The 288,358-nt window shown below is 41.9% G+C and overlaps 8 protein-coding genes across 17 annotated transcripts; 4 read left to right on the top strand and 4 right to left on the bottom strand.

The window, feature by feature from the left end:
* Positions 1-14,730: 14,730 nt before the first annotated feature.
* slc9a8 (solute carrier family 9 member 8) lies at positions 14,731-35,540 on the bottom strand. The gene is made up of 16 exons (XM_035159852.2): positions 35,196-35,540; positions 34,237-34,415; positions 33,049-33,129; positions 31,884-31,942; positions 24,522-24,605; positions 23,838-23,939; positions 23,546-23,580; positions 21,735-21,878; positions 19,746-19,887; positions 19,543-19,648; positions 19,337-19,453; positions 19,166-19,248; positions 18,962-19,073; positions 18,203-18,423; positions 17,296-17,442; positions 14,731-16,054 (listed from the first exon to the last, which is right to left on the bottom strand). Exons 1-16 carry the CDS (start codon positions 35,519-35,521, stop codon positions 15,944-15,946), a joined length of 2,049 nt encoding a protein of 682 aa, XP_035015743.1. The 5' UTR covers positions 35,522-35,540; the 3' UTR covers positions 14,731-15,943.
* Positions 35,541-37,673: 2,133 nt separating this feature from the next.
* b4galt5 (UDP-Gal:betaGlcNAc beta 1,4- galactosyltransferase, polypeptide 5) lies at positions 37,674-67,111 on the top strand. Its single transcript, XM_035158852.2, has 9 exons — positions 37,674-38,360; positions 58,082-58,201; positions 58,376-58,489; positions 58,987-59,114; positions 60,886-61,002; positions 61,164-61,351; positions 61,434-61,556; positions 61,857-61,958; positions 62,531-67,111. Exons 1-9 carry the CDS (start codon positions 38,255-38,257, stop codon positions 62,676-62,678), a joined length of 1,146 nt encoding a protein of 381 aa, XP_035014743.1. The 5' UTR covers positions 37,674-38,254; the 3' UTR covers positions 62,679-67,111.
* Positions 67,112-71,384: 4,273 nt separating this feature from the next.
* On the bottom strand, positions 71,385-86,498 carry LOC118110787 (EMILIN-3). Its single transcript, XM_035158851.2, has 6 exons — positions 85,822-86,498; positions 76,218-76,340; positions 74,965-75,287; positions 74,443-74,789; positions 73,966-74,316; positions 71,385-73,406 (listed from the first exon to the last, which is right to left on the bottom strand). The coding sequence occupies exons 1-6, from the start codon at positions 86,004-86,006 to the stop codon at positions 72,261-72,263; spliced, it is 2,475 nt and encodes an 824-aa protein (XP_035014742.1). The 5' UTR covers positions 86,007-86,498; the 3' UTR covers positions 71,385-72,260.
* Positions 86,499-140,089: 53,591 nt separating this feature from the next.
* On the bottom strand, positions 140,090-143,138 carry aar2 (AAR2 splicing factor). Its single transcript, XM_035160186.2, has 4 exons — positions 143,029-143,138; positions 142,017-142,942; positions 141,698-141,927; positions 140,090-140,987 (listed from the first exon to the last, which is right to left on the bottom strand). Exons 2-4 carry the CDS (start codon positions 142,789-142,791, stop codon positions 140,766-140,768), a joined length of 1,227 nt encoding a protein of 408 aa, XP_035016077.1. The 5' UTR covers positions 142,792-142,942; positions 143,029-143,138; the 3' UTR covers positions 140,090-140,765.
* Positions 143,139-146,065: 2,927 nt separating this feature from the next.
* Positions 146,066-157,850, bottom strand: prpf6 (PRP6 pre-mRNA processing factor 6 homolog (S. cerevisiae)). The gene is made up of 21 exons (XM_035159730.2): positions 157,624-157,850; positions 156,840-156,999; positions 156,552-156,670; positions 156,335-156,413; positions 155,777-155,953; positions 155,149-155,277; positions 154,927-155,021; positions 154,680-154,836; positions 154,114-154,276; positions 153,084-153,202; positions 152,736-152,954; positions 151,400-151,522; positions 151,154-151,275; positions 150,856-150,994; positions 150,398-150,517; positions 149,031-149,207; positions 148,229-148,362; positions 147,652-147,743; positions 147,344-147,458; positions 147,097-147,223; positions 146,066-146,822 (listed from the first exon to the last, which is right to left on the bottom strand). Exons 1-21 carry the CDS (start codon positions 157,806-157,808, stop codon positions 146,670-146,672), a joined length of 2,904 nt encoding a protein of 967 aa, XP_035015621.1. The 5' UTR covers positions 157,809-157,850; the 3' UTR covers positions 146,066-146,669.
* Positions 157,851-167,831: 9,981 nt separating this feature from the next.
* On the top strand, positions 167,832-219,238 carry samd10b (sterile alpha motif domain containing 10b). Of its 3 annotated transcripts, XR_004696968.2 has the most exons (6): positions 180,430-180,588; positions 190,447-190,631; positions 201,787-201,955; positions 208,848-208,988; positions 217,539-217,644; positions 218,725-219,238. XR_004696968.2 is itself a non-coding variant. In XM_035158261.2 (5 exons), exons 1-5 carry the CDS (start codon positions 168,254-168,256, stop codon positions 217,559-217,561), a joined length of 531 nt encoding a protein of 176 aa, XP_035014152.1. In that variant the 5' UTR covers positions 167,832-168,253; the 3' UTR covers positions 217,562-219,238. The 3 variants fall into 3 exon arrangements, 2 of the variants coding, with proteins under 2 accessions (XP_035014152.1, XP_035014151.1); XM_035158261.2 differs by lacking the exon at positions 180,430-180,588 and adding an exon at positions 167,832-168,266 and having other exon boundaries at positions 217,539-219,238; XM_035158260.2 differs by having other exon boundaries at positions 217,539-219,238.
* Positions 219,239-223,876: 4,638 nt separating this feature from the next.
* On the top strand, positions 223,877-254,017 carry znf512b (zinc finger protein 512B). Of its 6 annotated transcripts, none has more exons than XM_035158518.2 (17): positions 223,877-224,854; positions 227,436-227,570; positions 238,962-239,041; positions 239,188-239,316; positions 239,621-239,796; positions 239,908-240,191; positions 240,286-240,363; positions 241,716-241,850; positions 242,431-242,558; positions 244,154-244,246; positions 246,608-246,706; positions 247,388-247,537; positions 247,671-248,021; positions 248,665-248,766; positions 248,940-249,002; positions 249,546-249,644; positions 250,225-254,017. In XM_035158518.2, exons 2-17 carry the CDS (start codon positions 227,438-227,440, stop codon positions 250,567-250,569), a joined length of 2,445 nt encoding a protein of 814 aa, XP_035014409.1. In that variant the 5' UTR covers positions 223,877-224,854; positions 227,436-227,437; the 3' UTR covers positions 250,570-254,017. The 6 variants fall into 6 exon arrangements, with proteins under 6 accessions (XP_035014409.1, XP_035014406.1, XP_035014407.1 ...); XM_035158515.2 differs by having other exon boundaries at positions 247,286-247,537; XM_035158516.2 differs by having other exon boundaries at positions 223,878-224,854; positions 240,292-240,363; positions 247,286-247,537.
* Positions 254,018-255,157: 1,140 nt separating this feature from the next.
* uckl1b (uridine-cytidine kinase 1-like 1b) lies at positions 255,158-271,648 on the top strand. Of its 3 annotated transcripts, none has more exons than XM_035158457.2 (15): positions 255,158-255,309; positions 261,661-261,854; positions 262,384-262,490; positions 263,912-264,082; positions 264,676-264,747; positions 265,128-265,317; positions 265,498-265,559; positions 267,624-267,643; positions 268,288-268,386; positions 268,507-268,600; positions 269,066-269,128; positions 269,272-269,394; positions 269,577-269,684; positions 269,779-269,935; positions 270,075-271,648. In XM_035158457.2, the coding sequence occupies exons 1-15, from the start codon at positions 255,272-255,274 to the stop codon at positions 270,152-270,154; spliced, it is 1,578 nt and encodes a 525-aa protein (XP_035014348.1). In that variant the 5' UTR covers positions 255,158-255,271; the 3' UTR covers positions 270,155-271,648. The 3 variants fall into 3 exon arrangements, with proteins under 3 accessions (XP_035014348.1, XP_035014345.1, XP_035014344.1); XM_035158454.2 differs by lacking the exons at positions 255,158-255,309; positions 267,624-267,643 and adding exons at positions 258,278-258,693; positions 266,471-266,487; XM_035158453.2 differs by lacking the exon at positions 255,158-255,309 and adding an exon at positions 258,280-258,693.
* The last annotated feature ends 16,710 nt before the right edge of the window (positions 271,649-288,358 follow it).

Here is a 288,358-nt window from a genome sequence, read left to right as displayed (position 1 = left end):
AATATAATAAAGAAAATAAGAATCCACCCTCCATGGAATGAGTTAACAAACAAAGACAGCCGTTCACCAAACGGTTTCTCTTTATCTCAGTTCATAGAGATTATTGTTATTATTTCGTCTTTAACATCTTCTTACTGTCTTCCGTAGTCTGACATTTTTATTATCAAACAGGACTTTCAGAATAAAGCTTTTCCTGACATTCCTCAGATAAACTGGGCATCATTTACTTTATAAATAATGTCCATGACTCATTTATTTGCATTAATAACTCTTGAGCCAGCCACGGAAAAGGGGGAAGGCATTAAACAGTAAGTAGTTTGGGATTGACTGCAGCACTTTGTTATTAGCGAACCTCGGCTGTTACTTTGACTTCATCTTCATCAACATAGACGTGATGTATTGATTTGCTTTGGAAGGAATTTTCAACCTCACAAATGCGCAAACACTTCACAAAACCTCCTGAGCTGCAGCTGGTCAATACTGTGGAGTACAGTTTGAAGTTGCCAGATCATACTCGAGTATCCCCCCCATATCTCAGTCTTTCTCTTCTATATTGCGGAAAACACACTTTTCAGAAACTGCATAGATCGTTCCAGTGACACAGAGGGAGGTAAAATGGCAAGACTGTTTGAGATGGGTAAATATATTGATATGGAAAATTCCAGACATTGGTGGGGACATGTCCTCTTATCTTACCAAATCTACACCTGTATCTTACCCTATAGGGGGGTGCAGTGCACTTGACACAAAACAACCGCCATATGTTGTGTGGAAAAAATGTGATATATGATAATGATACCTAATTCTCGGAAAACAAAGGTTATGGATGGCGATAGTGATTTTTCTTTGGCCGGGCTTCACACTGGGAGCAGCTATCGATATTCCAGCTGGACGGATGTCCAATAAAATGTCATTGTTGTTAGCCACCATAAGCCTCTTAATCCCATCATCCAATTACCACCAATACGTTAACCATAAATCTGTACTGTGCATTGTTAATCACTGTCATTGCCACCACTGACTTTCTGCAACTTTCTGCTGAGAGGTCAATTCAGCCCACTCACATCTACTCCATGTTCTCTCTATCCAATGTACATCATATTTCCAAGTGGGCCAAGCTCCTACATACACATGCATGGAGGCATGTGCAAACATGCTCACAGTTACACACACAGGCTGTAGGACGTATTGGATAAGTGGCAGACAGAGCAAACACACATTCACAAATCTGTCACCTCCAAGCCAAGGGCAATATCAGCCTCGATCAGCAGTCTTATCTCATCATGTCTTAAAATAACGCAACATGTGTGGAAAATAACTTGCATTTGTCCCATTTATAACCAGACGATCAGGTCATAGACACATAGCATCATTACTATAGAGGTCATTCAAATCGTATTAACTGCAAACAGCAAACAGTACAGACAACATTTCCCTGTTTTGTCCTTTTTGCTGAATTTGAAATGATATAAGTCAAAATCACTGCTTGATATCATACGTGTTAGCTGCATGTTGCAAAGATACACGTTTTCAAGTAGCATTAGCAAACATGCACCATTTCAGCTGCTGTGTAAAATGATTGATTATATATCTAGGTTGGTCATTAAAGTAACGTTAATTTGTCATTTATTTACTATGTCAGTGTTCAAATGTGATCAATGATGTGTTTTAAAATCTAAAGAAGAGAGTAGGTTCTATTTGACCTTAAGTTGCAGATCTATTGTATCATGTTTCTTTCCTCCTCCTCCCGGGAGGGAAACTTGCTTGTTATGCTCATAGCCAAAGAGTTGTGTGTTTTATTTAGCATCGTCCATCTTCTACTGTCTCCCACTCCAGCCTGTTGATGGCACCTGAGCCTCACAGCCAGTCCACAACAACAACTGCTAGGTAAGTGTCACATAAGCAAATCTGGCAGAAACACTGCTGTTGTTTGCATCATGACAAAGTCACAAAGGGATGTTAGATGATCTTAAAGTCATGAGGGCATCCAACCCAGTTTTTACTGCCAACTTGTGATCAGCTTGCAGCCTCAAGAGGATCCCACAAGCTCTGCAAATGATCACTATTTTATTTATCTTTTTACATTTTTAGGCAATTTATTCTCGTCAACCCTGAGACAGGACCAAAGGCCAGCCCGGGCATGTGTTGTTTAAGAAGACTGGAGAATGTACTCATGTACAGTGAGGCTAAATGGAGCCTGACACATCTTCCGGGGACAGGGTACATGACGTGTGGTCTTGAAGTGGTAAACAGTTTGTTAACAACTTGTTGATTGTTTTGTGGATTTCATTTTCCAAGAATTTCATTAGAAATGACAAAATATTAGTAACTGAATGTGCTTAATGCGGTGACTTTATCAAATATGGTCATCTATTGTGAAAGTTAAATAAGAGAACAGAATTCATGCCGATTGAGAACCTGTTCAGGATGAGGAATGATGTTTTTTATGGATGCTTTGATTTTGTCAGTTATTAAATATGTTTAATATTGCATTGACTGGTGGCCGTGACTGAGGGGGGAGAGCGGTGGAATTCCAACCAGTAGGTCAGCGGTTCAATCCCAGTCTTCCCCATCTGCCAATGTAATATTGCCCCTCATAGAAGAAAGTGCTGCCGATAGATGCACTGTATGAATGTGAGTGTGAATGGGTGGATGGCGGGAAAAAAAAACTGTACTGTGAAGTTCTTTGAGTGGTCATGAGAAAAGCTCTATATAAATACAGACCATTTACCGTTCAATAAAAACCAAAGGGTTGAAGGCCAGTTCTTGCCTGAACCATTTACATGCTTGCAATTGGTTATGATTGTGAAATCTAATCATAAGCTTCTAGCAATGTTTTACTGTATAATCAGATTTCCTAGTAATTTAATATAAACCATAAATGGAAATTACAGTAGGAACAGTACAAAAACAATATAATGGCAACAAAACATTTAAATACACAGTATAGTACTGTAATATTTTTTACAGTAAGAAACTGTTGTAGAGTAAAGTAGGTACACTGTAGAATAACGGTATCTTGCTGGCGAGCATTCATGTCTCTAACAGAAAGACCCTCAGGAGACCCCCCTTTATCTGTTTGAGGCCCTGAAGGCTGAATATAATAACAATCTTTCATTCATGCACTTAGGGTTGAAATATGAATTAATTTCACTTAAGTTTATATTTTCACTCTAAGTGGCCCCAAAGGAGTAAATGTGGTCATGTGCGTCCACTTTCCTGTTGTCAATTACCTCAGAGAGTGTTTTACCTCTGGTGCTGTACAGTCGTTGCCCTCAGGCTACTGTCAGACTGCAGTGAGAGCAAACACCAGTTGAGCGGCTCATATCAAAAACAGGTGGATCTAAGGACGTGTCATGAAACCAAAAGAGGGGAGAGGTTTGATTTGTGCTCTGTGTTGTGATCAATGACTCATTCCCCTGAACACCGAGGCTCACTGCTCTGCGAAAATTTAAAAACCTTTAATAAATTAATTTATTAAAGAATTAATTAAAGTTTTTTTAATTTGTGCTAAGTACCGGGCCTGGGTATTTATAGATATGTTTTGGTTATGAGTTAACGATTACAAAGCAAAGCCCAAATTTAATCTTGCCCCTTTTTTCTCTGAAAGATTTTGTCTGTGTTTGAATCCAAATGCCGAGCTCCAAAACTTCTGGGCCTCTACTGCTGTTTCTGGGGTTATTATAGGGCAATTCACTGTCTCTTGATATACTATATTACTACAGTACTACTGTCACTGATATTATTATGGTAAAATTATATAATATAATAATAATAATAATTGCAATAAAAAGAAGAAGACCAACAACAACATCTTATGAAACAAAATTAAGTTTACATTCAATTTTAACAAAATCACAACATGTGTACCCATGTTTGTTTCATCTCTCAAAGTTTGCTTGATGTCATTACACTTCAGATATTATGTTAGTAACACAACCACTGTTCTTTATCTTTGGAAAATGTCCCTAAAGATATTTCTAATCATTGATAATAATTAACATCGATAAGTTAACATCTACTTGTACAACATGATTAAAGTGGTGAAGGAAAAAGAGGAAGAGACTCACTTTGTTTCCACCATAACACACATTCATACTTAATCACCCGCTCTTGACATCTCAGCTCTTCTATCAGCATTCATCAGTGTTCATTAAGCAAATATGTGCACATTGTTTAAAGTTCCCTTTTCAGTGGAAATGCCAGATATGTTCCCAAAAATGTATCACGCATTCATTTGTGTGTGACGCACTTTTACTGATGAGTTCATGATAACTTTATCATTCGCAGAACTAGTATTTTTGTTCCAGTTTGCTGAGGTTCCAGGTTTTACTAAAAACGTTATGGAGATAATATAGTAAACCTGCCTCTTGGAAAAAAGTCCTGCTTCTAAATACTTTAAAAACACACACACACTGATTTGTATGTATATGCTCTATAAGGAGAAGTTATAGTTGTTTACATCATTAAAAAATGATAAAAGGGTGTTAGCAGTAGAGTTTGTTTAAGGTATAGTTTCAGTTGGAGAAGTTTTTTGCCTTTTTAAAATATTCTCTACAGGTTCCAGATCATTGCCGTTGATATAAACAGAAAGGACCAGGTGGGTTTAGCTTCTCTGTTCGAATTAGCTATTTTTAGGAATCTCACTGGCACCAACTTTCTGATGTTGTTCTGAAAACCTCTCGTATCTCAAGAGGTCAACAAGGCTGTCGACTGTTCACGGCTAAAAAACTTATCGCTGACCTGAAGTCAGTTCCCATGGCAACTCACTGACCTTAAATCAGAGGAAGCCAAGTCTCTCACATCCACAGACTCGGCCCCCGGCTGCCAGATACATAACCGCCTGCATCTGTCTGCAGACATGAGGAGTTCAGCACCAGGCTCGCTCGCTCACACACAGACAGACCAGACAGATATGCATCTGCTCAAGTTTGGTTCCTCCTGTCAAATCACTAAATGGACATGATAAAGTTTGTGTTGACTTTACAAGATTGTCCAATAAAAGAGGATCTGTATCCTGTTGGCTCTGGTTTATTTCCCCTGAATTCGTGGAAGTACAAGGACAAACAATGCAGTCCCTATAAACCCCACATGTTAAATCAGGGAAAGCAATTCACACATAATGATGATTATCCAGATGTTACAACCCCTATGTTTAACAATTACACATTTACTGTAAGATGCACTTTAGCTGCAGTGTCGGCTCAGTTCTATGTTATTTTCATAAGTTGACATAAACCACACATCCTCATTGTCTGCTCTGCTTTCACTGACATTCAGTCTCTTCAAATTTCTCAACCATTTCTCTTCCTGAGACAAAGAACTCAAGTGAGACTGTAGCTAAAAACTGAAGATTTGGGAAAAAAGACTGAACACATAGCAAAGAGAACTATGAGCTCATACCTCGGCCAGAAGCCAAACAGTCCCCTCATGAAACCACATTAAAAACTGCTGGATCTGGTTTTTATTTGGATCTGCAACAAATTACACACTTTCATAGACACCAGTCTCCTGATTATGGTAGATTTTTTCATTAAGATTCATCTGAAATCAGTGAAAATGTCCACAAAAAAACCCTGGATCAGTCCCTTTGTCCTGATCCACCTCCAACTTTAATGGGTTCTTTCTTGACCCATGTCTCATCCTTCCACCAAGTTTCGAAATCTGAAATCTGCTGACGAACAATGGTCAAGGGTGAAAGCATAACTTCCTTGGAAAGGGGTAATAAAGAAACAGACATAGGAGACATGTGACTGAGGTTCGATTGACCATCGATCGATCATCCAACCCGACCCTGAGTCTGTGAGTGCTTTTGTTGCTGTGGTTTAATAAGTATATTCTTGTACGGTAGTTCTGCTCCGGCCCTCTGAGCCTCCCTGGTGACTTCCACAGCAGGAGATCAGTTGATCTTCAGTTCCAGCAACTGGAGAACCAGAAAGTGGAAAACCACTGGAAGGTGAAGTTTCAAGCTCTGCTGGACTATAAGGAGAAGCTGAGGAGCACCGTCCTGGAACATGAGGCCTACTTCCAGCAGATAGAGCATCTCATAAACCAGATCACGGAGACAAAGGAGAAGTTGTCTGCTGAGCATAAGGAAGTAGAACTCCTGATCCTGCAGAACTCTGAGCTTCAGGTTCGTTACATCAGATCATTTTGGATTTGAATTATATGGATTGTAGGTTTGTTTCATGTTCAGACTTTGAAGAAGAAAATGTTGACACTTATGTTGTGTCTCTGTCTTTTCAGGATCTCGCCTTGAAGTACAAAGAGAAGGTCAAAAAGGAGAGGAAGGAGAAGAAGAAGCAGGAAAAGAAAGAGCAACTGGAGAGAGAGAAAGAGGAGGAGAATAAAGAACTGACGAAGAGAGAGAAGAAGGAGAATAAAGAACTGAAGAAGAGAGAGAAGAAGGAGAATAAAGAACTGAAGAAGAGAGACAAGAAGGAGAAGGAGGAGAAGGAGGAGAGAGAAGGGACACAGAGGAGGAAGATGTTCCCCTGTTTTCTCTTTAAACGACAGAGGTCCTCCTCTTCCTCAACCGTCCCCTCATCCTGACTCCCCCCCTCCCCTCCCTCCTCACACCTGTATTACATACATATTTTTGGAAAATAGAAAATAAAAAATAATCTTATCCCAGTTTGCTCTTTTATTCCAGATGCTGGTTAGTGTACATCAATCTCAATGATGAAAACTGAACATGTATATGTAAAAAATGACATATAATAACAAATATAATACTGTGACACGCACAGACACACACAGACACACAGACACACTGAGTGGTTGAACTGATCTTGGATCAGATAAACGCTTCGGCTGCTCGTTATCCATTTATTTATCTTTTTACAGTTTATTTAAAACCAAACACGTGTGACATCACACCAAAGCACAATATTAAAATTATAGGGTCTGACCCTTCTAATAAGAAAACAACATGTGATTTTTCCTCATATCATCTTATTAGTTAGATCAATAAAAGTGTATTAGCATCATTCCTAATTAAGTTTTTTTATTTTCAAGTGTTTGTAACTCTGCCTGAATGTGTGCGCTGCAGGTGGCTGAGACACAAACCCCTCACAGCGGATGTCACTCTCCTGTTCTCGGGGTACTACTACGCCACGCACCGCAAGAGGAGACGCACCCTCTTCTTCCTTACTCTGGCGCTGTTCTCTCTGGCCTACATGTATTACCTCTTCATCACAGAGATTCTACCGCGTGGGGACGTCAGCCATCTGCAGCTGTGCACTGTGACTGCTGGGATGATCCTCACCATCGGATCTCTCATTCACACAAAGAGAGGCCCAGGGTTTCACACCACCTCCTATCACAGCCAGAGTGAGGAGGTTAACAAGGACTCTACACATCTTAATGGTTCCATCCAATCAGCGGCCTCCTCCTCCTCTCCTCCTGCCCTGGTAACGTAAAGTAACGTAACGTAAAGTAACGTAACGTAAAGTAACGGCTGGCTGGCAACTAACGTAACATAATGTAAAGTAACGTAAGTAAAAACGTAAAGTAACTACAACTAACTAAAAGTAACTAAAAGTAACTAAATGTGAAAAGTAACGTAAAGTAACGTAACGTAACGTAGCGTGTAACGTAACGTAACGTAAAGTAACGTAACGTAAAGTAACGTAACGTAAAGTAACATAACGTAACGTACAGTAACGTAACGTGACGTAAAGTTACGTAACGTCAAGTAACGTAACTAAAAGTCAGAAAGTAACTAAAAGTACGAAAGTAACTAAAAGTACGAAAGTAACTAAAAAGTAACTAAAAGTACATAAGTAACTAAAAAGTAACAAAAAGTACAAAAGTAACTAAAAAGTAACTACAAGCACAAAAGTAACTAAAAAGTAACTACAAGCACGAAAGTAACTACAAGCACAAAAGTAACTAAAAAGTAAGTAAAAGTACAAAAGTAACTAAAAAGTAACAAAAAGTACAAAAGTAACTAAAAAGTAACTAAAAGCACGAAAGTAACTAAAAAGTAACTACAAGTACAAAAGTAACTAAAAAAAACTAAAAGTACAAAAGTAACTAAAAAGTAACTAAAAGAACGAAAGTAACTAAAAAGTAACTAAAAGTATGAAAGTAACCAAAAGTACGAAAGTAACTAAAAGTACCAAAAGTAACTAAAAGTACGAAAGTAACGAAAAGTACGAAAGTTCCTAAAAGTAACGAAAGCAATGAAAAGTAACAAAAAGTATCAAAGTAACGAAAAGTACGAACGAAACGAAAAGTTACGAAAAGTAACAAAGTACAAAAGTAACTAAAAAGTAACTAAAAGTACGAAAGTAACTCAAAAGTAACTAAAAGTACAAAAGTAACTAAAAAGTAACTACAAGTACAAAAGTAACTAAAAAGTAACTAAAAAAAAATTACAAAAGTAACTAAAAAGTACAAAAGTAACTAAAAAGTAACTACAAGCACGAAAGTAACTAAAAAGTAACTACAAGTACAAAAGTAACTAAAAAAAACTAAAAGTACAAAAGTAACTAAAAAGTAACTAAAAGTACGCAAGTAACTAAAAGTACGAAAGTAACTAAAAGTACCAAAAGTAACTAAAAGTCACAGTAACTAAAAATAGCAAAGTAGCGAAAGATCTGAAAGTTCCTAAAAGTAAGAAAGTAATGAAAAGTAACAAAAGTATCAAAGTAACGAAAGTACGACGAAACGAAAGTTACGAAAGTAACAAAGTACAAAGTAACTAAAAGTAACTAAAAGTAAGTAACTCAAAAGTAACTAAAAGTACAAAAGTAACTAAAAAGTAACTACAAGTACAAAGTAACTAAAAGTAACTAAAAGTACGAAAGTAACTAAAAGTAACTACAAGTAGAAAATTAACTAAAAGTAACTAAAAGTACAAAAGTAACTAAAAGGAACTAAAAGTACCGAAAGTAACTAAAAGTACGGAAGTAACTAAAAGTACAGAAAAAAAGTAAAGTAAAGTTACAAAAGTAACAAAGTAACTAAAAGTAACTAGGTAACAAAGTACAAAGTAACTAAAAGTAACTACAAGCGAAAGTAACTAAAAAGTAACTACAAGTACAAAAGTAACTAAAAGTAACTAAAAGTACAAAGTAACTAAAAGTAACTAAAAATACGAAGTAAATAAAAAGTAACTAAAAATGAAAGTAACTAAAAGTACCAACGAACAAAATCACGAAAGTAACTAAAGTACGAAGTAACTAAAAGTACAGTAACTAAAAGTACGAAGTAACTAAAAAGTAACTAAAAGTACAAAGTAACAAAGCAAAAGTACAAAAGTAACTAAAAGTAACAAAGTACAAAGTAACTAAAAGTAACTACAAACAAGTAACTAAAAGTAACTACAAATTACAAAGTAACTAAAAAGTAACTAAAAGTACAGTAACTAAAAGTCTGAAAGTAACTAAAAGCACCAAAGTAACTAAAAGTACAGTAACTAAAAGTACAGTAACTAAAGTACGAAAGTAACTAAAAGTCTGAAGTAACTAAAAAGTAACTAAAGTACAAAGTAACTAAAAGTAACAAAAGGTACAAAAGTAACTAAAAGTAACAAAGTACAAAGTAACTAAAAAGTAACTACAAACCGAAAGTAACTAAAAAGTAACTAAAAGTACAAAAGTAACTAAAAGTAACTACAAGTACAAAGTAACTAAAAGTAACTAAAAGTAACTAAAAGTACAAAAGTAACTAAAAAGTACAAAAGTAACTAAAAAGTAACTACAAGCACGAAAGTAACTAAAAAGTAACTACAAGTACAAAAGTAACTAAAAAAAACTAAAAGTACAAAAGTAACTAAAAAGTAACTAAAAGTACGAAAGTAACTAAAAGTACAGTAACTAAAAGTACCAAAGTAACTAAAAGTACGAAAGTAACTAAAAGGAAAGAAAGTACGAAAGTTCCTAAAAGTAACGAAAGTAATGAAAAGTAACAAAAAGTATCAAAGTAACGAAATGTACGAACGAAACGAAAAGTTACGAAAAGTAACAAAGTACAAAAGTAACTAAAAAGTAACTAAAAGTACGAAAGTAACTCAAAAGTAACTAAAAGTACAAAAGTAACTAAAAAGTAACTACAAGTACAAAAGTAACTAAAAAGTAACTAAAAGTACGAAAGTAACTAAAAAGTAACTACAAGTAGAAAATTAACTAAAAAGTAACTAAAAGTACAAAAGTAACTAAAAAGTAACTAAAAGTACCGAAAGTAACTAAAAGTACGGAAGGAACTAAAAGTACCGAAAGTACCGAAAAGTAAAGTAACGAAAAGTTACGAAAAGTAACAAAGTAACTAAAAGTAACTAAAAAGTAACAAAGTACAAAAGTAACTAAAAAGTAACTACAAGCACGAAAGTAACTAAAAAGTAACTACAAGTACAAAAGTAACTAAAAAGTAACTAAAAGTACAAAAGTAACTAAAAAGTAACTAAAAATACGAAAGTAAATAAAAAGTAACTAAAAGTACGAAAGTAACTAAAAGTACCAAACGTAACTAAAAGTACGAAAGTAACTAAAAGTACCGAAAGTAACTAAAAGTACGAAAGTAACTAAAAAGTAACTAAAAGTACAAAAGTAACTAAAAAGTAACAAAAAGTACAAAAGTAACTAAAAAGTAACAAAGTACAAAAGTAACTAAAAAGTAACTACAAGCACGAAAGTAACTAAAAGTAACTACAAGTACAAAGTAACTAAAAAGTAACTAAAAGTACGAAAGTAACTAAAAATAGTAACTAAAACCAAACGTAACTAAAAGTACGAAAGTAACTAAAAGTACCGAAAGTAACTAAAAGTACCGAAAGTAACTAAAAGTACGAAAGTAACTAAAAAGTAACTAAAAGTACAAAAGTAACTAAAAAGTAACAAAAAGTACAAAAGTAACTAAAAAGTAACAAAGTACAAAAGTAACTAAAAAGTAACTACAAGCACGAAAGTAACTAAAAAGTAACTACAAGTACAAAAGTAACTAAAAAGTAACTAAAAGTACAAAAGTAACTAAAAAGTAACTACAAGTACAAAAGTAACTAAAAAGTAACTAAAAGTACAAAAGTAAGTAAAAAGTAACTACAAGTACGAAAGTCACTAAAAAGTAACTAAAAGTACGAAACTAAAAGTACGAAAGTAACTAAAAGTACCAAAAGTAACTAAAAGTACGAAAGTAACTAAAAGTACCGAAAGTAATGAAAAGTACGAAAGTTCCTAAAAGTAACGAAAGTAATGAAAAGTAACGAAAAGTAACAAAGTAACGAAAAGTACAAAAGTAACTAAAAGTAACTAACAGTAAAGAAAAGTAACAAAGTAACGACAAGTAACGAAAAGTAACAAAGTAACTAAAAGTAACTAAAAGTAACGAAAAGTTACAAAGTAACGACAAGTAACTAAAGTAACTAAAAGTTACGTAAAGTAACGTAACGTAGGTGGCGCTATGACCCTGAACTAATATTAATATATGGATGTGTTCAGGTCAGAATTGTGATCATAGGTCAGTAGTTCGGAGCCGGTTGGATAATGCAGAGTGGATTTACAAAGTACTTCCTGTTTCATGGCGAATCAGTAGGTGGCGCTATGACACTGAGGAAATATTGACACATAGAGCTGTTCAGGCTTGGTCTCTGATCATGAGACATCAGTTTGGCGGTGATAGGACAATGCACACTGGACTTATGACAACATCGTCTCCTTTGGCGAAGGATGAACCTTCGCCGCACCTCAATGTTTACACGGTTTGAGGAAATGTCACAATTCTGACCATGATCCAATGACTTGACAGCTCTTTTGAGCTGTATATGCTGTAAAGCAGCCAGGAGCAGTTCATCAAAGTAAAAACATCTCACTTCCTGTAGCCAGCAGGTGGCGCTGTGATTTTAAGTCAAGATTTCTGTGTAGATGTCACCAGGCCGGGACTCTTGTCTTACATGTCTAGTTTGGAACTCGATTGGAACAAATATGTCTGAGATACAGAACCTCATGTTTTGATGGCGTGTAATCAAACTTTGACGCCACGCCACGGTCACACCGTGTGATGAAAAATCGATCTTTGAGTTAGTTTTTATCTCCATCTTGTTTAAATGACACTCATCTCAATATGAAGTTGATCTGATGAAAGCCCTACGACAACTTCGTCAAAGTAAAAATGTGAAAAATTGCCAAAATGGCCACTAAAGTCAAAATGGCGGGCTTCCTGTTTGGTCTAGCATATCTATCCAAGAGACTTATTTGTTTGTTATGAGAAGACACGTGTCCCTAATGGTTTTTTGTACATGTCCGCAACTCGTGGTGCCGGGGCTGCCCTTTAGGGGGCGCTAGTCAGTTATTTTGCCACGCCCATTCCTTAAAACCATATGAATGTCTGCAGAGGGGGGGGGGCTGTTGCTACACAAATGTAGTTTGAGGGAGATAGACCCATGAACACGGAAGTTACAGCAATTTCGTGTGTCACAGCGAGTCGATGAACTTTAACGCCACGCCATTAATATGGCGTTTGATGAAAAGTCACAGTAATCTTATGCCTACATTATCAATGTCTTGAGACCCTTTTGACATAGGTTTGACATGGCTGCGGTCAGTAGATGAGGAGGAATACTTCCAAGTGTAAGACATGCAAAAAACAAGACATTTCCTGTTGCCACCAGGGGGTGCTGTGTTTTTAAGTCATGATTTCTGTGTAGATGTCATCAGGCCGGGACTTTTGTTTTACATGTCTAGTTTGGACTCGATTCGACCAAATATGTCCGAGATACAGAACCTCGTGTTTTGATGGCGTGTAATCAAACTTTGACGCCACGGTCACACCGTGTGACGAAAAATCGATCTTTGAGGTAGTTTTCATCTCCATCTTGTTGTGATGACACGCATCTCCATATGAAGTTGATCTGATGAAAGCCCTGGGACAAGTACATCAAAGTAAAAATGTGGAAAATGGCCAATATGGCCACTTAAGGCAAAATGGCGGGCTTCCTGTTGCTTTTTTCCCATTGCACCTCTGACCTTTTTTGTTTGTCTTGTCATGATACACCTGGGCTACGATTTTTGTGAAGATCGGTGAAAGCTAACTGAGGGGCTTTTCCTTAGATGGCGCTGTTGAGCCATTTTTCCACGCCCATTTCAAATTACTCCAGAATACAATTACTTTTTGGGGTTTTGAATTCCCTGCAAACTTTGGTAACAATTTGAGCGTCTAGGCCCTGAAAAAGCCCCAAAAGGGAAATACAAATCCTTTGAAATACAATAAGGCCTCCCACCATCGGTGCTCGGGCCCTAATAAGAAAAATCCTTACAATTTCAATAGGTCCTCCCACTGTTCGGTGCTCGGGCCCTAAATAAACCCCCCTCACCACAACTGATGTGTCTATGAAAAAAACCTGAAATCTGCATCATTGAAACACATGGAAATGAAGAGCAAATAAAAGGAGGATTAACAAAATAGAAAAGGTATCTTGACAGCCCGATTACTAAAATAGCATTTCAATGTGGCAAAAGAGAAACAAATATTGGGAGAATATTATAATGTTTTGTGAATTATCAATGAAAAACATTTTTTGCTGCAAATGTGTATCACTAACTGTCCAGCTGATTTGAAAATTTAGGGAAACCTTTCAGAAACATGGCTTTTCAAGGTGTGCGTGTATCGTGTGATTAAAACAAAGAATAAACTTGTAAAATGTGAAAAACACTTTGAGAGTGAATGAAGGCCGAGCTGAAGCTGTTCACTGTGGGACTGGAAACTCTCATTCATTTTCTGCCCCTCTTGAACTCTCACTTCCTACCTTTCAACCAGTTGCAGTGGACAGTGGAGGAGTAACTGGGTGTAATGGTGTAATGAATAGTAAATAATGCAGCAGTGTCATCCACTGCGACCCAGCCATCATTCATTTTTCATGCACCATGGTGTGGATTTAGACCCCCCTGCTGGTTATACATCCTCATTACAAAAATCTAATCATCAGACAAATGCACTCTTTGAATCTGACGTTATCTAATCTAGCAAAATGATGACACACATTTAGACAAGAATACAAAGAAGTGCAGTTGCACACTAGTTTGGACAGAAAAGTGACAGAGCGTGCATCAGTCTCCTCACATAGACATGCACCACCCTGAGTTACAGTGTGGAGCCAACACCAATTACACCACTGACTTCAACACTGATATGACTTCTCCCTACAGTTTAACACCCTCATCAATATGTCCTATGAGATCCCAGAAGACGTTTCAAGGGTATGTCAGCGTGTCGTTGAGTCGGACGTGAGAGCTTCGCCCGTTCCCCAGCATGACCACACGTTATTTCATATTCTATTCACTAGAGACATAATAACCTCCAAATTTACAATGCCTGAATTGATTATCTGCAGATGAAATAAGTGTAGTGACAGGGAACTCGACTGGAGCTCAAAATGAAATATATATAGATATATATATGTTGTAAGAAAATGTGCCTCAAAGTTATTAAAGTCATTAATAACAATGACATCAAGGTCCCACTGAGGATTTTCTTCATCTGAAATCACAGACACTTAATTGTAACTGACTTCTTCTAATTTGCTTACGTTATCAAACACGTGGTACAGTATTACCTGCACTTCTTTAATTTTGGTTCCTCTAAAAACATCCATAAATCGCAAATAAATGCAGTACTTCATGATACTTCTCTAAAAAAGCAGGAACTATTACATTTTGTCACGAGACATTTGCAACCATAAACTCTGTACGATGTTGCGGCTCTTCGCCCATGAAAGAAACATTTGATACTGTGCATATGTCAATAGGATTTATTATAGATATGTCTTCTATAAGTCTGAAATTGCTCATAGAGCTTGTATAAAAGCTTTCATCCCACAAAGAACACAAACATTTGTATAAATAAATAGGAAGAAAATACATTAACATTCACATGATCAAATTCCCAGTTACCCACACATTCTTCGGTGGCTATATTCTCAATAGAAATCCATGAGGAAAAATTACAAAAGCAACATTTCGAGTTCTATTTTATAGCTTGAACTGACTTAAACCTTCACAGTGAAGAGGCAGGAACCTCACCAGAGAACGGAAACTGTTAGAGAAAGGTTGATTTAAGGAAACCATACTGGGACCATACTCGAAAAAGAAAGCAATTTTCTAATTTCCTCAATTCTTCATTATTATTCTCCTGTAAGCTGTGTTTAATGAAATGAACAGTATTGGTTTCACCGTGCATGTTTTGCTAGATTCAACTCTCTCCTGTATTTCTCTTTGTTGGCTGGTCGCTGGAGGGTGAAGCTCATGCAGCACTTCTTGTTTTATCTTCAATACATGTATGCATACATACAGTATGTGTCTGTATAAATTAACTCAGAACCGTTACTCCACATGCATAACCCAGTGAGAATTCAATCTAGGAAGAACAGGAAGATATTCAAAGCAGCAGCTTGTGGCTTTTCACTGTAAAAACAGAGGCTGCAGCGACTTTAAGTTGACAAGTACAAATTCCAGCACATTTCAAATAAGCCGGTGCCACATAACAATGAACAACACAAAAGTGAAGAGAAAAAGGTGAGAAAGGTGCTCTAGTATTGCTTTACATCAAAAATTGTCCACATACCTACCTGATCCACCCCCCTCAGACCAAAACCTTTAGAAGAGAAAAGTTTCTCAGGATCAATAAAACGTCCCCTGTGCTATTCGGCAGATCGATTAACTCTCATTTCGATATCCTGTCAGTAAAAATATGGCATTCATAAGAGAAACACAAAATTTCACAGATTTCTTTTTTCCTTCATCCAGTGTTATAATTAAGTAAAGTTTGACACATTCCAGGCCACTTAGTGTGTTGAACATCCACAGTGGGCACCGAGGGAAACTCCTTTGTCACATAAACATTGTGGCAGGTGAACAAAAGGAGAGTGTCCTCACACACATCCCCCCCCGCCCAGGGACACACAATGTCCATCCATTGTTTTCATATGAACTGTCTGTGTCTGTTCAGTTCAAAGAAGTTCTGCCTCATCGTCGTCCTCGGAGCCTGAGGGTCCCTGGCGAACTTCTTCGTACCACTTGTTGGTCAGGGTCTTCATCTGGATCCGGCCTCGTAACAGGTCCTGTCAGACACAGATCAGTTACATACACAACACAGATCCACACATCGGCATGCAAGAAGGAACAAACAGGGCCGTGCAGGAATACAGACATGAACAGGAGCAGATGGATGAACTAAACAACACATCTCAGAGTAAAGTACATCTGTGAGAACGCCCAAGTTGGTGAGCCCCTTGTGGTTTACTGAAGATAAAATCCTTTTGAGTTTGAAATGTCTTCCCTTGGCAAACAATGCAATGTTGCTCTGTTAATGACCAGAAATTTAGAAAGTGCGTCCCCTTCTAAAACGATATTTGCTTAACGTCCAAAAACAATAAACTGAGTCAAACTGTAAATCTCCATCATGGGAGTAAATATTTCTGTGGTCGTGGGAACATTTACCAAGACTAATGATGTAAATGAGCACAGCCGCAGTTAAATTGATTTGCATTAAGTGCTGTGAAATAAGATCTGATGCTGGGCTGTTTAGACACTTGCTGCTACACACAAGGGTTTTCTGCTGCTGGAATAGTCGTTGAAATGAACAAGTGCACAAGTGTTTTCGTCCAGTAGAAGGAAGTAAGTACAGTGTGTGAGGAAATGTTAGATAAACGATGTGATGTTATTTTAGCTCAACGAAAAGATCAATTAATATATGAGGGGATCTTAGGGAGTTTCTGTAATAATCTATTTAAACTGCTTTAAGTATATTACTGTCTCAAGAACCATTCATCTTATAAGCTTCACACTCGGCATGTGTGTTCTTCAGGGCCCAGGGAAGTGCAGTGTCAAATTTGATGTTTGAGTTGGATCGAGCACTGTCAATAAAATTTGTATAAACCGCTGGAACTCATTGACATAAGTGACGCTATTGATCATGACAACAGCAACTGATTCTCCAGGTCAGGGTCCAGCTTCACTGAACTAAACAAACAGGTGAACAGCTCTTTGTGCAGCAGCAACTGCTTCAGGATTCTGCAGACGGTGACCAGCAGCCGGTCTTTACTCAATTACTGCAGCTCGCTTTTACAGTTACAGGTGAGTATCCTTGTACAGCTTTAAAAAAAAATTGGGAACATACTAATTAACTTCTGAGAGAAAGTACAACAATTACAAGCCTCATAAAATAGGAATTTACTGGGTGGGTGATGTATTGTGAAGCATTTCTATTTATTGGAATCAGTATAACTACAAAAAAATGAAATGTGTTTAAGTGGTCGTGAACAACATCATGTGACCTCACAGGACTTCTGTTCTCTCTCACCTCTTGCGTAAGCCTGCGAGTGAAGAAGGGGTTAAGGTACTTAGCATCAAGCCACAAAAAGCCCTTCAGATCTCGTCTCTGGTAGATGTGAGCCTCGTACTCCTCCTCTGTCAGTTCTGATAGGTGCTCCGACTCAATGGTGTTACCCTAGAGAGACAAAGGGAGAAGAAAAGAGGGGCAGAGAGTCAGATAGATGGATAAAAAGAAATGAAGTGAGACGGGCCAACAAATGAGACAAGAGGTGAAAGACACGGAGGAGAGAGGAGGTTTGGTGCAAGGAAAAGTCATAATGACAGGACAGCGCTGAGGGTGCGGGAGAGTGGAGATCACACGCAGAAGGATGAGGGAGAAAGAGCAGAGGGAGCAAAGAGCGAGAATCACATCAAAGAGGGCATGAGAGCCGTAAGGATAAATGCTAGATCCAGTCGCTGGTACCCTGGGGTGTAGCACTTCGCTTTGGAAGACATCAAACATGCAAATACTGTACACACAAGTTATGCAAACACACACACACCACAAGCTGCCTGTGACATCAATGGGAGGATGCACTTAGAAAGACCAATCAACCAGAGCCAATGGAGTCTTGTAAAATATTTAACACAACAGCTTTCACTCAATTCTGGTGAATTATATTTGTACTAGTTGTAGGGTTTTATCTGTGCTTGTGCATCTCTGGGATGAGAGTGCTTTGCTTCCCACTGATTCAGTGTCTCTCACACAAACCACAATAAACCCTTTGATGCTTCTCTCTCTCTGAAGAGGGCAGTAAGTGTCTGATGGCAGATGGGAGAAGGGCACAGCGACTTTCAACAAATTGTCTTTGTGTCTTTGTGTGTGTGTGTGTTTGTGTGTGTGTGTGTGTGCGCGTGCAAGCGAGCAAGTTAAACCAAAGTGCTTCATCCATTACCATTTTCTCTGTCTTGCTGAGATTGATGTCTTTCTTGCTCTTTCGCCGTGTCTGGCTTTCCTCTATGTCCATGATGCGGATGAGCGGCATGGTCCCGCCCCCCAGAAAGAGGATGGTAAAGAGCACGATGATGATAGTGGTGGTGCCGATGAGCTGCCGCTTCTCAATGGGCTCCAGGCCCAGATGGAGGCTCAAAGCGTACGGGATGGCTCCTCTCAGACCTAACAGACAGAGAAACAGACATGAGTGAGACTGCGGAACAAAAACATGTGTATATGTAAACTGAATCCTGACACTTGTACATATACAGGATATGTTTTAACTCTCGTTTAGTTTGCATTTACAATATTAGGGCTGAGAATATGGATTTTTTTCTTTAATTCATTATTAACAACAACGCAACCCACAGCTTTATGAAATTATCTGCTGGTATATTCTTGATCTATAAATTAGCAGAAAATAATATAAAGTGGCCTTCACTGATTACAGAATCCATCAGGATATGTTTTTAATGTTTTTTCTGGTCATAGGTCCAAAAACCAATGCTAGAAAAGGACGAAGTCAATGAATTGATGACCCAAATAGCTGCTGCTTAATTTTCTGTTGATCTAATAAACAATTAATCGCTACCTGTTTTAACCTCTGGTTGTTACTACTTTCACTTGGCGCCCGAGACGGGCAAACTATGTTAGGGGAATGACACTGCACTGGGAACACACTGGTAACACACTGGTGAAAAGGTTCACTGTATCATCTCACCACTAAACCACATGATGAACATCATTTTGGGGGTGATCTTGTGGTCTCTGAAGAAGTTCAGCAGGAATGACAGAGGAAAGATGTTCACCGCTCGGCCGAGAAGAACCAGGAACTGTCGAGAGAACAACAGCTGTAGCACTGACTGTCATGGCAACAATTTCAGATCCCATTTAAATAAAACTAAAGAAATACAAGAGCACTTACTATGCACCAGCTCACAAAGGATAATTCAAAATTATGTGGGAAGCTAAAGATGGAGAGACCAAGGAAGGCAAACACACACGTCTCTGGGGAGAGAAATTGAAACTTTGTGATGAGAACGTATTTTAAAATGAAAACAAAGAGAAAACAGGAAAAATAAGAAGTGCTACTGACCACACATGAAGGCTACTGTGCGCAGTGTCTGCTGCATGAGGATCTGGGTGACAGGAGACAAGTTGTGATGGGTGTAATGAGACATCACAATCCCCGCAAACAGGATGGACATAATCCCTAAAGATAGAGAGAAAGCATGTTATTACAAAACAGTCCTAAAAAGACTAACACACAAAATGCTGTAAATTGTGCCTGTGTATGCTCACCAGATAGTTTTAATCCCTCTGCCAGGCCATAGGGTAGATATGCAAATATGATCATCATCCCAAACTCCAGAGAAGGAGTCTTCCTTAGGTCAAAGTGTTTCAGAAACTGGTCACAGAGTTAGGGAACTTTTAACAAAACCAGACAATACAGAGAAGAATATCAAGTACGCAAACACACACGTGCACAAAAGAAGTCTGGATACAACAGCCGAGATGAGTCCTGTGAGGGTTCCCAGCGCAGCAGATCCAAAAAACATTTTGAGAAAATACCCCAACGCTTGCACAAAAGTCTCCCAGCCTGTAACCGTGGAGTTTTCTGAGTTGGAAAATAAACCCTCGGCTGTGCTGAAAGACAAAAGAAGAAAAGAAAAAGAAATGAGTGAAGTGAAGCCCGATCATTTTTGTTATACCTCTATCTGACTCTAGAGGGCAGAAACACTCCACCACTGAATCCTCAAAACTCAGCAGTATGAGAGAGAAAGAGATAGAGAGATCTTGTTTTAACATAGTTGTGGGGTCCAAAAACAAGGCGCCCACTATACTCGGACCTGTCCAGTTAAAATGGATTCTTTGAGGGTTAAGACTTGGTCAAGATGAGTTATGGGTAGAATTAGTTTCATGGACAGGTCTCCATAGTTTGTCATCAAAGTCATGTTGGCTAAACAGAAGTTAGCTGAATCACCCCAGTGACTCTACGGGAATTTAACATGAAGGAACTTATAATTATTATTTATTTATTTTTGAATGTTTTATGTCCATTACTTCTTCAAGATTCTTAGGTACTTGTAAACACATCAGGAACTATTAAGCACCAAAAGTTTAAGGCAAAGATAAACTATTATGACAAAATAATGCTTCATTATTTCCTATACAACATCTGTGACTTCTTTTGTAGTAAATACAGTCCCATGTATTGAGCTACCAAATTCTCTCACTTGATTCATTATAATATAGACTTTGGACTTTAATTGGGTGAAAATAATTTCTCGCCATGTCCAAAAAGTAGCATTTTGGATAGTTTTTATTTATTGTAGTAGGAAGTAGGAATAGAAACAATCTATTTGTTTATTTGTCCAATTTAAATCCTCCTTATAATTGACAGTTATTCAGACAAACAGTCGTAATTAATAATCTGGTTTTAATGCTCAAGTTCCCAAGTGAAAGCTTTAGCCGTGTGGTTGCATTGAAAAAATGAGCCATACAGTAGAGTAGCTTTCCAAGAAAGCTTGTCTGCGAGGTGCTATCAACAAGCAAATTGCCAGGGCTGTTCAGCCAATCTATTATTCATGCGTTCATTTACTCTACATGGGCACGCAGACACTTGAGATCCGTTTCACATTTAGCTGGTTCCGAGCAGGAGAGATAAAGCCAGTGATAAGATGACGTGATGCGTACAAACAAGGTTTTCCTGCCAACTGTCCGTTTCCGTCAAACCTGTCTGACAAGATTTTGTTTCCATGTTCATACGTGGGCCACCAATCTGAAGACAGTATTATAACAGATCACAGCGGTGATAACACACGGTGATACTACAAATAGACTGCTGCTCAAGTATACAGTACCCTTTCTGACAGATATGAAGACCTGAGGGTGTCAAAGGAACCCTGATATTCTTATCTGACACAAATGCTATGAAAACCTTACAGTAACAATTCAACAAACCTTATCTGTGAACGCCATGGATGCCATCCACATTCATCTGCTTGACAGATTGATAGAGCAAACAGCAGGTGGCGTTCAAAGGTTGACAGATGTCACTGACATCTTCCCTTAATCACCACTGTGTGTGAGGTGTACTGCACTGGAGCAGATCAGTGTAGCAGAATAAGGAGAACACAAGTCCTCCCAGTATCAAATGATAAAATAAATATAAATATATTTTCAAAAACCTGAAAACTTAATTACAATTAATTCTGAGAGTCTGGGGGTGTTTTGAGACTAGTCCCTATCCTGATGTGCATCACTAACCCTAACTAATCATCACCAGTCTTTCTGCCTAAACCCAATCAGAGGCAGGGTAGGTAAAATGTACATCCACCTATGGCTCAGAGGGTTTTTCCATGTTCGCAACATTTAGAGGGTAGTGGTGTCAAGCTGAGCAAAGTTCATGCATGGGCAAATGTACAGTAAACATATCCAGTGTATGTGTTGGAGAACAAACAAGCCATGAGGGGGCAGATAAGGGTTCTTACTTGGTGAGGACAATGGAGACGGCATCATTGAGTATGCTTTCGCCAAACACCAGCATGTTGAGGACCGGGTCCACCTGGAGGGCATTAAAGATGGCGATGGTTGCTACAGGGTCGACTGCTGAGATCAGCGAGCCAAAGGCAAAGCTACAGCAGGGCGGGGAGGACAGAGAGTAAGTGGAAAGTTACAGTTTAATAATGGTGAAAAGACACTTTTACAGGTATGAAAGTACCTAAAAAGCATTCAGAAACAAACACAAATGAGCAGGGACAAAACATCTACAAGCCAACAGAGACAAGGACTGCAGCACAATCATTCAGTAATTTGAGTCACATAAATATGCCTCTAAAACAACTAGAAATACCGCATCAAGGTTGTATGCCTCCACCAACTAGTGCAGTTTCCATCTACACTCTTTTTTTTTTATTCCAGATTCATGAGGTCACCATGACCTTTGACCAATGAAATCTAATCAGTTAATATTTGAGTCTATGTGACAATTGATCAAAAGTTTGCTAAAGGCAGTCTTGAGATATTGACATATTCAAGAGTCCAAAATCAAGTTTTGCGAGGAATCCTTGAGCCCAAGTGAATGTTTGTTCCAGATATAATGAAATTCCTTTTGGGAATTTCTCATATGTGACATTACCTTGACCTTTTGACCTATGACCACTTAAATGTAATCAATTCATCTTTCAGTCTAAGTGAATGTTTGTACCAAATTTAAAGAGAAACTCCTTCATGCAGATATGAGAAATATATAAACATACTTTGAGGCTACTGTGACCTTAACCTTTGACTAACAAAATCAAGTGAGTAAATCCTTGAATCTAAGTGAATATTTTTGCCAGTGGCCAGAGGCATTTTGTTACTCTTTCTAGGAAAGAGTAAAGGATGTCACAGTACAAATGAACCGCTTTTTAAAGGTTATCTACACAAAGTATGTGCCAGCACACTGTTTGTAGAGGGGATTATAGAGGAGTAGTAGAAATGTGTAGGCAGAAATTGATGGCTTGATACAGTACAGTATGTGCTGGGACAAGAACAAACCAGAAAACAAAAACAGTGTAAGTCATAACCTTTTGGGACTTCCCCGAACAAAATCTAATCTGTTCTTACTAAACCCATGTCCTGAATTCCCACAAATATCATTAAAATATGCTGAGTCATTTCCGCTAAAAGGACAAGTGAGACTAAAAACATTCTCATTGCAAAAGGCAACACCCTGCTTGAATACATAACAACAAACACACAATTTGTTCAGACTGTGTACAAACAGGGATTCACACTTGTGCACATTTACAATCTTAAGTTTCACCAAAAACACATGGGTTTGGAAAAGCGTGAGTCTCAGTTATAGTATCTCCAGCAACCCTGCTAATGGATAAAGTCAAAAGCTTTCAAACTTAACAAGAGACTGAAGGTGCCAGTGATGCTGCTGTAGATTAAGAAAGTCCCATTTCCCTTTATGTTGCTTTGGACAGAAAGAGTGAAAAGTATAAAGGTACAAAAGTTAAATATCTAGAAGTTTGTAGATATTCCTAATCTACAGCAGCATCAGGTGAGGGGTGGCACAACCGGCAGAGGCAGGACGTAACGTGTTAAGTCCGCTGTGTGTTTCTGTGTACAGCACATCGACGTCGGCCCTTATCACCAAACATTCTCTTGACATCTTCGTCAGTGTATCCTACAATCGTATATTTTTGTTCTAACATACAGCCGCCTCCTGAGAATGTCAGTAAAAGCATCCAAAGTATGTCTGAAAAGCAGCTTACGCGATACATGAATGCTAGTTAGGGGGTAAAACTCTCACCTATCAGTCATTGACATCTTGTAGATCACATCCACCTGACGAAACACAAAGACAACCTCATTGACACAAGTGTAGCACAACTGAGACAAGGAATAGTCTAAGATTCTAATAAAAATAAGAAAGTATTAATGGCTACAACATTAGAACATTTCTCCTACATGATGTGACTAAACATTCTTTGGATCAAAACGAGGTAGTGATTTTAAGGGGAAGTCAAAGAGAAATGCATAAACAAGTTCCCGCTCACACTGACAACGACAGAGCTGTGAGTAGATGCTGTTAAAATCCTTACCTGTCCGAGGAAATAGATTCCTCCTCCGACTATGAAGGCGGAGATCGTTGTGCCAATCACAGCAAAGAGGGTGATGGAGCCAATGTTCTGGAAGAAGTTCCCCTGAACGTACATGGACACACATTTTAAGTATTCATGGAAATAGTAGCATGACATTTGAAGTAGCATGGTGTTAGATAACATGTAGCCAGCATTAAGTAGGGCACAGTATAGGTACAGAGAAAATGGTTATACATTGCAAGTCATGGAGCTGAATGTATCTGAAAAAGACTGATGTCTTTTAAACCCTGTTTGAGATATTAGCGTATGAAGAAGAAAGAAGAACAAGAGAAATAAGGTCAATAAAAATAAATATAATGTTATGAGCTGCCTATGGGTTTTTCTAGATTAATTTTTAAATGTATGTAACTAAAGTGTATACAAATAATAACAGAGGCGTGAACCAAAATCAAATATACCATTTGAAAAAATTACAGTCGGGGAACAAAGTATATACAAGTTTGTTTTGTTTTTATATTTTCTTCCTTCCTTCCTACTTCCATTCTTTCTTGCATTGACTTTGTTTCTGTGATTCTTGTTCTGCACATGAGGATAATTTCATATTTACCATTGAAAAACCTAAATGTTTGTTTAAATACGTATGTAGGTTTGTCAGTTCAGCTTCATGCGCACACTCGGTTGTACCTTGTGTAAAGAGTATCCAGACTCAAAGATGATGGGAGGCAGCAGCAGAAGGAAGAACATGTTGGGCCGGAACATTTCCTCCTCCTTTAAGAGAAGAAGGACAAAGTTACAAACATGCAATTCACATCAATGGTACTAAAGCTGCAGTGCTAAGGTGATAGATTATTAACCTTGGCTTTGAGCTGCATGCTGGCCAGTAGAAACAAATTGTAAAGATATGGGGAAAAGTCCAGTTAAAGTGAAGAATAGAGTAGGAAATTCTTATTCAAATCATATATACTTTGAAAAGGGAATGTAGCCTTTTTAGTAGAGTGAACAGGGACATTTTTTATGAAACAATTTGACTTGCACAGGGTTATTACACATTCTGTCAGACTTTGTCTTCTTGAATCCGACAATAGTCTTTTATCCAAACAAATTATGTGTGTCACAGAATAATAAAACATAAAAGATTTTTATTGCATAAAACATGTGCTTGTGGTTACTATTATGTAGTCCTCAACCACTACTACCAAGTATCTGTCCGACTGATGAAGGTCGGTTCAGTGATCATCATAATTTCATACTTAGTCATGGGAAATTGTGATGTGGGAGGCCATGAATGAGCTGTGAGTAACAGCCCTTAATGTGACAAAACTCATTTGGATGTTGACCCAAGGATGATGCACATGTAAGCGCACACGCAGACACACACGCAGACACGCAGACACGCACACGCAGTATTCATCAGGGATAAATGCCTGCCTGCCAATTCTTATATGCATTTAAACACAACTTTTGACAGGCTCTCTTCCACTTGCTTTAAATAGGATGTGAATACCAACATATGCTTTTTGTACTTCTATCTTAGTGAGGATACTTATTGACATAATGTATTCCCTAGACCCTTAACCTAACCTTAACCATCCAACTAAATGCCTTACCCTAACCCTTACCTAAAGCTAATTCTAACCCTAAAACCAAGTCTTCCAAGTCTAAAACCACCCTCAAATGATCGCCCAAATTGTCCTCACACACACACACACAGACAGAGAGAGAGAGAATCCCAGAGACCTTAGCCCTCTGATTATTTCAGCGATATAATGAGATCATTGTTGCTTCTCAGTTAAATGGGCCAACATCACAGATCACACGTAGGAATCATGTGCCTGTGCGTTACGCTCTGGCTGCCAATGTGTCTGTGGATGACAGGGGAGTGGGAGTGTGTGTGTGTGTGTGTGTGTGTGTGTGTGTGTGTGTGTGTGTGTGTGTGTGTGTGTGTGTGTAAGTATTGCTCATGTTGTGGGGACATAAACGAAAGTCCCCATGATGTAAATCATTAGGGTTAGGCAAGTAGCAGTTATAGTAAATAGGCCCATATTTACTCAACAATCTCTTTCATCGTATTATGTAAGCAAGTTTTGACAGTTGGTGGAGTCTAAAACTAACAGGAAGTTTCATGTGAGGTTTAATCAAAAAGGAGTTTACTTTACACATATTTCTGTAGAAACGAAACTAAAAACTTTTGCAGAATGAAAAATCTCATTTTATAAAAATAATTTGAATCACCTATTATTGGAAATAATCTGAAATTATTATCTATTTCTTTACATCTAGGCAATAATTTAAAACCAAGACCTAAAAAAAGCAAGCAATTTGCGAATGAGGTGAGACAATATCACAGCACACATATTGGCTTCCGCTACAATGATGACACCAACCAACACTATTCAAGAAAGATGCCCTAAAAACAGGCCAGACACACTGAAGATAGCCTGTAGAGGATGTATGCTGGAGTAAAAGGTAATGCTTTAGCTCACTATTACTTATCACACATTCACATTTTAGAAAAAGAAAGGCAGCAAGGAATGCTTCCAGGTCACACCTTTTCTGGACATTCATCCCAAAAGTACTTTACCCTTTAGGTTAGGTGAAAGGTCAACAATGAATATGAACACCTGAGACATAGGAAGTTGTATATTAGGCATGTACTGAAATCTGACATTAAAAGCTGAAGTCCTGAACATACTCTTTTCATATCTACAAGCTTCCACTTCTGACTATATGTCGATAAGAGACTGTTTGTAGCGGATGCCATTAAGTGTTCAAATCCGTATCAATTAACCTGTTAACTGATCAAGAGATTACTAGGATTAATATTGATATTATTATTGATTAGGCGATTAATTACTTACTTAATAAATTCTAAAAACTATTTAAAATGCACATCACAATCACTCAGAGCCCAAGGTGGCCTTTTCAAATTTGTTGTTTCAACCAAACAATTTCAGAATATATCAATTTACAATGATATAAAGAAAAACAGCAAATTATGACATTTAAAATGCAGAAAATTTGTGCATTTTTGCTGGATAAATAAACAATTATTTAATATATTTATAAAAACTCTTGTTGATCTCTGTTGATTGACTAATTATTCAGTAGGTAAGAAATCGCCACATTGACCTCCTGAAACCACGAGGGAAAGTTGTGGACCTATGGAGGGGTAAGATTTCAGGAACATGGATGCTGAAAGACAGCAGAGAAATAAAACGTGTTGTAAAAGAAGGAAAGATGAAATGAATCCAGAGAGCAGAGGAGGGGCGTACTCTGGGGAAGTGCTGAGACAGAGATTGAAGTAAATGAGAAAAGATGAATGCCAAAGATGAAGAGAACACAGTTAAAAGAGGGTCGAGCGATAACAGAAAAATATGAGCAGGAGCGACGGAGAGACCTTCATTCAGAGTACAGGCTCCCTGAAGGATCAGCTTTGACACACTGTGACATCACCACATGGGAAAAAGGCCCCTGAAACCACAATTAAAACTGCTCTCCTTGTGTGTCTCTCTCTGCGGCATGGGAGATATCTATTAAAAGTATGTGCTGCCCTTTGGGGCTTAAAACACACCACTGCAGTCACTGAGGAAAAATGAAGAGCCTAGATTAAACAACGCATGCTAGAATGCTAAAACAGGAAGCAAACCAAAGTATTATCTGAAGCACACTGGAGATGCAAATGTAGTCACCTATGCATCTCTCTCTGTGCTTTGCCTGCAGAGACAAATTGCTGCTAGCGAGTTGCTTTGTACTAGCATGCTATTTCTTCCTCAATCTGTGTCAGAGCACAGGGGAGAGATGGGCAGATGAGAGAAAAGGCAAAGCAGTGAATAGTACCAGAAACGCACATGCGGGAAAAGAGCTTCTTTTCACACGCTGGATTGTACGAAGGGGACTGAAAATAGAGAGGTTGGTCGGAGGAGGAGGAGGAAACGAAAGCAGATTGGTGGTGACAGGATGCTGCCGCCTACGGGGTTTGCACACCCTTGGTGGTTTGTGAGGAAATCCTGGAGGCTTGCTATTAGCCAAGTAGGCCAGCTTTCGAAACGTGCTACTGACTGGAGATGTCACACGCCTTGAAGGTCTCACACACACACACACACACACACACACACACACACACACACACACACACACACACACACACACACACACACACACACACACACACACACACACACACACACACACACACACACACACACACACACACACACACACACACACACACACACACACACACAGCCACTAGATGTCGCACCAGCTTCTTGAAGCAAAGGACAGAAGGGAAAAAAAGCTTTGATGGCCACACCATTGGCTTCACTTGAGCTATAACTCCCCTTCCCCAATAAAAGCAGAATGAATTTGGCCCCTTAACACAAATGAATAAAAAAAATTATTTAAATAAATTAAAAAATCCAGGTAGCTTGTGCGTGTGCGTATATATATATAGATTGATTGATTGATGATGCATAAAAAGGGTTGCCAGTGGATGTATTCCTTCTGTGATGGTGAACCTTTAAAGGTTCCATATGAGATTTTAAACATTAATAAGGCCAAATATTTTCTGAGCAGGTAGTGAAGTCACACTCCCTCTGTGTGTGTCTTGTTATCCCAGAGTCAGCGCTGTTTGTTATAGTGGCCGGGCGAGTTCATGTCAGTGCATGGGTTTCCCTCCCTGTAAAACCGCTGGCCCATCCCATGTTTATACTGTGTAAAGGCACTAGCTCTGATTGGCAGGGATGTAAAAATTACATCTTGGTAGCCAGCAAATAACTTTTTTATGTTGTTCCGAGATGCTAGTGGTGACTTCAAGTTGCAGCGAATATTGTCAATAGCCGATAAATAAGTGCACTGTAGACACAATTTCAAAAGAGGTGCAAGTGAAAAAAGTGATGCTGATAGAATCACAGTTTTGCCACTGGCTGTGTTAGTCACTTACAGGTTACATGGCGCGCCCTCCTCTAAGGGGCTCTCTCAAACACAAATAGGTCAGACATAATAGATTTGCATCATGGCCTGGGTCTCCACCAGCCTGTTAACCACTTAGCATTTCCATGTTCCTGCAAAGAAGCTACTGGATATCACAGTGTAACCTCATAATGCTCTACTCAGACAGTTTTTTTTATGAAGCTGTACAGAGATCATAGATCATGAAGCCGTGTTACCGGATGAGCAGGTATGCTTACTCAAAGTTAAACACAAAAACAGAGATATCGGTTTAAAAATTCACAGGACAGGGGCAAACAGGGGAAAGGGGCTCCAGGGGCTCTGGTTACTAGTGCCGATGACTCAGCAACACCCTGGGGCCCCCGGAATAAAAAACAATGGGCCCCTGTGTGCAAGAAACACTAACACAACCTGTCCTGTTTTCCTCCCTCCCCCTCACTCTACACACCCCTCTTTCTACCTCTCTTGTTCATTTGTTCTCTCACTCAATGGCAGAGAACAAGGAATGTTAATTAAAGGATGAGATCCAGGAAGAAATAAAGGAGGGCTCACAGGGACAGGCAGGGGAAGATACCCAGCGAAGAATAGCGGATGCCATTATGGATAGGTAACGGGGGGAGATAAAGAGATGGGATTTGTAGCAAAATAAGCGAGCAGGAAATGAATGACTGAAGAAAACAGACAGGCACAGAACCAGAGATGAAATAGTGCAGCACAGGAACATCACGTTTACTGGGTTTCGGTGGGTGGGGGATTTCCTGGTGAAGGTGCAGTGGGATGAATTGCATCATTCAAGAACTAGGGAAAGCCTGTTTTCAACAAACCAACACTTCAGCATTTGTGTTAGAAAAGCGATATGTATAAAATAGGCCCTGTATGGATGTGCATGTGTGAACTTAACACAAAGGGCTTTGACTGGTTGTTGAGACTGGAAAGGTGCTATATAAATGCAGTGTATTTATCATGAACCTTTTTCACACCAGACATGTTGTCAAAAAATGTAATGCATGATGGTTGAATTTCATTCAGCTGTGTCAGTTTCAGGGTCATGAGCGCTTTCTCCCTGACAACTAACTTACACTTAATAACAAGAATACTCTTTTTGTCTAGTTGAACTTTTTAGACAACAATGAATGGAGTTTAAGACCCATTTCAAGTATGACAGATATGAAGAAATGTCCCCAAATTACTTAAAACTACCATATAAGTGAAAATAGTAGAGAATATCCCCCCAAAAAGCTGCATTATCTCATAAAATGCATGCACAGGCTGTAGGCATTCCCACAGCTGAGACGAGTGTAGTTATGAGTTCCACGTTGGTGATTGTAGTTTTATTACATATCTGTATATCTTTATCGTTTAATAGACACACGGAGGCATGACAAACAATGCATGTCGGAGAAACAGCCCATGTAAAAAAGAAAACAACTAATTTGAAAGCATTAAACTAAATATATTTAGTTGGGTAGACTAAGACCAAGCACATAATATTTTTACGTAATTAAGAATTTGTAAGGTCTAAAATTCAGATAACTGAATTTTAGTCTCTTTAAATGTTTGTATGACCCCATGCAAACCTTGTTGTTCAATAATTAAATGGCTTATTCAGAATAAGATCTACTATCTACAGCAAAGTGAATGCGAGACTTTTGTCACAGCCAATTTTAATATTAATACCTCCAAATTAACCATTTGAATTTCTCCGGCCGTGCTGCTAAAATTATGTTTAGACATCTGTAGGCTTGCTAACATCAGCTGCAGTACTCACACCATCACTTTTGTTTTCTTTCTAAAGACCAAAAACTCTAATTTTCGCAACCGTGGAGGAAGTGTGGCATTTCTCAAATTTCAGCCATTGATTATTTCCATCGAATAGGACAACTACATCCAATACCTGCTGCAAGCTAGCAATCCGTTTGATTTGTGTTGTACACTGAACACATGTAGGCTTAAGATCAAATGAATATGTGAAAAGATTTCAGATTTTCAGCTTTTATTTCTATCTAAATGTGGAACAGAATTTAGGACACGACATCTATTTATCAACCAGACCACTCGATTTTCAGTGGGCAAAAATAAAGGAACAAATGGTCTTAAGAACAGCATCAAGCCTGAAAACCACTGACATCCTCAAACTGTGGCATTCGTCACTTATCACACTTAAGCATCCTTTTACCGCAGACTTTGGTTTCCTGTTTTATTTTGGTATTTTTTTCAAGAGGAATCTCTTCCTAGGAAGGGGGATGCTATGCTCTTTGATTAAGGTCTGGTGATTGACTTGGCAAGTCTAAAACCTTCAATTTCCCCCAGATATAAGCCTTTGTTGTGTTTTGAGTCTCAGTCTTGCTGGCTGATGAAGTTTCTCCTGATGAGTTTGGCTTCACCTCGCTCTAATTTGGTGACAAAATGTCAATCAGAATTCTGTACTACCATCATGAGTTACATTATCAATAAAGATTAGTGAGCCTATCAGTGTCCCAGAAGCAGCCATGCAGGCATAAGCCATGATACCACCTCGATCGTGCTTCACAGAGGAGATTGTTTTTTTCTGGCTCGTGAGCAAATCTGTTCCCCACACTTTGGCCTTTCTATTACTTTGTAGAGGTAAATATACGATTCATAAAACATTATTCCACAACTTTTGTGGCTCATCTCAATACTTCTTAGCAAATTACGATTTGGCCTTTTGATTCTTATGGTGGTTTGCATCTTGGTGGTATGAGCTCTGCTCTCAAAGTCTTTGAACAGTGGACTGTGATACCTTGACCACTCCTCTGTGGAAGACGGTGATTTAATGTTTTTCTTCACAGCTTTCACAAAGTTTCTTGTTCGATGTCTGTTGCTCAGCACAACAGTTGTTCGTAATTGTTGTATCGATTTTAAACCCACATGCCTTGGTATTGCCAAAAGTTTAAAGGGGCTGTGTGTCTGCTGTTCATGTTTGTGTATGGAGGACTGTGGTTTTTTGACTCAATGCTAAATGAATCAAACCAAACTAAGCACCATTCATTGCGATATCGGTCATTTATTGTGTAATGCAGCCATTGCAGAGTGGATAGAAGAAGAGAAGCTGTGCCGACTTGTCAAACACTGTACCTTCCAGTTGGCTAGCTCCTGGAACTCAATAAGCTTGATGAAGCCTCCCATTAAAATCCCTGGAAAGAACAAAAGACATGAAAAACAATATCACTGTTTAAATAATATACTACTTCATATGGACATTTCAATAAAAACAGAACACAGATAGAGTGCAAACCTGAGGGAAAGTGCTATTTTAGTGGTTAAAACAAATGGATGGCTGGCAAATGACCACCATAGTTCGGGGATAAATTAGATACAAAGGGTATAAAAGGGCTATAGTCTTAGTTTTTGTCTTTGAGAGAGTCCCCTTGGGCCTTCAGCTCTCCTCTTACATGGCCCCGCAGAACATTAATTAAAAGGGTGAGAGAAACACAAAGATGTGTAAAGGGCAGAGAAAAAGAGAGAGATAAGATTGGAAAAGAAATTAAGTACAAGCATCAAAGCTCTGTGTAAGACCCAGATTTACAGGAGATGGAACGAGCTAGCGCAGGGGAAGACACTGACAATGACTAGATGAGAAAGAGGAAGTTACGAGGAAGGAAAAGTAGTCCCTCCTGATTTGTAAGCAGAGTGTTATCTCTCTACAGCAGAGTCCCCTGCGCCAAACACTGAGAGGAGCGCCGTCTCGTGTGCAGCATGCCGGGCATGAGAGAGGAAAAGACCTTCAGGGTCAAGACAGATGTGTGTCACTGAGTTTGAGAGAGTGTAACTGCACAAACATGTGAAAGGGGAGACAATGGAGGGGTTTAGAGGAAGTAGAATTATCCTCATGTGACATCACAAAAAAACAAAACTTTATCTCTGTTTCTCTGAATACTTCCTAAATCCATTCTCGTTCTAAAATACACATTTGATTTAGATTTAAATTATTTTTCTACTATAGCCTTACAAAACTTTAGAAGATGAACACAAACAGTCAGTAATGTTAGGAATCAACTATGACATACAGTATGGTTCAGAAAGGATGGATAGAGTACCAGATTTAAATCATGGCAACACTATGGCATTTACTTCATAATTTACACAGGCTCTTAAAAAGCAAAGGTTTTTTGGCAAACTACCAAATAATTTCAGTATTAAAAAAAAAAACATACTTTCCTAGAGAACTCTTAAGTACAGAAACATTTTACACTCCTAGATCCAGCCTGCACAGAGTGATGCTTATGTAAGATGTACTCACCCAGGGACACAACAGCCACACTCTCTGGAAGAATATTCAACTTGAACTTGATAAGCAGGTGCACCAATATGATGCAGATACCTGGGGAGAGCAAAAAACACGCGAATGAATATTTGGGACAAATACATCAATGTCTGCACTGCCACATGTCACAGCAACTCAGATCAGCCCAAGTAGTCACCACATCATCTAGTGTTAAGATCTGGGCAAGGATGTCTTTGAAAAAATACAAATCTACTTGCTTGACATAAGGACTACAATGCAGTGGTTTGACACAAAAATTTAACTTGGGAAACGGTGCATTGAAAGATAATTGCCCCCAATATAACAAATTAAATTCACTTCTGACAGTAGCAAAGGCAACCATTGTTTATCAATGTGCTAAATCACAGTTTATGTATATTAGCATAATTATGATGACAAACCCCAAGGCCACAATGAAGTAATTAAGTAAAAGGCAATTCATACATATGGTAAAAAATGCAGAGCTGCAAATTAGATAATCATAAGACACTGCGTTGGCAACACGAGAGGTTGCATAGGTCAGTCCATCAAGAAAAGCATTTACAGTCAAAGGGGGAAATAAAATATCACAGGAAGTGCTATTTAGGACTTTCTAGATTGTTCTCTGAAACAGTTTATCAGGCAATCCACTAATGAGTTGGTATAAAAGACAGATTTTTTTTGTATTTCTAGCATGTTGTGCTTCTCAAACTCAATCAAATGTTTGTCATGATGAACTATTTGATCCAAGAGAAAATACCATGGTCGTTTAGTTGGGAACAATAGGCATGATTTATGTATAGAGTTAGTTAGTAACCCTATGCATGATTTATGCCACTTCCTTTCTATAAACCCCCACAGTGGTAAGCATTTGACTTAACCTGCAGTGAACTAACTTGCCTAATGGACACTGTTTGTGCCTGAAGAAGCATTTCTTGACCTCACACATGCTAATGTTCAACCACATCCTCTTCTTTGTCAAATTCCTTCATGATGGATCATCCACACTTAATTTAGTTAAACACTCAAATGGCTGTACATTTGCCTTCTATTATCGTTTGCATGAAGACTAAGTAATGCATTTTGTGTAAGCCACATTTTTATTGAGCATAACAGATTGAAGCAGAACCAAAAAAAAAGAGTCGGGTAGATATTCAGCAACACTGTAACAGAGAGTCTACCTACCAATAACCAGCAGGCTGAAGAATATGGTCAACCCACTGGACTGCTCTTCTTCTTGGGCCTTGACCCCCGTCTGCACAGGCAGAATGGGTTTGGGGGTTGGAGGAGCTGGGGTGCTCGGCTTGACAGTAGTTGTGGCAGTGTGGAGGGTCTCATTGCCGTAGTTGTCAGTGCCATTAGACCTGCGTGAGAGGGAAAGGGAGAGGAAATAGTTAGTTGTCTCTATATGTTAGCCCCGGGATACCCTGACAATCTGTCCTGGGTTTTCCCCCGCCTCTCGCCCCATGTCAGCTGGGTTTTGGCTCTTATAACTCTTACAGGATAGGCTATCTGGATAATGGATGGATGTGGTGTAACAGCCGACTAAAATGAGGGAGACTTGGAAAAGTGTGCATAGAAAGATAGGTGTCAGAGGCAGCTATGTCAAGGTGGTCGCCTATTGTGTTTGTAATCACAACTTTGAATTGCTTCCTGCAAGGTGATGATGCTTGTGATGCATAAAATCCACATCCTTTGCATGGGTTACAGCCGATGTATTCATGACTCCAATCACACAAACACTATAAAAACTGACATGAGCAGATTATTTTTGGGCTTGGTTCATGCGGGTTTAAATTTGCATATTATACTTGTGAGGCGGTTTGTACATATGTATATGATTTCCAATCTCGGGCTATTCAAATTTTACTGAGGTCAATTTAATGTGTTGCAAGATTCTGGCAGGTTTACATGACGGGAATATTGAATTGTAGTTGATTCATATATCAAGTATTGCAGTTTTTGCTACAGTACGTGTTAGGATAAATATGTACAATGTTTATTTAGCTACATCAAATGGAAATATGCAGTGAATGTCAGCTGATAACAAGCAGGTTTGTGATTGGACTGCAGTACATGGGAAATACTAAAGAAGCTATTAGCTAACTAGCTTCACAGTGCTATTAGTGTTAGCTGTGTCAGACCTGACAGAGTGTCCGTCCTCTTTCGGGACGTTTGAATCGACTCCATCTTTTTGCTCGTGTTTCACAGGTGTTTCTCGGTTTTCTGCGGTAACTTGTTTCACGTCTGCTCCGTCGACATCTCTCTGGTGCAGGTCCGGAGGGTGCCCTCTCTCGGCTCGCACTGGTACGCACGGGTTCACGAGCAGCAACACCACGGACAGCAACAACACTCTATGGCCGACGCCACTCATCCTCAAAACAGTCCGTTTGTAGCACAGACCCGCAGCGTTTTGTTGTAAAATGTCACTGACAGTTTCATGTCGACGTCTCCGTGGATCTGTCGACATCACCGCCCCACTTCCTGGTGAAAATGGCGCAGGGAGTTGTAGTTTTTACGCAGCGTGTCCAGTATCGAGGAGCAGCGCAGAAACAAACACACGCATTTTTTTTTTTTTGTTGCAGCTATATGGTTTAAAATGTATTTCTTATAGTTGCAGCGCTTAAAATGTAAATGTTTAACTGTTCAGGTAAAATGTTAATATTCACAATAATTCCCGTACTCAATTTCCCATCAGTCCCTGCAGTGTGTAGTCAGCCTTCCGCCCGCTGTTTCATGGATGTTGTAGTTTTATCGCAGCCTGCACGAACTGCAAATCCCCTGCAGATGTATGAAAACTACACGTCACCTTTTAAGGAGTCACATTTTTGTTGGACGCGAATTAAAAATTATATTAAATAGGAATATTGTCAATTAAATGAAAACAAATAATAATTATGACCCCGTATAAACTATATTCATATTTTTATAATAATAATGAATATTTAGGGTGGGTAGAAACCACCATAACACTACAGTTTCCTAAGGCCACAAACAAATCTATAAAAGTTTCAAGAGTGTCATTAAACACTCAATGTAATGACCGCTGATATTTAGATCTAAACCTGAATACAGTTTCAGTGTAAATATTGAAAAATAATTAGTTGGTTTTGAAATATCTTTTTTTAATTAGCCACTAATTAGACCTGAGACAGCAGAATCTAAACAAACTGTGAAGTGGAGAGGTACAGGTTTTAAGGCTTTTTGCCAAAAAGTAGAACAGATCATTTTAAATCCTTAATCCTCTTATCATGACATGAATACATATTGAGCCTCCATTACTAACACATGTCACTTATGTCTGTATTAAAGGGCCTCTGAGCTAGGGAATTTCAGGCCATTCCTATTAGGCCTTGTGTCTAATTTATGTGGTAAAACTCAAATCAAAGTCAAAGTCAACTTTATTGTCAATTCGGCCATATATGTACAGGACATAGATTGAAATGCTGTTTCTCTCTGATCCGCGGTGTAAACATATAAATAGACAGAACATATAAGTACACAACAAAATAAGTACTAAGAACATGGTAGACGGTACGACATAGTATGCAGATATAAGGCACACGGTGGCACAATTACTTGTAGTAATCTTATAAATATTGGTGCATTAATCAATTGATTATGTAATTATAGAAAACAGATCAGGCTAATTAGCATCACTATTAACCTTTTGATACATAACATGGGTCAAAAGTGACCCGGCTCAGATTTTATTTTCTATATTTTTGCAGCTTTTCCTTTTTTTGAAATAAATGTATTTTATCATCTTGTATCTTGTTTTTGATACAAAAAATCTTTATTTTCCTTTTTCCTTTCTTACTTCATAAACAAACTTAAATTGTGTACTTCTACATAAATCTTAGACACATGGGTCAAAAATAACCCATACAGTATGCATTCACTACGGAACACCTGCCATACATTTCACACAGCTGCTTCTGCACATCTGATGCATGTAAGTCTTATTTTACAATCCATTACTAGTGAGAAAGAGAAATATGTACAATTCTTACTAGCTGTAAGCTAGCTAGCTTATTTTCTGGCTAGCTCACCATAGCTAGATCAATCAGAATCAGAATCAGAATCAGAATTCTTTTTATTGCCAAGTATATTTACATATACAGGAAATTGCCTTGATGTGGTTGGTGCCTTTGGACATAACAACAAATCGGACATAAAACAACAATATATACAGAAAAAACAATAGGCACGTGCGGTGCTAAGGTGCAGTGATTGGTTCCGGATAGTGCCAACAATATATAAGTTATAAGTTATGTGTCAACGAAATATAACTCAAAATATGATATTGATATGCATTTGAAAATATGCTTTTGATTCTCTTATCCAGAGTGTTAGTATGGCTGGTCGTTATCATTTCAGTCTTAAAGTTGACTTGTCACATATAAGATTCATTTTCTGTCATCAAAGGAGCCTTTTCCTCAAAGGAGGGTTCAGAGAATGCACTTGGACTGGCCTTACTAACCCAGAATGCACGCTCTTTTCTTTACATGTCCTCATTAATATGTATTAGAACTGCAGGTCACTCAGCTAGTCTATAATCGTCTTTCTTCGTAAATGTTTTTGCACGCAACGACGTTACGGCGAAGGGTTGTCACTCTGACTGCGTTGCTACGAAACCTCGGTCGCCAGGTTACGCTGTTGCGAGCGCGTACGTTCTTTTTTTTCTTTGGTGAATACCGTTGACGCCCACTCGAGGTATTGCTCATTTTGCGGAGGGGCAGTTCCATTCATAGGGCTGAAAGGCAGGCAGGCAAACAGCCGGAGCGGCCGAGCACCCGACAGCGACGTAGTGTGTGAGCTAACTGATGGTGTCTCACTGACGAAAAGACAAAAAAAAACACCAGGCCAGGTTCCGCCCGCGCTGCTGTCACCGCCCGCCGTCTCCACACCGGACGTACGCCGAGCCACAGCCGAAGCCTTCCTCTCGGAAATGGATTCTGCGTCGTCTTGATTGAAGACTGGAGGTGCTCTTCCCCTCGACCTGTCGCGGAAATACACGAACTTCCTCGTCGCCTGGTTTCCTCTCGGCTGCCGCAGACCGACCGCCTCCACTCAGCTCATTCAACCGGGAGCGTCCGCACACCGCCGGCCCCCCACCCGCGACATCTGGACACAACCGCTCCATCGTCGCCGCTGATAACGCAAAAAAAACGTGCCCGTGTGTTGGCCGCTGCTTGCCTGTATGATGCCGACACATCTGCGGTTCCGGAGAAGGTCATTTGGGCTCATATTCCTCTTTTCGCTGTCCACCACCGCATTGTACTTCATCTACTCCGCCCCCGGAATCGGTGAGTCCCCCAACCCCCCCCCCCCATCAAAATGCGCTGGTGTTGTTTGAAATGCTCGGAGGTTTGGGCGGTGTAAGGCTGTTTGTATGGCCCGTTAGGTCATGTGTGACAGATCGGCTCGGGGGTGCCGCCCGAGCGAGGGGGCCATGCGCCTCTCCTGAGCCCCGATCGCCACCCCCCCAATCGATGATGCGACCGAGCTGGATGCTGGAGCTCAGTCCTGTGATATCCATGTACCTGACCATGCTAATAATAGGGACTCTAATGAGCATCATGGCGACTGTAATCACACTGATGTTAGCAGGCCTGAGAGCTATGATTATAAAGCATATAGCTGAGGCCACGGGGAAGGAGGACATACGCTATATTGGATTCGATTTGGGGGCTCATCGTTAGCCAAGCCGACCCATGTGCATGCCACATGCCTCACCCTGTCTGTGTGACTGTGTTTCTGTTCTGTCAGAGGTCACGTTATGACTCATGGATTCGTAAGCATTCAGTGCGGGTTGTATTGAAACCTGAGCAGAGAGATGACAAATCATTCCTTGCACCATCTGCTGCCTGTAAGTCGCATGCATTTGCGTAATATCATGTACTGAATCCCACCTATCAATAATTCATCAATGTGGCTCATCTCCTCCCTCCCCTTTCTCCTGTCGCTCATTGTGTGTGTGTGTGGGGGGGAGACCTCAGCCTTCTGGAGTATCTCACCCTACCCTCTCTTGGATGCCTTCCAGCTCAGGCCCTGGTCCACTCTTCCTGTATCAGCCTGGACACATGAGGGCAATAATTCATGTTGTGTGGACCATTATCTCCCATGTGGTGCCCAAACGTCTGCTTCTTTATTGTAGCAAAACAGGAAGAGCTTATCTCCAGGAATAGCTCTAATGACGATTGTAAAACTTGGACTTTCGTCAGGTTCTGTCCTTGACTCTGTGCCAACCAGATATGCATTGACTTTCCACTGGCTGGATTAGAGAATATTGATCAATGTCTAAACGTAATAAGACAGTTGACTACATACTTATATATGTGTGTATATATATATATATATATATAGGGGTAATGAAGAGGGAAGTTCACAAATACATGTTTGAGGAAACACTGGCTTACTGCTTCATCACCTTCGTTGGGTATCCTGTTGTGCTGGCTGAAGAGACAGGCTTGTCGAGGTCGGGCTTCCTTGCAGCATGCTTTAAACCTTATCTGCTATCCCCCCCCCTAACAACATGCATTTCAAGAGAGCATGGATCAAGTGTGAGGCAAATACACTAATAGCCCCAAGTTGTCAGAAGCAAGACAGAAACATTTTAATTTCCAACATGTTTACAATCAGTATAGTAGTCAGCCAATAATGAGAGCCTGTCATTGTTGAAACAGATGGTGTCTGTGCGAGTGAAATAGTGTTTTATGTCACAAGTGCAGCCTTTCTAAAACATTAAAGAGAGAGCTCGTCCCTCTTACTCATCAAAATGGGTATTGATTCATTCACGCTTTTTACCTGCTCTGGACACCCCGATCAATAATTGTGTCAATTCTCATATGGTATTACTGACAGGAATGTTACTGACAGGAATAGCCAGCGCGAGTCCCAATAACGGGGAACAATGATTCCCCTAAATGTGAAACAAATGAACAAATAAGTAGCTGAGTGACTGGGCTAAAAATAATCCTTTATTCACTTGTTCACTATTTTTCCGGCTGAGGTATTGATGGTGTCTTGTGACTGACTAAGAGCGGCACTATCCATCCTCCTGGGTGTTGACTACTGCAGTGCTGTAATGGCCATGTGGATTACTGGTGGTTAGTTCAGAAACAGAACAAGCACCAGCAGGACCAGTCCATAAATTATAGATGATAACCAGGAGCAAGGCGGCTGTTCTGTTCAACTACTGCTGCTAAAAGCTACAGTTTAGTCTGTTACACTCGGGTTACTTAGTTTTAGCAGCAGGCCTGAACAGGGAAATCATTTGGGGGTTGGGTGATGGTGCTTAAAAGAAACGGTTCCGATTTTGTTTTTTACATAAGGTGGTATGATTTACTATCTGGTAGGGATGTTGACGGGTAGACATTAGCTGAGGTTTCATCTCCTGTGGTCAGAGTTTCACCAGTGAGCCCGAGTCTTGCCAGACAGACAAATGATAGCAAATGGGGCCAGTTAACAAAATCATTTGAAACCACAACGCAGCATTAGCATTCGACTTAACAATCCCTACATCCTATTAAGTGTCTTTGTGGTGCTTTTCTCAGAATTCTGAATATTGTGGAACAATTGAAGAAAGAAAACCATCCCATGTTCAGAGAAATATTTGACACGTATAAACGTTTTATACTTCAATCGGCATTTCACCAAATTGCTCAGATGTACAACTTTTAACAGAGGCGTATATATCTAGGAAAAATAGCTTTACGAATTCAGATTTAAAGACTAAATCCATCAGTATGTGACACAATAAGCAGGTAATGGGCCTGATGAATTGACAGAGATGTCCTGTTTTAAGATGTTCATAATGTCCACTGTCATATTCTGCATCAGAATCAGGCTCAGCTAAGGATGGATTAGAGAAATTTACATTTCCAATCAGTTTTGTTCTCTTTTAGTGAGTTACTTAATTTTACAGTTTGCTTTCACAACCTCCACACTTTGAGGAGGCTGCTCACAAGTGCAGGGCATGGTGCCCCTCGCAGGCTTCTAGACGTTCTGCCAATCAGAAGAAAATGGGCTTTTAAGGCCTCAGCTTTTAAAAACGCCTGAGCTAGTATTTCCCGTTTCAGTCAGAGACTCGACTTAGGGGCATAACAGGCAGTTTGAGATAAATAAGGACTTTATTTTTGCCCTTTTAAATAATACAAAGCCACTCTAGTGGAGGCCGAAAATAAAAGTAAGAGCTGGAACTATATTAACATAATAGGTCTGCTTTAGCAACAACATTATACCATCTTCCTGTATAGCGTTAGTTTATACTGCACATCTCGTCATCGTGTAGGAGTATGGGCCACAACTGTGCTCTTACAACACCTTGAATGTTAGCAGATTTCTGAGAGGAGAGCGGGGCATTGCAAAGGTTAAGCAGAATATTTAAGAGTACAGATAGTAAATAGAAAAACAGGAAAGGGCAAGGGGAGGAGGAGCAGGAAATGGAGGGAGAAGGATGAAAGCGATGAGCTGAGCTCCTTTCTATCTGCTGGTTTGCACATCGGGGAACCCATCCAGAACACCTGAGCAGGGCTTCCTAAGATACCCAGGTGGCTCCAGTGCAGAAAGCCCCATTTTCACAGCATATAGTCTGTTTCTCTCTCTCTCTCTCTATGTCTGCCTCTATCCCTCCATTTTCCTCTCTCCATTTTTCTGACTCCATATACTCATATGCACTGACACCCCCGGCCTCGGTGTTGCCCCTGAGCATTGATGCTGACTGATGCAGGCTGGGGATGCAGGGCACAGCTGGGCCTGATTGCAGCAGTTTATTTAATTAAAACATGAGAGGATCTCACTGGAGCGAGAGGTAGGGAAGACACGGGCTCTATTTATAGGTTTGAACACCGATGCAAACACACACACACCTTAATGTCCGGGGAGAGCAAGGAGCCAGGTTGCTTCCCTTTGTCTCTGGAGAACATAGGATCGTGTGTGTGTGTGTGTGTGTGTGTGTGTGTGTGTGTGTGTGTGTGTGTGTGTGTGTGTGTGTGTGTGTGTGTGTGTGTGTGTGTGTGTGTGTGTGTGTGTGTGTGTGTGTGTGTGTGTGTGTGTGTGTGTGTGTGTGTGTGTGTGTGTTAATGTATATCAGTCGCTAATACTGTATATATCTTGGCATGTACAGAGTTTGTTTCTAGGTGGGATCTTAAAACAGCCAGAACAGTGAGTTGACTGTTTTTCATGTTGCACCCCAGTTTGAAGTAATGCATACACACGACTAGTGAGGAATGGAAATGTCCAACAGGGAGGTAGAGAAGCTTTAAGGTATTGTCAATAGATGGTCAAACTGTACCAAGTTGAGCTGAGGAGCTAACCCTTTGCTTAAATGCTATAATAACCATATAGCTCCTAATTAGACATGTGGCTTAGACGTGACCTTACAGCTCCTATTTAGTTTATTGAAACCTACATATGCCCCATCTGCTTTATCATCATTTTCACACAACTGTTGTGGAGATTGCCAGTAAGTACACGTCTCAGAAGCAAATTATAGCCGATACCTTTGGTCGTAAGCACGCTGCCTGCTCTTACAGCCAGGAAATAATTGTAGATCCGCAGGTGTAATGTGTACAGGCAGGTCCGCTTCACTGTGCCAGCAAACTGTCATTTCGAAAATAACTAAGGATAAACTTTATTGTCTGGCCCTGACTTTCTTACCTTGTATTATAAATTTAAGAAAAAACATTTATTCTAACAAAATATTTAGAATCCGGTCATTGCCTGTTATCCTGTGATGCCTGGTCTCACTTTTTTCAGCTCAGATGTATTATTTAGTTTGGTAATTTCCTACCCTGCTTCAAGGGATTAAATTGGAGGGGACAAGCCGTTTTTGATTTGTGCGTGCCTATCTTTCGTACCGTACCTTGACATTACTTTTATAGCAGAGTTCTGTGTTATCACTCAGTCCAAATGGCATTGTGCTTTACTTTTGCCACCAAACTGTGTTTGAGTTTAAACATATATGAGCCATCCACCTCACTGTCTATTTGTTTGTGCAGCCACTTCCTGCAATGCTGTGTGTCCAGCTCAACATTGACTGGCTGCCTTGCCCCAGGTACATTTGAATCCTGATTTGAATAAAAACTCAGTAGAGAGGCAGTCGAGTAAGAAGGTGCTTTTAAAGATCAGACAGATTATGTTTGGTGCTATGCGGTTCAGTGCTTTGCATTAGAAGGAAAATAAAAAGCCACATGTAGCTAGCCTCGGTTTAGAGATTCTCATGTGTTTGTGACATCGCTGTGTGGATGCTTGAACCAGTTACCCTGGTTGGCTTATTGTGATAAATCATTAACTTTGTTTAGGAGGAAGGTGTATTGTTTAATTTACTGCACATTGAACTTTGTTCATAATGCTAGATGGATTAAATATCAGATAAACAAACCACATTTCCTCTCTGCTTTTTAAATAAGAAATCATTACTTGCTATGGTTTATCTAGGTCATTTTAGGAATGTGTTCTTCACAATTTTAAAGTCGAATTTAGTTAGGTGTGTCCACAGAAAGTACCGGTTAGTGTCTAAGGCAATACTTGTGCTGCTGTGCTGATGCGGCTATTAATGCGGTCATGCTTCTCTGGAACTCTTAAAGCCTTCCATCTCTGGTCTTCAAGGCCCACTCTATTACTAGTCCCCCCCCCCCTCAGCCATTTAAAACACCTGATTTAGTAATAATTAATTCAAAACGTTGATATCCGAAGCAAAGAGGTAAAAACATGGAAAGCTAGACGACCAGCAGTTCAATCACCAAAATTCCTTCGGCTGAAGCACTTAAGGTCTGGCGTTTGACATTTTCACTGCAGTTGCCATGGTTCCCTAAGGGCTTGTTCCCATCCATGACTGACTTCTTTTTATTGTCACGGCAACCACAGAAACATGCCATCCTTGTTTCCACGATGATCTGGGTGACAACAAATCCCAGAGGAAACAGTCATTACAGTCGTTTTGGGACAGAGCCACTCAGTGTCTCTTTGTCTGGGACATCTGTACACTGCAAACAGGTCATCACATCAAGTATAAATAACTTCAAAAGGTTCTTCTTCCTCTTTACCGCTGATAGGTCAGAACAGCACATGCCACATTAGTTAAATAAACAATTCAAAATTGTTATTTCTTCTTCCGTCTAGACCATTAACACTTGTATATATCTGCCTGCTGTGGAAGTCTGTTACCTCTCAGTGTTGTAAATGTGAGTGCACAGTCCAGGGACATGTGACTCTAAATACTCTATTAACAAAGGAATTTAGTTAAACATCAATAGAGTGGGAGTTCATTGCACCTAGTGAGTCAGTCGGTGGCATGAGCAATCCTTTTAAAGCCTTTCATTGACCATGTGATACCCTTACCCTACTAGCTACCCCCTATCACACACAGACACACACACACACACACACACACACGCACACACTCCCAGTCCAAATATGGCTTATCTGAATACACAGACACATTCATCCCTAAAAAGGACATGGGTTATGAAAGTCTTTTGATTGTGTGAGTAAAAACATTCTTCCTTGTGGTTTGCAACATATAGAGACACTAAAATCTTATTATTATTTTTACAATTGGCTTATGTAGGAAACCATTTAAAGGTTCAGTGTGTAGAATGTAGTCCCATCTAGTGGTGAAGTTGTATGTTGCAGCTAAATGCCCCTCACCTCACCCTCCCCTTCAAAACATGAAATAGAACCTCTGGTAGCCTTGAGTTTTCATAAGAACTCAAAAGGTGTTTAGTTTGTCTAGTTTGGACTACAGTAAAAAACATGGCGGCCTCCGCTCCGGACCTGAATATAAAGTATTTAGATATAAAGGGCCCTTTCTAGGGTAAAGAAAAAAACAATTTGTACAATTTAGATGATTACACACTAATGAAAACACTAGGATTATTTTATATTCAAATTCTGCCAACAGATCCCTTTCACCAAACTCACTGAACCTTTAAGTATACTGTAAGTTTAAGGGAAGTTCTGGGTACATCTTTGGATATGTGTAGTTTCCTTAGCCAAATGCAGAAAACAAGAGACTAGTCTGATGTAAAAGGTTACAACATATGCTATGTAAATTATTTGCACCTGTTGCTGCAGATGCATTAATATTTACTTGCGTATACAAGCAAACATTATGTGGCAGTCTCCTGTTCAGACTGGATAGATTTGCATCACAGCATTACGTCACAGAATAGAGCAATTTGGGTTCATGGCTTCATAAGGGAGTTGACCACCTAATTCAACTAAGTCAAAGACAAGCCCCAAGAACGTGTTTGTCTAACTTTAATAAAAAGGTAGGGTCTAATTGTTAGGTAGAACCCAGCTTAACACATAAATAAACAGTTGATTCATTAATTTGGCCAACCCTTTTAATGAAATAGCCACTCCATACAATAGCATGGAAAATTCAAAAGACAGTGTGTACACGGTATTCTCTGTGTACCCACGGCAATTCCTTTTCAATCTGTTTAATTCTCTTACATGTGAAATAGTACAATGCAGACACATTGCTCAATTGGTTCTCTACTGTTTAGGCTTTGGACCTCTGTGGAAATGGACAGGCAAAGTGCTGAACTATTAATTAATTAATCTTCCTTCTCAGTTTAGTTGATTATATAGCCACTGTTTGAAAACAACATCGTATTGTATTTCACAAGGTAAAACAGTGTTGAAATTGTAGCAAATGCTAATAAATAAGAAATATTTTTAATTTTTTTCTATCAAGTTAATTCTCTTGACATGACTCCTCTTTGATGCCCAACCCCAAGGTGGGAACTGCGGCCTTATTTTATCTATTTTTATCCGTGGCATTTTTGTGTTAACTTGCTTGTTGATGTATTTATTTTACAAACGTATTCATGAGATCTGTGAAAGCTACAATATCTGCATTTTATGTATGTTTAGACTTCAGATTCTATTTAATGAGACACATATTTTATATACATATGTTGATCCTATAGCTTTTCTAAATCTAACTTCGTCTTCCTGATGTAGATACTTCAACTGTAACTCAAGCCTGTTTGGTCTATGAGTAGAAATACTCAGCAAAAATACAAGATCTTATTCTTAGTCTTATACTGCTGACTGTAAGCTGACCCTCGTCCAACACCTATAGTCTGGATATTTGACCAGAGACAGATGGTGCAACTGAGTGTTAAGGTGGAGGGTTGTCAGTCATTTCAGGGGCGGACTGAAGGACTTGTGTTGAGGCACTAATCATTTATGTAACCTAATCACCCATCAGGAGAATCCCAGTCTTTGTTGACCTGGTCTGGGCCTCCCTTTGTTATTGAAACGGTTACCGGGGTAACGTTGGTCATGTGGTTGAGGGCGGTCAAACTGTCACTTGTGTGATGATGCCAGAAAGGCTTAATCCAAAAGGCAACATTGATCTCTGTGTGGATGATGGGTGGAGATTGTAAGGATTGTGATGACAGCACCTGCTGTAATGTTTGCCCAAAATAAGTGTTTAATGAAAGCCTGTCTGAACTTTACTTCTGGACAGGTGCAGACAGCCTGCTGTTTTCAAATAGACATCATACATTTGTACATAAAATGAATTACATGATAATATATAATTATAAATACTTTGACGTTATGAGGATACTGCAGACCAACCATGCCCTTTAAGAAGTAGCAGATAGTTTATATACTGCAGGATAATATCAAAAAAAATTTTTTTCTTTGTCAATACCCCGTTGGCCTTCCAAATTAGTTATTTTAAATGCACACAATTTGGCCTGTGGCTATAAGTTTATGATAGTTTTATTCAAATCGGTCAAAATTAACATTATTTTTTATTATTGATTGCCGTAATTACTCGCTCCTGTCTATACACACTATGAAGGGAACCCTCTAAAATGTGATTTCGATGTAGGCAAAAAGAGGACAAAGTCTGCAGTCCTCATTCCATGGAAAAATACATTTTAAACTTCAGTTGAAGCTAATGAGCGTCAGTGGTATGATCAGTTATATCAAGAGAGGATCTTGACATTTACTGTCTTTTTCCTTGTTGAAGCCAGGGAGGAGGGAGAGTAACATAAAAGGAATTTCCTACTCAAAAGACTTGAATGTTGTAAAATCCACTCGATTTGGCTAACTCAGTCTCCTGAAGCTTTATATGAGCTTTTATAGTGGCCATAGAACTATTGGCCTCCATCTCGTACATTGGAATGTCATGAGGAAGGGCTCTCTTCAGCACCAGTGTGGAAACTCTATGAATACTCCAGAAACCAAACTGTAATATAATTATAATCTAAATCCATATGACAGATACTTTTGCTTTGATCTATAATTTATTTTGATTCTCATCATCTTTCAGACATTGAATATTATCTCTTTGTCATATTTAATATATTTTTGAAAACCCAATAAATACACTGGGGGGAAATGGCTCTGACTTAATATCGCATTGAATTAATAAAATCCTTGGGGCTATGCTGGTGTGGCTTTGTAGCTGCAGGTGCTGTGGTGATGATGTGATATGGACCAGCAAGTCTATGTTGAAGTTTTATCATTGTTATCAAAGTGTCATAGCAGCTTCTGTTGTGATGCAGTGTGTGCCAGGTTATACTTTTTGCACTTTTGTCTTTTAGCTGATCCCTCTATGGTGTCATCCCCATCCCACCAATGGAGTGGTCTCTTTTTAAAATGACTTGGAAGCTACACATTTGATCAACTTATGTTGTCAGTCTCTATGCAGCCTAACTGTTTGGGGATATCTTGGTGCTATACCTTCTATCACACACCTGTCTCACGCTCAGGTATCCACATCAACATTTTAGGGTGACCATAGCAGCTAATGCAAACAATCAGCACAGAACTGACTTCATGTTGGAGCTGCTTTAGAAAGGCTTCTCTAATAAAACCCCAGAGGAGCAGCTGAGTTGGGTAACAAAGCAAAGCTGTGGCTGAAGCTGAGTGCCACTGTATGATGATCAGGCAGATTCAGTGTGGGATAATTCCCAGCATCTTGTAAATAGTACTTGACTATAGCCTCTAAAATTAGAGGCTAGATGGTGAACTGCAAATATGTGACACCATCTACTAGATCTGTATTTGGAGTTGGCTCGAAACGGCTCAAACTGCAAAGAAATAATTAGTAATAGACTAGAGTGATGATTGATCTTGAGAAACCTAGATTTATTTCAATTGGTTTCTACCAGATTAAATGAGGATATTCTTATAACTGTTATTTTCTAATTTGGAACAACTTTTTACTGCTTTTGACTATAGACATAATTTCAGCCCATGTTTCTGGACTCCCCACCAGGAACCAGTTTGTATTCAAATCCCACACTACAAGTCAAAACCCTTCATCGCCTTTTGTTTATGCACAGCGAAAGAAACAAATAAACAGCTTTTCAATTAGTGTCATGACCTGGATTCATGGTGGCATGAAGTAATCTGTAGCTAATTTTAAATGTATTAATCTTTTCTTACTTCCACATTGAGCTGTTTACATAACCCTCAGTGAATTAACACAACAAACCTGGTCTAATGAAATATTAACTGCACCAACTGCAGTTACCAAACTTTTTTTTTCAATTAATGTGTACACAATTATTTAATACATGCAGTATAAAACAACAGAGTACTGCGGTACATGGCTTATAGCCTATACCATATATACACTTTTCCCACATTTTAAGAATATGGTTTTAATCTAACAATTGTACTATGAATCAGATACAACCCCTGCAGCAAACACAGAATGAATAGATACTGTAACAGATATTTATACTATATTATTAAAATGTAAGTGCACTGTTTGTCACAGTTTTTCATGAGATAAAAAAATTTAAAATCAACCAATTCGGGCCTTTGCAAAAGATTGAAGAGCATTCTACTTTTGAAGTGCCAGAAGTTGATTAACTCGATCGGTCTAAATGAACTCTTTAGGACTTTTAAGTCAGGTCAGCATGTAGAAAGACATCAAGATGGTGTCAAACATGTAGAAATCCATTGGGAGATGTTTGTGTATATTTTTTTCTGCACCTTGCTCAACTATGTAGCCACTGTGGTAGTGCAGTGGTATACTAGCTGCCTGCTCTGGCCCATTTGTTCAGTCAACAGGAGTAACCTCCAGCTGTGAGGAGACCTCATCCTCCTGCTGGGGGCGGGGATAGGAAAATAGGGCGAGCAGGAGAAAATAGGCTGTGTGTGTGTGTGTGTGTGTGTGTGTGTGTGTGTGTGTGTGTGTGTGTGTGTGTGTGTGTGTGTGTGTGTGTGTGTGTGTGTGTGTGTGTGTGTGTGTGTGTGTGTGTGTTGCCAATCCTGTGCACTGAGCGACTGCAATAACACAAGAATGCTCTGGAGAGCTGCCAAAAATAAAAAGCATGCTGAAGTGGGCCGGCAGAAGGGGAATGACGGAGCCACTGCAGGAATCAATCACTGCTTACCATACCCACGACTAAATGTCTCACTACTTTTAAGTGCTGCGGTTGCGACCGGACTATGTGTGCAACAGTTGTTCCAAATTATTGCAGGGTTAAGTAGACAAGATTATAGATGTAATTATATAGTGTGCATTTATTTAGTAATAAACGCTCTTTGAAATCAGGGGTTGTGAAAGGATGAGCCAGGGTTTGGTTAGCAAATTAAGTCTTAGGCAACAGACAACTGAAAAAGGGTTGCGAGCCAAAACAGCAGAAGATGGTGGAGGTACTTCACCACCACCTGCAGGCCCACTTAGTACAACAGCCAAGAGCCACTGGAAAAAAACTCGACTAACCAGGCGAGCTCAAAAACTTGCATCCTCCTCGTTCCTCATCAACGTTACTTTATGCATCTGATTCTGTCAGCTCTGTTAGTTTTGAATGTTTGAAATTTAAAGTTTTTATCAAGAACCCTTTTAAACAGTGGCAAAACCTGAAAGCTATGACCCACTATGCGTAATTATGCTTTCACCTGTTTCCTTATTGGGTAAGTGAGTAAGTATATAGCAGATGAGTCATGATAAAGTGCTTCTCAATGAAATAAAAACAAAATACAACTGATTAAGACGAAAACAAAACAGGGCAAATTAAACGCTAGCAAGTCTAAACAAATGGGTCTAACGCTGCTTTTGAAAAGTGTCCACAGTATCGACAATTTGAAAATCCAATGGGAGATAATTTAAAGGTTTGGGAGCTGTGACCTCAAGTCACAGTCTCCTTCTGTCTTGAGGCAAAAGTGAGGAAAAACCAACAAACCCTGATCAGAGGACCTCAAATTCCTACTGGAATTAAATGGCTGCTTTTGCTCTTTAAGATAGGCAGGTGCCTACCCCTGCAAGCCTCCAAATGTAATCACAAGCATCTTTGAACTTGATTTGGAATTGGAAGCCAGTATAAAGAAACCAGGATTGGTGTTACATAAGACCGTCTGGTGACTTGGTCAGAAGCTTGGCAGCAGCATTTCGATCCACTAGAGGAGTCTTTGAGGGGGAAACTCAAATATATCTGACTCAATAAATACACCATGTTCACCAGCTAACCACTGTGTGTGTCTGAAAAAATGTCAATACTTCTATAAACTTTTGCATTTTTTCAGTGAACCCTTTTCTGTGGATTTAGTCTAAGTGTTGTCTGTCTCTTCATGTGAAGAGACAGACTCCATGATGCTGAGATCAGGACTCAGTGGGGGCAACACCATCTGATGCAGGATTCCTTGTTCCTCTTTTCCACATATCTTTGTGACTCTGTCTGTATGTGTGTGATCATTGTCATGCTGCAAAGTGAATCTCTCTAGAGCTCTAACCCAAACATGCATACATATACACAATCTGTCTGTCTCCCACTCTCCATCTCTCACTTTCCGTCCCTTAGATCTGTTTTGCAGTATTTGCCTGAAGCAGAGTAAAAACAAGGGCCTGGCACCACCGTGTCGTTTATGTAATTCTTCTCGCAGCGTCTGGTCCCTGCGTTTCGCTGCGATGTAGTGGCTTGTCAGACACAGTGATTCAAGGCACACACACACACACACACACACACACACACACACACACACACACACACACACACACACACACACACACACACTTGGGACAGGAGAGCAGATGGAGGAGCAGAATGACAAGTGCAAGACCAAAATTGAACTCAAACTAGATCTCATGCTGTCCCTGCTGGCATGTGTTCGTATAGGCTGTGTCTGAGTGTGATATGCTATTTAGGATCCTTTTTTCTTCTTTTTTTTTTTTAATCACCTACAATAGATTTTCCCTGACACCTAGTTTCCGATTACACTGCACATCATGGTGGGTTACGGCCCAGCTCGTAAATGAATGTTATCAGCTCCTCCCTCTGTTTTATCTTTGTTAGTCAGGAGTCAGTGGAAAAAGTTAAAAATTCTTTACAGTGTCAAGTGCAACCTTTTTTCTAAGATAGCAGTGTTGTTTTATCTCTGTTTGGAGGTTAGTCAATCGATGGTGTCATTGATTAACCAGGGCGGTTGAAAACAGCCTTAAAGCTGAGAGGTTAATTAAGATGGAAATCTTGGTACGGAGCTTAGACACTAACAGTAGGCTGTTAGGAGATGTGAAAACAGTATGCATATTCAGGCTCTGCCCAGTAAATGGCTGAATAAAGTTCAGTGTAATGCTTCTGAGAGGTGGCCACCAGTTGGCTGTTACGGTTTTGTTTCAGAGTCCTCTCTATGTACACCCCATCCTGGGTCTTAAATGAATGGTAAAGTGAATTTGCAGTGTTATACATTAGAGCTGATCTAAATAAGAATGTTTTCACCTCCATCTTAAGACATTATGCAGGGGGCTTAAATCTATTTTGGGTTGGTTATCATCACATTTGGCTCCAGCCTCGATGCAACCCTCAAAGGATAAGCGGTATAGGTAAAGGATGGATGAATTCTCACGTGTGCTCTTTTAAACCCATTCTTCTTTCAAACACAGACCGGTTACGATAAGACCCCTCAAGTTTTGCTTGTACAGACATGTCACCCCAAGACCTTATTAGGTCTAAAACCTCACTGTCCCCCCACTGAACACCTCTTTCGCAGAATGTGGTTCTAGAGTGACGTAAAAGATGCACTTAATTCCAATACTGGTCACACGGCTGTTCAGACTGAGGTTGCATTTAAAGAAAATGTGTGATTTAGAACCACATATGAAAGTGGCACAGATCTGATTTGAAAAGATCAGATTCCATGTGATTTGTGCTGTTCACACTGTCCATTAAAAAATCTGATCTGGGTCACATAGGGGATATAAATTTGAATCGGGCTGCTGTGTGAACGTAGTATTAGTGCACACCAACAGGCTTCTATTGCTGTTAATCGAGCAGGCTAAGGGTTTGACTGAGAAAAGCTTGAAGTATGTGACCATAATGTTATCATTCTTGTATCTGTGTTTGTGGATGAACAGGGGACTTTCTTGTTCTAATTGATTAAAGATCATAAACGGATTTAGAAACTAATTTACCAAAGTATTCAGTCCTTTAATTCAGTAAACTCTGGACTTTGGCTGGGACACTCAAGGACATTTAGAAACCTGAAAACACTCGGAGCATTGTCTCCACTGTACACTTGAGGTCAATGTCATGCTAATAGGTCACATGCACTCTGGAGCAGGTTTTGTGCAAAGATGGCAGGTTCTGAATACTTCCTGAAGCTGCTGCATGTGCACGTCACTTTAGCATGTGGATGAAGGCAACAAAAAGAAAAACAGCGTGGTGATGAGTAGCGACGTAGTACAAGTGGTCCCAGCTGAACGAATGAACGAATGGATGAATGAAACTGACCGTGAGAGGAGGAATTTGGAAAGGAAGAAGGGAATAGAAGTGGTATGGATGATCTCAGGAAGTGGGTGGGATGCCAGGGACAGAGTGCTGACATCATTTCTGCTGCAGTAAATGAGGAGTACTCAGCCCGTCAAAGAGACATCTGCTCTGAGAATCTTGTTTCTTGTGCCTTTTTTTTCTCTTTTTTTTTCCTCTCATGAACTTTTTCATTCTCCGTCTCATGTATGCCAGTCAGCCTGTTTGTGTTTCCGATCAGGGAATGGAGCTCTTGGGAACGTTTTTTTGAATTCCTGCGCGTGTGACGTGAGGATTCTGGTTAATGCAGTCATGATGGTTTTCCTGTAATTGTAGTTCCCCTCTCAGTTATTTTTGGAAGTTGGGGTGTGGTGTGGTGTGAAAGGGGCTCTGTGTTTGTGTTTTCGTGAGTGTGAGTGGGTGCGCAAAGCAGTTTGGGGTTTGAGCACAGCCTCATGATCTACTGTCCCCATTATCAGCCATGCAAGAGTTTATGTAGGTTTGTGTCTGTATGTATAATATGTATAGATTCACGGAGCAATTTTATTAGGTCAGATCTTGCTATGGCGGTTGTGCCCCATCTTCCTCATTTTAGCTAGTCACCACATCCTCCTTCCCTTCTAACACCCTTTCCTTCCTTCCTGTGGTTAACTGATGTGGCCAGGTCTTGGAAGCGAATCTGATTCTTGTATTTTGTTATTCAGGTGTTTTTTATCAGTTCATGTTTTTGTTCTGCCTTTCTTTGTTTGTTTGTGTATCTGTCTGTTTGTTAGAAGGATTATACAATAACCTACCCTACTGATTCCAACTAAACATGAAAGGATGTAGTATGGGCCAGGAAACAACCTATTCTATTTTGGTGCAAATCCGGAGCAGGGGGGTGGATCCAGTGGATCACTTTTTTTAACGTTGAGAGATTGGGTGATTTTCAACATTTTGGTTGATTTCTCTGAGAATAATTAATGGATATTTGGATGTTAAGGGGACTGATATAAGGGTGTGTACAATTTAGTGCAGATCCAAATAAGAATGAGGATCTAGTGAATTTAAATGTGGTTTCATAAGGAAACTGGTGGGGCTTGGTATGTTTTCTAGTTTTGCCCCATATTTGTCCTGTAATTCTGGATTTTGTGTTGTATTTAATTTCTTAAATATTTCAGTGCTTGATGAAGCATGTAAAGGCAATGTTTAAATCCATGTCAATATTTCTGGCAACTCTGGTTTGATGTTGATATGTCCACTTTAAGTCCTTTTTTCTAATTTAAGAGGTGATTTAAGAAAATGAAAAATATAATTTGTTGTGTATGGTGTGTATTGACCAGGAGGCTTCTGTGTGTGCATCGATCCATCATAGCCTCAGGATTTCTTGGCATCACTTACTTACAGAGGGTCAAAGGAGGTAATAATATGCTTGTCCCTTATAGTTCAGATCCAATAATCTTTTAAAAGGAACACGCATATTTTGTGGTTTTAAAAAAAGTCAGTTTACATCCAATCAGAAATCTATAGTCCTCATCAGCATCTCATGCCAATCGCAAAACATCCTCAACAGATCAATACGCTCAAATAACAGTGGCTGTTCTAGTTAATTGTGAGGGATTTAGTGCTGATGTTTTCAGTAATCGCCTGCTTACTTTCCAATAAGGTGCTGCAGTAGGCCATGCATGGCTAATTTACAGCATTACAGAGCTGATAGTGTGATTAATTCGGCCTTTGTAACTCTATAGCACACGTTCAGCATTCACTGATGGATGACATGTTTGCACACACCCTGCCCCTGCTTCCTGTAGTCTTTGCGTGTCAGTGATCGGCAGTGGCAGTAAAAATGAGTCTTTCTGAGAGTGACAGCTTTAAACCCTGAAAGCAATGATTCGATGTATGTATGGTGTGTGTGTGCACTTGCAGAGCTTGTGCGCTTGTGTTGGCAGCAGCCATTACTGCTGGGTGCAAAAAAAAAACGCCTTTCAGCTCTTATCAGGGAGCTAGCAGAACAGGGACGATCACCTCCCACTGCTGAGCTATCAATGTGGAGTTAATTGCCTTTCAGAGGCAAAGCAGGGTGGGGGGGGGTTGTGTGTGTGTGTGTGTGTGTGTGTGTGTGTGTGTGTGTGTGTGTGTGTGTGTGTGTGTGTGTGTGTGTGTGTGTGTGTGTGTGTGTGTGTGTGTGTGTGTGTGTGTGTGTGTGTGTGTGTGTGTTTTCTTCCTAGGTGGCCTTTTCTGTTTTTGTGATTAACCTCAGTACAGTGCAGTGGAGGATCTGTGCCTGGAACTGTCCCTTTAAGCCTGCAATACATCGTTCAGATTATTTACTTAAGCAAACGGACCTGACAGATAGTGATACAAACCACATTACACAGAGACAGCAGCACAGGGGGATGAAGAGGAGAGATACAGGGAAGTACAGATAAGTATAAAAGAGGGATGTGGCGAGAGAGGGGGAGAGGTGGGCCAGGCCTGGCATGCGGACAGCGTGCTCCGTGAGAGCTATAGAGTGCAAGGTCGTTCAAGGTCTCTAGTCATGCTTCATGGGTTACAGTGGGGGTTTCTAATGGGATGAGAAGCAGTTTTGGGACGCGGGGGGGTTATCATGCACTTGTGTATCATGTGCTTGCGTATGAATGCAATGTCCCCTGCCAGTGACACGTAAGAATGTTCTGTGTTTTTTATGTGTCCGTGTGCCCTCTCATATGCCTATATGTGCGCCGCTTATGGCCTAGTGTCGGATCTGCCACGTTAGCTTCCTCTAAACTCCAGCTCTCTCGTGTCTAATTGCATTTGTCACAGTTTGTAGCCGTGAATACCTCAGCACTCACCATTACTCCAGTCTATAGAGTGCTTGTTTGATGAGAGAGGAGCTGTGTGCCTCCTGGTCTGTGTACAGTAGATCAAGTGTTTATTTATATTCTCCATCTCTGGGCATCAAGACGAGCTGTCGTTTAAAGGACCCAGCAAGTGACGTTTTCAGAAAGAGACGCACAAATGGTTCAAGGAAGAGATTCCAGTTTCCTTTGCTCTGAAGCACACCATAAGTACATATGTGCCCATGATTCCATTCCATCTACTCCATTTTGTGTCTCCTGGCAGGCATGAGATACCAACATGTACAAATATGTTGCTGCCTGCAGGACTGGATCACACTCCAGAAGCCTCACAGCATTTTCTCATCATATGATGCCTCAGAAAGGCATCAGTGAAAGAGGGTGTGCGTGCGCGTGTGCGCGTGTGCGTGTGCGCGTGTGCGCGTGTGTGTGTGTGTGTCGATCCACTTTTGCATCTTACAGCAAGAGAGAGAGAACAGGATCTACCCTGTATTCTTGCTTTTCTTTTTGTTGTCTCTATCCCGCGTAGATTTGCTCCAGCTCCACAGTAATATTTGCGTGTTACAGAGGTAAAATGAGAACATTGATTTCAGTTACTGCTCCGCCACAAGTCTCTAGTCCTGCAAGCAAGGCAGTTTGTATAAAACAAGATGAATGTGATGGAAACTGTAATACAATTACTAATGGCAAATCACTTCCTGTGGATTTCTAGCTCAGCATTATTATACACGAGCACTGCATCACATGCCGAGACACACATCTGCAAGTACTGGCTGAAGGGTGTGGATTATTTTGGCATTGCTTTAAGATGAATGTTGATTAGATCCATGGCCGGAGAGTTGGATCTAGATTCACTGAGGCTGTAACCCACAGTTTGGCTGCATCGGGCTGGCCTGCTTCTCCAAACAAAGAAACAGGAGAAGTAGTAAATGATCCTGGATGTTAGTCCAGGACTTGTGGGCAAACTGTCCCTGTGTCATGTTTCGGCACCAGCAACTTGTGTGAGTCACCTCTCCAGTAAATCAGCCACACACAGTTGTTTACTGTGCATATATAATCACCCTAAAGCACACAGTTGAGTGAGTTGTGCTGGAGAATTCCGGTCAGTTAGACCACATTTCCTCTTTCCTCTGTTCCACTGTGGAGCTTCTGTTTGGCACGTTGACCTTTGTTGTACTTATTTAGGTCAGCACACACGAGCGGAACTGTTACTAAGCTTCTCTGGTAAACTTCCCAATAGAAACCATCATCTAATCAACTAAACAGAAGCAATAAGACATTTCTAACGTGATTTGAGGATGTAGTCATGGCTGGTGCTTAATTGCTGGTTGATGGTGCTGGTTATAGTCTGTAATGCAGAACATGGCCCAGGCTTTCCCAGAAACTAAAATACAGGCCGAAACATTCTTTGCTTGAACCGCTCTCAGGATATATTTTACCCCTGTCAGTTTATTTCTTGTTTGGTTTGCATGTTTGATAGTTTGTGAGCAAGTTTACCCCAAAACAACTGAAAGGATTTACATGAAACTTGGTGGAAGGAAGAGAAGAACACATTCATCATCAGGGGGCAGATCCAGAATAAATTTTTTCACTTTCTTTAACATTGCGGGATTTTCCACATTTTTACCATTTTCCATGGAATACTTCATGGGTTTAGATTTTTAAAAAATCACATTTGGAGAGATGATATTTCTGAGTCAATATGATATAGTGCAGCTTGATTGAATTGAAGTTAACTGTTGGGCCTTGGCAGAGGTATGCGCTCTACTGCATTCCATCCTTTTTTTGTACCTGTACCAGATAACTGAATCAATTTTGTAAATCCGTGACTAAGAGTAAATAAACATTTTTACAGATAAGAATAATAAGTGAAAACATTGCAATTATCATGCACACAAGGAAAAAAGCGCCCAATCAATTCACGTTTGTTGTCTTAGTTTATTTCCGCCTGTTTGAGTTGTATCGTTCTTCTCTCACCTCCCCCATCATTATAGATTAACATTCCAGCAGTTGGCTCCTTTGCAATGAATGACCCGTAATGTGTGCCCCCCCAGCGTTAACTAACCAAGGCAGATAATCAGTTTGGGCCAGATCAAGTGGAAGAGTGTGTTTTGACTCCAATTTTACCTTCCTGCTCTAAATTGTTTATCAACAAGGGGGGGAATGGAGGGAAGAAGAGTATGGTCATGAGTAGTCTCTATAAATATGATTCTGCATAAGCGAGGGACAAGATTTTGGGGCCAGAATCCAATGATCGAAATGCATCAGCTCTCAACTTCTAAATGTATCTGTATGTGCTGTTAGCAGAGATCAGTCCAAATGTTGTCTGGACCTAAAACACCTACAAATACTCTGGTTGTTTATTTTGTGTGTAGAGAAATGTTCGACTCGTGTCACAAAAGAAACTATAGTCGGACTGTAAAATATGTACACTGTCTGAAACTAACTTTTCTGTTTTTGCATCCCTTCTGTCCACAGTGAATGAGTACGTGTTCATGGTCCAAGCCCGAGGGATCCAGATCAGAGAAAATGTGAAATACATCGGGTCACAGGTCCTGGAGCAGGTGGTGAGAGGGGCATACAGCGTCAATGGCACAGGTAAGAACATACAGCCTGATGGGTGTAATAGAAATGATTCCTGTAGCTCTTATGTTGGTTTTTATGCACTTACAAGGGCACAAATCAGCTTCCAACACTGATTAAACAAAAATAAAAGTTCGACTTGAGTCATCCAGTCTCGTTGTTGGTGACTCGTTTTATTTTTTATTGCAGATTATTCCTATGATTTCAACTTGAGCGATAGCGATCCTCCTCCCCCAACATACCTCCCTGAGGGCTTCACCTACCTCCCCTCTGAGGTTTGTCCTGACAGGCTTCCCTCCATGAGTAAGTACACAACGTTAAAGCTTTTGATTTAAAGTTGTGTTTTAATGCTTGGCATTGATCCTGGCTCATGATTCTGTAATATATGTACAGCATCAGACAAGGAAATCTCCCTCAGTCTCCTTGGTTGACCTTTTAACCACGTTAAACAGTGACTCTTCTGGTTTCCTTGGCTCATGTTAAATGTTCCCTTAAGTGGATTTTCATTGTGCCTCTGTACATATTTGTCCTAACAATGAGTAGTGAAATGGTTCTAAGCTTGTGTTTTATTTCAGCTGGATTGATGATGCATGCAAATATGTTGTAATAGCACAGAAATGCTTTACCCAGCAATTTATGTTCCAGATCGCTCGACTGTTTCAGGCTTTAACAAACGTTTTTCTTTTTTTTATCCCCTCCCTCCTTTCCCATATTTCTTTCCTTTCCATTTTCCTTATCTTATTACATTTGATCTTTCTCTTTTCATTATTTCATCTTAACAAACACACACACACTCACAGAGGGCAGGTTGCAGGTGAACATGAGTGAGGTGTCGCTGGAGGAGGTGGAAAGATCCTTGCTAGAGAAGGAGCCAAGCATTGCCCTAGGAGGCTACTGGAAGCCCCACGATTGTTTACCTCGCTGGAAGGTAAGTTGGAGAATTGGCTTCAGAGTTTATCCGCAGGTTGCCTTTCACACATGAACAACACCGGAGGAGACACATTCACAACAGCAACAAATCCACCGCATGAGGCAGACAGAGGCAGGAAGGGATGTATTAAGTCTGCTGCTGTGGTCACATGATTTCACACCATCATCAGCTCTTATTACAACAAACTCTCTAGACATCTTCGTAAGCATCTTTTTGAGAAAAGGTGTGTGCTCTCGTACACTTCTGAGACTTGTAAAATGATTATAAGGAGCATTGAATCTGTATCATCTGCATCTGAAATGGCAGAGCTTGGAGGTAGAGCAGGTTCATCCACAAACCAGAGGGTCAGTGGTTCAATCCCCGGCTTCTCCAGTCCACATGCTGAAATGTGTTCTTAGGCAAGACACTGGATATTAATTGCCCTTGACAGATATTTCCATCAGAGTGAAGTAGAGTCTGGACACCCAACCTGAGCCCATCTGGATGACACATAGGGACCTGATGAGTAGGGCCTAGTTTGGACAAAAGTTGTGTGGTTCTGGTCGGGTTCAGTCACGTTGTTTGTTAATATATGTAAATATTATAATTTAATTCTGTGGGGTTTTTTGGTGGCTGCAGTTGCTGAATTGTATTGTGTATTGGCGAGAGGTAAATGAGTTGTTTTGTCAACCCTATTCATATCAACAGAAACACCTCTCTGCAGTTCAACAGCACATCAATCTACATCCTTCAAATGACTGTAAGGTTGAATCAGCACATCCCTGAAACAGTTTCAACAAAAGCTGAACATTGACACCTTCATGACAGCAGGGGCAGTATGATTTACCTCATTTTCCACATGAAGTGTCATCCTTACTAACCCCAACAACAGTTCATTGGAAAGTTTTCCCCAACTAAAAAGGGGAACAAAAAAGCTGTTACTGATAGTAACAATGAGATTATTATCTTGAGCTCCACAAACTAGTGTGCAACAGCTGATATCTTCACACTTTTACTCTGGAATACTGAACTGAACCAGCAGTAGACAAATCATTTGAGCTAGTGATTCAAGGGAAAGTGCAAAGAGCCCCCGGCCTCAGACGGCATCTAGTCCTAGTGACTGGGAATAATGCAGAGGAAAGATGGTGAGTCAGAGTGAGCACCAGGGTTCACCGGAGGGTTGAAGCAAAGGACTTTGATCGTATCAAACTTACACTGGTTTGTTACACATTGTTTTATAACTTCCCTGTAATGTAACACTAGAAACATAATGTCAAAGAGATGAAGTGCACATATAGTGACTGCATGTTGAACAAATGTCCCTATTTTCACGTACACAATGTGTCGGAGTCATACTTTTGCTTATGCCAACTTGTTTACTTTGTAACCTATGCTGCATAACAGGAATATGACTTTCTTCTAGCTGACAGCCACATGTAAAAATGTACGCATACAGTCTATAGGGAAAAATTAACTCCTTTCATAGACATTTAGAGCCCCTTTGTTTCTATTATTGATGGAAGTTTGTGGAAAATAATGGAACACTGTGAACAAACAATCCTGTTTACTTAAATCCCCTTTTACACTGCATGTTCAAGATGGGAATGTTGCACCTTTTTTCTGCCCCGCTGTTCAGTTTTAAAGTCTATGTAATAGGGTGAGTATGGACGAACAGGATGCCTGCATTGTTGTGTCACACATCTCGCTGCCGTGCTATCTACCACATTTTCTTGTCGATTTTTGTTATATTTATATATATATTGTATTTTCCTCCATTCTGTGTTTCCAGGTGGCAATCCTCGTCCCATTTAGAAACAGACACGAACACTTACCAATCCTCCTGAGACACCTGGTGCCAGTGCTGCAGAAACAGAGACTCCAGTTTGCCTTTTATGTCGTAGAGCAGGTATATGCGCCCATTTATTTGCAGGGTTTAACATGTATCCGTGTGATTCCTGACACTTTCTCAGGTCTGCAGTAGATACTTGAAATGATTGAACATAGCTACCGTCAAAAACAGGAATTGCTATAATACGAAATCATCTCTTTGATCTATTTCTTCCTTAGGGGGGCACGGAGCCATTTAACCGAGCCATGTTGTTCAACGTGGGCTACAAGGAGGCTATGAAGGACCTGGACTGGGACTGTCTCGTCTTCCACGACGTGGACCACCTCATGGAGAACGACAGGAACTACTACGGCTGCACTGGCATGCCCCGTCACTTTGCGGTCAAGCTCGACAAGTACTCTTACATGTGAGTCTGGATTCTGTGACCACGTCTAGTGAATGTGTTCCTTCCTTAACATGAATATAATAAGTGTAATTGTCCCTCCAAGGCTTCCATATAATGAGTTCTTCGGCGGTGTCAGTGGCATGACGGCGAAGCAGCTCAAGAAGATTAATGGATTTCCTAATGCGTTCTGGGGCTGGGGAGGAGAGGACGATGACCTCTGGAATAGGTGAGGGAAGCTTTTGGATTTTGTATTATTATTTTTTTTCCTATTGTAACTCCTTTAAGAAACAGCAGTTTCGCCGGCCCCCCACTCACGCAGCTCACAGGCAGCTGTACTCACCCATGGGGGCTCTCAACATGTGTCTTTATTTAGCCTAATGATCCCTTTTGTGTGCAGTTACTTTGAGACTTCCTCTATCTCCCTGCCATGTCCCTCGTCAGTGTCATAATCATTACACTTCCTGTGAAAACAATACCGCCTGACTATTTATTATGCATAAATGACCTTTTAAATATGTTTGTGTAGGGTGCAGTTTGCCAATTTCACAGTAAGTAGACCGCGCGGAGAGCAGGGGCGCTACATGTCCATTCCACACCACCATCGCGGGGAAGTCCAGTTCCTAGGAAGGTTAGTTTGCATGCACGCACAGCTCATTCCCACGCAAACACACACACACACCCTTTGGTTAAATGTGGAGGCTGATAATTGGAATGTGGCTTAGCCTCATGTGATGTAAGCCAGTCACATGAAAAGCAGTAACTTTGAGAGAATTTCCACTCTTTTAAAGACTTTGCATGTGATATGTTTGTACGCATCAGGGATGAATTCCGATCATTGCTCCTTCTGCTCTCTGCTCTAAGTTACTTAAAACAGCCCTTAGAATAAATGTTTCTTTATTCAGAGGCAGAGACAATGAAAATACACATAATTTCACAAAATAAATTATTTTCTCCGGTAAATCTGCTTATGAATCACTCCCATGTAAAAAAGTATGCAGGTGTCGCTTTCTGTCCAAACCACAGACAGCGATGTTCTCATCAATCTAGACACTATGTGGGATAATTAAACCTGTTCCTCTTCATATTCATTCCTAATTCTTCACAAATTAGTGTGCTAATTGATGTAACTTATGTAACTTTCACTATGAATTACTCAGATTGAAACAAGGTGAAACCTCTCCTCTCCTCTCCTCTCCTCAGGTATAGTCTACTACGCCACTCAAAGGAGAGACAGAAAGTGGATGGTCTTAACAACCTAAACTACTCCCCCTCGTTGTCCAGGAGGCCTCTCTACACCAACATCACAGTCAGCTTGAGCAGAAAGCTTGCACCCGTAGCCGTCTACTGACGTAGGCACAGCTGGACTGCAGACCACATGGGAATCAAAGTCCTCTGGGACATCAGCCATATATCACCAGTTGCAGTACTGCTTACGACTTTTTGGTTGATTGATACTTTGCTTTCTTTCTTTTGTTTGTATGCAAAAAAAAAAAAAGAAGACTTAAATAAGTATGTTGGATAAATCATATTAGAAAATAAGGATAAATGCTGCGCTACAGTCCATCACTCCTCTCATCTGGGCTTATCTAGTCTTCTCTCTCCACATGCCTTTTGCACCATTTTGGCCTTCAGCATCCATTCATTCATTCATCCGTTCATTTTCTGATTCAGTCGGTCAACGATGAGTTTGGCCCTTCACTCTTGTGCTCGTTTATTACAATAGGCCATGATACACACGCTCATTCAAGTGCATGCGCACGCACACAAACAGTTTGATTTGCATGTGCTGACACGGTCCCTGAGGCTTTGATTTTTACTTTGCTCTTGCACTTCTTATTTTACACAACTGCAGTAAACCTGTGAAAACGTGGAAAACATTCGCACACACACACACACACACACACACACACACACACACACACACACACACACACACACACACACACACACACTCCACAGCTTCTAACCACATAGCTACTTCAACCGCGTTGATTCCTGCAGCTGGTTCTGCAGAAGGTATGCCAAATCTATAGCTGAAGAGAGCAAGAGAAAATATATAAAGACTGAGTGCTTTCATTCATTTATAAATATATATATCTATATATCTATATGATATATAGATATATATACTGTATGTAAAATAATTTATCCCAAGTTTGGAGAACATTAATTCCTAATTAAGCATCTCTTAACAACTATAGTTTGTCTTGTGAAAATACCATTTACAGACTGTGATGTTTGTGTTTGCATAGTTGCGTTGGATGTTCTGGCTGCCTGGAAGTGGCTGTATGTAGGAAAGCAATGCTCATCCTGTTAGCAATAAGCTGTAATAGCAGACAGCAGACTTCCTCACTATACAGATGCAATAGCACGGGTGCTAGCATACCCTCATTGGACGACAGAGAACGAGTGACTGTGTATGCAAACTTCACATTCAACACACCTTTGCCTAAGCAAACATGCCACCCTTTTCAGTACCGTGTGTGTATGTGTGTGCGTGTGTGTGATTAAAAGTGAGGGAGAGCTATGCAAATGGCCTGTGTGTAGTCTGTTGTCAGTGCGAGGTCTTCAGGGTGACTTCCAGGAGTCTTCACCCCTGAAACTGTGACCGACTTGACTCGAGACCTCACATTTGTGTGCGGAGTGGAAGTCCAGGCCAGGGAAAGATAAACTGTCGCCTTTTTTTTCTCTTTACTTTAGTTCCAACATCCTCGATGTTTACTCACCTTCATTTTTACAGAAGAGGATTGGAGGTAGAAAATACTTGATTGCTGTCACTGTCACTGGTGTTTACAGAAGCTTTTTTCTTTGTTATTTTTCAGATTGTCTTGTGTTTGTATATGACGTCAGCCAGCCCTCCTTCACTGTGGGTGCTGTGAAATCTCTTCAGTAATGTATCTATGGCTGCCTTTGTTTTTTATTTTAACTGGCACTTCTTTATCGTGACTTGGAATTGGGGAGATAAAAAGCAGAGCTCAATGCTTATCTGAGACATCAGGTGATTATCCCTGGTAGCTTGTAGGCATGTTTTGTGAATCAGACTCAACGTAGTGGTGGCCTCAGCAGAGTTTTTGTCGCATGGCATGAAACCTATCTGTGCACAGACTGACAACGCTATGGCAGTTTGCAGCCGTTGCTAACATTTTCCTCCCTGATTCCTGTGTTTGACAGTGTTGATTTCGAGTAAAAATATCCCAATACTGTACACGTAGTTCCTCAAAAGAAAAAAAAAAAGCAACACACATACATATACACACATACAGACACTCTTTCCTCACTGGCTGTCCTAGTCATGCAGCTACTTCATTTCACACAAATCGCCTTGTATGCATTTCTTAAGATGTATCTATTTGGGGAAAATGTGGGTGTTTGACAAACTGTTGTGTTCCCACAGTGAAAAAAAAAAAAAAGAAGCAAAGAGGCTGGACCTCTTTTTATTTATTTGATCTTTTATGGATTATTTTCTGGAATTGTTCAGTTTTTATTTTTCTTGCGATTGATGTGATGATTTAGTAGGTGACAAACTGTATGACAGTGTTAGATGCACTGAAACCTGTAGTAATGTGTATACGTGTGGGATCGTGAGGTTCGGGTCTGTGTAAACTGGGAACAGTCGCGTTTCATCCAGACGCAGGTTTTCCTCTTCAGATGTGATGGAGGGGTGGGGCTCGTTTTCGATGAAACGGAACGGTGTGTATTAATCTGCTGAACAGACACGTTGGAGGAGGCCATTTTGTGTGACAACCACAGGAAGAGAAAGACGCCTAATCAGAAAATGCTAGTGGTCACTGTCTTTCACTGGGCGCCGCCTTTATTCTAATTGATAATCAATGGTGCTGACCTTCCAGAGCTCTTGTTGAAGCGGAGTCTCTATCTACGTGCTTACTGGAACCAACCCGGACATAAAGACTAGTATCTACAGGCAGAGCAGCCTTGCAGCTTTTACGGCTTTTGCATTTGATTCCAATCTACTCTGAAGTGGCGTAGATGTTCTGTGTCTTTACATCAAAACATGCGTTAATCCTGATGCCTTTTCATCCTGCCAGGTGAAGCTAATATGTGTATTTGTTGCCACAAGCAGAAGCACGCGTTTACCTCCTCGCCAGTCACCCGGGAGGCGCCCAGTGGAATTCAAGGACAGTGGCAGCGTGTGTGTTTAGTTTTCTTTTCCATGTGTGTTTGAGTGAAATGGCTAAACCTGTCCTCCATCTGGAGTTTGAGTTTGTTTTTTATTTTGCTTTTTTGTTTTTCCAGCACTGATAAGAAAATGATCTATGACCTGGTTCTCACAGAACTTGCAGGTTTATTTTCTAGTTCTCGACACAAACATGATTACATTGTATACTACCTTTTTGTTTTCATTGCTTTAAATTAAAAGCTCGATGGACGTATAGCGGAAAAGCCAAATGGTTTTAGTTTGAGTATTCAGGTGAAGATTCAGGCGCAGACGGACCTCTCGATATCAGGAGGCCGTCTGGATGACGTACAGTAGATATTCTTGTAGAGTCAGTATTGAGCTCTATACTCCATAATGTAGAATGAGCAGCTTAATCACACCATGTCCAAAAAAAGGAGGGTTTTCTCCGACTGCTGGACAGCTTTGTCCACTAGATGGCGTATTAACAGGAGCAAATCAGCCTCATGCGTTTTATTAAATACAGGAAATATTGTTAGCATCCTGGCTAGTCTTGTTCCTGTTACATATACCATGTATGTGATCTCAGTCCAGAACAAGACCAGGCCTGCTGCTGTCAAACCATTCTTCATTGTACCATAATCCCACCTGCTCTGATCCATTCTGTGCCAGTTTAAATGAAGGGACCATTTTTTTTTGGGGCATCTGACAAGACTGGCAGCCTTAAAGCTTCTTAATTTATTGCAGTGTTGTTTATTTTTCACTCAAGTTGTGTTTTTTTTTATAAGCAAAAATATTTAAATTGAAAAAAGTGCATATCATCATATTGATCATTGTAAATATTGTTGTGTGTACTGTTTTAGAAATTCTATAAGGTCTTAAATCACTACAGATGCTAGCGTTAAGAACAAGTTTTGGAGGGGTTTGGCCCGGGGGGCAAATTATCTGGTGCCATTTTTAAGTGCTAGTGAAGCTTACACAGCGACATCAATGTTTTTACATCACCGCTTCCCAGCACAAAAGCCTTTTTTTTCTCCTTCTTTTTTGAATTAAAAATATACTTATCCCATGAATCTTAGATTCCTCTCACTATTTCAGACGTGTTCCGCATTCCGGAGGCCTCCCCGCACTTAGTATGCTGCAGCGGTAGGAGAGACGTATCATAGCAGGACGTTGGCATCAATCTTCAGATGAAAATCAGTGTCCTTGTATCTGCATGTGAAGTCTCTTTGATAGTGACAGCAGTCGGGGTGAGGTGACGGTCAAAGGAAAGCACTGCAGGATAGCGATGTGTCAGCCAAAAACACCATATGCTTACAATGCAATGAAACAGAGGCACCCAAACCAGCGACATGATCTACTCCAAAATCGACATAGATTTTTTTTTTGTATGAAAGCTAACTACTTTAAAAAAAACAGAATGCAGATTGGTAAATTAAAAGTCTATACTCTCTGATTGTAAGGAGAGAAACTCTCCTTGAATTGAAGCCATTTGAAGCTACTTGTCAAAACTTGATGTCAGCCTTACGTGGATCTGTTTGTGTATTGGCATATTATCTTTTGATTATTGAAATTTGTATGATGGAGATTTTCTTTTATACCATCATTGTTATTGTCAAAGTACACCAATAAAACTTGTAAACATACTGTATCGCTCTCTGTGTGCGTTTGTCTGTTAAGCGCAATCTCCTTTTCAGTGTTTCCTGGAACCACTGGTTAAGCATTTCCTTCGCTGTGTGGTTAGTGGGTCTATTTTTATTCTTCCAAAAAATAATGTGGTTATGCTGCATATTACAGCTTCTGCGCTTCCCAAGTGTGCATACTCGTACACACACATGCTTCCTGTGAAGAAATATTTAGTTTTCCCCTCTTTGCTTTGGCTTATACCTCCTCCAAGGCCTAACAGTCCCCTTCAATTCAATCAGGCTGCACCATGTTGTACACACTCATTGATATCAGTCCTCTAAATAGGCCAGATTTTTTTCTATTTCATGAAGATCTATAAATCATTTTTTAGCGAAATCGAGAAAAAGGGGGAAAATTCTGTATTCGCTGAGTCTCCAAGAGACTTCTGAAAAATTTAAAAATATTTCTCTCTTATTATCACATGAATTCTTTGATTCCTTCGAAACGAACTATGTGAGGAAAGTTGACTGAATTTCCTTGGTCCGAGGGCTGAATTCCTGTGTGAGTAACCCGTGAGGTTTTGCAGTGTGAGCAGGGATATAGAAGGCATCACATCCCCTCTTAACATGCTCTCACCCAAACAGAGGATTATTGTGTGTGTTTGCGTGTCAGACAGCATGGCTGAGGCTCTTGTGATCCACAGCTGCTAATAAAATCCCCACATCTCTGTTACAGTTTCCTCAATGTTGGTATTCTTCTTCATGGTGCCACTCTCTCTTCTTGACTGCTGACTGTGTGTGTGTGTGTGTGTGTGTGTGTGTGTGTGTGTCGTGTCCCCATCCACATCCCGAGACAGAGGTGATGTGTGTTGGAACCGTCCAGCCCGTCGTCCACAGAACAGAATGAGATGCTTGAATCAGAGCAGCGACAGGCCTGTGGCATTTAGCACATTTACTGTGCATCTCTGCGAGTTGGTGACAGCTGATAATTTAATTATGCTCTCAGAAAAAAAAAAAAGGAAATGCTAAGTGTCAGGGATGAGATATGTACTTGGGAGTTTAAATATATTCCACACATTTTCTGCACCATTTCCCACAGTTGTTTTTTCTCCGCCAAACATAAGAAATAAGGTGCAATGTCAGTAATTCATATGATGGAGTGTATTTAGAAACGTGCAAAAATACCTAAATGTATCCTCATTGAAAACGCCACTGTGAGAGTGTGTGTGTGAGAGCAAGAGAGAGAGAGAGAGAGTTCTTGGCAGAGGAACAGAGCCTGGCTGGAGTAGCCACATCTTAATGGAGTCTGGGAAACACAAGGCTTTGGTATTCTATAGCACCAGTGTCACTTAGCTGACAGACACACACAGTGGGCAGCTCTTAAGATCTCAAGAGCTGTCTTGGCATGTGTATACAACACACGCCAGGCAACGCACACAGACACACACACATCCGTTATTAATTCATCCACATGCACCCCCATGAGTATTGTGCCACTCAAAGGCTTTGATGTCATCTGTGGCGCCTTTGCCTTTGTTTCTGAGCGATTCTCCCCTCAGAGGGTCCTCAACTGGTATCTGCATCAGGAAATAGCTGAAGAGTCTTTCAGTGGTGCAGAATGGTGTCAGACTCTTCATCCAAGCCACACTTCCTCTGTGCGGCTGCATTTTTGTGTGTGTGTGTGTGTGTGTGTGAGTGTGAGTGTGAGAGTGTGCATGCCTCCTCTAAACACAGAATGACATGGCCTTTAGCTTTCCAGCATAGCTTAGTGTGTACCTTCTATATAAAACAGTATATGTGCTGACATCATGCATTCAAGGGGCCCTGCACTCATTTCTTGTTAAATCAGATGTTTTAGTGGGAGAGAACAACAGTGCCTTATGGGATATTGCGTGTGCATGTGCATTTGTGTGTGTGTGTGTGTGTGTGTGTACGCATGACTATGTGCTGTCTCAGGCATGTGCAAAAAAACAAGAGACCCTGGAGTAGAGCGACGCAGCGTTCCTGTGTGCATGTCACATGAATTTGTAACAGGGTTATGTATTACATAACCGTTCATCTTGCTCTCAGGTTTAACCGTTTTTTCCTGCATTTCAACAACCTGTCCCTCCACCTTCCTCACCCCATGATGGTATTTTCTCTGGTCATATGTACAGTGGTGCTCCGTCTTCTCCTGATCACTAACAGGCCTATCCTTTGTACGGCGGCTGCTTCCAAAGACGACAGCAGAGCATCCAGTCGATTCCCCCCGGGCTCTGGGCCCTTTAAACTTACATTAACGCTGTTTGGCCGGGTTGTAGAGTTCTGTGTGTGCTGCGTATCTGAGCGGAAGTGTTTTCTCCTGCTCCTGTTGTGACTCCCGCCTGCTCTCACGTCAGGATTCAGGGACACGGCCGATGGACGGGGAGGTTGCAAACACATCTGCTGTGTCTCTCTGTGTCACTGACTGTCCGTCCTTTGCTCTCCTGCTTGCCCAGCTCCTTGTCACATCCCCCGTCTATCAGCTGGAGCTTTCCTCTCCAGCGAGCCGGGCTCATCTTCGCAGCTCGCCGCCTTCCCACACTGACTGTCACATCCATTCTCATCTACTGTCTCATCTCGGTTTTTTTTTTCTCTGACACCTTCTTACCATACTGCACATTTGTATATACACTTCTTTCTCATTACATCTCTCATACAGTACTTCTCCACTCTCATCATTCCAGCCAGATGCAGCCTGATCCATATGTGCCTTCATCTGTGACCTCCACCCTCTCTATCCGCTCCGGGTTTCCCCTCTCCGGCGTGTATATTTATATGAAGCCTCTGGTTTTCATTACGCTACCATTGCTTCATCCCGTTCTGGTTATCCAGAGATGTTGTCTATATAAAACTATGTGCTGATGCTGTACAGAAAGACCTGCTGACGGTGCGTCAGCGGTGCAAGGTCAACTCGTTTTTTTTCAGTTGGTTTCACTCGGCTTCGTCCATTATCACCGAGTCTCACCAAACCTCTGACTCCACAAACACTTTCACCTAATGGCCCGGTGATCATCTGACCGGGTCACGTGACCACAGTCTTGTGAGCAGCTGTGTTTTTTTTGTGTCAAATGCGCTGATTCAATTACATTCTTATCAAATGAGCACAGCTTCCTTTTAGTTTAAGTAGTTTAGTGAAGTCAGGGGTTTTGAACAAAAGCCCTCTAAATAGTGCCTCTAAAGAAAAAAAAACCTTCTTACTCTGTGCAGTCACACCTCAAATTCCTGGAGCCAATATGCTGCACAGTATATAATATATGATTACATTTCTGGTCCCCATTACAGGCTGACAGCCATTTAATCAGTGGGAGATGTTGCTGTCTTCAACCATGTGCAGATATTCTGTGAATCCTGCAGACAGTGCAGCCCGACTACAGGCGCAGTCGTTATTCAAAGTCTGTTCTCGCTCCTGGTTCTGCGATATTGATAATGAGAGAAACAGTGGTTCATGTTTGACCGTCAACTTCTCACTGTCAAAGGCTGGCCAAGTTTACCTCCTTCAAAAACTCATCAGAGAAGTTCTTCTTGGTCTTTTTTCTTGTCTTTAAAACAGCAACACAGCCTAATAACGTTTCAAAGATCTGTTCAAAGAAGACTAGAGAGGAAACATGGGGATATCACTTGACCGACACGTCGTAAAGGAAATTGTGGATCATCTGACCTCTTCGATCACTGCCTCTATAGGATGTTGATATTCTCTACCTGTACACATAATAGTGACTCTGGTGTTTGACCCAATTCTGTAATCCTTCAGATTATATTTGTAACACGAGGGCCCTTCAGAGAGCACATACCAAGGTCCAACAGTCCCTGTATAAAACCACATTTCAAATTCACCAGATCGGGATTTTCATTTGGATCCTGGATCCTGTACGAAAATTGAAGTTGTTCCTCCTACAAGTGATGTCTGTCGAGTGTTTTATCAAAATCCTGCCAACTAACAGAGACGCTGACAAACAAACAAACAAACACAGAATGACACCATATCAACTTCCTGCTTGGCTCTTCTCAGCTCTTCATAGATGATAGTTTTTGTAATTGTATTTTTTGTTATTTTTAGTGGTTTATTATTTCATGCATTTCCAATTTATCATAATATTTGCTCATCGATTGACCATATCTAGATTGTTTTAGATTTGTGATTAACATTTTCTTTATTTTTCTATTTATTGTATTTGTTGGCACCAAAAAAATGCTACGGATGAGCTAAATTTGACAATAAAAAAAAAAAACACAAAGAAATGTGCGATTGCTGATAAACAATAATAACTCTCTCCACAATAAACTCCACATTTACTGACAGTCAGTTATTTACAGCGATAAATAAAGTTGTATTGAATTAAACAGAACATAATCCACAACCCATATAACATTTGGAAAAGTACATATTAAGCCGTCAATCTACACACAGCCCTCGAGGGTTTTAGATTTTATTTCTTTTCCATCTACCATGCCATGTAACGTTTCGTCACTGTCCCCCAATGGTGAATTATGGAACTTCTCTGAAACGTGGAGAAATGAGGCAGGAAACAAAACTGTCAAAACTGTCAAAACAGAAACACGTATACCATTTTTAAACATGTGTAAAAGTGGAGTTTACAAAAAAAATGTAAATAGCACCAAGTTGATACAGTATTCTTGAAAAAGGGCCAGACAAGAGTCCGCACAGAGGATGTTGGATGTGCTGGTCAGCAGAAACCCGTAGCAGCGTATCAGTCCCATATCATTCACTTTGTTCTGCTATTAATTCTCTAATACAAACAGTTTACATCATATCAATGCAGTCACTTCATATAATTTAAGAAAAAAGGTAAAATATGAAAAAACGAAACAATCATGATCTGAGAAAAAACAAATGCCCTATTGAATAAAATCTCAAGGGACAATATTGCCCAGCTATACAACCATATGTGTGTCTTTGTAATTCTGCGTCTGCTCCTCCTCACTTCGCTAAACTAAATACCCAGGACATCTGGAGGCACTGGGCTGGGGGGGGCTTATGGGAAATGTCTTTCACCGGTTCAGTTCATTTGCAGCTGCGCAGATGGGATTTGAAAACGACAAGAGAGAATCAGCCTAACGAGAAGCACACATTAAGTCTCCTTGTAAAAAAAACAAAAGAAAATAATAATAATAATCTGTAGCTCAGATGCTACTGGTCTTCTTTTTGGTTTGCTGCCTCCTTGGCCACCCAGTCTTTGACCTCTCCTTTCAGCTCAGCTAGCTGTTCTGAATGGACGGCCAGGGTCCCATTGACCTCAGCCAGGTACGAGTCCGAGTGTTTCTCCAGCTCCGCCCTGATCCTCTCCAGCTGCTCCGCCAGCTCTCCCAGGCTGCTGCACTGGCCCTCCACCTGGCTCACCCTGCTGTCAAAGTCCTTCACCTCTCTCTGCACTTCTATCGCCGTGCTCCTGCAGCCCTGCAGCTCCCCGGACAGCCGCCTCTTCAAAGTCACCAGTTCTCCCTTCAGCTGGGCCAGCCGCCTCTCCCCGGCCCCCAGGATGGAGGCCTGGTGGCCCACAAGTTTGGTGATCCCCTGGACCTGGTTGACTATGTGGTGCTCTCTCTGCTCCCAGGTGGAGTTGGCGTGGCCCACTTCACTTGCAATGAAGCTAATAGAGTCCTTCAGGCCCTTCAGCGTGCGGTTCACCGAGTTGATGTTGACCTTCAGCAGGGTGATCTCGCCCTGGACCATGCCCTCTGAGTCCTCCTGTGCAATCCTGAAGAGCAGGTTCTGAATGGTGTTGTTCAGGCGGTTCAGCTGGTTGGATTGGGAGTCCAGGCGGCCTGTCATCTTTTTCTCCATCCCCTCACAATCCTCCTCCACCTCGGTGATGCTGACACCCCCTGCTGGCGGGGTGGAGGGCGAGCAGGAGGAGGTGCAGAGGAGCTCCAGGTCTATCAGCTGCTTCTGAATGCCGTCCAGGTCTCCCTCCACTCTCCTCCTCACAGACTCGATCTCCGTCTCCAGCGCTGGGACCACCTGGCCCTCCAGGAGAGCAGGGGCTGTGGCATTGCTCAGCTCCTCCACGGCCACGAACACCCTCTCCTCCAGGGTCTTCAGCTTGTCCTCCAGCATGGTCTTGAAGCCATCCAGACCACCAGGGAGCCCCCCAGCTCCCTCAGGTCCACCGTCTGTGGTGTTCAGACGACCCTCTATGTCCACCAGGCGCGTCTCGATCAGCGTCTCCACGTGGATGCTCTGGTCAGTGAGGGCAGTCTGGAGCTGACGCTGAGACTCAGTCAGACCTTTCACTGACTCCTCCAAGAGCAGCACCCGCTTGGACAGACTGTTTACCTGCAGACATCAAGAAGGTGTTGGTTCATTGGTAAACAAAAAAAAAGTCAGACATGATCACAGTGTCGTGATAAAATGTGTTTTTCATATACCTTTTATGGCACTTTTTGCACATGTAAGCAAAGACACATTTCTGCCCTGACAAAGGTAGACAATAGTAGTGTTTTCTGTATTTCATATTTCTTAAGTATTTTTTTATTTTATCTTTATCATTTTATCTTTCTTTATTTACCTGCCTTCGGTGTTTCCTCTTTGCAAATTTACGAGACTTCACTTCCTGTTATTATTGCTTTGCTGTGTGGGTGTTTTTTTATTATAGTTTTTGCTTTTATTCTGTAAAGTACTCGTTTCATTGTTTGTGTAAGAAGTGCAGTACAAATAAGATCTGATTGATTGAATAATAAAGACTAGAAACAGGGAAAAAGTTCTCCTGCCTCTAAATTTAAACAGCTGCATCTACAGTAAATCCCGTCAGTAGATGTATGTCAGTGCTGTTCACTTGACAGATGGGATGTTTTTACTTCATGTTGGTCAAATCACAATCTCATCCACATCCTACCTGTCCACAGCAGCTCTCCGTCAGAGTTAGACCCTGGATCTGAGCCTGCAAGGTGCCCAACTCCTCCCTGATCCCCGTCTCTCTTCCGTCCAGATTCTGCTGCATCTGCTCCTGTCCGTCCATGTGCTCCAGGTGGCACTGCTCCTGCACCTCCCCGATCTTCCTGTTGCAGTGGTTCTCCAGACCGCTCAGACGACTCTCGAAGCCGTCCAGGATCTCAGCCCGCACGCCAGCCATCTTGGTGTCAACGATCTCATCAAGGTAAGCGTTGGAGCCGGGTCCCGGGATGGGACTTCCTCTAGCCCCGTCCAGCAGCCTCTTCAGCTGGCCATCATGCCCCAGGACCATCCCCTAAAGACCCAGACCAGACGGAAAGAAGCATTTAATTAAGGAAGGGGAGAGAAGACTGAGGCCTGATTCGATCAAGCTGGACAGACACATTCATTTGATCTTTGCCTCATCATGGTGTCACAGTACCTGAATCTCCTCTAAGATGTGAGCCTTGGCTCGCAGCTCGTCGCTCACTTCTGTCACTCTCCCTGCCAAGTCTCCAACTCCAGGGAAGCCTTCTCCTCCCTCCAGTCCATCAGGGGTCCCATCGGGGATCACCCCAAATCCCACGGGGGAGTCAGGCAGGCGGTGACCGCTGGGCAGCAGAGACACCAGGATCTTCTTGGTATCTTCTCGGAGGGATGTGCTCAGCCGCTCCTCAAGGCCGGCCACCACCCCATTGAGCGTGTCCAGACCCTGGGTGAGGCGACGCAGGTCCTCCTCCATACGATCCAAACGTTCACCAGTCACACCAGAAATCCCAAATCTGTTTCCTTTATTTCCAGAGATGAAAAAAAGGAGAAAAGAGGATTTATTTTTGCTATTGCTTAGTTTTAAATTCTGTACATGCTCGCTCAGATAAGCACAAAGATGCACGAGCATTGCACACAGACAACAATTGTGGGAGTTTAAACCCTTGGGCTTAACAATAAATCAGTCTGTTCTTACCATAGTTTGGTGTTCCGCCTCCACCAGGCAGTTGTCCTGTTGGTATTGGTCTGTGGTCAGGCACACCAGGAAAAGGTTTGCCTGGCTCCAACTGGCCTCCTCCAGGTCTCTTGTCCACGGGAGGTCTCGGCCCATGAGGGAAACCCTTCACCCCTGGACGATGGGGCAAACCAGCACCCTTGAAAGGTGGTATCATGGCGTCGGGCGATGATGTGGGTCCATCGTAGCACTGCTCTCCAGAGTAGCCGGGACAACACCTCCACTCCAGCTCGGTCACGGATTTGAAACCCACCTTGTACTTTGGCTTGTAGAAAGTCCTGTACCTGAGGGAAACAGGAGAAATGCCTTGTTTACTGTCAGAGGTTTAGGTTTTAATACAACTATCACATCAGGGTCTGTCAGAAAAGCTGCATTTGTTCTGTTAATTAAGATTACATCCCCAGGACATAGGACGGAGAGATGAGAGGTGCTGGGCAGAAATAAAGGGATTTTTTTCTCTATGGGATTAAACACAGATTAGAGGGAGATTAGGAGATTAAATATAGTGTAGTGTGAATGATGTGGCATCAGAGGATTGAACCAGGGTCAGCACCACACTTCAGTGTTATCTCCTATAAGCTGGATTTCAATTGTGAACGTACACACACACACACACACACACACACACACACACACACACACACACACACACACACACACACACACACACACACACACACACACACAGTGAGGAAAAAAGTCTTCTCTTTTGATTTCCCCTGTGTGGGCGCTTTTGACATTAACAAGATTTATAAAACCACATACTGTAAAAGTACAGTATATACATTTAAAGTGTTATTTTAGACCACAGTTTTTATGATACATTTATTATTTGGAATATTTTTTTAGTTTGGCATGAACAACAAGAATATGACATATTATTACATAATAATAATAAATAAATTTGCCAGAGCCTTTAAATGTTCTAAATGTGCTGAAAGATAAATGATGCTCGTTGTTAATTTTTATATAAATATTCTTTGCATTGTCCTTGCAACAGAGGACCTCCACATCAATCTTAGAACAGCTCACCATGTGAACACTAGAGGGCAGCATTTGCATAGAGTATGCTCTTCAATGTCACAGTTTGCTGAATGTTAGGTGATAAATATACATTTAAATCCTCAGAGTCAAACTCGTTGCACTTCAGACTGAATTGTAAAAAGGTTTGTTTCACATTATGTTGTTTTGTTAGCATGAAAAAAAAAACTTACACGACAACAGGACACTTCTGACCCCAGATGCACTTGGTGGTGTACTCGGCCTTCACGTAGGTGGACACTCCATCCTGCATGGTGCATGTGATGTTCTTCTGGACCACGTAGGCACAGTGGTTTCTATGGGGACAGCAGAGGGACATTGGAGGTAAATCAATCAGATAATATCTGTATATCTGGTATGAAAACACCACAGTCCCAATCTAATTTATCATTAGTGTGTTTACTGTAAATCAGTCAAACTCAGTGGATTCAATTAGATTACATTTGCACATCACAAAGATATATATAGATAGATAAATAGATGGACAGACAGACAGATAGATAGATGGATAGACGATAGATAGATGGATAGGACCAATGTAAAAAGTAATTGTACAACTTTATTTTTCTCAAAGATGGTTTCTGTCAATTTAGGTAGACCTATCACACTGATGAAACTCGTCGCCCATCTTTATTTACAGTCTATGAGTTTCACAGGAGCTTTTTGTTACATATGGTTGAATAAAAATGTTGTTTTTGTTTTTTATCCTTTAAAAAAACTCGCACAACAAGGAAAACAAAGATGTTTGCCCGGAGCTTTTCCTCTGTCTTTTGTTTTGTTTTATTTAAAAGTGGTAACTCAGCAGCAAGACACCTTCCTGGGACTGTTTTCACATGTGTCCAGAATCCAGCACATAATAACTTCTCTGTAACTACTTCTAACAGTTGTTGCATCATGGCGGAGCTGGACCTCTTCTCAGCTCTCGCTCCACTGCCAGTGCAGCTATAGCAACTGCTAAATGTTCCCCTGGCCCCCGCGCAACACAGGAAACGATGATCTGGGCTCTTTGGGCTCACATGTGAAGCATTTCTTACGTTCAGCAGGGAGCATTTAGCAACACATGCAGTACTTCATGTTACTCCACAGCTGTTTCGGGACAAATACAAGTGTTTGGAGGAGCAGGGAGGGACACGGGAGCTGAGCAGGGTCCGCATGCCAAGTTAACAGGTTCAGAGGGATAACAAACAGCACAGCCTGTCGAAGTCTGTGAGAAACCACTGCTGCCGCTTTCTGCAAACCGCTGACTGCGTTGGTGTCACCGCTCTCCCTGTGTTGACATATGTTAATAGCTGGGGAGGGAAAAGGGCAAGGAGTCAGAATGACAGAGCTCCTTTCATACTCGCCTGACAACATGCTGCCAGGTCATGCGTTGTGGAGGAAGTGGCGGTTAAGACCTGAACTGATGTGGTGAGATGGGAGCACTTTAAACTCGCACGGGCAATTTACTGGTCGCTGCAAAAGTGTGAACAAAAAAACATGTGGCTGGAAAACATTGATTTAATGTATCATGTGGTTTATAAGTGTATAAAAACACTTAAAGAGAATAAAAACAAACAAATATGGCTGCATCACCATTTCTGCCATATTTCCTTACCATGAAAAACTCCTTACAACTCCTAATTATTATTTTTTCAGCCTTTTGGCACCAAAATAAATGACATGTTGGATGTCAGACACAAATATATTTGTACAATAACACATTCATGTGGTAGTGGAGATTGATATTCCTGGATTCTGGAAAAAGTGATCTGTCCAGGTGCGTTTCAAGGGACTTTGGGGGCCCCGGGCAAAAGGGACCCAAGGGAGAACAAAACCAAAATCATAATGTGCACATGCATAAAAAATTGTAAAGCAGTAAAGTTTCAGGGCAATTCCCCACCACCACTTCATACACACGCATTTTTTGAAAATTTCAACCAACCCTGTAAAATTATGAAGCGTTTGGCAAAAAGCAAAAGGCATGAGGCCTCGTTAGGGGGTTTCCAGCGATGGTGCCGTTGCAGGCTCCTGCACAGAGCCGGTCATAGAATTTAAGGGGGTTCTCACAAAATTGTCGTTGCAGGGAACTGATGTAATCAGTCTTTCACAGGGGCGCCTGGCAACTGGCTGCACTGCCAACCAGAAACTCTCAGCACTTCAGTGCTTTAAGTGTTATGTTATTAAATCGAAATTGTTTTTAGTGGTTCTCTCCTCATGAAGACAGATTTATTGAGAGAAATAAGGAGCTTTATGACTTGTTTTTGTGTATGTGAGAGTGAGAAAAGCTTCTATAGGCAGACAAGGATTTGTGACAGCTGATCGAGAGCAGACTCAGTGAGTATGTTTGGGAATACAGCGCAGGAGGTGTGTGATCCTTCTCACGCACAGAGCCGTCAGTGACCATGTTCACCCGTTTGTTTGTCAGGTGCACATCTGGGGGGAGCCAATGACCCCAAGACTCATAATAGCAAAAAAGTGCAGGAACCACCTTTCCTCTGTTTATAGGTCTCTGTTTCTGCTCCCCTCCCCGTCTGCGCTCAGGCTGTTTTCACAGATCTGTCAATGTCATTTGGGATTGTGAGTCTTACAGACAGAGGGGCTCTGGCGTTACGAGAATCAAAGCTGAGCGCTGAGATAAATCCTGTCCCTCTGCGCTGCGGTGTCGGCGAGAGCAGCAGCAGGTCACCTCCTCAGCTGCGTATAAACAGATTTTTACAAGAGCAATGTTGAGTTTCAGCTCCAGAGATATGGATATCGTGTCTTAGCTCTGCAGACATACACATGAGCATATTTCGCATTCACAGCGAAGCTCAAGGCCCTTTTATTTTACATCCACGGAGGCCACACAGCTCTGCAGGATGAGGATTTCACAAGTTTTATCGGCAAGTGGACATATGTTAGAGTTTGTTATTGTCTCAACCAGGACCAGCTGCAGCAGGGTAGGTGAGAACTTTGTTTAAGCTGCTGGTGTGGGAGGATCCCCAGTCTGGACACGTGCAAGGATGAGAAGCCTTGATCCAGTATGATGTGGGATATGGAGAATATGGAGAGGAGAGAGGGGGGCATTGTGCATTATTAATACTTTCTGATGTTTGTTTTATCGCTCGTGGGTGACAGAGGGGAGGTGTTGGCCACACGGAATAACGCAGTCACTTATAAGAAAACTCTAACTGTGCCTGTGGGACAGAGCAGAGCATCTGGTCAGAGGATCTCAGTGACCTGGAGGTGGAATAGTGATGAAGGTCAGAGGAATAGGAAGTCAATAAATCCTAAGAAAGTCTGCAGACATGCTCGCGGCTCTGCACGGCTGCACTTTGGCCCAGTTAAATACTTATGTCTCCATGCTAACCTGTTCACGGTGAGGTGAAGTAGGTTAACTGTGGTCACCATCTCAGTTAAGAGCTCTAGCACGCTAACATTTGCCAAATAGAATGAAATCAGTAGAGCACATATGTCCACCAAGGCTCAACAATCCAGTTATATAAACACATTTAAATTCACTGGATGCAGATTTTAATTAGGAATCAGCATCAAAATGTTCACACCCTCTAAATATGTTTGATTTTTTAAATCAAGATTGACACAGAACTCTCTAAAGAAAAGATGCCATATTTTGCTAAATTAAAGAAAGTGGAAAAACTAAATGCCTGGATCTGCCCCCTGATGTGGAACTACAGCCAAATTGTATGGGTTGTTTCCTGACCCAAACTGCATCCTTTCACCAATTTATGAAGTAATCTATGCTGTAGTTTTTGTGTAATGTTGGTAAATAACAAACGCAGAGGCCTTGGCGGAGGTAATTAGGTAATTTATTTAATATCAATAAAGTTTATAATAATTATTTATTATTATTACAAAGAATAGGATAGATACAAATTTTGAGCTGATGACGGCATTTGATGAGACAAACAGGTATCATGAAAGTTATTCATCCTGAGGAGGACATACATTTCATAGTTAACAGACTTTTCACAATGAACCAAAAAAGGTTTCCTCACTGCGTCAGCATCGTCAAAGTCATTGGTTTGAATCGTCAGGCAGCCACAACCACGATCCTTCCAGTAGTTTGTAAGATATTTGTGGTGCAAACCAAATGCAATTCACCAAATGACCAACTTCACCATTCCAAGATCCACACTACTAGCATCCAATCCTGCTGCTTAGTAAGCGGAATGTATTTATGTAGCACTTCTTAGGTCTAATGGGCCACTCCAACCACTTTAGGGTATAAGTCACATTCACACACACATTCCCTTCAATATATCACACACCAGTAGGCAGCAATTTGAGGTTCAGTATTTTGCCCGAGGACACTTCCAGGTGCTGGGATCGAACCACCAATCCTTCTGGTTAGTGGGCGACCCTCTCTATCCCCTGAGCCACAGCCACCACACAATGCTTCCTTTAATTGAACTGTACCTAATGTATGTAATGTGATTACATTTAGCTTGTCTCATTAGCAGTTTAAAACTAAACAAGGCCTTGAACACCCATATGAACGAATCCCTGCCAGAGTCTCATGTACTCCATCTTTCTTAAAGCTGCCATATTTGAAATGTTCCTGATGATGTTTCACATTTTCTTTTGTGTGTTATGAGAAACGTAGAAGCTCTATCACACCAAAACCAGAAAGAAAACACCCAAGATCTAAAAAACAATGTGTCAACAGTTCATCCACACCCTCAGTGAACCACCCAACCCCAACTGACCCGCCGCCAATTCTTAAACTCTCTTGTGCACCTTCCACCATCACCTGACCTCACTCTCCCCCCCCTATAATGAAAATCAAAACAGCCTTCACCTCCTTTCAGGAAAGTTACACTTACTACTTCTCTTGCCTCTCTCTCTCTCCTAACATGCCCCCCCCGCCGCCCTTCACACCAAAATATTGTCTTTTTTCTGTCACTGGGCCGTGTCATTTTTCGGACTGCCATGTCTGGGCCCACTGTAAATATTTCCAGTATAATATTACAGTTTCTAAATCGCTTCCCGGCCTCCCAGGGGGGAAGCAGAATTCCCATCTCAGATTCTCACGTGGAGCCTTTTCTGCAAATATTATTGCTACTTGACCTCCACCCTCTGCTGGGACCAAAACAATTCACCTTTCCATGCTCTGCTTTTTTCATAACCTTCCTCGAAAGCGGCAGGTAATCTCTGTTTAATTATCCAAGCATACCAGTCCTGCTCTTGCCTTTGCTTCTAATATTCTCTTTTTTCCTTCCACCTTTTTATTTTCCACCGAAGCCTCTCGTGTTGCCTGAACGCACCACGGTCGTCCTCCTGCCACTTCTACAACCATCGCCTCGCTTGTTTTGACACTGCGGCACTAGAGGGGGGGTCCCCCTTCCTCCCTGCTAACCACACACTCACCTGCAGGGTCTCTGACTGTTTGAACTCAGGCCACTGCTGTTGCCTCTGATAGATTTACGGCTGCAGCGGACCTGATCTATGGGCCAACAACTCCCCCTCCAGGGCCCATCTCTTTCCATATATGCTTTTAATGAGTCCTATTTCTGGCCGGACTTAAGGGCCCCATGGTGCAGAGGTGATTGACGTTGCTCTTGTGGCTACTGATTAGGGTTAAAGGAAAGATGTGTTACTCAGATTCAAGCCAGCTCTGATTACTATAGCTTAAAGGCAGCGCATTACTTTGACATGTGCTTAAAGTTTGGCTGTTGGTCTCTAATCCTAACAGCAATGCAGTCATGTGTTATAGACACTTCATTATTCATTCTGACAAGTTCATATTCATAATTTTAGACATTGAAATAAGACCAACACAAGATCTCGCTGTATTGGTCGTTGCTGCTTCATTCTCCATGAAGTTTCGCCCTCTCGAATTTTTTCTCTTGGAACACAGTAAGCAGCTCAAACACCGGTAGTGAAAAAACACACCGATGACTTATCCTCAGGCATTTCCCAAAGCACATAATCTTCTTTAGTGAGAATAGTTCTCTGTATTTTTTTGAAAGAAAGGGTTTTGAAATAGATTTGTTAGAGTTGTGGGTGAAACCAAAAGCAATAACACATAACAACCGGTAGCAATGTGTGGTGATGCTTTATTAAGGTGCTGTAGCTGCTCAGCAAAACAATGTAGCTTCGTGAAAGCTGTAGCAGGAGTCACTGGAAAATACTAGAGTGCTGTTTAGAAAAGAAAGACAGCTACACCAGGCAAGTTGGTAGAAACTAGTGCACTCAGTACAGTGCATACCCTCAAGAAACCACATTTAAATTTGTTCAATCTGGATTTTTCCAAATCGCACACACTCTCACGCTCACAAACATCAGTCCTCTAAATATGCATTATTTTTTTCATCAAGATCCATCCAATATTGAAAAAAAAGAAAATTCTGTATCCGCCCCCTTTTTTTAAAGATCTTCATCGAATTCTACGACGTGTTTTCTTGGCTCATGCCCCCATTCATGCACCAAGTTTTGTGGAAATCTGTTCAATAATCTTGCTGAAAATCCAACCTACAAACTAAAATGGAGCTAAGCAGAGCACGCACCTCTGCCAAGGCCCAATAGTTCCCGTAAATTCAATCAAGCTGCACACACTTGCACACACTTATAAAGATCAATCCCCTTAGTTTGCTTGTTTTTTTCATCGAGGTCCTTGAACCATTCTCTGTAAAAATCTGTGCAAATGTCAAAATACGCCCTCTCTTGCAATTCGGATCCATACCAAAGTTTTACCATCTAGTTGTTTTGCGTAACCTTGCTTCCAATCAAACCAATCAACACACAATCAGAACATATCCTCCTCTGCAGAGGTAACAAAAATCAAAATAGATCCACATTAACTGCGTAACCATAGAAAGAATCTTTGCCGAAAAGGTCAGTGAAACCAGTGTGTTACAGAAATATTTGCTGTTGGCGGGGAGCTTGGGAGTTTACTGCCCAGCCTCTGTGACCCTTGGCAGGAGACTGGCTCCATTCTTGTCCTCCACTGGACACTCAACACAAACTTACAACGGCAAGCCGTGACCTCTGACCTCTACTGACTCACTGACCTTTCTCCCCTGATCTCTGTCTCATACATCATCGCCAAGCCCACAGATATGTCTCTAATCTGATCAGGGAAGTCATGAGGCATCTGCTGGGACCCTAATTGATTTAAATACTACAGCCAATCCAAGGGTATATGGTGCTGAGGTTATGTTTCACATGTTATTGTGCAATTTTTTGAGATGCAAAGCACACTCGCTCTTTACCTTTGTGCTGCTCTCACTGGTTTTGTGAAAGTGTTGCACAGAATATTGAATTATATAATTTGCCCTTGAAGATGAAGATGTCAGTAACAGACTAAAACACACTTCAGGAAATCTGAGCTCTCTAAGCCACCTGATGCACAGTGTAATAAAGTGCAGTATTTCAACTGTGCACTGGTACTCTAAGATGTGACAGTCTGTGAATAGAGGCTCTAGATTCCTTTAACAGCAGAGAGTGGCTGTATTGAATGAAAGGAATGACTGTGAAATCAAATCACTCGCTTTGCTGCCAAAACACAGATAATAATTCAACCTAAAGGAAAAAGAAAAAAGTCTTTGGCACCTCAACAGCTGAGAATTTTTATTTTTTTTATATCCCTCACTTTCTAAACAGAGGTGAGTTTTGTCCATGTGACAGTGTGGTCAGTCAGAAACGAGAGGAGGCATTTACAAGCAGTGAAACTCTTCACAGACGCACATATAGACCGATACACACTCGCACAGACACTTTCACACACACTTGGCACGTGTGTTATTTTTAAGTCTCTATTTCCACTGACCCGTCAGGCCGACAACACCTGAGCTCATATATCTGTCGTGGTGGTCTGACACTGACAGGTCCCCGGGGCCCACTGTGTCCAAGGTGGTTCAACAGCTCTCGTATAAACACAGGCAGGACACATGGACACAAAACGTCACCGGCTACCAGCAACAAGAAGTTACTGACCATCTGTCCCTCTTCAAACTGATCGATCCGCAGGATTCAAGCGTGTCTGACGTAAATAAACCTCTTTGGTGCCACTGTGGAAAAGTTAACATGCCACTGTCGTACGCTGCCAACATGCATGAGGAGCTATGTGTATTGGACGTGGTGGACGAGGATGAGGACGAGGATGAGGACGAGACCTCTGACATGAAGCATCCGAACATCAAGCACGCTGGTGATGGTCGATTCCCAATGATATACAATGTATAATTTAGTTTCTTTACGTGTTATAATATAAGCTATGTTCGGGGGCCACATCCTTCCGAGGCTGCAGTTGAAGACTGATTGTGTCACAGCGGTGCCACTAGACTGTTCCAATTTAGAGGCTGCTCTTGACAAATATGTCCTTCCACCCCCGAGCAACACAAGCTCCCTCCACCAGTTGGATCCTTCCTGGCCCAACATATCCCTGCGCTTCTGTGACAAACTGTTTTTCAAAGAGGTTATGGCGGCAAAAAGCAAAGCGAAAACGTTAAAAGAATTATTTTTAAAATGTAAAACCGAACGGCTAATGGTACACAAGTTAAAAAAAAAAAAAATTAGGAGCTTTTTTGTCCGTCACTTTGTTGCTAGGCGACGGTCCGAAGGATGCGGCCCCTGAATTGATGCACAGCTATAGACTAAGTGACATGAGGCTGTCTCATTGTTTAATGGTCCATTTGACAGAGCTATAGTGAGTTAATCAATATGTAATAAGTAACTGCTTTCACTTTTCCCTGTGGAAAAAGTGAAGCAGGGCTGGGAGAGGGGGCTAAACAGTGCACATAATAATATGCCTGAAATCAAGGAATAGGAAGGATGAAGGATGAATGCAGATGATCGAGTTAAAGGAGAAAACTGAATGTGCAGTCAGGGTTGCTGAAGATTCTCTTCCCTGAAGGTGATTGTGAACGGCAGTCTCAACGGGGCTGTGCGATCAACAGTCTTCTCAGGCAGTTTGAGTGAAGCAGCAGGTCACTGGGGAGCTGTCCAAAGACATAACAGCTCTCAGGGGAAGCCAAGCAAAAGAGACGAGAGGGAAAGGGACGGAAAACCCGAGAGAGCCCCGCAGGCCAAATATCAGCCATCCAGGCAAAATATATATCCACAGGGCTCAGTTTCATCTCCCGGGCTTCATGACTTTTAAATTTCATGCACATCATAGGGATTGTTATTCCACTCTATTCGTGTAGGTTTGACCGTCCCGTCAATATCAGTCCAGTGTGTGTACACACATCACAGACCAGTGATCCGAAACAGGAGATCCTTGGTGTTGATATTGGAAGAGTTGAGTGGAGAAAGAAAAAGTTTTCAACAGTAATCTCACTGAAAATTCAATTGAATCGACAGAGGATTAGTGTTACCACTCCCTTCTGGCAGCCGCGCTGCACGACTTGCTTCTAATCGAGCCCCCTCCTCACCACGCACACACACAAACACACAGCGGCTGCGAGGGATCAATATCCTTGTCATCAACTCAGCAACCCCCCGACCCCTTCTGCACCATTAAGACCATAATGACGGCTTTGTTTTCATAATGTCATTGTTGCTGTATAATGTTTATCCCCAGCCACAGATGGTTTTAGGTGTGAACCACAGAAAAGGGCTGATGGTGAGTAAGAGAGGAACACAGAGTCAATTCAGGGATCTGATACCGAGCCGGTGCCCTAACTGAAACCATATTTCTACAACTCACCGGTGACATGTGTTCCTCGGGGGGAATACAGTACGAGGTGGGTCCGGCTCGCAAAGCACTCGAGATCTAGCTGTTTTCCCTGAAGCACGGGGAGGGAAATCAAACGTGCACTAGCTCCTGTGACACGGCCAAAACGGAGAACTTACTTGTGACGGGTCATTGGCTTGTTTGGTAAATGGTGAGGGTTGAGTCCAGCCTTGAACAGGTTGTATCTGTTTCCATAGAAAGGGTTGACATGGCCTCCATAGAAGGTTCCTTTACTGTCCACCACAGAGAGCAGCACTCCTAAGAGGAAGCACTGGGCAGCCAGTTGACACAACTCGGTCCTCATTGTTTTTTCCTAAAATGCAACTGGTGATGAGGAGAACAGGGTAAAAAGCGACAGCTTGTAAGGTTCCTCAGGTTGTTGTGTTGAAGCTCCCCGGCACACCTGCAGTCTTGTCTTCTTCACTGGGCCCTGTAGGTGACATGGAGCCCGGACAGCCGGAGCATCAGCAGCATCTCGCCCTGCAACGCTCGCACACTAACCACACTCTGAGTGCACGGGGCAGAGCAGAGGGGAAAACTAAGTGAGGGCTGAAGAGGGAGGGGAGAGGGGAGGAAGAGGGGCAAGGAAAACAACACAAAGGTGTGCAGGAGGAGGGGAAAGGAGAGAGAGGAGAGCAGGACAGAGGAGAGAAGGAGGGAAGAGAAAGTGTGCGAGAGCGTGCCTCTAGGAAAGTTTCAGCTCCATATACACACACACATGCTTGTGTGAGACCTGCTGACTAGGCTCGGCCCTCCTCTGCATGAGTGAGGGTGTGTGTGCAAGAAGAAGCAGCGTGCTGCTCTGCTGCCTGCGAAGGGGCAGGCGGACCGATGGCCTGCATTTGCATATCCCACCCCAACTCCAGGCTGGCAGCTCTGCACAAAGGGGTGGAGGACTGGAGTGGCTGCTAATATGATTTGGTGAGTCTCTCTCTCTCTCTCTCTCTCTTTTTCTCTATCTCTCACACACACACCTCCTTTTTCTTTTCATCATCCCCTCGTCTGTCCCATTTCTATCCTTTCTCAAACAAACTCAAGTTTTTGTCTCTTTAATCCCTTAACAGTTGTATTTTTTTTTTCACCCTCTCCTTTTTCGTTCTCCATCTGTGCATCAAAGCTCAGGCCCAGTTCACTGCCATGTGCGTGGCCGCGGCTGCAGCCAGCTAAGACGCTGCAGACTCTGGACACAATGGACCTCCTCCTTGCCTCACCGCGGTCACTCATTAAAAATCCCAGCCACAGCTTCAGTTGCGGTCCACACCCTGACCCCCTGCTTATGTCTTGCAGCGCCTCGGTGTACTTCTTGAATTCATGCTCAACTGCCTCCTGTGTCTTGCAGACGGCTCGCTCTGGGACTTGAATGAAATGTTCCATTTTTCATACCCCCTCGAGGCTTGTCCGAGACAGAATTAATAATATTTACCCCATCCTGCAGAATCTCTTTGGCCTTTCCTTCACTTTCCCACAAAAACACAGCCATTTCTAGTGTTAGTGCCCAGCAACAGCAGAAAGGGGCAAATAGAAATGTATTTCTTCATCTGCAATAGATACATGAAATAGGTGGTGCTTGGTGACATCTTTGCAATTCAACATTTTGTTAGTGGTAACAAATGATGCAGGATTATTTAAAAGTGTATCAACAATTACAATGTTCAATGTTGTGTGACTGACCCTCAGAGCTTTAGGGGAAGAGGCAGGTATCTGAATGGGCCTCTTTGTTTGGACAGTTTGGTTTGTAGTTTCCTTCGCACCTTTGTGTGGACTGCGCATCATTTACCCTGCTTTATTTACTCTTCATTTATGGTTCAGTGTGAAAGAAACACACAGTTTAACAGTCGGCAAACAGACACTTCACACAAGTGGAAAAGTTCCCAGATACAGACTGAAGGTTCGTGGATCTATCAAGCAAAATGGGCTCTAGTTGAGGAGCGGAGGAACAAAGGGCTTGAAAACTATTCCGAATATTTATTTTTTATAAATGTTTTTGCGTTTTTTGCTCTTTAGTATCTATATATATATATATCTGTAATTTTTTTCTTCCTGCAGGAGATTCCTCCCGTCGCTTCAAAAACTGTCACCTCACAAAAGCAGGGAGACAGTGAAGAGGAAATTACTCTGAATCCGTGTCTATTCTGGCAGGAGGCTCAGCTCTGAAATACCATTTTTCACAGAAACGACTGGCACAATTTTAAACAGATGTCCGTCCCATGCAGCACACCGTCCAGATGTTGGGGAAAATCGAGTAATATTGGTGAATCTTGTGTTAGTTTATAATAATGTAAAACATCTGCTGGACTCATATTCACCTTGTTGGTGGATAAATAATATGTCCTAAGCCTGAATATAAATTGACACAAATGCAGTTAACATTTAGTAATAATGGAATATTGGTTGTATAGAGGTCAGAGATTGAATCCAACTATATTAGGGATTTTGTGAGAGTTTACTATTACTTTATTCCCAGAGTAAGCAGAGCTACATTGCACAAGAAATGATAACTAATACATTGTTTCTGCTTTAATTATTAATTAGTGAACAAAAACAAATTCTCATTGGCTACAAGTCTCGTGCCTCTGCATTCATTCCATTTATTCTTTTCTTTTTTCATTTCCTTGTGTCTAATGTGTAGATCAGAAGCTCATTCTGCCAATATTAGACTTAATGTCCTTTGTGCTACATCTGTGAGCGGTTTCAGATAAATATTCTTATCTGCTGCCCTTGACTGGTTCCATGTCCTTAATGGAAATCTGAGGGGGAAAAGTTAGTAGCTTCTTGAGCATTTGCTAATATAAAACTTTGACTTTTGTACTAAATCCAAGCTGGTGACTGTGACAAATAATATTACAACACGCAATGTGCAATTCCCTCATCTTTCTATGGTTTGGATTAAGGATATACATGACGTGTCACCATTTCCTCTTAATATGCAGAAATGAAGCCAAAATATGCTGGAAACGAATGCCAACATCTTGCACATTGGAAGCCAGAGTGTGTGCTTGTGATGTGAATCCGCAGTATCAAAGACACTGGAAAAACGAAAACTCATATATCAGTGTGATAAGAACTATCTGAAATGACAGACTTTTTTGTTTGGTCCATGTCCCATCAGCTAAGCCAGAGGAGGCAGGGTTTATGACCTCTACTGCAGCCAGCCACCAGGGGGCAATCACGAAGATTTGGCTTCACTTTTTGGGGAGCTGTCATGTCGTCCATCAATGCAGTTAAACAGCACCACAAACTGCAGCCTTAAAAAACATGTTTGATATTTACGCAATAGCCAATGGGTGTGAGCTGACCAGGAAGTGTCACCAAACGGATGTTGCATACTTGTATAACTGCGACTAAAAGTAACAATAAACTTCCAACTCCCCTCCAGCTTGTTTTTCACTGCAAAACAGAACACACGACGTCGGTTTGTTTTTCTTCTGAAGTCTTGTTCAATCATGCAAGTTTTCCACACTCCAGTTCAGTAGGTGGCGGTAATGCACCTAAAAGTTGTTTGCCAATCGTTATAAAAAAGATTGAAGAAGAAGACTCTTGCAAGTTTCTGTTAGATTCCAAGTCTCTGGAATCGCCACTGTGAAATCGTTTCCCACAATCGTGGGCGTATGGTTTTCTGGCCAAGTTGTCCATGTTATGTCTTTTGTCTCCCACGTTTTTAAAATCAGTCAAAAGTAGAACAGTGTGCAGCGGCCTTTAGCTCGGTGTACCTAATAAACTGACCACTGAGTGCAGTATCCTGCAGGGACATGCAGCCTGTGTTCAGTTTCTCTCTGTAGCCTCCAGTGCCTGATGGGAGCCATCAGTGTGTAGAACCTCCACAGTCCTGCAGTGATAACAGACAAACTTAATGAATCCACTTTAGTGCAACAGGACACCAGTCAATTAGTTTAATTGTCCTCACCCCTTCATGAACCATCCCCATTGGTTGCTATCAGTCTTCCCCTGGATTTCTACAGGACACACGTTTATTAGATTTAAACACAGGGGCACAGACACAGCGAGGGAGAAGTAGAGAAAATGGACGGATTCCAGTTTAGTGACATCAGCTTCTTAGCAACCAGGAGGACACTTGATCCTTTCTTACAGTAGTGACCTGGGAAGCGGCCCAAACTTCATAAAGAGCTGAAGACAAGGAGAATGGTTGTCATGTATTTTTCTATTCCCAAGGCAGGAGAGTTGCGGACAAAAACGTAATTCCTCATTGTTGGAGACGCACCAGAGCTTCTGCCAAAGATGTGAAGTTTGGAAAACTCCAACTAAATCAAGACAAAAAGTAAAATAAGAGAAATTTATATACAATTTAGCCACTTAATTTCTAGGTGGTGTGACCCCCCATCATTTCCACCATAAAACCTGCTCGTTAACATGTGACACCAGCAGTTAAAATCAGGCCTCCATCTACAACAGTTTAAGACGGATGGTGATAAATTAGCCACGCTCTCCACTCTGCGGGCAGTAAAGACCCACTGGTGCTTTCCAACCGAAGAGAGAGGAAGTATTCTGTATTGGCCTGGGGAGGGTAAGATTTCACATGCAGTGTACGGGAAAATGTCCTGAGACGGTGCGGAAACTCACTGTCACGAGGATATACGAGGCTTGTGGTCGGTTTAATCTTCGACTCAGGAGAAAAACGGGAATTTCGTTTTTAAACTTTAAGATAATCGTGAAAGAAAGGGCTTGGATCACAAATAACTATTTAGGGGGGAAGGACTGCATTTCTCATTGTAGAGTGTGGTCTTTTCAAACAATACACCAAAGGTTAATCATCGTGGATCGAGTCGTTACAGGAGGGACAAACAACCGATTTTTTCACAGGGGTCAAAGGGGCCTTCCTGTGATGGAAACAGCTTCTTTTTCCACAATAGGACCGGGAGGATATGAACTCATAAAGATGGAGGTGTGGGAAAGGAATGGCATTTCAGAGTGCACCCATGCGTGCAGTCACTTTTTCCCCTCTTCTTTTTTGGACCACACAAGCCCCCAGAGCCCTTGTCACTCCATGGCAGGTATGTGATCCAGTGTTGGCCGTCCGTCCTCAAATAAGAGCTAAAGTGGGACGTAAAGAGAGAGGGAGGAGCCGCGTGTGACTGAGAACAGAGGAGCAGCTCATGGAGACTGTGGCGGCAGCAGCATCTCCACTGTGAGAATGTGACAACTTTGGCTGCGGAGACAGAGTCTCAGTGTGAGCTGGAGATGACCCGGAAACTTCCTGAAGGTTTTCGTCACAGAGCTGTTGCCCACCAATATCTGTAGCTCCTTGTTTTAGCGTCTCACACTGACTTACAAAGAAGTGCACTGTAATGAGGGGGTCCCTCTGTCTCTCTGTTCATTTGCAAATCCTGCACTAAATTTTCCACCAACAATATCACCATAGAAGAACGGTTGATGAAAGATATGTAACAATTAAAAAGACCTATGTTACATATTTATTTTGACTTGTATACTTACCTTATCCAAAATGTTTCTGACAATGTTAAAGCACAGAGAAATCCCCCCAAAAAAGGTTGGGTCGTTTTCTTTCAATTAAAACAGCATTTTTTTCCTTTCACTGTTTATTTTGGTCACTAACATTGATCACAGTTGTTCTTTGCCATTTGTAACGTAATGTGAATAAAACTTTAATACCTCATCCGTGAACATGAATTGCACCTGAGTTGCATCAGGTAGATTTTCATATACAGTGGTGGTGAAGAAAACAATTCCCATGAGCCCACGCTGCCTCATGGCATCAACAAACTAGAGTTGTGTCCAAAATCACACACAGCTTCACCATCTCCTCCAGGAGCTGCCTCTGATTGACAGCCATTTTTCCAGCGCTACCTCAGGATGACCGGTAACCCAGTTTGGGTTCAATTCAAGCGAGTGTAGTGAATGACCCAAAATTTGTATATTCGTAAATTTGCTTCTTGTTTGGTGTGAATGTACCAATATACATGAAAGTCACATTAATCTACCAAACGCTTTGACAGCTGTTTTCACACATGATCTCCTGAAAATTTCAGGTAAATTGGGTCCGGAGTTTGCATCTAATACGAGACGTCAGCCCTTATTGCCAAAAGCTCTCAAATCTCGTTGTCTTCCAACAAAACATCTTAGTCTTCTACGTGTATGGCGCCTTTTTCTCATCTGGATATAATTGTAAAGTGTTTCTTTTTTCTTCATCTCAGTTTTGCGTCCATCAGTAACGTCATCAACACGCCCACTCCCTTGACTGGTAGGAAAAGTTATATCATAAAACGTCCTGAGCAACTGACACGAACATTTGCATTCTCCCTTACAAGCCCTTCTGCAAGATTTCAGGAAAACGTATGCAGGAGCATCTCGAATTTATTTTTAAGCCCTTCTTAAATCTTCTCTTTTTGAAGCCTCCAGCCCACACAGAGATTTACTTGGTCTGCTCCTGCAGCGAGTGATGAGGTCAGAGAACAGATTTAAAACAAGAGCCGTACATACACTGAACAGACTCTGTGTTCAGATAATGACAAATACATGCATGTTCCATGTGAGTCAAAGAAACCAGTTCATTCATCCCATCCTCGTTCTCTTTTACATGAGTTAAAAACATCTTAACTCTGAGTTTATTCTTCCTCTTTAAACATTTAATGATGATGATGATGATTATTAGATAATGGCTAGTTTGAGATTTCTGTTGTTAATGTGGTAATGGGACCAAATCCAATTTCCATGCCTCGGTTAGACTATAAATTAGATTAAATTTTGACAACATAACTGAGACAAGATAAATCTGAAGAGACTCAGCAGTTGAGCCCAGCGTCGTCAGAGAGGTTGATCAGATTTTCCGAATTCAGCAGCTCTGCAAAAACATGTGGCCTCGTAACCGTCGGCCATGTTATGAGACTTCATGTAGTCGGCTCTCATGAGAAAAGTGGCTTGAAAATAAATCTCCTGCTCATTCCTTCATCTTAATCTCTACATCCCCCTGAAATGTAATACACGTAGGACCTGGACGTTTATAGGTTCAACAGAATCTAACTGCACTGACACAGTTCATCTTACGCAGCTTTTAAATAGGCGTAATAATATCAGTGTATGATGCAGCGCTAAGCTCCACGACAGCAGAGGACGTGATATGTAGCATGAGCTCATTCCTGCCAGCACAGAATCCACACTCTGCCAAATGTGGTTGGTGCAATGCGAAATTATATTGGATTTGTTATCAATGCTGGCGCTCTGCATGCACCAACATGCACACACACACACACACACACACACACACACACACACACACACACACACACACACACACACACACACACACACACACACACACACACACACACACACACACAGGCTTCATTCTCACTCCGGTGGGTACGATCTTCTGCATCCAGTCCACATCTGGTTTACATCCAAGCCAGACCACCACCACCCACTGTAGATGTATCATGACACACACACACACACACACACACACACACACACACACACACACACACACACACACACCTTTCAACCTCACTCATTTTTAAGACCTCATCATGCAGAGTGAAACACAGAAGCACCATGTTGTATTTCATCCTCCAGCGAGCAGACCGACTTCATGTTGTCCCTCTGGGTTTTCGACACTGCACCACTGCAGCCACTCGGTCTGCTGTTGGAATACATCGGCATGCAGAAGTGCAGACGCATGTGTTAAGGGTGTATGCATGTGAGCCAGCATGCAAACACTTATATCCTAATTGTGCGGCTTTTGTGTTTCATTGTAAAACGCTGCAGAGCCATTGGTGGTGGGCAGTCTGCAGAAAATATGAGGTGTGTTGAGATGAACACACACTCACAATGAGCCCCTTGTTTCCTCAGCAATGTGTTCTCAGTTGCAAAGCAATTAAAGACTAGTTTACTGGCCGGGCCTGCTCCTTTCTCTTCACTGTGATGCAATTCTCCAGGTTTGCCCAGCTGAGGGCTGACTGACGGGCATGCACAAACACAGGCACATGTGCACGTGCACGCAGAGGGAGACATAAACAGGCGCACATGCACTCATGCGTGTGTATCCACATGCACGAACATACGCACATCATTTAAGCGTAGCCGGAGCTGGCAGAAGGAAAACACGCGTTACTGCAGCACAAGGGATGCCCTGTACGCCGCTCTTACTTTGCCAAACTTACAATAACGATAAATTTAGATGGGGGACAGAAACGCAACTGTGAAGTCACAGAAATTAATGTGTTGACTCTACATAGTTATCGAACACAGGGGCCTGTGTTAACCTTTTATTTATGCAGTAAAATATATAAATGTGAGGGTGGAGTCAATGTAAGTGATGTCAACTTCCACCTTTTTCATAGATTAAAAAGTAAATAGAGAGAAGGGTTTGCGAGTTTCTAAGTTGAAAACTCTCCGACTTCCTTCACAAGGTTTCCTGAATGAACTCATTGTTCTGTTTTTCATTTCACTCTACCCTGTGAGAAACTGCTCTTTACCGTACCTTTCTTTAAAGGGATAATTCACCGAAAAATGAAGATTCACAGACACTTGGATGACACCACACAAGCAGTATGGAGGAATGTTGTGTTTACGTCTGTGTGGCAATGTCCGATGCCACCAGGGTCTCTCACAAACAGCCAGAGACATTCGTGTTGCTTTTCAGCATCTTTTATTGACGATCGTCAAACATAAACCAACGCAACTTGCCAGCACTTTCTGCTGGTGTCTCCTGTTTTTCTCTCCCCAGTGTCTCCCTCAGCTCTGCTGCTGCCTTTAGTACCAGAGGCTCAATCAGCTGACAGCCCTCCGCTGATTGATCCTCTGGTACCGGTGGAGGTGCTGTCCGTGCTGCCTCTGTGCCCACAGTCTGAAGAAGTGGTCGCCAGCTACTTCAATTGTATTGAATTTGGCTGCTACACTGTTTACCCCTGAAACTCCAAAAGTGTTTTGTGAACTCAAACACTTTTGTTAACTATCCCTTTAAGAAGTCTAAAAAATGCTTAAATGCTGGTCTCAATTCAAGAAATATATAATTAAATAGTCACTGTTGATCATTTCGAATCATTCTTCCTAAACAAGAACAGGTTCACCAGTCCTCACTGTTACAGCAAAAGCAAATCTCCGAGTGTGAGTTTATTATATGGCTAAATATTATTAGTTCTCAGGCGGCCGGGATCCACGGCTCAGACTGGCGTGTATGGTGCAGGTTGTGTGTTTTCACAGAGAGACCACCACACACTGGGCCAATGAGTCTTATGATAGCACTGCAGAGTGTGTGAACGGGCATACATTTCTCCATGTGTATGAGATGTGGTCTCTATCATTTTTTCCTCACTCTCTCTGAAACCTCTCCAACGGCAAAATAGACGCACATGATGAAGGAGGATTATTGTTATTTGGAGAGACTTGAAAAAGGGTTCAGAGTATTTCACTCTCTCAGGGTCAGCGGGTTCAGGGTTTTTCACTGTGGCTTTAGTGGGTGATGGGTTTGAAGAAGTCTTGGCCATAATGTTTTTTTTTCCCCTCTGTCTTTATTTTATTTTAGATTAAGTCTGTCATGTCATTAATCAGCCTTAAAGGGAAATAAACCAATCAAATAAACGGGCTTGAGTTGTTTTCTCCTGGTAACCGCTCATGTTATCCTTTCCTTATCTGTGTTGGAGGCTGGAGGAAACAATAGGAGCCTTGTTTTCTCATGTTTGTTCTCCTTCCTGTGGCTCGTGGTGAAAACAGCAATGACCAATCAATCTAACAACCTCGTCCAGTGTGTGTGCGCAGATATGCGTTTGTGCCTGCCCTCATTCTATGTGTGTAAGTGTGTACGTTTTTCCCACACACACCAGGGGGTTGGTAATGGTTCATGTGAGGTCAGCACTTGAAAAGGGTCATAAACTCACAAGAGTAAAGCCATCATTGCCTTTTCCTTGCCGATATCCACGAGTATCACTCAACCTGTCGGCTCCGTTTCCTCATCTTCCTCTCCTCCACCCTCAATAGTCCACGGTTCACACTGACAGCAATCATTCTCTTTACTCCTGCCTTCTAATGCCCACTGACTCCTTCCTCCTTCAACCCTCAGGAGGAATTTCATGAACAGCTTGGCTGCATTTCCAAGCTAATATCTCCTGGTGTGTTAAGTGCGATCGGTGCAGGTGTCACCAGCCTCTCAGACACTTGCCCTGATCCACCCTTTCCACTGAGACCATCATGCACCAGGAGTTACATTAGCTGCAGTTACATGTGCATGTTTTTTTTTTTAACTCTGATTGAAATGGTTCCAATTAAAGATTTTGGCACCGACACATTTAATCTGAGCAGCTGTGTGACATGTGCAACAGGGATGAATACATCATCTCTCTCAGTCGTATCTCTTTGGCACAAGACGTTTCAGAACTATTTGGTGATTTGATTCAAGTAGAAAAAGTTAAATACATGAAACAAATGCACAGTAATGATGGAATTAAGCATAAAATATAAATAAGCAATTTTAACTAATTGTTCTCCAGCCAGTGGAGGCATTTGAATTTGGAATTGTAAATCAGTCTGCATTTACTTTATACTGTATAAAAAGTTTCTCCTTCATTGACAATGCTGTTATGTCACATTTTAGAGTTAAACGAGGATGCAAACATGTGTCTGTGTTTCTGACTCCTTATCTGACAAAAGAGTTAAGGTGACATTTTTGCTCAAAGACTTTGAAGTATTTTCTAACAAACAGATATCTCATGTTCTACCATCTTCTTTTACAGAACGGTTATGTTTTAATCTTGAAAATCAACAGAGTGACATCCACAAGCACTTAAACAAAGTCGTGTGTAATCTGCAGTTGTCAGCCTGTGAGTCATGCTACTAAAGCGCAGACATAAAAAGCCGCAAATTAAAAGTGACTCTTTCGAGGGGCTCATCATTTAGTTTCAGCTACTCTTGATTGAGCTGAATCTCCATCGTCCTCCATCCATTGTCCACCAGGTTAACTTCCTCCTTTAGATCTTTGTTTCCATTTTTATGAAAAGTTTATCTAAGTTATCGTAGAGTAGAGGGCGTCACTGAGAAGCTGATCAGTGTCCTCTACTGTGCAGCTGTACTGCAGATGGCCTGTACTGCTCTGACCAATACAGGGCGGCACATGGCAGGCCAACATGCCAATAATGCCTAAGACTCCAGTCTCAACTTTACACCACCTGTACACATATTTCTGCAGTTAAACCTACGTAAGTAAGTCCTTGAAAAACACTTCAGCATAGAGCAACTACATTAAACCTGAAATATCTTTTTATATTGTTTATTATATAGTTATACATAGGTACATTGCTCTTTAGACATGTCACTGCACTAACCTAACCTGAGTTTAAACTATTTAAAATCAGAATGGAAGGCTCCATGGTAATGCACCTAATAAGAGTCCCCTCTTCCACAGCATCAGTGACTGGTGCCAACTGGTTTCTCCTGACCTGCAGATGTGAAAAGTATCCAACTGAAAAAAGCCCTTTTGGGTGTCAAAAGCCATTAAACTCCAAAGAGTGAGAGCAACAAGTTCCCAGATTGATAACAGAAAAGAAAGACAACATTTGTGGTTAAACAAAAACCATACACACCGTCCTTTGCTGCCACAGGAATTCTGAAAATGTGCTTTTGGCAGTCTTCTCCCACCAGTGTCCATGACTTAAGCCACGTCAGGCTCCATTTATTTGCACAGCCCTTCATCAAAGTTGCAGTCCCCATTGGTTTCACAGCAGCCACATTATGAAACAATAAATAAAACCAACACCCCCCGAACTCAGAGACTCAATGAGAACGAAAGAAAACAGACGAAACCCTGTGAAAACGATTCGGCGTTTCAAGGACCACAGGGCGTACTGCTGTATCAGTGCATGTCAAACACGCAGTCGTTAAATCAGACGCATTAGTGGCTTTGCCAACTCCGGCAACATCAACAGCTCACATGAAACAGCAGGTGAGGAAGATTTACTGGGTTTAGGTTTTGGTCGATAAATACCATCATCATTAATGAGCTGTAGGAAAGACTTGAATCCTCTTCACTCTGAAAACATTTCATCGGAAGATTAAATCGAAATGCCATTTTCACCACATTATTTCATGCTCCGGGCATTTTGCTCCATTCGGGGGAAATTGCAGAGATTTAATTTGTTGCTTCCACATGCAGTAACTCGGGGAGATACGTGTCCGTGGAGCTCCACAGCCGCGCGCCTCTGCCTGTGTGTTGAGTTTATGATTTATAAACACCACTGACAGAGAAGAGAAGAAGAAACGGAGAGTCTTTGGCAGGAGAGGGACGATTTACCGTTCCGTGATGTGGGACTGCAATGAAGGCTTTTATCACTGCTGTGGAATTGGCATCGCTGCTTTTAATCTGTTTCTCTTTCTGACCCTCACCGCCTACGCGTAACTCCCAGAACACGCACATACAAACATTTGCTCGCAGAGAACCCAGCGATCTGCTGACAGGGACTTTTATGAGTTTCTTAAATGACCCTCCGAGCATTCAGAAGAAGAATGGGATGCTGAATCTGTTTATTTTCTCTACCACAAGTCATCGCCTCAATAGACTCCTCATCAAGTGGAATGTGAGACTTCATCGCCCTTCTGTTATTCAACTTACACAGACAGCCCAGTGGACTTAAACTTCAAAATAAAATGGTCAAATTTGTGTCTTTGAGTTAAATCCCCGTTTTCTCCCTCCACAATTTCCTGTGAGCAGAGCGGAGCAGACATGTAGTAAAGCAGGGCTCATCTGTGCAGCAGTCTCCAGCTGTGGATGCCAGGAAACCCCTGGCCTGCATACCTGAGGGAGCCGAGACAGGATGGAGGAGTCGAGAGGAGCAGCATCAAACGCACCGCCCGGCAGCACAAACGCCGCGCCAGGCCGAGGCCCCTCACCAGCCTCCCAGCTATAATCAGCACCATTGATCTTATCATTCTTTTGTGCTCTATGTGAACGCAGATCATGTGCTCCCACCCTTTTCTTTAAGAGGCTTAACTTCAGGCAGTTTACAGTAAGGAGCACAAATGGAAGTATAATAGACACATGGAGCAATAAAGCTGCCCACTTGTTGGCTGTGTCAATCCCACCACTGCACAGGGTTCCAGGTCATTCAGGAGCCGTCACAGACACTTCTGTTCAGGGGTTACACGTATGAAATGGGGCTGTATGTGTGATGTATGGGCTAAATTTTAACCAACCAAAAATTGTGTTGGATAATTGTGCCAGTCCTCATTCCATCAAACTCACTGTGTGGACTGTTTGATTTCTTTTTCGATCTTTTGTTGGACTTTGAACTTGTTGTTGAACCATTTATGTGTCTCTTTTCCTTTACTGCCCGTCTTTGTCTGGTTTCCCTCCTTTGGTGATCGCCTGCCCCGTCTTCATTAGTTTCATCTGTGTGTTTAGTCTTCGTGCCAGTTCATCTTGTCAGTTTCTCCTCAGTTCCTCTGTGAGATTTCTCGTGTTTTTCTTAAAGATTTTCCACACTGCTGCCTGTCTGCAAGTCCAAATAACGACAGTTCGTTGGATCTGTCCTCGTCTGGCTTCTGCATTTGGGTCCTCACCTGTTCCTAGACATGACAGTTTGAAGGTTTGAGGTTAGAATGAGTGTTTAGCTCATTTTAAGGGTTGGGTTGATGACTTGTGACGGCAAAAGTGCAACTAATATTTGGATTTGGTTCACCACGTTTTTAGATAGGGTTGAGATTATAAAACGAGCAAATTACATCAAATGATACTTTCTGAATCTGCAATACCTGTGATGGTCCAGGTGAGGCAAACATTATAGCAGCTGCACTTGACTGCACGCTGAGCACGATCCATCACCCAGTCTGTACAGAACCATATGTATAAATGGAGTACAAGCTCCATGTTATAGGTTACACTTGTGCTTTATCTGCCATGACAAGTCAAAATGTCTGCCATCAAAAAGGTCTTCTGTGATTCATTGGCGATAGAGTTCAGCCTCATGAATTGTTAAAGCTGTTTATATGACATGTCTTCTGAACATGTCTAGATGTAAAGTGTTTAAAGGGCTCGAACACAAGGTTTTCAACAGGAGATAACGGTGCACATTTTTAGTAGTTGGGTGAAGAAAAGTTCATGTCCTGCTCATTTCCCATCTCCTCACAACTGATCGATCATTGCATGCAGTGGTTATAAAAATGAGAAAGTTACAGAAATAATTGGACGTGGTAAAACATTATGATGCCCTTTCCACTGCTTCTCTCTCTTATACATGTCTAATTGGTCCAGAAATCTCTGTGCGCCTCAATTATCTGAAAAACATTCATTATATCGGCTTTAATCTTTGCCTGTTTATTTTTAAGGGCCTTCGCTGCAATGACAGGATACATGACATGTTCAACATTAATAAAATCTGAATAAACAGAGGAGCAGATCTCTGTTGCAGACGTAGCTGAAGTTTTTGATCAGGACGTTGTGGTGAGTGTTCACCACAACGTCAACAACAACTGATTCCCAATTTCTGGATTGTGGGTCCTGAGTCGAGCTTCACTAAAGATTGAATTATTCAATTACTGCAGGTCACTTTCACAATTTCAGACAGAAAGCTGAAACCACTTGTGGAGGTGGCTCGGAGAGGGAGAGAACCAGGGAGACGTGATTGGCACAGCTGAGTCTAGTCTCGTCTAGTTGGCCAATCAAATCTCCCTGGATTCAAAAGGCAGCAAATGAGCTGCCACACGAGAGAGAGTGAGACAGAGCTGAGCTGCAAAGCTGAACGCCAACAGAAAGTGCTGGCAAGTTTAATTGTGTTGAGTTTATGTTTTCACCTGTTTAAAGACTAAAGTGTGCTGAAAAGCAACACGTTTGTCTCTGGCTGTGTGTGGGAGACCCCGGGGGCACCGGACATTGCCACACCAGTATTACCACACACCAAGCAAACAGCTCATTCCAAACAGGCAGGTTAAGAATGGGAACTGCACTACTTCTCTTGTAATTCTGACCATTGTCACTGTAACTTCTGGACACTTTCGTCAACAAGACTCAGAAATCAGTGGCTTTGTCCACCCTCTGCTTTCTATTCTTGCTCACAAAAACAAAGCCACATACTGTGGGACAACCTGCAGCAGGCTCCACACACCTGACTGAATGATTCCAGTATATTTAATGGATCACACGTGCCACGTTCTGTGTGTGTGCACCCGGTCCAGTCACTCTCCGTTCCCTGGGGCCAGGTCTAGTAAAAATGCTTCTATAAATAAGGCCAACTGTTTCTCTGGAGCTCATAAATCTGAGAGGGCCGTATTTCTCTCCATTGTGGCATCTGGCGTCATTCATCACATATGTGGTGAGCAATTAGGTATAAAAGAAAACCAGGAAACCCAGCGGAGGCCGCACTGGCTGGTGCCAGCAGCCATTACTATGTTAAACTTCACCACAAAGAGACCTCGATCCAGAGACTCGTGGGTACGAGAGAAAGAGAGAAATTATATATTGGGTCTGGAAATGACATCACTGTTTGCCAGTGAGTGATGTGACTTAAGTTACAGCCTTCTTGTTCATGTACACCACAGGATAACAAGCGTCTCAGGTTTAGCATAGATTGCAATCAAAGTCCTTAACTCTCCTAATCTGGGCATGTTAACCTTAGATCTGCAACCTCAAACAAACACTAACTACCGGCAGACACACACACACATGTATGAATGCCACCGCTGTCACACTGACACCATCAATCATAGACTTTTTAAGCTAGAATCAATGTGTCACATCCTGTTGCCATTTCGTGAGTATGCAATACCATATTAGACTTAGGGATAAAAATGTCTTGTCTATACTGTCATTGTGCAGCACTTCCTGACTCTGGTCCTCGGAGCTTAATGTATTTGTGTCCCCTTATTCAAAAAGCACCAATCAGCACAAACCAAAAACTAAAATAGGGCTTCCTGTGCCACGCCCAATCACTTCCTGGTGCCAGTCACCATACTGCTGCAGACCTACCCGAAGTTAAGAGGTTTCGGGCAACATTTCAAGATCCGTAAAGAACACAGTCTGCGTGCTATGAATACTGACATACCGTCGGGGAGAAGGACTGTGGTGTGATTTTGATTACAGCCCCGCTGAGTCGCTGCATTATTCTGACGGGGCTTTTCAAGCAGGACAGAGATTCCCGATCGCACTCCCCAGACTTCCCAACTCTTCCTCTATACCTTTACCAAACAGGAGGCTAATTGCCACATCTGTTTCCCCTCACAATTTAACCGCAATTAGGTGGTTTCCAAGTGTGTGTGTGGGGGGGGGGTCAAACAGCAGAGCTACCTACCCGACAGAAACACCATTAGACACACTAATGACTGTAGACAGAGCAGGACACATGTCAGGCCTGTGGTACCAAGAGCTTTAAAGCAAACCTTCCACATAAATGTTGATTGAAATGTGCACAGTCATGTGCTTGTATTAAAATTTTTCCCTGTTGGAATAAGTCCTCAATAAGTGTGGATACTTTGTGGATTTCATCTGGTATCTGGCACCTTCAAAGTCGTGGACTGTGAAGCAGCATGCACCTGTGCCAATAAACATAAAAGCACAACACCGGGACATGTGTCAAAACACGGCAGCAGATATTCAGACGCACTCACACAGGCACAAACACACTCTTAAAAAAACACACATTTAAACATCTGAAACAATCGATTCAGGAAAATGCTAACTTTACTTGATAGCTCGCTGAGTAGGATGAAAACAGAACAACACACACACACTGCATCTGTCTAGACAAGTATCAAAGCCTGAATGTGTGAGAGCAGCGTCAACCTAAGTGGGAACTACTGGAGTCTGAGTTGGAGGAGAGAGGGGCGGCAGAAGCAAATTCCTTCTATTACCACGCCGCCCTTTCCACTCACTCTCCCCACAACAAACACAAAATAGCAACAAAATGCTCTCGTAATGGGGCTTTGACCTTCCCAGTGGGAAAGTGCCTCTGAATGCCAGAGTAAGAATAGGGGGATGAGTGTGTATGGACTGAGAGCGGACTGGGATCAGTGATGCACATCGAGCTATCAGACCCAAACCCAACAACCCTTCAACCGCTCAGTCTCCATTGCTCTTGAAAGCCTCTCACCCACTCCCACCTCCCTCCTCTCGTCTATGACATTCTCCTTTTCTCTTTCCAACCCAATCACTGCTTCTCTCTACACTTCTTTCATTCACGCCTCCTACTTTCTCATCCTCTCTGCGACATGCGGTAAAGAGCGGGATAAGATCTCAGTTCATTGTGGAATGCCATTCACAGCCTCTTTCTATAGTTTGAGGGCAGTGTTTTTCTCACAATAAAGCCCTGGCTGATACACTGTTTGTATCTTCACCAGTCAAATATGTCCCACGTCTGTCCCAGACTGTGGTTACTTATGACCAAACGTCTAAGGTCAAAGGTCATATCCTCATCTTAAGGGACTTCAACACTGACCTTTGACTTCTTTCTATAAGACAGAATCCATGGCAGCAGTTTCAAAGGGTTACAGGACATACCAGAGGCATTACTCCTATATGAGAGATTACTTTTTGTTTGTGTGTGAGTGCATATCTATGCACCCATGAGAACTGGCTATATTAGTTTCCAGGCATTTCCTTCTAAGTGTAACCATTCCGTACGAACCGGGAGCCAATACTCAGAGCTCCTGGGTCACAAAAAGAGAACATAGTGCACCTCAATTAGACAAAGCACAATGCAGCTTCTGTTGTTACAGTGAAAATCAGCCCGCTCTGTCCCCAAAACACATCTGCAAAATCATTAACAGATGTCTTAAGAGCCTCCATCGGGCCAGGGTATCACAAACACACACTTGTCTAGCTTGCTGCAATATTCCATTTTCTCAGTCACTGTGACTGGCTCCGTTCCTTTGCATTTCCTCTGTTGCATCACCGCTGGTTACGCGCCGGTGCAATCACGCCACAAACACTTACACATACTCACAGAGAAAAGTAAATAACTTTCCTCACATGAATACAATGTATTTGTGCCCAGAGTCTTCCTTGAGTCATCCTAAAGTTTATCCCATTTAAATAGTATCATAATCTCCTGAAATGTGATACTCAAGTTTTCTCTCTTTCTTTTTTTAAACTGGATACATATCTTATTGCAAACTTTAATATCTGCATTATACACTGAAGGGGTAGGGACACCACAATGTCAAACAATACTTTTTGTCAATTCTCTTTTTCTCTTATTTTTTCGGGATTAAAAGATGTTTATGAAATGTACCCACACATGTTTTTGTTGTTTTTCCCCATTGTATCTGTGAACCACATTAAGCCTCCCAGAGCTCATTAAGCCACACACCTTCCGAGGGAAATGGACAGCGCAGGGCGGGGGTGGGAGGGTGTTCTGCTTCCTTGACCGGAACCAGTACACCCGTCATCAGCTGTGTTCAATAATTATCACCTCATAATAATCGGTCCAGGTTTTCAGGAGCCAAAGTGTGGAAGGTGTGCCGGGGCAAGTGCCTGCCAGCCAGAAAAAAAAAACTGGACAGAGTCGACTGTGAGACACGACGCGCTCAGGAATTTACAGTTGGTCTCATAAAGCCAATGAAAAGCAGAGCTCTGAAACAGCAGGCACAGTCATCTGAGGGGAAACACTGCGAGGAGGAGAGTCAAGAGCCAGTGAAAGTTCTGAATGGACATAAACAATCGGAGGAAGAGAAACCCGCAGAGAGACAGAACATAACATCGTGTTATCCAGTTGTCATTAATAATGAGGTATCGCTCCGCTGACACCTGCACGGTTGTCCATGCTCATAATTAACTGCGCCATGAAAACTAATACACGTAAACTTTCTGGTGCAGCTCTTAAACACACCACTTAGCTGCAGGATCACAGCAGCCGGGTTTAATTAAATGGCGTGTGGTTTTTGGAGTAAAGTGATAATATCTATTAGGGCTTACGGGATTAGTCTCGGTTACAGGCGAACACTGGAATGTAGGGAGAGCGTGGTTAATCAGTCCAAATCCACATGGCCTCGGTCTGCTTGCAGATCCAGAAGTTAGTGAACCAGTGTTGCTGGTCAAGGTTGGAACCCAGTAGCACCGTTTGGGCCAAAACTAATGGGAGTCCTGCCATGGACTACCTCATAACTAGGATTTGGCTTGGTTACACTAGCAGTGGATTAGTTGTGTGTATAAGGAGGGAAAAGAGAGAGCAAGGATACAAAAGCCAGGGACTATTAACCACCATAGCAGCTGTGCTGGTGCCTGTGGAACCAGCACATTAATCACCATGTGACTCCTAAATTTTGCCTCTGTACACTTGCCTGTAAGTGTGTGCATGCAAGTCTTGGGAGGGTATAAACGTGCAAAAACTTTGAACACTGAGTGTTCAAAAGAATCAAATGGTTTAGAGCCAAATGATTCTGAATGAATATATAAACAAATCTGAGTTGGATTTCCATCAGAGTCCTGAATGAACTCCAGGTCGCTGCTGGTGCTGGCCTTTCATTTAATGTTCCGATGTTAAATTAGCACATTAACCACAGAGGCTTTCCAGGGGACACGGGGAGACGGAGGGAAGGAAAATGGGGAGCTAAAGAGACAGAGGCTCATTACAGAGCAGGACATCTTGCTTGTTTTGCTCTTGTTTGTTTGGCATTCGGCTGGTGTTTACCATCAGCACGTAGGGTCAACATTCAGACCCCGGCCGTTAGGCTCTCTCCCAGGACAGCACCCAACAAAGGCAGGAGACTGCTAGTCTGCACAGGGAGGCCCCTGGCCATGCCAAACAGGGGCCTGGGGTCACTTCATCTATGCCCTCTGCCTATGTTTGATCACCGAGGACAAACCTCATGAATGTGTGCATACATGATTGGATGCCGTGTACGAGACGACCTTGTGTGTGTGTTGGTGGAAGGACAATTAAGGACATTCTGCAGCAGGAACAACATACATGAACATTCTTCGCCTGAAGCATCATCTGATGATGTGTCCATTCAGCTGTTTGATGGATAAACACATTCAGAAGATCTACTTTAAGGAACCCATTAGTCCTAACCCCTCACCCTAACCCGTCTCAGTTGTAGATGTTAAGGATAAGCCCCCTGAGCCACTTTTCCATTAAAGTCCCACGGGAACACCTCAAGGTTAAATCTGGTTTTGCCTCCTTTTCAACATAAATGTATTATTCAATTATGTTTTTTATAATAATTACACAGACTAAATGCACATACTCTGAAGCAGATGGAGTTTGTCATGGATCTGTAAGTGTTTAAATTAAACTGAAAAAACATAGAAAACAGTAGGAACAAGAAGACACTGGAAACAAGACAGTGAAAGACCTTGACAAACCAACAACAAGAAGCACAGAGACTTATATACACAGGGGGGGTTGATTGAACACAGGTGAAACACATTAGGGACAGGTACAATCACAGTGGCAGGAAACAGGACAATGACAGGAAGTTAAGCCAGAGACACACAAGGAGTAAACACTTCAAAATAAAACAGGAAACTGTGAACTCAGGGAAAAACAACCAAACACAAACAAAATGTCCACAAAGAAAAGTGTCCAACGAAAACAAAAAACTCTTTATCTAACAGTCCAGAGCCATGACACATTGCTTGTTTTGTGAGTTCACAGTGATCTCAACGTTTGGCCACTAAGAATGTAATAAATTCATTCTTGAGTCCAAGTTGAGGCGTTCGTGAGATATTGTGTGGAGAAGAACACACAGATGGACAGACAACCTGAAAACAAGGCCTCCGGTCACTGGATGTCACTGTTGTGGAAGCATACAAATACACTATGAATGTAAATGTTGACTTAGAAGCTGAGACTGAAAGATTTGTGTGGCGGAAAATCTGGTTGACAAAACAACCACAACACAAGGTCCATTTAAAAGATTTATTCAGGAAAGACAACACCAGTTACTAAGAATAAAGACGCTTTGTGCTGATGACATCGATGAGATAGTACTAACCATGTGAATGTGAGCCAATCAGAGATCACCTCAGGGCCTTGACCTCGGCCTTGACCTCGGCCTTGGTATGATGATCATTGTATGATAGGAGAGCGTACACACAATTCCCAATCGAAATAAAAATAAAGCTTTCAGAGTATCCAGACGTGACAAATGGGACAAGTATCTTTAACAAAACGTATTGATCATGTGTCATCATCTATCAGTGCTGGAGCCTGTTGACTGCCAGCTTTCCTCTTTGAAATCCTCATGTTCCAGCTAACTCTCTTCAACCTGAAGACATGTGAGTATCTCCAAGATTTATACAGTTTACACAGCGTTTTAAAGCCCAAAGGTCATCACTTGAACAGATAGATGAAGCCATCACCGTCTGAGAAGGGTCACACACAATACAAATTCCAATCTGATTCAACACCTTCTTTATATGGGCACAGCTCGTACACAGATGATAAACTGGGGAGTGCTACGTCCCAGCTGGAACTTTTGGGAGCCATCAGAGTCAATAGATGACATTTTTTGTTCATACCGCATGCATCTCTGATTTGGAATGGTGGTTACTGCTGAAAGCCCTTTCCTGTTTTTGACTCTCAGATCCACAGCCATATTGTGATCTCGCTGCACGTTGAGAGAACTGTATCCACAGAGGATACATACATCTGAGTGCCAAAAACCTGCTCCGAGTCCAAACATTCTCACAGTGGACGTCAAGGGGAACACTTCTCTCAACTCTTAATGGCCAGGTACGAGATTTAACAGCCAAACCACTCACTTAATGCAGGAAGAAGACTTAGAAGGATTTTATTTGGGAAAAGTTCTGTTGTATGTCCAAGTATGAAACAATGAATGGAGTGATGGATGGGAAGTTGGAGAGATTTTGGTGGGGTTTGAAGTGGAAAAGTCTTTGTCTTGATGGGCTGTTGATGATGGTGAGTGGGTTGCGGTAATCCGGGTGGTCAAGGATCCCAGCTGTCCCAGTTACCTCAACCACGCCAGCTGGAGGCAGCAAGGCCCCGGGACCACGGGGACATAAGCCAGAGAGAGAGAGAGAGAGAGACGCTGGACAGATTTCCTGGTACAGTTGGTAGAATTAGCAGCACAAGATTCTTAGCTCAAAAACATCCTCGGGATTAGTGGCATCTTTGATGGCAGCAACTGAAGACAAAGCCAGTGGTAACCGAAGACTTTGGCACTATTTTCTTGCGTGGAGCAGCAACAGAGCGAGACAATGCAGTGTGAGATGAATGAGAAAGCGATCTGAAGCTCAGTGGAAATCCATGGAGATTCATCCAGAATTGGCTCGAGAGCGACAGCCCTTATAATACTTCATTGCTCTCATTTTGACTTGTAACCCACAGTGCTGCATCAGTGTCTCTGAATGACTCCACAGATTACCTCAATTACAGCAGATTGTCCCATCTGGCGCCTCCAAAGGCCCCCAAAGCCCATCACTGACTGTCTGTCATTGAGTGCATTGTGTGTGTGTGTGTGTGTGTGTGTGTGTGTGTGTGTGTGTGTGTGTGTGTGTGTGTGCGTGTGTGTGTGTGTGCGTGTGTGCGTTTATGGATGAACGTTTGTATGAGTTGTGTTCACGCATACCGTTGTGTTTGCCAGGTTCTGCGTGTCCACTGAGAGCAGTCGCGCTGTTTCACATCTTTCTCCTGCTTATCTGTTCTCAACATGTGTGTCTATTAGAATAACTGGGGTATTATCTCTGAAGGGTCCATTCAAGCCAAGAGCAGGAGCTTAAGTCATCAGACATCGTGTTGCCTCAGACAGGACAGAGCTGAACCAGGAGACACCAGATGCCGTATCTCCAATTTACCATTTAGTCTGTGCGTCATTAGAGACATTCGAAAACATTTTCCAAATTAAAGGACTTCAGACAACATATTCCCTCATTGTCTCCTTTTTTTTATCATAATGAGTCTCCTCTCCTTGATTTCTCTTACATAATCGTAAGGCACAGTAGTCATCCAGTGCATGATCTCCCAAAAGGTCATCGTGGTCAAACAAGGACACAAAACCAGCCGAGACCACGGTCTTGGATCCAGTTATCTCGTTAGCCCTGCCTCAGCTCCACATTCCTTAAAGGTTGAGAGGCATCAGAAAAGCGTCGTCGATGAATCCTCTGCAGCAGATTTTCACATCTGCAGACCAGAGATGCATCGAAGTAAACACAGAAAAATGTCAAGGCGACACGTTTACATTTCCTAATGCAATAATAAGGAAGGAGAGAGAGAAAGTGAAAGTGAGAACATGTATCATGTGGTGCCTGACTGCAGGGTTTCATTACGGCAAGCTACATCATATACTGGAAATAAACATGGGGGGAAAAAACTCTGAATTGTAATCAACCATTAATCATCCCATTGCGCAAAACTCCCCGGCATCAACATTGTGGTTGATTAGACACAGACACAGTAGTCAGTGACTTTTCCAAATGAAAAAAAACTGAACGGAAAGGCAAAATTCTCTCAGCGGTGGTGATGACAAAAGTGAATAATTTGCTATGAGTGTATTATCTTTAAACCACACCGGCATACACTATACTTAGTTTCTTGTTTTTTTATTATTCATCTATGAAGCTTGTAGCCATGTGAGTGCTGTGTTAGTAAACAGAGCCTCGCTTGTCACCTCCCACTGGGCCAATCTGTTTGTGTTTATGTGCGATCTCCGCCGAGGCCTCATTGGTGTGGTGCTGTATCACTTCATCTATTGGACAAAAAAGCGTATTTTTCCTCTTCCCTGTGTCTCAAGGGGCCTCCCAGCTTTATCACTTCCAGTTATCTGGCCACCTGGGAGCTCAGGGCGTTATGTGTGTTTTTACGTGTGTGTTTGCCTGCATGCACGTTTGTGGGTGTCAAAAAAAACTGTAGAGAGTTAATGCAAGCAGAAAACAGACAAGGACATCTGCAGTTCCCTGAAACACAAGAGCGAGTTGATTCCTGCAACAATTTGACCTTTTCTACTCTTAAGCAAACACTCAGTGGAAACTCCTCAACGCAGTGGAAAGAAAATACAAACACACTCATGCGAGCACGTGGAGTAGATGGGGTGGAAAGTCCAAGTGCTCCCCAGTTTGGGAGAGCTGAGTAATCCAGCCTCGGGATCAGGAGCAGTGTTACGAGTCTGCATCCTCACTGATAAGCTCAGACGCCTTCTCCTGTCGTACTCCGAAACTCCGAACTTCACCACAGCTGTCAAAGGTCTTGTCCAGTTTTTTTCTTTTTTATTCTGCCCTCGAAATTCTCCCACAAGCGAGAAATTTGAGCTCGAACCTGCACCGAGATCCATTCTGTTTGAATACTGTTTGTTTGGTAGATGGTGCAAAAGCCCCAAGTGTTTTGTTTGTAATATAAATGAATCAGCGTGAAGCCGAAGTTTGTTCCTAAAACATCCCAAAATATTTCGGCTGTGGGTAATATCCACTGATTGGGTTTGACATCACAGGACAGATGCTGCACTTGAAAGCATCAGAGGGGACGGAGAATAATGAGATCTGGCTCTTATTAAAATACCAGAAAGCGATACAGACAACACGTTGGACAGCAGCGCTGGTGTGTCGGGTCAGAAAAGGATCAGCACAATGCAACTCTCTGTCTGCGCTGTCTTCTTTCTCATGAAAATGAATCATACAGCTGCTAATCAGCATTTGAGGGACACGTTTGCTTTATTTGCCTTCATTAGATGGGACATGTGGACAAGTGGACCCCCGTTTACAGCTCACACACACACACACACACCAGAGCACAAAGAGTCAAATACAGTCCAGTGCACTGGTATGCAGACACACACATGCACAAACACAAACAGGCACCTTAGTCAAAGTGGACGGCTGCAGCCACCACAGCGTCAGTGTTTTTTGTGTGGACGGCCAATTCCGATGGGCGGACTTTCAAAGCCGCCTCTAATCCATTTGATTAGCTGGACCCAAGAACCTGGGCTGCAGACAAAGAGCTCTTTCACACATGCGGCCGCCGCTTACAGCTACATGTGATCTCAGGAATCTGTGCATCACAAAACATTCTCCTGAATTCCACCTCCTCTCTGTCTGTCTCTGGCTGTTTGTGTTTCCCTGTGTTGCCTCAGCTGATACTACAGCTTCAGCGTGTCTGCCTTATTATGATGTATCAGAGTCGATCATCGTGTTTTTCTTTCCAGGACTTTGAAGATTTCAAGCTTAGTAACGATGTTTTGTTATTTTTCTTCTTTAAGCGTTTCTGCAAAACCATTACCGATTCCTAGAAGGAAACGTGACTCTACAGGATCTCCTCTGTCTTGCAGTCAAATCCCCCAAAAATATCGGATCAGTTACTTCCCGTAATGCAACTTGGTACAATCTTCATTCCCTGCCTGCTGAACAGCAATCTAAAATCTCCCAATTGATTCAATCCATGTTGTAGTGCTTTCTGAATGTTTATACCCTATATAGTGCACCAAGCAATATGTACCATCATGCATTGCACTTGTGCTAAATGATAGAAAAACAGTTAACTGACAAGAATAGAGAGTACGGAACGATGCAAAACCAAAATGGTGTCATGTCTGAATAAAAAATAAATAAATAAAGAACCTCACATGTGACTTAATAGAAGGAAGTGGTTAGGAGAGAAAGCCTTTATTGATAGGAACTTAAAGTTGTAGCATATACCATAATATTTATTCACATGGGATTAGAGACTGATCAATGTTGATTTTTAATTGTGCGACAACAATGACGTTCTTACCGGCAAAGACAAAATTACTCTACTAAGTCTGGGGAGTGAAGGAGAGAGTGATTTGGGACACAAACTATTTCTTTCAATCTCTGTTCCTCAGAGTGTAGCATTTGTGGCTAAGCTAGATAGCCTGATGTGCTAAGTTTAGCAGCTAATAAAAGGCCAAAACCAAACACCAGCCTCCTGAATCCAAACTGTGACAGGCCTGCTGACAAGGTTGCATAAAGAACTCTGTCAGGAGTCAAATGAAAACTATTAAAATATTGATTGGTGTGAGAAGTTTGTTTAAAGCAACAAATGAATACATTTTTGTTTTACTTAACTGTAACTTATTCTGACAGTAAAGGAAAACTGTGATGTATAAAGTCACATCTGAAACCCAGCAGAGTCTCGGCCTGCAGTTTTAGAACGGGGCCATAAACAAATCTGTTTTAGATGTGAAATAGACGCAGCAGAAATACATTCCCCCTTGTTACTTTAATGTCAACATGTCATTAGCAGCTTCCATGTGTTGCCATCTCTGGTCCTGAAGCTGATTTGGGGGAAAGTAATGGAAGGGCCATCTGGTCTGACAGGGCCTCTGACATCAAATGTCTTCAGTTAAAAGACCACAAGAGATCCCTTGGAGGACCGACATGGTCAAACTCACGTAAATACCTGCTAGTCCAAGTATAAACATATGATTCAATGAGGGAGGTATGGCTTGTTGTAAAGCAACATAGTGATCACAAAGCCACAGAGAACCTTAAAACTTCCAGGGTGAACGACTTTGAGCAAGTTTTTCTTCACAACCACTGGATAAAAGTTTTAACAAGTCCCTGAGGTTCACTGCTCACCCTTTCCCGGCTCCATCAAACACTTCAGCTTTTAAGATCACAAATGTCAGGAAAGAGGGAACATCTTGTGTTTGATAGGCAAATTTTGGAGCCCTGCACAATCCACTAAATTCTTCCTCTGAAAGACGTGAACATCTGTGAGCAGCTATTTACTGGAACCTTAAAAAAATAGACAACCACAGATGCTTTTTAGGGCCATTCTCCTCAGTTTTGACACCATATACCCCGTTCTCCTATACACACACACATACTGTATGCATGCTTGCACACGCATACACCTTCTGTAATGGAAAAAGCTGTTGGACGAACACAGCTCATGTGACAGCCACAATAAATAAAACAACAGCATGTCAAAACATTTAATGCAACGTGCATTAGGTATCCTCCCCAGAAGACCAATTTAAAGGTGTGTTCCACAATTTACAAGATTGTTCCAGGCTAGACCACTTGGGAGAGAAGCTGACTGAAAGTGTGTGTGTGTGTGTGTGTGTGTGTGTGTGTGTGTGTGTGTGTGTGTGTGTGTGTGTGTGTGTGTGTGTGTGTGTGTGTGTGTGTGTGTGTGTGCATACTGCATGTGAGTGTGCAGGTTGTGCAGCATATGCAGGGGTTTTATGCGGCACAGAGGAGAGGCAGATCTGGGTTATAGGGAGGGAGTGGCGGTGTGGACGCAGGCGGTCTCTCGTCTCTCGGGTCCGTCTCTGTTCTGCTTGCTTGGAGACACCGTGGCAGTTACAGCTAATGAAACGTTTTCCCAAGGACAATGATAGCGAGTCCTAAAACACCATTAGGTTCACTCTCTGTCCGGGTTGCAGAGCCAACGCGAAACACAAAAGCAATTTATAGTTAATTAAATACATGGGAAAGCGTCTGTGATGGACAGAAGGGGAAACAAGAGTCGGTTCGTGTTTTTTGCTCGGACGTGTGTGCACATGGGCCTATATGTGTGTGGTAACAGATTCTTATCTCAAAATACAGCGTAGTTACAAAAACACAATCTGCATGGTATATTCTGTGGTCATGAAAGATGTCTGGCAGTGAAAGGAATCGTACAACAATGACTGCTGCTAATCTGAATATTGTGTTTTTGTATTTGAATCTTCACAGATAAACCAAAAGGTTTACAGTGGGACAGAGCAGCAGAACTATCCAGGTTTGGCAAGTACCGTCAATCCTCTTTTCCTTCTCTCTCTCGCTCTCTTTCTCTCTATTTCTCTCAGTTTTTCGCTCTCGCCCTGCGCTTTTAGCCAACTGTGAGTCTGTCTAGCCAGTCAGCGTGAGACATCTGGGATCCATTGGACCCCGTGAGAGAAGAGAGAGAGGGAGAGAGAGAGAGAGAGAGAGAGAGAGAGAGAGAGAGAGAGAGAGAGAGAGTGTGTGTGTGTGTGTGTGTGTGTGTGTGTGTGTGTGTGTGTGTGTGTGTGTGTGTGTGTGTGTGTGTGTGTGTGTGTGTGTGTGTGTTCTATATGAAAATGAATTATAAATAAACAATTAAAAGCACACAACAAAAAACATTCACTTGTTTCACAGAAGTTTCAAGTGTTATTTTATTGACAGTTGTTAGTTATGTGATACTGGAAGAAAGCACTTTCTGCAAAACCTGTAATACAAAGGAAAATGTCATATAAACAAGAATAATTTAATCTCAATTGCATTTTGGTCTCTGTCTGTATTAGTGTCACAACCTGGCTCTCAGGTCATGACAAAGATGAGACACACACTATTTCTTAAAGGAATTTATTTAATCTTAATTCAAATTTAAATAAATATTTTTAACAAGCGACAACAGAGGATTATCCAAGGAATGGGATGTGGACATCAGTAATATCAGTGATGTGGGGGGTGCATGTGTGGACGTATGTGGTGTAAGAACGTTGTGAGGAGTTCAAAATTAATCAAATGTAAACAGAAGAGACAGAGTGAATGACAAGGCCTAGATTTATAATCTGGGAGCCGAGGTGTCACCAGAAGGCACCAATTACTAATCCCATCCCATAATATGAGGTCACCCAGTAACAGCAGGGGTCGTCACAATTAAGAAAAATACAAAACTAGAATGGCACTCCGTAGAGCACACGCCTCTGCCAAGGCCCTTCAGTCCCCTTATGAAACCACATTTGAATTCACTAGATCCAGATTTTCATTTGGATCTGCTCGGAATTGCACACACTCATAAACATTAGTCCCCTTAACATGTCGGATATTCACGAAGACCCATAAATAATTACCTGAGCAAACAAAAATGTTGAAGACGGCCTCGCAGTGTTACAGAAAGTGAAAGAAACATCTTGGATCCGCCCCTGGTCCTGATCCACATGCACTGGTTCTTTTTTGACCCGCACCACATCCTTCATCAATTTTAGTCATAATCCATCCTGTAGTTTTTATGTAATCCTGAGAAGTCTGGTGGAAGCAGATGGGTTTGCAGAGCAATACTTGTTGTTGGAATAAAAACAGCTCATTCAATACACTTGTCTCTGGCCGTTTGCAGGGCAGGTGATAAATTATTAATGGACAGAGGCCAATAAACTTCACTCTTATAAATAGGAAGTTTGGGTTCCAGCATAAAGTTTGGAGCAGTAAAAAAACTCCTATTTTAAAGTCTTGTGCTTCAGAAGTTAATTCCAATTTGTTTGTACAAACAACAGTCTAACGAACAGCCACTAAACAGTTTAATTCCTTCAGACAGTAGCTCGAGGATACTTAGATTACGGAGTCAAACATTGGGACGCAGCCAATGAATCAGTCCAATCCCACTTTTCAGCAGCTCTGCCCGGCTCCCTCGCTCAAACAGAGAGAACCTCTGTGGACAGGTTAAACCAGGTGTGGTTTGTCCGGGGCCTGGCAAGCCCGAGGTTAGATTTGAAGCTTAATGCAGGGGGACAGATGTGTTTAGTGTGTGGGCGCTGATGCTAACACGGCCTGACACCTGCAGCCTCTGGTGGTGATGAGGATATTTGGACATGTCTGTACCCTGTAATCCCTCCACGCTTTGGCCTTTTTCAGCTGGAAAGTGAAATGAGTGAAAAGAAATGTGTAAAAAATAGAATCCCCTGACAGGCTTTTTTTTTTTTGTATCTCTGCCCTCTGGCTGCTTTTTGCTGTGAGACTCCAAACACACCTGCCACGTGGCATGAGGCACCTGCTGGGACTGAAACATCAGACTGACACCACATGTCAGAGTGGATGGGGTGGTTGTTAGGACATGTCAATGAACATTAGAGTGATTTTAAATGATGCTCACTACGGCCATTGTTGGATTAGTGTTTCTGGATCTGAAGAGAAGAGGATTTTTTCTCTGGCACCTGAAAAGAGAATTCCACGTAGGCATAGCTCTCTGTCAAAAAACAGAGGACAACAACAAGAGCTAGATTTCACATGGACAGGGCTCCTCTTCTGGGGTTTGAGTTGTGGGCAGTCACAGATTGGCTTTCAGTGTTTTCGAGGAAATACGTTCATCATCCTTGCCAGAAATCAGGGTCCACCCAGAGATAATGGAGAAAAACACAATCATTCCCAAGTACACTCTCTCTTACACACATGCACTATCACACAGACACGCCCTCTCCAGCCACACACACAACCACACACACACACAACCCAGCTTCGGGGGATTTAATACCTCATTTTTTGTGCTGCATTATGAAATGTTATATGTTCTCACAAATCTCAATTGTAAAAACTCTTGCTGGTGCGCAGCACTAGCGCCACGTGTGAAATATGACATAACGGTTCCAGGGGAAGGTTCTCAGCTACGTGACCTTTCAGAACCAGCGCTCGGAATTTACAGCTCGATTAGTGTTTCGGATTTCATCCCTCCCATTGTATTTTCTCTCATGTCCGTCCAACACACCGAGAGACTTTTATTCACATACTGCTTCCATATGCTCGGTAAGTGCCCTGAGCTATTGGTAACACTGACTAAAATCAAGCTGCAGAGCAAACACAGGTGGTTTACTCTGCAGGCCACCGCCTACAGAGCAGATCTGTAACTATCCGTTAAATTTGTTGCTAATGTAGTTGTTTCCCAATTAGAAGAATGTAGTGAGTGAAAACACAGACTCATCCATCCATCTATTCATTATCCATTCTACTTATTCTTTGAGGGTCACAGGGGCCACGGAGCTACTTGACATTTGGCCAAAGGTCAGGTCAACAGCGTATCACAGGATTGGTGGATTCTGTCTACACAGTCTATGAAGGAGTGGCCTCCATTGACTGAGCACACCGTGAAGGCTGAACTAAAACGAAACGGTCTGGTCTCCAAAGGATTTCATATTTGCTTCACCAGCTTGTCACTGCATCATTAGCTACTTTGAGCTGCTGCACTTACAGCCACATGCATAGCTAGCTCGTTAGCTTCATAATGGAAGCGCAATGAATCCTGGGAAAGATCGGCCTAAGATGGAAAGAAGGCGCCATCCGGTGGATCCTCTTTGCTCGGGAATGGAAGCACGTCGGTTACGTTTGAAGGGGACAACCTATTTGTGCACTGTGACGCAATCCATCTTAAAATGCAGCCTCCGAGGGTTGTGTCCCTGAATTGGGACACAGCTATAGAGACAATCATTCACACTCCAATGAACCTAAGCTGCACGTGGGAAGAAGCCAGAGCCCACGGAGAAACCCCACAGACACTGGGAGAACATTCAACTCCTCACAGAAATGCCCAGGCCGCCTGACCCAGAACCTTCTTGCTGTGGGGAGACAGTGCTAACCACTGCACCACCGTGCCACAGACTCAAAATTAGAATAACACAACAGCAGAATTAGGAAACAGTTGTCTTTGTTTCTTTTGTTGTGACCCCGTATTGTTCCGCTCCTTTGGTTCCCACACTGCTTTGTGTTCTGACCCATCGTCCAGTTTTCTGGTTTTCACCTAGTCCCAGTACATTAATATGTTATGTCATCCTCACATTGCAGTTTTTGTTTCAGCATGTTTTTCAAATAATCAAAAATCACTCAGGCAAAATGTTGCCCAATACAGTGACTCATTGTTTTTCGGAGTGTAAACATGCACTCAAGAAGCATGTATTAATCACTTGTGACAATGACGAAGCTGAGGCAATGCAATCCCTTTGTATATTTCTGCAGCAGGCCTTTGAATGTGTAAGTGTCATAACAAGACCACCCAACACAATGTCAGTGCCACTGAGAAAGCCTGAGTGACTTGACAGACAGAGATCAAACACTCAGTTGGATGTAAGAGGGGACAGAGACAATTTTTTTAACGTCTTTCAACACTGAATGCTTCAAACTGAAAATACAGTAAAAGTATATGTTTCCCAGCAAATAACCATAACCATTGTGATTGTTTTGACTTGTGTAGTTTTTTTGGTCAAAAGTGTAAATGGTATAAGGCTGCGTTTATCCCTCTGTCATGTCAAAAACTAAATCAGTCACTCATGAGTTTGGAGAAGCTCCTGCACTGTCCATGCTTTACAAATTACTGAAGGGATACAATGGTCTTTGTTATCTGGGCAACGCAAAATGTCTTGAAGGTACATTACACTTTTTCTACCGTTACAATCTATTAAATAGATTAATAAACACATTAATGTTTCCATAAATGCAGATGTGAATTTTGATGATTGTTATAATATTTTATTATAACACCTCTATTCTCATAGATACATCTACTTACAATCTTATCTCTAACCACGTTACTCATTGGCACAGGGACTCAGTGTCATGAGTGGTGAAGCCACGGGGCTACCCATTGCTGTGGATCATTTGCTGTTAGCACCTGTTGACCCATAAAAGAGAGGCAGCTAGCACTAGCTAGACCCCTCCTTTGTATAGCATGTGACCGAGTGTTCGGGAGCTGCCTTCGAGTCTCTAGGTGTTGAAACAACACGGGCAAAATCTAACATAGTGGGAATCAGCACTAATGATACATGAACTGTATTCCTGTAGCCTTTTTTCCAGTTTTATAAACGTTATATTACCTATTCACCCACAGGTTCATACAAAGTTTCTATACACAGCTTTTTCTATCACCTCTCATATGTCGGCACAGCCATCAGGGGAAATCTGGGGTTCAGTATGTCACCCACGCACACTTCAGAATGCAAACTGGAGGAGCAGGGGATCGAAACACCGATCTTCTGGTTATTGGACAACCCGCTTTACTCCTGAGCCACAGCCGTCCAGTTCAGTGCTTATGTTGGCGAGTGAGGCTAACTAGCTTAAAACTTCTTTCTGAGTGGAATTCAAACGGGTCCACCCACGATGCTGTTGAATAGCTAACTCTTTATGTAATTGATAAAAAGGAGAAGACAATGTCCTGTATCTCTTTTCATTGTCCCTCAAATGTCAAACAAAAGGAGGCCTGAAACTTAGAAGCTATATCCACAAATATACCCATATTTTAGAAATGATTTCAGTTTTAGTTGCAGTTCATTTTTCCATCAACAAAGAAGTGAGTGTTCAAATAAGCCTTTAACCTGATTGGAGATAAAAGAGAGATGTAAACTCTTCAGGGAGAAAGTGGCTCAGTCATTGGACTTTCTAGACACAAATCACATTCCCCCTTCTTTCCTGAGATGCACATCCTGCCAGGAAGCCGAATTTGCACCTTCCTGTCACTTCAAGATGATCTGATTCCTGCAGCGTCCCAGTCACCGTGGGGGGGCCTTGGAATCTTGGAATCTTGGAATTCCAAATTCGCTTCCTTTTTCCTTCCAGGAAACATCTCATCTTCTGTGTTTTCTAACCTACCCTTCTCTTTGTGTCTCACAGGCCAGACGAGTCTTTTAGAAACTGTCGGGCTCAGGGTTATTACTCCAATATCAAAGTCACAGGTGGAGAGCTGCCCTGCAGAGCGGCTGTTAGACTCACTGTCACACAGCTCACTGACTCACAAACAACTCGTGACCTGCTCAGCTAATTTCCTTCACCTGCCACACACTCCTTTCTTTGTCAAAGAGACCAAACACACGCAGAGCCAATTTTTCTAATTATTCACTAATACTAATTGACAAGTTGGATTCCTTCACAATTTGAGTTGACCTCTCAAGACACCTGAATCCCCCCAAATTGTGTTTTGGACCACCAGGGTCCTGTTGCTGTTTTGACCTCTGACCAGATTGTTGACTGTTAGTTTAGCCACTGCTCTCTCTCTCTCTCTCTCTCTCTCTCTCTCTCTCTCTCTCTCTCTCTCTCTCTCTCTCTCTCTCTCTCTTTGTCTTTCTGTCCCTTGGGCCTCTACATCTGTCAGCATCATTCCTTCTCACTCTCCAAGAACCTTTTATCCTTTGTTTCCTCATTTAGCTTCAATGCTACATAATATTCCTGTTACATCTTTCTTTTGACACTCCTATTGCATTTTGCACATTTTCTCTTTCTGTGTTTTCCATTTTATTTTTCTCTTTTCTCCATCTTCTTTTTTTAAAGAGGTCATCTTTTGTAACAACCCCACTGATGGACAACTGAGTGCCACTCCTCTGTTGTGTTCTCCTCCGCAGCTCCTGCAGTTGCTATGTTGTAATGGTGACCATCTGGGTCAACACGGCCCTCTGCCATCTCCTTTTGAAGTCAGAGGTTAAGCTGATAATAATCCAGTATTTCTACCTCTGTGCTGCCCCTTGTAAGAGGAATTTCTAATTATCCGAGTAGGTATTCCCAAGATCTCGGTGTGATTGGGAACAGCTTCGGCATGTGTGCGAGATGACGGGAGCCTCCGTGTGTACATGAGAGTGGATGGAGAGGCTGCGGGGTCGTAGTCACTAGAGTAGCATAATGGAGGTCTCGCAGAGTGCACACACACACACTGTAAATCCTGTGTCACAGCGGAGGATTTGAACATATTGGCAAGGTTACATGAGAAATGCTGGCCATACATCTGGTTAGCCTCTGCCTCAATGCGGGTGTTGTGTTTCATTGTTTTACTGTATCACAGAGCAAATGTGACATGGACTCAGATATATGAGGAACAATTAACAGTCACTGGGGCCTCTTTTGCTTGGTTTAGTCGCAGTTCATCATCTGTTAATATGACAGAAATGGCCGACCTTGGTGTAATGAGAGGATCAATCGTAGAACTATGTTCTTAAAAGGGTGTGAGGGCAATGCTGACATAGAGCCTTATTCTAGCAGCCTGTATTTTACAATTGGATTCTGTCCAGGAAATGACATCAGAGACATAAACAAATTCTGCCATTTGAAGGAGAAGACAAAGGCACATGTGTAACCTAATAGAGACACAGGAAGATGTCACCTCATACATTATAGTTAGAGCTGGATCAGGTGAGTCCTGAACCATCCCTTAGTTATTCTTCTAGGCCCAGACTCCTGGGGGAACTCCCATCAGGCACTGAGCACTTCTCTCTTTCCCTCTCTCTGTCTCTCTTCTGATTAAGTTTCAGGATCAATTTATCTATTGACTGATTTATGGATTCATGTTTTTAAATCAGTCATCAGTGGCAAAAGATGACCACTATTACTGTTAAAATTAGAATCACGTCTTGAGCTTCATGAAATCCTTGGATATTTGAATCAAAAGGGTTCAATCATTAAATCAATGTTGACATGCATTCATCTATATTTAAGCATATTTGAATCTGCCATCCCAAACTGAACAATGTACAATTTAACTTTTGTAGTTTTACATCCTTTCTCTCAAGATGCAGTGTATTTTACTCCAGAAAATAAAATCAGGCCTCGCCCTGGTCTGAGTGACACATTGCCTGGATAGCCAAACATCCATTGACACAGCTGGCTGTTTATGAGGGCAACGGAGAGGTAAACTGAGCAGATAAACACAGATAATTGGCTTTGTGGCCTGCTGGTCAAACAAAAGCCAGATGCTCTCCTGGCTTCCTGTTATTTCCTATATTATTTATTAACCTGACTCGTGGTTCATACAAAGGGTTTCCAGAAATTTTACTTTCCACCAGTGGGTTGCCTCCAGTTCATCATCAGCCAGACGCCATCTAGCCAAGAGAGCATTTTAGGCTTTTGAACCATGAGCCTATCTGATGAAGTTGGAGCCCGTTGAAACTAATCCCACTTATCAAAGATGGGTCCAAATGGTCCTAGAAACCAGTCGAGCGCCATCAAGCCTCCTTAACTCCCTCACATGTGCTGTTGACTTCAGCTGTGCTTGCAACTCCAAGGACGTCGCTGTCCTGTTGCTGCTGATGTAACAGCAGCCACTGGCCAGGCTGTTACATAACCCCTGGAGCCACATGAAAAACGCAAATTGGAAACGAAAATCACTGAAAATCTCTCTGGTCCCTTCCACAGAACTGTGCAACCGCTCCTATCACAGGCTACCGGCCAAACACATGATCACAGCTCTGCACCATCCCTCTCTCTCTATGACTGCCATATGGAGGAACCACAAATCAACAGCGGTAGGGATGTGTGCGTTTTCAAATTGTTAACATACTGTATTAACGTGTGTGTTAACGAGTGTGTGTGTGTGTGTGTGTGTGTGTGTGTGTGTGTGTGTGTGTGTGTGTGTGTGTGTGTGTGTGTGTGTGTGTGTGTGTGTGCACCCAAATGCCCCATGTGAAGTGTTGCGCAGGTTTAGATCTTTTTTAAAATAGCCTCGAAATAACTATTTTATTGTATTGTGCCTTTGCAGATGAAGTAAGAGACATAAATCATTAACATACTGTGGCACAAACAATAGTGGGACTGTGTTGTTGCATTGTTGAAATTCATCCTCAATAAGCGAGACCTCTGGGACGAAAACAGAAAATTACTCCCAGTTTCAGAGCAAGTGCCTCTGTGGGCCAAGTTGATGACACATGACAATAACTTATATGGTTGTGATCATAAAAACGAAAGCTCCAGAGCATTTTTCCAAACTATGAGATGTACACGAGCTTTCGATGGTATGCTGGAACACATGAATCATTGAGCCTATGGCCTGTTGTAATATCTGAGTGGAAAACACTTAAAATAGTTTATCTTTTGCGTTTTGTAACATTTGTTACCTCTTGTCAAGCACTGACTTTGTTACTTCTTGACTCTATAGATTATTTATTGATCAATAGGTAACATATGGGGGTGAGGTGTCTGTGAGATTTGACAGTATACAGTATACGGCCAGTTTCTGGTACCACGGAGCCATTTAAGAAACAGCTAATGCTGGATGGACCAGCTCCTTTTTATAATGAAGGATGAAACCAAACATCAAGTGAGTAGAATCACTGAAAATGACTGATGAAAAGAAATGTGGAGCACGAAGTGGAGCGTTCACTTTCAGAGGAAAAGGCAAACCTACCCTTGAAGTCCTAACTACGTTAGAGTCCACTAATGATAAATGGAGCTCTCAGTTGTCACTCAAATGCTGCAAAATGGGGAAATGCTCGATCAGACGCTCCGAGATAAAGACTCTGAGTGTGGATCAATACGAGTTTGCTCTTATTCATTTCCTATGGAACACGAGTTAATCGCAAGGCATTGTGGGACTCCTGGCCTGTAATGTCAAAAAGAGAAGAGACTGAAAGTCAATGAATACCGATGGCAACTCTGTAGTGATTTGCTGAAAAACTGACAAACAAAAAGAGATTTGTGCCCAATAACCCAAACCCGGATTATCACCTCACCCAAGAAGGTTTTATTTTCACCCCTGTCCAATTATTTGTTTGTGTGTTTGTGAACAGCTTTATGCAAAAACAATTTTCACGAAACAAGGTGGAATGATCTGATCTGGACAAAGGGGACATTGCAAGATATGGCGTCTTTTTGCATTTTCACGAATTTCCCAGGGAATAATTCATGGATCTTGATGAAAGAAAATCTGACATATTGAGGGGACTGATATCTATTGAGTGTAATTTGGCTTGACTTTATTTCAGGGGACTGTTGATGAAGGTATAACTTGAGTGCCATTCTAGTTTGTGCGATGACTTTTTTAACCCCTTCCCTCCGAGATTACAGATACCAACACAAACAAAGTGATGTTTGGCTCAAAGTCCCATTGCTGGATTTAGTCGTGTGTGGCATATTCACACAATGTCTCCAGCCAAGCAAGCTGCTCGCTGGCTGGCGAGCACTGACACACCCACAGCATCGAACGACGAGTGGCAGAGGTGCTGTCACACGATTCTTCTTCCAGTCTAGACTCCATTTCGGTCCAACTTTACAAGTTGCTTTGTGTCTGTGTCATCACCCAAAACACATTTAAATTAAAACATTAATACCATGACTTTCTTTCCCACAATAAAACCATGACAGCTCTCTTACTAATATAATCCTGCTTTCATAAACCTGATTTATAGGATAGTTTTAAATGTGCATGGTAAACAACGTTGCTGCTGGATATGTTTCCATTCACGCTGCCAAATGTACGGACGTCTACTTTCATGCTAACTGTACTGACGCCGTTGTATAACCCAGCAAAATTCTCTAATCCAACCGAAGCCCGTTCAGCATTAAAATAAAATAATAGCAGAGGGTAGAGTATATTTCAGAGCCAGGCGTGGTAATTACAAATAAATGGGTCCTCTAACACTGAACATAGTTGATGGAGGAATGGAAATAATTTCAGCCTCTCCAATCAGGGGTAATGGAGGCCAGTCCTCCCCTGACACCCCTGTTCTAATTAAATAGCACTGGGGGTCTATACCATAAATTCTCGGTTGGTTGATTCCAATGTGAGCTGAGACTTTTCAACTTTGACTTTCCTCCGCGTCGCGACCTGACCTTGTTGTAATTTTACATTAAATTATTGTGTGCGATTTTCCACTGGGGGCAAACCAATCAAGATAAGTGGCTACACTTATCAGCGAGATCTCGGTCCCTCTTTATCATCGGTATAGGACTCGGTAATAATCGCTCTCAATCCCGTTTTTCATTCACTTTTTAACCTGTATGTTAATGAGCAGGACCGTGAATGTAAACCTGAGGCAGAATGAAAGGATGAAGGCAGCATGTGTTAAAAGTGATATGCTCCTGATCCACACAGACACGGAGCCAGAGGGGCTGGTCATTTCCCCAGGAAACAGCCTGCTTGGACAAAGCTGGCATGATTCCCCACTTCACATTCCCCCACTGCAACAGATTAAATCTCTGCACATTCAACAGGGATTCGATCTTTTCTTTTGAAAGTCTTCTTTAATTTGCTGAGCATTATTTTTGCAAACTGTTGATCACATGAAACCTATTCAAGACACCTCAGAGCCGTCCGGTTCTGAGGCATTTCTGCTTTAAATACTAATATGATGCTGTGAGGGAAAAACAGTGAAAGATGGAAATAGAAAACATTCGAAATGAATCAAGTGCATTCCGTTCAGGCAATCTTTGTGCCCGCAGAGGGGGACTGCAGAGAGAAGAAGGGAAGGCAGCTTCAGTTTGTTGGATGCTCGTTAGGAACCGGAGACAGAAACACTCGGTTCTGTTAATAATACTGGAAACAATCAGAACTCCAGGCAGTAAACACAACAAATTGCTACTGGGGCCTTTGTGGAAGTCACTGTGAGTGAACAGCCACCTCATCATTTGTGTCCTGGCCACAATAAAAATGTTGGCGGCGTGTGTGAGCAGTAAATTATATGTATGACAACGACTAAATAAAATATGGTACAGTTTATTGTTAAAGAATTTCCCAATCAGGATCCAGTGGTCTTGTGGGGAGTAGTTAGATATTATTCCGTTTGCCTGCAGTCTGGCAGGACCCCTCCTCTGTTAAACTGCATAAATAGTGGGGGCGCCTGGTGGGTGCTGGGAAACACACACTTGCCGACCACTGCAGAGACCCGGGTTCAGTTGAGGGCAGTTACTGCTTTTGTTTTGGGTCTAATCGAACGCAACGGTTTACTGTACTAGCACGGCGCCTGTGGGGATGGGATTAGGGGTTGGGGGGGGGACATCACTGATGTCCTTGCATGCTATACGCCCTCCTGCTGAAGCCGTGAAAAGAAGCGGGTGGCGTCACTACTGGGGAGGACACACCCTCCCCAAGCCAGTTAGTTGTGATGAGAAGAAAAATGTGAAAATATACAAGTCGAGATATTTAAGTGCAGACTGAATAAAACCATGTCCACTTTTCTTCCACATTATTTGGCTGCACTTTAGCCATTGTTAGGTGAAACAAACAAACTCCAGAACTATCAGCTCCTAGATTATAGTTGATTGTGCCAGATAATTTTGCTGTAAAATATTAGTTTAGAAATAGTCTTTTGATTTTCACTTTTCATATGGACATTTTTTATTTACTTTGAAACCATTTTACCTTATTTAACCTCAACACATTCTTGGGAGTAACCCTAAAAAGCTGATTGTTGCAGATGAATCCCATTTGAATAGAAATTTGGGGATTAGATCATTGTCCATTTGGCTTGTTGGTGCAATTACTGTCAGAATCACATTGTGCTCCAAGTACTTTACTCACATTAAGTTAATGGATTTGATTCGTAAACTGTATTAGCTGCTACTCTGTAAGTAAATTACACTGTTGGGAAGTTTAGTATAAGGATTAGACTACCCAAATAAAATGAGACTCACAATCAAACCTAATCAGGTGGGAGTCCAATGGATTACATTTCACCACAATCTGTGGAATAATGTGTTTTCCCACCGGGGCTCTGGACGTTAACACTTTTTTAAAAAAAAATCTAAAAGAGCATCACAATGAAATGCTTTGTAGGCCTACAATGGGCACCATAAGTTGGGTTGCATCATCTAAAGGAGGGATCAAGCTCGCTGAAATTAAAAATAAAGGACTTACAGATGGAGAAGCTTATGTAAACACAGTGTTCCGTGCTCAAGAGAAGTCAGAGAAGGCATTTTTGAAGATTCCGCTACAGGAAAACAAGGAATTAAATGAATAAGTCAGGAAGGAAATCAGCAGTGCTTGAGTGAATATATTGTGAAAGTCATTTAGTACGTATCATGTCATTTATTGTTGCTTTGTTGATGCAGAAACTTCATAACTCTATTATTATCTGCAGCACGTATGGTGAGCAAGCAGCCAGTGAGCTGCAAACAGAGAGATGTCTTTCATTAAGACATCAAAGAGTGTGTATCATTTCCCAACTTGAGCGCTTCACTGAGCCACTTGGTGCATTGCATGCCTTATTAGATGGGTTCAAGCTAATCCAACTGTAACCAATTGTGCGTTATTGTTCACGCTAATTACTCCGTCAGAGGAGGTCGGCCTCTGCTAAGCTCGCCTCAGGGTCACATCAGGAGGTCAGAGGTCACAGTCGACCAGGGTTGAAACCCCTCGCACCTTCACCTCCACCGTGCCTCAACCCGTCACCCTCACTTCACTCAGCCGCTTGACCCATATTGTATCCCTATCCCCTGTATCCCTATAGCCTGGGAAAGATTAATCTGAAATAATGGGAAAATGGGCTTGTCATTGGAGACTCGAGTTAATACGCATACATCCGCTCCCCGTTGCGGCCCTGTGACCTGTGCATGTGCCCCTGTCAGTTGAGAGCTCAGGTATGCAGGGAATGCCATCGCAGCAGAGTCAGGCAGACGCTGCTGAGGGCTGCGAGCGAGAGGAGGCGCAGGTTAGGAGGTGAGGACTGCACTTCACGCCCAGATGGATGTTTGCTCAAGCTGGGATCATTTATGAAGGGACCTCATGCTGGAGGAGATAGTTCGGCCTCCATCATCTCCACCTCTGACTGGATAAACTTTTCTTGAATACAAAGAAAGTTGTATGCAGTGATGTGGAAGATAGTCCCCCCCCCCACCACCCCTTCATTACATAGCATTAGCCTGCAGCTATCTCTCAGCGCTGTCCATGGTCTGTCTTTAACCCTGATTTGTCCGCTGCCTGGATCGTATAAAAAAGGGAGAGCTCCTCATTTCACACTTAATAATCTCATTTCACAGCCTCTGGCACAAGCTCAGAACAGAGGAGAAGCACAGAGAGCTGTGAAAGCTGGAGGTCCAATCACATGGTGCAGTGTGTGAGTATAGGTCCAGGTTTTACTCATAGTGTGGGGACCTTAATCACTTTATGGGGACTTGTCTTCCTGATGGAGGCCAAAAAACCAAGTCCCCATAATTTAAATCATTAAATGTTGAGGCGAAGACATGTTTTAAGGTTAGGTTTAGGTTGAGGTTAAAGGACGTGTGTGTGTGTGTGTGTGTGTGTGTGTGTGTGTGTGTGTGTGTGTGTGTGTGTGTGTGTGTGTGTGTGTGTGTGTGTGTGTGTTCAAAACCAGTTAATCAGTATGTGCAGTATGCCAAAGAATTACAGCCCTATTGGATAATTCTGCAGCTCACGATTTAAGTCCATTGCCAGTGTTCAGTGCCAGTGTAGTAAGCAGACTGTTTCCTCAGGGCAGGAAAACTTGCGGATGTCAATTGATTGGTGGACTTGGACAAATGAGACGCTCTCAGGGTCAATTGTAGCAGTTGAAGATCAGAGTGGAGCTCCAGGTACCAACTGTGCACCGACACATTCCTGAAGCACTAACACACAGTTTGTCTCCTTTCTCTCTGGCTCACACACACACACATCTGCTCAGAGGTGTACTTTTTGAATATAAGTACTGGAGCGCACCAATGCCGCATGCATGCACACGTGCACTTAAGTTGTGGCTCGTTTCGGGTCCAACCACTGTTCCTACTGTGGCAAATGAATAACCGACCGCACAATACAATGTTAGACCGACTACAGACTAAAAAAATGATGTAGAGAAGTTGTAAGTTGAACTTCCCCTTCACTGTGTCGCTCAAGGGTGGAATTTGTTCTTCTGTGTTACTGAATGCATGAGTTGACATTGTGACAACCTCAGCACACTTGTGATAAATGTATGTATATATGGAATCAAACTCAACAGCTTTATAATACAATCGTGGTGTGTTGTTTGCATAATTGTGTTGGTGTGTTGTAACTGTAGTTGGGGTGGCAATCGTGAAAGTGATCAGGTATTTCTCATCAGAGCACCTACAGCTGCGATTAGTGCTGCAGAGTCTAGTTGTCTAATCAATCTCGCTGGTTAAAACGAGGCACAGAGAGATGAGACTGACACAGATAGAGAGAAGACACATGGAGAGAGCTGAGCTGAACTGAGCCAACACTGTAGATAGGTTATGTGTCAGGTGATTTATGTTGGATTATTGACTTTATGTCCGTTGTATGGATTTTGGCAAATCAAAATGATGACACTGGTGAGCAGCTTTCGTCTGACTGATGTTGGGAGACCCATAGTGGCAGCTGGGGGACTTTGCCCCAGTAGGACACATATGATTAGTAGTTTTGGTGATGAGGGCCAGACACTAAATCCACCTTTACTCAAAATCTCATGGCTGCTTTTAAGGTTGGCAGGACAGGTTGTGAGGCCCCAAAGGGCAACTACTGCACAACTAACAATAGCTTTACAGTGTGACACAATTTGTACACAGTCTCTGGTTGGGGTTTGATTCTTCTGGGTAGATATGGAATTGTATAAATCACCAAAAATGTCACCCTTGCCCTAGTATCTGTCTTGGACCTTTTATGAGCCAGCTAAAGGCTGTAAATTCTATTATAATGCATAGGACACATAATAAACACACAACAGCTGCTGCCAGTGCCTCTACATACCCTCTTGTATGTGCACTTCACCATACCCTTGAAAAGTCCTAAGCCCTCATATGCTCATACTTTCAGGGGGGGGGGGGGTTGGGTCTAGGTCTCACAACTTGGTTTTACAAACTGCAAAATGTCTTTGGTGTGGAATGTAATCGCGGCCGATAGGTGGATCAGTGTCAATAAATCAATTATGAAGTGCACAGTTTAAGTATGGGAGCTGGAACATGTTGGTTTAAAGGTATAGGCCCAGGGAGGTTTAAACAGACTCCTCTGTCTGGCAGTGTAATCCTTCATACGACACAGTGCTTGCCAAACAAATCTCACATTTTAATAAAGACAGGAATTTTTTCTCCAGACTGCAAGAGGACCAAGCCTGGATTGGGTGTGATGCTGGAGGGAACGACTAATGAGCGGGTTGGAAATGGATCCAGAGAAGGGTGGGGGCAGGGGGGGGGGGTTGCAGCATAATTGTTCCCACTTCACCCTAATTGTGCGCCTATACCGTCGGTCCAAGGAGTTACACTTTGGGTTAAAAGCTTAACTTCTTTCCTGCAGAGGGAAGCCAGGCCAGTGTGTAAAAGTTCAACAAGTAGTGGATAAAACGATAAAATACATTAGTTCTGATCATCCACCCCCTCTTTGTCACCGGGGGCCCACTCCGAATGACAACTTGAATTCCTCGCTGTAGATTCTGGTGAGTCAGTGTCTCGTTCACAGCTTGGAGTGACCATCTCAGCCAGATCATCGCAAAGATCAGAAGTGGATGTAATTCATGGTTGTTTTTTTGATGGGATTTCAAAATAAAGTACTGATAGACTGCCTTTTTTCCCCAGAGGTCACAGTTTCCCTCAAATCAGTATAAAAGCCAGAAATATTTGCCTGTTCACATCTTGGGCTTTAACATCAGAAGTTGTGCTTTTCTGCATCACCAACAATCCATCAAAACAGAGCAGCCTATCAACAAGCTTTCCATGAACCCCATAACCTTGGCCTTGACCCCAGCCCAGATCCCATGACCCAAAGCGCCCCCCCTATCTACCAAGTTCATTAATCATACAAAAATACCTTCATGCCTATTACGTGGGATCTCAAGCTTTTCACAAGAGGCATGCTGTACTAATGAACTTCCTTCTCAGTTAATTCCAATTCACTGTTTCTCCTCCTCCTCAGGTTTAAGTACAAAGCCTGGCAGGTATCAAGGGTAAATTCTGGGTCATTTGTGTGCATGAATAAGTAATTAATACTCTCAATTCATGCCTGTGAACCTTTTCTCCTAGTTCTCATCATCTCGGACACGCAGATATTTGTGACAGAAGATGAGTGTTTTACTTGAAGGGTGAATCCTGTCCCTGGTGGTTTTGAGGAGCTTTCGAGATGTTTTTATTTAATGGGGGAAAAAAGGAAAATCATCAGCTTCCCTGAGCAATGGCGGTGATGGCTTTAACCCTCTAATCTCAAAGGCTAACAAAAAACCGGACAGGATATGAAGGATATCTGCCACAGCAATCACAGAACATGTGCCAGTCAAACACGTGTGTGAGTGCGTGTATATGTGTGTGGTGTGGGAACGAGAGAGCGAGTGCATGGCTGCACAAGTAAGTACATTTGTGTGGTTTGGATTAGGAAACCCTGATGTGCTGATCTAGAGCCTGCATTGAGTTTTCTGAGCCTATTCGTTATTAAGGTAAGAATTTGTACGCTGGTGACCCCAGATATCGAAGTTAAGGCTCTCCTGCTGAAACTGGCTTCAACTGAAGCTATTCCCAAGTGGACCAGTCAGGAATTCTGTCAGATAAGCCCCCCCAATCCCCCTAAAGCATGTAGGCGTCAGTACATCCCAAAGGGAAAAGGAGGTCCCATAGCTTTGTGTGGTTTGTATACATTTTATATACGGCGTCACACTAACTCATGTCCCAGCCACAAACCCGCTTCATGTACAAAAGTCAGGATCTTTTCCACTTAGCATTAAAACCCAAACAAGCACATTTATGATACGCTCCCATGTCCTCGCTGCAGACCGAGGTCTCTCTCGGGCGTGTGAAATGATTGTGTGAAAAGCTGGACTCCAAATTGGCTGGGTGTGACCGTCACCGATTTGCCCGTCATTCCATTGCTTTTATGAGAGTGACAGCGCTGCCAAAAAAGAAAAGGAGAGTGAAACAGTCCCTTTCAAATTAAAGGAAATAGCGAAATAAACAATGACATGCACACGGAGATAAAGAGACCTGTTTTCAAAAATCAATAAACTTAACATTCCCTAATACTTTGAACATACTCCCAAATTCCCCAAGTGTAATAGTGCCAACAGCTGTGTGAAAGTGTCTTTCATTCATTCATAATAAAGGACAATAAATATCTGTTTTATAGAAGCCAACATCAGCAGATGAATCTCCAAAGTTTATTGTGAAATGTTTCTCTATGTAATCCTTGTTATTGTGAGTGGATGTGAGAGGTTTCTTTTCCTGTTTATGCACATGTAGAAAAAAGAAAGAAAACTATACAACACTTCTACTTATCTGAGGTTCTGACTGAAACACACAAATTGTCATGACTTAACTCTCAGATAAAGATTTGGGGGATTTTTGTTGGACTCCTTTAATTATGGACTTTTTTTGGTTTATTTCCTTTTACCTGTTGTTTTCCTTGTGTTTGGATTTGTGTTCTGGGTTTCCTGTTTTACTTTGAAATGTAGCTCCTTGTGTGTCTGTAACTTTATTTCCAGCCTCTGTCCTGTTTCCTGCCCTTGTGATTGTCTGTACTTGTTCCTCATGTGTTTCACCTGTGTTCAATCAACCCCCCCTCCCTCGTGTGTATATAAGTCTCTGTGCTTCCCTTTGTCAGTTTGTGGGCGGTCGTTCGCTGTCATGTTTCCAGTGTCTTCTTGTTGCTACTGCCTAGTGTTTATTATGTTCATTCAGTTTAGTCTTGTTTGAGTCTTTTGTACTTTCCAGTGTTTTTTGCTACTGAACTTTGCTTCTGTATTTTTGGGTCCACCTACACACCTCTGACACAAATGTATATGAAACAGCATCTCAGCGAGGATCTTTCTTTCTTTCTTACATTGTTCTGTCTCTCGTAAGATAAAAACAAATATGAAATACTGCATATGCAATGTTTCCTAAACTAATTTGGCAGTTTCTATCTAAAGTTTGCTAACATTAGCCACCTTGAGCTACATCTCTCCTGCTTGGCCAAGCTAGAAAATAGCTGCAAAACCCATGAAAGCATTGAAAAGCGTAAATACTCTTGGTTTTAACTTTGCATTTTTTGAAAGGCAGAATGTATTTTTTTCCAGTCATAATTTACATCCTTTTTTGATTCTAATAAAAGTCTTATAACCATTTAGACAAACCAATGTAAGACATGTGACGTCACCTTTATAAAGACAAAAGTAAGTTCCTCTTCTCCCCTCTCTGACCATTAAGAGTGACCAGATCACCACACGTGTTTCCGTCTTTTTGCGGGTCTTTGTTTGTCTACCCATGAATCCTGGCAGCCCCTGGTGCAGTGGGGGGTGCAGGAAGGGATGCAGACTGGAAGCTGTGAGAGTAGAATATGATTAGCCACAAGGCAGATCCTCACTCTGCATCCTCGCGTATAACTCAACACATGGCGAGCGCCGTCTTTTACTGTAGCGCCAGCTGCATGTGGCTAAGTGAGTTCTCAGATCAAAATGTTTGCTTTGGACCGGACGCCTTTCCTCAAGAAACTACACGAACAAGACACCCCGAATCTGAACAGGGAGGTGGATACCGCTGTCAGGTTCTGACACCCCACCTGGTAAAACAGAGGAAATGGTTTTAGTGTGTCTGTGTGTTCTGGGCACACATGCATGAACACACACACACACACACACACACACACACACACACACACACACATACATACATATGCATACAGAGTTGTGAAAGCAATATAATATCTGCTGTGGGCTAAGCGGGTTAAAAGAACAGCGGTTCAATGTCACCTGAGGAGCAGAACTGAGCTTGAAGAAGTGGACTAAGACATAAGTGAATACTAATGTAACACTAATGTTTTTTCTGCATAAGTACAGTATGTTTGCATGGATTGGATCGCCCATGACACCGACTGAATCATGCCCTGATGTTACTGTATCCCATCCAGCCTCAAATATTTATACAATCGTCTCCAGAGTCACTGGCACGTCCACAGCAGTTAAGTCCTCTCCTCCTCTCAGGACTCTCCAGTAGCTTGTGTGCTGCCTGGCGCTCATGTGGGCAGTGGGCCTGACTTTCATTAGCCAGCTGTGGTTCAGTGGTAATGCGGATATGGAGAAGGCCCAGAGCAGATACGTGGAGCCGGTCCAGGCCCAGGAGAGAGGCCAACGTCTGTTTACTGGCCAGACACCGTGGGTCGGAGAGGTAAACATCACCAGCCACTTAGCAGAGAGAAGGTGAAACGGGGAGAATGGAGAGAAGATGGTGAAGAGAAGGAATGAAGAGGGTTTTGTGGGAACATGTGAGTGATCCTCTTTCTGCCGTTGCTGCCGCTGTTTGTCGCCAAAGTGTTGATGCTCTGTTGCAGCTTCTAGTGACATCATGGCAGAGGAGCAGCTTCTGCAAGTTGTTAGTAATTTAAGCCCCTTAATTGTCTGTCAGCCAACATACCACAGTGACACCACACCTAACATGTTGTTTGGTTGATCCCGAAGCCAGAAGACTTTTTGTTTTTCTTTTCTTTTTGAATGCAGATGATTGAAAATGTTCAGTTGTCTCTTAGTTTTGTTTGCAGTTCTTCACTTTCTGACCCCGGCTCCTTCAAACCTCTCCCGTGTCAAACCTACTCATCAGAGACCCATTGAATTCCCCACTACAGTTAAGCTGCTGTACTCATCCATTACAGGCCACATATCTCAGAACCAGGGCCATTATCTCTTCTTCACAGATTAACATCTTGGACTGGGTTCAAACCACTCTGCTCATTTGTGAATAGAAAATTTATCCCAGTTGCAAACTTGATGCGAAATGTCCCGTTCCTGGTATCTAATGTCTTCCCATGCGTCTGTTGCCAAGTCTTTGGCGTTGTACCAAACCTTTGCGCTGTGTGTATCACATGGCTGCGTTTATTGCCTGTGGTTTAACATCGATAGAAAAATGGCCTCTTGTGAGCCAAACACGTGGCCACCTGGCTCCAGTGATCCTGGCCACAACATGGGAGAATCCACACATGCGCTCATGCACACTGACAGAAGCTTGTCCAATTAGACAGATTTAATTGCAGTGGTGACAGCAGCAGGAGAGGACAGGAGACGACTATGGGCTCAGATTAGGGACGATCAGCTGAGACGAGTCTGGGACTCTGGCCAGCAGCACTGGAGGAGAGTTGGAGCTGGAGAGAAGCAGGGAAATACTTTAGAGGAAGTGGTAATTAAGAGTTATTTACTTAACTATCCTAATAAACTCCCCCTGATGAGGATTGATGTTCCTTTTGGGTCTGCTCATGATTAAGAAGGGACCAAAGACTTTAAAGAACACAGAATAGAACAGGAACGTGACTGTGGAATATAAAAATACTGAAAACAGATCTCGCTGCTCTTCTCCTCTGAAAGATGGACTTGTATCTCAGCCCGAGCCTGGACGAGGGAGAAGACGAGTGATGGAGGAAGTGGAAAACTGTAGGAAAGATTGGGATGAAGGAAAAAGTGCAAAGAGGAGACAGGAAGAGAGAGATTTACTGTTGTATTAAAGACGAGCGGGAATATAAAAGGGGAGTTTTTTTTTTTTCTTCCAGTGGCTTTTTAAAAGCTCCATGTGTCCAAAAACAAATCCTGGGGTTTTTCAGACTGAGCTACAATCAGTGATCAGTGAGCGAGGACTACACACACCTTCTGAGAGAGATGAGGAGGTAACAAGAAAAAGAGGAAGACGAGAAAATAAACAAATGAGACTAAGAAGAGACGAATGGAAACTGGAATGTCGTCAAACAGAGACATGAGATGAACATATTTAATTTACCTTTGCATTGCAGTTACATCAATCAAACTCAAGGTCCACTTCTTAGCTTTTGCGATGCTTTCAACCACATCTCAAGGTCTTCATCAACATGCATCTAAGTCTATATCATGTGAGATTAATGTCAAAAATGAAAGACTATGACATGTGACTGAAAGCTCCACAAAAAGCCAGTTACTCCACAATGAAGTTAATCTGTGGCTCAGGACGTAGAGCGGGTCATCCACTGATCAGAGGGTCAGTGGTTTGATCCCTGGCTCCTTCTGTCCACATGTCGAAGTGTCCTAGGGCAAGACACGAAATGCTAAACTCCTCCCTGGAAGTGCTGTATCAATGTGTGCACGTGACTCTGAATTAATGCTTGAATCTCATTTTTCCAAAGGGTTTCTCAAAAACTGATACATGTTCTTTCTTTCCCTTCAGAGAAGAGATTAATGGAATGCTCCATCCATCCATCAGGTTCACAGGGAGCAGGAGCCAATCCCCACTGACCACACAAATCACCAGGGTGTCGCAGCACATAAACACCAACTCCCATTCACACCTAAAGATAATTTAGCTTCTTCAATGAACCTCAGCTGCATGTCTTTGTGACTGTGGGAGGAGGCCGGAGAACGCCCACACAGAAAGACCCCGGCCAACCAGAGAATCGAACCAGAAACCTCAACCACTGAACCACCGTGCCGCTCGAATGTGTTATCATCTGAACATTTTGTCAAATCTCAAGTTTTGCCACATAGAGAGCTACAAATTGAATGCAAAATCCAAAGTATTTCATAACATAAAGTTTTCAGAAGTTGTTGTACAAAGCAATTTTCTTCTCCATTTACCTGCACATCAGGGATTTGTAAGGTTAACAACAGGTTTAGTGTCTTTCTCAATGATATGTGGACAGGGGGAGATACCATCAACCTCAGTGGAGTGGCTCTTCTACCTGAGCAGCAGCAGCAGCCCTGCATGGAGCCACAATCTAGACAGAGCAGAGACTCCTGTGCACAGTTGCATCTCCTGAATTACTTATATTTACTAAGAGAGAAAGCTACGAAATAGGCAGGTTATTATATATTTAAGAAAATTCCACTGTTTAATAAATGTCTGAGTCATTTATTTTCTGTGGGAAAAATCTTCCCACCTGCTAATAAATAATCTCTCATACCTGACATGTTGGGAGCAGGAGAGGAGGCTTGTGTGTGTGTGTGTGTGTGTGTGTGTGTGTGTGTGTGTGTGTGTGTGTGTGTGTGAAGTCTGAATAATACATCAGAAATGTCTGAATTATTCACAATGGAGGGACGGTGCTGCTGCAGGCGGCAGAGTGAGTGAGGAGGAATGAAGAAAACAAACGATAGGAGGTCAAAACAAGTACGGAGGAAAGGAGGAACGACTTGAACACCAGTGACGAACGAGTGTTTTCATCCTTTTCAGAGCACCATTTGAAAAGGCCTGGTCCACTCGAGGGTTTCCCTTCCTGCCCTTCCTCTCTGTCCTGTAGCCTTTCAGCAGGTTCTCCCCTGGGTGTGGGGCTACCAGCAGGGCTCTGCTTTGGCCTCGGAACACACACACACAAACACACACAATCACTGTCTATGGCTCATGTTCTCTATACCCATGTTTTTCTTGAGCAGTTTTGTGCCCGTGTGTGTTGCGTGCTTGCGTGTGTGTGTGAAAGCAGAGCCCTCCTGTGCGTGTTTGGTGGTGCAGGGGTATTCAAATCCTTTCTGCTGTGACCAGGTCTGCCAGAGTTCATTCTCTGAGTGCCACAGCCAAAGACAACACACACACACACTAAAAATGGAAGTCAGAGATCAGTCATCTGATGGGCAGGTGGGGGGGAATGAGAGTTATCTGATGGACTCTGGCTGGGAATCGGGTCCATGCAGGCTCTTTACTGTGCTTCGTTCAAATTGACTCGTCCGGTGTTTAGTTAAACTCCGGGGCGATAAAGGTGCAGAAACCTTAACGTGTCCTATGACAACATTTGAGACGTGAGTGTGTCTGCAAGTGGGCTAATCACAGCATGTACTTGTTTCCCCTCTACAACTTTAATTAGTCAGCCTGGGAAATGTATTGGCCAGCTGTCGAGTCCTTGTGCTGTACATGATCAGAAAGGCAGACACGGACTGACACACGTGTGCTGATCAGACCTCAAAGGTCCACCGCTTTGTTTTCAGCTCCTGGCTTTAATCACTTCAGCAGATCACTATAACAGAGCATATTGTTCACACACTCTCTCTCTCGCTCTCTCTCTCTTCCCTGGTGGGTATGAAATTTCCAGGAGGAGATTTTTAACTTCGTTCATCCTCGCTTTCAGTGCCCCCACCCCCCCGTCCATATGTCTGGGCACCAGAGCTCCAAGCGTGCACGCGCCCTCCCATGACGCACACGCATATACATGTCCTGGGAAAATGTACACGTGCCTGGCTCACATTTTGGGTCATGCGAGTCAGACATGTGAAGAGGGGGAATCACGGCCTGGTCATCTCACACACACACACACAATTTTGAGGTTGACAAAAAAAGTGACAGAGAGTAGCAGCTGGTGTGTGTGTGTGTGTCTGTTCATACACACTTTTCATGACAGTTGCAAGTCATTTTTTCATTTTCACTGTTTCACCTCGAAAGTGAAAGTTCAAACTGTTCACTTCACTGCTGAGGTTTGTAAATACACTTTTTTTTTTGCCATTGCAATCACACAGTAAACTCTTTCCACTTCTGCACCAACATCTTTTCCCACATGTAATCTTACGACACGGGCAATTACCATGAAGCCCACTTTTTTTTTGACAAGCTATTCGTTCTAATTATGCATCTTGCCATACATCAAAGTGGTCGTAGAAAGAAACAGACTTCACATCAGTGGGTGAAAGACAGACAACAGGCAGAGAAAGGCCAATCATCAATCGTAACAGAAAGAAGGGAAAACGTGAGAAACTTAAACTTCTACATCTGAAAGTTCTGCAAAAATGTTGTGTTTAGAGACGTGTGAAGGATCAGGAAAACAGGGAACAGCCGTTAGAAAGCACTGAATCTCTATGTGCTGATAATCCTGCTCATATATTTCTGAATTTACACCGATCGCGGACAATAGACTCTTTTCACAGAAGATATTTCGACCTGTCACAGTAAAGCCGCCTTCAGACATGACCTCCGGGTAAAATCCAGAGAATTGGCTACGGAGTTTACCCAGAGTCTGCGCCTTTCACACATGCCCAACACAGCGGGAGGTTTTCTGCACGGACGCGTTCACAACAGCAACGAATCCTGAAGAAAGGCCCAAGTGATACTGGCAACATTAACAAGTAGAATGGCACTAAGTAGAGCGCATACCTCCACCAAAACCCAACAGTCCCCTTGTGAAGCCACATTTAAATTCACTAGATGCAGGTTTGTATTTGGATCTGCGCCAAATCACACACGACAGACTTTTGTCATCAAAATCCAGTTTTCTCTGAGAAATCAAATGAAAATGTTGCAAAATACACTACCTTGCAATTTAAAAGCTTGTAATCCGTCCCTTAGTTTTTACGTAATCCTGCAAACTAACAGACAAAGACTCAAGAATGAATGGAAAGGCTCTCAGTAGAACGCACAGCTCTGCCAAGGACCAACAGTCCCCTTTAAATTCAACCCAGCCACACACACACTCGTAGAATCATAGAAGTTATCTGAGAATATATGTCTGATTTCTTTCATCAAGATCCATGAATTATTCCCTGGGAAGACTTTTCAAAAAATGCCCACAAAAAGGTAAAACAATCCCTGGATCTTTCTCTTTGTCCAGATTGATGGGAAAATGTAATGGGTTCTTTCTTGGTCCATGTCCCATCGTTCCACCAGGTTTCATGGAATTATGTTCTGTAGTTTTTTGTGTAATCCTGCAAATTAACAAACAAACAAACAAACAAATAAACAGAGAGAAGTAAAAACACAACTTCCTTGGCAGCAGTAATGTTACACAGCAGATGCTTGGCTGATCAGAAACCACTGGTACAGGTCATAATTGAATTATTCCCCTTACACACATAATCAAACACTGCAGATTATCATCACATTAACATTAAAAGCAGAGTCAGTGCTCGGTCAGGAAGCTGCACACACACCAACATCCATCCTCCTCCATGCAGGGAGCTAGAAGGAAGGAGAAGGAAAACGAGGGGCCTGCGTTTAAACTGACAGGCTGAGCAGTTTGTCGGCCGCATGAAAATGACCAGCTCGCATCTAACGGAGAGAGAGAGCTTCACCGTGACTGCCAGGGGCCTGCTGTGGAGGTTTGAGGTTCCGCTGCACAATCAATGAAACCAGTTTCCCCAGCCCGCTTCCTTCCTCGGGGCGGCCGCACCAAATGAAATAAATAAGGGGAGATTAAAAGGAAAATGGTTGCCATACCAGGAAGATGGCAGGAGGCCGTTCCCCGAGGGTGAAGAGGATGCGTGCGGCACAGAGACCCTGGACACTGAGTGAGGCTGTTTGCTGACTTGCTGTAATTCCAGCTTTAATGAAGGGGCCGGTGTGCCAAGGATGTCCCTGTGGTGTCATTTCCTCATTGACAATGTACAGTATTTCAATCCCCGGAGAGGAAAATGGATCTGCAAATAATTGGGGGTACATTTCCTTCCATGTTGCGCTGCTGAGATGTTTCCACCGTGTGTTCCAAGCCATTTTCTCCATTTAATTGCATTCAAAAGGAAAATAACAAACCGGCGCATGGGGCCCCAGTTGTCTCTGAGTGGGCCCCGAATACAGAGCTCATTTTAAGACGTGTGTAAATGTATCAGAGGAGGGGTTTTCATCTTAAAGCCGACCATTACCATTGATTTCACAAGAGCATCTGTCGTCTGGGAGGAGGATGGAATCCCTGCATTGGTATTTGGATCTCCATCAACAAGCCCCAGACTCTATTGATTCAGATAATTACATCAGATGGCTTTGGTCCCTTTCACAGCAGCTTCATGGCTACAGATGGGTTCACAGAGCCGGGGCACGTCAAAGCAGAGACGTCCAGCTGGAGAGACAGAGGGTTCAGGAGGGGCAGGGGGAGAAATTCATGAGTGAACGGACTGATGGAGCAACAGGATAATACGGGGCCTGTCCAACCCTTCACAGTCACAGAGCACACACACACACACACAGAGAAAGACAGAGCGCCAATAGATTGCATGTAACTATCTCATCCAGTTGATCCCGTTTTTATCTGTGCAGCGTCATTCCTTCCACCTGTTGTTCCTCACATCTTCCTTGAGATCAGACGAAGCTTTGATCGTTTCCATCCTGCTGCCGGTTCCAACTAAAACTTTAATCTTTACAGTGACAAAAACAAAAGCTTTTCATTCTGTGTGAAAACTAAATTTATGAATTTACAATGAAAGTTCAAATGACGGTACGGGAAGTTGTAAATCTTTCCAAAAGGCCTATGAATGCCATCTAGTGGAGGAGAAAGAAATGACTCCAGATGGGAAACATGCATTGACAAACACTTCACAACTGTCTTTGTATCAAAAGTGTTGTTTTTATTAGAGTGAACCTTGGATCCAATAAATCATAGAAAAGTTAAAAAAAAATGCTGAAAATGAGGAATAGATGTGATCTTCATATTTGACCAATTTACCGTTACAAACCACAACTGCCAATTGTGGATGCATAAAACGAAAAAAAGATTCAATTCATTAATGTATGAGGGATAGAATCACTACTGTCACTCAGTACTTTACTCTATTGTCCTCTAATGAAATGCTGTATAACGTGTGTAGATTTTGCTTTTTTAAAAGTCGGAGGTATTTAGTTTACACGTCACGGTCAGAGCTCTTTCATTCATACATTTATTACTTGGCAGTTGTGGTGAAGACTTAATTGATCTGGCTCTTAATAGCCTATTAATTATAATTCTTACCATGAATCAAGTCTACAACCATTCTAATTTAATTTTTAAAAAAATACTAGGGGGTTGGATTTGGGAATAAATGTGATGAGACTGTGGCTATAAAACTTCTAAGCATGCTTGTTGAGCATGAGAGAAATGACCACCAGAGGGCACCGTTGCTATTCAGTAAGCTGCATCTCCACTGTAACTGAAATAAGGATGAGTTACAACCTCCTGTTAAAGTCATGTGAGAACCTCTGTGTGGTGTCAGAGCTTCACTGCTCTCCCTCAGCTTCAGATCACACTCAGTCCTGTTCCATGATAATGATTCCAGTATCAACATCTAGTCCAGAGCAGCTTCCGTCCACTGTCACACCTTCAGGCAGCTCCACCACCACGGGGGCACAGTCGTCCGTGTCCGCATCGAAATCCCAGCGAAACTTCTTGGTCACGTGGGCTTTGAACTTCTCCGCCCTCTTGCGGAGCGTGCCGTCGACACCGGGGCCAGCGGCGAACTGGAAAAAGTCCTGCGAGGAAATAAAGTCAAACAATTGGTTCATAATAAATGTAAAACCTCCTTTGAGCACTAATGACTTAGGTCAGGCTCTGACACTGCATGTACTGATTTAAGTGAAATATGCCGTCATCTACTCCGCCTGTTATAATAATGTTAATGACACTAACAACAGAAAAGCTGTTTGTCTATAATCTAAGAAAATAATTGTGTAGGATCCACTTTTTCCTCTTCCAAATTCTCCAAAGATAAATAAAATCTTCTACTTTCTATATTTCCATACCGACTGGAATGTGTGATTATATTTGTCACATGATTTTCTATCTCCTGATAACAATTCCTAACAAGTTAAAACATTACTTTCCTGTGTTAAGACAATTAAACAATTGCATCTACCTCGCATGATAACTAAAATCCCTCTGAATTATAAACGCTTTAATTACTTAACACATCAGTAAGTTTGAAGCTACAATAGTCAGTTGGCAATTTTAAAAGTTACGTCACTGTAAAAACATACATGTAAATAATAAATGTCTAGATGATTAATTATCTGGATCATTTATGTACGAGTGATCATTTGTATTTTATTTGTTTCAACATGTTGAAATGTGACAATAAAAGATTTTCCAGACGAGTGTCTCAGTCTTTTTCTTCATTCAAATTAACTTTGATTTCTTATTTCCGCCCCCTCCATCTCTGCTGCTCTGAGTGCGGGCCCCGTACCTGCAGTGTGGAGGTGAGGAAGTTGCTGTGTGACACAATGTCGACGAAGAAGTCGGACGGGATCTCTCCGAGCTGGTGGTAGAGCACGGCGATGAGTCCCAGGTAGAGCTCCTTCCGCTTCCGCATGGAGTCCTCGGAGCGACACAGCAGAGCCAGCAGGCGCTTCCAGTGCTCGAAGCCCTCGTACGCGTTTCCCAGAATGAAGCACACGAAGGCGAACTGCAGCTCACCTGAGAGAGACGAGGGAAAGTTAGTAAAAGACATCAAATCAAAGTGTGGGCTCTTTTAATGACTTGATGTTGAGATTTTAGACAAATACCGAGGAGGTGGAGAGGCTGCAGCTCGTAGTTCTTCTCCAGCACAGTCTCCAGGGCATAGCTCAGGTCCAGACTGCACCGGGTGATCTCTGCTGGCGTCGCCCCGGGCGGGTAGGTCCTCTGGGGGATTTCGGAGAAGCGCAGCTCCGTCCCCTCCCTGGGCTTCATCCTGGGGAGCCTGTCCAGTCCCTCCTTCATGCTCTGACAGGCCGTGTCGTTCCTCGGCTGCTCGGCCCGGTCCTTGGTGTGTTTGAACTCCACCTCTGGGATCACGTCACTGAAGGCGCAGATTCTACCGGACAAGGGCTGCAGCTTCTTGGTCAGCTCCTCGCTCAGGCGGTCGGTGAGGGACACCCACTTCCTGATCACCTCATACGGATAGGGCCCCAGGTGGGGGTCCAGCTCCTGCAAGGTGGCCCGGGTGCGGCTCACCTGCTCTTCGTCCTTGGAGGCGGAGAAGTCCAGGTCTTCTTCCTGGGGGTCCCAGTTTGCCAGCAGGATCTCTCTGGGTTTGAGGGACAGGAAGAGGCCCTTCTTGGGGCCGATTTCACTCCCGCAGCTCGGTGCGTTCACAGAGCTGTAGTGGAGGAAGTGCAGGCCCGGGGGGATCATCTTCACTCCCCGGAAGCGAGGGCCCACCTGCCAGCTCTTGCAGTCGATGCCCAGCTCTGTGCCCTGGGGGACCCCCAGCAGCACCAGGATGGCCCCCTCCTCAAACCGCCTCAGGGCAACATCTGGATCCATGTCCACGCTGCTGCTGCTGCCGCCACTGGCCATGTCTCTGTCTCTGTCTCTGTCTCTGTCTCTTTCTGTCCAGGACCTCTAGTTAAACCGAACCGGGCTGAACAACAACTAAACTCTTTCAGCTGAGAAATGACAGCGTCTCATGTCCAGAGGAGATGAAAGGACTCAGTGTGTCGCTGAAAAACTAAACAGGAAATAGAAACATTTAAACAAACCTTATTTAAAACGTAAATCTGTTTAAGAAGTGATGGAGGTATTTATTTTTTTTACCTTGAATGAAGACTTGTTGATGTTTCGCATCGTTGTGAGATCGTTTAGTCGAGGCTGTGCAGCATAAAATAAGTTTCCGGGCGGAAACAGCACTGTAGTCGAAAGGTTCCGCTTCTCTCAGAAGTCACTTTGCCGACAAAGTTTACCGTCAATAGACTTCTGTCTATTTTATTTCAATTATCACCTTCAAGTTATCACCATTACTGCCTATGTTTATCTTGCGTTGATTTTATGTTTTTAAATGTTGTATTTTAAGTTTTATTCTTGCACTGTTTTCCCTTTTTTCAAATACACTTACATCTGCTGTACCATAACTTTACAGGCTGTGTTAGTGTGATGCACAACTTTTTATAGCTTCGGTTATTTATCTTTAAATCTGTATTTATATTTGACCTCAATAGTACTTACTAATACTTCCCATATTTTATTTTTATTTTATTAGTGTCTCTATGAGAATTACATTAAAACACTAAACAATAAAACTATAGTGTACAGTATTTTTAGGCCTAATTATTTACTTTCTTTTTTCCTCTATTTAACACCAAGCTGTATGATAGTTGTACATACTGTAATGCTGCTGTTTCTGTTTGACAAATAGTGAGAGTTATAATAGTATCAACAACAACAACAATAATAATTATAAGAAGAAGAAGAAGAACTTAAGAATTAAACATTTTTATTATATAGTTGTACAAGTGACAGAGGAACATTTCATGTGTATGAATACAAACACAAACATGATAGCTGCTACAACAGGAAGACAGTTCAGAAATTATCTTAATGCATTGTGGATATTTAGTTTAGCTTTATCTGTGGTTTCTGTAAAACTATTCCTGAAAAACAAGGACAAGCTAAGTCTGGAATAGTTTTACTACATAAAACAGTGAGAACTTGACAACAGTGAACATTCATGACATTGTATTAGAGGAAAAGTCACGTCATGTCCACTGTTAGATTGTGGAGAACCTATAGTGGAAATCCACCTGATGTCTTCATGAGAAAGCTGCAGGTTCACAGGAATCAAGGACGAGATTACACTTGCTAATTTGAGAGCTTGTAGACGCTCTGAAGTTTCTGCCAGCAAGTGATCAACGCCTTGATAACTTGGATCACCTTGTTCCTCTTTCTCTTCTTTCCTCGTATTTTCTTGACAGTGGAACAAGAGGTTCTCCGCCCCTGAAAGAGTACAACCAGAATAAATAATTGTTCAGTAGTGAAAAAAAGAAGATGGTAACTTAAATTAAATAAATAGAAGACCTTCAAACATACAAGGGACATTCACCATCTTGTCCTATTCTAAAATTATCAGAGGTGCATTATTGAGAATATCCTTTTACAGATTTTCTGTAAACCATTTCCCCAAAACCAACCTTGGATTGAAGCTGAAAAATAAAAGAACCTGTAACTATCTTGATGCGGTGGTGAGTGGAACATCTCTTTCTTTGCTTCCTCTATTACAAGTTGTGTTTAGTCTCCTCACCAGATAATCAGGGCTGCAGTTGTGAACGACAAGCTGCTCCATGCTCTCCACTGGCTTCTCCAGATCCGACCGCTGCCCGCCGCTCCTCTGACACCGGACCTGCTGTGTCATACCATATATTGAAACCAGGATGCGACGTGCCTGCCGTGGGGAAATTGTCGTTATAGCTCATAATTCCCTCTTCCTTTGCATTTTTTTAATTCTCGATTTGTAGCAGCCACCGAGACAGATTATGTGACATGCTGTTGTTATCACTACCCTGTCCATGGTGCTGAAAGTGTACATTGTGTTTACCTTTCCTTGGGGACAGGGATCTTTGGAGGTATGAGTTGAGCCTGTCAAATTCTGCAAGAGAAACCAAATATGGATTTATCAACATAGATTAAAAATTACTTGTCATTCAAAATATGAGACAGCATAAGTAGAGTTGGTTCAGAGACAACTGCAGCAGACACTGGAGGGCAGCCTCTCATCACAGAGGTGTTCAAACATCCACCCCCTCACATGAATACACTCACAAGGAGCATGCTGGTTAATGGAGTTTGATGATAAGATATAAATCTGTTTAAAATCAGACATCTGCCTACCAGATTCTGCAGCTCAACGAAGATGACAACTCTGTAGGAGTCCAGGATTTCTTTAAAGTTACATCTGCGTTTACCACAATGACAATTGGCCAACAACAGAAGCGCCAGGACACTGCGGAGGAAAGATCCGGTCAGACACTGCAAAACACAGAGGTGTGTGTTATTATGAAAGAATCCACTTTAAATCATTATAGGAGGAATAAAGGATGATGGGTCATTGTTCATTTGCCTCTGGCTCGGACGCGCACCAGCATCTGTCCCTCTCCAGATGTTTGGAGCTCACGCTGGCAGTCGCCGTGTCCGCAGACTAACATCTGTCAAGTTCCCCCATCAGCCACCACATGTTTTTAAAAACTCACACTCACCATTTATCATGTCCTGCTGCAGGATCCTCACACGAGCAAACCCATTTCAGTCAGCACCACGGAGACCCGAGGAATCAGCCCCTGATCCTGCGGGGATCATCGCATCGAAACACCCCTCCACACCAGGATTTTCTCACGCTTCCTCCGGTGGATAGGTCAACACTGTGGCGGATAGACTTCCAATAAAGTGCCCCGTGGTTTGCTCCAACATTAACAACGGCACGCTCCAGTTTCCTTCCCCCGTCATGGATCGCTGACGCTGGGCATAGGATTTCACCAAACTCCAGTCCGATCAAGTCGAGGAATCCTTCTGCAATCAATCACTCTGTTATTCACTCTTTCGATTTCGTTGCAGAAGAGATGCAAGACCGAGGAGGAGCAGCAGCTGTGGATGTGGTGGAACACTTCTCCGAAAGACATTTAATACTTAAAAGCCCATGTTTTCACAGTGGGTGGTTTAACTGGAGGAAATCCCCAGTCTCCTGGATAACGACGGAGCATGGAGGATGAGTGCAGGTCAAACTCTCAGAAATAAACCACACTCAGAAATAAATGATGCCCATCAAGTCATAACAGAGCGTTTAACAACACAGATCGACAGCGACTGGTGCAACAAACTTTGTTTATTGGATAATATGAAGTATTTTTTTTCAAACTCATTTCAAGCAAGCTGTGTAAAAAAAAAAGCAGATCATCACTACAACATGAGAGATCAGATGTTAGCCCCTGACAGAGTTTATAAACACTCACATCTTGTTGAACAGACAGAGCCAAATCTTCACCTCCAACACACCCACACTACGAGTGAAAATAAAAAATCCTCTAAAATGTGATGTTTAGATTTTTTAACAAAACACATTTATTAAAGATTCCTACAGGGTCCTGTCCAAAATAAACTGTTGAAGGAGGAATCAAACTGTGTGTGTCCGTACATTTGTCTAAAACAGGGTACTGAAATTATTCATTTTCATTTCTGCATTTTTTAAAATTCTTTCACAGTCTTCAACAAACCACAGATGCTGACATTTGGATTTTGACACCGATCGTCAGAAAAAGGAGACCAACAACAAAACATGTAAAGGGGGTAGATTTCAGTACTTTGTATGTTCCAGGGACGGACAGGTTGAGCTTGTCCATTGCGGTTCCCTGCTAGACTCGTGACTGCCTGAGTCCTCAACCTGTATAGAGTCCAAATGTCCTCCCTTAGTCTCAGAATGTATTCTTGATCTTGCTGGCCACCAGCGCTAAGATCTCTCCCGTCTTCTTCTGCCAGTTCAGGACGTGTTTGGACTCGGCACACCATAGCTCTCCGTGGCGGGGCTCCGCGTTCTCACAGCGCTTCCGCACCTCTTCCTGTTGTTCCTGATGGAAGAAACCACAAGTGAGGTTGGACAGTTTTTGGCAAAAGCAAGTGCATCGTATATACACTCCTCTGCCCAAATACTTTTTTCTTCGCAACCACATATTTTGTATCTTAATGATGCACATTTTTAAGTAGTAAAATTGCATTGACTGAATTTAGATCTTTATAGGATTCAGGGATTCCAATCTTGCCTGATGTTTAACTGCGATTTTTACACCGAAGTCTCACAGAGACTCTCACCCAGAGAAGGACAGTCAATAGTAAGACTCTCACCTCTGTCCCATGTTGCAGCTCAAACTTGTAGAAGAGACCCCAAGCATCTCCGAGGTCGGGGTCAATCTTCACCGTCCTGAGGAACCACTCTCTGGCTTTGGTGATCTTACGTTCACTCCAAAACAGCCTGAAACGTGCACACAAGATAAGTTGAACCAAAACATTGTCATACAGGAATTTTAAAAGCTAAATGGAATGTAAACCAGCAAAGACAGCAGGGCTTATTATTGAGAAGACGCGGTCATACTTGGCTACAGCGAGCAACACGTGGGGATCGTGTTCACACTTCTTCAAAGCGTCCACACTCTTGGTTTTCCTTTGGGGCCTGGCCTCCAGAAACACAGCCTCAGCCCACAGGATACCTTTGTAGGAAGGAACAGGGAGTGGAGAGAAATGGAGAATTGCAGATGACAGACGGAAAAAAACTAAATGCCAAAAGTATTTTCAAAATTGTGGTTTTTGTTAAAGGTCTGTAGTGTAGTTTTTGACAATGATTTTAGGACAAATCGAACAAATGTCCGGAGACTTCACACAACAGCAACAATATGCTCTCACCTGAATTGGGGCACTCCTGCAGGGCTTTGGCCATGAGTGTGTTGGAGATGTTCTTCAGTCCAGCCCTGAACTCCAGTCTAACCGAGTCCAGCCTGGTGAATAGGATCATGAACACATCTTTTTAGACACAGAGTTGCACATGCCTGTCAGAGTTCGATAGGTGGAGGTATTTTTTGTTTTTAAATTTGACATCAATCTCAGTTTGTGTTTCTGTGCTGCATCTAAATAAATGTGGCACGAGCCCATGTTGTCTCATGTTCTCTGATTCAAGTTTCTACTTCTACAGAAATGATTACAATCTGTCCGTGGGTGTTGGTGCAAGCTTTTTCTCCTCCATGCAGTGAAATGAAAATGCCACAAAAAGCCCAAAACATAAAATGAGTAAAGAGAAGGAAGCCACTTGAATTTTTAATTGCCCATTTGATAATAATCACTTTAAACAGTCACATTACTATAATTAATACACTAATAAACTACACAGGAGACACATTTGAAAACTTAAGTGCTTCCTCAAGCAGCATGCTGCTTTTGCATTCAAGTGGCTTATTCACAGTCTGTTTGTTGTGTGTTTTCTCACCATAGCTCGGGGCTCTGGGGGTTCTTGAGTCTTGCCTTCTCCAGGATCGCTCTGGCTCTGGTCAGCTGTCCCACTCGCTCTTCAAGATGAGACAGCAACAACCACAGGGATGTCGAGTGGGGACACTTTTTCAACTGAAGCAAATAACGAGACATATGCCATTTATTAGAGAACCGCACATTTTCATCAAAAACATGTGCGAGCAAAAATAACCCTTAGAAGTCAGAACTCCTTTACAGGCATGCAAACCCATGTATGGTGAAAAAAGAGCGCTATCCAAAGTAGAAAAAAACTGCGTAATATACCATCTGACGATGGCCTGTGCTATTATGCTTAAATTAACAGGAAATTCCATTTAATGTACACAGATCAATAAGAGATCGAGATGTTAAGTAGTAAATTGTGTTTTTTTTTCAGAATTAGAGTGTTGGGGAGTAGTTAACTACGTGGTTCTCCGTCAGGAACGAGCAGGTGAATAATGTCTGTTCTATTATATGGGCCAGAAAACATATATATGCTATAAATGATCAAATATGCATCCCATACTTTTGATTTTCCTGCTGTTCTCCTGGAGTTTAAATTTCCCCGATTTCCCCACATAATGAAATTTCCCCATCTGCCCATCCACTGTAATCCCTGGAGTAGCCTGGAGGCACTCTAACTCGGCCAGTGGAGCTCGTGCGAGGCGCCTTCTCCTACAGTACTTTTTTTTTTTTTTTGCTCAATGCAGTTCACTCTTATGATTATTTGTGAGACAAATACGGACATTCACCTAAATCGATGTTCAAATTTGCATGCTCACCCCTTGGTTGTATGCCTCTCTGGCCTTGTCCATGTTTTCACCCTGCTCCTCGATCTGGCCTCTCATCATCCAAAGTTTTGGGAAGTCCTCGTAGTGTTTCAGGGCCTCAGTGCACAGCTCCTGGGCAGCTTCTATGTTTCCCAGCACCCACTCCAACTTCACGGATTTCATAAATACCTGAAGAGATTACAAATACAGACAAGATGTTTAGACAGCAAATATAAACAGACCCTGTGAACTACTACTTGAAATATACTTACAACAGGATTGTATAAAAATATTTGTATAACCAAATGATACAACGCGAAATCAAGACGATTTATTGGTTGACCGAGAAAAATCTGTCCATACGGGCTTTTCACAGACATATGTGTGTCTGTCTTTATGTTGCACTAATATGAAAAGTGTATTTTACAGAATAGACAAATCCGAAAAGATGTGCTGTTATATTTTATGTCACAAATATGTTTATTTTGTTGATTCATAAATATATCATATTATGAATAATAAAGTTTATGGTTAAATTGTTAAATATCAAGCCTCAATAACAATCTATGTCATAAGGGTTTGATAAAGACATCTTTGGAATCATGACGAAATTAAAAAATATATTTATATATTGGCCGATATATCGTAATTTCTTTCTCCCCAATATCGGTATTGGCATCTGCCCCCAAAAATTCACATCAAGCCAGGCTCTTTTGTAAATACACTACCAGCATTCAAATGTTTCAAATACAAACTTCCTCAGGCAAAATCTCAATACTGCTTCATCAACACCATGTATTGGTCTTATCTGACAGGACAATCAGTGCAGCCAACGTTAAAGCAGGTTTACACAGTTATATCTGTCAATGAATACAAAACAGATCATTAAAAGAGTGTTGGAGAGGTCACCTGGTAGGCAGAGTGGTGGTTTGTTTTGAACAACTGTTTTGAGATAAAGGAACCTGGCAAGCCTGAACCTGAGAAAACAGCATGTTTGTAGAAACTCTATATTTCAATGCACTAGTGACTGACTATTAAACAAAGGCTGTAAAGCCGAGAGGAATACAATCTGATAATCAAGCCACCAGTACCAGCATTTCTTGAAGAAAAACAAAACAAAATGTTCTGGTATACAGGGTCATGAAAGGGTCATTACAGGGTCATTTCTCTGTACAAATTAATAGCCCAAGAACATGGTGTTCTTATGGCATCAATCTTGACAAAAAAACAATATGCACATTCCTTATTTTTCTCTTTTCAGTATATTTTATAATCTAACTTTTTCTACTTTTTTTCCAGCAGATAAGTGGATTTTCTTCAGAATAAACCTGATGAGAGTTTGAAACAGGGAAAAACTTTCTTTTTGTTTTCTCACTCACCCTGGCTGTTGGGGCGCTGCTACGGGCCTTGGCCAGCAGTCGACGGGCTCTTTCATACTCATTATTCTCAGACTCCAGTTTGACAGCAGCAAGCCAGATCTCTTCACTGTTAGGGTTAGCCTAGAACAATTTAAAGAGGTGGGTCAGAGGTAGAACACATTGCTAAGAGAGAGAAACAGAAGAAAGGGTCACACAAAAGCCATTTCCTGTCTTGTGGAGGATCTCCAGAGAATTGGGTCCGGACTTTCTCCGCTGTTCACCTTTCACACACAAAAAATGCAGCTGGAGGTTCTCTGCTCAGACACGTTCATAAATGCAAAAAAATCATCTGCAGGATTGAACTTTCTCCGACTGAGTCTGCAGAAACTCAGTGCATGCCTGAAAGCAGCTATAGATAAGACACATGCTCACATGGACACTACATGAACAGGTCAAAATGTTATTGACTGTATCATCACCTGGAAGGCCAGAGCCAGGATACTTCTGGCTGCAGGCACATCCTCAGCCAGCCACTTGGACTTGGCACCCATCAGCCACAGGACCTCGGCCTTGGGACAGTGAGCCACAGCTCTCTGGAGCAGGGCCTCCAAAGACTCTCTGAAAGATGCAATGAAAGAGGAATGGATGAGAGGAGCACAGAGCAAATTGATGAAGCAGAGTAAAGCAGAGAAAAGCAGATGTTAAATATAGTGAATAAGAAATAAAGAAAGTTCCAGCTTTAGAGCGAGCTACATTTACAAAAGAAGAGCTGGTCACCTGGTGCCGTGGTTCTTCTCAAAGTAGGCGGCTCTGAGCCAGACACTTTTTTTACTGGGGAACACCTGCAGAGAGTGGGCGTAGATGGCCCTGGCACACTCCAGCGCTCCATGGGACACACACTGAAACATAACAGACAAGCATCTATAAAACTCTGCAGGTAAATGAGTATGTGAAGTTCCTCTCAAGGAGTTGGGGTCCAAGCGTGGCCTGTGTAAAAAAAACAAAACATATCGCATTACTCACACTGTCCGAATCCTCCATCCAAGTGTGTTTACGGTCCTCCTCCTCAATACCAATCCCGATGACGGCCCTTATCACAGCCTGGCAGGTAGCCACACTGCCTGCTTTGTCACACTCCTCTGCATCCTGCAAGACAAGAGGAAACATTGAGGAGGGAAAGTGATTCTGGGTGGTACACAGGAGGACAATGCAAAAAGTTAAAGCATAAGTTACTGACACCAATTTGAGAGGAATGATGGAGCTGGAACCAGAAACCTTGAAATGAACCTGGATTTCTGATTGATAAAAAATGAGTCCATCTGTCGTCGGGGTTTCAATGAGCGCAACACACAGGGCCAGACAAGATAGTCAGGAAAAGAGCAAGTGTGAGAAAGTTATTCTGTGATTGCACAACAACAGTGAGCGGCATTAAAAATGTCAAGACACAGAGCTGGCTTGTTTTCTTTTGCACACAGATGAAATAGCAGAAGGTAGCTTTGCCAAAGTATACTGGCAAGCTGTCAAACACATGACGCAGTCTCTACTCACTCAACATCAACATTTAAAAAGTGAAAACATTCATTTGTTCACTCTGGTAGAGAGACACGGGGGAAAAAATTCACCGGTGTAAACAGAAAAGAAACTACAGGCTGGATTTACTCCAGTGTTTGTGAACATTACTGATGTTTTTGTTAGGGCATAAAAAACACCAACAACTTTGTTACTTTTTGTTTACTGTTTCTCTAAATTTTGAAGTGACAGTAGACTGAGAATTATAACTTAATCAAAGCTCCATTTCTTTTTTAGTGGTGCTCAAAGACAAAGTTAATTAGTTACATCTGTACATCAACACAACAGACTCTGCAACACATAAGGTTTTCATTAGGGGTGGAAATCTCTAGTCCTCTCATGATTCAATTCAATTCTGATGGATACGATTCGATGATATACCGATTATCGATGCATCAAAGAATTTTATTTCTATACAGGATTTTTTTTTTTAACCCTGCATCTTCACAAGCCTCATGATTTGTGCTTTTAAAAAGTATTGTAGACAGTTACTGTTATTACAAGTGTAATTTACTAAATAAGATTTTCTATTCAAAATTCTGACTACAGCAATCGGTCCATAACTGTATCAGGGTGGCCCCGCACGGCCCCCCCTTGGCAGCACTGAGGCGTATGACTCCTCTGTTCAACAACAGATTTTGCTCCTCTGCTCTTTTCTAAATCACTCAAACTTTGAGCTGATCTTTACAAGTGCATTTCTTTATTGGTCTACAAACAGCTGCAGGAATTGCTGCTGTGTCTTTTTCCCTCTCAGAGATGTCAAAGAAATCCCAAAGCCACAGCAACACACCTGTATCCACTGCTCTCTGTTGATCTCTACGCCGTTGGCGTGTAGAGAGGTGATGGCTCTGTCGATGATCTTCTCCACCATCTGAGTGTTGCCATTGGCCTCCTCCAATTTAGCAGCAGTAATCCAGATGTGGCGATCAGTGGGAATGTTCTCTCGAGCTTTGTTCAGGACACGACGGGCGTTCTCGTACGTCTCTAACCGGGCCAGTGCCAGCCACAGCTAGAGAAGGACAGGCAAAAACAATTTAATATAGAGGTAGGTGCAAAGCTTTGTTTCTTGCATTGTATTGATGTGGATGCATGCAATGCATCGTGCTGGTGGAAAGAAATCTACGTGTGCTAAGCGTACCTCCACACTCGTAGGGCAACACTCAACAGCTCGGCTAAGCATGATCCTGGCATCCTCTGGCTCCTCCAGCTCAACAGCCGTCTTCCACAGTCGAACTGACTTGGACACGTTCTCCAGGGCTGCATGAGTAAGAGTTACATAAGAGTTCAGTCATTTCATTGAGTCTTTTGTTCCAAGAGATTTACAAGTGAGCAGGTCTGTGTGTTGCGCAAGGAAAAAAACTAACTCGAAAATGTTAAAATCCTCAGATCAAGCCATAACAAATGGTTTAAAAGAACATTAAAAAAAAAAATGTATACAGAAAATACACAGACCTTTATTTACACTAGCAACACACTGTGTACAGTGGCATAAAAAATAAAGACTCTAATCGCTTCAGTGAATGTAGACCCAGGGCATAGAACATAATGAAATCAAACACTATTAAACAGCAAATCCTGCAATACAAAGTTCAATAGTGTCTGAGAAAAAACACAGAGGCAACTGAACATGTAGAGGCGGAGAGACCTCTTCCACAGAGGAAGCTCCGCATCCATCTCTGTCACTGCGGTATGCTGCTGGGAAATATTAGTGTGTGTGTGTGTGTGTGTGTGTGTGTGTGTGAGAATGTGTGTGAGGGCACTGACACCATGGCTCTAATCGGGTGCTTGGCCTTGATGAAAAGCCAGAACCACAGCTGCCAAATGTAACTGTAATAAAATCTTTTATGCAATCTTATGAGTGTAGGGAGTGAGTAGCTCTGTGTGGGTGCCTCTTATGACACAATGGACAGATTGAGACTGGTTGTGAATTTTTGCCCTGCAGACAGTGGTGACTTCCTTTTGGCAAGGAAACCATTCAATATAAAGTGATGCAGGGCGCTGCTGGGAACACACACAAGCCTCTCGTCATAGCAACATGACAGCAACAGTTCATTTCAACACTTTCACTTTCTCACAATCTGACAGTGGATTTATACAAAGAGGAGAATTATTTAAAAGCATTCCTATGGTCATTTTAGATATTTTATAACATTGTATCACTGCCTTACCCTTCCTGAGGACTCGTTTCTTGGCCCTGACATCTGTCTCCAGCTCTGCAGCTCTGATGTAGATGCGGACGGACTGCGGCATGTGACGGACGGCCTGGGCTACCACGGCTTTAGCCGTGTCCCCAGGCTGGAGCCGGGCTGCCTCCAGCCACACGTCCTCACTCTGGTGGGCAGAGAAAAATAATTATAGCATCAGGAGGGAGAGGAACAAATTAACCCATGTGCGACTCAGCCAAGCAGCATTAGTGTGTCATTAAATGAAATAGCTGGCGATTCAAAGTTAAATAATAATAACAATGATGATAATGAACTTTATCTATTTCGTACAAGAAAAGTAGAATAAGCGCAATTTACAATTAAAAAAATTACATGCATGTGCTTCGATGAAAACTTACATAGATTGCACATAATAAACAGGGATAGAAGGCCATAAAAAGTAACCAGTAATAGCTCTCTTTGGACAAATATTAAATAAACGTAAAAATATTATTACATACATTAAAGTTTATAGATATAGATGAATGAGCTTAACATATTTACAGATTCAGTTTACTGTCCATCCTTACCTTAGGACACATCTCGGTGCCTTTCATGATCAGGTTCCTCGCCACCTGTAGTTTGCCAGTCACCTCCTCCAGCCTGGCAGAGGCAATCCAGGCAGGTGGGTGATGGGGATTGGTCTCCCTCACTGATTTCAGCAGCAGACGAGCCTTCTTGATGTCACTTGACATAAGGAGGCAAAAATAAATCATCTGACGAACAACATTTTACTTTACACACATAAGGATCTTGGTGTCTCTTTAGTGTTTCTACCTAATGTCTCCTCCATGTGTGGGGATCATTGAGTTGAGATCTGTCAGGTAACCCTTAGGATCCACCACTGTCTGTCCACTCACTGAGTCAGAAACCTGAACACAGGTAAAATGTAAACACGGGACATAGAATAAATAAATACTGTGCATTGGGATATCAAGTGCAGTGCGAGTTGTAGAACAAGGTAAAAGTGAACGCGACTGAGGATGATGCATCAGTTACCTGACTGAGCCTCATATCCATGAGTGTGTTCCTGGCCTGACCAATTTTCCTCATGTCCAGCTCTCCTGTCCCTGGCGTCATCAGACCAGGGGTCATGCTTCCAGGGTAAGGGGTGTTCAGACCTGCCAGCTAGGGAAGAAAAGAAATAATCATCAAAGAGAAGAGCATTTAATCTTGAAAAAGGCTTGTGAAAAAAAGGCCTGGATAATGCGACACTACCACTGTGACTGATACACACAAAAAGGTCTAAGCAATAGCTTTCCAATGCTGCAGACTGACAAATACAATACAGTGTAATCATATTAATAATGTATGTTCAGAATGAAAACGTTTTAAATGAGTTGTTAACAGGCCATTTTCCCATTGGCTCTCAATTCAGGTGTGTGGTAATGGGTTCCACTTGCATAAACACTCAATCTAACCAATCAGATTGGTACAAGCAGGTGATTCTATCCTGTTACAAAGTCGATGTCCACTGAGATTGAACAGTTGAAGTAATTTGTTTCTTTGCAGTGAGATATCATGACTCCTGCTGGTGCCAGATGAAACTACATATCGCTCACTGATGTGTGTCTGTCTTAATGTAGATGTCCACAGTAAAGAAATTAGTTTTTGTGTGTATACTGACCCCTTGCAGAGGGTCAACACTGGTGTTTTTTTCTCCGGTCTGCAGGTGTTTGGAGAAGAAGCTGTCAGGGACAGGGGTGAGCTTTTCATAGCGGGGATTCCTCTGTCGCTTGTTCCTTGCATCTCCAACCTCAGGGATGCTGAGCCACTCTTCTTCTGACACCTCTGCCAACTTTCTCTGTGATCAGATAGAAAAAAATGAAGGATGAAATTTAATAAAGAGATTTATAAATGGAAAGTCAGTGATGTGGCATCTGTGTAACAAATATAGTGCTGTAAATCACTGTATATCTTGTGAAAAAGCTCTACCAGCTTGATTTCATGTAACCCTAATCACTCCAGCTGGAAAATCTCAAAAGGTCTTGGTGGACAAGGTTAGAACAATGATGTTTACCTATTCTTACACAGTTTAAAATAGGAAAATAAAGTTTTTCGCTTGACAGCGACAGAGTCACTAAAATGTGGAGAGACAGGTGTAAGAAGAGGACAGCCGAGAAAAAGCTGGGTGATTTGGGTTGGAAAAGAAAGGCAGCAGTCCGGCACATGTGCAACTTTGTACCTTTAGATCTGAAAACTGCTGCTGTATCTTGGGTCGCTCCATACGATATTTCTCAATTTCTTCCTTTTCTCTCAGCTCCCTAAAAAAGAGAGAAGAAAACTTTAAAAACAAGCCTCACATACATTATAAATTGCAAAGGATGTCCAACATGAAGACACTGTGTGAAATCTGGAGTAAACTTTAACCCAAAACCCAGGTGGGAGAAATGTATTGCTACCTTCTTTCTTTGCGTCTTTCATCCATCCTCTTGTCTAGTGCAGCATATATAGCATCTGCTTCTTCGTCGTCTTTCTCATAGGGTCCACTGGAAAACAAGCTACCTGCATATCCATTGAACTACAAGAAAAACAAACAGCCTAATGTTATGGGGTTGGCAGAAAATATCACACAATCCGTATGATATACAGATTAATGGTCTGGTCTGCTATGAGTTTTGAAACTTCATACACAATTTTACATCAGAAAAACATCAAATAACAGCCAGAGACAATCGAGTCACAGGCACCTCATCATAGTTGGTATCATTGAGATCTTCTTCATCCTCCTCGTTCTTTTTCATTTGGTCCCCAACCGTCCTCTTCCCTGGGGGTGCATGCCGATCATCCACTGGATCATTGGCATCACGAGCAGGACCAATATCTGATCGGGTGGTGAAACCAGTTGCACTGAGGAGAAATCACAGAAATAAAAATTTGGGGACTCGAACAGGGAAATTCAATAAACAATTTGAAAACGTTGTATGTGACAAATGGGCACTCATCATTTTTGCTGTTTGACATATTTAACCAAGCTAGCTGGCCTCTTAGTTAAATTGAGTTTACCAGCACATAAACAACATTGACTATTGTCAGAGAGCTGATCATAAAACAGAGTAGATTTGAGAAAGTAATGTATGAAGTTATGAACACTGCATTGACAACAGGCTCCAATTACCTTTAACAAATATAAACAATAAAAACAATTGTACTGTCGGCCACTAATATTTGTTTCCTTTATCTGACGTTATGATAAATTCATTTATTCAATCAATGCAATCACAGATAATGCCGAGCTAATACCTTAGTTATTGCAAGTAGCTACTGTGTATTTTGAACATTAATTCTAAGTTCATTAAGCTGATGTGTTGCTGTTGTTACAACGATTATTTTTTATTATTTATGCTTAATGTGTGTCTGTATTCGCGTGTTACCACCAGGAGAGTTTGCTGAACCACAGACTTCATTCAACAGACAGAACTTAGCTTGTTAGCTAGAGAGCTGTTAGCATGCTAGTTAGCTGAGTTAGCTCACCCTCTGCCGAGACCGGGGACGTAGCCGAGCGGAGCGGGCATCCCCAGGAAAGGCTTCTTCTTTTTCCCCATGAGCGGAGAGGCGAGAGGTGTTGCCGGGGTCGCACCGTTGGCCCCCGCGGCCCCGGCGCCTCCCTGCGATGCCTTGGACATTTTGGGCGCCTGTTTAGGACCAGAACTCGCCATCGTTTCTGCAACGGCGAGGATGCTCACTGCCGGATAAACAACAGTCGCACTTCCGGTACCAGCGAGCAGCTTTCTGGAAAGATCAGCGCCCCCACAGGTGCGTCTGGGTGCTGTTTTAAAAAAAAAGAAGTCTCTAATGGCATGTTTTAAGCTCATGAAGTTGTTTGTGTGAATCATATAAATGTTTTAATTTCCACCTCCAACTGTGTAACTGTGGTGGAAATTATATGTATTTTTAATCTATTTTATCTCATGGTAATGTCACTTTGTTCACAGAAGCCACAGGAGGGCACCAAATACCCAACAAAAAGAGGCCTGTTGAGACTTTGCTCTGAATTTTAAAGTTTAAACTTATTGGTTTGTAGATAACTTTTCCTAATGCAACTTTTCCAGTGGGTAAATCCTGTGTTGCATGAAGTAACATCGTGATTTGACATCGTATAACTCTCCTAGAAAGAACTTTCTAATTTTAAAACCGAATATTTTGTGCATTTTTATGCTCTGTTTTGTAATATTTATACATGATTTTACTTTGCATTTAAAGCATAATGAGTGTTTTGTTGGAGGCATTAATGCAAACTTCAAAGGCCTATGTATAATAAGACTGGTAATTCAATTAACTAATCAGCTACATATGCCTTTTGTATATTTTATGATGTAACCTCATTTATTCCCTTGACTCAGCATCATAAATAGACCCATGACCCCAGCCATGGAATATATATGACATAGCTGACATGCATGATATCTGAATTAAAAACCTTCCCATTCTTCATCATCTCAGAGATTTACCATGGCTCCTAAAGGATCAGCATGTGCTTCACAGTAAAACTAAGTTTGCCTTAATATACTCTGGCTCCCTGAAAAAATTGTGAATTAATAGTTTAGTAGAACTGAAACTGACTTCATTTCTTAGAGAGGATGATAACATGTGAGCCATATATTTTAAGTGATTGCAGTGCAGCTCTGACAGACATGTGTTAATGTGTCGCAGCGATAACTTATCTTACATTATGGGTGAAAGATATTCACGTTGGAGAGTCTGGATTCAAACATGAGACTGGAGACGGCAATAGAGTTAATTACACTCTAACATGACATTTCTGGGCTCCGTCCCGTGAGACGAAGAGAGGCCATACATCAATTAGCTTCAGTCACGTTTAACTTCACCCACCCATAGTCTGAGCCTCAGCCCAGACCCTCACATTTCTCTTCATTTACATTGCCTGGAGGGCAGACATCATTTCACTCCTGGGAGAAGATGTTATGATGAAAATGGACTGTCAGACACATCAGAAGATATATGGCACCCACAGCCGAGAGCCAATTTGAACATGAAGTGCTACTCGAGCCTCGATTTCACCCAGTTATTGCATTGCTTTTAATTTCTTTCAATTATTTCGATGCAGATTTATATGATCACGTACAATGTGCAGCTCCAATTCACACTGAATATGTTTTTGCAATAAAGGACAGGCAGTAAAAAATAAATCACAATACTGACCCATGGATGAATGATTCACTCAGTCTCTTTATTATACTTAAATTATTAATAATACGGCCCAATACTAACAATATAAAAATCGCTCAATGCCTGGTTGAAGCACACGTGTAGCCCTGTATTAATTTTTAATGCAGCAGTGGTAACCACAATGTTACATTCAAATGGCTAAAATAGGAATTCTACATAAAGAAGCAGCCTGTATTTGAACAATGAAAGTGTGTTTCCATAAGAATAAACATATTCAGCAGGAATCCAGCAACCTGCACCACACACACACAGACTGAAGTGCATAACAATATGCTCATGATGACAGTGACAGTAGGAGATATCAGGTTTGTGTGGGCCCGAGTTGGAAGGAGTCACATGGGAATTTTGCAAATACCAGCTTAATTTACCCTGAAAATGAGGAAAATCAACCTACAGGAAAAAAAGAAACACGCAATAAAGTTCTGGGCTCATAAAGCACTGAACTGAAGCTACGATATTTATATTAAACTAGGTGATTGGCTCAATTACACACAAAGGGGGATCAATTCAAACACGCTAACATGAACTAACAATAGATACTAACAGTTGATCTATGACTCAGGGGAAGTGTTGGAAACAATATCATTTACCTAAACTACAGTGACTCTGTACAACGAACTGTCTCTTTAACCAGATACAGGATCTCCTTTTGATAACTAATGTAAAAACTCCTATTTGTTCACCTCCATTCACTGAACCTGAAACTGTCTGGAGCCACTTTGAAAACCTGAGGCCAACCCTCATGGATATATTATTATATACTGTATACTTATATGTTGTACAATATATTACATAACACATTATCTCTAAATTACGTTTTTAATTTTTCTTTCAAAATAAAAGTTTCATGCACACCCAAACTAAACCACACCCCGACCCTGTTCAGCCAATGAGATTGTGTCCTGCTCTGGTCTGATCCCGCCTTTCTACCTTTAAATGTGGAGAGTAAAGCTCATGATGGCGCCTCCCTCTGCAGAGGAGTTAGTCACAGAGCATCTGTTCCTGCAGCAGCTTCACCTGCAGCTCTGTCTCCAGACAAACTCTGGATCTCAGACTCTCCTGTGAACATGAAGACATGAGGCCAGCACAGCCACAGCTTCTCACTTTACTTCCTCATCACTGATCTTCTGTGGGTTTGTTTGGGGAGATGGTTCACTAGTGGAGGAGAAGCTGAACTGAAGAGGAATAGAAACATTAGCAGAGATCCTCTATGGTTTTGTTTTTAGATGGAGCGCTCACTCTGGGGAGACACTGAATCATTTGAACTGATTTGTTTGTTTGTTGTTTTTCCATGAAACAAGTGTTAGTTTCCTGTATAGCTGTTGACCTCTGGACTCTGTTTTTTGTTTTGTTGCTAAATATAATTCAGACTTACCTGACAGGGACTTTTTCTTTTCTCATCATTTTATATTGTAAGTCCCTGTGTTCACAGACAGAAATGTTTGTTAATTCAACATGAAAAGTTGCTTTGCGGTTGAAGTTGATTCAACTTCAAACGTTTCAACAGTTGCAGTTTTACACGTTGAAAATGAACCACTGAATCATTGAAATAACAATGAGTATTGCCTAAGTAGGCCGACAGCCTCCTTTCCCTCCTAAATATTCCAAACTCACTGAGGATTGAGGAACAACTGTTGTTGGAGAGGGACACATGTATTTTACATAAGTGCACATATTTCACTGTGATGCATTCAGCTTCTCTGGATTTATAAATAAAATAAAAGTTTTATGAAATGAGCAAGTGAGAAAATGGTTTATCTGCATGTTTTATAGAAAACTTGGATCGTGACACAGAGTCTAAAAGCGACTGTGTCATTGAGCGTTGACTAATTTATAGAGTGTGTCAGTTACATTTGATTTGCACTGAAATGATGGCTTTTTATTTTTCAAAGTAAATGCTCGTGATCTTAAGAGAAATGGTGACTGTTGTGTTTGACAATCCATTTGCAGATTTGTATTATGCTGAACACAAAAAAGCAATAACTTTCTCAGTTTAGAATAACCCATTTGTGCAATTTGTCAACGTGAGCAAAGCTGAAATAAAAAATTGAATAGCTCAGTCTGTTTTTTAACAAAGACTAATCGCCTCATTTGGATGTAATTGCATTTTTGATGAGGGAGAGTCACAAAAAAAGCAAATAAAAAAATACAAAATGAATGTGTACCTGAATTATTTTGTGTTATACTGTGTTGTGTGTATTTCCATGGAAGCATACTGTAATCTGCATGTTTCTACATGTCTATGCATTCGTGTGCGTGCTAGTTTGCACGGATGCATGACTCAATTTAATCTGTTTACGCAGTGCATATGACACCGGATGGAGGGGTGGACCACTGGACTATCTGTCCTAAGAGACGTCTAATACGTAGAATGTAGCTGCGGCTTTATGGATGCTGCAGAAATATATATAGGAAGACACAAAGGAGTACAAGATGAAATATCCCAGCGAATAACATCACGCCCCATTTATGGTCCACAGATTGAGAGGTTTGCCAGAAAGATGCACAGGAGGAGATATGTTGAGATGACAGGTTTATTGATACACTTTCATGCATCGCACACAAACACACACACACACACACACACACACACACACACACACACACACACACACACACACACACACACAAACACACACACAAACACACACACACACACACACACACACACACACACACACACACACACACACACACACATGCAGACACATCATTCACACTGCCTGAGCTGCAATGCCAGTTAATTCTAGCTCATTATATCTCAACGGTACAATGTGGGTGAAGAAAGAAAGGGGGGGGGCGCAAAATAGGACATGGACATCATTTTTCACTATTACACACTCATGTTAAACTCCATCAGCGTCTCTGAGTTGAAAGCAGCCTGCACGCACAAAGCCTGACTTCATTCGTATGTGAAAGTCAGGGGAGGATTAATGATTTATTTCGCACTAATTACCGAGTGTGTATCATTCTGAAACAAAGCAAAGTGTCCTTGTGAAAGGACAACAGTAAATTGCTATTAGGGCCTTCCTTCAGAGGAGGCCAGCCAGAGCCGTTTCGGGCAACAGATGCTCAAATGGAATTTCATTGATCCACTGAGCTTAGTGTGACAACAAAGCTTTGAATATGGGCAGTCCAGTAATTAGCCCAAGCCGCGGATCTGAGCCCGCGTACAGAAGGAGAAAAAGATGATGGATTTTGTGTCGTGAATACTAATGCGCTGACAAACGTGACACATGTGCATTTGCGGGTCAATCCTATTGGAAATGCTTCGTTAGACTAATTGCCATGTAAAGAAAAGGACCTCTTACACTCTTCTCCTTCAAATGTGGGGTCACCTTGGGAGGAGACTTGTATGACAGAGACTTACAGAAGCTCATACTGTAACACTGCTAATAGCATGTGCTTTATTTTTCACTTAACGTCACAGCAGCAACCTGCCGCCACGATACATCTGTATGAGCATTCAATTTTATTCAATGATGGAGAAGAAAGGAAGGCAAGTGAATGACATGCACAATGGTTTTAGTGAGAGGTTTTCATATTTCTCACATTAAACTTCTGACAGCTCACGATGCTGTGTTGATTTGTTTCCCTGACGGCTGAGGAGATAAATGAGGTTATTGACTGAAGCCGTTATATGACCTGTTGTTTGACTGAGGCTGGTATTTAGCTGATGGGTTATTTTGAGGAGAGGAGAGAGATATAAATCCCTGAGTTTCAACATTTAGAGTGAGATAGACTGAGCATCCTGTCTTCCTCAAAATTATGGCGCTTGAATAAATTTGGATCCCTTCCCATCCGAATCATCCCCGAGGACCCAACACCAAGAGGTTTTTAAAAATATATAAAGATGACACAAATATCACTGTCCTCTTTATCTGTCGTTTCATGCCAGACTCTGTCTTTGTGTCGTCTTAACTCAGCCAGAGTACCACGTATTTTTTCATATTTGTCACATTTTTTGTTCTTTGCATTCAGAGAAATGTTCATTTGTTGAAGATTTGAACACATTGTGAAGAGGACAGTTCACAATACAGTAACAAGGAGAGTTTATCATTTTCATTATACTATGAAGGCTGTGGCTTCATAGTATAATGAAAACAGCAGAAATTATTGAAACAAAGATTGATTCCAGTCAAACATAGTCAATTCTTTACTTAAGTACATATTTTACATTGGCACAGAAGCTGGTTGTGAAATTACTCAGGTTGTGTACTTTGAATGTAATGTTATATGTATATTAGAATTCTGGAATGTATTGAAATGACTTCTGTATATTGAGGTACTGTTGATGCCAAATTATTTTTACAGTAATATGCATTATTCATCTGTTATTGCTTCCATAGTTCCAAGAAATAGTCCCAGATAATTCTCCCAAAAAAGCATCAGAAATAGGCATAATAGTGCAATCATGTACATCAGGAACCATCTCTGGGGGAAATAAGAAAGGGTTGATTTGTGATAATAACGCTGTTCTTGTCTTTTTTCACTCGCTGAGGTTGCCATTTTATTTTCAGGTTGGTGTCAGTGTACACTTTTAGAAAAAACAGTAAGTGCTTTGTCTGCTGATGGAAAGGGTTAGGGTCAGTTTCATCACTTGTGATCATGTTGAACATCCAAACTGAAAGAGATTTGATGACAGACAGAGAGCTACAGAATGTGAAGAACAAAATGAACACAGTATATGGTGAGCAGCCTCGTGATTTGATGATGGTGATGGAGAGCGATTTGTGTTTGTTGTGTGTGTGTGTGTGTGTGTGTGTTTGTGTGTGCGTGCATACGTGTGTGAGAGAGACAGGGGGTTGTGTAGGTCAAACTCAGACTGTCTGTTACACTGTGGTAATTTGCATAAGAGTGAGGTCACCATCAGAGAGTGAGTGGAATGAGAATCACACCCCACCCTTACCTCCCTATGTGCACACACACACACACACACACACACACACACACACACACACACACACACACACACACACACACACACACACACACACACACACACACATACAGGGTGCAGAACAGGAGACAGGAGGTGATGATCAGGCAAAGGGAATATATCTCTCAAATAGGTTCTGTCATCTTTTGCTCCCCTCTCTGAATTCATTCGGAGCGGGGGGACACAGCTTTCAAAGGAGGGGCCCCTCTACAATATGCACTTAGAATCACAGAAAACTCCCCCAGGTCTCTGATTAGGAAAACAGCTCAGGCCCAGAACTTAACACTATAAAGTGGATTCTCCTCTGTCATCTGCACTCATCTCGCTGGAGTAAATAGCTTCCTGTGGGAATTCATTAGATTGCTTTCACTTCCACCTGAAAGAGCCCTCCCTTTCAGATCAGATTAAGTGCAGGCAGAGGAGAACTCTTATGTTCTATTGAAATCCAACCTCTTTGAATCTTTTCTGTCTCTAAACATTCAGTTGCACCAAAGGTTGGTCTGCTCTCTCCTGGGCTGTTCTTCTCTCTCCATTCCTCTGGTCTATTTGGCACCTGTGGCGCTTGTATGTGGGCTCTGCCAACTCAAGGGACAGCCATTCACCAGGACGCCAGCTTTGGCAAAGATGCCACACTCCAGTATATCAATGGCCTCTCTATGTCTCTTGAGGAAGTGTTCTCAGCTTCTCTCTCTTTCTTTCTTTCTTTTTTTGAGGAGCGCTCTAGCACCGGCTCAAGATGTTCCTTTTACTTCATGTTATCAGCCACAATCTGGCTGTTTGCAGGACAAACATACTCTTTTTTCCCCAATACATCTGTTTTCATTACAGCTGGAATAAAAAAAGAGTGTGTGTGCAATTTGCAGCACAAACATACGGCTTTTATTGCAGCTTTGTGTATTTGCACCATGCATATGTCTCGCACTGTCGCAATACAACAAAGTCTCCCGGCATGAGCAGGACAGGCCTTGTGTAATGGTTTAACACAGACAATAAAAGTTTAATAGCATAATCTGTTAGTCGCATGATGGAATGCAGATGGTGCATGGAGAGAATAACATTCCTTAACACCCAGAAAATATGCTTTAACTTAACTCTCAGTGGAAAAACTCTTGGCTACAGCGTGAGGAATGAACATCTACAGACAATAATATTTTCATTTTCCTGGTCCCTCGCGTTCCTGCTGCTGCTGCTGTGCCACAAAACACAGGACAAACATATCTTTTCACAACAGTAGCTCGTGTTTTAGCTGCTGTGTTCCTGCCACCTGACTCCCGGCGAGCTGGTATCAGCAAATCTTGCTTCTTGATCTCTGCAGGTTCTATTCATTATTCACCGCACTGACCGTCCTCTGAATTAAAGCTACACGCCTTGACTACTCCGTTTTATTTTTGCAGAAAGATTTCGCTGGCACATTTCTAAATTAAGCTCCGTCTCTGAGATTATGAGTGAGTGCGTGCAAATGTGCATCCCTCCATGTGTGCGTGACTGTGTCCGTGGGAATAACAATGAGTGCAACATCATGTATAAATCTGAATGGGTGTGTGTGTCTGGGCGAGTGAGTGTGTGCTTTTAGCTCTAGTCAGCGTGTGTCCTGGTGAAGCCCTGATGGACCAGAAAGTCCTTTGTTCATCATCTTTCAGGCTTTGATGATCCAGTGTCTGCATGAGCTTCAGGGAGGGCCCACATCTTCCAGCACAGTCTGATGGACCGTCTCGGAGTCTTTTAGGGACATAGCTCTGCAGTGTTCTACGAGAAAGAAAAAAGCAGCTTGGGCGCTGAGCAGTCTGAATAAAATCAGAAACAATTAGCTGGGCATGTTGTAACAGTACATTGACGAAGACGCGTTCACAACCTGCTCCCACATTCTCGGCTTTGAAGTAAAACTCGACCGTCTGATGGGCAAATAGCGGCTGACGTGGGCGTCTATCGAGGGACGACTGTTTTTTAGGATTTTCTGCAAGTTTCCTAAATATTCCAGAGGATCTCTTTCTGGGTTTGTGCAAAGATGCCGTGTTTGCTTAGGTGTTATCCCACACATCACCTTAAAGGGCCAATCCACAGATTATACGAACCTAAAAAAGCACCTATATAATAACCTCTGTAGTTCTGGAGGCAACTTTATAAAGTGTCACCTTCATGATACCCTCAGGCTTAATTCAGGTTGGGCTTGAGATTTTTTATTTCTTTTTGACAGAAAGTTTGTGTTATAAACTGAATGTGTCCGGTGAGAAAAATTAGGCGATAACAATAACTTTTACAGGCAGGAAAACTTTTTCTTTACTTGCACTGCAGGAATTGTATACTGTGATTTGAAGCTTGATTTACAGAGGAAACTAAAAGCATATCTCAGCCTCTGCTGCATCTGGGTTTTAGTCGTATTTGTGCCCTGTCTTCATGGAAGTGCTATAGTTCATCCCAGTACGTTACATCACAGATCTTACTGCCATATTTTCGGGTATTCTGACTTTCATAATATTTCACTCATCACCTTAATAAAAGAGAATTGGAAAACTTTGGGGGTCAAGTGCAAAATAATAACAGAAAGTATCATCATGAGTAAACAGGGGAAGTTGCATATTGCTGATCAATCCTTACAACTTATACTTTTTTAGTTGTGTATGCAGTTTTTTTTTATGTTAGTCTGACATGCACAAGGCTTGCTTTTGATTTATCTGGCTTTTAAAGAGGAGAAGGGTCGAATACGAGACGATGGTTTGTGTCTGCAAGTTATAAAGATGCAAAAATAAAAAGACAAGGCACACACTGTGCAGTTTTCATAGCTTCCACAATAGGCTACAATAAAGGGAGCTCATTCCCAGGGGGGGAATATTTACTGCACCCAAAGAACAAACGTGCTTTCGAGGATTTCTGCTGAATTGAAGTTTCCCTTTGTTTAATCTGGGAGGCGTGTGCCCTGATCAACTGCACCCTGAAAAATCTCTATAAAGAAAGTGGTGAAATTAAAAAAAGAAATCTAGCCTTTAACAACCAACAGGGATATAGAACAACAATATAACTATTACAGCCAGGATCCTTTCACCAGCACAAATACTCAGGTTTGGTTTTGAATGTAGGAAAATGTGGACTGGAGGTACAGATACACTGACACCCAGTATATATGTTATACTAGGTTGTACCCAGTATCTAATCAGTAAACCTTCTTGGAAAACGTCATTTGTATTCTCTCTGCGGTTTTGGCCATATCAACTCATGGTGATTGCAAAAATAATGTTCATCGCCATTTTTTCATCTTTTTTTTATTTTAATGAAAACAGATACAAAATATATAAATACATTTAAAAAATCAGAACAACAAATTAAAGAAACACAAAAGAATCTCATCCCACCTATATTCACCAATTTGAACAGGACAATGTGTGTATTTGTCACTTGTGTGTCACTTCATTAAAACCATCATATTGGGAAATATCATATCAGAACTTCTCTGGGACATTTCCATTAAATAAAGATCCCAAACAATGACAGCCTCGTTTGTAGCCTATGGTTGCCATCATAATAAAATGGGGCGTGTGTGTTGTGTGCATGCGAGAGAGAGGGGGAGAGAGAGATAGAGAGAGAACGGGAGAGAACGGGAGAGAGAGATAGAGAGAGAGAGAGCAGGAGGATCCAGTCTGGCTCCAGGAGCAGCAGCTGTCGGTGCGTAATGACCTTTTGTCTCCCGGCGGTCAGGTGCGGAGCAGCGGGGGGGCGGAGATTCACAGGGAGCCGCTGTTAAATCCGACTGGTCCCGCGACGTCCCGCACAACAAATGTGCGTGAGAGAGTGATGTAGGTTTTTTTTCTTCTTTTCTCTTCCCGGTGCACGGCCGCAGTCAGCAGCCGGCTCCAATGCTCCCATAGCGGCTCCGAGAGGACAGAGAGACGCGCTCCTCTTCCCGGTTCGGTTTTTTTTTTCCTGACAGAAGCATGGGAGAGTCCTGCTGACACCACGGAGAGATACACGCTGAGACCGAGTATGGCCGTGGACGGTAAGCGCGCCCAGCATCACTCCCACTGGAGCCCCGCACTGTTCAAACTGGGACTTCATGTTCAGGAAGGAGTTCACGTTCATCTTACTGTACTTTGACATATTTCAGAATCTCATATTGGACCATAGACGCATTTTATGGAATATATGTGCTTATTCTGAAATGTAATATTGATCTTATTGTACTTTTCATATTTCAAAATCCCGTGTAAGACCACAGACCCATTTTAATGCAGTAATTCCGTATTGACATGTGCTAATTTAGAAATGTTAGAGGAAGTTTAATTTGATCTTAATGCACTTTTTCACATTGTAGAATCTCATATTGGCCAATAATATATTATCATACAATATTCTCATATGGACATGCGCTTATTCTGAAAAGTAAGAGTTCATATTGATCTTATTTAACTGCTTTATTTTGAAATCTCTCATTAGACCATAGACACATTTTATGGAATATTTCCATCTGAGCTTATTCTGAAATGTAAGAGGGAGTTCATACTGATGTTAATGTACTTTTTATATCCTAGAATCTTATATTAGAATATAGATATATTTTGAAACGGTATTTCCATGTGGACATTTGCTTTTTCTGCCTTTTTAAAATGAGTTCATGATGAGCCGTTATGCTGAAAGCTGCAGTAAAAGCAGCCATATAGACACTATATTTACAATTCCTAAGTTGCTTCAGAACCCTAACCCATTTGCAGATGGTGTCAATGTGTGGATGGATCCTTTTTTCCTGCAAGGTTGAAAACACAATCCTCTCAGAGACGAATCAGTCGACTCATCCTTTATAGTCAAGTAGTGTTCTCTTGTTTTGGAATATTTTAAGATTAATCGCAGCCAAGCAGCCTCAAACTATAAGTTCTCCTGCTCTGTGTTTGTGGGCCAGCACATTGTTCACCTGGGAGACAGTATTCACTTCTGGAATATATAACAGTGAGGCAGCCGTCTTTGTTCGGCATTATTTACTTTGACTCATGATGGCGAGACAGTGGTGTAAATAGAATATAACTTATGTACCCCTGCTATGTATGCAATCAAAAGTAATCTAAATAAAACCCCAAACATCCATCTCTCCATACAGCCATACATCTTTTTTCAGGGTCACTTGTTGTGGTGGTGCTGGAGCCAATCCCAGCTGATAAGGTACACCCTGCACAGGTCGCCACTCTATCACAGCGCTGACGTACAGAGATAAACAACCATTCGCCCTCACATTCACACCTATATGTGGTATTTTCGCCAGTTAACCTGACCTGCATGTTTTTAGACTTTGGGAGACTTTCCTCCACCGCGCTGCCCCTTTAAAAAAAATCCAACACGCCCTAAAAACGAGAAATAGGTCTACATAAGAATTTGACAATATCCCTCCCGGGGTCACCTCCCAATTTCTGTGAGAACACGTTGGAAATGATCAAACATCTTTGGAAGAGGCCACATTTTATTCATCCTTGGCTTTTAACAAATATCTTGTTTTCGTCCTCTTCCCTGCTTTTCAAGCTTCAGCGGACAAAACCAATTATTTTCTTTAAACTATACCGTGCATGAAAATCTCTTCGGCATTTTAGTTGGTCCTGTTCTCCTGCCCCGTTCTCTTCCCTGTGCTTCGCTGGTTGGTGTTTGCTCCGGGCTAACTAACTTAAGTGAAGCCTAATCAGAGCCTCTCTCTGCTCAAGGGCAATAATGTGTGTGAGAGCAGCAGCGTAGTGCCAAGTGTGTTTCCCATCTGCCCCCGGTCTGCTGAAGCAGGTTAGCTCCTCATTAGCATTGCTGCAGGTAAGACACTCAGTCAGATATGCATATATGCCTAGTGACACATTGAGCTATCTATAATTAATCCACAGTTTACTTAAGCATCATTAATTTACCCAATGCCCTGGGCACGGACACCACCCTGACAGTGTGCTGTGCCACTTAAACTTTAATGAGTGTTGGTCCAGATAGACTGTTGCATTGTTTAAACGCACACACACACACACACACACACACACACACACACACACACACACACACACACACACACACACACACACACACACACACACACACACACACACTGAGGGCTGGATTGACAACCAGGGGAGATGATTAGGATCACAGATCCCTAAGATTTAAGTCAAATCTGTGATTAAATATTAGACACATGATCCTTCATCCTCAGAAAACCCAGGGGAGGTTTAAAGTTGTCCATCTCAGATCCCTGTTTAACTGTTGTACAGGACAATGGCTGAGTTGATTGAGTTAATTTTACTCTGATTTCCATTTGTCAGTGGGCTGCTCTTTGATTGTTAGGTGGGTTCTCAGCTACAGGCCTGTGGCCGTATCATCTACAAGGATTGATCTGCATTTTAAATGGTATAATTGACATTTTTACCTCATCTTCATACATTCTGAGAGAATTACATTGTCTGCCGCACAGCGAGTTTCGCTCTATAATTATGGTTCCCTCAGTGTTTGCCTATTCAGCGTAGATGAAATTCATCACATGTGTGCTTAAATCGCCCAGGACCTCCGGCTGTATGGTCATATCTGAGATAAGTAGCAACACAAATTGATGCTCCTGGACCAGTGAACTTCAAGATGCAGGGATTTTTTTCCATCTGAAGAGGAGCTAGGAGAGCAGGGTGACAGAGGCATACTAAGATCTGCCTGTGGGACATACAAGGACTTGAACTGGTGCTGAGGACGCGAGGGTGGCTTCCATCCATCCATATACTGCTGGACATATGCACACACACAGAGCCAAAAGAAAAAGGAGCTGCTGTGCCCACCGTCATTCTGACAGCCCCACATGGAGAAGAGCCCACAGCTGGATCTCAGTCCAAAAGCAACCTATGTATTTATCTCAACCCCCATGTCACTGTGTAGACACACCACTGTACGAGGGGTGATGGTGTTTCTGTGCTGCCTACGTGGTGGACGTGTGAGTAGGAAGAGGGCTAACAGATGTGGAGAAAAAGTGAAAGTCTTTCAATAAAATATGATCTAATAGGATTTTCCTCCTCAAAGGACACTGAAATTACATATATTCACCACGGAGAATATGTGATGAATTTAATGCCAGTTATCAGAATAACAACCATCATTTTATCAATAACTAGTTGAGGAATAATGCAGCTGTCTGTCTTCTTGTTGGGGAATCTATTTAACTCTCCTAAGCTTGGGAACGGTTACAGGGAACCATTCTCTCAAAACCTCCTACAGCACACAAACACACCCTTCCCTCTGATCAGGTCACACAGTCGTGTGCTCACTCATCTGTGAAATAACTGCCCATTTCCAGTGGGGCGCTCCTGCTATACCACAGGATTTCAATCTGTGTTTTGGTCCATGTGCGTGTTTATGTTTGTGTGTGTCTGCATGCAGATGAAGCAGAGGGGGAGCCGGCACCTCAGTGGGTGGGTTGGTAGGGGGGACGGGGGTGTTGAGTGTTAGCTTTACACGGACAAATACACCCTTTGTTGTTTTTCTGGCGTGTGTTTCGTCGCCTGCTGGAGACGGCGTCCATTTGGCGCATTTGGTGTTTGGAGCCAAATGTGTTTCTGGCCTCTGTAGTAAAGTAATATGGTGATAGTGTGTTAACCCTCCTCAGTTACAGTGGAACGGTGGGGGTTATACAGCTGTGTGGGTGTGTGTTTGTGTGTGCGCTTATGTGTGTGTGTGTGTGTGTGTGTCACAGAGAGCATGCAAGCTGTTAACCTCTTTCCCCTGTCCATCATCATCCCCTGCTTCCTCGCAGCAGGCAGTGTGTCACTCAGTTTAATTCATGGAGAATCCTCTTGAACACACACACACACACACACACACACACACACACACACACACACACACACACACACACACACACACACACACACACCCTCCTGTCATCCATCATCAAGTCTCTGATCCACCGCAGCTCTGCAGCTGCACCTGGTCTGAGCCTGTGGATTCCAACAAAGACAAAGTGGACAGGGGGAGAGAGGAGACAGAGAAGAATGTATTTGTATAATCTAGTGGAGTCTGTCGGAAGTTCGCACCTTGCTTTATCAGGGGATTTGAAAAGTGCTCACATTGATCGGTCAGTTAATCAACATCTTAGAGGATGTTTTTTTTTTTACTTTATCTGAACCACTTTACATGGAGGTAACGACAGGAATGATCGTACCCATGGTTACGACCCCTGATTGGACAGGAAAGCTTAGCTGAAGTTTAAACGAAGACAATAAAACTTGTTATCTGATCCTCCAAATAAGTTTGGTTAAACTGGAATCTTCTCTGAAACCTGTATGATCATGGGACTGCTTATACAATTCTATAATTTTTACCTGCACCAAGGTTATACTTTCCCCCCCGGTCTGTCAGTTGGTTGGTTTGTTTGTCAGAAGTATTACCCCAAAAACGAAATGGACTTGCCTCGAACTTGGTGAAAGGATGGGACCTGAGCCAAGAAACAACCCATTACATTTTGGCACTGATCCAAGATTGCAAGAGCGTGTTTTTCAACTATTTCCCAGGGAATAATGCACGGTTCTTGATGGCGGTATATTTAGGGGGACTGACATATATGAGTTTGTGAAATCTGGTGTGAATCCAAAGAAAAATCCATATCTAGCGGATTTAGATGTTGTTTCTTAGAGAGGAAAGTTTTTTCCAGCCACTACCCTGGAACTGCCGCCAATATGATGGTGAGATAATGTGGATTCAGAAGGAATCAACGGCTTATACGCATCTTCAATAGCTTTAGAACTATGCTGAAACAAAAATGACGTATTTGAATTTCAGGGAACTGTTGGGCCTCGGTCGAGGTATGTGCTATTTCAGTTTGACAATATTATCACGTTCCCAGATCTCAGTTATTACACTGGTGAGAACAAGGTTATATAAGTGCCAATAAGAAAGATGGACAATCCTATGGAAATGAGACCCAAGTTCAAAGAGCTCGTATGTATCGCACTGTATCTCGGTGGTTACGGTGCTTGGACTTCTCACTGTAACAGTAATGCAGTAATAAATTTTTGTCAAACTCAAACATCTATAGGAGAGTTGTTGTTGTTGTTGTTGAGGGAGGAAAACATTTTCAGTGAGATATTGATCTGATGGATTTTTCTAGTGGTCCTCTCAGATCCACCGCCAGCTGCTTCGACCTCTAACCCCTCTGTGTCGAAGTGGGCTGAACAGAGGACAGTTCAGTAGATCTACATCGACTCTCTGATTGATGAAGTGGTAAAAGCGGACTTCACTATAAATCAGCAGTGTAGGAAAATGAGCAGAGTGTGGTGGATTCCTTTTTTTGGACTCTGTCCTGAAGCGTCACACTTGGACCGTTTCGTTCAGTCCGGCCCTCACTGCTAACCCCGCCATCCCTTTTTAATACGTCCAGAAATGATAAGGCCTCACCGTTCTGATCCAGTGCCCTTGTCCCAGGTCCGACCCCCGCCCCTCCCTCTCGCCTTCCTTCTCTCTGAATTAGAGTGCGCATGGGCCCATATCCAATTTCTCTTCTTTTAATTAGCCTTCTGCACGGGTAGAGGCGCTGAAAGGGTGGATGAAAAAGAGAGATGTAATTTTTCTGAAGGATCACACTAATTAGCTATAATTTGATACAGGGGTTGTGTCCCTCATGTATCCCACTGTTGTTACTTACTGACTTAAAACACACAAAGTCCATCACTGTCTCTGTTCCTCGCTGTATTCTTCCTCTCGCGCCTGCTTAGATGAAGCGTTGGCATCCTGCTACTTCGGACTATATGTTTGTGCAATTGTAATGATTTTAATTCACCATTTATAAACATCGCTCATTGTTGCTCCCCATCATTACCATCTGTCCCGGGAAAATGAGATAGCGCTAAATGTGATGAGGCCACGTTCCACTAATATCTTGTGTCCTCCATCTCATCCTTGGCCAGATGTCTTTCAGCCGGCACTTTCAAGGAGAGCAGTCAACCTTTCCCCCCCCCCACACACACACACTCTCTCTATCCTTCCCATTAGAGTCCGCTGAACAAACAGTCTAATTAAGTGTGGCCTTGTGCGATCGGGTGAGCTTGGAGATTTTCACTCGTCGTTAATAAGCTGGCCCCCGCTCCTCCTACCAAGAGCCAGGGGTCAGTGGCGCCCGTGGTACAGATTACCCATTAAACCAAATGGCTAATGGCTGCAGGTACGCCCTAACAAGGCATTCATCCTTGCACACTCACGAGCACAAGTCACGTCCGTGCACTCGAAAAAAAAGCAATTACACTGCCACTCTCAATCTCGTAGCATGATCTCTGACAGGTTGGCTCTGCGTTTCAGATAGTTTTTTTTTTTTTTTATGCATATTTCCGAACGATCCAAGTATGTGTGTATTTGTGAGTTTTGAATTGAACATGTTTTAGACTCATCCCAATCATTGGTCTCTTGTCCTCCAAAAATAGAAATCATACAATTGCTTTCCCTCTTATCAGCCCTCTAGCTGTTCCCATTCTCGCTGCTCCAACCTATTTCACCCTTTTTTAAATCACCTTACCACCGCTGCCACCTTCTGTCGCATTCCAACTCCTCCATCCATATTCCGCTGTCTTCCTCTCTCTCCGTTCCCGCTCCCGTCCCCCTGGTGTGTGTTGAACCTGCTTCCTGTGAATATACAGTCCTGTCTGTGGCCTCCTCTGGCTGTCACAGTGCTTCTCAAATGGCCCCTCAATTTGCTATGTCAATAGGCAGCCAAGTGTCAGCGTGTCAGCTCCGCGGCTGAGGTGGGGAGGAAGAGTTGTCAAAATGCAGGTCAACTGTGTGACTAACCCCCTGGAACTAATATTCTCTCTCGCCTGCATTTTCTTGCCTATTCGCTGCATTTGTTGTCCGTTTTCCAGGATTCATCTCAACTGCACTTTAGTCCCACTTTCATCTCATCACAACATTAATCTCTCTCGCTCTCTTCCCCCTCTTTGGTAGCTCTCTGGAGTTACATTAAATAAAAAAAGCCCTCCCCAACGATAATGCAAATCCCACAGTCCTCTGCATGCTCACTGAACATTTAACTGAGATATTTACCTCACAAGCTTGTGCTTCTTTTTACTCTCACACTCACTGAACCCTATGGGGGAAGCTCTGGTTTACGCATATATAAAAGCCATATGGCTCCATCAACATCAGGGGGAAAATACATATTGCAGAGATTTATATCCCGCTCAGTTAATGTGGATATTTCTACTTTCTGTCAAGTTTAATGTGACATTTTTTTCTTGCGCATTCAGATTTTTTTTTTTCCTTAAATAAGAACTGACTCTGATTTTCTTAATGCCACAGCTCAGGAAATGTCCTGGAGGCTGAACAGAAGAGATCCCTTTTAGCCTCAATGTAACCCGCTACCTCATGTGCCCTTCTCCGGACTTCTTATTGAATGATTCATTCTCAGAAAGAGATTGCGGCCATGATGCCAAAGACGGGCTCTTAAACATCTTTATATATTTAAAAAATGTCCAATTTAATCTGGCTTCAACTGTGAGTAAGCGTAGCTGAAATCTTCTTAAGTTCCCTCTTTACTGAGATCATTGGTTTTCCTTTTACCCTCGTTTTTCTTTGGATTGGTGGTTGTATTAATCCCTTTGTCTTTTGCTTCCTTCACATCAAATGGTGTGAAAAGTGGCTGTGGCTCAGTGTGTGTGCGTGTGTGTGTGTGCAACAATGCTCGTTTGTGCGGCTGCACCCTTTTGACCTGATTTCGATGAAATCCAGTGAGACATGCGACTGTTGTACCTTATCCGTAGATAAGGAGGGATTTGTCCGGCAAGAGTCGCAGATAGAGGCAGCGGGATGTAGTTGCCTAAGTGCTGCATTGGTCACAAAGGATCCTGTAGGGATACATGTACAGACATGTAGTTTCTTTTGCCTCTTTACAACCACCTGGGGCATTGCAAGACTCCTGCTGATAAACAGCCATCAGTTTGTCAGAGTCCCAGTGTATCGCCTTGAAAGCAGTTATTCCACCTCATTCCATTTGTTTTATCCTCCAGTCCTCTCGCAATGCTTTAATGGAACTTTGCCCCAGACGTAGTTGTTTTTATTGAGCCCGGAATGACAGACGTTAAAAAGAAAGCAGGAGCAAACTATTGTCGCGGGAGGCAGCCGAGGTTACAGGGCTGTCAGTCAGAGTTAGTGGGGGGTGGGCTCTAAACTGTCATACCAGCCTCTCGGTCTCGCCCTACATACCGGGTCACTGGTGCTCTGCAGGCTTTGGGTCTCGGTAGAAGCAATAATACACGACGACACAAATACTTCTGAACACGTAGCTCAAGCTACGTATATGTACAGTTTATGCCCTCGTGTGCACATACATTTGCCCTGGCGGAGCTGGGTCAGGCATACAGAAAGATTTATCCAACTCACGTATTTAGTTCGCAGGATAACTTTTGTGTTTTCAATATAGGTAATCAAAGCTTTTCAGAATGGCTCACCGGTGATGAGACAGATTTCAATAAACTGGTCATACAGGGTTTTATGGTATCCAGGTCTGGAGGCATGCATAACGGATAGCGATGAGCACGGTCACTGTACTGAGGGAAATTGGGTGGTTTGAGCTTGAGCTGCACCTAATTTGGTTTAAAGTGAAATAATTAAGCGTTATACACTAAAGCTTTTCTCTCTTGTTCTCTCATCTAAAGTGAAAATGCGCCACAATCAGACAGGACATTCATACGAGTAGATGTAATGGCACAGATATGTGTGTGGGTACTTGCAAACATATATTTGTGAGGACCATTTTGAGCCTATGCAACCTACACAGTGAGGACAGTTTGGCCAGTCCTCACCTTTTGACCCACTTTTAATGGGCTGTTTGAGGGTTAAGACTTGGTTTTAGGGTTAAATTAGGTTTAGGTTAGGGTTAGGCATTTAATTTTAATGGTTAAGGTTAGGGTAAATGCATTATGTCAATAAATGTCCTCTGTAAGATAGATGTACAATTTTGTGTGTGTGATACAGCAACAAGAAAAGCGGGGGTTGCATGTGCTATTAATGCCCCATTGTTAACATGATGTGTCTGTGGGATAATTGGAGTGTGTTTAAGTGTGTGCGTGCATGTGTGTATGTGTTTGTGTGTGAGTGAGATTGTCTGAGTAGCGGAGTGATAATAGGGGAATCGTTAGTGGAGTGGAAGAGGAGAGAGGGTTGGAATGAGAGCTGGTTGGCTTCTGCTGTGTTGGACCAGAATTACTGAAATCACCGTGACACACACCATGAGTGGTTTCAGTGTTAACAACCAGAACACACACACACACACACACACACACACACACACACACACACACACACACACACACACACACACACACACACACACACACACACACACACACACACACACATACACAGATGTTGATTAATAGGTGGGTCTCTATAGAAGCCCAGAGCGATCTCTGCTTCATTGTGCTATCTATGAAAAATCTGCCGTTATTAGAGTTCAACGTTTTCAGGGTTTTATCAATAGAAATCCAGCAGCGTTTGAAAACCTGACATTTATCATCCGCTGTGATGTGTTTACCACTGAACATCAGGAGAGGAATTTGCTTGTAAATCACAGAATTACATTCACCATCACTGTGGGGATTACTTGTTAAGAGATTTACTATTGTGGCTGCGGATGGTTCGATTAAGTCCCATAATTAAGTGATTGAGTTCACAGAGAAACCGGCACAGACACATTCATGAGATGCCGGTCGCCTCTGCCAGGGAGGTTATGTTTTCATCTGCATTTGTTTAGCCTGATATTTATGAGTGTTTGCAATTTTGGTGCACATCCAAAAAAACATCTGGATCTCATCATTTTAGTTTCATAAGAGGACTGTTGGTATGTTCTGTCTGAGCGCCCTTCAGATAAGATGTTAATCCTGCTGTGTGCTCGGGGTGTGGTGTGATTTCATCGTCAATTTATCCTTGACTTTTTTAAAAATAATGAATAATCCAGTTAACAAAATAACAGAAATTAGTGATAAATGCAGATGGGAAATTTCACTAAAGCTCACTAATCAATTTATATACTAACCTTATTTATATAATCTAAACAAAACACAAACAAGAAATAGTTCCACAAACTTATTAGTCATTTTTACATTTGGGTTTTTGTATGGATTAAATAAACACGATATAATGTGTTCTCTTTTTTTTTTCTTTTCTTTGAGCCAGTGTATATTTCCCCCTGCTTCCTGTCTAAGTTAAGCAGAAACACCTGCAGGCTCTAGATTCTTTACTGCACTGAAACCACTGTCAATTTCAATGTTGAAATGAAACTGTAAGAAACCCATGAGGAAACAGATAAAGAGTGTGTTCAGAATAAAAAGAGAGATGAATGAAAAAATGTGTGTGTGTTGTGTGTGTGTTGTGTGGTTGTGTGTGTGTGTTGGTGTGTGTGTGTGTGTGTGTGTTTAGAGTATAGGATCAAGACGGAAATGAAAGTAGAAAAAGTTCCCTTGAGATCTTATGGCCTGGACAAGAAACTCCTACTGGGACTGTGTGTGTTTGTGTGTGTGTAGTGTAGTGTACTGTATAAGAACGACAAAGAGCTTTGATTCTCTTTCCTCTTTCATCCCAAACTGTCTACTTTGTACTAGCTGCTGTCTGACAGCGCGCAGCCTCAGGAAACCTAGTGAATGAGCGTGTGTGTGTGCGTGCGTGATGATGTGTGTGTGTGTGTGTGGAGGAGGAGAGGTAATTGGCATGTCCATCTGACTGAAAGTCCTGGGCAGTGCAGGAGTGGACTGGATAACACAGTAATTAAGCTGAGAGAGCGAGACCCCCAATCAGAACAGCATTGCTGCTGCAGCCCACAGAGAGAGGAAGGACTGTGGAGAGTGAGTGCACACCGAGGGAGAACGGGCGAGTGCCCCCAGGTGTGTGAGCTTATTTGTCTCACTGTTAGACTGGAAACAAGGAGGCTCCTGAAGGGCTTGTATCAAACATGGCTGACTGTGATGTGCACGCACGCCATCCACAGACGACACCTGCTGATGCTGCTGCCGCTCCATATGGGGGAAAAAAGTAGTTTTCAAACTCAGTGTGCAGACTTTGAAGAGATGTAGAGTGCAGGAGAAGTGTCAGGTTTACATCTGTTGTCTTTGTAACGCCCGTAGAACTTAGTTAGTTCTGCAAATCTCCTGCAACTCACCTGTCTCAGTAGTATTGACTCTGTTTGGCCCTTGCTTTCTTGCTTTCTTGTTGTCTTTTTATCTTTCTTTCTGTCTTTTTTCTTTCTTGCATGCTTTTAATCCTTTATTAGTTTCTGTCTGTCTTGCTTGCTCTCTGTCTTTCTTTTTTCTTCTCTGCTTACTTTCTTTCTTAGTTTCTTTCTTTCTTTCTGTGTCTTTTCTTTCTTTCCTTCTTTCCTTCTTTCCTTCCTTCCCTCTTTTACAGCAAACTTTAAAAACTCTCATATTTCAGCCGGCTGACGGGACAGAAGTGGCACCACCACTGCTGCCAGTGCCACCGCTACCACTACCCACAAATTTAAGAACTTACTCCCCGTCTGCAATTTTCATTTTCTCCCTCTATCTCAGCTTCAAATTCATTGGCACTTTTCGGCTTCTCTCTCTCTGTTTACCTCTCTGCGTCTGTGGAGCATTAACTTTTATCTATTTTTTTCCCTCCACCAGCTCCCCGCCCATTCTATAAGCCTATTTCCTCCTCTTTTCATCCCCATTTATCTTCTTTTATCCCCTCATCCTGGTCTCTTTGTGAGGATGCAGGGATGCTGTAGAGCAGATTACCAACTAACTCTCACAACGGTCATTTATTCACTTCATTGTTTGCAAACCCCTCGGTGCTCAGTAACCTTTGTTTGTTTGTGTGTGTGTGTGTGTGTGTGCACACTTTGTGCCATCGACTGGTTGTTATTGTAGACACACTACATTGCCCCGACATTTCTTCTCTAATATGTCACAGAGGTTTACGAGCGATGACACACACATGCACAAACAAAGTAGGCTACTTGTGTGATAGTTATGGCTCGAGGACGTTCAATAAAGTATTGAGTGCTGAACCCGGCCACATCTCGTTCTCTCACCAGGCCACAGCATCTGTGCACCGCATCGATTTACAGACCACATGGTCACAATGAACTGTAGTCCATTCTCGTCACCGCAGGCCAGTGTACAGTATGTGTGTTTGCATGCGTGAGTGCCAACTTGCACACAGACTCGGTCACTCGGGGAAGTGTAACCTCTGCAGGTGGCCGCTGTCTCTCCTCTCGTGCAAATTGCAAAGCGTTATAACTTGAGCATACATGGAGCTGGTTTTCCCTATGTTCAGCAGAGGGAGCGTGGAGGATCCCTGCTGGCCGGCCCTGCAGGCTCTCACCGAAGGTATTTGTGCTGTGAAGTCAAGGAGCCGCTGTTTGCTCGTGAAAAGTGGATGTTTGATTTCAGTGGTAAAATCTGTTTGTCCAATTGCTTCAGCCACTTTTGGGCTCATTTGCAGAATGCCTAAATTTAACTTGAATTTTGATATTGAAATGCATGCAGACATTGTTTTTGTGGTGAACCTGCTAAATTACTAATTTCCTTCCTTTTAATTCAGTTTATGTCTTTATCAAGGCCATTGTGTTAAGATGGAAATGGAGTACTTTAGAGCTTTAATACTTTGTGCCCAAACGTTGGTTAATCCACTCAGACAGAGCGTTTTGCCAGTCAGGGGAACAGCTGTAAACAATCACTAAATATTTAAAAAGCCAGTCTTGCCTAAGCTGAGAAGTTACGTGCCTGTGTTCGTCTCATTCCCCACATGGTCTTGGATCCTTTCCAGGATAATACCGTGGGGGACGGTCTGCACGACAAACTGTGAAGGCTTTTTAGATCACAGCACGTACTGAGATTTGAAAGCTGAAAAAAAGTTATTTTTATGGGACAGCGGAAACGACTGTAACTGAACATTGTGGCAGCTCTTCCCTCAGTTTAAATACTCGTCAGAAACATCAGACATCTTAAACTTTGAAGTATAAAGTTTTAGACAGGATCTAAAGTTTTTTTTTTTTAAAGTTCTGAATCAATCGAAAGACTTGGACAACAAAGGAAAGAAACTAGTTTGATCAGTTGACTTGTTGCATTTGACCTTTCCCGGTATTAAATGATTCAACCAGTCAAACCTGTTACAACTCAGCCTATAACCTTTCTCCTGACTGCCTGTGGATGTCACTGCTGTGGGAATTTAAAACACTTCAACATGCAGAAAGTCATGCTCGGTCTGCTTGACCTTTTTAATGCAATTTGCTCCATCCTATCTGATGCCTCTTTCCATTTTGAATTCCTAACCAGGTTAATTTGGATGGATTTGTCAAAGGTTTCCATAATAGTGATAACAGTGTAGTGGCTGTGTGAGGACAGATTAATCATCTTATTACCTGTCCAGTCAGGCTGGCTGTTCGAATTATAATTTAATATCTCGCGTACAAGATCATGCAAATAAACACAGATAGCACATGTCCTTGAAGCCCTGAAACACGGAGGCCTTGGGTCCACTGTGATGATTATATTAGAAATTCTTTATGCAAATGCTCGTGTTGCTTTTCAGTATGTGGACCAGAGCACAGTTTTCAGGGTCAAAGTTTTACATGTGCACTTTTTTAATTCCACCACCTCCATCCGAAAAATGCTAAACATGTGGAGATTCTGCTCCTCTCTGAAACCAAGACAAATTCTTAGATTAGCAGATGAATGATCCTAACATTTACTATTAAAGTTGAAATGTGCTCTCCCTTACTGGATTGAAGTTGGGGAAAGGGTGACTCTGTGTATTTCTGGTGAACCGTTCAGGATTTTACATCTTTTAGCATTGTTTCAAATATGTGAAGATAGTTGTGAGGGTGTTTGTCTCCAGGGAACTCATTAGACTCATTATTCCTCCGCCAAGGCCCAACAGTTTAAATTTAGTGGATCTGAAATTGCACACACTCAGAAGGATCAGTCCCTTTTAACGCGCCTGATTACAGTGATCAAAGATCCATGAAATAATCTGTGAGGGAAATTTTTTATTTTTTTTTTATGGGCCACTTGTGAAGAAAATAAAATATTCTTCTGCTGTAGTTTCCATGGAACGTGAGACAGCAGTTTATTCATTATTGCATATTCCCTATTTATCGTATATGATCCTAACAATATGAAGGTCTATAGTTGCCTCAGCAGATGAGGATGAACACTGTTTGTTGTTTGCTGCCTGAACTTCTGCTGGGTTTAGCTTTTCCATCTGCAATGAAAGTGAAAGGGACAACACAATTATTGCGGATCCAAATTAAGATTTTAAATTTAACTTCAGCATGCAGCCCTCATTACATCAGCTCTCATTAGATTCTTCATTTTCAGTTGGTATTTGAGCCATGCAGCAAACACAGCCTTCTTCGAAACGAGGTTACGTAGAATACTACACAAACCAGAGCAGTAGCTCATGTTCTATACCAGTCGTCAGGGAGGTTATGCAACTGGGCAGGCTGGTGAGAAAAGCTGGCTCTGTGGTTGGAGTGGAGCTGGACTTAGCAGTAGGGTAAGTCACCCTCTGCACAGCACCTTCACAAGGCAGGGGAGTTTACATTCAGCATAAATACATGTACAGGAAGTCTTTTCTCCCCACAACACTCTTCAACACGTCACAGCAATGGTGGGTTAATTCTGACTGAACCCTCACATGCGTCACGCCCCTGTACTGTCAGTCATTCAATTCTCTCCATCCTGTCTATCTCCTCCATCCCTTCTACCTATCTATCTCATCCCCTCTACCTGTCTATCAGCTCCCTATCTGTGTGTGTCTTTCTCTCTCCTCATTCCCTCCTACCTGTATATCTCCTCCATCCCTCCTACCTGTCTATCTCCTCCATCCCTTCTACCTGTCTATCAGCTCCCTCTCTGTGTGGGTCTTTGTCTCTCCTCTTTACCTGTCTCTCTCTCCAACCTGTCCTACTTGTCTGTCTGACTCTCTTTCATTCTCGTACCTCTCTCCTCCTGTCTGTCTTGGACACAGAGGGACTCATCGATCTTGTCCGTTCTCTAGTTCCCCAGCCCGATCACACCTCACATCCTGTTAGTCGACCTTGTCTCACTCCTCCTCTTCCTCCTCCTCCTCTTCCTCCTCCTTCTTGTCTGCCATTTGCGCTGAATTATCGATTGTCAGTGAAATGTAATCTGTCCTGTATCACCATAGGGGGACTTGACTGTGAAGGGGAGAAAATAGCAGAAGCTCACGATTTCCATAAACCCTTCTCCTCTCCTTGCGCTCCCTCTTTCTTTACCCTTCATTTCCTCATGCAAATAATAGCATTGTTCTATTCTGGAACATCATTTTTCAGCTGTCTTCCCTTTTTGTGACTTGTCATCTCATTTATTTCTACATCTCTCTATTCCGACATTCACCCTGGGCTTAATTCCTTCATCCCCTCAAGAGGGCGTGACCACGTTAGACCTCTGTGTTCCATCTCCTCTTTCGTGACATCCTTCCGTTTCCTCCTTTTGTGTAAAACGTGTATGAGATCCTCTGAGCGGGAGTGGATGTGACAGCCAGTGGCCTCGGGTGGAGGAGTTGGGTAGATGGTGTCTGTGTGTGTGTGACTGTGTGTGTGTGTGTATGTTTTATCTTAAGTGATCTGTAATTGTATGTTCGCTGACACAGTGATGGATAATCAATAGTTCTGTCTGTCTCAGTGGAGGAGCAGTGGGGACCAGAGTGGAGAGAGTAAAAGTCGTCCTGTCCTCAGCGCTTGACATTCCAGTTTGTTTTTTCTTTTGGTGTCACAGCACTGCCTAAAGAGAGGAGGCCAAGGTCGGTTTTGGCATTTCTCCTACCAGCCTCTGTTGTTCTCAGAGTGCAGTTGGTCTTCTGTCAGGTCCCCAAAAAAAATACCAACTCCACCTGTGTTCTGGGCTGCACTTTGCATCGTGTGCCATAATTACCCTGCAGCTAAAATCCAGAATTCAACCTCCGTCCACATACAAGCTGTGTCTCAATTCAGCGGCCGCATCCTTCGAAGGACCCGCCGACCCCGGTCTTCAAAACCGAAATGAGTCAGTCTGGTCTTCCTATTGCGTCACCAGCTTGTCCCGCCCTTACAGCAGCCCGTCGCCGTAGCAACAAAGCTACAAAAGAAAAAGTTTTTCGGTTTATTTACAAACGTTGAAAATATGTTTTTATAACACGTGTGCCGTTAGCTGTTCGGTTAAGTAGTGGCATTTAAAAAGAAATTCTTCTGACATTTTCGCCTCGCCATTACCGTTTGTCTCCGAAGCGCAATGAATCATGGGATATGTTGGGCTGGGAAGGATCCATCCGGTGGTCAGGGGTGGAAGGACACATTTGGAGGAGCCTTCGAATTGGAATAATCTATCACCGCTGTGATGTAATCAGTCTACGAACGCGGCTTCCGAAGGACGCAGCCCCAGAACTGAGACACAGCTACAGACTCTTTGCAGCTTTATTCAGGTCCGCTCTCCTAAACCACAGCAGACAGGAATTATACAGATATGTGGATATGCAAGTCCTCATGCTGTCACATTCACGTATGCATGAGCGTGCCGGTGTTCAATTACACACACACACACACACACACACACACACACACACACACACACACACACACACACACACACACACACACACACACACACATTGACAAACAGTTTTAGCAGGCATTTCCCCCGTCTGTGTCCTGATGAGAGGTGGTGTGTTGTTATCTTCAATCAGCCTGCGTGTTGGATGCCCATAGTTCACTCCCATTTCCCTATCACCGGGCTCCCATGACACTGATAGTTTGTGAAAGGTAAACCTCAGCTCCAGCCTCGGCGACAATGTCTCATGTCAGAGTGGATAATGGGCCGCAATGCATCATGGGAAAAAACCCTGGGGTCCTGGGTTTTTGATTTATTTTTAAAGCTGCAACCAAATTCCACGCCCCCCCCATGCTCTTTTAAAAATTGAGTAATTTCAAGGCTCATTCCTGAGGTGAGGACCAGGTCTGGTGGAGTGGAAGCGTTGTAAATAGGCCTTCGCTTCACCACCAACACACTGTAGGAGCAACAAATCTGTCTCAATGGGAGGTGAATTGTCGGTGCTGGCAGCATTAGTCCGTTTGATGCTATAGTTGAACTCCAGGTTTAAGGTACATTACGGATGCATGAAATCTCCATGATGAAGTTTCCCCCTCTTACACAGGAATAAGAATGATTATTTTTTCCCTCTCCTCTCTTTCATATAACACTTGCACTGCAAATAGAAATTTTTATCTTTGAGTTGAATAAGTGGTGGTTGGTGTCGGGAGGGAAATGCACCATGGATGGCACCCTGGTGGATTAACCAGACCACTTTCCTTGTGAGAGGATGAGGCGAACACACACACACACACACACACACACACACACACACACACACACACACACACACACACACACACACACACACACACACACACACACACACACACACACACACACACACACACACACAGCCCTGAAGTTGATGCCAAGGTTGTGCAAAGATCAAACTTCTGCGAAAAAAGCCCACACAGCAAAATAGTTCACATAGGCTAATTTAGATGCTCTCTTTTGGTGTCAAATGAGTAATGTCCAGTGATGTCATGTTAATCTATTGTGGGATTTGGCTTGGAACGACCTTCCAGGGTGACGCACCTAACAGCTTAATTACCTTTTTTTCAGAGGGGAATACCTCCGAGATTTAGCAGCCACTCGGCACAGCAGATATGTGGCTCAGTCAAGAGGAGGTGATATGAGGTTACACTCGACTGGGCTCGAGTCATGTTGACCTACCTAACCTCCCCACACACACACACACACACACACACACACACACACACACACACACACACACACACTCTATTTTGGTAAGGACACTGTGCATTTCATGGCCCCTTAACCTAACCCTTATCCATCACAAGTAAAGGCCTAACCCTGACCCTAGTCCCAAGTCCCAAACCTTAAACCAGTGTTTTTCTACCTTTCTTGGTACCACAGCACATTTTAGTCATAAGAATCTCACAATGCATAAACATTGAAATTGTTACAAATTGAACATAGTAGCATATTATGTTTTATATGTTTTATTAATAAGGAATTATAGCACATGCATCATGATTCTGTGGGAAAAAATGTGGTTTCTTCTGGATACATTTAACTGTTTTTATTTATTTATTTGTCCTTTACAAAAGCTTTTTTCTGCTTTCATGTCTTTGCACACCAAGTTCACCAAGTTGCTTGTGTCCGCATAGGAGTCCGATGCGTTTTATTATTCTGTTTGTTGTGAATATTTTCACTAGGAGATTAAATGAAGTCGAGCAGTGAGGAGGATTTTGTGGTCCTCTCACTTCCTAAATAAAAAAGAAAGGCAACATTGGGTCCATCTAATTCTGAGAAGCCATCAGGAACAATTTCATCTCCTCAAAGAAATGCAAAATTATCCCAATTGCTTCCAAGTCTATTTCAGGATGTCAGTGGTCCAGTTTGATACACTACCACCACTGAGGCCGCATATTCAATAGAAGAAAACCCAATTTCCATGAACCTATTGATCTCGAGCAACTCCAACATCTCTGGAACGCTTTTAAAGGATGTGAAAAATGCAGCAAATAGAAACTATTCCGAAAAACGTATGTTCATCTTTTTGTCTCTTTTATGTTTCCCCGTTTGTGAACGTGTCCGTGCAGAGAACCTCCCACTGCATTGTGCATGAGTGAAAGGCAAACTGGGGTAAACTCTGGAGCCAATTCTCCAGATTTTGCCCCGAGGTCGTGTCTGAAAACGGCTTTTGTGTGCCCTGTCACAGTGGTTGAAAAAGACCTTAAACAGCCCTTTGAAGGTGTGTCAGAAAGTGAGGGGGCGAAAATATCCTCGCTCACACCATTTCACACTTATGTAAGGTGCAAGGGCCAAACTGGTCCTCACAAAGATAGAAACTCAAGTAAGGTGTACGGGCCAAACTGGTCCTCACAAGGATAGAAACTCAAGTAAACACACACTGTCAAATATCTGCCTCTTTTTTTTTTGCACCTCTACCACTTCTCTCTCTCTCTTCCTCTTTCTTCTACCTTTCTTCTCTTTATGTGAATCTGAACTTTCACTGACTGTAACTCAGAAGATACATATCACGCTTTCTCACTTTTCATCCTGCCTCCTTACGGCCACCCTCCATCATCCCTTCTCTTCTCCACTCCGTCGACTGGAGGTGATAAAAGTCGCCGGCAAGGGCAGCCAGAGATAATACAACAGCACTTGGTGATAAATAGGACACAGGAGATCTGGTCCGGGCTGATCAAGTGCACGTTGAGGCAGGCGAGGGAAGGTGACAGATATATCCTCCCATCTGCTGATTGGTAAGGATGGTAATAATCATCCCTGATCACAAAGATGCTTTTGAGGACATTGAGCAAAATCCTTTCATCCAGTCTCTGCGTTTTTCTTGTAGCAACCAGCAGAGGCACACGTTGCAATGTCATTTAAAAAAAGAGGTCAGTGGGAATCTATGGATATTTAATTGCTTTTGGCTGATTCTAAATTCAGAGCCGTATCCTGTGCCAGGAGGTTAAGCTGACTGGGTCCATTAAAGCGGGCAGGATGGGTGCTTTGTCTTCGTTTTATGACTGCTTGGGGGTGTCAAGGTCTGGCGATGTGGCAGAGATTGAGATTTCAGTGTCGCAGGGAAGTCATGATGCCTCACTTATTCATTTTCAAAGTGATGTCTATAAAGTGCTGGGTGGTCTCTGTCTAATAACTGGAGAGCTCCGTCTTTAACAGCTTGTGAAATGAAGTTGTTTCGTGGTCTATTAATGCGTCTCCCCCGCCTCGTCCCTGGGCTCCTTTACCTCAACACAGTTTGATCAGGTTACTGTCGGTTTGCATGGATCAGAGAGCTAATTTACAGCGCCGCTCTCCCGCTCGCTTTCGTGTCTGTCTCGCTCTCGCTTTTTGGGTCTCTCTCTTGTCTCTTTCTGTGCGATTGGCAGGTCTTTAGGGCTGCGAGGCACTTAGCTTCCCACGTTTCTTCCTCCTGTCTCCTCCCGCCCCAGTCAGACTGACAGTAATTACATCGGGGCCGGGCCTAGTTTATCCGGACGACCCCGAAGACGTGACAGCCAGAGAGAAAAGAAGGTATAAGAAGGATGCTGCTGCATAAGAAGATACAAAAAGCAGCAACGTATGGACATGAGGAAAGCAGGAGTGAAGCGCCCGACAGGAGAGACACTGGTGTACGAGGGGAGGGAAGCAGAACAGGCTACACACCAGTGGTTCCTGACAGGCCTTTCTTCTTTTTTTTTAGCTTCACCCTCTTTTTCATTCCTTCATCATGGCCGTGCGAACTCTGCTGCTCACTCGTTCAGACCTCTGGTTTGACGAAAAGTGTTCGTTTTTTTTCTTCCCCACTTCTTTCATCTGCAACCAGGTTTTTCCCACAAGCCTTTGCTGTCATACAGCAGGTCTCAGTGGTCTGTTGTGCAATTCTAAAATGGGAACAGTCCAGGAGGGATTCTTTGGTTTGAGGTTTTATCTGTTAGTTTCGTTGTTACCTCTGTTTTATATTTGAGTTATTTTCACACCTATTCTTTTATGGGATATAGAGCTCAATCACAGTGTCCAAATTCACCTAAAATAAGAAACATAAAAGGGAAAAATAGATGAACATACTGTAAACACCCTATAATTTTACACATAGAGCTCAAATAAGTCATTCTCTCTTTATATACCTGTCATTTTCTACTCGTACTGTTATTCCTGCTCATATTATTCAGCGGTGGAAGAAGTACTCACACATTTTATTTGAGTAAAACAAAAAATACCTCATTAACTTTTTTTTACTAAGTACTTGCTGTTAAATAAGAATAAGAAAAGTACCTGAAAATAAATGTACCTAAGTAAAGTACAGATAAATGAAAAATGTACATTCGCCCATTAAAGAAGTAAATATACTTTATTACATACTATCACTGATATTATAGGCTATATATATCTAAGCATACTCATGTAAATAGATATCACCCCTCATTGTCATATATATATATATATATATATTACTTTGCTGCGTTTTGCATTTCTGTTTCAATGCTAAACTGCAGTTTTTTGTCTCAGTACTTGTACTGAATGCAATCTTTTTTTGGAGGAGCAGGAAAAATAAATTAAGAATCATTGGTGGGAGATGAACTGAAGCTTTTACAAACTAACACTCTGACATTGTGAAGAGACGAATGTTTTTTTTTTTTTTTTTAAACATTTATCATTCCTTCCGCTTTTACAACCATCATTAACAATTCTGTCTTTGTCTCAATGACAGCGTTTACATGCACTCACACAAAACTGGGTAAGTACTGCAACCCTGCATTTACTGGCAGGGGCTTGGTGATCTGATTTCTCCTTTATCACATTTTCAACCAGGAGCAGTGCTGTATATTTAAAGTATGATTGTGGTGAATCATGCTGAAGCTTTGCAGTGGAGTGTGGAAAAGCTCTGAGTTCTGAGTGCAACTGCAACTTATTTCCTTTATGGTTGGCCTTGATTTCATTGTTTCGCATTGTATGTTATTTTATAACCAGGTTTCTCTTAAGCCTCAAGAAACGTAAATGTTTCTTACTTTGTTTCACAATTTCTTTGACCTTTCCTGCTCCTTTCCACTGTCTCCTTTCTGTTGCGTCTGGCTATTGTGCAGACATATTCTCTTTCATCATTACCATTACTAATAGGTAAAAGGACCAGTGACTGTATTTGAACCTTTAGAAAAACGTAATCCTTAGTGGAAAAGAGGGAAGGATAGACACAGAGGGAAGAAAAAAAATGAATCAAATATTCATAATGCGGGATTTCAATAATCAAGGATTAATCTGACATGGGAGACAGTTCCCAAAAATCCTGCATGCCTCTGTGAATGAGCACTCAGCATAATTGGAGATCACAGTGGAGTAACACTGCTGCCCACCAGCATCACCAAAACAGCCATCTGTTTGCAGCTCTGTCAGCACACAAAGCGAGTAACCGGGAGTGAGCGCAGCCTTTTAAGCTCTTTGAGGATTATCAATCATTTATTTCGTTGTTTTCTTTTTGGTGTTCCTGTGGCTCAGTTCACAGACAACGTGTTTTCCAACCCCTTAAACAAAGACCATACAAAGTGATAGTTAATCAGTTCTTCTCTTCCTGCTTGTCTCCCCTCGTCTTCTTCCCCCTCTCTCCCTCTCTCTCTCTCCTCTCAGCGGCGTCCAGCTTCAGTTTTTGCCGTGCCTCCCTGGAGCACACGCTGTCTGCTGAGGAGCTGAGCTACCAGCTGCCGCGTCGCGCCGGAGGCAGCAACCTGACCTGGCACGACGGCCGCGGCCAGAAGACGGCACACACACGCACCGTCAAGCTACTGCAGCAGCCCGGCACAGAAGGCATCCAGGTATAAAGACGTACAAACAACTGCATTAGAAGCATATTAGAATCATATACAAGCAGATTTCTTCTATGAAAATAAAATCACAGATCACTAAAGTAGGTTCAAGCAACAAGGGACGGCTCAGAATCATGAGGGTTTGACCTCAGTAAACATGTAAAGAGAAAGCAAGTATTTGACTTTCACTGGTGACGGAAAATGATTTAGGCATAATCTGTTTTCAAAAGGAATAAATTCAGACCCCGGCAATTTGTGTTTATCATTTACATAATTTATATAAACATATATTTTTTTGCCAAAATCAAAAATGCAGTATTTTAATATTTCCCACTAATCCGTTCAGTTCGGGGTCAGTCAGTTCATCCAATGACTCATTTAATGGTTATTTTAAAGAATAATTTATAAGCGGAATTGATATATGAAGGAAATAGTGTATTTTTTCATATTCAAGCCTTAACTTTAAGGATTTTGTTCATCTGAGATCCACTTTTAGAGACATTGAAGGAAAATTAAAATGTTTTTCTATCCAATGGGATGATAGAGCACTTTGATGAACGTGGGGTTATGTGATTTGACCAAACTCTCATATCCCATTACTTTACATTCCTACCCATTACTACCTTTTCTCGACCATGTATATTTGGTGCCATGTCTTTTGACATGTAAGTTGAAACAGAAGCCAACAGATGATTTTTGTGTATTTTCTCTCGCAGACAAAGGCCTCTTGCAACATTTGAGTTGGGATGTTCCCTTGAGCTCTTGACTGTACTTTTGTGCCTCTAATCCAATAAATCCATAGACTCGCTCCGTACTCTTTGACCTGATTAATTTTGCATAGAGGGTAAGAGGTCAGTGGTCTTTTGAGTGTGTTGGGGACCGGTGTGTGTGCATAAGTACAGTTTCCTGGTCCATTAAACTCATATCTTACCTATTTGCTCCTTTTATCCTGCTCCTAATCAGAATTCCCAACTTCTGTGACACGTTCACGCTCCTTAATGTTTGTTTGTTTGCCTTTATGTAAATCTCCTGCACACATCTGTGAAGCATCATCATTTATTATGGTTCTTTCCATACACACAGATATTATAGTCTAACACTCTAACACAACAAATATGTCAAACTGATATAAAGTGACATGTTGTAAATGCTGTGTGATCGTAGGTTACCAGCTCAACCATCAATGGTGAAAATGTCAGTTAAATAATCTCAAGGATTTTCTGTATCTGAGATATAGTATAAGAAAGACTATCTCCAGGCAGGTGCGTGGGGGATATAGTAGCTCAATATTTCAGTGTCTCAATATTTCAAGTATAACACGTCCTATTTCATGTTGTAATAAGTGAAATATAACGGTTCACTTTTGCATTAAATTACATCTTAGTAGTGGATGAAATATTTTAATTAAGTAGTTTGAACTTTTTTAAAAGAAAACATTATTTCCCTTGGGGGGAGCTTTGCCATAATTTAATATCGTCCAGTGTGAATTAACTGGTGACTCATAAAAGCTGTGTGTTTTCAAAGCGGTGCCTGATTGGTGGAATGAAACTGTTCTATCTTTGGTGGAGAAAATTCGTACTGTGAATGCAACATGGCAGATAATCTGTTATCAGGGAGACGAGAGGAAACGCATCAGTGCTGCATCTGGAGCTGTCGAAGCTCAGTGGTGACGGAAGTTCTAATTGTTTTCTCTTGTACATGATGTCGGCTGGTCTCACCGGAGCCTGTGGCAGACACGACCAGAGAGAAAGTGGTTACGTAAGAGAAGAGCGGTACAAGGAACTGTTACCTCATGGCCTGTGATGTAACTGTGCTCGTTCAGTCCGAGGGAACGCAGGAAATAGACTCTCAGGGAATTTACAGTTAATCGTGTAAAATTACAATTTATCCCACAGATGTTTGCGACTGATATCCACGCCGGATATGGAAGTGCTCTCAGTGCTCTCTGGTTGGTGGCTCAATGACTCAGCAGTATAAGAGCATCGTTTACTTCCACATATCGCTCTTGTGCAAAATAGCATCCCATCTGTGCATCACCGGAGAGAGGCAAAACAAAGGGGGGGAAAGATCTATTTTTAAGGCATTCTGCCTGTGTTTGACCCACAGTCGAACAGCACATTACACATCAGCCTCCCTCCTGGCTCCTACTCCTCACACGACAAAGAGCACACAGCCCAGTGGAGGTCATTTGTTAGAGACTTCCCGCTGCCTTTAAAAAAAAAAAAGTTTGCTGCTGTAAGATGAACATATGCACTGCATAAGATTGTTTCAATAATTCATAAATGAGTGCCCCCTCAGCTATAACAGCTATAAAAGACTTAATAAAAGACGAGTGGGAAGCTGTTTCCATGTGATATCACAGAGACTGGATAATTAAACCTCCTCCATACCATGAGAAGTAAGGCTTATCATTTCCTTGTGGCAACAAGCCTCTTTATGCATAATTCAACAAATGGGAGAGCAGTCCAGTTCCCTCAGGTGTGTGTGTGTGTGTGTGTGTGTGTGTGTGTGTGTGTGTGTGTGTGTGTGTGTGTGTGTGTGTGTGTGTGTGTGTGTGTGTGTGTCTCAGTCTCAGTCTCAGGAGTGATGTTTACATTTCTCTTCATTACACTAGTTGTGCACACATCAGCTGTAATGAGGGAGTTAAGTGAAAGAGAGCTCAGCTTCTTTATATATATATATAGATATATAATGTGGCACTTGGGGAATCTTCCTTATCATTTTAATATAGCTGGTAAAAACACATTATGCGCTGCCTTCACCCTGCATCACTCTGTATAGACTTTTCAAAGTACGCTGTATAATAGTGCAATCAAATATAAATATAAAAGGTGGAAATTTAAAAATACCAACAATAGAGGATAATTCCGTTTATAGGGCAGCTGTTGTCGCTTTGAAGGAGGACAGTTTGTGCTCCCACTCTCTCAGCTTCCAAAAACTCTGAAACCTCACTATGAAACATTTCTTCCTCCATGAAGAGAATAGTTGTGGATCTTTCTTCAAAATAGACACAATGTTTTTTCTTCTGGAAACAGTGTAACTATGTGTTATGTCACCCAGTAGCTGCTGCTGACCCAGTAACAGCTTAAATGAACTGTTAAAATGGAGGCTATACACTCGTTTGTGTGGTCACACTGCAGAAGGTGGACCTATATGTGCAGACCTATCTGCTGATAGGATTTTTCCAAATAATGAGTCATAGCTGGCTCATCTCCTGTGCCCTCCGATTGGCTGCCGTTTGGGCAGCCAGATGGGATGAAGGGGGGGGGGTTAGTGGTTGGCTCTCAGACACACACAGCTTGTGGATGAACCTTTAGATGAGACCGGGGAATAGGTGGAATAACAGAGACACAATACTGGAAATAGATTTGCATATCAGGACCTGGCTACCCTCCGTTTCAGGAAGTGAGTCTCACTAGTTTGCTGGGTGGGCGAATGAGAAGGAGCAGTGTGATGATTCTCTTTCCCTCCTCATTAGAGAACACAGTGGCTGACCTCAGCTGACACAGACACAAAGCGGTGACGTAAGGAGACGAAGAAAAAAAAACATGTACCACCAGAAACTTTCTAGCTTTGACAAATCCTCTCAACAGAATGACTGAGATTCACCCTACATTTTTAAGGTGGTTGCCTCCGGTCAAGCTCATTATTTTATGGATTCACATGTGGAATTCATGAGTTACTGCAGCTGTTGTTGTCCTGCTCCTCTTCTCTGGAGTCAGACAATGACATGAGCCCAGTGTCTTTTAAAAAATTCAATAACCTTGGATATATGATGGAATAGATGTGAGCCTTTCGGGAAAAAAAAAATATATATCAGCATTTGTTTGCCAATGAATGAAACTTGTGCATTAATCTTTATATTGTACATAAAAATATGTTTATTTTCTTAATTCAAGCTCTATATGTTTGGTTGTAATTTTATTTTTAGCTACTTATATCATCTTAGTTTAGTTTAACTGCAAAATATCAAACCTCACTTACATTTCTTTGTCTTAAGGTTTTGATACCGACATCTTTTTTATTTGTTATATATATATATACTGTATAGATCAGTATTGCTCTTTTTTTTTTTATTCCCGAATATCTGTATTGCCATCAGCCCCAAAAAATCAATCTTGGTCGGGCTCTTACTCAATACTAGTAATTTTACAAACAAATATAGAAAATCCTTGAAGAATAGCACATTGTCATTGTGTGGACTTCAGCTTTTTCCTCTGTGCTGATTAGTAACACGTTAGCATGCTAAGATATAAATGTAAGACAGTGAACATGGTAAACATATAGTATTGTCATGATGATGATGATTGATGATGATGATGATGATGATGTTTGTATTTGGCTCCAAAACCTCAGAATGAGGAGACATGCGGGTGGATGTTTATTCTAAGTGTCTTTGACACCATAAGCAGCAGCTTGCGTCACACCTCCTTGCAACAGACTGCACTGGGCTGACGTTCGCATCCTGGGACCCGGACCATCTGTAACTTTGACCTAGAACTTTAATTGCCTAAACTTTACCAATAAAGGTGGCAGATCAAACCTTCATATGAATTTTAATGTAATTGTGGGTCATTTTTGACGGGCGCAGACCAACATCATGCTGCTGATAAGAGCATCTGATCAGAAAGTTCTCATATGGGCTTTTTGACACAGTAAATACTTTGCAGTTTTTATTCACAGTCTATGGTTTAGGTTTGAGGACTTGTTATGAAGCATCCCCTCAGTCAGTGGATGTGCTGCTGTACTGATGCAGTGTAGTCTTTTGGTTTTAGAGACACAGCAGAGCGACACAGAGCCGCTGTGCAGTGAGGCAGAAATGCTTCACTCTGTACCGTCCTCGTCCGGCCACTCAGGGATGTGTCGTTCTTCCCAAGACACATGTTTGACTCATTCAAAATCAAGAGCTTTGTGAAACATCCCATCTGGCCTTTTGTCCACCCACTGAGAGCCCGCTCATATTCACATGAGTGTAAGACGTCTACACACTCAGAGTCCTGAGGACAACTGAAGACACAGTTGCACAACGCTAACAGGGGTTGACAGTTCACACACTCACTTGCACAGGAACATTCGAGCCGACACTCACAAAATCTTGCACATCAACAGTTAAAGAATCACAATGACACTCAAACGCTTATGCACAAGGCTCTGCAGAGTGGTGGCGGACAAAAGTGAGTTAAATGATGCAACAGAAGCTGGGGTACTGAGGAGGGTTTGTTGTACGTGAGCAGAGAAGAGTGAAGGATGGGATAAAATGAGAAGAGGGATACAGAGGTGTGGAAGAGATACGAAGGATCACATGTCAGGACATGTCTGACTCTGCGGGACAGGAGAGGCAGATTGGAGAGTGGGGATCGGATTCTCGGCAGGGAAGGAGATAGATGGGTACAGTAGGTGTGGAGATGGAAAGGGAGAGTTGTTAGGTGGGACAGCAGAGCAGACAAGGGAGATGGAGGGGGAGCGATCTGTTTCCTGTCGAGGGATGAAGTGACCGCACGAAAGGATGCAGAGCTGAGTGGGAACGGCAGGTGTGAGCTAATGGCATCCATGTTTTAGTCACTCACCCAAATGTGCATGCATATACTGCAAACAATCACACACGCAAACAAACAAACAAACAAACAAACAAACACAGAGGGATTTTAACAATTAATTAGCAAAGCCTCATTGATGAATCTGAAGCAGGATCTGGATGTGCAGAGACAGATGCAGGGATCAGAAGAGATGTGTCACAGGCCACACAGGGAATGTTTAGGATTCCCCACGCTCTCCTGACTTTCAGCTAATCCCTGAGCAGCTACACAGTGAGGCAGGGCATGCACACACACACACACACACACACACAAACACACAAATCATAGCCCAGTGCACAGAAGTCCGGGAGGAAGAAGGGAAGAAACCAGAGAAAGGGATGACAGGGTGTCAGGCAGGCACAGGGTAAAATCTATGAGGAGCGAGCAGAGGGGTGATGAGAGACATGATAAAACAAAGTAAGCAGGGGACGACCAATAAGCTGCTCTGGGATACAAACACACTGATCAATAGAGAAGTGCGGAGAGGTAAGTCAGTGTATGTGAAGTCGGAGGGGAAATGGGATGTGAGGAAGCAGGACGGCAGAATAACATGTGGAACAGACACACCTTTATTACCATCTGTTGTGATGTTAATAATTGATCAGGTATCGTTGCCTTATTTCCCCCTCTCATATCTGTACAACATTATTGAAGCTAGCCACTAGCCAATTAGCTTATAGTTCAGCATAAAGAGACTGGACATACCCTCACTGGAGAAATGAACCATGGAACACTATTGTGATAAGGACAACCAGAAATGACAAAACCACTTTTTTAATTTGGTCCGTGTCCCATCCACTAACATGTAGGAGGCAGGATTTATGACCTATACTGCAGCCATTATCCTTAAATTGATGCTAAGATGGCTGTAGTTTCATATTAAGCTACAAACATAAGAGTGGTATCAATCTTTAGTTTTTGTTTTGCAACATGATTTGATATGGGAGCTAAAGAAAAGGCCCAGTCTGATATCAATTATCACAAGTTTTCCTTCCGTTTGTCTAAAAAGCCACTTGTAGCAGTCTATTTTATAGAGAGTATATGGAGATGGACGACATGACTGCTGCCCTAGAGTGAAGCCACAGCATCTCGATTGGGTACAGTAGCCTATAGGTCAAAAGTCCCGCCTCCTCCGTGTTATGGTACGTGGACCAAACATAAAGTGCACACCAAATAAATGTTATGTCATTTTTGGTAGTTTTTACACTGAAGTATGTGCAAATGTAGATTTTTTTTCCCAGTAAGTTTGGTTGCAGTTAGTTATTTGATGCTATAAAAACTAGAATGAAACATGATGATTGACAGCTGAATGGTGGAATGCATTTATCAGTGGGACCTCGCTTCCGTGGCTCCATCCCTCCACCTCCACCTCCACCCTCTGGATCCAAATGTGCAAGATGGCAGCGTTCGTATTCGGGATATTTTGGCTTCATTTCTCGATAGTGGGAGGAAGTGGAGATGCGTCATTCATATTGTCCATACAGTCTGTTTTCCCTACAGTATACATCTCCCACCTTCCTCCTCCTCTTCTTCCTCATTCTCTTATTAAAGCTTCCGCTCTACATACAGCCTCCACTTTGCCTGTGCCTCTCCTCTCCTCCCCTCCTCCGGTCCATCTCTCCCTCACTCTCCTCCCTCTAATGAATGAGGGTGCTGCTCCCGCTGGACAGAAGTAGGTCTGGGGAGGAGTGGGGGTGGTAGAGGGTGAACAGGGACGAAAGAGAGCCAGCCAGAGGGGAGACACACTGATGGATGGCTGCAGAAAGAACCACGCGAGAACCAGGGGAGGAGGAAGAGAGGAGGTGGGATGATGGGGACATATCATTCCATTTTCCTGCTGTATGGCTTCTTGATGATGAAGGCCATTACTCACGCAAGGAGTACCCCCCCACTCCCCTGTGTATTGTCTTCTCTTTCTTTTTGTTGTTCTTTGTTCATCCTGTATTTGTCATGTTTCTTTGGTACTGTACCGTACAGTAAATCTACACGGAAAAAAAAATTCACGGGAAAAAAATCAGAGAATAGAAAAATAATCTAAAATTCTTTCAGATTAAAGTCAGAAATTAGAAGTGTGTTATTGCTCAGGAACCACACTGCTATGTGCTTCACTTTGAAAGCTTGTATCAATCTCATCACACCAGAGATGCAGCTGCTTGCTGAGCATCATTTCCACTGCGCTGTTGTCCCAGATGCACAAAGCTTTCAACTTATTCAAATCAGTATGTTGCTTCATGGCAATGTCTCTCTTCAAAGTCTGATAATAATGCGATTGTGAGCAGAGACAAGCGTTTTTCATATTCTTGACTCCGATTTTAAAGGTATAATTTGATTAGATCTTTCACTGCAGGCGTTTCACACTGAAAATAGCAGCATATGTGGAGTGATGATGTAAATCCAACCGTGTAGAGTAAATCAATATGGTTCATTCACAGAAGAAAACGCAATTTTATTTATTTTTTCTTGTGAATTTGTGACTTTAAAATCTCAGAGAATATTATATTATCCCCTCTCTTGACCTACAATAGATCTTAAATACATCTCATTCTTCTATTATGATGCAATGCCTCTGATGCTATTAAAGATAATATAAGATGAATTATTACAGATTGTTGGGTCATCTTTTTAGAAGTATACACTATGTATTAAAATGTATTTTCTCATATAAGATAGATCCTTGGATTATTATAAATATGCCGGCTAAATCTTTGACTCAATACTGTGATAATTTAGATTTATGTTTTAATGTCATGGGCCGTGGGGGCAGCAGGGAAACACATCAGCTCCATCATACAGGCAGCACACATGTAAATAATGATAGTGTAGTAAAAACGTACTCCTTTTCCTAAAAGTTTAGAAACATCTTTAATCTTTAATACATTGGAGAGTGAAGCTCCCTGATGAGCTGAGAAGTGTCGTCTTTGGATGATGCACATCAAAACACCTCGTGTTTTCCTATTACCTCGTATCTCTCCTGTTGAAATATGACTTTCCAATTGCATCATTTCAATTTTTCATACAAAGCAATCCTCTTCGACTCTGTCAAAAATAATTCACAGTCTCCGCTTCAGAAATCTTCTGCAATGTTTTGTATCTAGAAAATGTAAATTTCTGGTAAATAATTCGCACTCTGAAGAAACGGTCAACAACAACCACTTTTATTTATGATGAAGTCATATTTTATATAAATATTTAGGAATTTTTCCGGGATGTGCATTTGGCAATATCAACCATTGGAACACACATCTTATCGCATCGCATGTGTATTGTTAAAGGTGAAGGTTAAGGCTTCAAACCAACACACCTATTTAGTGAACTTGTGCTGTTATATCCACAAATGTCCATAATAATTTAACACAAGCTCATTCTGAATTAGCTTGGTATTATGGTTGGTTTACCAATGCAAAGAAATTCGCTGAGTGTCTGATGGTGTCTGCTAAGAAATGTTCACTGAGGAAACTGGCAGACACGCTGATAAAACACCAGCACAAATACTTCTGTTTGTGACTCTTAAGAACTATACTACACACGAATACACATTTACCAGTACTCGCATGTTTTCCAGCGACCCATACTTACCAAGCTGAGCTGAGTAATGACATCACGGCACGTTAGTCTTCTTCTTCGAATGCAGGACACGATTGAATGATGCGCACCACAGGCTATTTAGAAGTGGGTAAACACAAAAATAAGTGGTTATACCTACATTTATTTTACACTACTTTTATGACAAATTCAACAACAACCGAGTCTCCAGTTGAGGGTTCTGCGTACCGACTAAAGCTACACTGAACTTTGAATAAAAAGATGAACAGATCTTTGTGCAGCAATGTCGGTGCAGCTTCAGGGTTCTGTGGAGTCAGTTATTATCCATAGAGATGAGGGAGCATTCTTACCCTCTCTTGTCCACACTCAATCACCCACGAGAGGGAGGGTTTCCACACCTTTCCCAACTAGATCTCAATTAATGACGGGGGTGAGCAGTAAATTTGGGTTATTAAAATGGCCTCAACGCTCTGTCAAGTCGGGATGTATGTGCATGCGCGTAATAAGGAAACACACTGGGGCAGGGAAAATGGAGTTGTTTCCAATTAAGGCCTACAAAGCAGAACACACTTAGCGAGTGGACCAAGCAGAACTTGATGGGGCTGATTGGTGCTTAAATCGACAGGAGTTCTCATTACAGCAGCTGGCAAAGATGGTTATGAACTTGCTTCCATCACATTTTGAGATATGGAGGTGGGAGCTACACTTTGTGTCGTTAACAGCGGATAACTATGGATATGAAGCCACGGAAACGCGTGCATCTTTCGTTTGTGTGTGCGACATTTCAGCATACACAATCCCATTAAATGCAGTCAGTTATGATGTGGAACATTTGGCAGCACTTCAGCGTTCCTCTGTTGAAAATCAGCCAAGTCCTTTGTTGCGGAGTTGGCTCAGTCACGGCTTGAATGAAAGGATTAGATATGAGAGTTAAGTCGCTCAACACAGAGAGAGAGAGAGAAAGGGAGAGGGAGAGCTGAAAAGACAACTGGTTGCGTCTTCTGCCCATCTGAACCGGTTGTGACTTTATTAACGTCCGTGTTAATTCCCCGCACATTGAAGCACAGAGGATGGGCCGCGAAGGAGAAGTGTGTGAAGAAGAAAAGAAATGGAGGATGAGAGGAGTAAAGGCGAGAAGTTGAAAGATAAAGATGACAAGAGTCACACTAATATTATGCAGACTGTATAATGAAGACACTGCTGTCTGGGAAAATTACCTCCGGGGAATGACCGTGCCAGACACAATATGACACAGCGTCTGCAGCCGTGCTGCTGGTGGGAATAACCAATGGAATGTAGATAGCACATCAAGATGATGAGTTGTTGACAGTAGAGTGTAGTACAGATTTAAAATAATGTAATGTGTGAGAAAAGGAAGCAGTGGAACTTCATTCTCTCTGAAAGGTGTTCTCTCTGGGAGCCCTTTAATCAGAAGAACAGCAGCTGTTTGTCCATCTGTGCCTACAAACCTAAACACTAAATTCACTGTTACAGTGGGTTAGATTTAAGCTTATTACATAGGTAACACTACAATAATGATTTGGCTTGTATCTGTAATAAAAAAGAGATGTAACTTTATTTCATGCACTCTTCCATTTCTGATATATCACATATGAGTAATGAGGACCATATGAAAATATAATTGGAAATTTAAATAAATACGAAATAAGTAAAATTACAAAACTATTACCAGAAGAGCCCATTAGACATTTTTCTCCTAATACTACATCTTTTTTCTCATAATATTATTATTACGTTATTCTCGCTCTAAGTGGCTCTAATACTCCGTTGTACTGATTTATTTGACAACCAAAAGGGATTTTCCTGCAAACTGTGGCATTAAAACACACTGCAACAGATTTTACATTAATGAGAACATTCTGCATGTTGCGTATATTTTAAAAGCTCGGAGCAATTACAAGGTGATTATCTGAAAAATGTGGAACTTGCCAATACGCACACATATACCTACACTCACTGACATTGTATAACTATTACTGTACCTGCACTAACCTGGAATCTCTGCTTCTTGTGTGTTTCTTTAGCTGCGTCCGGGTGAAGCCTTCACTGTGTATCACACCAGTCCGACACTCTCCAGTCTGTCCAAACCTGTGGTGCTGTGGACTCAGCAGGACGTCTGCAAGTGGCTTAAGAAACACTGTCCTCACAACTACCTAACCTACGTAGAGGCCTTCTCTCATCACGCCATCACAGGTACAGTCCACAACAGTCCACTTTTGTTGTAGTGACTCTTGATAATGTAAATCAAATGAAAGTGACCTGGGATTGGTTAAAGAATATTGGTTTAGAACATCTCAAGTCGACCTTATTAGCATTGATATGTCAATGTGTGCATTAAATAGGTCAAAAAGAAATGGGGGACAAAATGCACAGTCACACAAACATGTCGTCTGTATTTCACTGAGACTACCTGCAAGAAACATTATGTAAATTAGTTGTTGCGGGGACTCAAATAATTAGGTAAAAACCCACTCTGACTCTGGGTTTGGATTATATTTGTGACGTCTTGGAGTCGCTCCAGTTTTCTCTTGTCCACCAAACACACTGGGATTTGTTCCTGTCTCATCTAAAGCATATTAGACAGAATTAAAAAAACAACTGTAGATTTCCCCTGAGAGATTCTGAAAGGATCAGGTTGAGGCTAACAGTGGTTAAGATGGACAATTTGAATTAACCCTTCAAATTCATTGTCCAGTACACATGTAGCTATGTTGGTACCGTGTTTCTCATTCACTTTGTTAGTAACACTTGAGCATTAAGTCAAATCCAGCAACAAAACCCACACTCCACCATTAGAAGGTATCCGTCCGTCACAGCTCAGTGGGGAACTTTTATATATAGCGACTTGATTTAGCTCAGTGGGACTGCAGAGGTTTCATACGCGCCTCAAACATGGGAGTGCGGTTTTTTGAACCGAGCAAAATCGGTGCAGTTTCTCCCTCATACCTTACAGCACAGACCAAGGCACCAAGATCCACATCAATATTAAGACCGTCGCAGAAAAAAATCCTTTAATATCTTTAGGACCTTGCTCATTGACCTCCGTGATTCTCCCGCGGACTAAGACATTTCAAGGCAATGCCATAAAAGGCTTACCAAATCTCACGCACGTATTATTTTTAGGTTTGTGGTTCCAGGGCTTAGCCTTTTCAACTGGAAACAGGTTTACACCCAAATCTCTCCAAAGGAGATTTAGAAGGCATTCATGTGAGGTAACGAAAAGGAGTGCAGCCTATTTTTGGAGAAGAAAGGGAAAGCCGCAGAAAAAATGGGAGGTTATCGTGTTTCAAGTTCAAACAACACCCTCACAAAAACACACATGCACACATGCATTTATTTTGGAGTGAGCCCACACAAATGCACGCCACTTGCGAGCGAGAATAACACACACACACATTTATTCACACACACCCTCAGACGGCCATGACAGACCACACGGTAGAGCAGTTTCTGTTTTAGTGTCTTGCTGAGAACAGATTGCTGTTCTGTGCCGTGGGGTTAGCCACCACTCAAATTTGCATATACACACATAAACACACAGGCACATATATATACACACACACACACACTGGCTTCAGGGTTAACAACGCTGCCACCGTCACAGTTCGAGCAGCTCTGATGTGATCACTTTTATTTATGTCTTTTCAAACACACACACAGAAGGAGCGGCTTGGGGAAAATTTGTTATGTTGTTACAAAGTCTCTGCCGTTTTCAAACAAAGAAGGAGGTTGGACCTCAGCAGCAGTGAAGAAATGGAGAGTGTGTGTGTGTGTGTGTGTGTGTGTGTGTGTGTGTGTGTGTGTGTGTGTGTGTGTGTGTGTGTGTGTGTGTGTGTGTGTGTGTGTGTGTGTGTGTGTGTGTGTATCATCTTTGTCTACTGACCCAAAAGTAATAGTAAAGTGATTCTCTCAGTCTCTCAGTGTAAGGGCACCATTACCGTGAAACAAGTTGCCTGAGGTCAGTGCAGCTTCTTCAGTGTCTCTCGCTCTTACATTTAATTCATGCTTTCATCTTTCCTCATACTTTTACTGGCTCTTATATTCCAAATATTTTACATTTAGATAATTCTGTCTGCTGATGGTCAAGGGTAGGAAATTGACTGCCAGGCATTTTCACCACACAGTAATATATGTGAAGGAAATTAGTTGCCTTGTGATTTACTCTTCTTACTGATAAGCAAAGTCACAGCATGTCACCTTCTCTTCCCGTTGCAGAACGCGTGTGATCCAAATACGTTTGAAGTTGGTCCAATAATTTAATTTCGTTTTTGACAGGACCATAGCTGTAAATGTGAGTGTGAATGGTTGTTTGTCTCTGTATGTCAAACCTTTGGTGCGCTGGCATGTAGTTTACCAGTAACATAAGATAAGATTTGTAAAGTCTAACTTTATAAAGTTACACATCACACAACAGAAATTACACTGCAACTAGCATATTTTAAAAGTTTGATATCATTAGCTGCTAAAAGCTCCAATCGGATCAAGTGAGGCAGCTGCAGAAAACACTCTGACTGAAGTGATTTGAACGGGGGAGGGGGTGTTTCATTTCTTATGAGTTCAACTTTTCATATTTTAAAGAATTAACTTAGATACCAGTGTTATTTAAAGTCAACTGTCTGAATACAACTGCAGCAGATTTTAGTGTAATTTAAGTTAAGGAAATATTTAGGTAATTAAAAAACTGTGTATATTAATCAATAGTGGCAGATGAAAGCTTGACAGTGAAAGGGGGGCCATGGTGTGAATGGGATTTAATGACAGAAGCCCTGTTTATTCATACCCCCTGGTATTATTGATGTGGTCTGTGCCTAAATTGGTTCTCTGAATAATGGCATGACTGCATTCACACCTACTGATTTCATTTATTTATTGCTCTCCACATTCCATCCGCTCTGCCATGAGAAACTGCAGCCATACAGTCAATCAGCAGGTTCGACTTCAGCACCTCAGGTGTCAGTCAATAAACTGTCATCTGCGGTCGGTCTGTACGTTTATAGACTGAGATCTGACAAAAACGCAGGTTAAACCACCTCCAGATGTGATCTTACAGATAGAATTACATTCCAGCTGCTGCGGCATGAATTTACACCTTGCATTAATGTTCTATTCATCTTATCGAAGGTCATATCCTGACACGGGTCACAATTTTAATACCACGTGTGCCAAATAAACCAGACGGGATGAAGATATATCGAGAGAATATACAGTGTATACATTTACCCAGAGTGAAAGTGAAATAAACGGAGTGAGTTACATGGGAAATGTAGCTGGAGGGCAACACACTCAACCTTGATGCTACTGTATATACAGGCTGCCAGAGAGGTGATACATTATGTAGGCCTTCAGGGAAAGCAGGGACTGAATTGGTGGCCTATCAAAGGTTTAATCTAAAGGTTGTTCTCTTATAAGGAAGCCTTTACCTTTCTCCCTCTTGGATTGCTTTTCACCCTGTTTTAAGCGTCATTATGGTCCCGGCCGAGGCAGAACTGCTTCCCATTTGCCCAGAGACATTGTTAATAAGCAGTTTATTTTGAAGCCAAATTGAGAGAAGCAATCTCTATTGAAACAGCTTTTGTTTTTGTGTCTCTTTTTTTTTCTTCCTCTCCTTTGACAGCACTACTTTCCCTATCTGCAGGCAATTATTATAGGACCTGTATTAAGTCTGTCTGAAGGGAATTGATTTGAGCTCCATTCATCTGCTTTGTCTCATTTCGGTGCTCGTACACACACGCATGCATGCAGGCAGACAGAGAGAGAGAGAGAGAGAGAGAGACAGAGAGAGACAGAGACTGACAGCAGTGGTATTTCTGGTGCACACTGTTGGCCAACACACCTTTGAAAACTATAGCGGCGATGGGAAGAATAGGTTGATGAGTGTGTATGTGCATACGGGAGTGTGTTTGTGCACAAAATTGTGTAACTGTGCACAAAATAAATGAACAACTATTGTTGTTGTATCCCGTAGGTAGTTGTGCTCACACACAATATACTGTTCAGCTCTATGTGCTAGAAAAAGAGGGCACCTGGACTCTGAAGAGCAGTTAATAATCACACAGTACCACACGCACACACACACACACGCACGCACGCACGCACGCACGCACGCACGCACGCACGCACGCACACACGCACATCCAATAAAACATAATGAGAGCTAACTGTTTTTTTATGCCTTGCCCACAGTGGACGTGGTTATTGTACTCATTGTTCAACCCTTTGGTTGTCAGGGGACTAGTTCACAGTTCTGTCCATGTTTGGCCTGTCAAGTTCCAGTGAGGGCTGCGTCTCATATCTCAGAGACATGGGATGTAAGAAGAAAACCATAATTATTGCTGCTTGCTGCTATAATGTTCAGTCTGTCTGCTGCCATCAAAGAATCAATCACTCAACTTCAACAAAGCTTTGTTAACAATAAAAGTTCCCTCATCTCTGGGGTCAAAGTACAGAACTCTAGCTCTGTCCCGATAATCAAACTTTAGCTCCTACTTCAGTGCCACTCTAAGAGATTGGATTCAGTACAGGATTTCTCAAACGTTCAATACTTTGATCAAATGTGTTTTACCTCCAGAGGGTGCGCACGACTCTGTGCACAGTTAGAGTTGCATAAAAAGAAGAAAATGAAGATTGGACCAGACAGAGCCTCGTGAGCTTTGATTTGTGAGAGTGCATCGGTCAGCAGATCAGTGAACTGGGACAAACGGTTGAAAACATGGGAAGACTGTCGAGAACTCTGGCCACATAATGGAGGAAAAAATATTCCAAAAGAGGAATATGGATGTTGTAGACCAATGTGGTACAACTCCAAGGACTGTGATGCCTCCACGCAGATGAAAAAAGCCAGTGGACAGAGGCATTAGGTTTTAGGGTTCTTCATCCGTCCCATTCTTCTTGGTCAGTTTGACTTGAGGATTAAATTATGGTGGTCAAAGCTCAGAGGTCAAGCTCACTGTGACCTCACACAACACGTTTTTGGTCTTATGAACGCAACATCTCAGGAACACCTTGAGGGAATTTCTTTAAATTTGGTGTAAATGTTCACTTGGACTCAAAGACTGATTAGATTCTAGCAGTCAAAGGGTTAAGGTCTCTGTGACCTCACAGAACTCTTTTTTTAAACCTTGTGAATACTTTATATTATCACGTGTCGAGAAAATCATCTCAAATTTGGCGCCAATGTTTCACTTAGACCGAAAAATGTACTGATTCGATTTGGGTTTTCAAAGGTCACAGTCACGGTGACCTCACAAAACATGATTTGGCCTCTTGGACATGAGAAAAGTCTCTATTGAGGGAACTTATTCCAATCTTGACTAGTTGTCACTTGGACTCTCGTAAAAAAAATTGTAGACTGAAACTGCACTGGTTGGCGGAGGCATTCAACCGCAGGGCAGTAATTCTAGTTTGTTGTAGTACTGTGATATTGTTACAGTCACTCAGTTTGTTATACACATGCTTTCAGAGCACTTTAGCCCAGGCCTGGAACCACTGGGTGTCACAACAGACCTACCTGAGTCTATCACACTGTTACAACCTCAAGTCTGTTCTCCAACCTCAAACCTGTTTTATAAAATATGACTGCCAGCTCTCTATTAAGGACATATATATTTCATGGGCTCAGAAAAAGGACAAAGGACTCCAGTTCTCCTTTCACTAACTTTCTTCTGGTCATCTTCTCTTTTATTCTGTTCTTTTCTTTTCTGTCATCTCTCTTTCTCTTGCTCTCTCTGCTCTCCTCTCTCAGACATGCTTATTGGCTGCTGTGGATGAATAAAGTAACTCTGTGCTTGCATGTGTTTGTGTATTATGTGTATGAAGCACATACTATGTGAAAGCATACATTACTTGGGATACTGTTCCTCTGCAGCACATACATAATGTACATACTGTATAGGGAAATAAAGAGATGAACCAACAGACAGAGGGGTGTACTAATGTCCAAGGGAAGAAAATGGGAATGAATGGTACAGAGAGTGAGCTGCATGAGTAATGAGTCTAATTATGATTTGGACATCTTACGGAGCGGCTGCAGATATGATGGATTCCTCTTCTGTCTGAACTGGTGAAGGACATAGCTCCCATATCCATGGTAACCTGCGTGTGTGCGCCTGTGTCACCACACATGCATGTCTCAAGTTTTTCCCGTTTTCTTTGTGTTTGTGTGAGAGCAGCTTGCTTGTAAAAGCTGTTTACTGTGGGTAATGGTATGTTAAATGGGGGTGTCCCACAGGGTTAAGTGACAAACTCTGTAGTAAAGCTCAGCCACAGCAAACAGCCAGCACGGGTAATCCTGCCCATGCCACCGTCTTTTATTGCCAGGCCGCCGGGCACACCAGAAAATAAACACCTCATCCTGAGACGTAAATTAGACATCTGAAAATATCCAATATACAGTTGCAGACATATTCTCAGCATATGAGAGGAAGTTACATTCAGACTAACTGGAAATTAATAGTCTCCTTTCCCTGTTGAATGCACTTGTTTGAAGACTTTGAGGAAACCTGCAGGAACACAAAAACTCCTCAGAGAGCGGGCTGTGTTTTGAACCTGGACACATTTTAAGGGAGTGTTTGTATCACTGACCGACAGAATTAGTATTTTAAGAAGATATTGGTTGAATGATTTTTTAAAAGGTTCTGTGGAGCACATCTGTGTCTGTGCATACACCTGATATACAGTCACACTGCACTGACCAATTTACTAAATTATTTGGAAACACTTTAGGTCGCTCTAGTTTAGCATTTATTAGCAGTATGTGAATGTAAAATGCTCTAAAACACACTAATGGATCTAATAACTACTTAACTACTCAATGGAGTAATACGGAGTTATAGTTAAATTATTGACGTCAATTACCATACATAAATAATCACTTGAAATGTCTTATATCTTCTTACAGCTATGTTATAAGTGTTAGCAATAATTCCACCATCTGATTGACTTAAATGATTGATTTCCACAGGCTAAATCAAATTACTTCACCTCTTATGGTCATATTAATGCCGTGCAGAGAGGGCTATTTCTCTAGATGAGTGAATTCGTAACCACTCTGAGCGATTCCTAACCACTCTACACCTCCTCTTGGCAGGACGGGCTTTGCTGCGTTTGAACGGCGAAAAGCTTGAGAGGATGGGGATCGTGCAGGAGACGCTGAGGCAGGAGGTCCTCCAACAAGTCCTCCAGCTGCAGGTCAGAGAAGAGGTCCGCAACCTGCAGCTCCTGAGCAGAAGTGAGTAACAAGACAGTTTGTGTGTGTGAGTGTGTGAGAGTCCACATGTTTTCTGTGCATTTCTGTGAGGAGTCGTCTTTCTAAGCGTGTTCATGTAAGAGAGGGAAAGAAAAGCCAACCGACAAGCAAAAGGCGATTAGTAGGGTTTGGTTAAATTGGATGTAGACAGTCCGAGGCCATGCACATCCTCCATGACACACATGAAGTTTGAGATCCAAGTGCAATTGCTAGTGGCTGTGTGCGGTTTTATTGATAGACACTGTTGATTTGCTGCCCTGCTTTTTGAATGAGGGCTCCAGTAAACGCTTTTATTATTCAGCCATCAATAAACTGGCCCAGTCCATCTCTGTTGACCTGGATTCAACAGTTGATGGGGCTCGCTCCTCATGAGCCTGTTCTGGTGACTGTTTTTGTGGCATCAAAGTGTAACACATTTTGTTTCACTGTGTAGAGCTGGATTTCAACTATTCCCAGTAACTACCTGGATAAAAAAGGTAGCTATGAATTGGATGAAAAGTCATCCACAATGTAAAACATGCAGATATATAGACAGACATATATTATGTACATATATTTTTAAACTCCTAAATTGTGTTAGTAAAGGCTCACAGGGCACAAAGTTTTTTGATGGATGAGTAGTGCCTTAGTTTTTCATGATTTTGTATTCCGAGCCAGACGCGCCGAGCACCTTCCAGCCATTTCACTCAGGTTTTCCATTGGACTCCATTATTCAAGATCATGACCTATATTCAGCAGCAGCCTCCTGGCAGCGCTCATTCCCCAGAATAAGAGGAGATCTGCAGTATTTAAGTGAAATTGCAGCCTGCTTGTTGCTGTAGTTGTTTCCAATGTGCTGCCTAGTAATTCACTCCTCAAACAAGAGGCAGAAAACGTGTCTGGATGTTTTTACTGTGCTCCTCTTATTCACCGAGCGTCCAGGTGCAGGGCCTTTATTAATAAAAATAAAACATAAATACACAACCATTCGCTGTAAACAAATCTCTGTTTGCATAAATGCTTTGGACCAAAATAGAATTCAGCCCAAACAATGACCTTGTTTTTGCAATCAAATATTTATTATGCACCAGCTATATCTAAATAAGTAAATGAAGTCATTGTTGTAATATGACAAGCTCACATTCGCTCTCTGACCATTCATGCTGCTGCTGTTGTTTTTATTAAAAATTGTATTTACGCACTACAATGTGTTTTGAATAGAGATGTTCTGATACCATTTATTCCGTCCCTGCCTTTGCATATCGGCCAATAACGAACAGCAACTAGTGTTTTGGACAATGAAGAAAAAGTAATTTCCGGATTAGAAAAACAATTGCATTTTTACCTGAGTGAAACTAATACACAAAAATGCGTTATCGGATCAGTACATAGATTTGCGTACTTGCCGATCCCCGCCCCATTTTCGGGAGCATTGGAGGCATTTCAGATGCTGGAATCGGAGCATGTCTAGTATTGAGGTCCATGCCTGACAAAAAGATGAGTTCTCCCTTTGTCAAAGGCTTGTTTGAGGGTTAAGACTTGGTTTTAGGGTTAGGGTTAGGGTTAGGCCTGTAGTTGTGATAGTTAAGGTTAGGGTAAACGCATTATGCCAATGAGTGTTCTCACTAAGATAGAAGTACAAGTGTGTGGTGTGTGCGTGTTTGCGGGAGAAAAAAAAGAGGTTGTTCTCTAAAGACTAAAACTTTAAATGAAATGTTCCCAATTCAGCTGAAGTCATAGAGTAAAACAAGGGCACATCAAATAGTCCAGGAAAAGCATTCCCATGTAAACCCTGAACAGTGAACCATGTCATTATCCAACAGCAACGAAAGAACAAGGGCTGCAGTTACATAATAAAGCAAGGCTGCTCTCCAGTTATTATAAAGATTTTAAAAATATATAATTATTTAATTATCTGCGTACACAAACTGAAACACACTGAGGTTCCAGGCACCACAAATCAACCAGCCCATTTTTTGAGGCATAAACTTAACAAACGTCATAAAATATCTTTGCTTCAGTGAATAAGGGAGTGATGAGAAATAGAAGGAAGCGGGGAAGTGATGATGAAATGTGACCAAAAGCCTTGTGGCCATAATCAAAGCAGAGAAGTCAAGGCTATTTGGCTCGTGCCTCAATCCTTCTGACCACCAGGATGCTGTAACTCCCTTTATTTTGTTTTCTAAGTTATTGTTTCCTCGCATAATTTTAACTCAACTTATAAGTGTTAAAGTTTGTGGTGACATTCATGGCAGTGAAGCATGTTGAATTGAATTAAACTGTATTAAATCGAGAACTGGGACGCAATTGACTGGTAAAGAGAAATAATTAAATTCCTGTTTGACACTTGTGTTGATAGAGCAATGCAAATGTCATTTGCCAGTTCAGCAGACTCTGACTCTCAGCAGGCGACAAGGACAGGCTAATTTGTTGGCCTCATAAAACACCTGAGGTCCACATGGTTACAGGGTTTTCAGAGGTGATGGAGGTAGGACACCCTGGTGTCTGGACTGGAGGCGCGATAACAGGGTGTTTCGGGTGCTGAGAAATGAGAAGTGTGATGAGGTGGTGATATGGTGGGAGATCACTGCAGAGGTGATGCACGTCCACATGGGGACTGGAACATTTTGAAAAGAAAAACACTTCAAAGGCCATTGGCAACTTTATTTCTCCAAACACGTCACGCAGTATGAACATGATTTTAATAATGCAGGCTCATGGCTCTAGTTCAATGAGGAAGGACTTAAAGAGAAACGAATGAGAATGAGTAAAATAGATATATTGTCAACAGGTGGAATAGACTATAGACCCCAGAAGGAAGTAGAACACCATGGAAGCGGTTGCTGTGAATTAGGTGCTTTGGGCAGAAGGAGCCTTCCTCCCCAGAGCCTAGAAACTGGTTGTGCTTCTGAGGAATGAAACATTGATGCATGATGAAGAGGCAATGACCCGTTCAGTTGAGGTGCTGCAGGGATGCAGGTGGGTGACTGACACCTGAATGACAGGAGGGAGAGAGAACATTTTAAACTTTAACAGCTTACAGGTGATTGGCTCAAGGCCAGCGTGTCAGCTTGTGATTGGATGAAAAGAGCTGATAGAGCATGTAGAGATAGCGGGAGCTGTGGACGTGGGAACTCAGGAGGTCGTCTTGACTGATTTGATTTGATCGAGACGAAAATATCTCAACAGGAATTTCAACATAATCTGCTGTGCTGGTTCCTTGATTTTCACTCAAGACTCTTTTGATTTTCAGAAAAACATCTGAACAAGAAATTGTGCAGATTTCCATGGTCAAAATAGAAAGTATGACTCTTATTTTGGTGATTTGATTGATGGTGAAATTGAAAACAGAGAGGACAAGACAGAAAGGTGAGGTGAGAAAGAAATGTTCAGACTCGTCGCGCAGCAGCGAATGCAGATTCAGAATTTGCCCTCATGCTGGTCTCTCCTCACCGTCCTCCACACACACTCCCAGCTCCTCTCACTGGACAATTATCCTGACATATTTACAATTCTGCTGTGATTTAGCGGAGCCTCATGTCCCACACACGCCTCTCAAGTCTGACTCATCTCCAATAGATTTACCAAAAATTAAATATTGATCTCACAGTAACTTTCCAAAAGAGGACGAAAATACAAATAAGCTAGACTCTGATGTGAGATTGTCTCTGATCTGAGCAACTGTAGCGGAGCTCAACACAACCCTTACAAGGTTCTCACATTGTTCACATTAGTGATTTCTTAAACCTTTACAACCAGTGGGTTCTTTAAGTCTCCATCTCGTTGGGAAAGATAACAGTGATAATTAAAAGGACAAAGACAGAGTGGAGAAAAGAACGACTGACATGTAATAAAGATGAGGACGGACAACTGAGACTGGAAGTGAGATCTTTCACAGATACGAAACCAGACTTATCTCGTTCGCCAACAGGAGATATGGTCACAGTCTTCACCCCCTTCTGTTCCTGTGATGTGTCAATAAATGATACCCAGTAAATTGTCTTTGCAGAGCTTTGTGGTGCAACAGTGAAGTTGACCTTTGACCCTTGGATGTAAAACTTAATTTCATCTTTTTAGATAGTTGTCATAATTAGCGTATGACTTCTCGAGACAAAGTTTTGTTATGCCATTCTCCACGGATAAGTCACACATTTAAAGATTTATATACAGATTACAAATGATTAAACATATTAAAACCAAATACATACTTGCAAACAGCAGACAACTATGGTGATGATAATAATTTAAGTGCAATGGTGATAGCAAAGTACTGGTGAATTAAAAAACAAGAAAGGTAACGGATGTGGTCACAGTAACCTTTGACCTTCGACCACCAAAATGTAATCAGTTCTTCTTTGAGTACAAGCGAACATTTGTGTCAAATGTCAAGAAATCTACTTACTGCACTCCCAAGATATCAGTTTCAAAATAATGAGATGGACGTACAGACGGACAACCCAGAAACATTACACCTCCGGCCACAGACGTCACTGGCCTTAAAAACACTGTGGATAAAATCTACAGATCACAGATAAAGAAATGAGAGTGGGAAAGAGTGAAACAAAGCTTGGACTGGTAACACGTTTACTCCTTGGCTGTGGGGCCCTACTGTCTGCACCAGGCTAATCTGTCTGCGGCAGACTCAAAGCCCCATAATAACATTTCACACTCAACATGGAATCACATTACTTCTTTTGCAAATCACTGTTGAAAATGCTGTTGTTCACACAATAACAACATATGTCCATAGAAAAACATACAAATTGGAAAAGTATTTACTCATTGTATCATGTGAATACTGCATTTAGTAGCTAAAGAGCCTATAAATACTAATGTTGCACCATTTATCCACAACATCACGATATCAGGTTTAGAGGTGATAAGGCATCAGTGTTGTGCTTCCAGCTTGGTTTCTATTTATTTATTCTATTAAGTTGACAATTTATAGAAAATCATTTCAAGACATTTAACAGTGGAATTGAATTTATATTATATAGTTAACCGTGGTGACTTCTACAGTGACGTGGTTTAGCTCAGTTCTCGCAGGCTCTTCAGTGTCTCTCTCAAAAAAAAAATCTGCCTAAAACGGTGACTTTAAGTATTTCAATTGAATAAAGTTATACATAAATATTTATATCAAACACAGAATTTATTTAATTAATTCACTCAAGTGAGTTGATTTATTCACACTAACTCAACATGATAGAAAACACTTGAAGTAACATGGATATTTAATATGTAAAAATACATAAAGTCCCCATTCTAGCCATCGTCTTCTTTTTTAATTGAATAAACAGAAGCTTTTTGTACATGTATGTTATAAGATTAAAAGGACGCTGTCGGTTTGATTCCTCTTACTTTGCTCACTATGACGGAATAATAACACACAATGCAGAAAAATCTGATATAAAAAATCTGAAGTGGAATAATATTGTACAAGAATGCAGTTTATTCAATGAACATAAGAGCTGAATAAATGAACTTAAACCACAACTGTGGAATAATGCAACTATCACAAATTTGATATGATTTTCTCATGTTTTTCTCTGTGCTGAGCAAAGGGTAAAATTTTGTTACATAAAAATGGATTAAGAAAACAAGTTAGTCATGCTCAACACTCAACTCGACTCCTTTTCATGCTTCATGAGCAGAGACCGTGGAGAGGTTCAATTCCTGTCAGATAAAATGGGCTCCAAAAAAATACAGTTAGTTTCATGGTGGAACAAAAAGGATAAAGAAGTACGCACCTGCAGCATAATCCACCCGCTCTGCTCTATATGTGTGCTCCATGTCTTCTGAATATTTTCAAAGTTTTTCCCACAGAAAAACGTAATTTCTGCTGAATATTGAATGAATACGGGGGGTTGGAACTTTAAACCTGAGGCAAAAGTCAAGTAAAAAATTCACACAGTGTAGACATTTAAATCAGAGCTCCAAAGTTAAATGAAAATGCATACATATAGGGCCGTCCACATCTTCATCCATCACTACTGTGCATTGCAATACTTCACAGTCTGTTAAACATGCTTCTTGTACATAAACCTGTAATGTTTGGGAAAGGTGCTGCACATACATCTTGTATTTTTTAGACACTACAGTATTTTTGATGTATTTCCAGCAGGCTGTGTTATCTGTGAAAGGTAAAGATGATGTCTTCCACAGCCCAGAGCCATAGCTCTCTCAGGGGTTGCAGGGGTTTGTTGTAACATCTGGAAAGCTTTGTGGAGGGAGATTTTAGATGTGCCCTCCTCCCCCTCAGCCGCTGGTTGTTGGTATATCTTTATGATAAACTGTCAGCGCCGCCCTTCCTTCTCAACACACCAAAATGTCATCAAAGTTGGTCAATGCAATTGTGAAGCTGCCAGGTTTCAGCCTCTAAGAGGTGGCACACATGGGAGAAGTGTAGCTTCAAAGCTTTGAGCCTCCTGAAAGGGTCTATTTTAACCCAAACTATTACCTTTTCTGAAACCTGCCTCAACCTAACAAAACCTGCAACTGAAAAGTGAAGCCGGGAAAACCTTTCTGCCAGAAAGCCTTGAAATCAAATTTCATCCTTTTGTCAGCAACACTTTGGCTGCCCTGGAACACTGTCTTGGTAAGCCTGGTTAGCAGCTATGAACCACTCTTGTGATGGCGCCCAGCCTTGAAAAGCTTTATTCAGGGCTCTGTGTGATGCCTGCCAGCTGAACCGTAGCTCTGAGTTACAATATGAATGAAACTCTGTGTGTAACAGACAGAGCAAAGTGAGGAACATGTCATTTCTCTTCAGCACAAATTTGTCCCGTTTGCCGTTCTAGCTGTCCCTTCGTCCCGTCAGCCCTTAAAGGGATGGTTCACCAAAATATATAAAAATTCACTCAGTATCTACCAACCACTATGCCGGTGGAGGGGCGGGTGAAGTGTTTGAGTCCACAAAACACTTTAGGAGTCTCGGGGGTAAACAGTGTTGCAGCCGAATCCGATACAAGTGAGGTACCCGGCGACTTTAACTTCAGACGTAATAAAACAACAGAAAGAACATAACATGCCTCCAAACTGCTCGTGTGGTGTCATCCAAGTGTCCACAAGCCCCGACATTCATATTCGACTCAAAACGGCATCATTTACACCATGTTTTAAGCCTCAATTACTTCAATTGTATCGGATTCGGCTGCAACAAAGTTTACCCCTGAGACTCCTTAAGTGTTTTCTGGTCTCAAACACTTCACCCACCCCTCTATCGGCATAGTGGTGAGTAGATGATGAGTGAGTTTTCATATTTCTGTGAACAATCCCTTTAAGGCTGACGGCTCCACAGGGAGCTCATTTAAAATGATTTCTATCAAAGGGGTGGTTCCCTCTGTGTCTGTACAAGCCGCTGGTCATATCGATGCCTCTCTGTCATCTCCTGGTCCAGGGTCACTCCGGTGCCACGATACGTCTGTCTGTGTCTACAGACAGGTGGCGCATCTTCTTTGGCGGATCAGAAAATGAGGGCTTTAGAGCTGAAATACCAACAGTCTGACAGAGGAACGTCTGCTTTCCCACTGACACTTGGTGTTATTTCAGGATGGCTAGTTGTCAGGGAAACCACCTGGCCACATCTGTTGTTTCGAGAGAGAGAGAGAAAGATAATGACATTAAGGAAAAAAGGCTTCTCATTACATGCTGTTTTACATAATGTCATAATTTTGATATATGATTTATATAGCTGCTCTCTCCACAGTGTAATATTTTAGTAGGTATATTATAGTAAAATATATTTATATTTACAATATATCTACTGTCCGCTTCTATAGACTGTATTTAAGGATGGACAACACGTCCCCACTTCCTCCTGTTGCAGTAATATTAAACTAACATATCCCGGATACAGGTGCTGCCATCTTGCTCTTTTGAAGTCATTTGGAGCCAATGACAGAAATTGAGAAAAAATATTTGGCATGTACTTTGACTTTGTCCCATCCGCTTACTTGGTAGAGGCAGATATTATACTGCGAGATGATTTGGCATTACTTTTGAAGAGTTTTCATGTTGTCCAACTTTAAAGTCTCACATAAACTTAGAACACGTTTATTTTGAGCTTGTAAATCATTGTTCTAGTCAGTTTTTCATTACCTGCATCAGTGACACTGCAGTAATTTTCATGCACTGCAATTATCCTCTTACTTATTAATTCATACTAGTTTCATACTAAATTATTGTTTGTTGCAGGTTGTTGTGCTGCGATTGATACAATGTGTTACATGGTGAGAGCTTGGCCACACCGGTCAGAGTAAGTCTGGAGGAGTCAGGGGTCTCATACGGATTCAGAGGGGCTTTGAACCCAATAGATGAGCTTTGCTGGATCTTTGAGACTAGTGTGTTTTTAGGGCTCAGCACAAAGGACAAACAACTTCATGATGCATTAACAGATAAAGACCAATATAGAGGAATGTACTGAATTTTTAACGATGCACAGAGGTTTCAAAGGGGCAAGATGTTAGAACAAACTTTTGCTGCACTCTCAACGCTCCATTTTTCTATCCATGCGGACCCTAATTATGCTCTCCCTCCTCTCCCCTCTCTCTGCAGCCTCCTTTGGAAACTTCTCTTAGCTCATCCCTGGATCCATTTGGCAGCCCTCTCCCCCATCCCATGTCACAGTAGGAGCCATGGAAGAGCTACCGTCTTCAGATATGTGAGCGGAGAATCAATGAGTGAACGGGGGGGGGGGACAGGACAAGCCTCACAGACGACATGCCAGCCAGTCTGGAGGATTCTCATTCAACACAGCCAATCTGGTTTACAGACACTGACACAGAGACAAAGCCTTAAAGCTCCAGGCCGAGGTACTCCACTGTAACATAGTGATAATATGTAAGATTCACAACCCTAGAGATGATGTAGACCTGTCACTGGTATGTGCCTGATCACGGCAAATCTCCTTTTGGTTTCTTGCCTCAGTCGGACTGGACTGATTGGGCGATTTAATCAGAAACCTGGTGAATGCGTGCAGGTTTATTTTTGACACATGCACAAGGAGGATTCACAATTTTTGGTTCACTTTCTCTCCCGGTTAAGGTTATTATTATGAATAATTATTTAGTATGAGTTCAAGTCTGTGAACCCAGGGAAGCTTAAACATGTAGATGACTCTTTGAATCACACACATACACATGCAGTGCCACCGCTGGACCACTGGATCGATCTCCGTGGAGCCTGTTCAGAAGAAATTACAGCTGGTCTTAAATGGATTGGAGTGATGCCGGTCTAATCAAGTCCTCGGCCACTGCTCACGCTACATTTTCTCCTCAGGACTTTAGTTTTGGAACTGTGGGTTCAGAGGGATCAACAATAACGCTTGAAGCTGAATGTCATTCCCACAATCAATCTTTTTGTATTGTGACTGATCTGCTGTCAGTGAGAAGTTTAGAAATATACACACATATATATACAGTATGAGCGTTGTAGAATAACATAGAATTCAATCTGTGTATGTAACAGTAGTCTTTTGTTAATGAAATCGATCCAGAGGGCACAGAGCTAATGTGATAATCACTGACTATCGACGCTTGACAAAGCAATAATTTCAATCCTTAAAGGAGAAGCACTGTCTTGGATAAATATCAAGGAAACCTTTTTTTACACCGTTGGGATGGAGTCTGCTGAGGGAAACGTATACTGTAGATTTGCTCCTGTTACAGTGGTAGCATTTGCCAACCTCAAAGCTTCTGTCTTCTCTGTGTGCTGTACTGTGTATGTCATCTGTCACACACAGATATGTGGAGAGAAGGGACGAGCCTCTGTTGTGTTCCTCCTGGTTTCCGTCCCTGATGTGACACTGTGATTTTCAAATGCTCCGAAATCAAGACACTGTGACAGTGACGCAGTTTCCCAGCGGGACTGAATTGAGCACCTGAGATGTCACCCCCGACAGCAGCAGACAGCTATCTACGATGACAAAGTTAAAGTCACATAAATAAATGAATAAATGCGTACATACATAATAAACTCCCAACCCCCCCCCCAGCATCCTCCTGTCTCTCCTTTGAAGAGGAATCTTTGGCTAAAGTGAGTAAGTGACTGTTAGAAGGAGTAAAACACATGTTTTTGGATTATCTGACGTACTGTATATACACACTTTCAGTTTATTTAGTCAAATGATTGATGAACTGTTTGAAATGCAAAAAAAAGAATGAAAAATATTTATTTGCTTTACAGATATGAAGACATGTGGTATGGAATATGATGAAAGTTGTCTTTTTAGAATAAACTAATTGAGATTAAGCTTTGCTCCTGATTTCTTGAATTGATTTCATTTTTACCTGCGCCAAGGAGGTTATGTTTTCACTTTGTCCATTTGTTTGTTGGTTTATTTGTGAGAAAAATTACATGAAACTTGGTGGAAGGATGGATATATAACAAATATAAAAGTAATATGGGTCAAGGAAGAACCCACTAAAATTTGGTGTAGATCCAGGATTACAAAGTTAATATGAAAGCAACAACATTTGATAGGAATTTAGAAGGAAATAAAAATACAATTTAAAAAAGACACCAGAATCAAGTCATATCTAAATCTCAGCTCAATTTGAGTGTGTATCTTATCTGAGGGTATTGTAGAGGAGCGCTCACAGTGGTGGAAACAACATTTTCCAAAATGTATATCAGAAATTGTGTTATTGTAACATCTTTGTGAAGAAGATGAAAGTGTTGTTGAGAGAATACATGTGTGTGTGGTCTCATCCCCAAAGCTGATTCCATATGAGAGGGAAGTGATGAAATGTCCTCTGCACATCTAAAAATAGCCTGTTTCTGTGGGGATGGAGGATTTGTTTATATACATTGGCAATTTGAAAATATGAGACCAAAGTCAGGGTTTCGTCTTTAGTTTTGCAGTGATTCTTCAGTTACACTAAGGAATACATTTTTTGGAAACATGACCAAAGTATAAAACCACTTTAAAGTCTAAGTTTAACTGGTATTAAGCTGTTCCAGTCTTTACAGAGCAAGTGTGAATTTTGCTTAATACTGACTCCCATACCCACTTCACCAAAACATCATTCATTTCTTATTTCTGTGCTTCTCTGGCACACAAAGTGGAAACAGAAACATTTGGATTCACAATTTTAGAAATAAAACATTCCACTATATTGTACTTACTGAGCATCCAGAAATACTACAAGATCACACACTTAGTTGTATCTCCATGACTTTAGAGGACCTTACACTGGCTTACATTGATTTCCTGGAGACTCTACTTTCCTTATCTTTACACTAACCTTGTCACCAAAAATTTGATGATTTACATTATGGGGACTTGCTTTTTATCCCCATAAGGAAGACAACTCCCCATAATGTAACTGTGTAAACAGATTTAGGTCCCCACAACATGAATAATACCTGAACCACAAACACACGGACAGGCTTATTAGGACTCCTATCCTTATTAGGACTTTGCATTGACTTCCATTCATTGTGCATAGCCCAACCAAAACATTTACCCTAACCTTAACTCTAACAATCTCATGCCAAACCTAACAAAAATGCACATCTTACCCCTAAACTTAACCTCAGGAATGATGTTTTGCCTCATTAGGACAAAGCTTTGGTCCCCAGAATGTCTACTGGTCCTGAAAAGGTCAGTGTTTATGCTGGAATAGGTCTTAAAGAGGAGAGAAAAATGACACACACACACACACACATACACACATACACACACACACAGAGACCCAACTTCCTTGATTTAAGTTGATTCACCTAAGTGGCCCAGAGTGAAGCCAGATATCTTTTTCTAGCCATAATCAAGAATTATTGCAAAGCTCTTGTGGATTTTTTTCTTCTTTACCACCTTCCTCATAATGTTTGTTCCTCGCTTAGTTTCTCCCATCCTTGCTCTCTCTCATTTATCCTTCTTTCAATTCATCCATGAATCTATTAATTTATTCATTTCATTAAATAGCGCCCGTTTATACACGTTCCTTGACTGTGAGTACGTCTCAAACGTGCACCTGCTGCACTCTGACCCATCAGTCAGGGCCGGGAGTCACGACTCAGACTGTGTGAATGCAAAACCGTGGCGGCTGCCTGGAGACACACACACACACACACACTGTCGCTCTCCTGCTCACATACACGCACTGTGATCCAATTACCGGGAGACATGAAGCGTCTCACCTGTTAGTAACAAGGCACACGTATGATGAACAGATTCAGTGAACAGTGGCCCTCTCAAACCAGAACTCCGTGGAGCAGATGGCTTGAAGGATGGTGCAGTTAATTGGGTACTGTTTACTGTTAAGTGTCTGTTCCTTCTCTCTGTGACGTCTGGAGATGCGCAATTCGTTTTTGAAAGCTTGTCTTTCGTCATTACTCTGTGAGCCTCCTCATCCAGCTTGTTTATCGTTATGTGCCCGTGGCTTTGATCATCTGGATCTCAGTCCTCTGACAGCACTGAAGCCGAATGAGAAACACCCTCTCATCAAGAAGCTTGCTGCAGCAGCTGCTTCACTGGAGCTGCTCAGTGGCGTAAACCGCTAAAGTCTGTAATTTTTCTGGCCAGCACCCAAATATTAATATTCAGCATACCACTGCAAAGGACATCAGTATGATAAAAGTGCATATGTGCTCACTCAACTTTCACTGAAAAGGTCAACAGATAAATGACACAAACGGCTGCTGGATGGACTCTTGGAGAGCCGTCTGGGGCACACGCCACTCCACCTGGCCCGCTTTAAAAACCATTAAGTGGCCTTTTGCTCACTCAGCAGAGGAGGAGTGGGAACATAAATCACTGCCATGGTAAAAGGATTAATCACGGGTCAGACAAGCCCCCACGTGAACCACTCATCAGCAACCATTAAAGAAAGCAGAACACAGATTCAGCTTAACCAGCTGGAACATACTGTTGAGGAGAAACAGGCGGCTGTCAGTCAGTCGAGGGAGAAACACCCCTCAGGCCCAGAGAGCCATAAACCAGCTGAGCGCCCTCTCCAGTCTCCATGTGTCTGTACCAACACGCTCCACATTGCCATGAAAAACAACCACACAAATGTAAAAGTGACAAAGATGCTGCAGGGGCCTGTATGTGTCCATATGGTTTACGAGTGGCTCCTCACCGATCGCAGAACAGCACTGCCCCCTAGTGGAAAACGAATGCAGACAAACCTTAAGTAGACATTCAAGAGATATTTGAAGGTATCTTCAGACATCGTACAAGTGTACGAAGGCAACTGGACTTGCTTGTGTTTCTTGAAGATGCTTCACCTCTCATTTGGAAGGCTTCTTCGGTTGTAACTCAGTAATGGCAGGTTTCAGGTATTTTTTCTTTATCTATGTTGAGAGTATTTATGTTAGCACCTACATACAGTTAGTATGAAGGTAGTAATAATAATAATAAAATACTTGATTGTACTGAAATGACTGTGAAAACAAATGAAACAATAAACACAAAAGGACACATTTCAGCAGAGGCAACCCACCGAACATCACATGAAACATAACTGACTATGACAATGTAATAATACATGTTTTCAAGTGATAAATATTAAATGTATTCATGTGTTCATTTTTTCATAAATAGCTAAATACGACATAGCACTGGAGAGTACAATAAGTTATGAATTGAACTTTTTTAAGCTGCAGTATATAATTAATAATGTTTTAACTAAATCCATTGATTGTTTGTGCTTTGTTCTCTGGTGACATTTTTGGATATACTTTCTATGTGTGCACCTCTTGGCGTCATGGTCTTTCAAAGGGTAAAACACCTTGTAATTCCCCTCTTTTAAAATAACTTTAATAAAACATAATTTTAATTTAAGCCTCTGTTACTGTGGGCTGATACATCACAGTGAAGTCAGTAGAAAACTGAGGCTCTGCTGCCCTCCACTGGCAGAGTTAAAAACAGCTCTGTTTTTTTTTTTTTACATGACATCATGGTTTCAGATGATTTCCACTAATGGAAAATATTAGGTCACGATGACTGGCACCAATCAAAGACTGAGAGAGGCCCTGTGTTGTTTTCACTCGGATGAGTGAGGTGGCAGTGGTTATTCATTAGCTGAGCTGTGACACAAGAGAGTCGCAGGCTTCACATCATGTGTGAAACATGTATTATTAGCTATGGGGGAGAGCCAGCAGTGTGCACACAGCCTGTAGCCAGTGTTCAGCTACAGGAATTCAAAAGCCCTGTGTTGACAATGACATCAACAGGAGGAATCCACAGTGTCTTAGTATTGACCTTGAATTTGCATGATCACAAAAGTCTGAATCTGTTTATTGAGCCTGTGTGTGTGATGCTGCTGCACATTCAGCTGTGCACACTTTTTCTTTAGGAATATTTGTCATTGTTTTTATTCATGAGGACAGCAGCGGCCTGGACAGTAATGCAATGACAGCCGGGATGACAACTTCCCTCTCTGTGTGATCTCTGCTAAATCTGCAGGACATTTATTCTAGGAATATTTGTCATTGCATTGTGTTTATACGCGAGCACAGCAGTGGCCTGGACAGTAATGCAAAGACAACCAGAAAAGGAAAAGATGATAACTTCCTCCATGGTTCGGGTTAGGCCTGTGTGTGTGTGATGCTGCTGCACATTCAGTTGTGCAGACGTTTATTTTCGAATATTTGTCATTGCATTGCTTGTATTCATGAGGACAGCAATGGACAGTAATGCAAAGACAACCAGGATGACAACTTCCTTAATGTGTGATCTCTGCTAAATCTGCATGACTTTTTTTTGTCTTGCAGCAACAACATTAAAACACTTGATCTAAATGAATTTAAAACCCTGACCCCCCCTCTCTTTCTACAGGAGCCAGCGTTTATTAGACAGCCCCCCCCCCTCCCTCCTCAATATTAATCTGCTCGATATCGATAATAACAACGCGAGAGTTTGCAAGTTGCCTCAAAAGACTGTACTTGCAACTGTCAAAAGGTGGAGTGGGTGACGCGCGTGACCACACACATTACTGTAATACTGTACACGGCCGCCGAGATAATATCCGTATTAAAAAAGGGAAAAAAAAAAAAAAAAAGCGAAATAATCCCGAGGTGAGGAGCCGAGGAGCCGAGGCGGACCCGGGCGGGATGTTGTGGCGTCTCCGCTGATTTTTGTGTCTCCCTTCGCTTCGTCCGCGGTGACTCGGACCAGCCGCCAGCTCGTTCGCCGTCGACATTACCGCACTTCACATGTCTTCGTGCCTCCTTTAGATTCCAGCCAGCGCAAGGATTTTTTTTTCTTTTTTCTTCCTCTCTCCCCCCACTACTACTCCTCCTTCGTAATAAAGTCGCCATTTTGCTTCACTGCCTGTATAAACCGTCCCGTATTCTAATATTTTTTTATTCCCCCCCCACCCCGAAGGAGTCGCGGGGCTGTTTCCAGCTGATTTCTGGCCATTAGCGTTTGAGGAGACAGACTGAGGAAGGGTGACGAAGAGGAGGAGGAAGGAGAAGAAGAAGAAGTACCTCGTGGGTTTTTTTTGTTTTTTTTTGCGTGTTAATGCGGGAGAGGAGCAGAGGGGGCGAGCCGACTGGAAACTGGGAATAAGGTGAAAACTCTCCGGGATTTTTCTGTTCATGCGTGGACGACATTTCTCTTTTTCCTTCCTTCATCCTCCACCTCGTCGAGTGGGCAGGAGCGGGAGGAGGTGGGGGGGGGACAGGGCGACGGTGACGGCTGTCCACTTCCTCTCTGTCCCCCCTCCGCCACCGGCAGCCCCGGTGTGACCGCTCCTTGACGCACAGCAGGTGGGATTGAGATGTAACGCAACACCGGTGGAGGAGAAGACAGACGAACGCCCACTCAGGTGCCCGTCTCCTGACCCCCAACCTCCCGCCCTCACGTGGGAGGTGACCCGGGGCCACCGGGCCCCACGGAGCCGGGGGACTGTCCGACAGTTCAGGTAGGTGTGGCCGAGCAGGAGGGAGAAAGTGGAGCACTCTCGCTTTTCTTTTTCTTTTTTCTTTACCACACAAATGGAGAACTCTGTAACCTTGTTGTAGTATGCACACACACGCAGACACACAAACACACACTTGTGTTTCTGTAGTTCTGGGGGCACTCATTGGTATAATGCATTCCCTAGCCCCTTACCTTAACCTGAACCATCACAAGTAAATGCCTAACCCTAATTCTAACCCTAATCCTAAAAGCAAATCCTAACCCTCAAACAACAATTTGAATTTGTGAGTACTGGCCAAAATGTCCTCACAATGATGGTATTGAACCATAATTGGCACTAATAACTATAGAAAGACAAGCACACACACACCCTTGTGTTTGTCACTTTAGCTGTTAGGACAATCATTGTCGTAATGCATTCTCTAGCCACTTACCCCAACCTTAACCACCACAGCTAAATGCCTAACCCTAACCTAACCCTAATCCTAAAAGCAAATCTCAACCCTCAAACAACGGCCCAAAATGTCCTCACAATGATGGTATTGAAACATAATTGGCCCTCATAACTCTACAAAGACCAGCCACCACACACACACACACACACACACACACACACACACACAGTGTGGCAGTGTGCCACGTGCGGAGCTAAAATACTTATTTCCACGTTGTTCTGTCAGCACATTGTATGAGGGAGATGATGTGAGTGGGTGTCAGCAGGTTTTGTTGTGTCTAGCAAAAATGTATGGTAATGTAGTTTCTGTAGGTAACTGTAGTAGAATGAATCTTTAATGAAAAAAACAGCTGCAATGTAAATTTTTTCTTTTCAAACTGAGGGCTAATCTGAAAGTGTCTTTTTTAAAGTTCTAGCATTAAATAAAAATTCATTTCATAGACAAAATGTGTCAATTGAAGTACGGTTTTCTTTAAAGTGAGCTAAAGTAATTATCCTAGAATGATTTTCATCAACAGCTATATTACAAAAGTTCAGTATATTTTGTTGTGTGTAGCAGAAATATATGGTAATGTAGTTTCTGTAGGTTGTTGTAGTGGAATCAATCTTTTATGAAAACACCAGCTGCAATGTTATTTTTTCTTGTGAAACTGAGGTCTTGTCTTAAAAGTGTCATCCTACAACAATATCAAAAGAATTGTTAAGTTGTAACAGGAAATAAATATGCATTGTGTTGACAAAACGTGTCTATTGAAGCTCACAAGTAAATCTAACAAGCACGCTGTTTCTTTAAAGTGAGCTGAAGTTCGGCTGTAAGCAATAAACAATATCAATAATTATTGCAATATCCTTTTCATCAAAAGCAATACAGTAACACAAATGTTCAATATTTATCGATACGATGCTTATGCATTTGTAAACACAACTAGGAGGTATGATGCAAAGTTGATTTACCTCAGATTTGTAAAATGTCTTGCTTTAAACTTAAAAGAAATGATAATGTAACATTTATCCTCATCATTTTGGACATCTTTGGCCATAGTGCCCAGCCCTAAGCTAACGTTTGTTTACCAGTGATAATTCAGCAGACAGGCCTACTGTGTCCCCATCGTTCTCACATTTGTTCAACTTGTTAAACGCTGCTTCTCTTCACACGCTGACACACATAATCCAGGCAAAGGGAAGGAAGGCGTCTATTATTGTGTGCAATCTCTCTGCAACTTGCAACGTGCAGCGTTCTCACCATATGTCTCTTAATGTCAAATTTGTTAACAACTTGTAAAAAAAACTGTGTGCACATAATCATTGTGACCGATGAGCAGTCATAACTCGATGTACAGTGAATATTATGGTGTGTGAGCAGACACACAGGGGCCCCCACCTAGTGACCCTTTGTGTGCTGCTGTAGTTCATTATGGGAGTGACATGAATGTGTGCTAAGAGAAAGCATGTCGGATCGTAATCAGTCCCACTTTGCATAATTAGGGATTGTCATCCTTCATCTATCAGACTCTGTTCCAGGCCGACATGACAGTGTTCCAGCACATACAGCCCAAAACTGACATATAGGTTCACTATGGATGATGGCGGCGAGGAAATATGTTATGGGCTGATGGACTATATATCTAGAAGCCACTAAATGTAGATTAGCCACCACTTAAAGCCCCAAAAAACATTGCTGCTGACCATTTGACCTCATCAAGAGCTGCAGTACTGGTTTTTCATAATAAAGAGAGAAAGCAGGGGAGCTTTGTACCCCCCCACCACCTCTCTTTGACTCACCTTTTGTCTAATGGGCAGAGCATGGAGTTAGTGTGTAAGTGAGAGTATTGATTTTGAAATGAAACATGGAAGGTCACACCCTCATTACCGCTGCAGATGATGTGTGTGCCTCCACTCAGATAACCTTCAATCCAATAGCACCAAACGGCCGTAATGACGAAAGTGCATTGTGGAACAAGGAGACTGCATCATCACGGCGTATTGATGCAGTGGACATTGCTAATAATGTTTTGACAAGCGATGGAACAGGAATAATGAGGGTAGAAACTATCCCAACAATGCCTATAGCTATCTCTCACTCTGTCTCTCTCCTGCGTGTTTGTAACCCCCTCAACTACCACTGCAGGCATGGAGAGCCCAAGTGCCGCCAGGCTTGGGAAGCTGTCCTCATCAGGGCTGCCAAAGGGCCGGACTCCCAAGCACGGACATCCCCAGGAGCCTGTCAGAACTACGCCAGTCCCTGAAAACAACAACAGACACAGTGAGTGACGAGCTGCTGCACTTTGTTGAATGAAAACACTGTGTGATTTCAGATCTGTACAGTGTTACTTCACAGATTGTTTCTGAATGTGGGAACTGGGAGAGCTTTTTTTTGTGTGATCCAGGTTTGCTCCTGGACTGATTCCAAGATGAATGCCATGCCTTGATGCAGCACAAAGTGTTGCTATTATCTGCATATCACATGACATACCAACACATACAAATACTGTATGTATGTGATATTTGCAATAGCACTTTTGCACATGCCTCGCTAAATTCCTTTGACTTTCCTGAGGCTGGAGTTTTTGTAAGTCTAGGCCTCCTCTTCAGAACTTCAGTACCGTTTCTCAAAGACTTGTTCACCAAACATAAAACTGTCTATCCTGCTTTTTTGAATTGGTTATGTTTTACTCAGAATCAATGAGGCTAGATGTAATTCTACCCCTCTCGCCACAGAAGGGCCTGGAAACTACAGACTTTTTCCTCGGACTGCCTTACAGTGAGAAAACCCGACAAACAAGTATTGCCAAGCACTGACTTGAGTGAAACCCCAAGCCATCTGGATGGGGATGGAAGATTTTGGAAAGGGAGAGCCGGGCGAGGGAATTATGTTTCAATCCAATAACGAGCAGATGATCATGACTTTGTTAATAGAGTCAGGCAGACTTGGAAAACTGGGTCCTACTCTAATATGACCCAGTTGTTTTGGTTGCTACAAAATAGACTCTAAACCCCAGACACACAGAGCACCGATGCAAGACTAGGTGCTTGAGTTTGTTCTCTCTCTGTGTTAATAATCAGCCCTGTAGGCTGGATTTGCATGTTTATGCGGGTGGATGCATGTGTGTGTCTTTCTTGCTGTGGACAGTAATGTAAAGCTTAGTTAGCTCTGTAGCACTCGCTCAGAGTATACTCTCCAGCTACCTACTGTACAGAGTTTGACGGCTGATGTGTTGTATTTGCTCTTAAAGAATTTATAGTAGCAGAAGGCCGTGTATTTCTTATGTTTTATGTCTTGCGTTTTATAGACTTTTTACGCTTTACTACTCAATAAACAAGGATTGTTTATAAATCAATCTGTGTAAAGCTGGTGGTGGGATCAGCCCTGACTGGAGGCTAGAATTGAGAGAAACACTCTCGGCTTAGGTACGTTAATGACAACGGTTGATTGGTGGTGTGACTGTGCGGATGTGTGTGTGTGTGTTCAAGTTATGATGTACCAGGTGCTGGCTTGGTCCAGGATTTACGGGACTTTTTCTGGTAATTTGACTCTCTTGTTTCTGCGTGTCTATTTCATTTTCTCTTTCTACAGTTGATTGCCTTTGACTCTCATTAAGCTAAAGCTTCTCAAAAATGCCAGTGCAGTGAGTAAATCACTGTTTTTAATACCGTACGTTTCTGCTAAGGAGTCTGTTTGTGTTAGGACTGTTTTAAGGACAGCCTCCAGCACAATTTGATTGCACATGATAAGAATTTACATTCCACAATGTTGTAGTTGACGAATTGTCTCATTTGGCTGGGAAGTTTCTCTTATCGAGGACATTACCAGGAGTTTCCCTGGCCTTTAGAGAGGCTTAGTTCCTAACATTGCCAGTGAACTGAGTTTTATGTGATTCTGGTTTGAAGATCCGTTAAGAACATCCAGCAACCCTGAGGGGAAACACAAAGCTTCTGAAACACATGCTGAACTTACTGTAACAGTAGGGATTAATTTAGTCACAAAGGAAAGCATAAGAAATGCATCACAAGTTGTACATTTTCCTTTCAAAAAGGTACTTGATTACTGTAGAATTTGTCTTCCTAAACCGTTATATCATAAAGGATGTACACGTTGTCAAGGCAAGACAGTATTCGTCAATTACGATTGGTCTGGTCCCTCCTCAAAACATGTTCTCTTTCATACTTTTCTTTTCATACAAGCCATCTTTTCAAATCTGGACTTCTTTGCATATTGCTCACTAGTGACTGCCTTAAGCCTTCTGTAGCTTATGAGGAGAAATGCTACATTGCTAATCATAATGAACCTGGCCCTACCTTGTCTATCCCAGGGGGGCTGTGAGCCAAGGTTTGGAGAAACAAAAGCTTTAATATGTAACGCTCCCAGTGGATCTTTGTTCGTGCTTGTCTATGCCCATGGTAAACAGTTTGTTTGTCAGATAACCAGATAACGGCATCATCTGCACTCCTCCTCCCATTGGTCGCATTTCATTCTTCATTGCGATTCCATGGAAAGTTGGGTCACGTCCTCCTTGTCGTATTATCAGATACTATGCTGGTTATTCATCATTCATTCACGGACATTTTGGGGCGTTGACCAAGTCCAGCATTGTGATGGAGGTTTATAAAGCATGAGGCTTTAAGTGAAAGCATATCAGAATTGGCAGATTCCAATATCTTTGGTCTAATTACCTTGAAATCCTTTAATATTCTGCAAATACTAGCTTATCATATTTATATGCACTCAGTGCACTTTGGCAGATTTAGTCTCCAGATAACGTGCAGATGTTTTTCTATAGGACCAATTGATTGGTTGAAGAGCAGATATGATATCAGTCAACCAAGATTTTCTTTGGTTCCATGAAATCCCCTGAATTTCACTTCCATCCTTCTTTACATGGAAGTCAAAACTGAAAATTGAGTTTGTGTTGTGGCTCAGCTGTTCCCTTGCCACATCAGACAACCCAGAGTAAAGGATGTGGTCCTTGAGGGTGACATGCTCTCTGTTTGCCTTCCTCTTTTTTTGCTCTGAGATTTTGTTCATATTTCGTTCAAACCCTTTGTAATTTTTTCTCCAACACAACTGATATTTGTTTGCGAAGTGCTGTTGGAAATTTATGAATTAAGGCTTTTTTTACAAACATTGATAACATGTTAGAGTGGCCACATAGCCTGTGTGGCTCATGTCTCTCTGCTGTGGTGTTCAGTATTAACTTTCGGTATCTTGTCAGTTTCTCACGTGTGACTTGCATCGCTCCCAGCAAAAATAGACAAGGAAAGGATCTGGTGAGTCAGATTGACATCATATTAGCAACATTACTTAAAAACTGACACCATTCACCATAGTTTCAGTGTCTTAGCTATTGTCTGGCGTACTCTCGACCCCCTTTCTCTCTCTGTTGCTCTGACAACAAACATAAGTCACGTGACTGCCTTGTGGTTTCAACTCTTCACTTTTCGGACCGCTCATTAAGGGCAGATGATTATTATAATTGATGGCCATTAATTATCCAAGGCAAACTCTGTGTAGAACGATTGGGCTGGCAGTAGCATGCAGCACCGGACATGCTGGCATTGTGTGGACACTGCAGCACCTCAGTGAAGAAGATGTCACAAACACGTGATGCAGGCAGTGTCTGAGTGTGGGTCTGTATATGCGTGTTCGTGATTGTGAGAGCTGTGCAGGAACGTACCTGATAACAGGACACACTGATCATTGAGTATTGAGTAAGGGGAGGTGGGTTCTCCAGTCGATGCTGTCTCTATTGGTGTGGGGAAGGGTGATCTGTCTGCATAGGTCTGTAAGCTTGTGTCTGTGTGAATGTTGAATGTGTTGGTTTGTGTTGTGAGTTTGAATTTACATGTTTGTGTGTGTGTGTGTGTGTGTGTGTGTGTGTGTGTGCGTGTGTGCGTGCGTGCGTGCGTGCGTGCGTGCGTGCGTGCGTGTTTTCTCAAATGTCCACTACTTTGACCTTTATTTCAGACTCACAGTCACCATGTGCTGACCCTACACATTTGCTTCAGCAGCCATCTCTTCAGCTCTTTTCCTCTCTTATATTTTGTTTTCACACACTTCTCACTCTCTGGGGTAGTTGTTGTTCAATTCTCCACACATAACTGTCGTTTCCTTCCATTTTCTCCCGCTCAAACTCTTCATCTCTCTCTTGTCTCACATATTAAGCAGTATGATCAGCGGCAGTGATTTACCCTATTACCCCTACTCAAACCATCATCCTCGCTGACCATCATTACTCCTTTCACATTTCTTATATTTTGTAGTTCTCACCTGTTGAAACGTAAAGTCTCCCTTTGGAGAAATACCAGAAAAGATAAAATCTATAAAAGATTTATAGATCAGAGAATGTTTGTTTCGGCCTGATGCTGCATTTCATTCTGAGGAGAGTTCTTTGTTATCGTTGTCACACCTTTATTTGGCAGGCTTGAGGATGGCAGATGAGAAGAAGCACAGGGAAATGTGAGGAGAGAGATTGAGTTGGTGAGTCACTGTCCATAAGGAGGGCACCGCAAACAGTCTGGAGCAGGCATTGTCTGTCTGGCTCACATATACAGCGCTGTATGCACTGTTGTATAAACACATGCTTTTTTTCATGGCTGCGTGTTTATTGCAGAACATGTCTCTGTGCAACAATTGTAAATTGGACCATCTTCCTCATGTATTTATCACGTTTTTAATTTCTATCCGGTCAGTCTTAAATTTTAAAGCGTTTTATTTGCTTGGCTGTCAGCATCATCCCCAAGGAATTCACTGGCCACAGATGTGGCCACTCATGAGAAACTCTTGTGATTGGATGTCACCATACACACCATTACCCATAGGCCAAATGGGCATCAGGCAATAGATTAGGTTTCCAATAATATGACGCATGCACCTGATGTGGAAGAAGGCTGTAAAATCAAAGTGGGATTAATCATGCCGGTCTGGTGATAGTCTAACACAGGTGTGTGTGGTGAGTCCTTGCCTCTAACATAGAATGATTCCTTATACAGAGGTAAAGGGTTTAGGACACTCTTCAGAGACTTAGCATTAATAACAGTTTTTTTCAAATTCAAATCTTTGGTGAACCCAATGGTTTTATTATGTATTATTGAGAATAGACTGTTACAACTAAACTGTTGCTAATGGTGGCTTCCAATAACAAAATAGAGTAGATAGTAGTAGCATCATTATACCTTGGAAATGTGTTGCCCATTAAATACAGCCCTAAAGTTTAACGCACTGTGTCATTATCTACCTTCCAGAACCACTGAATAAAGAGAGTAACAAATTAAAAGATGATGCACGCAGCTCACATCTTCTTTACAATGATCCCAATGATTCCCTGGCTGTTTTCCCTTTTTGCTCGGAGCCCCTAAAATAAAGTCTTACTTGCAACCCCCCGGAGCACCTTCAGAATGATAAACATTTCCACCGAGGAATGGTTGTCTTCATTCAGTTTCTTTCCTATCTTTATTCAAGAGCCTGGTCTTTTATTTTGAGAGCATTATTTCTTTTTTTCACAATCACATTTTGCAATGCTTTCCCTCAAAACCCTGCCCTCTCTCTCAGATGGTTCCTGCTTGTACATGCAGATTTCCTCTGCTCCTGTTTACAACACACTTACTGTTGCTGCACAAATGACCTGTTCTTCAGTTTGAGTCTTTCTTCTCACAATCAGGTTGATTTTGTGCCTTCACAAAACTTTTTATTCCTCCATGCTCGCAACAGTGACAGACACTGCCCATAGACATTAGGTCTCCAGGGTCTCCCTCTGTCAGTCTGTCCCATTGTTGTGAACCTGATAACTCAAGAATGTCTTCAGGGAATTTGTTGCAATTCAGTATAAACATTCAGTTTGACTCAAGGGTGAACTGATTAGATTTTGGTGCTCAAAGGTTAAGGGTTAAGGTCACTAACACATCACAAAACCCTTTTTGCATCGTGAGCATGCTTTCTAAAGAATTGCTCCAAGTGAATCCTGTCAAATATGGCACAAATGTTCACGGATTTATTGATTAGATGTGGGTGGTCAAAGGTCATTGCCACACACAAAACATGTTTTTGGTCTCTTCAACACTATATTTCAAGTCTTCCTTCAGGGAATTTCTTTGAATTTTGACCTGTTGTCACTTGGACTAAAATATGAATTGATTAGATGGAAAGACTGCAAGAAGAATGAATGTAGACTGAAATTGCACTGGTTAGCGGAGGCATACAATTGCATGGCGCTAATTCTAGTGTCAGATTTCTTCCTCTCACTCTTGGAATTTTTAAAAATTACCCTGTCAAAAGTCCCCACCCAACAGAATCTTGGGTATGATGTTGACTAATAATATCATCACTGCTTCATTGCGGTGCAGATGTGTTCGCCAGTGTCTCTTTTGGGCAGTTACTGTTCATCTCAGTAGAGCGTATCACTCACCAGCATATTACGTTATATTTTATAATTGGTCACATTTGCAGCATGGGAGTACATGTATTTCATGTCTGATCATTTTCGTCAACTTGGTTTTCCAGCTGTCATCCAGGCTGCCCAGTTCTCATAGGGCTGTAACTATATTAACTGGTAACTGTTTTATCAGTGCATCACAATTAAATTATGGGGGAATTAAGTTAGTTGAGGTCTGAGTCAGGATGAGATATGATGTATCGCCTGTTGTTTTGAAATCTCCCCAAACTTTATGTGAAAAAATTATACTAATGTAGTGAGATGGAGAGTACATTCTTAGCTCCTAAATTACATGAAGCTGTATTATGATATTTAACACATTTACTTCTACAGTTATACTTCACTGATTAATTATCTGGAGTAGTAATGGTGTAATCGAGAAAAAAATTTAAACAAGCTTCTGTGTGTGTGTGTGTGTGTGTGTGTGTGTGTGTGTGTGTGTGTGTGTGTGTGTGTGTGTGTGTGTGTGTGTGTGTGTGTGTGTGTGTGTGTGTGTGTGTGTGTGTGTGTGTGTGTGTGTGTGTGTGTGTGTGTGTGTCAAAAGGTGTGTTTATTTAAGAGATTATCTTAGATGCAGAGTTAAAGAGAAAGACAGAGGGAGAGAGGGAGAGAGGGAGAGAGGGAGAGAGGGAGGGCAAAAACAGAGTGAGAGGGAAGGAAAAAACAAAAGACAGAGGGTGAGAGCCGGACTGACTGAGAGAGAGTCTGGTTTTCATTCAGTTCGGTGTCTGGGCAGCAAGACTGCTGCTCCACCTCTCTCCTTCTTCTTACTCACTGTCTGGAATCAGGCCTGACTGGGAGGGAACTATGGGGACGTCTTCAAAGAGAGGTGCGTATGTGTCGGGCTCTGTGTGTGTGTGTGTGTGTGTGTGTGTGTGTGTGTGTGTGTGTGTGTGTGTGTGTGTGTGTGTGTGTGTGTGTGTGTGTGTGTGTGTGTGTGTGTGTGTGTGTGTGTGTGTGTGTGTGTGTGTGTGTGTGTGTGTGTGTGTCCTGACGTGCCACTAAAGACAAATTTTGTGACGGAAGGTCGTGAAAGTGAAAGTAAGTTGTTTCTTACACAGTGAACCAGGACAGCTTCCACATACAGTGAGCGTGTTTACTCTGTTGTGTGTCCAGGTGTATCAGTTTCTCCATCTATTGTCCGTTGTGATTGATGAATCACTGATACTACGTCTTCTTTCCACTGAGTTGTGTGAGCCGTGTTTGTGTTTGTCTGTGCGGTCGCTCCACACTACAGTATGTCTGAAGCCTACTGTGCAGACACAGACAAAGGCTCCTGTGTGAGTGTTTGTCGAAGAAACAAATGACTGTTCTGTGTGCGCGCCTGTGTGTGTTTGTGGGTAATGTGGGGGAGCAGTTGCAGGCGTAGCTAGGAGAACTCAGAGGTTATTTGAGATCATTAGGCAGCTGCCAGCACTCCTGGGCCCAGACTCTTCTCTTCTCTTCTCTTCGCTTCTCCTCCCCTCTCTTCTCCTCTCCTCTCCTCTATCAGGCTTTACCACTATAGAGCAACAGTTGCAGACAGCTGGGAGCGAGTCATACTCTTGACATTAGTTGAACAGCTGTTTTATCCCCATGGCCTGCGCCTGAGAAGCGGGGTGTAGATGTGACACAATGGGTCTGCTTTGTTTCAGATCGAGACAATGGCTGCAATTGCTGGGACGACTGAGAGACAGAGCGTGCTACATTCAAACAAGCAAAACAAAGTAAAAGACACTGAACACTCTTTATTCCTTTTGCATACCACACCAGGAAAAACAAGTGTGCTGTTGTATGCTTCATTTTACAGTAAATCTACACGTGCACCTGTGCTACCTTGGCATGCATGCGTGTGTACGTGCCTATCTGAATCGTAGGGTCTAATTGTTCTGCTCGCTGGAAAGAGGCCTCTGATAGTGGTAACTAAGACAAGAGGATCTTATTCCCATAGCAACAGGAACATATCTTTCCCAAGAGCAGAATTCATTAATTATGCCTTTCTTTTACAAGACCTTTATTTTCTAAGACAGGAATTAGAATGCATGCTCAATTTCCTCCCCGGCACAAGAGCTGCAGCGTCGACTGCATCACCTCTCCAGCTGCTACCCAGACGGCTAATAGAGAAATGCTGTGTCGCCTGGAGAATATTAATATACTCATATCCATGCACACAAATCACGCTCTCATACACACTGGTAATGGTTTTTGTGTGCTTGTACGTGTGTACCAGCGTGTGCTTTCACACGTGTGTTTACACCTTGTGTCGTGAACTATTCCCACCAGCCAGCAACAGCGTGGTACTTCTCATTCAATCTTATTCAGCCTTGCCTTATTTTCCCTCTATCTTATTATTGTGACTGTGAAGTAAAAGATTAGTTATAATCTGTCAGCCTGCGTTTGGGTCCGCGCTCGTGAGTGAGAACCAAAAAGAAGACGAATGAGGGAGAAAAGGAAAGTTGATACAGTGTAATAAAACACAGAGGCAAATGAGAGCGGGAGGTCATGGTGTGTTAGTGTTGGAGTGTTTCTTGTACACATTAACATCACTGACAGAGAGAGATGTTTTTGGGGTCGAAGGCTATTTTGGCCTTTGCCAGCTAGAGCTGCTTTCGTATGAGCAGCAATGGCAGGAAGTCAGTTCATTTATTTGATGAGAAATCCTCCAACCAGTTGTATAATCCTGGTAGGCACACAGAGTGCTCTGATCCACTTTGGGAGCCACCACAAATGGGCTGCACTGGGCATGTGTCATCCTGTCACCGCTTGTCAATGAGTTTGGAGGGGAGGAAAGCAGTTGGCATATTCACAATGTCATGTTTGTCAGCTTGGGGAAGTTCAACTGATTTAAAAATATGAAGGACTACAAGTGTCAAAGGAGTAATGAAGCCTCTCATAAATCAATAAATAATTTTACAACAAAAAAACCCTGTGCTTATAGATTATTTATTGATATATGAATTTATAATTCTATTTTAAAATGGATAATGAAAATGTAATATAAATTCGTAACAATTTAAAATACAATTGGTGAACCCAGTTATTTATTTATCTTTTAAAACTCTTAACATTGATTTTTGAAATCCATTATCTATTTATAAATTAATTCATGTATTTTAAAATGCTTTATTTAATATTATTTTATAAACCTCTCTTTAATTTGAAACCATTCCTTGATTGATGAATATTTAATTTGTACGTTTATTTAAGATTTTTCTATTTATTTCTCATTAAAATACAGTATCAAGGACGAATTAGGCAACTTGCTGTATTAATGTATGAATGTTTCAATGCCTATTGGACAATTCATTATAAATTGCTTTTATTACTATCTATGTGACACGTTTGGTACTCCATACAAGAGAGTGTGCGAGGTTTCTCTTTCGATTCTCAATAGAGGAAATATCATCTCTTCTTCAGGTAATTTCCCTTTGACATTTCTTAGATCTGAAATGACCGATTTAAATCTGTCTCTTGCTTGCTGCCGCTAACTGATCTTACCAGATGAATGCAGTGGAGTTGAAGGCACTTGTAAAGACACTAAATATCAGTGTGAGGAGCAGGGCCCGCAGCCTCAGCTCCTACCTGCAGCACTGTCATCCAGCATTGTGCTTGGTCAGAGGAAGAAATCATACGTCTCTGCAATTCTCTCCTCTCTCCCTCTGCATCCCTTGCTCTCCTCTCCTCCCTTTGTCCCCCCCCACCTCCCTCTTCTTTTCCACACGCACACACTCATCCTTGGCTCTCTCCATCTTCCCTCCCTCTCTCAAGTAGCGCTGTATAGAGGAAATAAAGTGCAGGGGCTGATAGCGCAGGGGTTTTAATTGTAGCAGAGAAGAGAGCAGTAATGAGGCTGTGCACCGCCTGGCATCTGAAGTTCACACGGAGGAAGACCAGGGAGAGTGTGTGGAGGGAACAGAGAAGGATGGTGAAGAAAACATGGGATGAGAAAAGACGGAAGCAGCAGTGTGAGAGATGGAGGGAGGGAGTAGGGAGCAGAGAGAGAGAGAGCTGAGGCAGTCGGTCTGCTGTGTGCTGTGTCAGAGGTTCACACCGACACCAGCGATTTATAGCTGATCTATTTGGCTCAATAGAAGGCCTTTAGCCCCCCCTCCTCCCCTCCTCCTCTTTCACACACACGCACACACACCACCACCACCACCACCCACCCTAGCGATTAATTTGAGGATTTTATTCCACTTGTATTCATTTCCCTATTAGGTTTTAATATACAATCATATTCAGATATGTTGGAAACTTGAAAATATATATTAAAGTTGGATGTGTGTGTAAAATTCCTGTTCTCAGGGATTAAAGTTCTGCTTTGCTTTCTTCGTTTTCTGTCAATTTAAGTCTAGAGGCCATGTATGAGACTTTAGCTTCAGAGAACAAAACCCAGAACTGGCCTCTGAGCACAGAATCCATATCTTCGCCACAATAGTTCATTTAAACGGCTGTTTTAAGTGACCATCTTTTTGTTCTCATGTTGGTTAGCATGGACAGAATAATAGCGTCCCTATAGCGCTGGCTAGTTAGCAAGTAAAGGCACTGACCCCATGGTGAATGTTTTCAGTGTTTTTGTATTTAAATCAAGATCCTGTTTCTTTGCAATTAACTGAGGGTCAATATGTTTTAGTTAAAGATAATTGGGTTTAGTGAAGTGTTGTGAAGCTTATTTATATGTTACATTAGCCCAGCATAAGGGATTAAAAGCGTTTATTTACCAGCTTGTTGGTGTTTGCTTAGAGATGGGTTGCTTCTGTTTTTTTCATTGTGGAGTCTGCTCATACCTTCTAGTGTCTCACCCTCAGGGGGGTCATTATACGAATTTATATTTATGCAGAACATAATAGCAAACACTGAGTATAGAGTTAAGAAAATTTTGCAGCGTGAGCTATAAAGACCGAGCATGGGTAATAGTGAGTGAACTTGTAATGAGGGATAAACTATATACACAGTGTTGTTTCCTGTTGGTGTAAGATAACAGGGATTCATTCTGCTGGGCCGATAGACTGTCTACATGAGAACGTGCTGTTTGTGTGCTGGGCAACTCACTTATTTTTTTTTAAGTGATGCAAAAGTAACACTCAGGAGTGTCTGAATGTAATCAATCCCCTGATCCCCCACCGTTCCTACCTCTCCATCAGAAGATTTCTGTCAAACGACTTCTTTAATCCCTGTATTCTATGAATATGAAGCACGGGCATTACTCCGTGCAAACTCAGAGATTGTTTTCTCTCTCATCTCGCCAGGTCCAATGTGTGATGAGCCAGCAGAAGGGAAGAGGAAAGGTCGTCCCAAAGCAGAAGTGCAGGAACTCAGAAGCATCCCTGTGAGTATCTGTCTTTGAACTGTGTGGGTGTTTGAAGTGGGCTTCACTTTTCTTGCACAGAGTAGGCAGCGCCCCATGAATATGCACAATATGCTGCACAGTATAGCGTGCATGTATTCAATTCTCTCTTCCTCACCCCCGAGCAGGCCCATATGATAGTGCAATGGAAGGAAGAGTTTAAGCGCCGCTCCAGGGTTAAGTGTCCGTGTTCAGGCTGCTGGTTAGAGTTTCCCAGCATCTATGGCGTCAAGTACCACTATCAACGTTGCCAGGGGGTGAGTTACTAATCTCTGCTCTTTCCTGCTATGCGGCTATTTCCATCTTATGCTTCCAAGTAGATTTTAATCGCAAATTAATGTTAAGTACTTCAGAAAACCCTAAAATAAACAAACAATGAGTGGGAGAATTTGAGAATTTAATAAGTAATGTTTTGCTTATTGACCATACAAGAGCGATAATCTACCTGTGAAGAGTTAACTGAAGGTTTCTTAAAACTAACAGCTACCAACTGTCATCTGACTTTGCATAGGTAGGAAGCTGACTCTAAATCCCCTCTCCTCGTGTCTGTGTTCGTATCAGGCCACTGTAGCCGAGAAGCTGAGTCATGGCTGCCCCTACTGTGAGGCAGTGTTCGCCTCAAAGGTCCGCCTGCAGAAGCACAAGCTGTGGAACCACCCTGACAGGGTTACTATGGAGCCCAAGGATGAGCAGCATAAACTTCAAAAGGCTCCTGTCAAGTCTAACACCAAGAAAAGGTGACTGGGCTTTAGAGTTCAAATTCCCACCCACACTGACCCACATAATGGTGTTAGAAAGGTCCTCATGCTGACTGCCCCAAACTGTCCTCCCTCGGTCTGTGAATCCAGGCCCATGGAGAACAGCCCGCCCTCTCCTGTGTTCTTCAAAGTGAAAAAGACCCACGAGGTGTCCGCGCCCTCTCAGAACGGGGAGCTGGCCCACCAGAGGAGTGAGAGGAAACAGCACAGCCACGGCCAGCCTTCACAGCAGATTCACCAGTCCCAGCCAGTCTTTCCTCAGTCCCAGGAGTCGCAGTCCCAGAGCACATCATCTGATGCAGGGGGCAGTGAGAGTGATGGGGGAAGTCTTCCCCCTTCTTACCTAGATGAGGACCCAGAGCGAATGAAGCACAGTAAGATTACAGCATATCTCTTGTCATAGACTCCATATTCTCATCACTCTTGCACAATACGTGTTTGACCATTCCTTGCTCTGTTTTTCTCTTGAGCCAGGACGGAAGCAGAAAACTCCCAAGAAATTCACTGGAGAGCAGCCTTCTATATCTGGAACATTTGGATTGAAAGGTAAAAACGGTAAAATGTCTCTCACGTAACCGTTCAAAAAAAAAGTTTAAATCATTTAATATTCATGCTGACTTTCCGATAATAGTCATATAAATGTATAAGGTAATCTCATGTTGGCCTGTCCGAAGTGAGCTCTCTGTGTTAATAAACTTTGAAAGTGTTTCGTTAGTCCAGTTTAACCTATAGAAGCCACTGAATGCTGGTGTAACGTGTTCTGCTGTCACAGAGGAAATTGATTTATTGATCTCGAGTGCAGCACATTTGCATGTGTACCCCCAATGACAGGCACACGGAGAGGGTTGGTAAAGACAGTGACAAGGCCAGTAAACTCTTTATAATGGTCAACTTGAGTTTCCACTGGCCAACTGATGCGGGGACCAATCAGGATTTGTCCCAGTATTCCCTACAGCCAGTCTAACCAGGGAGAAAAACTGTCTCAAATGATGCATTCAAAGACAGTCTGAAAAAATACATCAAAGAGTCTAAGCCCTCCAGAAACCTGTAGGGAAACCCTGTTAATAAGTGAATAAAAGAAATTGTGGAGAATAGATAGTGCTGTGTTGGCTGATCCATCATTGATTGCTCACAAAAACAGCAGGCCTCAGGATCTCTGTGCTTATATACTGAATAATAGAAACCTTGGGAGTACAAATGTACCATTGCTAGAAGATAGGGATGAGGACTGTGGAGGCATGTTTTGCCATATCATGCCATTGGCTATGTGAGTATAACTACTGATTAATGGTGCGGATCTTTTACAAGAGATAATGTGGCAACTGCAGAGATGTTTCATAGGCAACTAAATGAATCAAGCTCACATCTCATTTACACAGTTTTAAATGTATAGTGACTCATAAAGTGTAAACTCTTTATCAGCATTTATCAAACATACCATCCCCATCACTGTTCTCTCATTTGCTCTTTTAGTCTGCTTGTCATTGTTCTGGTGACTCATTAACAATCTCTCTCTTTCTCTCTCTCTCTCTCTCTCTCTCTCTCTCTCTCTCTCTCTCTCTCTCTCTCTCTCTCTCTCTCTCTTTCTCTCTTTATCTCTCTCTCTCTCCATCTCTCTCTCTCTTTCTTTCTCACAGCTTTTTTATATTCAGTATCAACTTTCTCTTTTTTAGAATTTCTCTTGTTCAGCATTGTCCTCCGACCGTCGTTCTCTACTTACGTATCTCATTTTACCTTGAATACTTTCATTGGGAGTATTAATCGCTGCACTGTGTGTGTGTGTGTGTGTGTGTGTGTGTGTGTGTGTGTGTGTGTGTGTGTGTGTGTGTGTGTGTGTGTGTGTGTGTGTGTGTGTGTGTGTGTGTGTGTGTGTGTGTGTGTGTGCCCTTGTGTGTCAGGTATGACTAAGGTGGAGGAAAAGCTAAAAGCAGGTCGTGCAAAGAGACCAGAGGGGAGTGGGTTCAGTGAGGAGCCGCAGAAAAGACCCACTTCAAGTCAGTCCTCCAAGAAAGACCCGGCAACAACAAGCTCTGGTGAATTTCTATGTCAATTTTATAAGGGATACAATTTGTTGATAGAAATATATAATTTTTTTTCTTATCAAAAGCCTAGATTTTTACTCATTAGAAAGATATCTTTTCCAAATCCACCACTGATGTCATGCCACCGTCCAAGAACTTTTCTCAAGCCTCAATTTCACAAGTAAAATTGTTATAGGAATACAACTAATGATTAATTTCAGTAGAGCTTAATGTCTCAATTGTGTCTTCATTATATGTTAATTTGTTCAATTAATCAGTTGTGTTATAACCAAAAAGTTATCAAATTACAAAGATCTTCAAAATCTATTTTCTTCCATTCAATCATTTTATCAATCAATCAATCAATCATTTCTGAAGACTAGTTTCAAACTGTAAACTGATAAAGCATTTGGTGCTGTGGAAATAATTTGGTCAATAACAAAAAATTATTTAAGTTTGTTGCCTTGCCATAAGTTCTGATGGGCCAAGGGACACAATGTCTGTGATGACATTTTATGTTATGCCCATAGTAATCTAACACCAGTAACACTTGATTGGCTAATTGACAGAATGCTTTTATCCTGTTTCTAAGGTGCTGTTCCTGACACCCAGTGGCAGCGAGCAATCTCAGAGCGAGGTGAAGTGGTCTGTCCCACCTGCTCCATCGTCACCAGGAAAACAATCCACGGCCTCAAGAAACACATGGAGATTTGCCAGAAGGTCAGTGTGTGACACAGCCATTCATCAGACTGCAGCGGGGTGGGTGTGCTGTCACAGCTCTGAAACCTATATAGGGTTTTCTTGTGACTTTCTCAGATATTTGCATCAATGGAAGCTGCTTCTGGAGGAGTCTGCCTGGTGAAAACTTATTGAATAGGACATTAATGTTCTTAATGTTATAACATCATGTACGTCAGCAGGAAAGATGTCTTGTGCTTTTAACATTTTCCCCTTTCCTCTAGTGTGTTATATACATTTTTTGTGTATTTAAAGTTCTGTAATGTTAAAAAGCCCAAAGTATGTGGTAAAGTGAGCTCCTCTCCCACCACAGAAAACACTGCTCCTGAAGCTGCTGAAACATATCGTTAATAGCCCAGTATTTACAGGTTATCCTGATGTCATATGACATCATGATGCCCCACATTTGCATAATGCATGCCTAGCAGCTAGTCTGGCCCGCCCCCTTACAAAGCCAGGTACAGCGAGAGTGGAGGCCGACATTAACATTCATGCGCTGGAAGTGGTTGACCAATCACAACGTGATATGTTTACTGAAGATTAGAGCACGTAAACCTTATCAAGTAAGAATCAAAACAAAAATTGTCACCTGAATATGGGCATAATATGTCTCTTTTAAAACGGTGCTGTCCTTGTATGATTCTGTGTAACATCTAACACTGCAATACACATGATGTGATGTACAGGAGCCTCATGAAACTGTCTCAAAAAACAGTTTACATATTGACAAATTGTTTCCATTCTATAATTATTGGGTTTTTTTTCTCAGTGTGAAATGTGTCGCCACATTGGATTATAACTCTGACTGCAGTGTTATTAGATAGCTCTCCCTGAGGTGCCCATTGTGCAGAGTCTTGGGAGCCTTTACTGTAAAGATATTGATTGGAGGGCTGAAGAAATAACATCAGGCATTATCTCAGTTCCGTAATCTCAGCCATGTAATATCCTTCACTCATCTGCACTGATATGAAAGCTAATATCAGTTGGAATGGATCAGTGGAGGGCACTGTACTCTTCTGTGGTTTGTTTACATTGCACTCAATTGTGGTCAATAGTAATAATAAAGGACGTTGGGGTGACACATGGAAAAAGTTAAAACGTCTGCGCTACATTGAGCTCATCTTGAGGACGAGTCAGCGTGTCGAGTGGTGCAGTCGCCTCTGGGCCCTCAGAGAGAAGTGTTCCTACAGCCATTTTAATGGCTCTGTCACCCAGTGGCCCGTGTGTCATTAAAGTGACAGCCTGCCATTAAGTAATGACAGAATCACCACATTACCACTGGGTCACTCACCATCAAAACACCTCTGTCTCCAAATCAATACTGAGGCGAGGAGGGAAGTCTACAGAAAGGAACACTGCGCTAATCATTGGCTTTATCTGGTTCCCAAAGTTTCTCGATCATGTCCTTTGTCCTTTATTTTGACCAGAATTGTGCACTAATAAAAAAACTCTATTAGGTTACAGATGAAATGTTGTTAAATTGATGGATCCAATAAAGCCAGCAAGAGTGGGCTACTTGTTTGTTTCCTTTCCTAGAAATGTTATGTGATCCTCTGTTTGGCCTTCATCCTCTGCAGCTCCAGGACGCCCTGAAGTGCCAACAGTGCCAGAAACAGTTCAGATCCAAGGCCGGCCTCAACTACCACACCATGGCTGAACACAGCACCAAGGTACCCCCTCTGATCCTGTGGGACCTGAAGCCAGTGTCAAAAATTCAAATACTTAGCTTTAAAGTAGGTTGACAGTGTGACTAGTAATCTGCCCAGTAATCCATAACTCAGTTGTTCAGTATCCAGACGGGGAGCAAATGTTTCACCACTGTCCCACTGACCCACTGAACAGGGGTCGTTAGTTTTTAGTTACCACACCAGAGCACTTCACCTATTCAGGGGTTGGTCAAACTTGCACTTGTGACTATTTTAGAAATCCACCATATCTAATGCTGGTGTCAGATTTCACTGGGCTCGTTTAGTGCTGTCTTAGATATCGTCCCATATAGATTCACCTACGGAGTCAAAACCCCATTCATTTCCCATGAACCACCACTTCATTGTGTCTGTTTTATATTCACTGTCAGCTGCTGAGCCCTTCTCTAAAAAAAATTTGATCTCGGGGTCTGTGAACGATGATACATTTGAACTGGTGATTGGTATTCTTGTCCTGAAAGTGCTCACATTTCTTTCTTCAGCTGTCTTAACTCTGACAGCAGAGAGCTTCATTAAGATATTATCATGACACTCCTGCATTAGAGCAATGGCACTGCTATGAAGTTTGCTGAATAATTCAACGCTGCCTGTTTCAAAAAAGTATCATGAAAGATTAATGCATGAACGTGCAGAAAACCTTGTGACGTGCTGCAAGTGCCTTTGTGTTTTTATGTGAGCACATTTTCCTTTAGTATTCATGGTATATGTTCACATGAATGTATACAGTCCGAGTGCGTGAGTGTTTTGGGTGTGTGTTGTTTGCCAGTTTGACAGAGATAATAGATGACTGTGCCATCTGTGCCGGGCCCAGCTAAAGGGTTTGATACTGCCATTTGTCTTCAGTGTGGACCTGTTGTGTCCTGACCTTATTAGCCCCATCCCAGTGCAGCAGGGGAAAAGACAGTGTGTGTGTGTGTGTGTGTGTGTGTGTGTGTGTGTGTGTGTGTGTGTGTGTGTGTGTGTGTGTGTGTGTGTGTGTGTGTGTGTGTGTGTGTGTGTGTGTGTGTGTGTGTGTGTGTGTGTGTGTGTGTTAAAATAAGATGATCAGATTCCCAGATTTTTTAAAAAACTTTATTTTGCATTAAGAAGAGTGTTGCTGTGCTACTTTGTCCGTGTATATTTTAACTGTATTTGTCATACTATGTATTGTAGTTTGTTTGTGGTCATGTTTTGTTGTTTTGCCGACACAGTTTTTTTAATTCACATATGTAAAAAAACACACTTTTATTGTGTCTTTAAGTGGACAACATTTTTTTCTTGGTATAGAGGCTCATGTTATTTGTCTTGTTTGTGCCCATGGTCACAAAAGGACATATTAACAGAGTTGCTGTCTACACAGCAGTGATAGTGTTGTGTTACAGTCAGTGAGGAAAGTACCTATATTTTTGCGTAGAGGTGTGTTCATATATGAGACTAATTCATTTAACTCTTTTTATTCTACTGCCACTGTGTTTTTGTCTGTGTTAATGTTGCTCGTTGTGTTACCATTTGTGTTGAATCATTCCTCTGTGAAGCAGATTCTACTTCAGCCTGGTATGTGAAGTGAAGTCTGATTTGATTTTATATGATTTAATTTGGCGTATGCCCTGACCCCGCGTCTAGTGTTTTGTCAGGGCACATGGTCACATGGACTAGCCCCAGTGCAGTGTGGAAAAACACAGTGTGCTGACAGAAGGACAGGGGTCACCCGCTGATTTTGACCTTGATGTCGCTGCTGCGATTGTGATCCCGCCATCTCTTCTGTCAGAGGCGTGTTCAGTCTTTGAGTGGGAGAGGCATTAATGCATGCTGATGTTGTCCCATGGTTTACTCCACTGCCAGTGTAAATGAAAGGCTGAGCTTGTGTCTGTTTTCTTGCCGGCAGGCTTGAGCGTGATTTACTTGAATTAGTGAAGGACTGGTGGTATCTCATCTCCTCTTTTAACTTTACAGAAAGCTAGGGTTGTGTCATCCTACTTCTTTCTCTGTGTGTTCACACATGAGAAAACACATGAAGTTCACTCCTCTGGGATTCCTAAGTCCAGACTCTCTCTCCAGTCCCCTGCACTTCTCGTCTTCCCTCTCCCTGGCAGCCCCGCCATCTGTTGTTCTGGTCTTGGCTGGGTTTTGGCACCAGCCTGCACTCGAGTGAAAACATGAGTTTGACAGTTGTCATAAACATGCCTTGAGAAAAAGCCTCACCATGAAACCATTTAATGATCCTGGCACAGTGAGAACGCAGAAGATGGAAAACACATTTCCATCACCATTTTCTGAAAGTTATTAGGCAGAGGGCGATGTTGTGGTGGGTAATACATATGCACCGTTGTGTTTGTTGCCCCTCAGCCCTCAAGGAGCGAAGGCCAGACGGGCGACGAGCATGAGGAGAGAGAAAGGCTGCGCCGAGTTCTCAAACAGATGGGACGAATCAAGTGTCCTAGTGAGGTATGCACTCTTTCTTTCTTTCTGACCCTTTCTATTTTTTTTCCTCTATTTTTTTTTCTTCACTTTTACTTTTCTTTGTCCTTTATTCCATTTGTCCAACTTTCCTGTCTTTCAAGCCACATTTTCCTCTCTCTGCAAATGCCAGTTTCGATTTCGTTCCTCCCTTTTCCTCAGGCTCCTTTTTTTTTTGTGTCCGCCTCCTTTAGCACTCTCCCTCCTTTTTCCTTTATGCCTTGTTCTTGACACGTTGCCCAAAACCACATCAACACTCTGCTTCCCATTACTCACACTGGAGTGCAAAAGGCAGAGAGAGGAGGAGAGAGAGCTGCGAAAAATAGACTCAGCTTCAGTGACGTCTTCACTCAGAAAAATGAGCAGTTTACTCCTGTTTTCTCTGTTTTTTTAAGCGGAACCACATAATAATCACCAAGTGCTCTAATATTGTTCCATTAAACCTACACTTTGCCTCACTTACCCACTTTCCAACTTAATGTTTGTTTTAATTCTGTCCCTCTTTTGTCACTGGCCTCACACAATCACACACACATCATGTGTACAAACACGCACACACATTTACAGGGCTGCTCAGCCCACTTTTCCAGTCTGATGGGCTACCAGTACCACCAGAAGCGTTGTGGAGGAGAGTTGTCTGATGATGAGAAGCCTGTGTTTCTGTGCCAGCACTGTGGAAAGACCTACCGCTCCAAGGCTGGCAGAGACTACCATGTGCGTACTGAACACCCCCCGACCATCACCACCATGACAGCCACCACTAACAACTACAACAAGGACAATATAACTGACACCAACAACAACACCGGCAAAGAGAGGGTAAGAAAACACTGTACTTTATTTAGGAGACAGCTGTTTTTCACTGTTTTGTTTATAGATGTATTTTTCTATATTTTGCCAAATAAGTAGTAGCCTATAAGTAGCCGCAGTTTCTCCACTTTTTTTTACGCAGAGGGGCGTCCCACCGCTCCACCAGGTGGTCCCTGAGGAGACTCCATCAGGAGGCAAGAAGCAGCAGAGCCAGTCTGAGAAGACGGACTGGCAGGAGAAGGCACCTTCCGCCTGCCACCCTAAGGAGAAGCAAAGGGACGCCAGGCAGAAGGACAGGGAAAAAGAAAAGGGGAGGGAGCGGGACAATGAAAGAGCAGTGGAGGACTTTGAACGGACCCCCAGTGGCAGAGTGAGGCGCCGGTCTGCTCAGGTGGCAGTGTTCCACCTGCAGGAGATAGCAGAGGATGAGCTGGCCAAAGACTGGGGCACTAAGCGGCGCATCAAGGACGACCTGGTACCTGACAGCAAGAGGGTGAGTACATAAAGTGGATTAGTATTCAGTGTACAAAGAAGGAAGGAAGGGCTGCAGTGGATTTAACTCTCTAGAAGTACAAACAACAAGATCCCAGAAGTCTTGCTGAATGTTGAGAAATGCAGAGAATCATGACAAAAAACTAAAAAGGTATTCATCTTCAAGTTAAGTTATATTATTATTTGATTCTTGAGCATACTGGCAGACACACAGACCAACGTGTAGGTCTTCATCTTCATCAGGGTCTGACAAACACATAATCGGTTCAAATTACATCCCAGCTGAGGATGACAACAGCTGTGGCCTAGTAAATACACCATAGCAATAAATCTCAAGCACTGGCCCCCTACATGCCAAAATGTACAATAATGAGAGATGCATACTCGGCTCACACACAGAACCAGGAACAGAGATACCTGTACATCTGCATTTTGCACTGCAAGAAGATATCTCCATGAAAATATAAAAAACGTACAACAAAAAAGATTACACAGTAACATGCGTCAAAACCGACCTTTCCATGAAAATATAAAGGTGAAACCAGGAGATAAACACGTCCCCCAGACCCCCCAGACTCCTCTAAACTCACACTAAATGGTGAATCTATCAGGAATAATGATACACATGTTTTTCTTTTGTATAGTTAAACTACACGCGGCCTGGTCTCCCCAATTTCAGCCCAGAGCTACTAGAGACCTGGAAGAACCAAGTCAAGGAGAAGGGCTTCATCTGCTGTACCAATGAAGTAAGAACATAAACTGGCTTAACGTGTCACCATATACAGAACGTTTCCATAACAACAAAATATTGAATTGGATGGGACGAGTTTGTTTATATAATTAAAAAACTATGAGAGTGAAATTTATAGATGTAAAGATGTTATTTGTTTGTTCACTCTTGATTTCTGTTTTGTCTCAGAACTGTGAAGCTGTGTATTCCAGTGTGTCGGGACTTAAAGCTCACCTTGCCAACTGCAGCCAGGTACAAACACCCACCTGGACCTAAGACACTGGCCTGATCACATTTGTCTCTGTAGATACTAAAGTAAAAAATAGTAAAACACAAACACAGAAAGTAAGTTTGACGGATTTGGAGGTAAAATGAAAGTTAATGCGGTATAAGAGTTGGAACATGTGTATCATATAAAAAACCTTATTTAGAAGACTCTCAAAAAACATAAACGGATTTGAAAACAAAAAAATGTCAATAAATAGCTGCTAATGTAAAGAGAATATGTTTATTCTATCAATACAGAATAGCAATGCAACATAAAGAGTGTGTGGAAAATTGAGTCTACTTTGGTGCATATATTAATTTTTAACTTCTGGTTAAACGATAACTGGTGTTGGTTGATACCTAATCTGGTGTGTAACAGGTGACATGCTGTGGTGTTAATGTTAACGACTGCTGTGTGTGTGTGTGTGTGTGTGTGTGTGTGTGTGTGTGTGTGTGTGTGTGTGTGTGTGTGTGTGTGTGTGTGTGTGTGTGTGTGTGTGTGTGTGTGTGTGTGTGTGTGTGTTGCAGGGTGGAGGAGAACTGGGGAAGTACATGTGTCTGATCTGTCAGAAGGAGTTTAGTTCAGAGAGCGGTGTGAAGTACCACATCAGCAAGACACACTCACAGGTGGGTCAGTCTCAGTCTAAATTTCACAGATAGCCTTATAACAAACAGCCGTGTCATTTAGTATCACGTCTACAGGCAGTATTTCCATTTCCGTTCATACACAGTAAAACTATCCAGTAAGATGAGATGGATATTTCTCATACTTTTCTATGTTGTGGTAATCAGCAACTTCCTGGACCAAACCTCTACAGGACTTGTTGCAATACTAATTATCTGCTCGAATACAGTATATGTATTTCTCGTTCAATATACTGATTTTCTTCCCATAAAAATAAGTAGAGGGGCGCTCGGAGATGACATACCTCCGCCAAAGTTGATTGGCCACATTATCGCTATATTGCGTGGAATCAGAATGGGAAAAATACTCCAAGATCTGCCTGTTTATTTAAATCTGCTCCAAAATGTAATGGGTTCTCCCTCTAGTCACTCCCCACCTCTCCACAACATTTCATGGAAATCAGTCCAGTACATTTATATTTATAGTACTCTATTCGTACATGGAGGTTTACCCCACTAATTACAGCTGTATATGGTCATATCCTGCTTGAGATAATCACTAAATCACTTTTTTGCGCTTCAGAACTGGTTTCGTACTGCAGCCACTGAAGTGGTCTCCAGTAGCAAGAGTAAAGCACCGGAGGATAACGGGATCAAACCTGAGGTGAGGAACTGTGCCACCACTGGTAAGAAGAGGGGCCGCAAGCCCAAAGAGCGCCCCTCTGTGATCGCACCTCTTGAAACAAACACTGAAGCACCTGCCGCCACTCAAAATTCAACCCTTGCCGTGACTCCTACCTTGGGCCCAACACAATCTCCGACCTTGATCCCCGACCCAACGGACAATGCTAATTCAGGCCAAAACAGACAGCCCGTCCCCTCGGCCACCAGGCGAAGCAAACCCAAGAGGCTGTCGTTATCAGAGTAGCTCTGCTTTCGTCGACCCAGGAGACAGAGAGGAAGCTCACTGTAAATGTTATGGCAAGGACTTGGCACTGAGAAGAAAGTTAAAACAGCCATTAAGAAGTAAAACACAATCCCCAGAGTTTTATGTGTCTATTGTTAAAAACAATACTCATGTAACAGTAGTGTTTTATTTCTCCATTCCACTTTTATCTCGTTTTCAAGGCACACATTTCAGTATCTGTACTCACAGCAGGGGGGCGACAGTCGTAATGAAAGATTAAATCCTGGGTAGATTTTCTAAACAGAGGTAGTACTCCAAACAAATGGAGAGTAAATCTCTACAAGAGATTCATTAATGTTTGAGAGGTTTTTAAAAAAGATATTCTATTAGCATGGTGAAGTCATTTAATGATAGCTACTGTTTTCACATTTTTTCACAGATATACTGTACTGTGTACATAAATAATATCTATATCTATATATCTATATACTCAAAGCAATGATGCCATCTATTATTTTTCGAGCCTGACACGTCCAATTGGATCATGAGCAGTCAGGAGTTTTTGCAGTGTGTGCTGTAGTGCAATGTCGTTTTGAACTTGATTCTTTAATTTCTTCCTGGTTTTACTTTGTTCATTTTTTTTTACTTTTGATGTCTCAAGTAAGCAATTGTCATATAAGCTAAAATGTTGGTCAGTTGTAAATCCTGTTCTACTCCATTTTATCCTACAGTTACGTGAGTGTCACATCAGGGACACTGATTTTATTTCATCTGGATCACATGGCAGTGAAAGGAATCTGCTTTGACAACCATAATTATCGTGTCTTACGCGCTTCTTTTACACTGAGGTTAATAAGCAGAAAGTGATTGTTTGAGATTTACATCTGTAAGCTATGAGTTAGTTACATTAATACTTAATATGGCTTTGTTTAATTGATTTTAAACAAGAAAAACTTGAAGTTTTCTGTCTAAAATAGGACTGGCAATGTTAGACAGAAGGATGAATTTTGTGTGAAGCTTGTTGCACCATTGCAGCACAATCAAATGATGTGACACCATGTTAAAGAAAGCCATGTTTTGGCTCCTGCTTTAGCTTGAATCTCAGAACAGAGGAGAGAATTAAAAATACTATCTTTTATAGAGTTTGAGGAAAAAAATCTTTTATTAAAACGAAAAAAATGCAAATCAAGATTAATACTTATAAAACGGTTTATGAATTAATTCCTGGGTGCTCAAAGTTATTGCCTTGCACTTTAACCCTTCTCACTCCCCTCTTGTATTTTTGCACTCCAGGAGAAATTCAGCTTGGCCTCGCGGCCGTCAGGTACAGGAGCGGGAATATTTTACTCTGATGAAAAATTAAACTAGAGATAATCTAAATTTGTTATTGAGCAGCGTGGTTAGCTCTTTCTATTCATTATGTGTGATCCAACATGACCGTATTATTATGACTCACCACGCAAAGCCATAACTGGTCATGTTTAAGACCGCTCTCGCATTTATTGTTGGTTTATCTTGAGATTCAAGAGAAGTAATCCGATATTATTACATCTGTTCAAATCTAAAAATGTGTGCAATCAGAGAATATTTTCACTTAAATGTGTTTAAAGTACTTGAACCAAAAGTTCTATTAAGAAATTGAGCAAATGAAAACTCCATAAATATTTGATTTATATTTCCGGTGTATGGCCATGAAAAAATGACTTGCTTACTTAAAATAAGTCCGATGATAAATCTATTTTATATTCTCTTGTGTGTATTACGTAGGTAGCAATCTGATAGCTTTGGGGAAAGTTGTGATGTGAGGATATTCTGGTGAGATAATAAGGGTGCTTTACTTGCCATTCTACCTTAAGGACCTGATACAACTCAATTCAAGTCCATTGATCCATCCTCTAAATTTTGCACCAACAAATGTCAATGTCGTCATTGAAATCAAGCACTGATGTCAGCAGAACATTTTCACGTAACATCGGATTTTGAATTTCTCGGTACGTGTCCCGGGTGGTGTCACCCCTGCGCCGTGACCTTTTACATTGCTAAGCAAAGATTCGAGCTGAATTCCTCCATTATTAATCAACTGATGGAGTTTATTCGGATGGGGATGAATATGCATGTGTCTGTCTCTGGGAGTGGGATGGACGTTTAACTTCTATCCAGGTTCAACGGACGGGAAGACGCAAGACAAGCACTGATTGGTCCTATGACCTTTTCAATAGGAGTCGTCCAGAGTGTGTGTGTGTGTGCGTGCGTGTGTGTGTGCGTGCGTGTGTGTGTGTTTGTGGTAAACAGTTAGCACCTTTGTAATGACTGGATGTCAGAAATGGTAACACTTTGCGTCAAGTGTTACGCCGTGGCACAGAATCAGTTCATCAGCTGCTTGTTACTCATTTCATTAATAACGTCACATTGACTGTGTTTACCTGACAAGCTTTGGTGTTGCAATATGATAGTTTAGCACTGCTTTTAACAGTGGGTATTTTATATTTTATCACACCCTTTACTATCTGTCTTCCTACGATGTGGAAAACATATCTATCCCGCAGTGTGAGCTGACTGCAACATGTTTTAGAGAGTACAGCAATACACCATAATTAGCTGTTTTTGTTGGCTTGCTGATATTTTGATATTGATGTGTCTTTTCAGAAATGTATGGCTTTTTTTTTCACTCCCCTACTTTTGTTTGTTTGCTTTGAAAAATGCTTTTTACATATTATGAAGTCTAAAAAAGAAAAGGTTGAAAAAATTTGTAGACCACAAGGAACATTGTAGGCCTATGTGTCGGCATACACTGTTATTTTATTCATTTTGATGATGCACATAAAATGAGCTTTTTCAGTACACAACGACAAACACATTGAGAGAGAGTCCTTTATTATTATCTATTCAATATGGGACAACAAGGCATATGTATGTGTGTTTGTTTCTGTATTTAGTGCACTTACTATACCATGAAATAGGCTTGAAATAGGAGTGTTGTTGGAGCTTTCTAGTTACCTGGACTGTGTGTGGTGTGACTTTTGTACCTGGGGAAACAGCAGGCTCGAGCGTCTTCCCTTTGTCAGCAATGTTATCTCCAAACCCAAGCTTAATCCTCACAAATCCCCTTCGACAGCCTGAGAATTTTACCCTTTATTTGGCCAACAGTGGTTCATTTTATATGCTACCTACACTTCAAAAGCAGGAAATGGTTTCCGCCTTTGTTGTTGGGGCCATTGTGATGAAACTGTTGAGAGTTTTACGAGATGATGTTGTAGCTCCTAACTGGTTATAATATATAAGTAACAGGTGAAATTAGACTAATGATGTATTAAAGATTTCCATATCTGAAATTAAGCTGTATAGTATCTAACGTGGGAGGCGTCAGTGCCTCCTTTGAGTCTGAACTGTTACAATTTTTCTCCAAAACTTGTTGTATTACCTGTGCATTAGTATCCCTCAACTAATTAATAAAAGTTTGTTGACTAAACTTGTGTCGACTGTGTCAAGTTTGGATATCTGTTATCTTACATCAAATATTATATTGAATGTAATTAGAATTTAATAGACAGGTAAATTATGGAAGTACTTGTCGCAACACATTTAAAGCAGTAAGTGTTAAGTGAGGATGCTTTCAAAAATAATGCTAAGAATATTTTTCTTTTATTAACAATTAACTAATTTAGTGTGACAACTAATTTAACCAACATTCCCTGGTTCACTCGTAAAACTAGAATGGCACTCGGTCGAGCCCATACTTCCGCAAAGGTCAAACAATCCAACACATAAATGTCTTGCTCTTATAGTAGAAATATAAAAGATAAAATAAGTGGTCAGATATCCTAAATGATTTATTTGTCATAAAATTAAAAGTTAAAGAAAGTGAGAAGAAATCCTGGATCTGCCCTTTAATAGATGTCCTCAATAAAATCTAATGTGTTCTTCCCAGGCGCAGCAACCGTCCATACACCAAATTGGAAATTGGTTTATGGTTGTCTAGCTATTCCATGTCAAACTCATAAATAAAGGTTTATTGATAACATTTTGGCTCTGCATTACTCTGTATACAACACACTTTTTTAATCTTTATTTTCACTTTATATTTTTAAACTTAATACTCTTTTGTTGTGTTCCCTGTATTGTGTTATTGTTGATACTGTAATCTTGAAGCAGGCTGGCACATGTTAAAAGATAACACATGTTGAGTGTTATCTTTTCTTATCTTATCTTAATTATATTCATTAGTAATTCATTGTAATGTAGAATTTATTGCAGACTTTATACTTTAATGCCAAGTTCAGCTGTGACCAACTGTTTTGTTCAGTGTATTTTTAGAATAAAGCCTGAGAAATATAGTCATCATATATATTTCTGATTTATAACTAAATCACATTCAAATTTAAAATAAATAAACAACAACTCATAACAATAAAATATATATATTTTTAAGCCATTATTGAAATGATGTTGAAACCAGCTGGCACGTGGTCTGTTGGGCACTGGCAGCTCAGTAAAGAATCTGTGCCCGGCTGCTGTGTGGCGAACGTGAAGGGGTAAAAAAAAAACACTGCTGCATTCTGGGATATGAAGTCCCTCTTTGGCCCAACGCTGTGGAAGCCTATCGTTGTGCCGAGACGCCAAACGCCTACAAGCCCCATGATGCCTCGGGGCTTTACTGTACTTCACCTGATTTGTCGACAGGGTGGTAAAGTCTACCATTAACAAGGAAGGAAGGCTCTCAAAGATGGAGAACGAGGAGAAAACTGCCTCTTTACCGAACAGGTAAATGAATAGAAACAACGGGTTTTTATTCGGTAACGTGTGGAGTTATATTCTGAATATATAGGGCGACTTTTATCAGGAAATAACCCGCAGTTATTTAGGCATATTTAGGAAACTACCACACAACGTGCCATAATGAGTACAGTCCCTTCAAAGCTTATGTGTGTATATACGTAGCATGTTGCCTGAAGGACAGTGTAATTATTACTTTATTACAAATATCACATTATCTCCGAGTTCCAGTTAGTCCGTGTTGTGACCCTCTTGTCCATTCGGTTATGACACTTCATCATATTTTTTTACACGACGTGCCCTCAGAAGAAATAACTTCCATCTCCTCGGAAGTGGGGGGGGGGACACACCAAGCTAACGTTACGTGGCTAATGCTAACGCTCCTTAACGTGTGCGCCAAACCGCGACGAAGCGGGAGAGACAGACATGAAAAATGGCTGAATACAAATAAAAAAGGGCAGATGAGGTGAAGCATGGCACAGTGTGAGCTGCTGGCAACCATGACAGACAGGGAGAGAGAGAGCTGCTTCCTCACAGACACACGCCATCTCCCCCGAGAGCAACACCAAGCGACGGGTACATGTTTGTTTAGGTGACTGACACTGCAGCTGGATCCACGTCCATTAAACTAACTGTCATGTTCGTGTTAGTCCGTTTTTCTGTGGCCACAGGTACAGTGAAGACAGCCCACCGCGTGCTACCGTGCTGAGCCTCAAGGGGGCGTCACTGCACCAGTCAAGACTTTATTCCTGCTTGATGGATTGAAGTAGAAAAAAAACTCCCCCACATGGTCACAGTGAGCCTTGTTTACACTAAAATATCTGCTTCACTGCTGTCAAAAGAGCCAAGTTAGGGTAGAACTCTATGTTAATCATTGAGTAAATGCACATGCCTTTACTGTATGTTTGCTGTATTTTGATGATGCAAAATTGGCAGAAATGTGTATCTCAACTTCTGAAAAGCAGTTTCTTTAGATGAATCTAATGCAATCCAAGATAAGGTCGTCACAGACTGTGGTTGTGCGATTCAGCTGCAGGTTTAGAATGTGCCTGTCACAATCCGCTCTACCCGTGGCTTTGCCAGTCTCGGCTATTACTTAAGGTACAAACGCTGTACGGAAAAATACTCTCCTTGCCAGTTAGCCAGTTGGCTGTTTTTTTCCCCTTCCACTCATAACGGATGACAATTATTCATTCCTGTTAGCTGCGTACCGTGAATATAACTTCAATACATTACCCCAACCGTGAACCTGATTTGCACCTGAGTCCCGTCTGGTAGATTTTAACTGGCAAGACATTAAACCTGAAATTAAACCTGATGGCTGCTCCCTTAGAGTGTGAATGATTTGCTGTAAAAAAATTTAAAAAAAAAGGCGTGTAGAAGGGCTGAATGAATGTGTTTGTGAGCGGATGAATACACTTGTAGTGTAAAGCACTTTGAGTGGTTGTTAAGGCTATAAAACACTATATAAATGCAGTACATTTACCATATAGAACTGTAATGTATTGGACAAGTTTTTCATTATTTTGCCTAACCTATGTACATACATATATATACTTGCATAAGACTGTCCTATTTTATAAAATAGATATGAAGTATTTGGAATTTGGGTCATGTTGAAATATTGTGAACCCCCATGGTCTCTGTGAAACCTGACTCCCATTTATAGATTTTAAATGAGTCATAAGAATTTAGAAACAAGAGAATTTGTCCCTCATTATCTGCTGTGGGAATAAATAGTCAAACATCTCTCTCTTATAATATAAGTTGTTGTGAAGTTGTAATTCAGCTGGGGCCTTAAACTCTGCTCTGTGTCTCTGTAGCCATGGAGAGGTCGCTGAATGTTTGGCATAGCAACCACTTCAGGCTTCTCATTTGGATGTGTCTTTCTTGGCGTTGCAGCTGTCTCCTGAAAGCAGTTTAAAGAAACAGCGAGAGTTCCTTGACTGCATTGAAGATTAGAGGAAATAATTGAAATCCCTTGTGTATCTTCTCTGTGGTTTTTAACAAGGAAGCAGCAGAAATGAGGTCTTGTCAAGTCCACAGTCAGAATATTTGGAAACGCTTTAACTGTTGGTTTAAATCGAATCTTCTCTAAGTGGCGTGGTTCTTTAACTGTAACCTGCACAGTGCTTGGTTTTGTTTTTGCTAAAAGAATTAGTTAGACTCTTCTGATCTCTGGGTATATAACGATTTGTTTGTCTGTGCAAGTTGTGCCCGGGTGGGGCGGGAATATGTGTGTGTGTGCGTGTGCATGCGTGTTTGTTGGTTGTATGTGCATTTTGCCCCGAGCTGTTTTGCAGACTTGTCAGCTGATGTCGCGGTGGAGGTAGTGTTGGGTTTCATCATGCTGTTTATTCCCTGTGAGTCAAGTTAGAGAGGGGACAGTTCATTGCATGTGTGTGTTTGTGTTTGCTGTCGTGCTGACGTCTCCAGACTCTAGTGTAAGGTACATGGCGACATGGCAAGTCCCTGCAGGTAAAAAAAACAAAAACACATATTGCCTTCCCCTTCGATTCCCCTCTATTGTCTTATCCCTTTCCAATTCTCCCTCTCCTCATCGCCCCAACACGGCCTGAAACATCTTGTGTTGTTCATTCAGTCAATTATGTCAATAACAGAGGAAAACAATAGCCGTCTGTTTGTTTCTACCCACTGTGTGTTTTTCTTAGTTTTCTTTTCTTTTCTTCTATTGGCCCAATCTATTGGTGTCTCTGTCACTCCCTTCTGGTTCCTCCTTCTTGTCCAACCGCATATTGCAACACTGACTGTCAAAGACAGATGACCCAAGCTTGGTGTGCGTGTGTGTGTCTGTGCATGTGTGTGTGTGTGTGTGTGTGAGAGAGTGCATGTACCAGGAGTGGGGAGGTCCGGCTCTACCCTGGTGCTATTAATACCACCTAATGAACATAATCTAGAGGGTAGGTTATCCTCTTACATTTGTTGGCTGCACGACTGAGGGGAGGAGTGGAGAGCGCGTGAAAGAGGAGGGAAAAGCTCTGCTGTAGTTGCAGTCTGAACGCGCTCTCTCTACCAAGCTGCAGTGCCTCCCCTCCTCGCTCCCTCTCTGCTGCAGGACTGAATGGTGGAAACTGAAAGCTAAACAGATGTTAAAAGTTTCGTTTCTCCTCCAAGCCGATTCCCCTCTAAATTTCCCTCCCTCCATCTCTCTACCTCTGATGTGTTATGCCAGAGTGCAGTGCGGTTAAGTGCTCTACTGTGGATGAGTGTGAATATATACTGAGGCTATAATATTAGATAAAGACAGAACTTGAAGAGAGTGGAAATTATATTGTCTCCAGGCATGAACTGTCTACCGGCTTATTCAGGAGCTAGAATATCTGGCTGTTGGACTCTAAGATCTGATGGCAGGTAAGTGTATTTTATTTATTTATATACTTTTCCTTCTTTCCCTTTAACTTTAGCATTTCCAGGTGTACTTTGGAAATTTGTGTTTTGTATAGTGAAGATTTAGCTGTGTGGGTTTGTGTCTTCCAAATGCGGATGAACGGGATCAACAACTCTAGTCTTTATCACGCAACAGTAGATCTGTAAGGTTTTTGTTGACATGCTCTGGGAAAGTTTGCATCTGTGAGTTACTGCGGTAGTGCTTTTGTGCTGACGCCCAAATAGTCAGTGGAATGGTTATGTAATGAAATGATCGTTATTATTTTCACATAATTCCGTCGCACAAATAAATTATACGATGCAAATTATAATGTAAAAACCTTGGAAAGAGTCATTTAAGTGTTGTTTGAGGAGTTTTGTCAGATGCAGAAAAAGTTGAAAACAGAAAACTTAGATGAATGTCAATTTAAGAATTGATATTATATAAACAGTTGTTGCCATGTTTGCTGTAGATTTATGGTTAAATGAATGTACAGGTTGTGTGAGACATTATGCTTTTATGTCGCCCTCCGTAAAACCAGTCTTAAACAAGGTTTTAAAAGGAGAATAATGAAGCTGCACATAGTATAAGATAATCATTTACTTCAATTATTCTAGAGCATCTACGACTGTAGGGCGTAGATGCTCCACAAGTCTCCACCGTCTCGTCTCAGTTCCACTGTGACCTCATGGCATCCTTTTCACAAAGGTGCATTCAGACATCAGTGTAATGTTTAAGGGCACTGAGCACTATTACTTTAACCATTGAACAAGGGCATGATTCAGCACAGTACAACCCGGCTAATCTTTTATGGCATGCCAGTTTTACTTTAACTGATAACCCAGCCTGAGTGTGCTATGCTTCATGTTTGGTTCACAGTGCTGTCTAAGTCTCAGTACACTCCCAGGCTCAATCCAAGCTCAGGTGACCCCTGTGCGATAAGATAAACCTTTGCTCTCTCTTGTTTGCTTCACCTCCAACCTTTTGATCCTGTACCTGGGGAGGTGTGTGGCCTATAAAACGATGTGGGAGTCGAGAGTTGACTGGATAACAGAGAAATAGACAGAGGAACATCTTTTACTGCTCTCGTACATTATTATGGCTTCTGGATTTTTACAGTCCCCATTGGGTGAAGTGTGGATCTCTCAGATGCTGCAGTAAGTGTTGCTAGTAACCGTTACCTGGTTAGACTTATCACGCAAACATAATTGTGTTTGTTAATTCAATGAAGACATGTGTTTGAACAGTTCTTTGTGCTGTCGTTCTCTGCTCTGAATCATAATTAGCCACAACCATTTACTGAATGTTAATGTGCATTCCTCTTCTTCTACATAACTGTTGTTTGTGTGGAGCAAGTAGTAGCTTTATTGCCAAATGCTGTTGCAGAATTTCAAAAGCCGTTGCAAAAGTTTGGCACAAGTTTTGGTGTTGAAAGAGACTTTGCTCAACTTGAATAATTACATTAAAATCTAAGTTTTTTAATTTGAGTAATTGTGTCTTAATAACATCATTTTGAATTTAATTCCAATAAAATCGAGGCAGAGCAATCAAGTGCAGATTCACAGAACTCCTCTCATAAGCATGTGAATCAAGTCTTTGGTCACGCTGCAACATGCTGAAAACTTATATCAAACGTAGCACACGTAATTTGCAAAGACAGGCACAAACATGTCAAAATTTAGAAAACATGTATTGTAAGTAAAAACATAATTTCTCATTATTATCTTTCCTGAAGCAGGCACACAGACCCGTGACCAAATATTGACTTAAAGATAATAAGCAATGTTTGCATATATGTTAAATTAAAGTATTCTATTAAAAAATACCTTAGCTGGGTGGGAGCATACAAGCGCTAGCTTGACAGGACTCCCTGTGAAGTGCATGTTGAGGTTGCTTAAGGCCAATATTTGCATGTAGAGAGGCAGGTAGAAACAGACCGCAGCTTTCTTCAAAATAAACATCCCAATTAATAAAGTGAAGGTATTTCACCAGCTCCTCTCTGGCACAAAACACACTCCTGTTTCCAAAACAGTGGTGAAGCAGAGCCACCTTCGGTTCGGTTCAAATGTCAATAATGACGCTGAATAAGCAGGAAATCAAGTGGATTTCTCTGTCCAATAATTCATATTCAAATATAAATGATTCAAATTCAGTTTATGCCCACTTAAGTATTACATACAACTCTTTTCGTGGAAATCTAGTAACCAGTATTCTTGTTGTGTCGTGTGGACATGATTGACCAGTGTGTTTGATTTGAATAGTCTATTAATGCAAATTCTCACTGTGTCTGGCTCCACTGAAGAACCTCATACCTGCTTTAAATTGGCTTGTTGTTTTTTGCTTATGAAGACTTTTTCTCACATCTTCACTATTGTCTTAATCCTAGTCAACACCCTGAGCATATACTGCATGCACACATGTTTGAGTTGCACAACTGATCACATGACTGTTTGTCCACAGACTTAACGTATAGTGTACTTTGGTTCCTGAGCCAGTGACACTATGCTCTACAACACTGTACAAAGCTCTCCTGGTGGAAGTGTAAAACACAGTAACCATAGGCTGTGCCAGAGTAACACAACACTTGCTTTGTCTTTGTAACTGGGTCACTTCTCTTCATGATTCCACAGTTACAAACATAAACTGATGTTTGTGTCTGTTTGCCAAATAGGCATGAAACACTAGAGTTACAGTATAACAGGAAGCTTTAACAGGAAGGAGCTTTTCTTTTACTTAAGATGATGATGGCAATTTTGAAGATACACTTGTGGTTTATTGTCTCCATCCCTTTCTGTCAATGCCTTTTTGCCTATTGAACACTATTGTTACTATGTAACTTGTACTATGGCGTTTTGCTAGTCTAATAATACTTTAACCAAAAGCAAGTTGTTATCTACCATTTCTCCAGACAGTAATGGTGTCCTCTCTGTTGTATGTTGGTTGTTTTATAGTGGAGGTGGCGATGGATCACTGGACCGACTCCTCCCCTCAGTGAGCACAGGCCTGACACCTCGGAAAAGAACCACTAGCCAGTGCAAGTCTGAGCCTCCTCTCCTACGCACCTCCAAACGAACCATCTACACCGCTGGACGCCCGCCCTGGTACAACGAACATGGAACACAGTCCAAAGAGGCCTTTGTCATTGGTAAGACACATAAAAGAGATGCACAGTACTGATGTTTTTTATTTCCTTCTATGTTTACCTTATCCTATTAATTTGCTGTGTCACACAGCACAATACAAATCAGCTTGTATTGCACTGCCAATTCATCTTCTTAAGAGTGAGCTCTCCAAACTGAAGGAAAAAAAGTAGTAGATTAAGTACAAAGTCTAAACCCAAACAAAATTGAATATCAATCTACAGGAATATTTATCTTTTGGAAACAAAATAAACACACAGGGAGATTTTTTGAAGTGTGTCTTTTGCAGAAATAAGCAATGACCATATTTTCTGCGAATGTATATTGACAAGCTCACTCAATGTCCTTATTGATGCTTAAACCTAATTAGAGGTGGCACTACTTTGCTGTTGTTTTGGATATAAGGAGTTTCTGAAAATACCATCACAGAATGTCTTGTCAAGCTATTGTCTGTATGTTCCCAACATGCAAAGTAAGCAGAAAACATGCATGAAAACATTACGTAATGTCCTTTATGTTCGTGTTCTGTCACAGGTCTGTGCGGCGGCAGCGCCTCAGGAAAGACAACAGTAGCCAGGAAAATCATCGAGGCTCTAGATGTGCCTTGGGTTGTGCTACTTTCAATGGACTCTTTTTACAAGGTGTGCATGTGTGTGCAGTATGTTCGGAATCCATTGATGGGTATGTGTATTTGAATACAGCAACACACCTGTCTATGAATGTTGCAATGAGAAGTAAGGACACTGGATGCCTATTACTTTTAAGTTGTCTGAGTTTTGAGAGACAACCTTTTATTTTTTACGTCATCCCTGTCTTGTATTGCTGATAACAACCCAGTAGCCGGAGGGAAGCGTTAAGTGCAGAAGACATAGTAAAAGAGAGAATACAGGATTCAGTTTGAATCCCTGAGAGAAAATATGAGGAGTGAGTGGAAAGAAAGAGGACATAAAGGTTAAAATACCAGAGGGCGGATGAGTTGAAAGAGAAGCAGAGTGGTGAGTGAATTGGGGGGAAAAAAGTGGAGAAGAGCAATCAAGAGCCATCATTCATGACTGTCTATACCTCCTCCCACACTGTAGTTATGTAATCCTGTCACAGTCTGACGGCGGTGGTTCAGATTGTCAGGAGTAACAGAGATGTACCAGTGACCAGTGGTGCTGTAGCCTTTAGCAAGTTGCAGTTTGCACATTGCATTACCAGAGGTCAGCAGCCAAAATACTTCATAATTTCTCCCATGATCCAGCTCAACAACCAGTGCTGCTGCAAATATTAATTATTAGTTAATTTACTAGTCCCATTATAGCAATTTAGGTGGAACCTGCTTTGTGCCATGTTCTCCTGATCTCTCTTTCTCTCCCCTTCCTTTCTCTGTCTCTTCTCTTTCTTTCTCAAACAAGTTTTCTGCACCACTGTACTGTAAGTGCTTGTACATAGTGTCATGCTGTGTTTCAGTGAGATACCTTCTCTTCTGCATTGGCGCCACGTAAAATAACAATGATTTGACTTGACTTGCCTCATGCCTGCTCACAGGCCCCTGAGAGCAGGTAACACTGGTTTGTCATATTAAGTGTGTAATCAGTTAACTTGAGAGGGGAGTGTTGCTCTGTTCTGAAACCGTCACATACCACGTCTGGGGTTTTAATGCTTGACCACCCTAAGGCGCGCACACACACACACACACACACACACACACACACACACACACACACACACACACACACACACACACACACGCACACACACACACACACCACCTGGTACAGACGTCACAGTGGCGCATGATGTTCTCCTAAATTTAGGTCTCCTAACTTCAACTGCTCTTGAGCACTGGCCTGTGTGTTGTGTTTTTACAGACGCATATGTAAATTATCTAAAACATAATTTGAGCGCGTGTGTTTTGTCTCACTAGTTCTGGTCTATCAGTATTTATTTATTTATTTTGATATGCTAATGTTAATATGTGTGCCAGAAAAAGAGAATATTTTACTCAGAAAATGATGTTGCTTCATTTTGTGCCATTACTGCTGTAAAGTCATTCCAACATTGTTGCGCTCGTCCTCAGGTCCTGTCCCCAGACAAGCAGATTCTTGCCGCCAGTAACGACTATAACTTTGACCACCCTGATGCCTTTGACTTTGGTTTGCTGACACACACCCTGCGCAAACTCAAACAAGGCAAGAGCGTGAAAATCCCTGTGTATGACTTTACAACCCATGGGAGACAGAAGGAGTGGGTAAGGATGAATGCACACATCTAAACATGTGGTAATGCACTGTGTAAGTTAATCAGTAGCATGTCAGAGCTACTGCAAATGCAGTAATCTCAGTTTCTCGATTACCTAAAAGGCTTTTAATCTCCATCACTAGAGGTTTAAAGTCGCACTGCAAATCTGCAACTGCAGATGGTCACAGACGAACCATTTGTGTTATTTCTCTCTGCTTGCTTTTATATTTAAATGCCCATTAACTGCACTTGGACATTCTTACATCAGTGGCAACTGTCAGTTTTGGTTGATCTTGATGATTGTTGCTAATGTGTACTTTTTAGAGCCCAACATATTTATTTGGATATTTGTAAATTTCTTTAAAATGAGGGTTTTAAAACGACATCTAAGAAATCATTGCTAACATTTTTTTTATTATGTATTCAATTATATGTAAATTGGCCGGTATTTAAGTATTGGACATTTTTTTACACCCAAATATCAGTATCAGCACTGCCACCCAAAATTCCATAGTGGTCGTGATCCATTACTGTCTGTATGTTCACATGCTGTTGTTTATGTACACATTGCACTATAATGCTACATGCACTTGTCCACCACAGAAAACTGTGTATGGAGCCAGTGTTATCATCTTTGAGGGAATCATGGCTTTTACAGATAAAGAGCTCTTACAGGTAGGAAAAGGTTATTGTCCTCTAGTATGTTCACCACATTGGAAGTTGTTGGTCTTAAGTTTATTGTTTTCTGTGCATAAGGTCAAACATGTTTTCACATGTGAAATCTTTTCAGTTTTATTATAATTTATTGTTGATTAAAAAACATGTTGATTTAATATAATCAAATTGGGGAAAGGATCGGGATGAAATAAGATTAGAACTGATGTATCCTCTTTCTGACATTAGAGTTGTCAAAATCTGTGTATATGTTTGCTGATATAGCACAAGCTAAAAATAATATCAAGATGTTATATTTAGCTTTCCATTTCTCTCGTCCTCTTTGTGTGAATGTGGGTTTTGAAGCTTTATACTGACTCTTTTTCACGTTCTCCTGTTAGTTGCTGGACATGAAGATTTTTGTGGACACGGATTCCGACATTCGCTTGGTGCGCCGGTTGAGGAGGGACATTACAGATAGGGGGCGAGACATCGAGGGCGTCATCAAACAGTACAACAAGTTTGTGAAGCCAGCGTTTGAGCAGTACATTGAGCCCACCATGCGCCTGGCTGATATTGTGGTGCCACGTGGTGCGTACACACGCATATGTTTATATACATACAGGATCCATTTCACATAACTACTTCTCGATTTCACTATACAGAGCTGTAGTACAGTTGCTATATTTAAGGTGTTGAGTTACATTTATATTTTTAGTTATAGGTACTCGTAGTAGGTCCCCTCATGTGTGTGGTCTGTCGTCCTGTCAGGTGGCGGCAACATGGTGGCCATTGATTTGATCGTGCAGCATGTACACAGTCAGCTGGAGGAGGTAAGAGAGGTCACACTGACAGACTCACACACACACATACACACTCCAGTTTAAAATTACATGTTCATATTAGAGCATTATGAACCTTCAGTCTTACTTCCTGCTGTTTTGTAAGTTTATGAATATATACTATATAACTCACCACAGGGAGGATCTGTACTCAGTATTTGTGTAGCCCTTCATTCTTAGTTAGTGATTGCAAACTACATTACTCCCTCTAGTGGATAGAAAATGCAATGCATAGACTTTAGGGGAGGATGAATGTCCATGGTAGTTTGCCTTATACATTGTACTTTCACACTTTGGACAAAGATTTGAAAGGTTCTTAATATTTCTCATGTAATACATTTTTTAGGTAATCAAATTTTGTTCTGACATGTGGTTAAATACAAAAGAAGAAAGGGGAGTTAAGATGTCCTATAAGTGCAATTGTTCCATAACCTACTGTATATACATTCATATAACCCATTAATGATGCATTTAGACTAGTGTTCTGATAAATCATGTACTTAATACAATGAGCTACTGGAATATAACATTAATTTAGAGTTTTGACACAATTTCACACAACTTGATAATTTACTTTAAAAGGAAACAGTTTGAACCTTTAGGAGAAGGTAAATTTCTCTTTTATCCATGTAAAACTCATTGATTCATGGTTTGTACTTGTGTGGAGTTGATGTGCAACATTTACTAATTTTCACCAAAGACACATTTTTGCCCATGAGGAGCACTTTGTGCCACAGAGCACTTTACTTTGTTTCCTCCTCACTCTAAACACACACACACACACACACACACAAACACACACACACACACACACACACAGTGACACACATGCTGCTGATGGACTATTCTCCCACTCTCTCCCCCCCACTTCCCCCCACCCCAAATCCCTCCATGGCTCACAGCGCGAGCTCAGCGTCAGGTAGAGTGGTCTTTATCCTGTCTATCATTCTCTTCCTCACCATCTGCCCAGTTCCCCAATCACTCCAGCTTCTTACTGGGAGGGAGAGAAAAAAAAGAGGCCAGCAAAGCCAACCTCTGCCGCACTGATCTGCTGGCTGCTATGACACATCACCAGGCGGCACTATCGGGCTGTATCTGTCAACAAACATGGCTCCTAAAGCATCAGTCATGGACCTGTGCCAAAAAACATTGTAAAGATTGAATTCACACCAGCATGGAATAAATTTTAAAAGTGTAGCTTTGATCAGAAGTTTGGAAGTGTTGTGGTGCAGCCAGCACTTAGCTTAAAGACGTTGGTTTTCCCTCTTTCTACCTTTTAGAAAAATGACAACTCACACTCTTCCTGGCTTCTGTGTCTAAAAATACACCGATGAGTCAAGTCACTGACCCCTCCTTTCAGCGTCAGCGAGAATAAGAGAGAGAGTGACTACAACAGAAAGCGAGAGAGAGGAAGCTCTTGCTACAGCTATTGTTGACTATCGCATACCTCAGCCACAGAGAAAGTTTCCAATACCCTACTACAAAGCGCTGAGTTTTTCCATTGAGTGTCGGCCACAGTATCTGAGACCGAGAGAGAGGAAATGAGCTTGATGTCTGTCTTTAGACACAGGATGTGCTGGGGCCTGTGAGCTGAAATACCAACCTCTTCTGTTCCACATGGTGAAAAAGTGACAGCGGCACAGTAACTTGTGCACCTCCCACGCACACACACACACAGTGCATGCACAGGTACAGATACCCAAATCTGGTCCAAAACTTGGTTGTGGTCTCTTTAACCCAAATATATATAAAGATCTTTAAAATCATGACCTGTTATTCTATTAATTCTCAGATAATGACAAATACAATGAGTGATAACCAGGAAAGATCATTTTTTCTTAGTTCACCTCTGTGGTAAGCATCTTACAGAGACGTTTGACATTGTCTAGTGTCTGCTGACACACTTTTCACTGTGTGAGATAGTCCGTCAAGCCTTCATCCACCTGATGTTGTGTCTTTTCTCATGTTTCCACCTCTTATCTGTTGATTTTCGTCTCTCTGTGTCTTCTTTGTTGTGATTGTTGTTGTGTTTCATCGCAAAAACTCTCCCCATAGAGGAAACTTCGCTGGGATATGTGAGCAGATTTGCTATGATTTCTTTTTCTTTGCATCTGGCTAATGTTTATTGCAGTGCCATCGTGGAGACTGTAGTGTCGACATGACTGCATCACTGAGTATTTCTAACAGTGTGTTCCTCTAGAGCTCAGGTTAGCCCTACGCTAACCTGGTGTTCAACTACGTGTGGAATACTAGTAGTAGTAAAACTAGTAGAGACATGTCATGGAAAATAACATTCATGCATTTTCATTTGAATCATACCGGGGAATATATATTATGTTAATTTTTGAATTGTTCATTTTAAATTCTTAATGTTCTTTTCCATTATCATGGCCTCTGTGCTGTTGTGTCAACACTGTGTGCTTGGTACTTTTCTGTTTCTGCCTTTTCCACTCACAGTCTGTACACACCACCCTTGCTCAAACTACTTCTAAAATATGTTTTGTGCATGTATCTACTCGTGTGTGTTTTTGTGTGTGTTTTCTAACTGTATGTAGAGTATGTGCGGGCTCACTTATTTGTGAACTGGCACATGCTGTCCACATCGTATGCATGCAGAGCAGTGTTACCTGCACTCTTATTCATGTCTGTCCATCTTCCCTCTCCGTGCTCCTCTCACCCTGCTTCACCCCCGCTCTACCATTTGTTGCCGTGGTTACAGGGCAGCCCTGGCATCTGCACACCAGGCACAACCCCTCCCCCAGACCCTCAGCGTCCTGGAGAGCACACCCCAGGTCAGGGGTATGCACACCATCATCAGGTAAAGGCTTAAGAGTGTGTTACATTAACGACTACATCTGTTTCCATTGAGAAATGTGCTGTGTAAAAGCATATGCCACTTAAATCTTGTGTCTTTCTTGTTCCTAATCACCACATGTAGAAATAAGGAAACCAGCCGCGATGAGTTCATCTTCTACTCCAAGAGGCTGATGCGTCTGTTGATCGAGCGAGCGCTCTCCTTCCTCCCCTCACAGGTGTGAGACACTGACATTCACTGTTAATTAATTCATAGCACAGCACTAAGCTTCTGTAGTCCTTTGTATTAAGGAGGTGAACTCTGAACCTTTTTGTACCTGGGCCTGGATGGAGACGTAGAACAGAAAGACAATGTGAGACGAGCGATGGGTAGAGAGATACAGCACCGTGTGTCACATTGAAAGAAACGATTGAAAGATAGAAGATGAATTTAAATAGAGTGAGTTCTTGTTTTTGCTTAAGAGAGAATCAGATAGACAGATAGACAGATACCTAGCGGTGAGTGGCACGAACAAGGAAACTTATCATTTCACCACAATGGAAAGTTTCCATACCTAAACCATTTAACTCTCAGACACATGTGACTGTTTGTAATTCACTGCAGCTTGTCACAGACTATTTTCCTGGCTCCTGTCGTGATGAGCAATGTGCTCACACTGTTGTGATTTTTAATATTATCTCAGGTCCACCTAGTCCAGACCCCCCAAGGAGAGGATTATGAAGGCAGGACTTTTCATGGGAAGAGGGTGAGTGAACTCCATTTATTTCCAGCCATTTTCTCGACTCCATGTTTTTTTCAAAGAGCATTCAGAGGGGGTTTGTCTCTACCTCAACCGATGCAATTAACCTTAGTTTAATTGTTTTTTTCCTTTTCTTTGTTTTTCTTTAGATCACGGGCGTGTCCATCCTGCGAGCCGGGGAGACCATGGAGCCGGCACTGAGGGCCGTCTGCAAAGACGTCCGCATCGGCAAGATCCTCATTCAGACCAACCAGGACACAGGAGAACCAGAGGTACAGTTTGAAATATGACTTATAGATTTCGAAACTGTAAATCCCTTTCATGTTGATCTGTGTCGAACCTTTTGCTTCCGTTATCTTACATATGGCAACTCTAAAAATAAATACCTGCTTATTCACACATAAGCATTCATGAGAAATATCTCTAACCCACATCCTGTCTCTGAACACATCAGCTTCACTACCTGCGTCTACCCAAAGACATCGGTGAGGATCATGTGATTCTGATGGACTGCACCGTGTCCACTGGAGCCGCTGCCATGATGGCTGTACGAGTCCTGCTGGTGGGTGCGACACATGGTTCACAAATCCACATCCACGGCAGTGAATTGCATTACAGCACTTTTCACAGCCATGTCTTGTTTTTGTTTTTTTCAGGATCACGATGTTCAGGAGGAGAAAATCCTGCTGGTGTCTTTGCTAATGGCGGAAATGGGAGTTCATTCAGTGGCCTACGCGTTTCCACAGGTCAAAATCATCACGACAGCCGTCGACAAGAAGGTCAACGACCTCTTCCACATCATACCTGGCATAGGTGGGTTAAAACTGAGTTAATATCAGAGTGTAAAAGTGCCTCAGAATATTAATTTTAATTATTTCATGTTGTGTGTTGTGTGACGTCTTCTCAGATTTTTACAGATTGACTCATTATATCTCATTTGTTGTACTTTTAGGAAACTTTGGGGATCGATACTTTGGAACAGATGCGCCCCCTGACTGGAGCGATGAAGAGATGGACGAGCCCAGTTACTAATGACGATATTGACTGTGCACTTAAGTGTCTGGTGTTGCTGGTCAGTGCCCCTCTGAGGACAATACGAGGACATGCTCTTTGCTTCGGTCAGGCCATGACATACTGTACAGTTTGTCCTCTAAGAGCCACACAAGGGCCCTGAAATACAGTGAACAGGACAGATATCGCTACAGTCACCTTGTTAAATCTTTAAATTATATTATTTAATCTTGTGTAAATACTGTTGTGGAAAGTGGTGTTATGAAGGTTAAATATTTTTATATGTTGATTAAGTTATAAAAGTTATAAAGTCCAAATGTTTTATTTTGGTTCTTGAATTTTGGCAATCTCTGTTTGGAAATCTGCAGACCCGTTGTTTTAAGAAGATATATCTTGCCTTAAGCCGTGCACTGTGGACGACACAACTGAATGTAAATTTGCACGTGCTGTACAAGAGAAAAAACAATTCACGCTTCAAGGTCATTTCGATCAAACAGCTTCCTCACAACTTTTACAAAAGTTAAAAAAAATCTGAACATGAACTCATGTTGCTCAACTTCCATTGCCACGAGCACTTTCTGAAGGACCATTCAATCGGAAAATGTGTAGGTGTATCTGTCTCTTTTTTTTTTTTTGCTCTCTGCTTCAGCCTTTCCCTTCTCTGTGGATGCCAACCTCACCAGTTAAAAAGGGTGTTGAAAACCGATTTTCATTATACAGCTGAAAGTATGCACTTGTGATGTGTATTTATGCAGTATGTCCTTCATTTACATATTTTTACTATGGATAGACCTGACCAGTGAAAATAGAAGTCATACCTCTTTTTACTGCTGTGAAAATGGGTCATCTGCATTTCTTTTTTTTTTAAACACACAGAGATTAAGTGTTTATTTCTGTCCCACGCATCCTGATTTATGCCTCTTTTTTTTTCTGCTTGAGAGGGAATTGTGTTATTCTAGTTAAAAACAGAAAAGGTTGTTAGGATGTGAACTCAGAACATGTCGAAGGTGTTCTGCTAGTGCCTGATCTCTTCACGTGGAATCAGTATTGAAACAAATGAGATGTGCTTGTTAGAATCTGTGCCTGTTTAACGTGGCCTTGCTCTTAAAAGGATCAGTTCAACAGCTCTCCACAGTGTCACATGGTTTTCTGAACGAATGCAATTAATAGTGACGCTCTCTTCTACGCATTCACAACTCATCATCAATGCACCAACTCATTTTATTCACATGCACTGTAAGAGGATAAACATAAACACTGTGGGGATTGTGTTGAAAATGTAACTCCATGCATCCTGTCACATTATAGCTACTGTTACTACTGTGTGTTCAGCACTATGTCAACATTTAGTCAACTGCTGGAGTTCCACAGTTAGCGAGTCGCTCCGTACTGAAAATGCAGTGATTGTGTTTGCAGCCTCAGTGTTTGACCGCGTGCTGTTTTTGGTCTTTAATTCTTCTGATGCATGTTTGTTATACTGTATATTTAATAAAAAAAAGTGCAATGGAGCTTTTAGATTTCGTCCAGTGCGTCGTTTCATTTCCCCAGTCGAACATATTTAGCTACAACTCGTTTTAAAATATTCTTCAGGCAGCGTTGTTACAAAAGTCATGTAAATTATTCACCATGTTGGAAAATCCTGCTGAGATATACACTCACTTTATTAGGTACACCTGATTAATGCAGTTTTATACAGCAGTCCTGCAATAAATCCTGCGGTTGTTGATTGGTTGAATTGTTCATTTTCGAGCAGGATTACTGGACAGATTACCACGAAACCTGGTGGTAGGATGTGTAGTAGGTCAGAGAAGAAGCCATAAAATATTGGTGGGTATCTAGACCGGGGTGGATCGAGGATTTTTTATGAAAAACTTCAGAGATATTTACAGGATTTGTTTGAACGTGTGTGATCTACTTCATGCAGACCAAAATAAAAATCCTGATCCAGCAGATATAAATGTGGTCGGATGCAGGCTTTTGTCAGCCCATAGTTTTGGAGGATATAGTTTGTGGTGCTGTTGACCCACATTGCATTGTGTTGGCATAAAGTGTTCCTATTATTCTGTCCACCTCATTCAACTCAATGACAGTAAGCTAAACAACAGACTCAGCTTTTTGTATAATGCAATTCAGTTCACAAACTACACTGATCACACCTCAACACCAAAACTGAACATTTAGGGTTCCTAATAAACTAACTGGGCGAACATGAGTTGCATATTTTTACCTTTATCACACACTTGAAGACACAATGACACATTACCTGCATGTTGAAAATGAACAGGAAGGATATTGTGGTTGTCCTCTTCTCATGGAAAGTAACCTTGACATCTTCCATCACTTACTTCCATAATTATCACTCTGACAGCTGTCAAGACGTCAGACGGCTAAAGTGTGATTGACACGCGTTTGACGAGACTGATGGACGATTAGAAAGCAGAGGCCGATCAGGCAGGAACTGACCCACAGGAGGCATCTTCTCTTCTGAGAGGGGAGGCATGAGAGGGACAGTGAAAAGACATGCGAGCGCTAAGAATATCAGGAAGCCCGGCAGCAACAGACATTTTTACTTTTCTGTTGCTCTAGTTTATCGGTCATTTTTTTTAAGCGCAGCTGTCAAAAGATTTAAATTTTCTGCAAAAGTTTAAGTGCCTGAGATTTTAATGAAATGTAATGAGTTAATTTTTATATGTTTAAATTTGCAAAAAGATGAGAAGTTGGCTTTGTATTTCGTATCACCACAATTGTATTTCTCCTTTCACACACACACACCTACAGACACACACACACACACATCCTTGTACTTCTTCTTAGTGAGGACCCTCATCGACATAATGCATTCCTAGCCCCTCACCCTAACCTTAACCACCCAAACTAAATGCCTAACCCTAACCCTTACCATAACTCCAACCTAAACTTAATTATAATCCTAAAACCAGGTCTTAACCTGCAAACAGTGAAACATTAAAAAAGTGGGTAACGGTCAAAATGTCCTCTTTAAGGCCTGTGCTTAAAATGGTCCTCACAAAGTCATAAGTACAAGAACCCACACATGCAAAGTATATTTCATTGCATGGTGACAATCTGCTAAAACACAGTTTTTATCATTATTTCAGATTTACGATAAAATGTGTGAAACTTCATAGTCTCTTGAATGGAGACGTCAGTGGAAAGTTTACAACCATCACTGACAAACAGGAAGGTGATGTGTGTGTGTGTGTGTGTGTGTGTGTGTGTGTGTTGCATCCCCACTGCTAGCACAGAGCATGATGAGGTCACAGCTCAGTAACGACAGCAGGAGTGAGGCAGCTATAACTCAGCGACCTGTCTTTCTTTTCCATCCTCATGTCACCAGCTTTGCTCTCCTCTCCTCCTCTGTGCCTCCTCCTGGTCTCAACTTAACTTTTCTTTTTCTCTTCCCTCCTGTCTGCTCGGACTGGGGCCGAGGAGTCCGAGGATCTGCCGTGTGGGTAAGGAGCAGGCAGAGGAGACTTCAGAAACTTATTCTGATGATTGTTGAGGAAATAGTAGTATTTTCTCAGGGTTATTGGTTTTGGTGGACGTGCTCTCCGACAGTGAGTGTGTTCTGGATTGTAAACATGAAGAGATGGAGCAGTACAGTGGCCTAATTCAGATACATGAGGATGAATTATTCAGACACTGAAGTTTTTCTGAATCACGTGAAGAGGGCTGTTGAACAGGGTAAAGTATGACAGTCTTTACTTTTCCTCCTCGAGCATGTGTGTGTGCGTGTGTGTGTGTGTGTGTGTGCGTGTGTGCGTGTGTGTGTGTGTGTGTGTGTGTGTGTGTGTGTGTCTTCTTCTGTGCTCTCCATCTGCATAGTTTATCATGTATGTGATGCAGTTTGTGCAGAAGGATTATTTGGCTGTGTAACTGTTCTTACACTTCAGGTTAGTCAACAGCACACAGTCAGATGTTGTGCTGAGATATTGTGTGTTCCGTTTTCTGAATAAATTAACTTCCACGTTTACAGTTTCTGTTTAAATTGCTGTTGCTAAAGTGAGATATGATATTTTACAGTGAACACAGTGTCTGCAGCCTCTTATTAACAGTAAACATTAAAACCTATTGAGATAATATCATCAGAATGAATAGTAATCATTGTTGTCGCTTAAATAAACTGCAGCTATTTCAACAAGTGCATTTTCTCCACTTTAACCTCACTGGATTTATGACTGTGGTTCCAAAATCATCTAACATCTCTGATTATTCTTGCAGCAGAAAATCGGATTTATTTTAAAGATGCTGCATAGTTATAACGTGATATTAATTTTGTAACTTGACAACACAAGAATTAAAAACCAACAGCAAAGCTTCTTTACAGTTTGATTGAGTATATAAATGTTTGAAATAAATTATATTTAGAGTTTACCATTTTAGAACCAATAAAGTCTTTGAATAATGGCGATTTACAATGTTAACATGATCAACTGTGAAATCTTATATCATCTTTTGTCTGTTTGATAACAAATTATCATCATTATTATTTATATTTTATTCAATTTTATGTTTTTGTCCGAAGAGTTGCAGACAGTGCACAGCGAGGCTCCCGCAGCAGCCCGTGGACGACACCCAGTCGTACTCTAACCTTTTGAGTAGTTCTTTCTCGGACTGTCCAACCTGAGAATGGTGAATTCAGGCTCAATCTCAGGTTCGTCAGCCCATGAAACACTAACTCACCTCAGCACCAATAACAAAAGATCAAAACCTGCCTGGACAGAGGTGGAACATGTTTCAGATTAACAGCTGATCACAAGCTATTTAATCAAATGTGTAAATGCTGAATATTTTATCTCATGGCGGAAACTGACTTGACTAAATTCCTGGTTCTTCTCTGATATATTGAACTAAGTTGCATAGAGAGAATTAGAGATACAGAGTAACAGTGTTCACCAGTCACTATTCACCAGTAGAGGGAGTAACGTGCACACTAACCAGAGAGCTGCCTCTGGAATTAAATTTGCTCATTTTGATTTTAATCTCCAAACTAAATCACTAGAGTCATCTATTCGTCAAATATGTTTTAATGTCTTGAATATAATAATAAATATATTGTGAGTAGCGTCAAATGTTTCTTCTACGCTGTGCGACAGAAACATGCCTCAGTTAAAATATGATGGAATTTTAAAACACGGAGACCAAATATCATTGTTGTTGGAGATGGACTTAAGCCGCAGTAAGATTGTTGTTCGGTGGCATGGAATTTTTGTTCATCGGTTCTGTTTGTCTTTATTTACGAGCTTACACATATGTGAATGAATGTGAATTGTTTAAGAACAGAACATTTTAATACTTTTTAAAAAGATGCAAGATAAGAAAGTATGTTCATATATTAAGTATAATGCTTCTCAATTATTATTATTGTTTTATTAGCTGCACTCTTTGGAATGTTTTCAATAAATAAAAAACTGTTACTTAGAATTTCCTGTTTTTTTTTCATGCAACATGAATCATTTTTTCCATGTACATCATTTCTGGTAGATATTTTAAACTCAGAACCCAATTTCCTAAAAAAGAAAAACAATTTAAACCAGACTTTTGAATCTAATGCATTATTTTTGCCAGTTTGTAATAAATTATGCATTTACTGAATCATCTTGAATTTTGAAACAGACCTCAGCAAATGACAATATATGATATATATAAGCAAGATAAAATAAAATAAAAAAACATTTGTACATTTGAAAACTCTTAGGTCATTATCTTTTAGTTTAGTTTAGTACATCATGTTTTTTTTAAGATGGTCCAACAAAAAAAAACTGCTCACAGATGCGTCGCAGCATTTTGCTGCATCTTTAATCTCGTACACGTCGCCCTTCAGTTTCCTTTCATTCTCCAAAAAGGAAACTTGTTTTCTCGAAGCATCTCAGGCTGGAAGATTCATCATTTGTTACATCACACCTTTTTTTTGTCTCCAATTCTCCAAACTGTTCAATAAATCATTATTTAAGGGAAAATATCTTTTTTTTTTTACAAGGAAACCAAAGTGTTTGAGTGACATTCAGCTCTGAGAAAGACATTCTTTTGGAATTTTGCTTTTTAAAGGGCATTTCTGGTGAATTCTCTATTTTCTCTGTTTGTGTTGTGGTTTGCGCAGAAGCACAAACACATCATCTTTTTACAAGCTGACCTCTCATTGGGATTAATATGCAAATCAATCTAAAAATCCCAGGTATAATATGAGAAGCTAAATGAAACACACACAGATCTGTCCAAACTCGTTTTAAATTTAGTGAGATAGCTCGAAGCTTTTTATTTTCCATCAACTATCCCCACAAGTAAAATTAATTTAACTAAATACACTCCAGACATTTTCTGATTTTTTTGGGTCTTTTTTTGTCCAACACAGCTTCTGACATGGTTTTTCTTTAAATATTGGATCGGAAATGAGGCATGTGTTGATTTCAGAGAGGGTATAAACGTCGACGTGTTCTTAAAAGCACCGTGGAGCTGTTGCACTTGTACGACACACGTTTGATTATCAGCTATAAATGTGCTTTAGTGGTTTTATTGGCCTATAGTGGTTTGCAGGTATTGTTTTAGCTTAATGGTCTGTATGTTAGCGACTCCCTTTCAGAAAGTGTGATTGACTCCTTTGAGGAGACGGCAGGTGCTCGCTGTCCCACCCCTGACCATATTTAAAGGACAATGGAGTGTTGCAGTATTTGTTGTTTCTCACGTTATTTCATCTGCTTTGCAGTAATTGTATCAGGAAAACTTGGTTACAGTTAAATGTATTGACGTCAGTCCAGTGTTGCCATGAAAACTGATTTGACAAACAGCCTTTTAAGAGGAAAATGGTCGCGTGGAAAAAGAGACCAGAGGAGTGTGTGACCCCGGTGACCTTTCTTTCATTGGGGTCAGAGGTCAGATTGGGATCCAGCTCTCTGTGGAGAGATTAAAGCAGGTCACCAAGGTAACATTAAGTGCGAGCAGGATGACCAGGGTCACAATGGTGAGCACTCACTTTGATATTTATTACACTCCGACTTTAATCTCACAGCCAAAGAAAGGCCCATGTTGGTTTTCGTCATGTTGTCATGTTTATTTCAATCTATAATAAACGATTAAACAAAACATAACACTCACAGTTTTCTGAATTACCATAATGATGTGTGTGTTTTTTGTTTGTGTGTTTTTGTGTTGGCGCTCCCAGCTTTGACCTTTGTTGCCCCCGACAGTTTCTTGCTTTTTTGTTTGTTTGTGTGTTTGTTTATTTGTTTGTGAGTCTGTCCGCCGGGTTTAAGGGTTTGAGCCACGTTGCCTGGGGTCACTTTGCTGGGAATGAATGAGTTGAATGAAAATGTGTCAGTGTGTGTGTGTGTGTGTGTGTGTGTGTGTGTGTGTGTGTGTGTGTGTGTGTGTGTGTGTGTGTGTGTGTGTGTGTGGAGTAAAAAGCGAGATCTTGGCGGCAGAGTGTGAGACGAGGTGCTGGCATACAGCTCCGTCTGAGGCTGATCGGGCGAGTCCAGGTCAGCTCATGTCACGTAAGAAAAAGAAAAGTTCATTGAATGTACTGTGGACATGTGAAGACTCAGATTTCATCATGTTCCTGGTTTAAAAGTGAAACTGATCTTCAGCCTTATAATAAAACTCTCATGTTTCGGAGATGTCGTTTTAAATTTGAGCCCTTTTTTATTTAAACTGTATATTTTTTTATAACTGACTTTCTATCTTCCAGGCACTGTGGCTTTTTTCCACAGTATGAAAGTCAATACTTAACAAAAATTAAATGAGATGGTTTCCCGATCACAGTCAATATTTAATCATATTTATTTTTTATGTCACTGTTATGTTTCTTGATTTCTTTGTGATGGACTCGTCTGAAAATCCTCCCTCTTTATACGTTAGATATGAATCTGAGCAGCAACGACTTTAATGTAAAAGGCAACAATTTCATTTGTTTCATTTCCATATTTGGCCGTTCTCATTTAGACTTTTTGGCAGGAGACAAACAACTCCACGATGCAGAATCAATGTACGACCAAAGCAATTAAATGCAAGGATTTTTCTCTCTGTTCTCGTCCATTATGTGAGAATGATAACCAAAACAAACATAGTTTATTATGACATATTATCCGTGTCAAGCTATTTTCAAGGCTCTGACAAAGGAATCTTTTAATTGTGTTGTTGTTTAATTCAAATATGCTTCAAAGGATTATTCAAAAAAATATAAAGATCGTGGGATTTGTTGCAAAAGGGGCTAAAACATTACACATTACCAGTATTTTTTAAAATATAAATATCAAAATATAAACTTTTGTGAGTCAGTGTAGCAGCAAGTGCAACACAGATAAATGACCAATGGGTAAACCTACACGATGGCCATCTTCTACTTGACCAATCACTGTTTATGTGAGGAAGTGACAGAGCATCATCCATCTTCTATGTGTGTGTGTGTGTGTGTGTGTGTGTGTGTGTGTGTGTGTGTGTGTGTGTGTGTGTGTGTGTGTGTGTGTGTGTGTGTGTGTGTGTGTGTGTGCACGTTAGAGGGTTGAAAGGTTTGGTGTGAGCTGAGGTCAGTTATAGCTCCAGCCCTGAGGAGAGTGCCGCCGCGGCCTTGGGGCAGTGTGTGTGTGTGTGTGTGTGTGTGTGTGTGTGTGTGTGTGTGTGTGTGTGTGTGTGTGTGTGTGTGTGTGTGTGTGTCTGTGTGTGTGTGTATGTGTGTGTGGGGGGGGCAGTGGTTCACTTCCCCTTTCCCTGCCTCACGGCTTCCTGTGAGCGCTATAACCGTTAACCACACCCTCCTCCCCCGGCCTACACCCCCCTCCTACCACCACCACACACCAAGCCCCAGAAAGCGCTCGCACACCAACTCTCCTCTCTTTCTCCGTTACTCCGTGGCCTATGAACACACACATGCACACACTCTAACAATAGTCCTCTTCCCTCATTCTTAGTCACACATCTCCCTTCTTCTATTCTCTTTCTGCCCTGACAACCATCGCTCTTTTTCTCTGCTCCTCTGTGCCATCCTACTAAATATAAAGGTAAGTCAACACGTGTGTATGCAGGCATGTTCGTGCTACAGGTACTCGTGACAGGTTGGCAGCATTTCCCATTGAAGGAAATATTAAGGATCAAATCTAAGCTAAGCGAAACTTGAGTCCCCCATTTCCAAAAGTCGAGAAAGAGATGGAATAATTAAGAGTAAAAACAACGGAAACAAAACACACAAATGGCAAGAACAGCCACGCTCTGATCTGATCACTGTCTCACAAACACCATATATCACACCTAACAATAACCAGCATCCCCACTAAACTCCCATCAGGCATTGTGCTGCAGAAGAGGAGATTTCTGAACGAGATCTTCTGTGTCTGCGTGTATCCGAGTGGGCGTACATAAGCCTGTGGTCTGTGGAGGGACAGCAGAGATGTGTTGAAGAGTGTGTGTGTGTGTGTGTGTGTGTGTGTGTGTGTGTGTGTGAGGGGGGGTGAGGTCTATTCCTCTGTAGGGAGTGCTGTTCCTGTAGGGGAGAGGAGGAGCGGGGTGGAGTGCACGGAGTAAGTGAGTGTGTGTGTGGGGGAGTGAGTGTGGGGGCAGCTAGGCCATCTGGACTGCGAGAAGGCTGAAGAAAGGGAGAGTGTGGTGGTGGTGTGAGAGAGAGAGAGAGAGACAGAGAAGGAGAGAGAGAGAGAAAGCAAGAAGGAGGGTGCAGGGGGATGAGAAGAGAGCGAAGGAGAGAGGGAGGCAGAGCTGAAAACTGAGGGTGTGGGGGAGAGAGTTACAGGCAAGAGCAACACAGGGAGGGATGTTGCTCGCGGTCATTACGCTACATATTTCTACTGTTATACTCAACATCCTGCAACATGTATTGATTTCACTTGACAGAGACACAATAGGTGTGCGAACGTGCACATGCGAGCGTTGGCTGAGAAAAAGACATTTGTGTTTGCAAGGCGTTCCCACCCATTCACTCAGTTTTCTCTTTATGAAGATGCCTTGCTAAAAATATTCCACACACATAATACAACCCTCAGCTTGTACTGTGTCTCCGAGCGGTGACATTCACATTCAGAATCACAGACAGGGAGTATTACTAGGTAAAATCTGACCACAGACTGTGACGATCATTATTTATAACAGACAGACAGGACAGTGTAGGTTATAGGTGCAGACTTTCCTGAAGTTGTTGGAACATGTGCTGTGTACATGGGATACTGGTGTTTATATGGTTATGTAAATCACTCAAACTTTTATATAGCACCTGTCATATAAGTTAGTGCAGTTTCAAGTGTTTCACGATTGACTGACAGAACAAATAAAAATGCTGACAATGAGATGACGAAAAATAGATGTTAAAAGTTTTAATAGCAGTATGTTTTTAAGTACAACAATTAGAAGAAAATATAGGGTAAAAACACAACGGATTCTGATAATATTATAAAATAAACTGTACTTAATAGCCACTCTAAAAGATTTTAAGGTTGTACCTTGTGTTGTTAGTATTCTCGTGGTTTGGAGCATAGAAGCTAAAAGCTGCCTCACCAAAGGTTTTTGTCCTGCACTTTATAACAGAGGACCTGAGGAGCCGTACTACTTCATACCCTGTGAGCATATGTGGCATGTTGGTATAAGACCATGTAAAGACATTATATATACAATATATTGTGATATCTAAGTCAATAAACCAACTAAATAAGTAGGTGTGTATACTGATGCATCCAGTGGTTGTCTGTCACTGTGCACGTTGATCCACATGCAGATCACAAATGTGCTGTTTAGACGTTTCACACTTCAAACAAAGTGTGTTTTTGAGATGTTGTCAGATTTCCGTCAATAACAGACACAATGGTCCTTTTTTCACAGCAGACATGTTGGCTGACATCATTGTGGAAAAAGCAGAAACAGAAGTAACCAATGAACCATAAATGGCCCAACAGTTCCCTGAAATCCAACCAAATTGCACACACCAATAAATATCACTCCCCCAAACATGCATGTTTTGTTTTTTTATCGAGATCCATGGATTTTTCTCTGAGAAATCAATTAAATGTTGAAAAAGTCCTTTCTCACAAGGTAAGAGAAAATTAAGAAAAAATATTTCCCTGGATCCGCCCCCGATCCAGATCCGCCCCAAAATGGTTCTTCCTCATCCCCTCCCCTTTGAAAAATTCCCATTGAGTAGTTTTTGTGAATTCCTGCAAACAAACAAACAAATATACAAACAAACGATGAAGTAATTAACAATGACTCCTGCATTCATCGAGCCAGCAGCATGCAGCACAACACCAGGCACACTAAAGCAACTGAATGGAATCCAGCCATTATGAATTTAATTTTTAATTTCATGACGTTTACCTACTGTGACATTTGAATGTGTTTTGGGGGGAAAGGGGGCCTATGGACATGGCTCCTATCAACACCTTTATTCCTCCCACTATTTGTGCAACCTGTTAAGTTTTTCTATTCTGGAATGGCCCCATGTTTGCTGTGTAGTCCTTGTACCACAGGCAAATAAACAATGGATTAATCCCATAGATAATTTAGTCTCTCTTGGGCTTTAGCATTCCCAAACAAGTGAGCGGTTAACCTGACACAAACATGGAGGCACTGCCTGCCTGGAGCTTTGGGCTGAGGAGTTGTTTACGGTGCCCTGGGGCAGTTCCACGGCTGTGCCTGGTTTGTAATCCAGCATTAACTGTGAACAATGCCAGTTGGCACTTGATAAATGACAACTAAAGTTATAATTACTCGCCACATGTTATGATGCATTGTGGGATAATTTGAGCCTCACTAGACAAAACTATAAAATGGCAGACGCTCTAACAGGAAATGATTTGTCTTTAAATCCTGTTTGGTGTAAAGGGCTCTCAGTGGAAAACGGCATTGAGTGTAATCCAGATGTGATGTGATGCTCAATGACATCATTCAGTTATCAGTAGAGAGATAAACACACACGAGACAGATGAAGGTGAAGTGAATATGATGGTTTGCAGTGATGGATGTGAGAAGTGAAGACCACCCCCTGTCCTTGGATGGTCTCCTGACCCCCTGGCCCTTCTCATCCTCACCCTCACTCCACCTCCTCACCCTCCTCAACGCATCACGTCCCCATCCCCCGTCTCTCGGCCACGTCAATATCACCTCCTTCCGCTCCCAACCTCCCCAGAGACCTTCCCCGTTATCTCCCATACCCCTCGTCCTGAGCTCCTGGGGTCCTCCTGACTGAGGGGTCAGCAGGGGTCGGAAAGGCTTGTGCGCTCACGCTCTTCCCGCTCTTCCTCTCCTGACCCTGTTCTTGCTCCATCACATCTCTCGTTCCCTTCTCGGTGTCCTGAGCGCAAACATTCATTTTTTTTCGTCTCATTGACCCACTTTCTCTCTCTCTCTCTCTCTCTTCCTCTTGCAGTTTCTCCGCTCCTTCACTGTCTCAAGCTGTGGTGTATTGATCTCTCTCTCTCTCTCTCTCTCTCTCTCTCTCTCTCTCTCTCTCTCTCTCTCTCTCTGTCTGTCTACTCCTTTTGCTCCCCAGTGTACTGTAATGTTCAAACCTTTTTGATCGGTGTGTTGTGGCTGTCTATCCACTGCTTTCCTAAATGTCTCCATTTACTGTAAGCTCTATTATCACATTGCGCTCAATTTTTCTTTTTTCTCTATCTCATTGTCCGACACACACATACACACACACACACACACACACACACACACACACACACACACACACACACACACACACACACACACACACATACTCACAACCTGTCAGGTTGATGTTTGAAAAAATGATCTGTTCTGCCTCAGATGTAAAACAAAGTAGGACTGTAGTCTGACTTGCAGCTCAAAATTTTACACATTTGTCTGCTCTGCTCGATACTGTGTGTGTGTGTGTGTGTGTGTGTGTGTGTGTGTGTGTGTGTGTGTGTGTGTGTGTGTGTGTGTGTGTGTGTGCGTGTGTGTGTGTTTTCTTACACATGGCAAAACATGTTACCTGTAAGTTGTATGTGGGGCTTGTTTTTCAGCTGAAACCCTTGGATACTTTAGGGGATTTACATGCAACTGGATGTACCCACACACACACACACACACACACACACACACACACACACACACACACACACACACACACACACACACACACACACACACACACACACACACACACACTGACTCACACCAGAGAAAACACAAGCACAGCCAACAGGAGGAGGGGCTGGACTTTACCCCCACATAGCTAAAGGGAGAGGAGATGAGGTAAAGAAGAAAAAAATTACAAACCAAATTAGAGGAACTGGTCAGGCGAGGAGGAGAGGCAGAGGGGAGTTGGAGGGGAAGGAGGGGAGGAGATGGGTTGAAGGAAAGGAGGGCTAGGACAAACAGAGTCAGCGACCTGAGCTGAGGAGGGAGTGTCTGAGAACTCTACCCAGCATGCATCAACAAGGAGGCTGCTGAGAGGACAGAAAGGCCAGTTAAAACACAGTGAAAGCACAACGTCGAACGAGGTGTGTTGGTGAGAGTGGTCTTTGTCAGGCCGTCACCCTCTGACCCTCCCCTTGTATGTGTGGGTGTGGGTCTATTCTTACATCATTGCCCCAAATTATCCAAACAAAAGCCTTATCACACCCCCACATCATAAACCCCCTGACATATGTCATCATCACCCCCACACACCTCAGTGAGAAACCCAGGTCTTAGCAACACAACCTGACAGCAGGACAGGATTTCTTGGAGTGTTTAGGTTTAGGTTCTGTATCTCTGCCCATACTAACACGCCTGAAAAAGCACATCACGTGACCACTCACGCACACAGGCCATGCGTGTGCCGGTGTGCACAGGAAATGCTCCGCTACGTCTCCTACACATCGTTGTAAAATACAGAATTTTACTGCACAGCGTCTGTTAGCAAAGACAACAGGGTCATTTATTGTCCATGTTGAGTTGTACAGTGGTAGCTGAGACCAGTGGCGCTTGTTTCCGTGCGGGAGTCATGTGATAGCAGCCTGGCGAATCAGCGAAGGCCCCTTTATGACCAAAAAGATCCAATCAGCAAGCGGAAGTAAGGGTCATTGTTTCCAAACATCTTTGTTTGTTCCCGTCCAGACTAAAATGCATCCCCGGAGATTTCAAACTAAAACCAGGAGAGTTTCAAAACTTCTCCATTCTAGCGGCTCTTAAACTCCAGAGTAGTGCAGACGCCAGGAGCTTCCATAGCAGAGTTGATCACTCACGTAACTCACCGCGGCCCAGTCTCCCCCTATACTTCTGAAACCACCTCCTGACTCTCCCCCATGGAGAGTGTAAAACTCTGAGAAGTCGGAAAGTCAGCAGGGAGGGTCTGGGGGAAAAGTACCGATCGCGTTGAATCATCGTGATGACTCGGCCTCTTCCCGATTGTCTTTGTCACTGCGGTATCTAATCGTCACACTCGGATACATGAAAAACGTTCACACCACACTGCCCCCCATACAACACAACCCATCCTTGGTAGTAAAGACAGTCAAATTGGGATAGCTACACATTACATCCTCCTCCAGCTGTGACCTTCCGCCCCCATCCTCTTCTGACTCTCTCCCATTCTCCCTCTCTCATCCTTTTTTCTGCGGCTCCTTCTCCCTTTCTGTCTCCCTGTCTTCTGTTGCCTCATCCCTTTCTCTTGTTGCTGTAAGTAAGCAGCTTAAACACCTACAGGGTGTGACATTGGGGCCCCACGCGCCCCCGATAGCAGCCAGTGCGGGCGGGAGAAGGAAACGCTGAAAAGGAGAGCGTTTCATCCATCTATTCTTTCCTCCGTGCTCTGGCTGGCATCGACGGCGCAAGTGTGGTTAAGGCAAAGCCAAGGCTGTCCCCTCACATTAGCCGGGACTGAGCCAGACAAGCCGTCACCCCACCCCCACCACCACCCCTCCACCCCGCGCAAGACTGTCCTCCACTGCTCATCTCAACACTCCCCCCCCACCACCACCACCCCCATACCATCGCTCTCTCATCCTCTTTTCTCCTCTCCTCCACTCAGCTCAGCTCTGCCATGGGCACCGGTCCCCAATCTCCAAGGTGATTATGACAAAAAACGAACGACCCCCAAGAGACGGGGCCAGCAGAGATAAGAGAGAAAGAAGAGGATGGCAGAGGGAGAGAACGAGGAGGAGGAGGAAAGGATTGGAGATGGATGATGTAACAGGGAATTTTGGCTCTGCCTCATGATTTGGGTTGAGAGAACCAGCAGTTCATACCAGCCCATATCTATCTATATCTATATCTCCATCATTCTCATTTTCACTTTTTGTACTGGAAGAAGGAATCCAGTGACAGTCGGTAGGTAGCAGTGTGAACATACAGTATCTGTACTGGAGGAAAAATTTGTGGTAAAATATTTAGTATCTTACTTTGGGATTTTTCATTTTTATGCTACTTTTCTCACACAACTGTTTTCAGATTAAAATTTGACATTAAAATATACATTTTGTCTTACAACATGATGCTGTGTTATGCTATAGCTAATAGAATATGAAATAAATATGTTCATCCTCAGCCAAATGCAATATGAGTGTATATTACTACAGATCAAATAACAATGAAACACCTTCTGACTAGTTCAAATACTTTATCAAGAACTTGCTTTGAGTGCACTTTGTTACTAGCAATTCTGGACTTTTATCTCAGTAAAAATAAATGCAGGATAGAGAGATAGATAGATAGATAGATAGATAGATAGATAGATAGATAGATAGATAGATAGATAGATAGATAGATAGATAGATAGATAGATAGATATATAGATATATAGATAGATAGATAGATAGATAGATAGATAGATAGATATATAGATAGATAGATAGATAGATAGATAGATAGACTGATGGAGAGATGGATGGATAGGTAGATAGATAGATAGATAGGTAGATAGATAGATAGATAGATAAATGGATAGATAGATAGATAGATAGATAGATAGATAGATAGATAGATAGATAGATAGATAGATAGATAGATAGATAGATAGATAGATGGATAGATAGATAGATAGACGGATGAATGAACTGATGGAGAGATGGACGGATAGGTAGATAGATAGATAGATAGATAGATAGATAGATAGATAGATAGATAGATAGATAGATAGATAGATAGATAGATAGATAGATAGATAAATAGATAGATAGATAGATAGATACTGTACATAATTACACAGATAGATAGATATATAGATAGAAAGATAGATAGATAGATAGATAGATAGATAGATAGATAGATAGATAGATAGATAGATAAATGAATAGATAGATAGATAGATAGATAGATAGATAGATAGATAGATAGATAGATAGATAGATAGATAGTGTACATAATTACACAGATAGATGGTGACTAGCATAAATAAGATCCCTTCTCTTCCATGAGGGTCAAAGATAATTTGTTGTGGTGTGTAATGGGGTCATGACCCCACACGGTCAGTGGGGTCAAATCAAACAGCAGCACGGAGCCCAAGAAGGTCATTAAAGAGACAGAGAGGCCTGATGGGGGGAGGCTGAACGGGGGATGCTGTTAACCCCTTCCCCTGCCTCCCTGCAGAAGACGAGAGGAAGCAACGAGGAAGGAAATGTAGTGGAGGAGAAGAGATGAGAGGTCATATTATTGTAGCATAGCAACCCAGGTTTCAGTGTGGGTTGAAGCAAGCAATAATATATAATATCGCTCAGAGGTTAGACGGCTTAGAAGAATCTTTCAAGATGGATGTGGAAAGAGAGGTGCACTTTCTGCGCAGGAGAGGGGGAGGGAAGGTAGGAGAGGGGGTGGGGGTGAACGGAGTCAGTAGAAAAAAAATAGCCCAATCCTCCCATCTCCATCCACTCCCCCTTCTCTCTTAGTCTGTGTCTCTCTCTCTTTCTTTCCCTCCCTCTTCCTCCGCTCTGTGCATCATTAAAACAAGCAGAGTAGTGTTCTGAGCGTGGGGCTGCACTGAGACGGTGACCTCCACAATAAGAAGATGTTCTTGCTTCGGGGAAGAGAAGGTCATTTTGTACTCCCCTCTCTCTCTCTCTCTCTCTCTCTCTCTCTCTCTCTCTCTCTCTCTCTCTCTCTCTCTCTCTCTCTCTTTCGCCTACTACCTCCATTGGAGTAAATGAGATTTAGAGGGGGTAGGATAGAGGAGGAGGGGATCAAGAGAGGGGAGAGAGATGGAGAGATGAAGGAGGGCAGTGCAATGTGGGAATCATAACACAGAGGAGCAAGATATGATAAACAGAGAAAGATCTGAATTCCCCTAAAGTAAAGTGGCTTGGAGGGGCAGACGGGGGCTGAAATCTCAGAAATCCAGGGCACGAAGGGCCAGAATATGAGTCTGGCTCTTTTTCATTTGGGAGGAAGATTATTTCTGCCGTGAACTGGGGAGTGTGGGGGTGGGTGGGGGGGGGACACATGTGTTTACTCCACACGTGCAGATGGACAGAGCGAGGTCAGCCAGGAGTCATTCTTATCAACGAACACCACGACTTGAGGGGTGACAGGGAGCGATATCTGCGTCCCTGTCCAGAGGCATCTCTCCATCATATACATACAATGGACACAAAAGGCCTGCCGCTGCACGGAGGACAGGAAAAGTCCTGTGGGTGACGTGAGGACAGGCAGTGGTGTGAACAGCCCCGGCACCCCCAACCCCCCCCGAATGTCGCCTTCACACAGGAACAAAATGTGTGGGCAGCGAGCACAAACACATTCCCTGTATCCTCCAGATGATTATACAGCCTGTAAATCCAATAACCTCGATTCACTCTGCTCCTTCTGTCATTCTCCATTCATTCATTTACACTTTTCTTTGAGAAACCTGCTCGTTCTCTGGCTTCCTCTCCTCCTTTATTAATGCCAACTTTCCTTCCTTCCTTTCCTCTCTTGCCCCCTCCCGATCCTTTTTTCCCGTCCTCTCTTCCTTCCCACCATCAACGGACTTGGTTCCCGTATACTCTTAATTTGCTCTTTCTCTCCGAGGGAGGACTTTTTTTATAAAAGCCTTGTCGTTTTCCAATACTGATTTGAGTATCACTGAGCTGCACCTTCACACATATTGTTTTCTCACACCTTGTGCCAAATATTCCTTTGTAAAGCCTTCCCCCATCCCCTGCCTGCACCTGGTAGAGATAGTGTTCTTTCAGCCGCCGGCTCTGCTTTCTATACAAGCAGGGCTAGGATGGCACAAGCACCACACAGCTGTTCCCCTTGGTAAATTGATAGTGAAGGGTAGTGGATGGGGCTTTGAAAGCGCCCTGT

Source organism: Hippoglossus stenolepis, chromosome 6 (assembly GCF_022539355.2).
Source record: "Hippoglossus stenolepis isolate QCI-W04-F060 chromosome 6, HSTE1.2, whole genome shotgun sequence".
In the NCBI taxonomy this organism is placed as follows: domain Eukaryota; kingdom Metazoa; phylum Chordata; class Actinopteri; order Pleuronectiformes; family Pleuronectidae; genus Hippoglossus; species Hippoglossus stenolepis.
This window is presented reverse-complemented; position numbering and strand designations above follow the sequence as displayed.

What these genes read in the sequence shown, in the direction of transcription:
- slc9a8 (XM_035159852.2), bottom strand. Translation starts at nt 35,521, where the DNA reads ATGTCGACAGATCCACGGAGACGTCGACATGAAACTGTCAGTGACATT. An exon ending in TGTGGCTGTTGTGTCCCTGG is followed by an intron (nt 31,943 to 33,048) that starts GTGAGTACATCT and finishes TGTTCTTTCCAG; the next exon opens with GGATTTTAATGGGAGGCTTC. An exon ending in CACAGTAGCCTTCATGTGTG is followed by an intron (nt 19,249 to 19,336) that starts GTCAGTAGCACT and finishes TTCTCTCCCCAG; the next exon opens with AGACGTGTGTGTTTGCCTTC.
- b4galt5 (XM_035158852.2), top strand. Translation starts at nt 38,255, where the DNA reads ATGATGCCGACACATCTGCGGTTCCGGAGAAGGTCATTTGGGCTCATA. An exon ending in GACGATGACCTCTGGAATAG is followed by an intron (nt 61,557 to 61,856) that starts GTGAGGGAAGCT and finishes ATGTTTGTGTAG; the next exon opens with GGTGCAGTTTGCCAATTTCA. An exon ending in GAAGTCCAGTTCCTAGGAAG is followed by an intron (nt 61,959 to 62,530) that starts GTTAGTTTGCAT and finishes TCCTCTCCTCAG; the next exon opens with GTATAGTCTACTACGCCACT.
- LOC118110787 (XM_035158851.2), bottom strand. Translation starts at nt 86,006, where the DNA reads ATGAGGACCGAGTTGTGTCAACTGGCTGCCCAGTGCTTCCTCTTAGGA. An exon ending in AAGCCAATGACCCGTCACAA is followed by an intron (nt 76,341 to 85,821) that starts GTAAGTTCTCCG and finishes CTGTCCCCATAG; the next exon opens with AAACCACTGTGCCTACGTGG. An exon ending in CGGAGAGCTGCTGTGGACAG is followed by an intron (nt 73,407 to 73,965) that starts GTAGGATGTGGA and finishes TGATGTCTGCAG; the next exon opens with GTAAACAGTCTGTCCAAGCG.
- aar2 (XM_035160186.2), bottom strand. Translation starts at nt 142,791, where the DNA reads ATGGCCAGTGGCGGCAGCAGCAGCAGCGTGGACATGGATCCAGATGTT. An exon ending in GCAGCCTCTCCACCTCCTCG is followed by an intron (nt 141,928 to 142,016) that starts GTATTTGTCTAA and finishes CGTCTCTCTCAG; the next exon opens with GTGAGCTGCAGTTCGCCTTC. An exon ending in TCCTCACCTCCACACTGCAG is followed by an intron (nt 140,988 to 141,697) that starts GTACGGGGCCCG and finishes ATTTCCTCGCAG; the next exon opens with GACTTTTTCCAGTTCGCCGC.
- prpf6 (XM_035159730.2), bottom strand. Translation starts at nt 157,808, where the DNA reads ATGGCGAGTTCTGGTCCTAAACAGGCGCCCAAAATGTCCAAGGCATCG. An exon ending in ACACATGGAGGAGACATTAG is followed by an intron (nt 154,837 to 154,926) that starts GTAGAAACACTA and finishes CCTTATGTCAAG; the next exon opens with TGACATCAAGAAGGCTCGTC. An exon ending in GAGAAGAACCACGGCACCAG is followed by an intron (nt 150,995 to 151,153) that starts GTGACCAGCTCT and finishes TGCATCTTTCAG; the next exon opens with AGAGTCTTTGGAGGCCCTGC.
- samd10b (XM_035158260.2), top strand. Translation starts at nt 180,510, where the DNA reads ATGGAGCTGGTTTTCCCTATGTTCAGCAGAGGGAGCGTGGAGGATCCC. An exon ending in CCTGCAGGCTCTCACCGAAG is followed by an intron (nt 180,589 to 190,446) that starts GTATTTGTGCTG and finishes CTCTCCTCTCAG; the next exon opens with CGGCGTCCAGCTTCAGTTTT. An exon ending in CTCTCATCACGCCATCACAG is followed by an intron (nt 201,956 to 208,847) that starts GTACAGTCCACA and finishes TCCTCTTGGCAG; the next exon opens with GACGGGCTTTGCTGCGTTTG.
- znf512b (XM_035158515.2), top strand. Translation starts at nt 227,438, where the DNA reads ATGGAGAGCCCAAGTGCCGCCAGGCTTGGGAAGCTGTCCTCATCAGGG. An exon ending in ACATGGAGATTTGCCAGAAG is followed by an intron (nt 242,559 to 244,153) that starts GTCAGTGTGTGA and finishes CATCCTCTGCAG; the next exon opens with CTCCAGGACGCCCTGAAGTG. An exon ending in TCAGCAAGACACACTCACAG is followed by an intron (nt 249,645 to 250,224) that starts GTGGGTCAGTCT and finishes TTTGCGCTTCAG; the next exon opens with AACTGGTTTCGTACTGCAGC.
- uckl1b (XM_035158453.2), top strand. Translation starts at nt 258,626, where the DNA reads ATGAACTGTCTACCGGCTTATTCAGGAGCTAGAATATCTGGCTGTTGG. An exon ending in ACTCTAAGATCTGATGGCAG is followed by an intron (nt 258,694 to 261,660) that starts GTAAGTGTATTT and finishes GTTGTTTTATAG; the next exon opens with TGGAGGTGGCGATGGATCAC. An exon ending in AGGAAACTTCGCTGGGATAT is followed by an intron (nt 267,644 to 268,287) that starts GTGAGCAGATTT and finishes CCGTGGTTACAG; the next exon opens with GGCAGCCCTGGCATCTGCAC.